The sequence below is a fragment of the Carcharhinus amblyrhynchos genome, chromosome 17 (assembly GCF_965287045.1).
Source record: "Carcharhinus amblyrhynchos chromosome 17, sCarAmb.v2.hapA, whole genome shotgun sequence".
Taxonomy (NCBI): Eukaryota; Metazoa; Chordata; class Chondrichthyes; order Carcharhiniformes; family Carcharhinidae; genus Carcharhinus; species Carcharhinus amblyrhynchos.
In genome coordinates, this window is record NC_137340.1 from 35,645,913 (window position 1) to 35,899,207 (window position 253,295).

Sequence of the window (253,295 nt, forward strand, 5' to 3'; positions counted from 1 at the left end):
TCCTTAAAGATCCTCCACTGCTCCTCAGCAGACCCTCCCTCCAACGCGCTCCCCCAGTCCACATTCGCCAATTCTTCTCTCATCCTACCGTACTCCCCTCTGTTCAAACAAAGTACACGTGTCTAGGAACCCACTTTCTCCTCCTCCATCTGCACCAGAAACTCCACCATATAATGATCACTCTCCCCAAGAGGATCCTTCACCGCAAGGTCCCTAATTCTACCCGCCTCATTACATAGCACCAGATCCAAGATAGCTCTCTCCCTCGTCGGCTCCAACACGCACTGTTCCAGGAAACTATCCCGGCAGCATTCCAAGAACTCCTCCTTGAGCCCACCGCGTCCAACATGGGGTCAACCAATCAATTTGCAGATTGAAATCCCCCATAACTACGGCCGTCCCATTCCTGCACGCCGCACTTATTTGCGCGTTTACAGCCCGCCCCACCTCCAGATCATTATTCGGGGGCCTATAGACGACACCCACCAGCGTCTTCCTCCCTTTGCTGTTCCTAATCTCCACCCACAATGATTCCACGTTCTGCTCCTTGGCTCCAATATCATCCCTTGCTACCACCTTGATGCTATCCTTAATCAGCAGAGCTACGCCCCCCCCTTTTCCCTCCTGCCTATCCTTCCTAAACACTTGATAGCCCTGTACATTCAGCTCCCAGTCCCTGTCACCTTGCAGCCACGTCTCTGTAATGGCCACCAGATCGTATCCATTTGTGTCGATCTGCGCCACCAGCTCATCCACTTTATTCCGAATGCTTCGTGCATTCAGATAAAGCGCTTTCATCCCAGCCTTCACCTGGACCCTATTTGCCGTAACGCCACCAACTATACTCTACTCCCTCTATTATTGGGACATCCTCGGCCTCTTCCCTTACCTGTACCCTATCCTTAACTTTAGACCTTGTAACGTCACCTACCCTCGCACCCTCCCCCCCCCTAATTAGTTTAAAGCCCTGTCTACAGTCCTCTTTACTCGATTCGCCAGCACTCTGGTCCCAACACGGTTCAGACCAACCCCATCCCGCCCGAACAGGTCCCACCTACCCCAATACTGGTGCCAATGCCCCATAAATTCAAACCCATTCCTCCCACACCAATCCCTGAGCCACCCATTCACTTCCTTAATCCTGTCAACCTTACGCTCGTCTGCACTCGGTTCAGACAGTAGCCCAGAGATGACCACCTTGTCGGTTCTACTTTTTAATTCCATTCCCAGCTTTTCATACTCCCTCCCCAGATCCTCAGTCTGCATTTTGCTTACGTCGCCGGCACCCACATGTACCACAACGACCGGATTCTCACCCTCCCACTCCAGATTCCTCTGCAGCCCAGCTGCGACATCCCGGACCCGAGCACCAGGCAGACAACACACCCTTCTGTGCACTTTGTCACTGTGACAAAGGACAGTGTCAATACCCTTCACCCCACTATCCCCAATCACTACTACGTTCCTTTTCCCCTTCTCTTTGCCTATGTCCTGCTGCATCACTGTACCGTGTGCAGTTTGCTCACCAACCTCACCTGCCTCGTCCTCTTCCAGACTGGAAGCAAGAACCTCAAACTTGTTATGCAGATTAAGAGGCTGAGGCCTCCGCTCCCCACCCTCCTTCCTCCTCTCCCCACTCTCCTTCCTCCGCTCCTCACCCCCCTTCCTCCTCCCAGCAGCCCCCTCTTGTCCCTGACCCTTAGAGTTAGCCAGTCTAGGGGGGGTGGATGTCACTTGCACCCCATTGACAATGGCACCCTCCCTCCCCCTGATGAGCCTCAGTGTCTGTAGCAACTTCTGCACTGAAGGATTCTATCATAACTGTATCCTTGGTGTGCATCTATTTCCTTTTTCTTTTGTTAAATTCTTACTGAATTTACAGAAATTATATTTGCAAAGTGCTGTGTATATCAAGAAAGTGGACTAGTAATTTAGATGTCTAACTGGGATAAGTCTCAGGTTTCAAACTGAAATTTAGGCCTGAAATGAGGAAAGGGTGATATCTGTACTGAGAACTTCTGGCTCCTGGCTCTCAATTATAGCTAAAGCATATCAGAAAAATGTTCTCATTACGCAATGTGACCAATTGCATAGAAATTGCATCAAAAAACCAACAAAATTTATGGGGATTTTGCTAGGAATGTGGAATTTATGTGGAAAGATTGCATAGGCTAGGAATGTTCTCTATGAAAAAGCGGAGGTTGAAGGAGGAGATCTAATTGCTGTTTATAACATTATGAAGAGTCTAGATCAAATAGAGGAAGGATCCTATTTCTTTTGCCTGAGGGCTCCAGAACCAGGTGACATCAGTTTATAGGAGACCACAGAATGATAGAATCCCTACAGTGCAGAAGGAGGTCATTCAGCCCATCGAGCCTGCACTGCCAACAATCCCACCCAAGCCCCATCTCTGTAACCCCGTGTGTTTGCCCTGCTAATCTGCCTGATACTAAGGGACAATTTAGCATGGCCAATCAACCTAACCCGCACATCTTTGGAGTGTGGAAGGAAACTAGGGAGAATGTGTAAATTCCAGACAGACAGTGACCTAAGACCTGAATTGAACCAGGGTCCCAGGCCCTGTGAGGCAGCAATGCTAACTACTGTGCCACCGTGATGCCCGAGATGAAATGAAGTTAGGGAGTTTTTACCCAGAGTGTGCTCAGGATCTGGAAGTCTTCACCTGATAGCGGGGGTAGAGGCAGAAACCCTCAGAATATTTTAAAAGTACTTGGCTATGCACGTAAAGTGCTGGGACATGTAAGACTGTGGGCGTAAAGCTGGAAAGTGGAAATAGACAAAGCGGCTACTGGTCAACCAGCTGGAACGTGATGGGCCAAATGGCCTTCTGCCATGCTCTGTGCTTTATTGAAAATTAGGAGAGCTTTCTATTTTAATGGCCACCTTTTTTTTCCATAATTTTGAATTTTATCAATGTGCTGGAGAACAGAATGCTGAGTTTTCAGACACTTCAGAGGCCTGGTTTGAACCGTGGCCTTGTTCTGAGCGGGAGAGAAGCTATGTGAATTAGAAACTCACCTGTTGCTCCAGAGATGAGGCTTGGTGTATTTTAATTCAGTAAAGTATTCCATGCTAATAGGGTGTGATATTTCCTTTTCCCTCCCCCTGCTGTGGTGTAGAGAGGTGGGAGGCTCTGTGGCAGCTGGTAACTAGCCCCAGTTACTGCCAGCTTTGTGTTCCACTATCATGGCCACTAAACTATGGGCGACACAGTGGTTAGCATTGCTGCCTCTGAGCACCAGGGATCTGGGTTCAATTGCAGCCTTGGGTCATTGTCTATGTGGAGTCTGCATGTTCTTCCCATGTCTGCCTGGGTTTCTTCCGGGTGCTCCAGCTTCCTCCCATAGTCCAAAGATGTGCAGGTTAGGTCATGCTAAGTCATGATTGGTCATGCTAAGTTGCCCCTTAGTGTCAGAGGGATTACTGGGTAAAATACTTGGAGTTATGGGGTTAGGGCCTGGGTGGATTGTTGTCATTGCAGGTTCAATGGGCCAAGTAGCCTCCTGCACTGTAGGGTTCTATGATTCTAAACAAAGGATTGAAAGGAATGCACCTCGTTGCACATGGGACCCTCACAGACAACACTGAGTGATTTCTGTCCTATTTATCTGGCTTAGATCCAGAGGCAGTTCCAGGAGTTTTTTTTAATGTGTGTGTGTCACATTATTGCATGACACAGACTTTCACCTGTTTAACTAAAAACCTTTGATTCCTATTCTGGTATATAATTAACATCAACATCTCCATGTGTAGTCTTCCATGTGCAGGTAAAATATTGTTAACACATCCTAATAATCCTGTTTGTGTTATCCGACCAGATTATTATGATTATACTGAAATTAAATAATCCAATATGATTACAAGATTTGAAGTTAGTAATAATCCACTTCTGAAGTGTAGTTACTGCGTCTTCTCCCCTTCTCCAATAAGCTGAGCAATTTAGCATCAGGTATGTTATCTTTGTCTGCAGATTGTATATCACAGAGCATGAAGCACAATGCCGTACCATTGCTGAAATGTTCAATTAAAACTAGGTACTTCCTCTTCAGAAACTTCAGAAGTCACGATTGCTGCAACACACCCGTGCTAACACTAGAGGGTGCTCTACATTCAACAAATTCTTTTCGCTCATCTTTTCAATCTTTCCTCGCAGTTGTCTGCGGTGACATTAGTGGCCTCACATAATAAATCCACTTGTTTTATTGGAATCTGCATTCAGACCCGAAGTGGATTTTGACCACATCAGCACAAGGGTTCAGATAGCTGTGCTGGGTCTGGAGCTTTTTAGTTTTGCACACTGAGTGGCAAAAGTTAACCCCTTCTCAGAATTTTGTTAATCAAAGCACCAACTTCCGAACATAAGATAAAGGCAGACAGTGAAGATCTAATGGAGGGTCATTGTGATTCAAAACTTTGGCTCTATTCTCTCTTCACAGATGTTGTCAGGCCTAATGAGTTTCTCCAACATTTTCTGTCTTTGAGCTGCGAACATGCATTGACTCTGGGATGCAGAGCTCCACAAGAAAGCAACAGTCCCAGCACTGCTGCCTCACACTTTGAGGGCACCCAGGCCTCAGGTGACTGTGTGGAGTTTGCATGTTCTCCCCATATCTGCATGGGTTTCCTCTAGGTGCTCCAGTTTCCCCTCTCACTCTGAAGATGTGCAGGGTAGGTGGATTGGCCATGCTGAATTGTCCAAAGATGTATGGTTTGGGGGGGGGGGAGAGAATTCATGGGATAAATAAGTGGAGTTATGGGGATAGGAGAAAATTACTGCAGATGCTAGAATCTGAAACCAAAGAGAAAATGCTGGAAAATCTCAGCAGGTCTGGCAGCATCCGTAAGGAAAGAAAAGAGCTGACATTTTGAGTCCAGATTATATCAAAAGGATGAGATGTTCTTTTTGAAAGTCGGTACAGACTCGATGGGCCAAATGACCTGCTTTTGCACAGTAAGGGTTCTATGATTTGCTGCAAGATCCTTTGGAGCAGCAGAGAATACAGAATAACAGATGTGGCAGTTCTTGTTTCTTGGCAGAAAGGGATCCAATACTAGCAAATCTTATGGTGCTGCTCCAGTCATAATATTGCAGAGAGCTGACAGTTTGGTCACTTCTACGTGGAGGATAGACTTGGCAAGGAGGAGACCAAATTCAACTCGTCAAAATGCCCAAATAACTTTAGCCTGCAGTAACTCCAAAGACAACAGATGTGTTTCCTCTTCAGACTGTCAAAAGGCTTACATAATTTCATTATTGGACAGCTAGAGTGCAGTAGATGATTAACTGCTGCAATTTTAAAAATTAATAATAAGTTTAACTTGCTGAATAAATGTCTAACATCCTGTTCTTTGTGAAGTTGAGTGCCCCAGCAGTTGGAGTTTAGGAAAGCTCTATGTGTAATTACTTCTCTTGTGACCATTCTTTATGTTGGCTTGGGCTCAAAGGATTTCAACTTGTTTTATATATTTGCGAGGCAAGCTACAAAAAATTAGGTTATAAATTTAGGCACGTATTTTGCGGTATTAATGACGATGAAAAGGTTAGCATTCACCAGTGCTTCTCTGCTGAAAATGTCAACAGTCCCTGAAGTCCCAACTTGCACAGTTAAAACATGATGATGCAGAAGTTTTATTTATTTATTAGTCACAAGTTGGCTTACATTCACACTGTAATAAAGTGACTCTAAAATTCTCCTAGTCGCCACACTCCGGCACCTGTTCAGATACACTGAGGGAGAATTTAGTATGGCCAATCCACCTAACCAGCACGTCTTTTGGACTGTGGGAGGAAACCGGAGTACCCAGAGGAAACCCAAACAAGCACGAGGAGAACAGACTCTGCACAGACAGTGACCCAAGCTGGGAATTGAACCTGGGTCTCTGACGCTGTGAGGCAGTGGTAACCACGGCGTCGCCCTGCTGTCAGTGATTCTATGTTGAATCATCCAAACCCGTCCTCTATGGCCCCACCACCAATCCCTATACCCCAACTTAATCAATAGAAATCAATCGAATTCATGGCAAGTTTCACTCTTACACCATTAGCATTATGGAAAATCAAAGTTTAAGAGTTACATCTTAATGAAGTGCAACTGGATTTTTAGTGCCATGCTAACTTCACAATTATACCTAAACACCCTCATTAGATTAGAAAAGAAAATTCTGTATTTGTGCAATGTCAAATTTCACTAAATTGATACAAAAAAACTATGGAACAATCTTACCAAAAGAATTCAAGGTGCGAACGAGTATGAAAAGAGGAGAGAATCATACGCATTTTTTCTTGGCGGAGAGAAAAATTCAAAATTTATGCCACTTAAAGTAAAAAAAGGGGCAAAGTGTGATTCGTGCCAGTAGGGGGAGTGGAACAGAGATCATTCACATCTGAAAGCTAACTGATCATTACTAGAGGGTGCTATTGCGCATGTGTATTATCTCCCAGTGCGCTGTGTAGCACGTACATAGCACACAATTTTTTACAAAGGATGTGACAAATGGGCATTTGGCTAATCATGATCTGATTGGGCATAGTCATCATAAATTTACAAACAGGAAATCGTGTTTGATTAACTTATTGGGTTTTTTTTGAGGATCCTGCTGACAAAGTTGATAAAGGAGAGTCGACGAACATAGTATATTTGGACTTTCTAAAGGCTTTTGACAAAGTCCCTCACAGGAGGTTGATTAGCAAAATAAAACACAGAAGAAAAGATAATATACTGGTATGGATTAAGCATTGGTCAACAGGCAGAACACAGAGTAGGAATAAACACTCATTCTCACATTGGCAGGATGTAGCGATTGGGTACCACAAGGATCAGTGCTGGGGCCCCAGCATTGATATATATCAATGATGTAGATATAGGGACCAAATTTAATATTTCAAAGTTCACAGATGACACAAATAGGCAGGAATGTGTGTTGTAAGGAAGATGCAAAGCAACTTGAAGGATTTGAACAAACTTACTGAGTGAGCAAGAACATGGCAGATGTAATATAATATGGAAAAAATGAGAGATAATCCACTTTGGTAGATGGAACAGATGTGCAGAGTATTTCTTGAATATTGAGAAATTTGAAAGCATAGATGTACAAAGGGACCTGCATAAATTACCAAAGGCTAACATGCAGTTGCAGCAAGTGATACTAATGAATTTTAGCTTTTATTGTAAGAGGATTTGAATACAGGAATAGTGAGTTCTTGCTTCAATGCTACAGAATCTTGGTTAAACTACACCTGGATTACCATTAGTAAGAATGATAATTGAGGAAGTGCAATGAACCTTCACCAGACTTGTTCCAAGGATGGTGGGACTATTTTGTGAAGAGAGGTTGGGTAAACTGGGCCTGCATTCTAGAGTTTTTAAGTCTGAGAGTGATCTCATTGAAACCAATGAAATACTCAAAGGAATAGACAGGTAAATCCCTTTGGTTGGAGAGGCTGGAACCAGGGGGCACAATTTCAAAATTGGGGGAAGCCACTTAAGGTTGAGATGAATTCTGTATCCCAAAGAGCCATGGAAGCTCAGTCACTGAATATGTTTAAAACAGAGATTGATAGATTTTTAATTAATGGTAACATAAAGGGTTATCGGGCAGTGTCGGTAAAAGGCATTGAAGAATCTGATCGTCACGATTGTATTAAATGGCAGAACAGTTTTGATGGACTGAATGGCCTACTGCTGTTCCTAGTTTCTACATTTCTTACTTTTATGTTCAATTCCTCTTATATTAAAGGGTAACATTCATAGAATCCTTGCAGTGCAGAAGGAGGCTGCTCAGCCCATCGAGTCTGCACCGATTACAGTCCCAACCATATCCCTATTCCTGTAACCCTACACATTTACCCTACTAATCCCTCGGACACTAAGGGATAAGTTAGCATGGCCAATTAACCTAACCTGTGGGAGGAAACTGGAGCACCTGGAGGAAACCCACGCAGATACAGGGAGAATGTACAAATTCCACACAGTGATGCAAAGCCAGAATTGAACCTGGGTCCCTGGCACTCTGAGACAACAGTGCTAACCACTGTGCCACCGTGCCATCCCCATTAGCCTTTTTAATTACTTGCTGTACCAGCATACTAACTTTTCATGACTCAAGCACCCAAGTGGGCACCTCAGAATTCTGCTGTCATTTTTTCTTTAAATAATACTCTGCTTGTTTATTCTTCCTGCCAAAGTGAACAACTTCACATTTTCCTGTATCATACACCATCTGCCAGATTTTTGCCCACTTTCTCAACCCATCAATATCTGTCTGCAACCTCATGTCCTCTTCACAACAGACTTTGCTAGCTGTCTTTGTGTTATCTGCAAATTTAGCTACCATGTGTTAGCTGCCCTAAGTCATTGATATAAATTGTAAAAGGTTGCGGTCCCAGCACAGGCCCCTGCAGGACTCCACCTGTCACATCCTGCCCATCAGACAAAGACTCATTTATGCATACTCTGTTTTCTGCCAGCCAGCCAATCTTCTATCACTGTTAATATGTTTCCCCTCTAATACCATGAGCTTTTATTTTCTGCAGTAACCTTTAATATGGCACATTATCAAATGCCTCCTGAAATTCAAGTACAACAGGTTCACCTTTATTCGCAGTGCAGTTTACTCCTTCAAAGGACCCCAATAGATTGGCCAAACATGCTTTCCCTTTTCACAAAACCATGTCCTCCCTTCCTGATTACCCTTGAGAGTTTCAAAGTGCCACTTTAATGATTGATTCAAACATTTTCAGATGATAAGTTTACTGGCCTAGAGTTTCCTGTTCCTGCCTCCCTCCCATCCTGAATAGAGGAGTTATATTTGCTACTTTTCAGTCTGGTGGAACATTTCCAGAATCCTGCAAATTTTAGAAGCTTAGCACCAATGCATCTGCTATCTCATCCACTACACCCATTGCACCAGGGGTGCAGAGCTGTTTAGCCCATTGTCTTTCTACATCCTCCCTCCCAAAATATATCACCACACCGTCTTCTGCATTGATTTGATTTGACCAATTACTGTCACATGTATTAGTACACAGTGAAAAGTATTGTTTCTTGCACGCTAGTCAAAGCATATTGTTCATAGAGAAAGAAAGAATGTAGTGTTACAGTCATAGTTAGGATGTAGAGAAATATCAACTTAATGCAAGGTAGGTCCATTTAAAAGTCTGATGGCAGCAGGGAAGAAGCTGTTCTTGAATCAATTGGTACACGTCCTCAGAGTTTTGTATGTTTTTCCTGATGGAAGGAGGTCAAAGAGAGAATATTTGGGGTGGCTGATTATGTTGGCTGCTTTTTTGAGATAGTGGGAAATGTCGACAATGTCAATGGATGGGAAGCTGATGTGTGTGATGGTCTGGGCTTTGTTCACGATTCTTTGTAGTTTCTTGTGGTCTTGGGCAGAGCAGGAGCCATACCAAGCCGTGATACAACCAGAAAGAATGCTTTCTGTGGTGCATCTGTAAAAGTTGGTGAGAGTCGTAGTGGACATGCCAAATTTCCTTAGTCTCCTGAGAAATAGAGGCATTGGTGGGCTTTCTTAACTATAGCATTGGTTTGGAAGGATCAGGACAGGTTATTGGTGATCTGGACACATAGAAACTTGAAGGTATTGATCATTTCCATTTGGTTCCCATTGATGTAGACAGAGGCATATCCTCCACTATGTTCCTGAAGTCGATGACAATCTCCTTCGTTTTGTTGACATTTAGGGAGAGATTATTGTTGATACATCAATTCACTAGATTCTCTATCTCTTTCCTGTATTCTGTCTCATCATTGTTTGAGATCCCACCTGCAACGGTGGAATCATCAGCAAACTTGAAAATCAAGTTAGAAGGGAATTTGGTCACACAGTCACAAGTGTATAAGGAGTATAGTAGGGGCTGAGGACACAGCCTTGTGGGGCACTGGTGTTGAGGATGATCATGGCGGAAATGTTGTTGGCTATTCTTACTGATTGTGTTCTGTGAGTTAGGAAGTAAATTTCATCTGTGATGTGTCCATCCATTCCACCAACCTGCCTATGTTCTTTTGAAGGGTATGACTATCTTCCTCCCCAGTGACTGCACTTCCAAGGTTTCTTTTGCATTTCCCGATTCTTGCCATATTTTCCGCCCGCATTGCCATTCTTGCTGATGGTTGCATGGCCTGAAAATTATTCCCCCTCCACCCCCATATTCTCTCTGCCACTAAGACTGTTTACTTACACCACTGTAACATTACTCAGGTCTGCCCTGCCTCAGTGCAGCTGAAATCATCAGTAATGCCTTTTTGTCCTCTAGTCTTAATTATTTCAATGGACCCCTGGCTAGCTTCCCAACTTGCGACATGCAAAACTCTTCTGTCCATATCTTAACTTCTATCAACTTCATCCACGACCCCTGTTCTCATTGACTAATACTTACACCTAATCTGATAAAATCTTGATTTTAGAAGTTTCATCCTTGCTTTCAAATTCTTCTGGGGCCTTGGCCCATTCTATCTTGGTTACCTTCTCCATTCCCACCACTTTCTGAGATATCAGTGCTCCTCAAATTCTGCCCTCTTCTGTGTTCATGAATTGAATTTCTCCACTATTAGTGGCTGTATCTTCACTATCTCAGCCCTGGAATTCTCTCCCTAAGCTTCCCCAGACCTCTATATTTCTTTTTATTCATTCCTTGGACATGGGCCTTGCGAGTTGACCAGCATTTATTGGCCATCTCCAGTCACCTTTATTGAGTGGCTTGCTAGGCCATTTCAAAAGGCAGTTAAGAGTCAACCACGTTGCTGTAGCTCTGGAGTCACATGTAGGTCAGATCAGGTAAGGACAGCAGATTTTTTTCCCTAATGAACATTAGATGGGTTTTTCTCTCTTTTATTCTTTAAGACACTCCCCAAAACCCACCTCTCTTACCAGAATCTATCCTAATGTTGTGTATCTTGGTGTTAAATTGTATTTTGTACTGCTCCCGTGAAGAGCCTTGAGCCCACTAGGTATGTGAAAGGTTGTCACATAAATGCAAGACACTCGATTGAACAAAGAAAGACGGACATGAGCACGTCTCTCTAAAATGGAATATTCTCATTTCTCTTGCCGTACCTAATGAAGCTCATTTGGCAATTTAAAGTGTCTGGAAAAATACTATTTCTTGAAAAAGAATTCTAAATGCAATAACTGCAGAGATAAACCAGCAGGAAATGAGTCCCAGTATTCAAATAAGTGGAGCAAATACAGAAGAATTATGCAAGTACGTAAGTGCATGCATAGCATCACTCAACTGGTACTGTCATACACATATATAATATTAAATTAACGTGAGATTCACGAGTCACTGAGCTTAAACTACATGCATCATTTGCTGAATTAATTACACCAACCGCAGAGTTAGAATTTGGGGAAAAATATTATTTATTTCAGGAAATCTGGCATAACTAATTTTCATTTTACATTTCTGTTATGGTATATAACAAATGTGCTTTCATAACTGTTCACAAGTAAGTATATGTATTTACAATGTTGCAAAAAAATCACAATTTTTTTATAGGAGTAACATCATCAGAGATTTCTGGATTGCATGCCAGAGATTTCTGATTCTGAATGGAATTAATGTGAGACTGAGCTGCTGGGAATACAGCCAGCTGGGTAGTATCAAAGATGACAGGAAATTGACAGAGGCTTTTGTGATTTTTAATGTTTTTACACAGTTTAGTTCAATTGGGAATGTGTTGTATTTTTGCGAATCTCTTTTGCTTCTGGGGAAAGAAAATTTCTTCCTTTCCACCCAACACAGACACTGCAAGCCATGGACAAAATACTCTGTTTGATCTGCAACTGGCAATTGCTGCCTCTGTCACCAAGTTCAATGGTACTCTTGTTCTCAAACGCTCAATGCGAGGGATTCCCACAGGCAGAACCATTCGGCCCTGGTCTTCCTCTCAATAATGGGGTTTTCTGCTTTCATGGAGAGCTGTGTCTGGCAGTCTAGAAAGAATAGGAAGACTCAGCTATTGCAGGTAGGTTCCCTGCCTTGTCAAAGCAGGTGGGAATTAAAACCTGAGCTTGATTTTTCAAGTCTTCAGTTATTGTTACAGCTCTGAACGGGTTTAAATACTTAGAAACGGGATGGAGGGCTCATTGCCATCTTTCATATTACTCAACTGATTCCTTTCTCGTGGCACCGTTGTGTAATAATATTTAATAAAGAGCAATTCTTAACGTGTAAGCCAAATATTCCTTTTTCTTGTAAGACTTGTAAGCACCAAAGGAAAATCAGGCATTTGCTGTACTGAATGACTTAAGAGAATATTTATTTGCTAGACATTAAACTTTTACTGGAAGTCACACCCAGTTTTCTTAAGCATACAATTTTCAACGATGAAATGAAGAGCCTCCAAAATCTTCAAACGCTTTGTAGTAATGGCCCATGATATTAGTGTGTGAGTCCCTCTTGATGACTGGGTCAGAAGAAGCTTTCATATATGAAAAGGCATGCCAAGTACTAGTGGCTTTCTGTATCTGTCTTCCATGAATAGATGAAGAAAAGTATCTCTCAAGGCTACAGTTTTTTGTTTTTATAGTCCATCCTCATCTCAAAATATTCTAGCTAGTAGCTTTCTTTTCCCATTCCTGGCAGAAACAAAATGGCAGTGAAATAAATTGGATTGATTTATTATTTAGAAATCTTGAGGCAATCAATGTATTTAAGATACTTAAGCAAACCTTTGCTTTTTGTAGGACAGTCCCCTTTCCAGACTGCATGATGGATAATGGTCTATTCTTCAAGGCTGCAGCAGAGTTCACAGGTGAGCTGTCGGGACCATTGTTCAAATTGGAGTGTTTAGCCTGGAGAAAGCGACAAGATTGAGGGTTAAACCTCGCTAAGAGACTTGCACCTTATTTCTTTGTGAACGTTTCTGAATTCACTGAATCTGTCTCATTACAAGGAAAATTAAATTACTCTGACTAGATTAGATAGCTAGAGCTCGCTGCATCCATCGCAGAGTCATAGATTATACAGCTTAGAAACAGGGCCTTCGGCCCTACGCATCCATGCCAACCAGCTTTCCGAAACAGAACTAGTCCCATCTGTATCTCTCTAAACCTTTCCCATCCATGTACCTGCCCAAATGTTTTTTAAATGTTGTAACTGAATCCACCGCTACACCTCCTTGGACAGTTCATTCCATATACGTGCCAACCTCTGTGTGAAAAGTTGCTGCTCATGCATCTTTTAAATCTTTCCCATTTCACTTTAAACCTATTCCCCTAGTTTTGGACTCCCTTACCGTGGGGAAAAGACCTTGGCTATTCACTCTATCTATGCCCCTCATGATTTTATAAACCTCTAAGTTCACCCCTCACCCTCCTACACTCCAGGGAAACACGTCCCAGCCTATCCAACCTCTCTTGATAATTCAAACCTTCCAGTCCTGCAACATCCTTGTAAATCTGTTTTGCACCCTTTCCAGTTTAATAACATCCTTCCAGTAGCAGGGCGACCCGAACTGTGTGCAGCACTCTAAATGTGGCCTTACCAATGTCTTCTGCAGTTGTAACAAATGTCCCAACTGCTATACTCAATGCTGTGACCAATGAAGGCAAGTATGCAAAATGCCTTCTTCACCGCCCTGTCTACCTGTAAAGCCACTTTCAAGGAACTATGAGTTTTAGTCTATTAGTCTAAACTATTATTTGTCAAGTGGCTGAACACACACACACACACATTCCTTCTCTCCAGTATATTACAAATGAGAAAACCCAAAATACAAAAGGCTACACAAAAGCTGACCATTAATCTCAAAAAGAGTCGTCAGCTGCCATTATTATACCTCAGTGTCTGGAATGCTGACGCTCTCCTCAATTCATTGTACCCCGATCACTGTCCCACCCTCAAATCAGACTAGCTTTCCTCCTCCCCCATTCCATCAGTTTAAGTTTCCCAAGCCCATCATCCGCAGCCACTTTCCTCATCTTACTCAGCACCAGGCTTTGGCCTGGTACAGGGCATTGGAATACCAATGGCAATCTCTAGGCAGGATTCTGGTCCTTCCAAGAACTTGAACATTCAAACCCTCAAAGTAGTGCCGAGGCCTGGAGAGACACTGAGGGTTGTTTGCAATGATAGACATGAAGACGCTTTCCTGAAAATGCTGACTGTGGTTGTGTAAAATCTCACCAACACAGCACAGAAACACCAGCTGCTCTTAAAAATCAACAAGCTGAAATTTTGCTTCATGCTGCACTTTAACACATGACAAACAACCTGCTTGAAAGGCAAAGGTATGTATAAAGTATAAAAATGATGTGGAAATGCTGGCATTAGATTAGGGTGGCCACAGTAAGAAGACTCACAACACCCGGTTAAAGCCCAACAGGTTTATTTGTTATCGCAACCTTTTGGAGCACTGCTCCATTCATCTAATGCTCCGAAAGCTCGTGATACCAAATAAACCTTTGGACTTTAACCTGGTGCCGTGAGACGACTTACTGTAACCATAAAAAAAGCAGAAAGTGCAAAAAACTATTCCTTATATTGATTCTAATTTTTAAAAATTCTTTCATGGGATGTAGGTGTCACTGGCTGGACCAGCCTTTATTGCCCATCCCTGGAGAACTGCATTCTTGAACCTCTGCACCCTGAAAATGGAGATTAATTCATTGTTAACGGCCAACGGTCTGTTATGAACAGGTTAATTCAGTCGATTAAAACTGTAACGCACGTTTGTGCTGAGATTGTCGAAATGACTGGCATCCACAGTCGTTCCCAATGTTACTGGTCCTGACTCCGCTTTCTTCAGGTTCTCCTTCACTGTTACCAGTTTGAGTTCCAGGTCAACCCTGTTGTTTTCCTTTGATTTGCATTCTTCTTCAATCTGTCGTAACCTTTCCTCCTGAGTGCAGAGTACTTGCTTATCTGAAACATTTACCAATAACAAATGGTTATTCTGCTTTTATGTCACTTAATTTGCTTTTTTTCACCTTGGGACCTCCCAAAGTGCTTTTGAAATGTAGTCATTGTTGTCATATACAAAATGCAGCAGCCAGCTTGTGCATACCAAGGCTCCCATCGTGAGATAATGCCCCGAAAATCTTTAAAACAAAAGCAAGATACAGCAGATGCTGGAAATCTGAACTAAAAATGGAAACTTCTGCATAAACTCAGCAGGTCTGGCAGTGTCAGTGGAGAGGGAAGAAAAGTTTGCATTTTGAGTCTGTGTGACACTTCGTCAGAGCTAGAGGAGTGGAAATGTGATGGATTATAGAGTTGGAGAGGAGGGTGGAGAAGGTGGAGCAGAATGGAAGGTCAGGGAGTGGTTGGGAGCTAAGGAGTGATTGACAAAGATGTCAAGGACATGAGGCAAAGAGACTATTAATGGTAGTATTAACCATCAAAGGGATCAAGGGTTATAAGGAGAAGGCAGGAGAATGGGGATATGAATCTTATTAGCCATGAATGAATGGCAGAGCAGACTCAAAGGGCCAAATGGCCTAATTATGCTCCTATATCTTATGATGGTCAACATTCATGGAGTTACTATTGACCAGAAACTCAACTGGACTCACCACATAAACACAGTGGCTACAGAAGGAGGTCAGAGGCTAGGAATACAGTGGTGAGTAACTCACCTCCCGACTCTCCAAAGCCTATTCCCCATCTACAAGGCATAAGCCAGGAGTGTAATGGAATACTCCCCACTTGCCTGGATGGGTGCAGTTCCAACAACACTCAAGAAGCTTGACACTATCCAGTGCACTTGATTGGCACCATACCTACAAACATCCACTCCCTCCACCAACGATGCTCAGTAGCAGCGGTATGTACGATGTATAAGATGCACCGCAGCAATTCACCAAAGATCCTTAGACAGCACCTTCCAAATCCACAACCACTTCCATCTAGAAGGACAAGGGCAGCAGATAAATGGGAACACCACTACCTGTATGTTCCCTTCCAAGCCACTCACCATCCTGACTTGGAAATATATCATTGTTCCTTTGCAGTTGCTGGGTCAAAATCCTGGAATCCCTTCCCTACAGCACTGTGGATCAACCCATAGAACATGGACTGCAGCGAATTAAGAAGGCAGCTCACCATCACCTTCTCAAGGGCGACTAGGGATGGGCAATAAATGCTGGCCTCTCAACGACACCCATGTTCCACGAATGAAAAGAGTAAAAGTGCAGATAGTGGCACAGAAGTAAGATAACAGAATGTGTTAATAAGAGAAAAAGGTTAGTGCTCAAAGAAAGCAAAACTAAAGAACCAGTGATGGATGGCCCTATGTGGGAGGAGGGAGGGTTTGCATTGGGAGAAACAAAATAACAAACAGATCATCTGTTGTTTAGTACACGTTATTTGAGGGATTGGACAATGAGAGAACTCCCCTGCTTTTGAAAAGCAATTCACCTGTCTCTTGGAAACAGTTGCAAGGTGTCATTCCATCGTTCTAGTTAAGATCAGGGTTTTGCCTTGAAAATCTTCATTTATTATCAACAGATGAGCCTATGGTATAGTGGATTATAATGATACTTTATTGAGAAATGGACTTGGAATGCATGAAAACAGCAAGAGTAGGGTAGAAGAAATGGTTTTGATGGCAGGATAGTCAGTAACCAAGACAGACAGAGGGAGGATAATTAGCAAAGGATCTAGCAGGGGAAGTTGGGTGAACGTTTTTATGCAGCAAGTTGTTATGATCTGGGATGCACTGCCTGGAAGGTTGGAGGGAGATGGTTTAATAGTTAGCTTTGAAAGAGAATTTGATAGCTAGTTGAAAAGGAGAAATTTGTTAGGGCTTTGGGGATTGGGTAGGGGAGCTGGAGTGATTGACTAGCTGGCACAGACAAAATAGATGGGGACGGCCACCCATTTGATTCCAGGATGCAGTAAATCAAGCAGATTGCAGGGGACAAGGTTAATCAAGAGACTAGGTTCTCAATCCTGAAGTCACTGCAACCTCAAGTGGGACGAGAACATAGTTTGAAAATATGAGAATGCTGGCTACAGGAAGAATGAATAAGTAACTTAAGGAAAGAAAATTCAAAGCAACAGAAATTGTTGCGCTGAAGTGCAGAAATATCCATTATTTGCAGAGTGCTGGCTGAGGTGAGAAAACCTATGTACAGCTCACAGGCTGCACAACCAGCTATTCTCGCCACATTTTAGATCACCCTGCAGAAGACATCGCCAGGCATGGCTCACACTCGTGCTGTTGGGGTGGGGCCTAATAGAACCCCAAGTCCCATTCTACGGTATTAGGAGTGCTCCTGATCCATGATAAGAAAAATACATCCCTCCCCACGTGCAAAAGAAAATTCCCCCTTCATGGATAGGGGGGAATCATCCCCTGCCTCACATGGGCCACACCCCCATGATCTTGGGAACATTCCTCAAAGGAGCTCCCCAGAGGGCCTCCTGGCACTGGGGGAAATGTCAGGGGCCAGTGCCAGAATGCCAGGGTACTCCTTGGGCATGTCCCTCTTCCCCTGGGGGTCTATACTTACCTCTGTTCACCCAGCAGGGTTCATTTGTGTAGTTCCTGATCCTGAAAAATAGTTGTAAACCTTGTCAACGAACTCCAAAATGGTGGTGGTGGAACAATACCGTGGTAAAATCCACAACAAATTATTTTAGTGTTTATTGAAACGAGGTTCCTGACCTTGCCAAGTGCAAACCTTGTTACATCTCCAGTAGAGGGTGGGGAGAATCTAAAAATTAGATCTCGCCTGCAAAATTCTAGTTTTCTCATGGGATTTTGTGCTTATGTCGAAGATTTCACTCACGGCACTCATGACAAAAATATATTAGAACATCACTATGCTGTAAAGACAGGTGCTGAAAACTAGGCAGAAAGAGAAACGTTGGCTCTATTCTCTCTCCACGTTGTTGTGAGACCTGCTGAGATTTCCAGCATTTTCTGTTTTGGTTTCAGATTCCAGCATTCCCAGTCATTTGCTTTTATCTTATTACAGAAAGAGAGGAGTGGTGAAGTACAAATTAATGACAGGTCTTTTCTATTCAAAAGCTTATTCTGCTCAATAGTCTGTCAGGGTTGAAGGATGGACTGAAACCTCATATATCATTGTCAAATTTCAACGAGTTTCCCATTAATTATAACATATAATAGCTATTTAGTGAGCATCAGGTTGATAACTTCATTGAAATAGCAGACAAAGTGATGCCAAATGAATTTGTTTAAGGATTTAAGGCCAATCCTATCATTAATAGATGTATAAGGCAAGGTTTTTTTACACAGAGGGTGGTGGGTGCCTGGAACTCGCTGCCAGAGGAGGTAGCAGTGAGAGGATAGTGAGTTTTAAGAGGGTCTGGACAAAGACATGAACAGGATGGGAAAGGAGGGATACGGGCCTCAGAAGGGTAGGGGATTTTAGTTCAGTTGGGCAGCATGGTCAGTGCAGGCTTGGAGGGCCTGTTCCTGTGCTGTAATTTTCTTTGTTCTTTGTTTTTTAATAGCAACTCTAAGCTTTGACCTTCAAAGGCAATGAATGGGATTTTATGGCCTTACTCGGGCAAGACCAAAAATTCCTGCCCGAGGTCAATAGAGATTTCTATTGTCAGACCTTTGCCCGCGCTGATTCTGTGGCAGGTGGGGTGATAGAGTTCCAGCCAAGGACTCCAATGTGGATTAAAATCTGAATCATAGTGATATTGTGAGCACATAAATGGATGATCTCTTGATGGATTTGATGCCTCAGACAAGACTCTCATAACTTAAACTGCCTGCTGGTTGAAACCAAAGCTGTGTCTTTAGCGCACAGTATTAACTTATAGCTTTGCACTTCCCAATTCAGAAAATCAGAACCCGCACGCGTGCTTCTTAATATCATTCTTTGCTAATATTTACTTTAAACAAATCTGTCTCCACAAATCCTACATAAACATATATATTCCTGAAACTCCACTATAAAGAAAACAGCCCAAATCTAATGGTAATTATTGTTTTCTTTTACAGTCTAGCTTCAGGAGACTGGCAACAGCCAGGACTCTATAAATATCATCCTTTCGTTTCATCCATTGGGTTCCATTTCCATTTGTTGGCATGCACAGTAAAACAGTCTGATGCACAGCACAGATGCAAACAATCATTTGGCTCTGTGGAGATCTCAGCCCTCGTAGTTTAACTTGAAGCAGTGTATTTTTGCTGCTATGTGTAGTCAGCCTACTCTGGGACTTCCAGTTTCCCAGGTTGGCCCCTGGGATAGCAGTGATATGTGCAAACTGTTGATGTCCCTGTATTATATCTTGGCTCCTTTGGAAGGAAGTACTAGTCTTGGAAGTAGCTTAACAATGATTCCCTCAGATGATACCTGGTGTCATTATATGGGTTCTTTATGCTGCTATAGTGGTAGCTCATTGATGAGATCTTGACTCTTGAGTTTAAACATTAACACCTTCCTTGGTAGCTTTTTTCCTAATTACAGTTCCAAGTATGGTTTTGCATGATATTGCTCCCAGCCTGCAGGCTACCTGCTTTCAGTGTGCTCTTCTAGACTGTTCTTGGACCATGTGACTACATACATCACACCATGAATAGTGCCATTCTCTAGTCCTCTACGTTAACCCTTGCTTTGCTGAGCACCTCCACATTATAATGCATGTAGACACATATCATCACACCTGGCACAGAGTAAACTTGAATTACAGTCCCCAGAGAGGAAAAAGCTAAAGGAGGTTTGATTCAGGTGTCTGCATAACACAAAAGGAACTGACAATATAAACAGGGGAATGCAGGGCAAATGTGTTTGTAATTTTTCGCATGGAGACTGTGCTGATGTGAAACGCAATGTCCCCGTAACCCTAACTTTCACAACAAATTCAGATATGGTTAAGTTAAAGTCTATTTTATTTGTCACAAGTAAAGGTTAAATTAACACTGCAATGAAGTTACTGTGGAATTCCCCTAGTCGCCACACTCTGGTGCCTGTTCAGGTCAGTGCGCCTAACCAGGATGCAAAATACAACTAGTTGTTTACTTAACCACAAATAGTATCGACGTGTGGGGAGGTTGATGATATAACATCTGCCACTTGGTATGGAGGAGCCCTCTCCCTCCCTACCTCACTCTTTTAAGATGTTCCTTAAAACCAATCTTTTTGATCAGTCCATCTTTCTTTCTATAGCGTTTCTGACATCCCTTTCCATCATAGTGCTGTTCTAATCTAACTTTAGCTCTGCAATTTTTAAATTTTCTTCTCTTAAGTAACTTATTCCTTAAACAACTCATTCATTCTACCTCTTCTCAACAGCCTCATGTTGTTCAAACCGTGTTCCCATCCCACTTGAGTTTGCAGTGATCTTGGGGTTGGGAACTTTAGTCCCTTGGTTTATCTCTTCTTCTGTAAATTACTCAATTTACACTATCTGAGAACTGTACAGGAGATCATTCGAATTATTTTGCCTGTGTTATCTCTTTGAAAGAGCTAGCCCATTATTCCAGCTCTTCTCTTGTTGTTTGATATCCTCATTTGTGGCTCTTTCATATTCTTTTGATACTGCCCCTGTGGAGTGAATGCCTCGAGATGTTTTATTACATGAATTGTGCTGTTGTAGGAAATAGGTTATCGATTTCACAAAATAAAGAGCAGTCGGTTGGGATTAAAAAATAGAATGACATCATGGCTGACAAATGGGGACCTGGGTTCAAAGCAGATGGTGGAATTTGAATTCAATTAAAAATATCTGGAATTGATCATGAAACCATTCTTGATTGTCAGATAAACCCATCTGGTTCATTAATGCCCTTTAGGGAAGGAAATCTGCCATCCTTACCGGATCTGGCTGACATATGACTGATTCTCAACTGCCCTCGGGCAACTAGGGATGGGCAATAAATGCTGGCCAGCAAGCAATGTCAGGCACAGTGGCATAGGTAGCTCTGCTGCCTTACAATGCCAAGGACTAAGGTTCGATTCCCAGCTTGGGTCACTGTCTGTGCAGTGTCTACATGTTCTCATCGTGTCTGCTTGGGTTCCTCCGGGTGCTCCAGTTTCCTCTCAAGTCTGAAAGACATGCATTGGCCATGCTAAATTCTCCTTCAATGTACCTGAACAGGAGCTGGCATGCGGTGACTAGGAGGTTTTCACAGTAACTTCATTGCAATGTTAACCTGAGCCTACTTGTGACACAAATAAATAAAACTCCTGTGTCCAATGAATGAATTAAAAAAAATAGACTCCTGTCTTTATGTTGCTAGGCATGCCAGGATCAACGAATTAAATGGCAATGTCACTTTAAACTTAGGAGTAGTTTCTTTGGCAAAGAAAGGCTCTATTTTTGGAACTGCTGCCAATGAAGCTTATTTATATTCCGCAAAGGATAGATTACACCGCCTCATGTAAAACGCCTTGCGTTTTGTTTCCTAGATTTTACCGTATTCAACAAAAGATATTGTAAAAGGCAGTATTGATTAACAAAGGTGAAAGGTTTAACAAAGTCAGACAAGTTAAACAACTGGCTGCTCCACCTCATGGTGATGCTAATCTCATCCCTTACTGTAGAAAAAACATTAGATGGAAGCCTAATTGATTCCAACAGGCGCACAGGGAAAACTGGCAGGAGAGTCAACTCTTTACTGTTATTTGTGGACCTCTTGGTTGCTGGCAACATTAAAGATCCAGCAAAATTGAAAAAGAAGAAGAATTGAAGCAAGTTTTAATCTCAAGTAATAAAAGCATCCCCTGAGAAATTGGAGATTGAAGGCCTGTTCTATAGAATGTAGAAAATACCCAATTTACTGAGGGACAATTGAAATGTAACAAGGAAATCCCATGTAGTACATCTGTCTCTGTTTCCATCATTGATTGGAGTACTTTATCCCTGGTATAGAAACACTATGACACAGAAGGAGACCATTTAGTCTGCCAAGTGCATGCCAACAATTCAATCAGTCCCATCCGCCTCTCCCTCTTTCCTCCTGGCCCCATAAGTATATTTTGTTCAAGCACACATCCAGTTTTCTTTGGAAAGCACAGTTATTCTGATGCTAAGCTTAAAAATAATCATGGAGCCAGTCAGACTGTTTCTCCAGTAAGTCAATGTGTACAACTTTAACCAACTTGTCCATTGTGAATTTGACCTTGGTCTTTTAGACTATGATTGACAGAAATCATTCAGATCACACAGAGGTTCTAGAGGGCAGAATTCTCCCAAGCCCCTGTCGGCAGGTTTGATGGCGGGCATGAGGTCAAGAATATGGGCACTGGATGAAGCTCAGAGGAGGTTCACTAGGTTGATTCTGGAGTTGCTTATAAGAGACTGAGTAGACTAGGTCCAAACTCATTGGAATTCAGAAGAATGAAGGAAGATCTTATAGAAACATATAAGATTATGAAGGGAATAGATAAGATAGAAGCAGGGAAGTTGTTTCCACTGGCAGGTGAAACTAGAACTAGGGGGCATGGCCTCAAAATAAGCGGAAGCAGAGTTAGGCCTGAGTTGAGGAGGAACTTCTTCACATAAAGGGTTGTGAATCTGTGGAATTCCCTGCCCAGTGAAGCAGTTGAGGCTACCTCACTGAATGTTTTTAAGGCAAAGATAGATAAATTTTTGAACGGTAAAGGAATTAAGGGATTAAGGGATTATGGTGAGTGGGTGGGTAAGTGGAGCTGAGTCCACAAAAAGATCAGCCATGATCTTATTGAATGGTGGAGCAGGCTTGAGGGGTCAGATGGCCTACTCCTGTTCCTAGTTCTTATGTTCTCATGTGTCTGCAGGGGTTTCCTCCCATCGTGCGGGTTACGTTAATTGGCCATGCTCAATAGATCTTAGTGTCAGGGGGATTAGCGTATGTGGGGTTATGGGAATAGGGCCTGGTTGGAATTGTGGTCGGTTCAGACTCGATGGGCTGAATGGCCTCCTTCTGTATTGTAGGGATTCTATGGTTCCCAGCCCCACCGTGGCACTTAATCTCAAAAATGGGAGAATTCTGCCAACGATCTTCATTATCCTTTACACCTTGCATTGACATCACTTCATTTCCATATTCCTTCATTCATACAGTCACACTTACCTTTGCAAACTGCGATTGCATCCTTTACCTCCCTCTTCTGTTTCCTCAGCTGCATCAGTTCATTTCGAAGCTGCTCCTTCTCTTTCTCCAGTTTCTCCTTCTCTTCTATGAATTTTTTTAGATCTGCTTCAGTTCGATTCTTTCCAAATTTAGTTTCGATTGACACTGGAGGTAGATTTAAACAAAAAGCAAAGCGTTAGCATCCCAAGCTTACTGCAGGGAATCCACTGATACAAGTCCACAGAGCAGTGTAGGAATTATACAGATGTTTGACCTTAAGGTCAGAAGGTTCTGTGGCATTACAGAGTGCTGTTCTGGTCAGATATGACTGCAGTCTCACACATCAAGCTGGAGATCACAGAATCCCTACCATGCAGGAGGCCATTCAGCCCATCAAGCCTGTACCGACAGCAATCCCACCCAAGACTCTATCCCCATAACTTCACACATTTTCCCTGCTAATCCCCCCAACCGACACACCTTGGGACACAAAGAGGCAACTTTACCATGGTCAATCAACCTCACCCGCACATTTTTGGACTGGATCTGTTTTTGGAATGTCCTTTTATGGCATCACAGGGAAACAGAACAGGTAAATTTGACAGATAACTGCTTCTGATTAATGTGAAAATCCCTGTAAGAAATGCATGAACACATTTTGCAATGAAACACATGACAAACATACCAATTTTAATATGTTACAGATATATGTGGGAAGTGGACCACCTGCTTTATTAGTTAGGACTGCCCAGTAGATATCAGGGCTTGTGCCTCCATTCCACATTATGTCCATTGCAAATGCAAATATGCATTTTTAGGAGCAGGAATAGTCCATTCGGCCTCTCGAGCCCTCTCCACCATTTGATAAGACCATGGCTGACGCGATTGTGGCCCTGCTACTTTCCTGCCTACTCCCAAACCCTTTGACTCCCTAATCAATCAAGAATCTATCAAGCTCACCCTTCAAAATAATCAAAGACCCTTGGTGAATCATTCCTCCATCGGTCTCTGGAGAAGAGAATTCCATAGAATAATGAGTTTCTAGGAGAGAACGTTTCTCCTCAGGGTCAGGAATCCGGGTTTGATTCCAGCTTTGGGTGACTGGCTGTCTGAAGTTTGCACGTTCTCTCCGTGTCGGCATGGGTTTGCTCCCACAGTCCAAAGATCTGTGGGCTAGGTTTATTGGCATGGTAAATTGCCCTTTAGTGTCCTAAGGCGTGTGGGTTATGGGGATTAGCAAGGTTAATACATAGGATTATGGGGATAGGGTGGGCGGTTGGGCCTGGGTAGATAGTCAGAGAGTCAGTGCAGACTGGATGGGCTGAATGGCCTCCTCCTGCACTCTCAGGATCCTATGATTCACCTCTATCTTAAAACCTCAAAGCCAGTTCGGACACTGAGTGAGTACAGATTGCAATATCCACACTATGCTTAGCACCTTTAGGTGCTCAGCAGTCGTGCTCAGCAGTCGCACTAGCAGTTCTTAGAAGGAAGGACAGGAGACTGCCACTTGGAAGTGAATTTAAAGTTATTCTACTTCAATTGGTGTGGAGCCAGGAGCAGCAGTGTTCCTCCCAGCTGCACAGTATAACCCTGGGTGGTTGCTCAGCCACCTCTGCTCGCCCTCCCTGCTCTCTTCAGGACTGATCTTGCTGTCCTCTGTGACCCAGGAAGTTGCCTCTGGGTCAGTGAATGGTACTGAGCGCGGCCATTATGCCGCTGCTGGCCTCAATAGGCATATACAGCAAGAACTGTACTGAGATCCGGCCTTATTCTGGGTCTGATCTGATTTTTAGGCAATGATACATAAGCAAAGGAAATAGAATATAGAATCATAAATCTCTATGGTGCAGAAGGAGGCCATTCGGCCCATCAAGTCTGCACCGACCACAATCCCACTCAGGCCCTATTCCCATAACCTCACATATTTACCCTGCTAATTCCTTGATATTGATAATTCTTGAATAACTTTTTTGTTTCGGTCTTCACGGAGGAGGACGTGAATAATTTGCCGGATGTTAGAGATGGAAAGGTGGCAGGACTGGAGGGTCTCGATGACATTACTGTTACTAGAGAGGTGGTGCTCGACAGACTGGAGGGGCTGATTGTGGACAAGTCCCCAGGACCGGATGGAATGCATCCGAGGGTCCTGAAAGAAATGGCGGAGGTGATAGTGGATGCCTTGGTGGTTATTTTCCAGACGTCGCTGGATTCCGGGGAAGTGCCGGAAGATTGGAAAACGGCTAATGTTACGCCGTTGTTTAAGAAGGGTGCCAGGCAAAAGGCGGGGAATTATAGGCCTGTTAGTTTAACGTCTGTTGTAGGTAAAATGTTAGAATCAGTCATCAAGGAGGAAATAGCAAGGCATCTTGAGGGGAACTGCTTGATAGAGCAGACGCAGCACGGTTTCGTTAAAGGGAAGTCGTGTCTGACAAATTTACTGGAGCTCAATGAGGATGTGTCTAGGGCGGTGGATAGAGGAGAGCCGGTGGATGTGGTCTTTCTTGATTTTCAGAAGGCGTTTGACAAGGTACCTCACAAGAGGTTATTGCAGAAGGTCAGGGGGCATGGAGTTGGGGGTAGGGTGTTAGCGTGGATAGAGGACTGGTTGTCAAATAGGAGGCAGAGAGTGGGGGTCAATGGGTGCTATTCGGATTGGCGGATGGTGACTAGTGGAGTGCCCCAGGGGTCAGTGCTGGGGCCTCAGCTTTTTACCATTTATATAGATGATCTGGAGGAGGGAACCGAGTGTAGGGTGTCAAAATTTGCTGATAACACCAAAATTGGTGGAAAGGCAAATTGTGTGGAGGGGGAGAGTCTACAGAAGGATCTAAATAGGCTGGGCGAATGGGCCAGGAAATGGCAAATGGAATTTTATGTTGGCTAGTGCGAGGTGGTCCACTTTGGTAGGAATAATGGTAGGAAGGATTATTACTTACGTGGAGAAAAACTGCAGCAGGCGACGGTGCAGAGGGACCTCGGGGTCCTTGTCCATGAGTCGCAAAAACCCAGCTTGCAGGTGCAGCAGGTGGTCAGGAAGGCGAATGGGATGCTGGCCTTCATCGCGAGGGGGATTGAATATAAAAGTAGGGAGGTCTTGCTGCGGCTGTATAGGGCATTGGTGAGGCCGCAGCTGAAGTACTGTGTGCAGTTTTGGGCGCCGTACTTATGCAAGGATATTTTGGCCTTGGAGGGAGTGCAGAGGAGGTTTACTAGGCTGATGCCAGAGTTGAGGGGGTTGAGCTATGAGGAGAGGCTGAATAAACTAGGCTTGTACTCGTTAGAGTTTAGAAGAATGAGGGGAGATCTCATTGAGACGTATAAGATGATGAATGGGATGGACAGGATAGAGGTGGAGAGACTCTTCCCGCTCAGAAAGGATAGCAGGACTAGGGGACACAGCCTCAAGATAAAGAGGGGGGGGCGGTTTAGAACAGAGTTGAGGAGGAACTTCTTCACTCAAAGGGTGGTGAATCTCTGGAATTCTCTGCCCGTTGAAGTGGTGGAGGCTACCTCACTAAATATTTTTAAGACGCGGGTTGATGGGTTTTTGATGAGAGAGGGGATTAAGGGTTATGGGGAGAGGGCGGGAATGTGGAACTGAGCCACGACAGATCAGCCATGATCTTATTGAATGGCGGGGCAGGCTCGAAGGGCTAGTTGGCCTACTCCTGCTCCTATTTCTTATGTTCTTATATTTGGGTCAATTTAGCATGGCCAATCAATCTAACCTGCACATCTTTGGACTGTGGGAGGAAACCCCAGAGCACCCAGGGGAAATCCATGCAGACACAGGGGAATATACAAACCCCACACAAACAGTGACCCAAGCCGGAAATCGAACCTGGGTCCCCAGTGCTGTGAGGCAGCAGTGCTAGTCACTCTACCACCCAAATAGGAGCAATAATGGGCCACACCACACCTTGAGCCTGTCCCACTATTCAATGGCATCAATTTTATCCTTTAACATTACTTTCCCAGCTGATCTCCCTGTCTCTGGATTGATTCCCTTATAGATTTCAAAAATCTACCAATCTCAGTTTGGAAAAAATGCAATGACTGAGCATCCTCGGGAAAGTTCCTAAGAGTCACAAATTCACAACTCTGAGTGAAGAAATTTCTCCTCATCTCTGTCTTAAAAGAAATTCTATTCAAGTCTGTTCCAATCTGGACCTCTATGTGTTGATGAACATTGATACTAGTTTCTTGCATTATAGTTGATATAGCAAACAGATTCAAACTAGAATCCAATGAGGCACCTCAGCGGCATGGTGGCACAGTGGTTAGTACTGCTGCCTCATAGTGCCAAGGGCCTCAGTTCAATTCCGGCCTCGGTCAATGTCTGCGTGGAGTTTGCACATTCTCCACGTGTCTGCATGGGTTTCTGCTGGGTACTCCAGTTTCCTCCCACAGTTCAAGGTGTGTGCGTTAGGTTGGCCATGCTAAATTGGCCTTGAGTGTTGGTGGGTTAGCGTTGGTGTAGGCTCAATGGGCTGAATGGCATCCTTGTGCACTGTAGGGATTCTATGATCTATTTCACAGTAAGATCACACTGGGCCAGATTCGGAGTTTACCTGTCGTGTTCGGCTTCTGCTTTTCAACACACTCCACGATTGCCTTCGTTGGCTGATTATTCGCGGGTGTGCCATTCTTATTCTGATCAGTCCATGGCATCACCGCTTTCTGATCATTGGAAGGCTTGCTGCCAGCCTTTAAGGACTTCTCTTCAAACTCTGTTTTCGCTTGAGGTACCTAAGTTTGAGGAAAATTAAAACATTTGCCTATCATCACATTTTGTTCCCACACATGGAGCGTGCTGCAAAATGCTTAATTTTAGCAGCAGTATGTACCAGCTTAAAGAAGCAACACACTGGTTATCAGCAAGTCCGTGTAAAATCAATTTCAGTTTAATCTTTCTCTGGTAAATCTGTGCTCTTTGGGATGAGGGCTATTGATGCTGGAATTATAGCAGTGTTGAGTAGCTGATACGATGCTGCTGTTTAGTGCAGTGTGACTCATTCTGCTCTGCTGGTACTTCTGTGGTATTACCCTCGTCATTCTGTGGTGTCGATGAGTAAAGCTGCCCAATCATTGTTGATGAGGTCTAGTTCCATGATGTGGGTTCATGCGAAACTGACTGAAACTGAAGTCAGCTGCAAATCTCCCCCTGCAGTATAAATATCTCCCACTTCCTATGCTTTTTAGCTTTGACAAAGGGTTGTCTGGACTCGAAACATCAGCTCTTTTCTCTCCTTACAGATGCTGTCAGACCTGCTGAGATTTGCCAGCATTTTCTCTTTTGGTTACAAATCTTCACAGCTTCCAGACTCATGTAACATCCAGAAGTGAAAATATCCCACACAGTATCCCCGGTTGCAAAATTTGAAATGTTAGTCAATTTCCTGTGATGTTCCGCAGGATGAAGCAATTGTTTTCTTCTTTGGAAAAGCAGAGGTGATATGCAGCGTGCTCACCAGGAAGGGTATATTGGAGGGATTGCAGTGTAGATTAAGCAGAATGATATTGTGGTTAAAAGGATTATATTGTGAAAACTAGGCTTGAACTTTAAGAATAGAAGATTTAAGATGAATGGCAAAAGGACCAGAGGCAAGGTGAGGAAAGTTATTTTTGCCCAGTGAGTTGTTAGGACTTGGACTGTACCATCTGAACGGGTGATGGAAGCAGAGTCAATAGTGACATTCAAAGGAGAATTGGATAAAGACTTGAAGAGAAAAACAAATAAAAAGGGTATGAGGAAAGAGCAGGAGAGTGAGATGAATTGGTTAATTGTACCATGATCTCCTTTTATTCTGTTTCATTCTATAATTCAATTATTAAGGCGAGGGTAATCAAGCTGTGTAAGATCCCTCAAGGCCACTGGATGTCTCAACCCACAAGTGCTGCCAATGAGGTTGACCTATACTTCCACACTAGAAAGCATGGGCTCCATGCGCCTTGGCAATGACAGGAGGCTGTCTGATGTACCTGTTAATACTCCAAACATCTTAATCAGTTATTTCCTGGCAGCTCATTAAAATACATCTGATTCACTTGCAGCAGAACTCATCTTTAACCTCATCCTCCAGGGAGCTGATAGACAAACTATCCTTCCCCTCTGGGGTGACTGCTGCCCATTCATGTCACGTGACTCACCTCGTATGGATCCCGATTCTAAGCTATACTTGTGCCATGCCAGTATCTGAGCTGGAGGGTGATATCTCAGCTTCCCCTCAGCATCAGGATGCAGAGGAAGCTCAGAGGGTTTGAGGTCCAGGCTTGGTATCATGCAGATTAATGCTGCTGCCAACCTTGCTGCGTGTAAATCTCTGTGGAGCTCAAATGGGCAGGAAAGCTCATGCATTAGCCCAACAATCTATACTCCAGCAGATTCTAGGATTGCTGTGGTTTGTCCCCCAGAGAAGGGTCAGCGGCTCTGTGGAACATAACATTTTATTTTCTCTCAGGATTCCTCCCAGCACTGCCACTCCACTAAACCTACTTCTGCTGCTTCTTAGCCAGCCCAAACTATGCCATCTATGCTGTTTGGTGGCTGTAAGGATCTGTGGTCAATGTCCTTTCAATCTGATTCCCAGAAAGCTTGAGCCCATGTCACAGAACTATTAATATCGACAATTATTTGGCCTTCAAGGCCCATGGCTACTACAGGACATCCTAAAAGTTCATCCACAGTCTCTCTGAGAGACAGCAGCCATGATGCGGTCAATGAGGTATGACTGTGTAAGAACAGTGGGACAAAGACATCCACAGAACAGACATTGATAGGATGTACAGGATAAATAATTCTGTTTTGTATTTGTGAAAATCATTTTGCCAATGGCTTTTATTTTGGCCTAGAAGACGCCATGATGGAACATCACAACTGGGTGGACAGCTGGTGAATAGTAGAGAGAGAAGAACTGGAGTCTCAGCAGACACTCAGACATCCTATCTAGATTAATCCCATCCTATTCTCCAGGTCTCTTTCTCTTTCCCCACCTTCTGAAGTGTCCTCTTGGTGACAATGAATTGGAATTACCTATCCAGTGAAATAGTTGAGGTTACCTCATTGAATGTTTTTAATGCAGAAATAGATTTTTGAACAGTAAAGGAATTAAGGGTTATGGTGGGCGGAGTGGCGGGGGGGGGGGGGTGCACGGTAAGTGGAGCTGAATTCACAAAAAGATCAACCATGATTTTATTGAATGGCGGAGCAGGTTCAAAGGGCTGAGTGGCCTACTCCTGCTCCTAATTCTTATGACTGTGTCCTCATATATAGTGAGGTTGCAGAGGACACAGCAGACTGCCATGCACTTGGAGACATGCTGCAACAGTACTGTAGGGCTTCCAAAGGGATGTAGGAAATGTGGTGATTTAAGTCAATGATTGTCTGCTCCATGATATTTCTAGTAATAGCATGGATATCATTGCATACCTGTTGTCCTTCACATGATCAGGTAGCTGAAGGGGATCATTAGTTATTGACCAAGAGCATATCCCTTTCTCTCTGAGAAGCCAGAATCTGGTTCATGGTGATGACCCAAAGATGGCTAGGATGGTTTTGAATGATACATTCTCCCCATGTACCAAACATAACAGACATTGCATGGTAATAGTTTACCTTAACAGCAGACTCCAAAGGTTTTGCAGTGATGCCAGAATCAGAATCACTGGCGGCGTCCTTGTCATTCGTTTGTAAAAGGTTTGAAGTTTCTTTTTCATTCTCAGAGTTTGATGCATTTGGTTGTGCATTAGAGACTGCCTTATTATTACTGGAATGAAGGAATGATTTTACTGGAGTTAAGTCCAAATAAACCCTTGTTTGATCTTCCCCATAGCACTGTTCCTCATTAGGTTTATCATCCTGTGTAAAAATGGAACACATGGGTCATATACAGTAAAAAGCAATAATTAACAATTGGTATTTCAAACAGAGCCCTTAGGCAATGATTAATGAGTTCCTGATTTTCAGAGCCAGATTTGATTCTATTCCAATCCAATTTTCTAATAAATGCCAATACGAATCTGATAAAGACCCAAATCCTGATGATGGTGTGAATATACAGTCATGAGCGAGGATTTCACCATTATATATTTATTTATTAGTGTCACAAATAGGCTTACATTAACACTGCAATGAAGTTACTGTGAAAATCCCCTAGTCACCATTGAAGCAACCAATCACATTGAAGAATTCTCATAGACAGCAAATCAGGAAATAAGTATACTGACTAGCCTTCACTTTTTAATCATTTTACAGAGAGTAAAATAAAAACTAAGATATCCACATGGAATTAAGACAGAAACTAAGACATAATAACCAAAAAAAAGTTATTTTAATAATTCTGCTGAAGAAATAAGACAGTTTTGTTGAATGTTTTCACCTTGCACGAAACAAGGGGGCAGGTGGACTCAGTGGTGGAGGTGTTACGATGGAAAATGCACCAGTTGAAGGTGATTGTAAATCCATCTGCCAACCAATCCACACATTCTTTTCATACAGTATAAATTTGTTAATTTCTTTTGCATTGAATTCTTATAAATGCTCCAATGGGACAAAATGAAAAGCTTCAACAGAAGAGTCTCTTTTTTAACAATACTCAAGTTCTGAACTGCAAGTTCTGAAATGATGGGCCTAAAGCAGTACATTTCCCAGGCATTATATATCGGTTAAACACTCAATCCTTTGTTGTTGGTAAGACATAAATCAAAATGAAGTTTCTGTACTGTGGAAACTCTTCCATTAAAAATGAGCTCTTTTGTGCTTTTCACATTCATAAGAATAAAAGAAAACTTCCTACCACAGATTCAGGTACATCCACATCGTCATACAGGTCATCTGATTCATTCTGTACCACTGGCAAATCATCGATGTATGTGTTTGGCTCTGAGTATCTTCGCTGCAGTAAACTAGAGGGTAAGAAAGATGGTAATGAAGCAGCAGATGTAATAAACTCTAACACGTTTCTTACATATCTTTTCAACCTTTACATATACACATAGTGGAAACTGCTTAGCTTGGTTCATTAGACAATAAGCACGTGGTTCAGAATAAAAATGATAGCATGGGTTCAGTTTCCATTCTGGCTGACCTGGCACCTGCTTTCTTGCTCCGTCCCTGACAGTGAACACAATGGCAAACCCCCACTGATACAAAGGGAAAGGGTTCAGGATTAAGCATTAGCAGACAATAAGCCAAGGACCTGCCTTCAGACCGGCATGTGGGTGGCACGCTAGTACAGTGGTTAGCACTGGTGCCTCACAGTGCCAGAGACCTGGGTTCGATTCCTGCCCTAAGTCACTGTCTGAGTGGAGCCTGCACATTCTCCCATGTCTGTGTGGGTTTCCTCTGGGTACTCCGGTTTCCTCCCACAGAACAAAAAACATGCTGGTTAGTGCATTGGCTATGCTAAATTCTCCCTCAGTGTACTTGAACAGGTACTGGAATGTAGCGACTAAGGGATTTTCACAGTAACTTTGCAATGTTAATGTAAGCCTACTTATGACACTAATAAATAAACTTTTTTAAAAATGTGTATACAAGCACAGGATTTTTCTCAAGTATCCCACCATTTTAGATACCATTCAGAAGAATATTACACCAAGCTCATGGCCTTCTCAGAACAATTAACTCACTTAAGCCAATGCAAATAACTGGATACTTAATTCTACATGAGATGTCATCTCATCCAATAGACCGGCTGTGTGTGGCAAAAAGTGTTTGAAAGCAGAAATGTGACTTACTATAAAGAATGTTTGGCTGCATGCACAATACAAGACACTCGGTCAGAATCAACATAGTCGTAAGCGAACTCTTCAGGGTCTGTTTTAGATCCTGATTCTGCCAGCAGAAGGCCAAGCCAGTAGCCCATTTCTTCTGAAGACTTAGCCTGCAAAAGGGAAAAAAAAATGCAGTCATCATCTCTAGTATTCCCATTCCTGCTGCTATTTTCTATAATCTCTCTTCTTTATGACCACTCAGTTCTTGCATCCTTTGGCAGGAATGGTCTTTTAGATTGAAGTTCTGTATGCCAGGATACTCAGGCCTGATCAGAGTATTTGCACTAAAGAGAATCACTGGAATAGGTGTAGTAAGGAATGTGACTAGGATTCATGGATGATTGATCAATGGGCCAAACTGTGATGAGAGATGTTGCCTGACCTCAGGGTCATGTTAAGATAAGCAGATGATGGCACACTCTAGTCAATCATCAGGCTTGATGAGACAAGCTTATGTTTTTAGATCCAAGAAGAATTTCTTCCCAAATCAAGAACAGCTTCTTCCCTGATGCCATCAGACTTTTGAATGGACCTACCTCACGTTAAGTTAATCTTTCCCTACACCCCAGCTATGACTGTAACACTAAATTCTGCACTCTTTCCTTTCCTCTCTACGAACGGTGCTTTGTTTGTATAGCGCACGAGAAACAATACTTTTCACTGTATACCAAGACATGTGGCAATAAATCAAATCAAACCAATAAACTGTTGGCAACAGTGTTAAAGGTGAGGTCATACTTTTTTGAGACCTCATCTGCAATTGCGTTTGTCCAGAATTAGACGAATGAGGTAAGGAGAATGTGAATCAATGATCAATTATTGGGAGAATGGTATAATTACATGAAAGAAACTTGTAACTTTGAGCAATCTGAGTGCCAGTTTGCGTACTTGTATTGAACAAACTGTTGCTTGACTCACCTACAGCTGACTGCGTAAAGTATCCACAAGGCTTAATGCGGGTCAAGTCTAAATGTTCCTCAGAAATTGTGCTTACCCACAGAGCACCTACAAGAAAGGCTTTGAGACAGACCTAAGTTTATTTGATAGCATGAATATTTATGTGCATATTGTGTTTGCAAACATTGAAATCAATGTTTCCTAGTATAAATGCCTACGTCTTTCTATTCATGATTCCAAAATTTAGTGGTATCTTTAGAAGAGCATCTTCAGTTTGCAATAATTCCAGAAAATATTAAGTATGTGTATAGAAACAAGACACGGGATAAGAAAAGCAAAAACATCAACTACAGATATTTATATAGTTACCTTCATTGTAGATGATGTACCAAGGAATTTTACAGACTCAAAATGAAGGATAAATAAATGAATCCCATTGGAAGAATGGAAGGATTTGGTTAAGATGTTGAATAAAATGATGGGTAAGACATTAGTTCTTGCAATGCTACTTCTTATGTATGTTAATTCCCTTGAGGGGGTGGATAAGGGCTGTGAGCATTTACTTGCAGTCTGCATGGCTTTCCTCAGTGTCCTTTGCATTGTTTTCCTCAGGAGAATCTGTATTATGTTTACAATAGGATTTCAGTACTATTTTAGAGGGATGAAGGGGAATGAAAAGGCAAAAGTATTTAAACTTAAGTTTTATTACTGAACAGTTGGATAATGTGAAAGAGCGTAACCTTGTAGTGAATGTCTAATTGATCTTTGACAGTGTATTGGGAAGCACAGTATTGGTGCGTGTTTTTATCGGGTATATATCTGGTATTTCAATGTTTCCCGTCTCTTGTTTGCCAGCAGCATTCCTCATTTCAACCCAAATGACAACAGGTCTTATCCATTATTAGTAGCATAGGTGAAACTATTCTACAACAAACTCAAAATTTGTATTGGCCAATTCTTCATTGACTGTGAACCAGACTAAGCCAGACAGTATCAATGACGGTGTAGAGTTAGTTACCTCTAAAGAAGCCACCTCCTCACCATCCTGCAGAATGCGGAAGGAATATAAATGTTCTGGAGTAGCATCAGGAATAACCTCGCAACCTTCTAGGTTCAGGGGACTTTGAACAGCTTTGTTTTTGCTCTTGTCCTGGTAGAAGTGAATAAGTCCGTTTTTAACCTGACACCAGCGTGTACGCCACTGGCTGTTCATGTACACATTCAAATACCCTGTCAAAAGAAGAATTGGAGTCTGCACAAATTGTTCACAACACACTTGTATATGAAAACACAACCACAGATCTCTCTAGTAGCACTATTTTACATATTTGGCATCAAAGTCACCTGTTTATTTCTGATAGTGTTACTCAGCATCTTTTCATTTTCTGCTGGGAAACCTCTCTAATGGCTCTGGTAGGCACATCTTTGCTGATTACCCGGCATTACTGTTTCTTCTTTGATTGCAAGCATGGGAAATCATTTTTTTTTAAAGAATTCATTCAAAGGATGTGAGCATCGCTGGCTAGGCCAGCATTTATTGCAGATCCCTTAAGAAGATGGTGAGCTGCCTTCTTGAACTTCCGAAGTCCCTGTTATTTAGGTACATCCACAGTGCTGTTCGGGAAGGAGCTCCTGAATTCTGACACAGTGGCAGTGAAGGAACAGTGAAATAATTCTAGGTCGGGATGGTGAGAAGCTTGGAGGGAAACTTCAAGGTAGTTGAATGAATACAGGGGAAGAAACAGGAAGTATCAATCCTGAGTGCCAAGTAGGACAATACTTTTTCCTTTTTCCCTTTTATTGTCAGGAGCTTAGCCACCCAGGCTTTTCATAGTCAGGGACCATGTCTAATGTTCTGGGAAGAAAAATCAACTGTTAAGTATTTACCGAGCCAGAATGTTTCCCTTCTCTTGTTTGCCAGCAGCATTCTTCATTTCAATCCACGGATTATTTTTTTCTCTATTCGGAGTAGAATAGACTCTGAACATAAGTGGTTAATGCTGGGCAAAAGCTTTGTGCTGAATATCTGGTTAGTAATGGGATTGAAGGTTCTACAAACACAGAGGAACTCAGTGGAATATACTAGCTTTCCTCAGACAGTCTTTCCTGCTGGGACCATTAAAATATCACCTGTGTACACAACTCACTGGCTTAAATAACGGATATTCGTGAATGTTGTTGGTTCAAATCAGTTACAGTTCATGTAGAAAACACATACTCCAAAATCTTGCTGCTGTTTTCGCTGGCAGGTTCTTACAGTCCTGCTGACAGTGTGCCCCCGCTGCAAATTTCCCGGTGGTAAAGCGTGCCCTTAATGAGAGACCCTGTTGACAACAGCAGGATCATATGATCCCACTACCAGCGAGGTGCGTGTCAACTCCCACTGTGATGAAACACACCACAGAGAGGGAGGAAAACCCCGCCATCGGCGTATGAACACAGCTAAATCATCATCTTGTTCAGTATTTTCCTATATTCTTACTCCTGTGTGGAGGCTCAGCGTGACAATTCAGCCCACCCACAAGAATAGTGTGAAAACACTGACCTGCGAGATGATTTTGGCACTGTCAAGTTGACTATTTTGTCCCTAAAACTCACCAATGTAAAATAAAAAATAAAGCGCTGGAAATGTGCATCCGAAAAGGGAAAGTAGGCTAGCATTTCAGTTTGACAAAGGGCTGGATCTGAAGAAATAATCCAAGCTTTTCCTTCTGATGCTACATTTAATATCATTGCCTCAAATATAGTTTCAGGCAGTAGTCCGGCTCACAATACAGTCTATAAACTTAACACCCTGGTACACAAAATCTGTTATCTGCCTGACAATGATGCATTGTATATTCAATCTATAACAACACTGAGTCTATTCACAAACAGTAATGAATACAAACTTGAGGCTGGATTTCTTCTTATATTTAATTAACATAAGGTGCCACATGGTGGCAGCAACTCTACATTCTACAGAACACCAACTTAATGGTGGGAAATGAACTTACCTGATGCTTCAACATTCTTCTTATTGTTAATAGGAATCTCCACAGATATAGGTTTCTTTTTCCCAAGGTTCATAAAACTACTCAGCTTCAGACCTGCAGTTTTAAGGTCCCCAATGCTGGATTTCTTTTTCACTGTGCAGGAAAGAAAATGCCAAAGCCAACTTAGTCATACACGTGTCCCGGGATTCTGTTATCGTTTCCCTTTTAACTGTATCCCTGCATTTCTCAAACTGTCACATGTATATAGCTTTTTTGACCCTGTGGAATACGTGTTAATGAATGTTCTATCAATACTTGTCAATCAAATATCGCAAAGTATAAGCATGAGAACACAAAGCAAAATATTACAGATGGCAGGAAATTGTAAATAACAATAACAATAAAAAAAATCTGGAAACCATCAGCAGCAATAAATTTGCTACGTACACCAATATCAATGTATAGATCTGCACAATGAATAGAAATAAAACAAAACTATAAATCTACATTTTAAAAAAGTTACCATATAATAAAAGTATAATGGGAGAAGGAGAATACCATCTGTAATGACTTTAATAAGGCCCTCAATGTGGACCTCTTAGAGTACGAGCTCCCTGATTAAAGCAGTAATGACTTGTCCAATTAGGGAGCCCAGCTTGTGTATATAATGCAGAGTGTCAAGGGCAACATGGTGGCACAATGATTAGCACTGCTGCTTCACAATGCCAGGAACCCGGGTTCAATTCCCAGCTTAGGTCACTGTTTGTATGGAGTTTGCATGTTCTCTCCATTTCTGCGTGGATCTTCAGATCCTCCAATTTCCTCCTACTCTCCAAAGATGTGCGACTCTGGTTGATTGGCCATGCTAAATTGCTCTTAGGGTTAGGGGGACTAGCTAGGATAAATACATGGGGTTATGGGGATAGCATCTGGGTGGAATTGTGATTGATGCAGACTTGATGGGCCAAATGGCCTCCTTATGATTCTATGAGCATCCAGGTTTATACTCTGTATGAGGAAGTAGCTGTCTGAGTGTTGCTTGCTATGTAAATACATTTAAATTTGATGAAGGGACATGGGCATCAGAGGAGGTATTTCACCATCCCCAGACATTGATACCATGGTGGCATTTGAACTCATGGGCTGGAATTCTCTGACCTCACTTGCAGCTGGGATTTTCAGGTTCTGCTGCAGTGAGCTGAGCGCCAAGTTCTCTGTTCTCACTGGCAGCGGTAGAGAGGCGTGCAAAGCCAGCGAATTCCAGCCACGACGTGTAAGTTTTAATTCAGTACCATAACCGTCAAACTTCATAAAAGATTCATTCAAGGGATGTGGGTGTCACTGGCTGGCCAGCATTCATTGCCCATCTCTAATTGCCCTTGAGAATTTGGTGGTGAGCGGCCTTCTTGAACCACTCTTGTAAATGAAACAGGCATCTGTTAGTTTTTATTTTGTACCTTATATTTTAGTCATTTGACAGAAGAAAAGTTCAATTGGTAGTGATAGTTCAAGACCTGTCCCAATTTGACATGCCTGAAAAAGTAAGAGCAAAGAAGGATTTTTCCTTTCCAGTTGATAGAAAATGTGGAAAGAACAGCTTTTATTTTGTCAGTTTATTGAGTGTTTCTCTACTTAAAACTGTTGTGGATAGTGAGGAAAATAGTGCAGTCTTTTCTTCACATCCGCCATCGAAATCAGAGTAGAGTGTCTCTGTGAAGTTGGAGAGAACAGGCTGTCGTGAATTGAAGGATGAAGATCAGAGAAGATGAAGAGCTGTCACTCTGAATGAGTGGTGTGAGGATATTTTGATGCTTTTCTCTATTCCATATTTTGAAGTAATGCTATTGTATCGAAAATAGCGAAATTTCAGTGTTTAAGCCAGATACTTCAGTACCATGGGAAGAAATTTAACATATGTAAGAAAAAGTTTTTTTTAAATTATTGTCACAAGTAGGCTTACATTAACATTACTATGAAGTTACTGTGGAAATCTCCTAGTCGCCACATTCCGGCGCCAGTTCGAGTACACTGAGGGAGAATTTAGTATGGCCAATGCACCTGCGCAAGGATATTTTGGCCCTGGAGGGAGTGCAGAGGAGGTTTACTAGGCTGATACCGGAGTTGAGGGGATTGAGCTATGAGGAGAGGCTGAATAAACTAGGCTTGTACTCGTTAGAGTTCAGAAGAATGAGGGGAGATCTCATTGAGACGTATAAGATGATGAATGGGATGGATAGGATAGAGGTGGAGAGACTCTTCCCGCTCAAAAAAGACAGTAGGACTAGGGGGCACAGCCTCAAGATAAAGGGGAGGCGGTTTAGAACGGAGTTGAGGAGGAACTTCTTCACTCAAAGGGTGGTGAATCTCTGGAATTCTCTGCCCGTTGAAGTGGTGGAGGCTGCCTCGCTAAATATTTTTAAGAAGCGGGTTGATGGGTTTTTGATAAGAGAGGGGATTAAGGGTTATGGGGAGAGGGCGGGAAAGTGGAACTGAGCCACGACAGATCAGCCATGATCTTATTGAATGGCGGGGCAGGCTCGAAGGGCTAGATGGCCTACTCCTGCTCCTATTTCTTATGTTCTTATGTTCTTATGTTCTAACCAGCACCTCTTTTGGACTGTGGGAGGAAACTGGAGCACCCAGAGGAAACCCACGCAGACATGGGGAGACCGTGCAGACTCTGCAGAGACAGTGACCTGAGGCTGGAATTGAATCTGGGTCCTTGGCGCTGTGAGGCAGCAGTGCTAACCACTGTGCCACCGTGCCAGTCAATAAAAAAAGACACAATGCGGCACTATCCCATAAAAACAGTACCAGATCTTTTTTTTAAAACTTTATTCCAATCCAATCAAGTCAAATTAAAGCCAATTCAGACTCCCAACAAGTTGGGACATTCCCGATCCAAGCTGAAAAGACAGGGCTCTCACCGCCTGTCTTGGGCTTGATCTACATGATCCAAGCTGATTGGAGTAGGTGTAGCTCCTCCTCCAAGGCGTGACCTTATTTGCATCTTAGCCAAAAGGCCGAGATGCCGCTTTAAAAAATTGTTTCAAATGAAGCCGAAACGTTACCTAATGACTTCAACCAAGTGCAGCATGTCGATACTACACTTGATCTTAGCCAAAAGGCGTTATAGCTCCAACAAATCAATTCAATGGAACCATAGAAAATTACAGCCCAGAAACAGGCCTTTTGGCCCTTCTTACATCACCCATTATCTTCAGCAACAGAGAATAAAATTAAAGGTCTTTTTCCTTAAAGGCCTCCATGCCACATTACAATGAAGGTTGGGTTAAAACTGTCATTATTAATTTTGACTTTCTGATGTCTCCCACAGAGTTAAGTGTGCCTACATGGAAGTAAGGAGCCAAGAGGATTTTTTGCAGTACACAAACTCTTCCTACTGGCAGGAGAGTCAATGGCTGGGGTCACAAATTAAAATAATTGGAATGCGGATGATGAGAAAAAAAATCGTTTTTGCAGAAGTTTGTCATGATCTGAAACGCTTTGCCAGAAAGGGTTGTGGAAGCAGATTTAATAGTAACTTTCAAATGGCAATTGGATACATACTTCAAACGGAAACACTTGCAGGGCTATGGGGAAGTGGCAATGCTGCGGGGCTAATTGGAAAGCTCCTTCAAAGGACTGACACATTCACAATGGGCTGAATAGCTTTCTTCTGTGATGTATTATTTCTGTGAACCATTTCATCCACTTCCATTCATAAGTTTGTGGCTTTGACATTTTGAGTAGAACAGTGAAGGCTGCAAGTACCATACATCGAACACAGAATTCCTACAGAGCAGAAAGAGGCTACTCGGCCCATCTAGCCTGCACTGACTTGCCGATGAAGCATCTTACCCAGGCTGTCTCCCTGTAACCCTACATATTTACCCCACTTGTTCTCACTAACCTACATGTCTTGAGACACTAAGGGGCAAATTAGCATGGTCAATCAATCTAACCCACATATCTTTGGACTGTGGGACAAAATGGGAGCACCTGCAGGAAACCCAGGTGGACATGGGGAGAATGTGCAAATGTCCACATTGACAGTCAGCAAGACCAGAATCGAATCCAGATCCCTGGCATTGTAAGGCTGCAGTGCTAATCACTGTGCCATCCCATTTACTAGATATACTGAATATGGTTCAAGTAGTTGTTTAATGTTAAATAAAAATGCCCAAGACCATGACTTTCCACCTAACAACGTTTATTTAATCTACCTAGTCATGACGAAAGCTCATGTGATGACATGGGAATATATTCCAGTAAAGTGGGCTATAGTGACGGGTTCACTGTGACGTTCCCGATTCTCACTCAATTTATCATATCAAGCTGGCCAGGAAAAAAGCACACATTGGTCTGCAGGGAGGAAGAGCTTTGTTGGAGTTGAGGCTGAGCCATCGTCATAAAATCTACCGTAGTCAATCTATTATAAAAATCCTAACAATCTAATAACGAGTACATGATGAAACAATGCCAGTTAACAAATCAGACAGGGAAATAGATTCTGAGGTTTGAGTTGTAAGAAAGGTTCACAGCGTTGAATTATTTTCATTGGAGGCAAAAGTGTCTAAGAGGGATTAAGATCCAGTATTTAATGGCATGAGTAACATAGGTGGAAACAGGCTATTTAACTTGGACTACAAACAAAGACGGTGGTACAGAGTGTTAAATTAATGAGACTTAAGTGAGACAAAAGGTCACAATATTTTTTGGACATAGTTGTGAATATATGGTACAGACCTCCAACCTAGTCAATTAATGACTCGGTTAAAAAAAGGAAAATGGATACATCTTTGCCACAGAATGGGATTAAGGTTTAGAGAAAATAAAGGTAGAGACGATGGCCCAGTGGTATTATTGCTAGACTACTGATGTAGAAACTCAGCTAATGTTCTGGGAATCCAGGTTCGAATCCCACCATAGCAGATGGCGGAACTTAAATTTAATAAAAATATCTGGAATTAAGAATCTACTGATGACCATGAAACCATTGTCAATTGTCAGAAAAAAAACCCATCTGTTCACTAATGTCCCTTTAGGGAAAGAAATTGGTCATTCTTACCTGGTCTGGCCTACATGTGATTCCAGAGTCACAGCAACATGGTTGACTCTTAACTGCCTGCGGGCAACTAGGGATGGGCAATAAATGCTGGCCAGCCAGTGATGCTCATGTCCCATGAATTAATTAAACAAATATATACATTGGCCCCAATCCTGCTGAAGTCTGGATGTATCATCAATGGAAGACAATCCACCAAGGGGGAAGTCTGTAAAGTTATGTATTTTGATAATCCTTGTATTTAATTTTTGGTGAGAAAGAAATTATTTCCTCCAGAAAACTTAACAGGATAAAAATCATATCAGAACAGAATGTAACCAGTCTGCAGGAGGAAGATGGACCCAGTAGCCTACCCTTATTCTGGCAAACATTCAGCACGCAACCATCAGGAGAAGCTGGGTTGCAAAAGGATAAGAACAATTCAAATTGTTTTTATCATGCTGCATTCATTTGTAACTATATATCCAATCATTGGGCTCTAACTAATCAGACCACAACAGGTAGAGTTGTACTCCACGCCAGGACATAAAGCAGAGAGCAGGAAGAAAAACTATACATCGATAACAGAGCACACTCAGTTTTCCTTCCATTAGGGAAAATAGAATGGGATACATCCTGTCCATGGCTTTCTCTGCTCCACCTAACTAATGTTTTGCAACCAAATTGTAGAGGCAAAAATATAACCAATTTTATTTATTGACAGGAAATGCTTGCCCTACCATCCTTGGTCTCCATGATATCGTGCACAGATCCACCATCAGTACTGTTCCCACTCTCCGACGCACCTGAATAACGTTCTGATGAATCCAGCTAAAATAGAATAGAAGACCACAAGACCAGTGTTATGCCTATGCACACTATTGTCACATGTTTCAATTTCATAGCACTAACTGAAATTTATCTCGCACTGTCAATCACCTAGAGATGATTTTTGGTCCATGGAATGGAACATTCTCTGGAGTTGGAAGGATGTAGACTAGTGGCAGTTGTCTCCATGGCAGCTGTCAATGCCACCCGAGGATTGGCTTCAGATAAAATGCGAAGGTTTGGGAACATCTTCAAATTATGAAATGCTTCAAAGGCTTAAAGATATTTGCATTTGAGGGAGAATCACAGAGCTAGGGCTACAAATTCATGAGAAAGAGAGGTAAGGGGGAAAGGTCATTGAGATAAAACTTCCTTGCCAAGTGAATAACTAACAAATAGAACAAGCTAGAGGTGTACATGGCTGAAAATAAACTTGAAAGGATTTCAAACAGTAAACACACAATTCCCACTATCAGAGAGGATGTATGAAATTGGCCTGGATTTTGTGCTCAGTGACTAAGGAATGGCATTCACCATTCACCTCATCGCTAGTTGCCCACAGACAGGCTTGCCAGTAGAGATTTCCCCCAATCTGGCATCTCTGGTATATATGAACTGGGCAAGCAATAGTTCTTCAACCAAAGAGTCTTCACTGAACTTTTCAAAGTCCAAAGCAGGAAGTGTAAAACAGGAATTATAAATGTGAGATAAATGAGCGTAGGATACAAACCAACGATTGGAAATATGGACACGATTAAGTTAGAGAGAGGAAAGACAGGCATACAAAACATAATTTCAATTTTTTAGAAGTCCTTAGTACTAATTTTATTTCGAGGAAATGACCCTCAACACTAGTAAAATTAATTTCTTGGTGCTAAAAAGTATATTGAGCAAAGATTATCACTTAGTATATCATTACTACTGAACAAATCAGCCCTGATCTTTTTCAGACATTTTATGTGCAGAAGTTCATACTATTACAATCTATTGTTGGGCACTGCAACATTGCATCCTCTTGGTTGGCAGGGTGTCTCTAGGCAGTAACCTTCATGCATCCATATTTAAACATAGACCACAAGTTGCTCCGAAAGCTACCTGCTCTCCCTCACACTTCTGTGGAGCCTCTTTATACGTTTGACACCCCTTCATTCAGTACCCTCATGGTACGAGAAGAGTCAGTGGTAAAAGTAAGATCTGACTATTAGGACTGGAGATTTCATTGATGTCAGTCTCTCACCTCTGAGCTTGCTCCATCAGATCTATGGGATTCTGTTCCAAGGGGGGTTCCTGGATGAACATCTTACCCATATGATAGTGCCGTGGAACATTTTGGAGTTCCGAATACAGAAAACAGTGAAGCCATTCTCAAAAGCCAGTATCAGAGAAGCTGAAAACATCAGGGTACAATCGCATAATATATTTACAGAGACCAACTTGCCACAGTCACTCTGCATTCCTGCTTCACAGTTTGCTGCCACTTCACTGGGGAAAACAGCAGTTTGTACTGACATAAAGGATTGAGAGAGTGTTGGTGTGTCTTTCAGGCCTAGCTCATAATGTAAACAGTGGTTTCAATAAGAACAATGCAGAGTTAATGAGAATGTCAACTTCATGTAGTTCTCAATAAGCAGTAACTCACCCTTTGGCCATGAATGCGGGAATAGTCAATAGCTACAAGATTTCCATCAGTAAAGCCATCAACGTGTATGTTGCTGATCTCCTGAATCACCTACATTGAATGGAAAAAACAACAAAAGGATGGTTTAAATTTTAAAATAGAGACCATGGAAAAATCTAACCAACTATTCACTAATTTGTGGACCATCAGGTATTGTATGTGGCAGTTATCTGGATCAAGTCATATTTATTTAATTGTGACAGTGAGCTGAATTTTCCAGCCATTTCTCCCAGACCTGCCAACAGAGAAACCCTGCTGTGGGTTCCCCAGGGGGTGGGGTAGTGCAGACAAAGAGAAATCCTGCTGACAGAAGTGGGGCAGGAAGATTCTGCCATAGACAATAAGTACTCGCCTATCAGGCAGCACCCACATTGTATGAATGAGTAAAAAACTCATTAGCTAGAGTTTTAACTCCATTCCAATTGATGGATACGATAAAGAATGTGTGTGGTGTGTCACCAAGTTAATGCCAAGCAGTGAAAACAGTAATGACTGCACTTCAATAATAATTCATTGCCTGTAAAGTGTCAGGAACATGACAAGAAGCACTGAATGTACATCCTGTTGAGATGCAATCTAACAAGGCAAAAACAATCGTCCACTCATTGCCGATATTGATCATGTGGTGCTGGAAGAACACCAGGAGATATGGGACACAATGATGAGGCTTGCGCCCACAAACTCAGCAACTGGGATAGTGCCATGTCTAGCACACAAAGGGATAGAATGGTATCACGTTGGCAAGAATTTCTTGCTGCTTTTTCCTAATCCCCTCCCTCACTAGACATAGAACCACGCAACCATGGGAAACCCTGGCTTGATCATCGGTCATGCATCAAGCACCCTAATGTATAGCATTGTATTTACCTGCAATGACAGGACTGTGAAACATATACAATGTACAGTCTTTGGGTCCAAATCCTGAAACTCAGACCCTAGCTGGACCATGGGTATATCTTCACCACGTGGATGCAATGGTTCAAGAAGGCAGCTTACTGCCAACTTCTCAAGAGCAATGAGAGATGGACAATAAATACTGACCTACAGCAATGCCTACATCCCTTGAAAGGATTTGTTTTAAACTGGCAGAAGTTATCTTCACATTGGCTTGAATTTTTCAGGTGGTGGCAGCTCAGTGAAGAGTCGGTGGGAAACACAGCCCTGCTGATTCTGACTGTGCCAAGTCAATTTATACTCCAGAGCATTGACTGGCTGTAGACCATTGGGGAAGAGGCTCCATCTTAGAGAACAGTTGGCCAATCAGACTGGGCAGCAGTTTTCTAGTCTCTGCAGCAAGAGAACCATGATGGACAGGAGAGGAACTACACCAACCTGCCTGAGTCTAAATGCTGGAGCTGGAGGACAGGTGTAAGGGGTCCTAGGGTCGGGAGGCTAGGAAAGGCCTAGGTGGTGGCGTGGGGAGGAAAATCAGGGTCTCAGGACAAAGGCTGGTGTGGGGGAAGGAGGGGTGGTGGGTTAGGACATCACCTCCCACTTCCTGCCCAATATCTAACTCTGATTGGTTCTGGCTTTCCCCCATGGAGGTTCAACGTTTCCTTGGCTAAAAATTGGTACTGGGTAAGAAATGGCTCTTAAATAACTATTAATTGGCCACTTAAGCCCTCAATTGTGATAAGTGCAGGTCATCTGAGGCCTTGCCCACCTCAGCATAAAATCACTATATGTTCTGGGCATGTGGGAACCTGAAGAGAATCCCATTCCTGCAATATCACATCCCCCACCCGCCCCCCACCTTTCCGCCCCTAATTGCCAATGGGGAAGTGTAACATTTGGGCCATTGTTTTGCATCTATAAAACCCTCCAACTGTTTAATGATCCCATTGTATTACAAGAAAGAAAATTTAAAATGCTTTTGCAGTGATTGGTTTTCGAGCATCTGTGCTAACAAGAAGGGAAAGGTCACAAATTCAAACTAGTCCCAGTTTTTCAGTCAAGGTTTGCACAAGGAGAGGAAATTTGTCTAAGTTTTAGCAGGTTTAATTTCTCTAATTGACAGTTCTCGGTAATTTTTTTTATCGTTTTCCTCACTCAGAGTCTTGCGCTTCTTTCATCTGTTAGTTCAATGAACTGCAGCTGACAAAGGAGACACTGAACTCAGACAAGGCATCAGTGTACCAGAGTTTTCCAAACACTGGGAGTCAAACATAATCTGCAATAATGAATCACTGGACAGCCACCCACACTCATTCGTGGGGTCACCAAGTCATCCGTAACATATTGAATTTCTCTTAATGATCTGCATACGCTTGATGTTGAAGCTGATTGTGTCTTTTTAAGAGAATCTATTACAAGTAAATCCATGTAATTAAGGAAGAAATGGGCGCACATTAAGGTTGCTGAAGAGATGTGAATTGAGTTGTTGCGCTGGTGAGCACCATCATAACTATATTATTGGTGACTAACTTTCGAGATCTGTGCTTCTGTATGGTCACTAGCTGGACACTAGGGTGTCTTTGAATCATACTTCAGCAAATATATACAAATTACTTCGCAGTTCTGACGAAGATCATCCAGACTCAAAATGTTGCCTCTATTCTCTCTCCACAGATGCTGTCAGAGCTGCTGAGATTTTCCAGCATTTTCTGTTTTTGTCAGCAGCCTCTTCTCTTGATTAACAAAGTGAACAACTCAACAATGACTTGAATTTCCTGCACATTCCTGCCCAGTCCCAGGAATAATCTTGGCGCAGATCAACTGCAAACTGCAGGATGTTGTGCATATGAGAGCTAAGGGCTTATGTATATTGCATCTAAGTCACCTTGATATTTTGATTGTCTGTTGATCCCTCCACCCAAATGCCATAATAATGCAGCCACCCACACTCATTCGCAGGGTCACTAAGTCATCCGTAACTTGGACCCCAAGCTATGGAGCTTTACATGAGATGTTCCGGCACTAACAACTTCTTTCAAATTATGACCTGATTTTCAACAAAGCAATAAATAAAATCATCCTTTTGACGTTGAAATTTGTTGATCTTTCCTTTATCCTCGCTATATTTTCTATTTTTTTGATATTGCTATGGTCTGAGCCCAATTTGAAACTGTAGCAATAATTGTAGCAGAGCTTGCATCCCCACTGTACCTTTAACCATTGGTCAGCCTGGTCCTTGCTTTGGAGTCCCAATACTATAACGTCAGAGTTGACTGGTGTGATCTTCAGTGTATGTTCCTTCTTCTTCACGTGCTTCTCTTTATAGATAACAGTGCAGCCAATCAGACTCACATCCAGTTGAGGATTCTGGTCCTTTGAGCTTTTGTAACACTGCAGGAAGGAGAAAGGAAATGACAGCGAGAACACAATCAATGCCGACCATTAGAGAAGCTTCAATTTTCACTTGCTGCATTTCAATATAGGAAAAGAGGGTCAGACAAAGCAGAGGGTTAAGAGCAATCCAACCTAAACTGTATAGGATTTATTGATGAAATCTGAAATGAAGATCATACTACAATCATACTGAACCTGTATAGAAATGGTGCTTATTAATTTTGCTGTTATTAATGGTAATGATCAGCTCCATTTTCTATATCATGAGAAATGTTTGGTTTATGGAGAATATTTGTAGGCTTTTGAGAGAACTCAGCACAGCCGAGTAATTACTCTTGGTGATTTTAATATTAGAATGCTGCTGTAACTGAATCATTCTCCTTCTCTTCCTTGTTTAACAAGACATGGGGCAACTCGTAACTTGGCTGTTTTACATCCAGCAGGTCTTCTCTCGGTTATTTCTCAAGTCCATCCTTATACGGATGGCCTGATTCATAGGTTCCAACCAGGAGAACCACCCCCACTCCCATCAGACATGAGCATTCCACTCGTTGTCACCCGAGGATTCAGAGGTCAAGCCTCTTGTCCCTGCTCATCAGGCCTGTTGAAAATGGGGTTCACACTCATAACCCTCTGTCTTAGAAGCAGGAATAATACTTCAAGGCCAAAGTTCACCCCAGCAGGAGCATTAATCCATTTAAAAACAAACAAGTTTAAAGTTAAACAGCAAAAAAGTAATTAAATTAAAATCAACCACACTTATTTCTAGATGTCGCTAATAAACACTAAAGATGAGAAAAGGCTATTATTCCATTAAACACCATCTCTTTAATATTCTAACTTTAGAACCCCTAGGCCCTCTCCTCCACCCTTTCCCTGTAATTCTGCACATTTACTATGGTTAATCCATTTAACCTACACATCTTTGAACACTAAGGGACAATTTGGCATGGCCAATCCACCTACCCTGCACGGTGGCACAGTGGTTAGCACTGCTGCCTCACAGCACTGGGAATTCAGGTTCAATTCCCGCCTCAGGTCAGTGTCCATGTGGACTCTGCACGTTCTCCCTGTGTCTGCGTGAGTTTCCTTCCACAATCCAAAGATGTGTGGGATAGGTTGATTGGCCACACGAAATTGCCCCTTAGTGTTGGAGGATTAGCAGGGTAGATAAGTGGGATTACAGGAATAGGACTTGGGTGGGATTGTGGTCGGTACAGACTCGATGGGCCAAATGGCCTTCTTCTGACTTGTAGGGATTCTATGACTCTTTGACTGGGAGGAAATCGGAGCATCCAGAGGAAACCATGCAGACATAAGGAAAACGTGCAACTTTGTTAATAAAGTGTCCGTTTTGAATGTCTGGATGTGTTATCCTCCACTCCCTGAGCTGTCCAACATGGATTAACTTTTGAGTAAAGTTCTTACTCCTTGGTCGTTGCTTTTTATTCCCTCCCGCAGCCTGAATAAACTGCCCCACCCAATGAATAAAGAATGCTTGCACTGGTGTTACGATTTCATTTGTTTTTGAATCTTCCTTCATTGAAAGATTTAAAAAAATCAACCTAAGTGTCAAGCGACAATACTTTTCAACAGTGCTGCCCATTTACCAGTAGTTTGCACTCTTTTATGACACATAATTGTTTGGCCCACTGTCCCAGCCACTTCTTTCGCCAGAGGAATGCACAGATTCGGGCATCTTTCATCAGTTCAATGGAGGCCTCTGGAGAAGGCCACTGATGGGTCATTGATTTCCCCTTGGTGTTCTCTTCCTCGTCATAGGATTCATAAGAGCTACTGACAGCATCGACCTCATCTGTAGTAAATAAGAGCATCAAAGTTTTTAACATAGTCATTATCACATAATTATAATGTTATGCAACACTGTAATTCTTTTTAATCCGGCAAAGACCACACCGCAGGAATTAATCCTCGCCTGTTTGTTCAATGATTATCAAACAAATCCCTTCCCATTTGCCAAGAAAAGCACTCATCAATAAACAACACCCTGGAAAAATGATGTTCATTAGTACCACCCATCATTACTTCTTTCAGTCTATTTTCCAAGCTTTCCTCCATCCTTTGAAGGTGTCAGCTATGACTCAGTTGGTCGCACTGACGCCTGCAAAGATAAATTGGACATTAACCTGGTGTTGTGAAACTTCTTACTGTGTTTAACCCCAGTCCAACACCGGCATCTCCACAGGGTCATGTCTTATTTCAGGACTTGAGCATAAAAATCAAGGCTGACACATGAATATAGTATGGAGGGAGTACTGCACTGTTGGAGGTACTGTCTTTTAGATGAGATAGAAAAGACCTAATGACATTATTTCAAACAACAATCAGGGCATGAATTCTGTACCCTCTAGGCGTGTCCACTCAGTAAGCCTGGAAAAGGGCACAAAACACATTTACAGTTGCTATCAGCCCCGAAATATGGTTTTAATAGACAGCCAGCATGTAATGCACACTGGGAAAACCTCAGGGTTGCCAGACAGGACAGGTGCTGAGTTAAAGGGAGGATATGGGCTGATGCCTCTCGGAGCTGGCTCAAGAAGATGCAGATCTGTACAAATAAATCTGGTTGGAAAACCACTGCAAACATTATCTAGTCTGAAGATGCGTGGGTTAGGTGGATTGGTTATGTTAAGTTACCCCTTAGTTGCAGGGGGATTAGCAAGAAGAAATACGTGGGGTTACAAGGACAGGGCATGGGTGGTTTGTGGTTGGTGCAGGCTCGATGGGCCGAATGGCCTCCTTCTGCATTGTTGATGTTCTAAGATTCTAGTTAACAAATTTATAGACAAACATCAGTCCCCAGGCACCTTTTAAAATTTTATTTCAGCCTTGAAATTTCAACCCACCTGGATCGAGGTTGCAACTAAAACGTAAAGACTGTGTGGCCAATTAAGCTGCTTGCCAAACTTAAAATTAGGCAGGCCACGTAGAATCGCTTTCAATTGGTCCCTTAGTGGGTTAAATTGCCTGCCTGACCGTTGGCGGGTGCACTCCTCACTCTCGTGTGTGCCCACCAACCGAAATATTGTGCAACTGTGTGACAACGTCAGAGTGTGTGTTTGCGTCTTCTCGCACAATTTCACATGTTCCAGGACAATTCTGGCCAATTTTTACACTCAATCAACATCACAGAAACAGATTATTTGGTCATCATCACATTGCTGATTCTGGGAATTTACTGTGTAAAATCAGGCACCGTGTTTTCTACATTACAACCGTGACTACAATTCAGAAAATACTTCATTGACTGTAAGGTTCTTTGAGACATCTGGTAGTCAGGGTAGTTAAGATAAGTTGCTTGTATCAAGACTTCACTGAACAAAATTGCTAGCTTTTTCTTCCTGATCCTTTAATCTGGGGCATTTAAAAGTTATTTATTTATTTATTATAAACTTAAAACACCATGAACAGAACAACAGTAAAACAGCCTGGGAAAACAATAATTCTGGAAAAGCAAGATGGAACTAGTGATTTGAAATAGTAACCAAAAATATAACACTGTACACCATGACTAAAGTAGCTATATACACAAATAGGCTGCACGAACATAAAGGGGAAAGAATGGCCCAGCATGTGTTTAATACGCCCATCTGGGACCTATGCCATTAACTTTCCCAAAGTTGGTGAAAAGTTTCTTGTCTCACCTGGGAAGAACCGGCAGTGAGGACATTTTTATTTACAGGATGTGGGCTTAGCCGTTTCAGAGGGCATTTGAGAGTCAACCACATTGCTGTGGATCTGGAGTCACATATAGACCAGACCAGGAAAGGATATTAGTGAACCAGATGGATTTTTACAACAATAGTTTAATGGTCATCATTAGAATTTTATTTCTAGATTTTTAAAAATTGAATTCAAATTTCACCAACTGCCATGATGAGATTTGAACTGTAGTCCCCAGATCTTGCCCTGGGTCACCGGTTTACTAGTTCAGTGAAAACACCACCTCCCAAAGCATGGTGGAAAGTCCAGTAGTTTGCTGCTTGTGGAGTGGACGGCATGTCACTCTCAGGAATTACTTTAAACAAAAAGAATTCTACTCTTTCAGACTTCCAGGCCACAATCCTGACCTGAACCTTTAGATTGCACCCACTTCTGCTCTGATCAGTAACCCTGGCCTCACTCTCGCAGAAAACCCTTTAACTCCCAGCAGTAAGAATGCCCATTTACTCCAACATGCATTTTACACCATGGACCTTGTATGAGGCGAGGACATGTTCTGTCCCTGACAAAGGCAGCTGAAATCCTGCGATAAAGCCAGGTACCAATGTATCCCATCCTGGTCTAACTCATGGGTCTTCCAACCCAGTACTATCTGAGTCAAAGGGAGAGTGTGTTGAAATGGTGATAATTTGTCAGCGCTAAAACTCCTAAAATTGCCAGGCCAAAATTCTGGCAAAAATTTCTGAAGTTCAGAAGTGAGAGTGGGAATTGCAGCACCCATCAAATTAAAATTAAACCATTTTCTGAAAGTTAGTTATACATTAAGCAAATATTTCCCACAAAATAGCATTGCTGGCATATATTTCCAACTCATTCCTGTTACTCAGTGCTACACTTGTAATACAGTGACGTACCATTATTGACTGTGTCATATGGTTCAGCCTCCTCATAGTGGCCTTCAAGAGGCTCTGTTCTGGATAAAGGAAACGGCTCCCTGTCTGGTATCTGTGGACAAAACAAAATAGACAAATACTAAGTACTTAGCTGCTGTGATATTAGATATACTGCTCCTCTATATATGTAGGTTATACAGGATCAACACCACCTGTATCCAGGACACAAAGAAAGAAAACAACACGTGCTGGAAAATTGAATATAGAAAATGCTGGAAACCTACAATATGTCAATCAACACCTGTGAAGAGAAAAGACAGTTTTCAGTCTATTTACTCAATGGGAAGGAGTATAAGTTAAAAGAAACCATTTCCCTGGCTGCCCTGTCTGGGTTATTAATACCCCATCCACCATTTCATACCTTGGACCCTGCATGAGGTGAGAGCATGTTCTGTTCCCGTGGCTGAAATCCTGCCATCAGACCAGATACCAGTGCATCCACATCCTTGCCCAACTCCAGGTCCTTCCAACCCACCGCTGCCTGAGTTAAGGGGTGATGAGTTTGTTGAAATGGTGATAGATTGCTAGCCTCAAAACACCTACATCAGCGTTATCTAAAATCACACAGGAATTTTCTCTCCAACAGAGCTGTCACGGGCATTACATCGCACCATGTGCTCTGAGAGATGGATTAGCAACAGCAGAGTGATGAGGAACGTATCTGACCGCAGAAGATTACGTAACAATTAGGACAGCGCAGTGAAACAATGCCACCCAAGATCCTTCTACCAAGGCAAATATCACCCTTTAATGTTAATTAGTGATATGTTTGACGTACAGATGTTCTGTTTCTAAGCCTGTTTGTAAACTGGATACTGCAACAGCTGCTTAGAAATTTGGCATGGGGTCCGCCTACCTTAGCTTAACTGACTTGTGCGGTTGAGTATACCACATGGCCAGTTGGTTGAATGTCAGTAACTAATGGAAATTTCTTTCACTCTTGGACATGCTGAGGGAGACAGAATATTGGGACTTTAAAATGAGCAGATGATTAACATCAAAATCTGGCCAAAGGGAATTTACAGGCACTGCACAAAGAATATCCCTTCTGATTGCTTGTGTGTTACCTTTAACTTTACAACTATCCTGCAAGGTTGACAATTTTTCCAACTCAAATCATTCGCCATGGCCTATCAACCCCCAAAATGGTTGGTATTGTAAAGTGATTTGGTGGAGAAATTGCTGTCAGCATTACATTAATTTTTACTGCAGCATTTTTCATTCACACACAGAAAGGCTAACAGACATCAGCCCTACTCCATACAGTTAACAATCAATCTCGCTGTCAGTATTTTTAGCTAAATGCACACTAACAATACTGTGTTACCTTGTTGAATTTCGTCAGAGGAGAGTAAGTCTGGCAAACCTGAAGAATCACATTTCTCAGAGAACACAGGCTTCCAACAGAAAGTATTCTTGGTCATGGTTCAAGGACAGAAAATCTTGCTGCATGGCTAAGTTTAATCATTTTCCAGAAAATCCACTGGGCCAGATTCTCCGACTTCGCCCACGTCTGGGATTCTCCGGCCCCGCTGCAGTGCATGGAGATTTAGCTGAGCGCCAAATTCTCCGTTCTCGCTGATAGCAGCGGCAGGGCGTGAATGACCAAAGAATTCCTGCCAATGATTATTACTGCCTGAATGATGTTATAAACCTTACTTTCAGCAGAGCCTTCAGTTTATTGAGCATGGTAAGCTGGTGGCTGAGCATTATAGCCCAAAATATATAAAGTGATCTCATCAGCTGGGGTGGCACGGTGGCACAGTGGTTTGCGCTGCTGCCTCACAGCGCCAGGGACTCGGGTTTGATTTCCGGTTTGGGTCAGTGTTCATATGGAGTTCTCCCCGTGTCTGCGTGGGTTTCCTCCCATAATCCAAAGATATGTGAGGTAGGTGGATTGGCCATACCAAATTGCCTTTAAGTTTCAGGGGGACTAGCTAGGGGAAATGCATGGGGTTATGGGAAAAGGGCCTGGATGGGATTGTGGTTGGTGCAGGTTGGATGGCCTCCTTCTGCACTGTAAGGATTCTATGATTCTTTTCTTTCTCCTGGCTATTGGAAGCTGGTTGCTGACTACTGTTTTTTTAAACAGGCAGTCATTTTAATTTGCTGACTGATAGTTTTCATTCCTAACTAATATGTTCCTTATCCGTTCAGTTCTGATTGATTACTGTTGCGAATATGAACTAGAGTCAGTCAAATATATGATGAACATTTTGATAAGTACATATGAGGGCACGTATCGATCTCCCATGGCATTGCGCATGGGAAATAAAGGACTGCATGATGCCAATTGTTTTCTGATGCTATTACAAAGGACGGTGATGAAATGCATCTTTGCTCAGTAGATGACAGAACTACATTAAGCAACATTAAGGATAAATTTCAGAAATAGTGGAGCATTTAATTCTTGCGAAATGTGCCATTTTATTTTATTTGACACTATGCAACCCCAATAGGAAAACTCAATCCAGATGCTGACTCTGGGAGGGTGAGGGAAGGTTGAGGCTGATGAGGCCCATGGATTTCTTGCAGGACAGGAAATAGCATTCTTGCTTCCCACCAAGAGTCCTTGTGGAAAGCCGAATTAAAAAATACTTAACTTGGCATCTCCTGACCACCCTGCTGCCTCCTGCTCCTGGCAGCTTGTGCAGGGAGTGAGCTTCCTGATTCCTGCGGTCCAAGTCACATGGTGGCTCGGACCACATCATGGAGTCATGACTCCAGCAGTGTTAAATAAGGTCTCTCCTCCCCACCTGTGAATGGCAGGAGGCTAATTCATTTGTGGGACATGGGTGTCGCTGACTGGCCAGCATTTATTGCCCATCCCTAGTTGTCTTTGAGAAGGAGATGGTGAGCTGCCTTCTTGAAATGCTGCAGACCATGTGGTGTGGGTTGACCCACAATGCCATATGGGTAACAAATCTGGGCCACTTTTGTGAACTTGAATTAATGAAGACGACAACTCGGCAGAAACATCTTGCCCATAAAATATCTGAATGGTTTAAATGTATTTGTTTATTTTTAAGTTTCACTTCAAATATCTCCATTTGAAGAATTCCTCCATGGACTCTGATGAACTCTATTTCAGACAACATAATGTGTGTGAAGGCTAGGAGCTGAGCTTGCAAAAAGCCTGCTAAAAATCATCAGCAACATTAGGAGACTTCACAAAAGCTGAAGAACAACTCTTGCAGTCAACCCATAATGCATCTTTAAAACAACCCGAGTCACCATGAGCAACTGCACTGTGGTGGAATTTCTCTGCCCTCCTTCATGCCTGCTCATTCAAATTTAATAGAAACCCTTTGAGTCCAAAATTACTGTCAAGTCAATGTGGCAACACACTGATCTCTGAATTGAAAAATAAGATGGAATCTGGTTGCCATTTCCAGGTAGATTCTCCTTGTAGCCTTTCCTTCCCTGTATCCAACCCAACCATTCGACTCAAGGAGACAACAAGCCACAATAGAAAGGCAAAGCATCACAAGGGACAACAAAGGCTGAACATGAGCTGAACAGAATGAGGCAGAGCAAGAAGAAAAGGGGACATGTCCTCTACTGTCTAAACGCTCAACTTGAGTCAAGACCTAGGAGTTAGGAGAGTGAGCAAGATATCCTGAGAATTCTGCCCCTGATGCACGACTAATTAAGTGTTGGCACATGTCCCTTTGAGGATTTTTTAAAAGGCCATAAACATGCTTGGGGTGAAGGGTTTGGATTCACAGATTATCTTATGACACCCTTTGGAGCTGAAAACATGCAACAACACTCTTGTCGTGGAAATACTAGAAGGCACCTCAGGTGGGCCACTATACTGTTCAGGGCTGCGTCAGAGCCAATAGTGCTGAAGTCCCCTTGCCGACTCCATGGCCTATTCCAGCCATCTGGGAGATTCCAGTGTGGGAAGGGATATGCACCAAGTATGTGTGGAGTTGGCAACTTCCTCCCAGCAACAAAGAGCACCCGTGACCTTTTCAGCTTCTAATTGGCAGAGAGAACTGAAAACGAGCTGCACGCAAGTCTACCAATCGCAGTGACTTTTAGCCCAGAAAATATTAAATTAAATTCAGCATTTAATATTTTCCAGTACAGGTTACAAAATGAAGGGTCTGCCTTTTCCTTGGTGTAATGTCATTTGCAGTAACTTGTGATCTTGTTGTTATCTCAAATGCTAAAGTTGCAACTCCATTTCAGCAGGTAATAAACACTAATTTGTGTTTCCTCTTCTGGAGAAGTTCAAAGCAAATACGAAAGGAAATGAGAAGATTAAAATTTTGAAAAAAAAACGTTGCCTCTTATTCACACCCGGTGTCATCAAATCTACTCTCCACCACGTTGTATGTTTGGTTGTTAATAGATAAGATCTTATTATCTCACAGTTAACTCAATCGGAATGCGCCAGCCAGGTGACATTGCTCTGACCCAATATAGACCAGACCTAAATCCATTGTGGGGAAGGTTTGCCCCTGTGCAGGTGGACAGCATAATGTGAAATATCTCCTTAATAAATGCACCTGAAACAGTGCAGGGGCAGGGCCTGCATTATGCTTAACGTGGAAAATCTTGCTGCCGTAATAAAATCCTAAATATTCCCTTTAAAATCTGAAATATTCCTTTAAAGGGAATATTTAGGATTTTATTACGGAAGGTTTTCACGTTAAGCATAATGCAGGCCCTTCCCTCGCATTGTATCAGGTGCATTGGCCCAAATGTTATTTTGGCTGGACTGGCTAGGTTTTCGCCAGAGGATAGGCTAGACGCCACTGAAAGACAGTAGGTGAGCTCATAAAGCTGGAGGACCAACAGGAGGCCTTCCTGTACAGAGGGAATTGCAGCCTGGAGCCACAAGTAAGGTAAGAAGATGACACCTCCACCTTGAGGTACCTTTTGTATCTTTTCCTCTGTACATGCACTAAATAAACCTTATTGCTTGTGCGTGCATTCATAGCTCACGGCTCGACAGATCAGCGAGCAAAGCAGAGATTCAGTCACAAACCTAATATCAGGATGGATTTGCCTCCTCCAACTCCCAACCTTACATGTGATCCTGTTCATGAAGAAAATTATCCAGATTGCAATCAGAATACACAAATTCTTATTTTTTGGTGGGGGGGGGCGGAAGAGACGGAAATAATTTTTTGATGATCTGATTATATGTCCAACATTAAAAATATTAGGGTAATGGATAAAAGCTGTGATTTTTAAAAATAATTTATAGGGTTTTCTTCATTAGATATCATAAAACTCTAAAGCAGAATGTGAACATAATGTGTTCGGCATTTAATCTTGGACGGTTGGACTTCCTCTGCATCTTGGAGCATTTGAATATGTTTCTCATTAACTAATCTCCTCACAAACGATATTCTGTAAAATTGAAAGACGTAGTGTTCTACAAAGAACTGGGGATAAACAACATTTCATCAAAAAACTGAATTTATCACCGACTGCGCGCAAGGAACAGTCACAAAGTATCAACTGGGTGCAAACAAGTTGACGCAAAGGCATTTGCTTCAAATATAAGCCTCGTTTGTGGTCACATGGATGCAATTAACTGCCTTATTAAGTGTCTGGTTTGTGGTTTCTGAAGTCATATCCTAATATAGCTTGTTATCCTACCAAATGCACTTTGATGCTTGTGTGGACACGTCCTCAAAAGCTAATTTCTTTTTCATGATCACTTTTCTGGAACTGCCACTATTTCTTTGTCTTCAAGCAACAAGGTTGTGATACAAATGAGGCACCCAGTCTGGTGCAAGCGCAGACACATCACAGACCAGTCAGCAGGGGAACTTGGCTTTCTTGCAGTTATATACAGATGATGCTTGTTACACCACATTAAACTACAGCGTAACCTCTTCATTCCAGGCCCTCTCGTATTAACAAGTTTTTTTCTCCATGATCCAAAGGAAAATCCATCACTTTTAAGTAAAAGAGCTGTCAGGAAAAATTGAATAAGGCCCCATAACGGGCATAGGGATTGCCAACACAACAGAAACAGAAAACGCTAGAAAATCTCAGTGGGTCTGACAGCATCTGTGGAGAGAGAAGAGAGATAACGTTTCGAGTGTGGGTCCAAATTTGAAATGTTAACTCTGTCCTCTCTAAACAGATGCTGTCAAACCTGCTGAGATTTTCCAGCATTTTCCTTTTCTGTTTCAAATTCCAGCATCCGCAATAGTTCGCTTTTATTACAGCAAGGATTGCCATGCTCTGTGGCACTACCTGTTGACTCGTGCCACACCCAACTACCCTGCACACTACTCACTGGGGTCATTTCAGAGGGCATTTCAGAGTCAACCCTATTGCTGTAGGTCTGAAGTCATATTGAAGTAATATCAGTAATAGAGCCAGGGTATTTAACAAATACCTCTGGAACCAAAGCATCCAGGAACTTCCAAACGCATATTAGCTATGTACAGGGACAGATAACTATGAGGTTCCTTCCAGAGACAACTGGGGGGAGTTTTCCCATCCTGCCTGCCATGGGAATTGTAGTGGGTGGGGGCGGACCACACAAAAGTCCATTGACCTCGGGTGGGATTTTCTGGTTTTGTGTCGAGCATGGCTGGAAAATCCCATCTGTCTCTGAGATCTAGAGACACGTGATCTGACATCTCTGATAAGCGATTAGCATAATAGCTATTAGCCCCTTATAGTACATGGGGCAGACTGGATAAGGACAGCAGATTTTCTTCCCTGAAGGGCTTTCTTTAGTAAAAAGTCTGAGTTGAGGAGGAACTTCTTCACTCAAAGGGTGGTGAATCTCTGGAATTCTCTGCCCGTTGAAGTGGTGGAGGCTGCCTCGCTAAATATTTTTAAGAAGCGGGTTGATGGGTTCTTGATAAGAGAGGGGATTAAGGGTTATGGGGAGAGGGCGGGAAAGTGGAACTGAGCCACAACAGATCAGCCATGATCTTATTGAATGGCGGGGCAGGCTCGAAGGGCTAGATGGCCTACTCCTGCTCCTATTTCTTATGTTCTTATGTTCTTATGACAACACCAGGTTTTAGTCCAACCGATTTATTTGATAATACTCACAAGCTTTCGAGGGGACTGCCTCTTCGTCAGGTGAATGGAGAGTTCTGGCCTCAGACAGAGCATATAAAGCACAGACAGTTTAGAGATTACTGATTAAAATGCAAATCCTTACACCTAACCTGCTGTTCAAGACCTGACGTGGCTGACAATGTGAGTGGAAGGAGCACTGATCACAGGTTACAGAGATGTGTATTGTCTCCAGACAGTACAGTAAGTGAGGTTTTGCAAACCCAGGCAAGTCACGGGGGTTACAGATAGTGCGACATGAACCCAAGATCCCTGTTGAGACCGTCCTCATGTGTGCGGAGGGTTCATGTCGCACTATCTGTAACCCCCGTGACTTGCCTGGGTTCGCAAAACCTCACTTACTGTACTGTCTGGAGACAATACACATCTCTGTAACCTGTGATCAGTGCTCCTTCCACTCACATTGTCAGCCACTTCAGGTCTTGAACAGCAGGTTAGGTGTAAGGATTCGCATTTTAATCAGTAATCTCTAAACTGTCTGTGCTTTATATGCTCTGTCTGAGGCCAGAACTCTCCATTCACCTGACGAAGAGGCAGTCCCCTCGAAAGCTTGTGAGTATTATCAAATAAATCGGTTGGACTAAAACCTGGTGTTGTCAGACTTTTTACTGTGTTTACGCCAGTCCAACGCCGGCATTCCCACATCAGGGCTTTCTTTAACCAGACGACAAGTTTGTGGTCTTATGGTTATCTTTATTAGCTTTTCATTGCAGATTTTTGATAAAATCAAGTTTAGGGAGGGTTGAATGTGGAATGCCAAACAAGAATGCACTGGAACAGTCAAATCTAGAGGTACCAGAAGGATAGCTGAGGCAGTAGTACATAAGCTGAGGCAGGGGAAGAGTCACTGACAGTTCAGGGGGTGGATAGGTTTACATAAGAATGTAAGAACTAGGAGCAGGAGTTGGCCATCTGCCCCTCGAGCCTGCTCCGCCATTCAATAAGATCATGACTGATCTTTTTGTGGACTCAGCTCCACTTACCTGCCCGTTCACCATAATCCTTGATTCCTTTACTGTTCAAAAATTTATCTATCCTTGATAATGATGGGGATGTGTAGTTACAAGTTTACCTCTGGGTCAAAAATAAGATCACGGTTGTGAACTGTCCTGATTCAGCCTCAAACAGCTGTCTGGGAGAGAGATGGAGTCAGCAGCTATGGAATGGGGATCAAAGACAATGGACAAAATCTTCTGGCTGTTCCTGCTAGCAGAATCTTCTGGTTCTGCCGATAAATTGAGGAAAAATAGATTTTTTTTCCCTCTCTCCATCTCTGTGGTATTAATGGGGTGAAGGTATCTGAAACATTGTTCACTCCCATCGTACTTGAACTATCACTCACTGCATGCATCCAAACCCTCAATAAAATCTATATCCCACCAATCCCATTGCAATCCATCAAATTCAGCCATTTGGAGTCCTCCTTGCTTTTTTATTTGGTTTAAGATTTGAATTTGATTGGGCAGCGCTGCGCTCAATGTGATGTCAGGGCAGGACAATGCCTGATGATGACAGGAGTTGTAGTTTCTTTTCCCTTCTCAGGGGAAAGAAACAACAAGTTATGGGATTGATTTTTTAAAAAATATCTCTTAAAAGCTTCAAGATTGTTTTTTTTTGGCCACCGGGACATTGATGTTCATTCTGGTAGGATCCCGGGCACACCGGGAGTGTGGACAACCCAAGTTGTGGTGAGTGGAGAACTGCGCTAAACGGTTGAGATTTTGAATGTGGGGCATACCACTCCATCATTATCACTTCATTTGGATACTGCCATCCATATTTGAGGTGCATTCACCTGACCTGGTCTTATTTCTAGTCGAAAAATTGGCAAACTATAAACTGGGCAAGGAATCCTGTGACAATACTGTGCCTTTAAGAAATGTATTCATATCATGTTTCTTGTGAAAGGTATATTTAAAATTCAGCCCTATTTTACATGGTGCAGCGTTGTCTGCACCAGGCAGCTCACTTGCTAAGAATTCTGGCTAATGATTGATTTTAGCTAGGGATGGTTTATTTTTGCAGTTTGAGTTAATACATTTTTGTTTATTTGGGTTTTCCCCTGGGGCTTCAAAATACGGTTTTGATTGACAGAGGCAGAGTCATGTGAATGGGTGGAGTCAAGATTGTGTAGAAGTTACATAGTTCTTTATTTCACAACAGTTTCCGTTTAGTTCTGAAAGAAGCAAGAGATATCTCTGTCATTCATTCTGGCGACTGCTGTTTTGGGACAATCAGAAGACAGGTGTCTCTCTGTTTCTCTCCAGAGGTGTTCAAAAGGCTCTAGGACTGTTAACAAGTACAATCACATATGCCTGGGGGTTTTCTAACTGATTTTGAAGAGGGCTTTTAAGTCTGTAAGAGGAATATTCCTTGAATTGAAACTCACAGGGATAGGTTAGCAATTAAGCAGTAACTTGTCAGGTTTAAGTATTGTTGAATTGGTAAATGTTAAGTTAATTTATTCATTATATTTAGACTGTATTGTTAAATAAAGTTTGTTTTGATAAAAAATTCCCAGTATGTCAGTAGAATCACATTTGGAGTGAAACATTTTATCCTCACACTAATGCCAAGCCAGAAAAACAGTTAGGGATCTACACGAGCTTCATAATACAACTTGGGGTTTCTGATCTCTGCCCCTAACAATTGCCACTCCATTATCTGCCCTCTCAACGTGAACACTACTGTTAGAAGAGTGCAAAGGTGGTAAATATCTTGGGGAAGATCGTCTCAGTCTACTATGTTTGTAAGTGGACATATAAGTGTCAAAAATGCACCTCTCCCCATTTATTTCTCAAGGACTGAATTTGTGACATGTCCACTTTCAGGGTCACGTGATAAGTTTAAGTTAAATAATCCATTAATGGACACAGTGAGGCAAATTTTCAGCAATCCTTTCTCAGTCCAGTCTGCAACAGTAGGACAGATCAGACATGGAAGTCAACACTAATTTAGGAGCCCCTAATGTACTCTTGGGCAGTGAATTAATATTCTACACTACAAAAATGCTAAGCATTTTGAATTTTCATAAGGCCAGCTTGTATTGGACCAGTTGGGACCTCAAGGGATATAACATTCATTAGAAATTCTAGCAGCATACATATAAATATTGAGCAAGGTAAATAAACATTTTGACAGTAATTAAGCTTACCCAGATTCGCAGAAAATTCAGGAATTTGTTTAACCACCTACGTTACTGGACCAGGAAGATGACTGGAGGAGTACAGGCATGTGTTGAAGTCAAAAGCTAAATACTTTGGATGTTGGGAGTCTGAAACAAGAACCGAAAATGCTGAAGAAGCTCTGCGGGTCTGACAGCATCTGTGGAGAGAGAATAGAGCCAACATTTTGAGTCTGGGTGACCGTTCATCAGAGCATCTGACGAAAGGTCATCCTGACTCAAAACGTTGGCTCTACTCTCTCTGCACAGATGCTGCCAGACTTGCTGAGATTTTCCAAAATGCATTTTAGCCATCTGCCATTGATGTCATTTATTCCCAGAAGTATGGGAATCTTTGACCTCTTCTTGTTGCTTCTCCATCTATATACACTTATAACTTTCTTGCTTCCATTCTGATGTTCCTCCACATCTGCTCTATTTCTTTATACCTCCTGTCTTTTCATTGCTCTCAAATAATTTCCCAAACCTTATCATCAGTGCTGTAAAGCTCCATGTTATGATGGAAAGTTCTGCTCTTGCACAGTTTCCCTGTCGTTTTACTATGTCCAGGATTTGTAACCATGCCAAAAGCCCAGGAAACGTGTGAATTAAAAATAGTTACGATCCACAGATGGCCTTCTCAAATGGAAGACTGCAGTGTGGAAATGCACCACAAAGACACCTTGTTTGACTGGTGCTGGGCTGGGAGCCTGCACATGGACTTCCAAGCTGTTAAAAAAAAATTCTGTGGGAAATTACAGGCAAGTGTCAGGGACACGAGTAGGAAAAATGAAGGTAATCTCTGACAATAAAATTTAAAAATCGGGTTCATATTCAACTACCTCATGAAACAAAAAAATGGTTAATCCCTGTTGCATGGAAGAGGGTCTGATGAGCCATATCAAAGATCTTTCTTTCATACCATTCTTGGAAATTGAAGGGGCAATTACAGTGAGCCGCAACACCCAGGGGTGACAGAACACAAAGTGTGAAGAATACCCTTGACGCAGCATAAAAATACCTGAGAAAAAGACTAAAGGAGAACCAGGGGAGAGAGGGCAAAATAACAAAGCACAGAGAGTGAGCAACATGGCAAGGTCAAAGAGCAACTGGCACAGGGAGGGAAGCACAGAACGAAAGGGGCAAGAAGCAGGAAAAGCAGCAAAACACCAGTAGGAAAATCCTGGCAGTGTTATCAACACTCACATCAAATGGACTTAATTGACCTCCTTGCTGCTACTGGGTGAACAGCCACTGCTTTGTTAACCTGACTAGCGCTAGATCATTCAAAGATCAGAGGAACTTCCTGTCCCGACACCAATCCTGCTTTTACAGGATAGAAAAAGTTAGTTCCCTGTATGAAGGATAAAGCTGTGAATACAGTATCAATCCTGGGGAAGGTATCTTTGCATGTGTATTCGCCACAGGTGCAGGTCTGTCACTCTGCAGCTAAAATCACTCTGAGTGCTGCAGTGGAGATTGTTTAGAATGTATTTGTGGGGCAGGGTGGTGGCATCTTAATGGGTGGTAATTTTTGCTGCACATTTTAAACACATCAGGAAACCTCCCAAGCAATGGGAACAAGTTTGAAAATATTATTAACCAAAAGGATGATAAATTCAGTGTAACCACATATATTGAATTATATATTAAAAACATGTTTATACTAAAGTAGCTAGTAAAGTTTATTTATTAGTGACAAGTAAAGCTTATATTAACATTGCAATGAAGTTACTGTGAAATTCTCCTAGTGGCCACTGTCTGGCACTTATTTAGGTCAATGGACCTAACAAGCACATCTTTCAGACTGTGGGAGGAAACTGGAGCACTTGGAGGAAACCCATGCAGCCATGCGGAGAATGTGCAAACTCCACACAGAAAAGTGTCCCAAGCTAGGAATCAAACCCAGATCCCTGGCACTGTGAGGCAGCAGTGTTAACCACTGTGCCACCATGTCACCCTCAAGCTCCAACTTTCTTTACGGTAATATTTCAATGGAACCAATAAGGATTTACATTCTCTGGTCACCTTTTCTATCCTTTAAACACTTCAATTTATCTTGTTCTTTGGGTGAGCAGGGACATCTACAATAAATACTCATCCAGCGTCAATATTTGAGTACAGGTTTGCCTTTATTTGTGCAGTGTATGCCTGTTGGATCTTATAGTAGATGCACAAAACTAAATCTATACATAGCAACTGCGTTACTTTAAAAATTCTCATCCTTGTTTCCAAATTCTTCCATGGCTTCATCCCTCTCACTCTATTGGCCTTACAATCCTCCAAAATATCAGGGCGATGGTGGCATAGCGGCAATCCAGAGGCCCAGGCTAATATACTGGCAACATGGGTTCAAATCCCACCATGGCAGCTGGTGGAGTTTAAAATCACTTAACAAATCTGGCATATAAAGGCAGTCTCAGTAATGGTGACCATGAAGCTGTCAACTATTGTTGTTGAAAAAACCTCACCTAATTCACTAATGCCCTTTACCTGGCCTAGCCTACATGTGGTTCCAGACCCACAGCAATCTGGGTGACTCTTAACAGTCCTCTGAAATGGCCTAGCAAGCCACTCAGTTCAAAGGCGATTCAGGATGGGCAATAAATTCTGGCTTTGCTGGTGTGCCACTTCCCACAAAAAGAAATCTGCACTCCTCTAATTCTGGCCTTGATCCTTCTGTCTCAGCATTGGTGGCTGTCCCTTCAGCTGTCAAGACCCTGAGCTCTACATTTCCCCACCCCTCTGCCCCCAAACCATTCCATTTATCCATGTCTCCTTCCTCCTGAAAACCTAGGTCTTTTGACAAAGCCTTTGATCACTTGCACTAATATCTCCTTATGTGGCTTGGTGTCAGAAGCTTATTTGTTAATATTCCTGAGAAGTGTCTTGGACTGTTTCACTAAGTTAAAGAAGTTATACTGAATATGGGCACTTACAAAGCAAACAGAAAGCTCTGGGGCCCTGCTTCTTCCTCTTTTCTTGCCTGTTCTCTCTCTCTCTCCCCTTAAGAATTATATTTTATTTACAGAGTTCTCCGAGTTCGCCCCACTCTATACTCCTGCAGTATGACTATTATTTACTTCCAGTTTAGCTGTGCTGGTATTTTTTTTAAAAAAAGCACTGGTCAGATTTTTCCACTGCCTTTTCCAAGCTGCTGCTTTGTTTCTCACCCTTTTGTTTCATTCAGCAGAAAACTGAGCCATGGATTACAACAGAAAATCTCAGTCACTACCTCTTGAGTCTCATCGGAAGTGGAACACTCACTTTTCAATGTGATTACACTGCCAAGAGCACTGTGCAAATTCAGTTCTTCATTTGCAAAATTTAACAAGCCTGAAACAAAGAGAACTCCCTTAATTTTTTTGTAAATACTTGTGAATTCATTTTTGGGAGGTTAACATTTAAAAGGTCAGAATGAACACTTGACCTTTCTATCATCTATGTGGGTTTCCCCTGGGAGTTCTGGTTTCCTCTCATAGTCCAAAAATGTGCGGGTTAGGCACATTAGCCATGCTAAATTGCCTCCTAGTGTCCGAGAATGCGTAGGTTAGAGGGATTAGCATGGTTACGAGAATAGGGCCTGTGCAGGATTGTTGTCGGTGCAGACTCAATGGGCTGAATGGCCTCTTTCTGCACTGTTTCTATGATTACTGCACTTATCTTTTACTCTTGTGTACCATTTTGTGAAAGTTATGTTGTGTTCCACTGACAGGGAACAAAAAACCAACACTTTTAAACTGGACTTTTCTGCTGACACAATTAAGATGGTTGACCTCCTGTCTGGGACTTTTCCCCAGTAATCTCCAGAACAAAAAGGATTCTTGTCTCAATTTTGGGAATGTAACACCTCATTATGATGAAGAAATTACTAACAGACAATCTAGGACTGGTCTGACCGATTTTAAAGGGAGCTACAGGAGGGCCATTTTCACCTTGCTAGTGGAGTCAGTGGGTTTATTGAGACAATGGTTTCCCAGACACCAGACCTTCAACATAAATGACATCCCTTTCAACCCATAATTGAGACATTTATCAATCCTGAAAACAAAGCCAATTTTGGATGTCGGATAAAGATCTCTTTTTGAAGTCATTGTGGAGAAAGAAGATCGCTTGGCCAATGCTCTGGCCTTTTCAGCATTTTAGTATTACCTTTCCTAGTTACAAACCCAGTTTGCTATTTTACCATCCAGATGGTAAGCTACAAAGAAGCCCAGCTCCGATCAGACATGATAACTGACCCATCTAACCTGACTCTGCCAGAACAGACTGTATCATCACCGACAGAATCATAAGAACATAAGAACATAAGAAATAGGAGCAGGAGTAGGCCATCTGGCCCTTCGAGCCTGCCCCGCCATTCAATAAGATCATGGCTGATCTGTCGTGGCTCAGTTCCACTTTCCCGCCCTCTCCCCATAACCCTTAATCCCCTCTCTTATCAAAAACCCATCAACCCGCTTCTTAAAAATATTTAGCGAGGCAGCCTCCACCACTTCAACGGGCAGAGAATTCCAGAGATTCACCACCCTTTGAGTGAAGAAGTTCCTCCTCAACTCCGTTCTGAACCGCCCCCCCTTTATCTTGAGGCTGTGCCCCCTAGTCCTACTGTCTTTTTTGAGCGGGAAGAGTCTTTCCACCTCTATCCTATCCATCCCATTCATCATCTTATACGTCTCAATGAGATCTCCCCTCATTCTTCTAAACTCTAACGAGTACAAGCCTAGTTTATTCAGCCTCTCCTCATAGCTCAACCCCCTCAACTCCGGTATCAGCCTAGTAAACCTCCTCTGCACTCCCTCCAAGGCCAAAATATCCTTGCGCAGGTGCGGCGCCCAAAACTGCACACAGTACTCCAGCTGCGGCCTCACCAGTGCCCTATACAGCTGCAGCAAGACCTCCCTACTTTTATATTCAATCCCCCTCGCTATGAAGGCCAGCATCCCATTCGCCTTCCTGACCACCTGCTGCACCTGCAGGCTGGGTTTTTGCGACTCATGCACAAGGACCCCGAGGTCCCTCTGCACCGTCGCCTGCTGCAGTTTTTCGCCACGTAAGTAATAGTCCTTCCTACCATTCTTCCTACCAAAGTGGACCACCTCACACTTGCCAACATTAAATTCCATTTGCCATTTCCTGGCCCATTCGCCCAGCCTATCTAGATCCTTCTGCAGACTCTCCACACCCTCCACACAATTTGCCTTTCCCCCAATCTTGGTGTCATCAGCAAATTTCGACACCCTACACTCGGTTCCCTCCTCCAGATCATCTATATAAATGGTAAATAGCTGAGGCCCCAGCACCGACCCCTGGGGCACCCCACTAGTCACCAACCGCCAATCCGAATAGCACCCATTGACCCCCACTCTCTGCCTCCTATTTGACAACCAATCCTCTATCCACGCTAACACCCTACCCCCAACTCCATGTCCTCTGACCTTCTGCAGTAACCTCTTGTGAGGTACCTTATCAAACGCCTTCTGAAAATCCAGAAAGACCACATCCACCGGCTCTCCTCTATCCACCGCCCTAGACACATCCTCATAGAACTCCAGTAAATTTGTCAGACACGACTTCCCTTTAATGAAACCGTGTTGCGTCAGCCCTATCAAGCAATTCCCTTCAAGATGCCTCGCAATTTCCTCCTTAATGACGGATTCTAACATTTTACCTACCACAGACGTTAAACTAACCGGCCTGTAATTCCCCGCCTTTTGCCTGGCACCCTTCTTAAACAACGGCGTAACATTAGCCGTTTTCCAATCCTCCGGCACTTCCCCGGAATCCAGCGACGTCTGGAAAATAACCACCAAGGCATCCACTATCACCTCCGCCATTTCTTTCAGAACCCTCGGATGCATTCCATCCGGTCCTGGGATCTTGTCCACAATCAGCCCCTCCAGTCTGTCGCGCACCACCTCTCTAGTAACAGTAATGTCATTAAGACCCTCCAGTCCTACCACCTTTCCATCGCTAACACCCGGCAAATTATTCACGTCCTCCTCCGTGAAGACAGAAACAAAAAAGTTATTCAAGACCTCCGCCATATCCCCATCCCCTACCACTAGGTCCCCTTTCTCATCCACTAAGGGACCAACGTTCACCCTAGCCAGCCTCTTCCTTTTTATATATTTATAAAAACTCTTGCTATCCTTTTTTATATTAAGTGCTAGCCCAGCTTCATAGCTTCTTCTACCCTCCTTTATCAACTTTTTTGTCAATCTTTGTTGACATTTAAACCTTTCCCAATCCTCTTCTCGCCCACTGCTCTTAGCTACTCTAAATTCCTCCGCTTTTAATTTAACACTTTCCTTCACCTCCTTCGTTATCCACGGCTTATTACCTCTCTTCCTACTGTCCTTTTTAACCATCGGAATAAATTTCTGCTGAGCACCAAGAAAGATCTCCTTAAAGATCCTCCACTGCTCCTCAGCAGACCTACCTTCCAACGCGCTCCCCCAGTCCACATTCGCCAATTCTTCTCTCATCCTACCATACTCCCCTCTATTCAAACAAAGGACACGTGTCCGGGAACCCACTTTCTCCTCCTCCATCTGCAACAGAAACTCCACCATACAATGATCACTCTCTCCAAGAGGATCCTTCACCTCAAGGTCCCTAATTCTACCCGCCTCATTACATAGCACCAGATCCAAGATAGCTCGCTCCCTCGTCGGCTCCAACACACACTGTTCCAGGAAACTATCCCGGCAGCATTCCAAGAACTCCTCCTCGAGCCCACCTCGTCCAACATGGGTCGACCAATCAATATGCAGATTGAAATCCCCCATAACTACTGCCGTCCCATTCCTGCACGCCGCACTTATTTGCGCGTTAACAGCCCGCCCCACCTCCAGATCATTATTCGGGGGCCTATAGACGACACCCACCAGCGTCTTCCTCCCTTTGCTGTTCCTAATCTCCACCCACAACGATTCCACTTTCTGCTCTTTGGCTCCGATATCATCCCTTGCTACCACCTTGATGCTGTCCTTAATCAGCAGAGCTACGCCACCCCCTCTTTCCTCCTGCCTATCCTTCCTAAACACTTGATAGCCCTGTACATTCATCTCCCAGTCCCTGTCACCTTGCAGCCACGTCTCTGTAATGGCCACCAGATCGTATCCATTTGTGTCGATCTGCGACACCAGCTCATCCACTTTATTCCGAATGCTTCGTGCATTCAGATAAAGCGCTTTCATCCCAGCCTTCTTCTGGACCCTATTTGCCGTAACGCCACCACTTGGGACATCCTCAGCCTCTTCCCTTACCTGTACCCTATCCTTAACTGTAGACCTCCTAACATCACCTACCCTCGCACCCTCCCCCCCCCTAATTAGTTTAAAGCCCTGTCTACAGTCCTCTTTACTCGATTCGCCAGCACTCTGGTCCCAGCACGATTCAGACCAACCCCATCCCGCCCGAACAAGTCCCACCTACCCCAATACTGGTGCCAATGCCCCATAAATTCGATCCCATTCCTCCCACACCAATCTCTGAGCCACCCATTCACTTCCTTTATCCTGTCAACCCTACGCCCGTCTGCACTCGGTTCAGGCAGTAGCCCAGAGAAGACCACCTTGTCGGTTCTACTTTTTAATTCCATTCCCAGCTTCTCATACTCCCTCCCCAGATCCTCAGTCCGCACTTTGCCTACGTCGCTGGCACCCACATAATCAATCTCTGCGTGCCTACTTCATCTTGCGACATTACCTGGAAAGTGAATCATACATCACCGGTCTCCAACCAGCTGAATTCTAAACGCCCACGTGGAAGAATTCTTCATTGAACTCTGACTTTGGGACTCCGGAACACATTCAGATTTTCTATGGTCCTTGTAATGTCACCTTCTTTTCTCATTCCAATCCTTTACTGTGTGAATGTGGAATTGAATGTTGCAGCCACTCCTTTCACAGATTTTGAAGTTGTGAAATAAACTAACCTCCTCAGTTAATTCTAACTCCAGTTTCCTGTGGATTGTTAGTAAAATTGGTACACAAAAAAAAACCAAGAGGTTGGATAAAAGTACGCCACCACTTATTCTTTAAAATAAACCAATTCAAAAACACATTCTGCTTACGGGCAGATTGTAAGATGGCAACACTGCTGTTTGAACTGACTTTCACCATTTCTGTCCATAACAATTGTTGACATAAGTAAGAACATGTGTGGAGAATGTAATTTGTCAAGAAGTGCAATAAATATTGTCATGCAAGAGAGACTTGCTATTTATTTCAAATTATGGTTTGTCTTACAGAATTGTTGTATCATTTTCTTGTTGACTGTGGCATTTTATTTTAAAACGTGTTATGTTTCCACTTCAAAAATAGCATCTCTATGCAAATGTAACGTATACAAAATTTGTTAAATTAGTGTAAGGTTTCTTGCTGTGTCCTGTCCCGATGGCTCACTAGTATATACAAGGAGTGATATGTTCTTAGGGAAAAATCTTCTGGATCTATTATGATACTGTGCCTTTAAGAAATATATTTATATTATGTTTCTTGTCAGGGTTATGTTTAAAGTTCCAATCTGTTTTGCTAGATAACAATTTGTCGAGAAAAACCTGTAAATTAGCAGCTGGAAGAACAAAATAAGTATTCATTTTAGATATATGGAGCATTTGTTTAAGCAGAGATAGTGCATTTGTGTTTACTTAGGTTCCTCTGGGGTTTCAGAGGAGAATTTTGATTAGGTTGATTGACAGAGATGTGGGGTTAATAGGAGAAGCTAAGTTTGCAGGATAAAAAGAGTTTCAGTTTCAATTTAAAATACAAGTAGGTGCTGCCTAGGCAGCCAGAGGCAACAAACTCTTCTGTCTATCTCACTCCAGAGGTGTTCTGAAAGCTCTAAAACATTTAACCTAAAACAAGAAGTCTGCTTGTGTTTTCCTAACTAATTTTGCAGAGAGGTTTGAGTCTATAAGATAAATATTGCTTGACTAGAACATATTGTGACGGGTTAACAGTTATGAATTGCATCTTGTCATGTTTAAGTATTGTTCAATTGTTAAAAGTTAAGCTAATTCATCTGTTACAGTTAAACTCTTGTTAAATAAAGTTTGTTTTGATAAAAACTCCCTGGTTTGTCAGTAGAATCACGCCTGGAGTGAAACATTTTTTCTGCACGTTAATGCCGAAATAGAATATTGCTGGGATCTAGTTTGCCTTCGTAACATGCCTTAGGTTTTTGGAGTTGGACAGAGAGAGGACTTATTCCCTCTTCTTCATGCTCTGTTACTTTCCTTTGGTCAGATGCACTGTGCTTCGACCCACCATGCCAACAGTGGACACTCCTCAACCGTTTCTGCACTGGTCAAGGCTTTTGCGCAGCAAGTTGGCGCCAGTGGGGCCTTGTGGCAAACTCAGACTGTAGCTGTGGTGCACCCCAATCAATGACTCAGAGCAGTAAGACTGCCCCTTGAAACAAATCAGGGGAGGGCTCACACAACTTCATTTAACCATTGTGGATATTATTGCCTGTATTGGTGATTACTGCATCCCTGAATAAATAAAAACTCGGAATTATCTTCAAACATCAACTCACTGGAGGAACTACACTGAAATCAGCTTCCAATTGTGTTTCTCTGACAGAATTGGTGCAAGAAATGTTTACTTCTGGGCAAACCATGTGGCCAATTCAATGGAAATTTGTCAAAAGTCCATCTGTAGTGATGTCAGGATATCTTACACCTTGAAAAGGCTCAAAAATGTTAAGGTGCAATTATTCTAGTTTTAATCTGAGTATCAGGTTGATTCTTGAACAATGGTGCTGGCTGGTTTGGCTGCAGTAAAGACCAATAGCTGAATTGGTGGTGATTTCATAAGAACATAAGAACATAAGAACATAAGAAATAGGAGCAGAAGTAGGCCATCTGGCCCTTCGAGCCTGCCCCGCCATTCAATAAGATCATGGCTGATCTGTCGTGGCTCAGTTCCACTTTCCCGCCCTCTCCCCATAACCCTTAATCCCTTCTCTTATCAAAAACCCATCAACCCGCTTCTTAAAAATATTTAGCGAGGCAGCCTCCACCACTTCAACGGGCAGAGAATTCCAGAGATTCACCACCCTTTGAGTGAAGAAGTTCCTCCTCAACTCCGTTCTGAACCGCCCCCCCTTTATCTTGAGGCTGTGCCCCCTAGTCCTACTGTCTTTTTTGAGCGGGAAGAGTCTTTCCACCTCTATCCTATCCATCCCATTCATCATCTTATACGTCTCAATGAGATCTCCCCTCATTCTTCTAAACTCTAACGAGTACAAGCCTAGTTTATTCAGCCTCTCCTCATAGCTCAACCCCCTCAACTCCGGTATCAGCCTAGTAAACCTCCTCTGCACTCCCTCCAAGGCCAAAATATCCTTGCGCAGGTGCGGCGCCCAAAACTGCACACAGTACTCCAGCTGCGGCCTCATCAATTGAGGTGCTTCTTACGTACAATGGTTTTCAGGCACATGCCCAGGCATAGGGCTGCAGATATTAGATTCAGACTTGGATCTATCTGTCAATAGACATGGTCTTTGCTGATTTTTTTTATGCGTTCATGGGCATTACTGGCTGGGCCACCACTTAGAGCCCAACCTCAATTCCTCGATCTGAGTGACTTGTTAGACCGTTTCTGAGGACATTTCTGAGTCAACCATATTACTATAGGCCAAGCCGAGTAAGAGAGGCAGATTTCCTTCCTTCCCTAAACGGGATTAGTAGATCAGATGAGTTTTTACCGAAAAGCAACAACGGTTTCATGGTCATCATCAGACTTTTAATTCCAGATTTCTTTTTGTCAAATTCAAATTTCACTCTCTGCCTTGTTGGGTCCCCAGAGCATTACCCTGGATCCCTAGTGACAATGCCACTGCACCACTGCCTCCCCTCCAATGGATAGAATAACAGGGAAAGAATATAAATTGATGAATTGGATGGAAGAGCTAGTTGCTCAGGAAAAAAGTGTTTGATTTGTCATTTCACTTGCCTGCCAGGGCAATATCTTTCTTAAGATCAGACTTTGAATGCTTGACCTGGTGGTTTATCTTGACTCAACTAACTTGACTAAACATGTGCAGTTCAACCTGAAATTCAGGAATATGATTTAAAATTTTCATGTCTGCCTTATACATCGAGATATGACACACAATACGATTATTCTCAAGAGAGGGTGTGACAGGGTTCGAACTGATGATTCATACTTATGTAAATTTGCTTATCTCCCACCAGTGTTTGACAAATAGGGCTCTGCTTGTGGGAGCTCGTTGTGTGCAAATTGAATTGATTTCCATTTAAGTTTATCAAATAATCTGGCGTGTTTTCTTTGTTTAAACAAACACACAACACTTTGTTCGTTGACTGAGCTGTAGAATGCTCACACCTGTGTCAGAAGGATGTGAGTTCAAATCTCAATTCAGAAACTTGAGTACATAAAGCTAGGCTGGCTTTTCAACATAGAAGCAAGTGAGCCATGCCCTGTTGGAAGTGCATGATGGCACAGTGGTTGGCATTGGTCCCCAGGTTTGATTCCTGGCTTGGATCACCGTTTGTGCAGAGTCTGCACATTCTCCCTCAGTATACCCGAACAGGCGCCAGTGTGTGGCGACTAGGGGATTTTCACAGTAACTTCATTGCAGCGTTAATGTAGCCCACTTGTGACACTAATAAATAAATCTTTCAGATGTGATGCCAGAGTGAGGGCAGGTGAACAAAAATGATTTCATGGCACGATTCGAAAAGGACCAGGGGAATTCTTCTGCTGTTCTAGTCTTAACCCTCAATGCACACCTAGGGTAGATAACCTGGTCATTTATTTCATAACTGTTTGGGGGAGCTTGCTGAGCACAAACTGGCCACTGTATTTCCTACTTCTTTTTTCTTTGGCAGTTGCTCAGGGTTGAGAATGACTTGCTTCCACTCCAGGGAGGTGGATCCTGCAGTGGCTGAATAATCCAATCCTGGAGTCGCAGACTGTGCCACAGGTTTGGCAGGGGACGTTTGATGAGGTGAGTGGGTGGCATGCTCCGGATTCTGTGCTCTCTTTCCGCTGTTTACACTTGGCCCCTGCATGCTCCGCCCGGTGACACTCGACCTTCCCAGGTCCTTCTTCTCCAGTTTGTGTGTTCTAAGGCACGCCATTCCCAAGTGTTGATGGTGATATAGAATATCATAGAATCCCTACAGTACAGAAGGAGGCCATTCGGGCCATTACATCTGCACCAAGCACAATCCCACTGAGGGCCTATCTCCATAATCCATGCATTTACCCTAGCTAGTCCCCCAGACACTAAAGGGCAATTCAGCATGGCCAATCCACCTAACCCGCACATCTCTGGATTGTGGGAGGAAACTGGAGCACCCAGAGGAAACCCACACAGCCAAGGGGAGAACACACAGATAATGATCCAAGTCGGGAATCAATCCCGGATCCCTGGTGCTGTGAGGCTGCAGTGCTAACCGCTGTGTCACCAATATTCCATTTATTCAGGGAGGCTCTCAGAGTATCCATGTAGTGTTTCCCCTGCCCTCTTAATGATTGCTTGCCATTGTGGAGCCCGGAGTAGAGGGTTTGTTTCAGGAGTCTTGTGTCAGGCATGCGGACAATGTGGCTTATGCATCGCAGATGCTCAGGAGTGCCACGATACTAGGGATACAGGCCTGGGAGAGGGTGCTCACCTTGGAACACTTATCCAGCCTGTGTATTTGCAGGATTTTGCGGAGGTAATGTTTGTGATAGCTTTCCAGGGATTTGCCCACACTACAATAGTGACTATACACTTCAAAGGAATTCATGGATTGAAAAGTTTTTTGGGATGTCCTGAGATTATGAATGACCCTCTGCAAATATCCTTGGTGAGGAAGAGTAAAGAAACGCAAACAAAATAAAATGAGGAGGATCATAAGGGGAAAAAGCTAGTAAGAAAAGAAAGCCCTTACTGTAACGTTGGTCCTGTGGAAATGCAAGTGATAGAGAAAAATAACTGCTGGTAATTGAGGAAATGGTTATGGATAAACCACAATCTTTGACAGCATTTCAGAATGTGGAAAAATCCTTGGAAGTACACCCAAAAGATGTCGCGTGTAAACATTGAAAAGCCTGGGAATATGCCACACAGCTGACAGAAACATAACTCCACAAAAATTCCACGACAGCTAAGAATGAGAGCTAAGGGCAGGATTTGCAACCTTGAGGCGGGTAGTGGGAGTTGGAAAATTTCCTGTCCGGCCCACCAGCCTCGGGAGGGAGTGCCTGCAAAGATGGGAATTTCCACTATGGTGGGGTGCTGTTGGAGATGGCTGGAGGTGGAGCTTACCCACCCAGGAAAAAGCTCAGACACAGCAACAGTTGATTGCACAAGTGAGCTGTTAAAGAGCCTCTTATCAGTGCTGTAGGACTTCATCCTCATCTCTCATAGCACCCCCACACACAGTCACAGTGCCCCATCCTATACTCTTTAATGTTCCCCATCACCCCTATGGTCCCTCTGACAAGATATGTTGCCCACCCAACCCATTGCCTCTCATGGTCCCATTCTAGGATATGCCCTAAACAACCAGAATGGCTCCTCATGCGCCCACCCACACCCCTCCCCCACAGCCCCTGCTAAGTTATGGCACTTGCATGCTAATTCACCCACTGTGCACTACATAGAACTAATTAATCCTATAATGACTGAGGGATGTGTTAGCAAATCACAGAAACCCTGTTGTTTGTCCATTGTCGTTGATGAGGACCTCGACACCATCAGTCATTTTGAGGCTGGGTGCAGTGTGTCCGAAGATGACTGATCAGGCCAATTCAAGCATGGAATGTCCTGGCACATATTGCACATAGAAACCCTACAGTGCAGAAGGAAACCATTCAGCCCATCATGTCTGTACCAACAACAATCCCTCCCAGGCCCTATCCCCGCAACCCTACATATTTACCCCACTAATGCCTCTAATCCACACATCCCAGCACACTAAGGGCAATTCAGCATTGTCAAAGTACCTAACCCGCACATCTTTGGAGTGTGGGAGGAAACCCGAGCACCCAGTAGAAATCCACGCAGACATGGGGAGAATGTGCAAACTCCATACAGACAGTCACCCAAGCCAGGAATCGAACCCAGATCCGTGGAACTTTCAGGCAGCTGTGCTAACCACTGTGCCACTATGTTGCCTATAAAGCTCTAAAAAGTCATCCATTGATAATGTTCCATTTAAAAAAAAAATTTTTACTGTAGGTTAATAAAACTGTCAATCATCCAGATCCTTTAAAGTATTATAATCCAAAACTCTAAGCGTTTGAAACTTCTTGATTTTGTACAATTAAACATTATGAATTGAACAGCAGAGATCAGGGACCTAATCAATCAAACAATGTTTCCCTGGGGCGCAGATGTTTTAGTACTCTAATGGATGTTTCAGCTCACAACTCTGAGCTACTGAGGGTGTTTGATTGCATGCTAAGGCTCTCTGATCTCTGCTGTCAATTTCACACTGTTCATTTACACCAGGTTAAATGCTTTTGATGACATGTTGTTTTTGTTATTGATACATATTAGGGGCCCAAAGATGAATACTTTTATTGCCTTCTAAGTAAGATGACTTTTTAAGAAACAAAGTAGAAAGTTATTAACAAATTACTTCTTTTAAAACTTTTTAAAAAATACCTCTTAATTTCATGATAGGTTTCATCGGTTTTGCGGTGTGTAATGAGTTAACAAACAAAGTGCCATCGTTTGACATTGGGACATATGGGGCTGGGGCTGGGGAGTGTGGGTGTGGTGGCGGGGGAAGGGCTGGAAGTGTGTAGCTTGGCAACAGAGACATGAGGATATAGCTTAGCATGGGGCATGAGGTATCATGGGGCGGGTGAAACGGTATAACTTGGCATCGAGAACATAAAGGGCCATAAAGGGTGTGTGAGGGCATGACTTGGCATGCATGGGGCATGGAGTGGAAGGTGAGGGCATCATTTTACTCTGACCATTTTGAGAGTCAGAAATGCCTAATCTGCAAATTCACCCCCTGCTATACCTATCTCCCTGGCTCCAGCCTTGCTATACCTGTCTCCCAGTGCTCCTGTCTGCTGTACCTGTTCCCCAAGTGCTTCAATCTGCTATACCTTTCTCCCAGTGCTCCAGCCTGCTGCTCTTGTCTTCCAGTGTTTCAGCCCTGCTCTAGCTGTCTCCCTGGCTCCAGCCTTGCTGTACCTGGCTCCCAATGCTCCAACCTGCTATACCTGTCTTCCAGTGTTCCAGCCTGCTGTACCTGTCTCCCAGCACTTCAACCTGCTATACCTGTCTCCCAATCCTCCAACTCTGCTGTACCTGTCTTCCAGTGCTCCAGCTCTGCTGTACCTGTCCTCTGGTGCTCCAGCCCTGCTCTACTTGGCTGCCTGAACGCCAGCTCTGCTGTATCTCTCTGCCTGAGCTTCAGCGCTGCTCTACCCACCTCCAGGACTCCAGCCCCACTGTACCTGGCTCCCCAAGCTCCAAGTCTACCAATCCAGGTCTATGGTCTCCAGTTCTGTCATACCTTTGCTTCTCTCAGCCCTGCAACTTTCAGCACAATCACCAATGCTGGTGTTCATTGCTAAACCAATCCCTCAACATGAGCGGGAAGCAACCTTGATTGGAGATGCAGTTCCAAGCAGAATCGTGCACTGAATAACAGCTCGTTGACAGGTATTTGAAAAACTGCCTCTGAGGGCTACGTAGAGAGGCTTCATGGGTCACATTTGATGTACCTTGGACAAACCTGGTGCTAAGTGCTTTCACACCTTCACATGTCCTATTTTGTTCTTGTAACGTAGATGTGTTTTTCAAGCAATGATTCTTCATGGGGATCTGTCCTGCAAAACTGATCCTTACATTGACCAATGTTGTGTGTATGATGATATGAATTAGTGTTTTTTCAATGAAGAAAGCACCATAATGCAGTGAAAAAGTTCCAAAATGTCCTGTCAGCCTGTGTTGTCATCTTTCCTACTATGATTTAAACGGCTCTGCCTTTTTTTTTAAATCTTGGTTTGATGCTTGAAAAATCTTCTATATTAGTTGACAGGTATTCTGTGATGAAATTGAAATGAACATCTTTGTTTCTTTCCACTGTGGCCATTGTCAATGCTTGGTTGAGTTTCAAGTGTTAATTCAGTACAATAGGTGTTGCAACCACAAGAAGTTGTAATAACAGCTAATCCTTTTGATTGCCCAGAACATTAGCTGAGTTTCTGAATTAATAACCTAGCCATAATATCACTTGGCTATCGTCTTCCTAGCCACTCTCAAGAAAAGCTGCCCTCTAGCATTTAGCAATTTTTGAGGTGCAGATTTCATCTTTCTCAACATGCACGGCATTCCGACAATGGGCAATACCTGGCATCCAGCAACAGTGATGTCACCAAGTACCCGAAATAGCCAATCGCATTGAAGAATTCTCACAGATTGCAAATTAGGCAGAAACAGTCCGGTTTATCACTCACTTCTGACAACCTTACAGAAGGCAAAACAAAGACTGGAGCACACACAAGTGATTTAGTTGAAGATGAAATATTACAAACAAACTTCAAAAAATAAATGTCATTATTTTCAAAATCTATGGAATCTTTTGCATGGAATGAAGAAATTTGACTTTCCACAAACATAAAATTAGCTTTTCAGGGCCAGAGAGGTCTCTAATAGTACTTGTGACTGTATGTGACAGTAAAACCAATTACAGTTCACTCAACAAATTGTAAGCATTTCAAAAGTTTTTCCAGTGATACTAATGGCATAAAAGGCAGAAGTTCACATCAAAAGCAGCAATTTCTAATTATGTTTTCACTGCAGGACTTCAACAGGGCACCCTGTAGAGGAGCAGGAAATCACTGAGAGCAACTTCTGGATTTCCACATTTAACTGCATTGTGAATGCCAGAAGTCACTGTCAGCTTCCCAGAGTAACGAAGGCTAGGACTGACAACTTCAGCATCATGACAAACTGCAAAATCTGGGCCATGATCAAACTTTAAGACTGAACTTTGAAACTTGAAAAGTTTGCGTCTGTGTGAATACAATCTTTGTGGTCATTAATTCAATTCATTTGGATAAGAACGCAAATCATCTGAAACATATTTGGTGAAGACCCCCAAGTAAAAAGTCAAGTGCAAACTGTGGTTTTGAAATGTCAAAAAGAATGCAATCGCAGAATTGAACTGTACATTCTGCTGCCACAGATAAGATACATTGAATTACACACTTCCAGTACAGTGGAATTCAGCCCTGAAAGCTGTTAATGTTACTATAAGTGGCAAACTGCCCAGCAAAACATCCAACCACAAAGCAGATCCCTTTCACAGGCTGATGCAGAGTCCAAAATGTTGAATTACCACACATTAAAGCAGAAACATCATGATAAAGGGTTTATGTGTCCTGCTTCATGCACACTGGCTGGCAAAGATTAAAGGGATGTTAAGCCTTTACCCAAGTCTTTCCTCTTTTACATCAGAATACAAAAGCATTTGGCTCAGTGGATGTTTACCATGTAAAATATTTACTGCAAGTTGATTAGGTTATTTTGTTGGCTTAATGCAAAAATGTGTAGGCAGTAATTGGGAAAAGTTGCTTTCAGCTGGGGACCATTGCATGGGGCAGGGGAGGGGGGGGATGCTTGATGAGAAGGGACCTGTGCTCCCTGAACGTGGCAGCACAGGTGGAGAAGGTGGTGAAGGAGGCATATGGCATGCTTGCCTTTATAGGACGGGGTATAGAGTACAAAAGCTGGAGTCTGATGTTGCAGCTGTATAGAACACTGGTTAGGCCACATTTGGAGTACTGCATCCAATTCTGGTCACTGCACTACCAGAAGGACGTGGAGGCTTTAGAGAGAGTGCAGAGAAGGTTTGCCAGGATGTTGCCTGGTATGGAGGGTCTTAGCTATGAGGAGAGACTGGGGAGACTGGGGTTGTTCTCCCTGGAAAGACGGAGAATGAGGGGAGACCTAATAGAGGTGTATAAAATTATGAAGGGTATAGAAAGGGTGAATAGTGGGAAGACCTTTTCCCAGGTCGGAGGTGACGATCATGAGGGATCACGGGCTCGAGGTGAGAAGGGCGAGGTATAACTCTGATATCAGAGGGATGTTTTTTACGCAGAGGGTGGTGGGGGCCTGGAATACGCTGCCAAGTAGGGTGGTGGAGGTGGACATGCAGGCATCATTTAAGAATTACCTGGATGGTCACATGAGCAGCCTGGGAATGGAAGGATACAAATGAATGGTCTAGTTGGACCAATGTGCGGCACGGGCTTGGAGGGCTGAAGGGCCTGTTTCCTGTGCTGTACTGTTCTTTGTTCTTTTTGAGAAGGGAGTGGAGCAAAATTGGTAACATTGCAATTCTGGGACTTATCCAGTGATATAGGTGATGCCAGTAATGGTTTTGTGAGTCAGTATCACCTGAGGCAGGTAACAGTACACCTTGCAATGGACTGAAAGCCCTGCTAGGAGATGGCAGGATTTAAAGATTCTAGCAGCTGGCAAAATCAAATCTGAGCGATGGCCAAAATTCTCCAACTGCCCATGCCCCGCCACCGCTGACAAGGACAGAGAATTTGGTGCTCAACCAAATTTCCATTCACTACAGCAGGATGGGAGAATCCCAGCTGCGAGTGAAGTCAGAGAATTTACCCTTTGTCACGCTTTGTGTAAGGTCTGATAGCTCATCACAAAGTCAGAATGATAAACTGCACTAATGCCATTGCAAAGTCATGAAGCTCACCTTTATGAAGATTGTTTGCAATCATATATTGTTTGCAACATATTACAGAGGTTTGTTGCTTATAGAAGTTAGAAATGGGTTGAATTTTCCAGGTCCCACAGGGATAAGGTTGGAGGCTGGAATGGAGGCAAATATTGAGATGGCTCCCAGATCCAATTCTGCCTCTGAGTGGTCTTGGCACAAGTAGAGTTTGTGCCAAGTAGAGATTGGCACAGGGAACAGACCAGCAACAATGGACAGCTAATTAGGCTCAATTAAATCCCCACTTGCAGTCAAATTGTTAACACCTTGGGAATCCTCCTGTTTTAGACATCCACACCCCCATGCTCCTCCCCAACCTGCTGTAGTCATAGACTGGCTATTGTCTGAAGGTGACCTGGGGAGGCACCTGTGAGTCCTATTTGCATCTCAGTCCCCCAAAAACCAATAGCCCAAGGCGGCTACAGCTGTGGGTACTGGCCATTGTTTTTTCGGACTTCCCCTTCACACTTATGGCTTAGCAACTATCAGCAGACTTGTATTCTAAACTTTGAAAACTTTCCACAAGACCTTTCTATCTTGTGTTCTCCCACTAATGTTGACAGCGTTCATCTCGCCCAGTGAGACGGCCAGCTGGCGTTTTCTGCAGGCCCTCCTATTGGGTCTGTTGGTTCCCTGGTCCACACACTGTTCGTAATTGGATAGGTTTCCCGGAAGAGGCTTCTTAATTGAACATCTCTGTGATGACCTTGACCAACCTCCCACCAAGGCCATTTCTAGGATCCTGACAAGTAATTGAGGCCAAAATTGGAGTCATTTGGCAAATCCTGCCCCAAAACCAGACAGCGAGCATTCAGCCCATCATTGCTGTGTCAACTCTTTGCGAGAACTTTTCAATTAGTTCCACTCCACCACTTTCTCCACAACCCTGCCATTATCTCATCTTCAAATATTTATCTTTTGAAAATTATTATTCAATATGCTTTGTCTAGTCTTTGGAGCCATGCATTCCATATCACAATGACACTCCAGAAAAGAATTTCTTTCATCGAACCTTTGAGCCCAAGTTTAATGATTGTAATCTTTCCTTTGAGTCAGAAGGTTATGGAATCAATTCCCACTCCAGAGACTGATGTAAAAAATCCAGACAGACACTCCAATGCAGTACTAAGGGAATGCTGCACTGTTGAAGGTGCTGTTTTTCAGATGAAACATTAAACTGAGGTCCTGGCTGCTCTCTCAGGTGGATATAAAACTCTCCTGTTACTATTTTGAAGAAGAGCAGAAGAGTTAGCCCTAGCCCTGACCAATAATTACAGTGCAGGAGGCGGCCATTCAACCCATTGACTCTGCACCGACTCTCTGACAGAGTAGCTAACCCAGGCCTATCCTCCTGCCCCATCTCAGTAACCCCATGTATTTACCCCACTAATCTACCTAGCCTCTACATCGTTGGACACTAGGGACAATTAAGCATGGCCAGTCCACTTAGCCTGCACGTCTTTGGACTGTGGGAGGAAACCAGAACACTCGGAGGAAACGCTGACACGGGGAGAACGTGCAAACTCTACACAAATAGTGACCTAAGGTCAGAATTGAACCCAGGTCCCTGGTACTGTGAGGCAGCAGTACTAACCACTGCGCCACCGTGCCGCCCCAGATATGGAGGATATAGCTGAAAGAGGTTTTGCCATATTATTCCGTTCATGATTTTGACTGTCTCTATCCTTAATCTTAATACAAAAGCAAAACAACGCGAGCGCTGGGAATCTGAAATAAAACTAGCAAATGTCAGAAATAATTAACAAGTCAGGCAATATTCGTGGTGAGGGAAACACAATTAACATTTCTGGTCCTTACAGCAAGACAATGATGAGCATTTTTAATGGTTTGCCTCGGGACACAGCCTTCTGTTAATGTGCTGTCACTAAGTCAGTATGACAAACAGTAGAACAGGCAGAAACAGGAAGGAGGGTTATATATTTATATTCTTAGCTGTAGTACCAGCAAAACCCAGTTGCCAATAACTAATCGAGGGGATTTTTATCCCTAATTTGAAGGGGTTTCATAAATAGCACAACAATCGGCATTACTTTTTCACTATTCGACAAACATATGGCAATAAAATGATGAGAAGTGAGTGTTCAATATTGTTGTATTAATATTGCAGCATTGTGGCACAGTGGTTAGCACTGCTGCCTCACAGTGCCAGGGATCCAGACTCGATTCCCAGCTTGGGTCACTATCTGTGTGGAGTTTGCATGTTCTCCCCGTGTCTATGTGGATTTCCTTCAGGTGTTCTGATTTCCTCCCACACTCCAAAGATTGATTGATTAAGTTGATTGGCCATACTCAATTGCCCCCAAGTGTCCTGGGGATGTGTAGGCTAAAGGAATTAGCAGGAAAACATGTGGGATTGTAGGGATAGAACCTGGGGTGGGATTGTTGTCGGTGCAGACACGATAGGCCGAATGACCTCCTTCTGCTCTGTAGGGTTTCTTTAATAATTGAACCAAGAAAGTCATCAGAGGCAGAAGGAAGAATGATCTACTTTCTAATATTTGAGCTTGTCCCGCTTCATCATAAATCTATTTTCTAAATAAGTCGAGTTTTTAAAATTCCCTTGTTAAGATAATGTGAAGATGGTCATCAAACTGGCACTCGAATGGTTAAGGTACATTTGACGTTGCAGGATAGTGCTTTGTTACTTAATGTGCGTGAATACCAGGGAATTCAGTCTCTGGTTCCAGATGATAACTACTGCTGCTCATTTTCCCACAGTCTTCGCCAGTGTTTTGCTTGATACAGCTGAAACTCCTCCAGCTCCTGATATGGCCTGTGCTGTGTGATATGTGACCTGCAATGTTACGGCCTCATGTGTTCCCAGCATTTTCAACCAAAATGGCCATTATGAGCGTACTTTTATTTATTTATCAAAGTTTTGCTTACACGCTTTGAAGTGCAATATTTAAAGCATGACAAACTCAATACTTAGCAATTCAGTAAAGGGCAGACCTTTCTACCAACTGTATAGGTTCACTTGCAGTTGTGTCACTGAAACTACCAGACTCTCCAAGCAATAGAAGTAGCACAAAATGGCACAAAGACAAGAATTTCTATTTTTATTCTCCGGCTGGTTCACTTTGCAAAAAAAAAATTGGGATCAGATTGATAGGGATATGAATTTTCCTCCTTGCTCAAACTGATTAAAGCTTATTATAGTCTCCAACCATTTATATTGTCCACATTGCCAAAGGCAGCCACCTCTATTAGGCAAATTGCCTTATCTGTCTGCTATTATTATTGGAGTCAATTACAAAGGCATCGATAGAACAGATTAAGCATGCCAGGCAGTTCAATAAGTACTTACTCTGTAATCTGATTTCAACCAATGTCAGATCCTTTAAACTGCTTCAGTCACCCACTTGTACCTTGTTAGATATGAGATTAATGCTGAGATTATGAATGCTAACCATCAGGAGAGGCAGTTGCGAAGTTAGATTTCCTACTTTTCTGATAAAGTATGGCTTTTGCAGCCTTTTAGCTAAGATAAAAGCCAGAATTTTACCATCCTGCCTGCCACAGGAATTTGGAGCGGGCAAGGGGCAGTCTATGGAAAGATCCGTTGATCTCGGGCGGGATTTTACAACTTTGGGGCAAGCGAGGCTGTGAAATCCTGCCCCAAGTCTCAGACCAAGCCCGAGATGGGGTGTAATGCCACATCTTGTCAGCTTAGATTTCCTTTGTCTCTTTCTTGAGAGTACCTTGAATTGGATTCAATTGGATTTTGAATTTGTTTTTTGGAGCAAGCAAGGGATGGATTTGAGTTTCCCATCCAGTTTGAGCATTGGCTTTGTAACTTCTAAAGATGGAGTAAAAAAAATTATTAAAAAAATACATAAATAAATGTTGGTCACTTACCATTTTGGTTTTACCATTCACTGCATATCATGGGTAAATTGCATTAGCTGTTCTCTATGTAGTGGTGTCTATGCAAACTCTGGCTTTTCTTAACACTGAGAGACACTGAGGAACAACTGGAGTGCGATCTCAACAAAGTGAGAGAATTTGGAGAGCAGAGGGTAATCGGTGAGAAGGTGATGGGGGTACTCTTCTGCCTTTTTTGACATTTAAGCCCTGAAGGAATTGGTTCTTGCTCTACCACAGGTGAAGAAATAAGCTGTCTGGTGAGTATCTGATAAGGCCAAAGCTTGAAGGTGATTTAGATAAGTTGAGTGAGTGGGCAAACATATGGCCAATGCAATGTAATCTGGATAAATCTGAAGTTATCCACTTTGGATGGGGAAACAGAAATGGTGATCAATTGGGAAATGTTGATGTACGAAAGGACCTGGTGTCCTAGTGCACCTGTCACTGAAAGCAAGGATGCAGGGTCCAGCAAGCAGTTAGGAAGGCAAATGGTATGTTGGCCTTCACTGCAAGGGAGCTTGAGTATAGAAGTATGGATGTCTTACTGCACTGTACCAGGCCTTGGTCAGACTACACCTGGAACATTGTATGCAGTTTTGGTCACCTTATTTAAGAAAGAATATACTTGCTATTGAGGGAGTGCACTGAAGGTTCATCAGACTGATTCCTGGGATGGTATGATTGTTGTAAAAGGAGAGATTGGGTTGATTGGGCCTGTATGCACTGGAGTTTAAAATAACGAGAGGGGATCTAGTTGAAAAGTATAAAATTCTGACAGGGCGAACAGACTGGATGCAGGGACATTGTTTCCTCTGGCTAGGGGAATGAAGAAAGAGTCACAGTCTCAGGATACAGGGAAGGCCACTTGGAACTGAGCAAACAGGTGGAGAGTCATTGAATACATTTAAGAAGGAAAAAGATTCCTCGATTCTAAAAATGTCAAGGGGTATGGGAAGAGTGTGGGAATACGATTTGGGATAGAAAATCAGCCATGATCATTTTGAACGGTGGAGCAGTTTTGAAGGGCTGAATGGCCTACTCCTGCTTCTATTTGCCATGCTTCTATTTTATGCTGAAGGTTTTAAATAGTACAATAATTTGTGATGAGTTTAATAAATACTGGAATAAACTAATTAACTAATTATTTACAGCACAAAGGTATGGCAGGACAGGTTATGGCTGCAGCATGGGAACTCCTGAAGACTAGTGTGATCCAGGGCAAGCCAGGCTGCCGTAAGCGTTTGCAGCTTAAAGAGCTTCAGCTCAGAGTCACTGAATTGGAAGCTGGCCTGCGGAGACTGAGAGACATCAGGGAGTTACTCAGGGGTGGCACGGTGGCACAGTGTTAGCACTGCTGCCTCGCAGCACCAGGGGCCCAGGTTCAATTCTGGCCTTGGTCACAGTCTGTGTGAAGTCTGCACATTCTCCCTGTGTCTGCATGGGTTTTTTCCAGGTGCTCTGATTTCCTCCCACAGTCCAAATACGTGCAGGTTAGGTTGATTGCCATGCTAATTTGACCCTGTATCAGTGACTACCAGGGTAAAATATGTGGGATTACGGGAACTGAGCCTGGGTGGATTGTGGTCAGTGCAGACTCGATGGGCTAAGTGTCCTCCTTATGCACTGTAGGGATTCTATGATTCTACTTTGTACCAGGAGGCAGTCATACCCCTTAGGTGGTTTCCTCCAGATGCTCTGGTTTCCTTCCACACGCCAAAAATGTACTGGTTAGGTTGACTGGCCATGTTGAATTGCCCCTTAGCATCAGGGGGATGAGCAGGGTAAGTACGTGGGGTTACTGACACCGGGTCTGGGTGGGATCATTGTCAGTGCAGACTCGATGAGCTGAATGGCCTCCTTCTACAATATAGAATTCCATGATTCTATGAACTCAGAAAAATCACAATCACCAGGGAAATGGTGATGAGGAAATTGTTGGGACTGCAGGTTGATAAATCCCTGGATCCTGGTGGGTGTCATCCTAGGGTTTTAAAAGAAGTGATAGTTGGTGTGTTTCCAAAACATGCTAGATTCAGGAAAGCTTCCATTAGATTGGGAAATGGCAAATGTAACTCCTTAATTCAAAAAGGGAAGGAGGCAGAAAACAGGAAACTATAGGCTGGTTAGTTTAACACCTGTCATAAGGAAAATGTGAGATGCCATTATTCCAGATGTTATAGCAGGGCACATAGGAAAAAAAAAATCAAGCCAATCAGGCAGCATTAATATGGCTTGTGAAAAAAAAAGTCATATTTTATCAATTTATTGGTATTCTTGGTGGCACAGTGGCTAGCACTGCTGCCTCATACTGCCAGGGACCCAGGTTCAATTCCGGCCTTGGGTGACTATCTGTCTGGAGTTTGCATGTTCTCCCCACGTTTGTGTGGATTTCCACCGGGTGCTCCAGTTTCCTCCCAAAATCCTAAGCTGTGCAGGTTCAATGGATTGGCCGTGGTAAATTGTCTGTTTGTGTCCCAAGATGTGTGGGTCAGATGGATTAGCTATACAAAACATGTGGGGTTACAGGGATAGGGCAGGGGAGAGGGATTGGGTAAAATACTCTGTGAGAGAGTCTGTACATACTTGATAGGCTGAATGGTCTCCTTCATAGGTTTCTACGATTCTTTGAAGGAGTTACATGTGTTGTAGGTAAAGGGGAATCAATAAGAACATAAGAACATAAGAAATAGGAGCAGGAGTAGGCCATCCAGCCCTTCGAGCCTGCCCCGCCATTCAATAAGATCATGGCTGATCTGTCGTGGCTCAGTTCCACATTCCCGCCCTCTCCCCATAACCCTTAATCCTCTCGCTTATCAAAAACCCATCAACCCGCGTCTTAAAAATATCTGGCGAGGCAGCCTCCACCACTTCAACGGGCAGAGAATTCCAGAGATTCACCACCCTTTGAGTGAAGAAGTTCCTCCTCAACTCCGTTTTAAACCACCCCCCCTTTATCTTGAGGCTGTGCCCCCTAGTCCTACTGTCCTTTCTGAGCGGGAAGAGTCTCTCCACCTCTATCCTATCCATCCCATTCATCATCTTATATGTCTCAATGAGATCTCCCCTCATTCTTCTAAACTCTAATGAGTACAAGCCTAGTTTATTCAGCCTCTCCTCATAGCCCAACCCCCTCAACTCCGGTATCAGCCTGGTAAACCTCCTCTGCACTCCCTCCAAGGCCAAAATATCTTTGCGTTAGTACAACGACCAAAACTGCACACAGTACTCCAGCTGCGGCCTCACCAATGCCCTATACAGCCGCAGCAAGACCTCCCTACTTTTATATTCAATCCCCCTCACGATGAAGGCCAGCATCCCATTAGCCTTCCTGACCACCTGCTGCACCTGCAGGCTGGGTTTTTGCGACTCATGCACAAGGACCTCGAGGTCCCTCTGCACCGTTGCCTGCTGCAGTTTTTCGCCACGTAAGTAATAGTCCTTCCTACCATTATTCCTACGAAGGCATTTGATAAAGTTCCATATCAAAATTTACTGCAGAAAATAAAGGTTCAGGTGGTAACATATTAGTATGGATAGAGGATAAGCTAGCTAACAAGAAACTAAAGGTTAACCTAAAAATGTCGTTTTCTGATTGGTAGAATGTGACAAGTGGTTTGCCGCAGGGACTAGTGCCTCAGATTTACACTATTTACATAATTTACATAAGTGACTTGAATGAAGGGACCAAAGGTATAATAGTGAAGTTTGCTGACAGCCCAGAGCTAGATAGGACAGTGAATTGTGAAGAAGACGTAAGGAGGCTACAAAGGGACATAGAAAGGTTAGGTGAGTGGGCAAAGATTTGGCAAATGGAGTATAATGTGGGAAAATGTGAAATGGCCCATTTTGGCAGGAAGAATAGAAAATAAAATTATTATCTAAATGGGGAAAGATTTCAGAGCTCTGAGACTCAGAGCAATCCGGGTGTCCGACTGCACAAATCACAAGAAGTTAGTATGCAGGTCCAGCAAGTCATTCGCAAAATGAATAGACTGTTATCCTTCATTGTGAATGGAATTGGTTACAAAGTTAGGCAGGGAGGTAATGCTTCAGTTGCACAGGGCATTGGTGAGAATCTTGGTTTATTCTCACTGGAATGATGGAGTTTGAGGGGCGACCTGATAGAAGTCTACAAGATTATGAGGGGCATGGACAGAATGGTTAGTCAGAAGCTTTTTTCCAGGGTGGAAGAGTCAATTACTAGGGCCACAGATTTAAGGTGCAAGGGGCAAGGTTTCAAGGAAACGTACGAGGTAGATTTTTTGCACAGAGAGTGGTGGATGAAACTTGTTGTCGGGGACATAGTGGAAGCGGATACGGTAGTGACTTTTAAGTGGCGTCTTGACAAATACATGAATAGGATGGGAATAGAGGGATATGGTCTCCAGAAGGGTAGGGGGTTTTACTTTGGGCAGCAGGGTTGGTGCAGGTTTGGAGGGCCAAAGGGCCTGTTCCTGTGTTGTAATTCTCTTTGTTCTTTGTTCATATCTTAAGTACTGTGTAAAGTATTGGTCTCCTTATTTGAGGAAAGATATAAATGCATTAGAAGCAGTTCAGAGAAAGTTTCCTAGACAAATAACTGGAATGCTGGGTTGTATCATGAGGAATACAAGACAAATCAGGCTTGTATTCACTGGAGTTTAGAAGAGCAAGATGTGACTTGATTGAAACATTTATGATCCTGAGGGGTATTGACAGGGTGGATGTGAAGATAATGGCCAGAACTCTACCACTTCGCCCGCCACAGAATCAACCCAGGATCCGATAATGGAAATCTCCATTGACCCTGGTGGGGGGGGTGGTGCGGTTTTCCAGTTGTAAAATCCCACCCAATATTTCTTCTTATGGGAGAATCTAGAACGAGGGGATCTTTGTTTAAAAATAATGGGTCACTCAATTAAAACAGATGAGATTTTTTTTCTCTGAGGACTGAGAGTCTTTGGAACTCTTTCTCAAAAACTGCTGGAAGCAGAACCTTTGAATATTTTTCAGGCAGAGCTCAATAGATTATTAACAAAGGGGGTGAAAGGTTATCAGGTAGGCAGGAAGGTGGGATTGAAGTTACATCAGATTGGCCACGATCTTGTGGAATGGCAGAGCAGGCTTGAGGGGGCAGGATGATTTACTCCTGCTCTTAATTTGAATGTTCTTATGTTTGCATTACTTTTCTACTCATTTACTTCCTCAATGTGTGGCCATGGGTCAATGCCCAGGAAATTAGGGCAACAAAAGACCTTGGCTTTCTGATAATGATTATCCTATCAAGAATAACATTTCACATAGGGTGAGCTACATCAGATCAGCTCTTACGTCATCCGGAGCTAAATGTGTATTAAAAGTAACTTATAAGCGGGGTCAGACTCTGCTGGGATGGGACATCTCATAATGTACCCCAAGTATTAACATTAGCATTGTTTTGTCCACAAAGTTGCTGGTAAAGGTACAGTGAGGACAGAAGGGTACCTAGCGCCTTGGTGATGGGACGAACAGTGTTTCTCCTTAACAAAGTTAAAAGATTTAGAAATAAACAGAGGATGGACTGGGAATGAACCAGAATTGAAGTGGGTGAAATTAAATACAGGAAATGAACTGTGAAATGGGGGACGGAGGTGGTGAGGTCAGAAAGATTTAAGTTAGTGAAGGAAAAAAAAACAAAGAAAAGTAAAAACTTCAAGACTTGATAATTTAAAATCTCCATAAGCAATTGACTACCTGAAGGAATGACACTCCACACTTTCTGGATAAGAAAATTGATTGGTAGCCATTAATCACACTGTAAAAAGAGTTTTTAATCTATTAATCATTTTCATTGTGAGCTTAATGGGCAGTTAATAGCAAATGTGGAAATGTCATGAAAATCCTGGACAGTAAATTGTGAAATGTTGTTTAACAGAGGAGCGGGGCAAATTGGTCAATCATTTATAGTAATTTGTGAATCCCGGTGTATCTCTTCCTTGTCACAAGCTGTTGGCTACTTTGTGCATTAATAATGGAAAACATCATTCAGACCACGTGATACTTTCAGCAAAATCTGGCCCACTGTATTCTTGCGTGATACGCCGCCACCTTATGGTTTATTTGGAAATGTTGGTGTTAACAGCCTGCGCCAAAAGGATTTAATTGCCTGATCATAATATTTACATACAACTCCTACGCTTGTAGTAAGATTCACATCTGAAGTTGGTCTGTCTCATTGACTGACTCGCAAATTATGGCGAGTAGCAAAGTCCATGCAGCAATTCAACTTAAATCCACTCCAGTTGCTGGTTTGTCCCCTTTGACTGCCGGTTAACCTCTGGGCCTTCTTTTTGATTGAATCTTTTCTACATACTACAGTTCTATTGTGAATTCTGACAATTTTGTGCTGGGGGCTGTTTTTGTTTGCTTGCAAAGCAGTTTTGTTCCATTTTTGGTTGGCCTGGCTCCTCTACTTTAGGGCTGAAGGACAAGTGGGAGCAGTGAAGGGAAACAGAAGAGGAGTCGCCTCGGGAAGAGGGAGTGGGAAGGCGTGTGACGGGGTGGGGAATCTTTAGGGATTGCCTCTCAGAACAAAACAACATATTAAAACAAAACTATGTAAACAGGCCTGCGAGCAGATAGCTATTTCAATCAGAGATTTTTTCTTGCGAATGGGCATGAATTGTACCTTTAAGGAGCTGATGATGTATGATGCCCTACAGCTGAACTGGTCGAGTTGTGAAATCACCAGTTGGGGTAACTATCATCTGAAATAATTAAAGATGGTCTGGATCTGATCACACTAATCTAATTTAACTTACAGGCTGAGAAAGGCTCACTCACACTGCTAAGCAGATTGTATCTTGCAATTATGGCCACTCCCTGGCACAACTACAGAATAAAGGAGTATTTAAACTACAGACCCTGCCACCTGATTGCCTACTGACACTGATCTCCAGTGTGTAACTCTTTGCGGGAGCTCTTTTCCCACCCAACCAATTAGCTCCTTTCTAAATGAATGGGGGACTTGTTCCTTGGTGAGATTCATTTCCTGTAGGTTACAGTTCAAGGAATAGTTTTTTTGTGAATAAGTTCAATTGAAGTGAATTAAACAAAAGTGCAGCGCACTGAAGTACTGAGTCACTGATGAAGAAGTTTTCCAGCACTGACCACATGAAAGCACAATCTCACAGTTGTATTCTCAACCTTGAGCAATTAATAACCAGAGAGTATTATCATTAGGGGCAGTTTCTTGAAAATCAGTCGGCATAATTTTTCTTTTGTTCATTTGTTATCCCTCTCTGAATTGTTTAAACAGTGAATGCAAACAGTAGCATGGCGCTAGAAAGAGTTACTGAGCAGAACTCTTAGGATACATATCCCAGTGGTAGCGACAAATCCAGGAAACATGGATGTTAATTCAGATTCCAAAACCCTTCTAAATCAATACCTTAAAGAACTTAGCAGCTCATCTATTCAGTAAATAAATTGCCCAAAACAAATCTATGCAGCCTGAATATTCCAACCAAACCTGATGATGTGAAAGTTTTCAGAGTGTTTTTTTCCTCTCAGCCTGCAAGGTGACATATAGTCACTACACACAGCTTAACGATGGCCTAATGCTATCATTGCTAGATTATTAATCCAGAAACTCAGCTAATGTTCTGGGACCAGGGTTCGAATCCTGCCACAGCAGATGGTGGAATATGAATTCAATAAAAAAAAAATCTGTAATTAAGAATCTACTAATGACTATGAAACCATCATCAGAAAAACCCATCTGGTTCACTACATTGTTTTGGGAAGGAAATCTGCCAATCTTACCTGGTCTGGCCTAAATATGATCTCAGAGCCACAGCAGTGTGTTTGACTCTCAACTGCCCTCTGAACAAGGGTTACTAGGGATGGGCAATAAATGCTGGCCAGCCAGTGACATCCATGTTAAAGTTTATTTATTTATTAGTCATAAGTAAGGCTTACATTAACACTGCAATGAAGTTACTGTGAAATTTTCCAAGTCATCACACTTCAGCCCCTGTTTGGGTCAATGCACCTAACCAGCACGTCTTTTAGACTGTGGGAAGAGACCAGAGCACCCGGCGGAAACGCACGCAGATATGGGGAGAACCTGCAATTCCACACAGGCTGTGGCCCAGGTCCCTGGCGCTGTGAGGCAGCGGTGTTAACCACTGTGCCATCGTACCGTCTCATGAATGAATTTTTAAAAAAACTATTGCTTTACCAAAAGTTAATCGAATAAGTAAATGGAATTATTTTGAGTCAAGTCAAACACCTGGATCGAACCCAACTGATTTGTCACACTCATTCTTAGAGCAGGGGGTGTGTAAGGGATTGCTATTTGCCAGAATAATCTAACTCATTCTGATTGCATTGACTTCAAAGAGACTGGAAGAGAACAATTTGTCAGTAAGTACAAGTAAATTTCTTTAGCGGCACCTCAAGGAGGCATTCCTGTTCTGCTTATCGTATTGCTTCTGCTCACAGAAACATGTCATTAATAACCTGTTCCAACATATAGAAACAATTCTATCTATTCCAATGAAAGACTAAGTAAATTCCCTTTGATGGTTTTGGCTGTCACTGCGGGTTTATTTCGGTCTCTGTAAGATATTTAATCCAACTGCAAAAATAAAACACCCACATCAGGCTACCTGTCAAATCAGCCTCCCTCTTAAAAATGTTTACCAATGTATAATGACATGTTTGTCTTCCGTCGCAGCATCATACTCAAGACCTTTACTCTCCCAACATTAACAGGATGGGCAGCTCATCAACATCTGGGAAAGGTTTGTGGTTGGAGCAGCTGTAACAGCAAACTGCTGTGGAAACTGAGTTTGCAGCTTTGAGAAATAAAACAAAATGAGGCATTGTAAGATGAAGTAACCAGTCGTATTTGCAGCATTGGATCGGAGATGCATTACTTGGATAAATGCTGAACATCCCAGTCACACTGTTACTTTGGACACAGGATACTGAGTGTAGTCTAAGGAAGTCATGAGACAATGTACTTTTCCTCCTAGGAAGCTGTTCAGAACTCTCCAGACCTTGCACTTTGATGAGGTAAATGTGACAGATCAGGCAATAATTGGACGGTTAATTAGCAACATGCCACCTGACCAAGTTCCAGAAAGAAAAGGGAAAAAAAAAAATCACAAGAACGTAACTTTCAAACTTACAATTTTTGTGGGTGGGAGCTGAGGCAAGCTCTTCTGTGGTGCAGGCGTGATCTTTCTACATTCTATTCCATTCGGAATATCGCCGTGATCCAAGCCTGGGGAAACAAGCAAAGATGTCAGCTGTAAAATTTACTGCGAGCATTTCTGAGATTTATGGACAAAAGATTCATCAGGCAAATCTGATGAGGTGAGAAAACAACATAATTCTACTTTGACAATCTGAAACCTGCACTTCCAATAGTTTATAGTTTCAAAGCGAGTTCAGCTTTGGATGAGCTTATATAGGTGGAAAATGAAAGCAATCAATAAATGCAAAATGAGGGGATAGTTCTTTTTATGCGGAGCTTTCTAGAAATTCAACAATATGTTGACATGATTAAAAAGTTCTTTCAAAGATTTGAGGTGACACACAAACTATTCTGCTCACTGAGCTAATTCTGGGAAGGCTGAATCTGGTCAAGTTGGATACAGTGCAGTAAGTCTCATGCTGTGACCTGGGATAGAGCCAAAACAGTGACTAGAATACAGAATTATAATGTCAGGATTATAAAGAAAGGCTCTATCAAAATGTCTCAAAGCTTCCTGTTTGTCATTCCAGTTTCTTAGCCTCGATGTTAACTCCCCCTGTGACAGTGGCGAAGGAAACTAGGGTTTTTGGGACTAAACCCAAAAAACAGGGAAGCATATCTTAACTTTCTGCACAGCAACCCATTGCTGGTTTCACACTAGCAAGTTTCAATACATAACTCTACGTTAAATCAAGCTCATACAGTACAATTGGGAGCCTAATTTGTATTTAACTGTTGCTGGTTGGGTTTCACAAGGCTCAGGACATTCAGAAAGGTGGCATTTTATAGCACTTTTTGTGGACCATGAGAGTTGAGAGTGTAACTCTGACTTCCCCAACCATCTGCTGGGTGGGGGGAATACTGACTGCCATATCCTGTTCAAACTGCTGAGTGAAAGCTGTGATCGTATCCTGGCGACATTATCGAGACCTGATAATAGTATCATCCGTGATCCCTCCAGCCTTGGGCGGGGCTCCTTGCCACCCATCCCATGGAGGAGGTTACTACTGCAGGTGATTAGTTGCTGTTCACTCCAGGGTGGGTATAAGTGACCTGGAGCATTTTAATGGCCCAATTTGCACTAAATTGCCTCTCGGTCACCTTGTAATTCCAGCATTTGGTCCTGCTGCCATTAGTAGTCTGCTGGCATTTTGTCCTGTTGGAATAAGCGCAGTTCCATTTGGCCTAATTTTCCTGCCTCTTGTCCAAGCCCCTCATCTTTGTTGCTGTGGCATTTCCTGAGGCAGTGGGGGAGGGATTTGATTTGTTCCCGTAGCAGACGTGAGCCAGGCAACAGCATCCCCTGTCACTCCGTTGCTCCTCTTATGGCTCCATGTGATGTGGCAACCCAACTTCAATTTTGAACTCCACTTGGATTTAACTTGCATTCAGGACCTTCTGCCCATTGATCTCCAAGGTCTGGCTCTAAGCCGCAGGCTGCTAATGGGTAGGGCCTCAGGCTCAGGAATGCAACACAATATGATCATCCTATAGCATCAACGTTCATTCCACCTCAAGGTCCACCAATGCATCTGGTTGGTAGATTCAGGGTCCAGTAAGGCTTTGGAATGCCTGTGTTACCTGAATAACAGAAATCACACTTAAAGTTCCCCAATCACCGTACCTCACATTTTAATGCCTAATTAACAAAGACAGCAACAGTGAGAAATTCTCACATCCAATCAATACAGTTGTTCATGAAGACATTGCAATGTATTGGTTGCAATTTAAATCCAGTTTATATTCCTAAAAATGCAAGTGTGCTCAATGTGTTTAGTTGCCACTTGGTGCTAATGTCATCCATACTTTCCACATTCTTCTACTCCGCACCTTGGACTTAATTCAGATATTGGCAGAATAAGTGACTGACGGCCTTTTTGGAGGATGATTGGTTCTCCTCGGGGGTTGAGGAAATGGTGAGAGGGGCACGCTGTGGGCTAGAGTAGTAAAACATCCCATCTATCTCAGAAACCTCCATGCCTCTGGTGCTCCTGCCTCTGACCATTCTCTCAACACGTCAGTAATTTACAATGGAATAAACCATTGCCAGGAATCAAGATGGGGGAATCATGCACAAACGGGAACCTCTGGGCAGCATTTGTTGATGAAAATTACTGCAGCTGGGCTTGCAACCACAGTACAATTGCTGAAATGGCCCTGGAGTTGCCAAATAGTCCAAAATACATTGCAATGTCTTCATGAATTGTTGATCCGTATTGACGGATCTGGTTAAGAATCTCACACCCTCGTGGGGTTCTTGTCATAGACGACAACAGCACATTGGCACAGGGCAGCAGATCTCCTGCGATCCCAATCCCACAGCTTGATTGGCTAAGAAAGGCTCAAAACCGGCTTTCCAGCTAAAGGAGGATCTGCTGTTATTTCACTTGCCCTGCGTTTCAAACACTGTTCCTCCTGAAGCTAAATGCCATTGAGGGAGTTATGTTGGTGTTGATGCCATGAAGAGTGAATGGAATCCGGCACAGATACCTGAGATCGCTTCAAGTTTGACATCTATCATGACAGAAAATAATCATATTTTATAGTACTGTCTGTTTGATATTACTTCCAAAACTCTTAACTTGAGAATAGTGAGTGAGTGAGTCAGTGAGTGAGTGAACAAGTGAAAGGTAATGTCAGAATGGTGGTATTAAATGCAAGCTAGGAGAGAAACTCCTCCTCACTCTGACTTTTCCATTATGATCTCTTCAAAGGGAATTGCTGGCTTTACATTATAAGAAAGGAAGTTTATTTATTAGTCACAAGTGGGCTTATATGAACACTGCAATGAAGTTACTGTGAAAATCCCCTAGTCACACACTCCAGTACCTGCTTGGATACACAGAGGGAGAATTTAGCATGGCCACTGTACCTAACTAGCATGTCTTTTGGGCTGTGGGAGGAAACCGGAGCATCCAGGAGGAAACCCGATCAAAGCCAGGAATCGAACAGGGGTCCTTAGTGTTAACCACTGTGCCACCATTGCCATTCTCCATATGTGCCTAATCCAATCTGTTTTGTGACAAATAAGATAGGAATAGAGGAAGGGTGGGGAGTTTTATTTCAGGACAGCATGGTCAGTGCAGGCTTGAAGAGCTGAAGGGTTGGTTCTGCACTGTAATTTTCTTTGTTCTTTAAGACCTTTCCCCATCAACAGAGAAGCAGCATTGAGAAGTTTCAAAACATATGAAATGACACCCAAGTGCCCATCATGCATGAAAGGACATATACTTTGGAGGTAGATTTAGTTCAAGTATTTTTTTTTAGGTGAATACCTTTAAACAGGTCAATGTAGCAAGAATTAAGAATACAGGAATTGTATTCAGCTATTCAGCGCCTGAAGACAAGTCTGCCACTCATCTCGACTTTGGCTTGGTTCTATCTATCCTTTTTGGCTCCATAACCATTCATACTCCTGGCCAGCAAAATTTCTATCTGCCTCAATTATAATTAAACAACTTCTGGGGACGGCATGGTGGCACAGTAGTTAGCACTGCTGCCTCACAGTGCCAGGGACCCAGGTTCGATTCCAGGTTTGTGTCACTGTCTGTGCAGAGCCTACACGTTCTCTGCGTGGGTTTCCTCCAAGTGTTCCAGTTTCCTCCCACAGTCCAAAAACCAGTGGGTTAGGCAGATTGACCATGCTAATTTGTCCCTTAGGTGTCAGGGAGATAACTTAGGGTAATTCCCTTGGGTTATTCAGATATGGTCTGGGTGGGATTGGGTCAGTGCAGACTTGATGGGCAGAATGGCTTCTCCTGCACTGTAGGATTCTATGAAAAAATGGACATGCATGTTCTGCTTTACGAAGGTTATAAGACAGCTTGAGTGGGATATTTCACCGAGGCTAATTTGCTGATGTATTTAAATGTCTTCCATATTTTTAGCTTGATTTGTGGGATACCTAAAGCAGTTCTGATATGAGCCATCAGCTCATCCTGTGTGCTCCTGTCCACCTCCAATTTGCCAAATGTGAATAGTTGCTGGCTCTGCCAATGAGGATAGCCTTTCTATGAAGCAATATCTCTCCATTTGCAGGGCCACTGATATACTGGCAAATCAGTGCCTTACAGATATCTCTGCTCCAATCCAGCAATGATTTGACTACCAAAATCATTCCTGACCTTCAAGCTTCCAATACCGAGAGTTCACTGTGTGTGCAAAACCAGATCAGATCCTGAGAAGGTTCAGCAAGACAGAGTTATACCAGTGCAGTCTGGCCAAAGACTGGTTACTGTTCAATCCACCCACATTTTACACGATGGAGTTTGGCCATGTGAATGAATGCAGGAAGAGCTCCATGTCCCATCCACTCTACAGAATCACGTGTTGGTCCTCCAACATACTCAACTTACAGTAATTGTCAAACTTTAACAACAAACCATCTAATCAAATTCCTCAGCCTTCCGAATGCAACCATATCCCACCAGCTTATAAACAGGCAGTAGGAAATAAAAATGTTTATGTAATTAGAGTGAAATGTGTTGGCAAAAGATGCAAAGGCAGCATGAGGAATAGTTTCCTTACACAGTGACTGGAATGCGCTGCTTGAAAGGGCAGTGGAGGTAAGTTTAATTGTGGCTTTCAGAAGTAGACTGGATAAGCACCTGAAGAGAACTGAAGAGCAAGTCCACTGGTGAAGGGCAGGAGTGTGGGCCTAGGTGTGTTGCTTTGCAGAAGACTGGCATAGGCTTGACATGCCATGCCATGTTTGCGTATGTTCTTATCTGCACAGTGGCACAGTGGTTAGCACCATTGCCTCACAGCACCAGGGACCTTGGCTCAATTTCAGCCTTGGGTGACAGTCTGTGTGGAGTTTGCACATTCTCTCCGTGTCTGCGTGGGTTCCTCCGGTTTTCTTCCACACTCCAAAGATGCGCAAGTTAGGTTAACTGGCCATGCTGAATTGGCCCACTGTGTCAGGAGGATTAGCAGAGCAAATATGGGGCTAACTGGCCTGGGTGGGATCGTGGTCAGTGCAGACTTGATGGGCCTAATGGCCTCCTTCTGCACTGCAGGGATTCTTTGGAACTTCGATCTGTGATGAGTTGTGGTAACAGACCATTGATTTGAAAACTCTCAGAACATAATTCATGTTTTTATGGCCATATTTTCTATGTCTATGTGTTAACCATCTGCTACTTGATCCTCAAATCCGTTTCCGCGCACACTCCAAAGATGTACCAGTTAAGTTGCTTGGTCATGCTAAATTGACCCTTAGTGTCAGGGGGACGAGCAGGGTAAATACCTGGAATTACAGCGGTAGGGCCTGGGTGGGATTCTTGTTGGTGCAGGCTTGATGGGCTGAAAGGCCTCCTTCTACACTGTAAGGGTTCTATGATTCAGTACCAGAGGAGAGAACATAGCAAGTTTAAGTTTCTGGTGAAGATCTTCCCTCCTTTGAAGATCAAAGGAAGAGTCGACATCTAAAATAAAAAGCCGCCTGTTCTCCCCCCACAGAGCTTGACTGAGTTGCTTCAGTTGCAGTGATAAAGAATAATTTGGGAATCATTTACTTTGAACATTGCCTCATATGTGTTGCAAAACGTGATTGCTAGTTTCCCCTAAGTTATTTCTAATCCCTGGAGCATTATTAGAGTTCCAGAGCACTACAGCTCCCTCCACAGCTTACAGTAACTGTTCTGCCACTGCCAAATGTAGCAAAAATTAAGCCCATTTTCAGGAATTTGTCAACATTGGCCAGAGCTGCGCAAATCAAAGTTGGCCTGTGCCTAGATTCCCTTTGGAGGACACAAGAATTTCATTTTTCCAACTGCACGAGGATAAGAGAGAGAAGAAAAAATTCCTGCATTTATATAATCACTTTCACACCTTCAGGACCCTTCAGAACATTTCACAACCAATGAAGTCCTGTTGTAACATACTCACTGCTCTAATGTAGTCAAAATTCATGCAGCAAGTTTCCACAAGCAGAAGCAAGGTAAGGCACCGCGGTGGGCAAAGCAAGGCAAGGCAAGGCCAGAGAATCTCTTTTCCAGCTATGCTGGAATGCACAACAGATTGCATAAGGAACAGTCATGTTGGCTAACAAGGGAAAACTGACAATTGAGAGATCAGATCAGCAAGATAATTCCCCTGATCCTCCATGAATAATGCTATGGGATCTTCAGCTTCCATTTGGGAGGGAAGATGGGGCCTTGGTCTAGTGTCTTGTATAGAAGTTGGCACCTCTGACAACACGGCACTCCTTCAGCAGCATATTAGGGTATCAGCCTGAGCTGACAGTCACTATCAGTGAACTAAATCTGACAAATGATGAACATTTAGTGTTGAAATAAACTCAAAATGATTTAAGTGCATATATAGACCCAACACTGTTCCGAACCCAGAACTGATTGTTTAAAAATAGGCTAATCGAGGTGAGGGATGCTACTGCTGAGAAGCAGGGTTCTCTCCATTTACAAACACACATGCAACACTGTCAGGTCAGGTACAGCTGAGAATCTTCCTCTAGCCAATCCCAACAATTCACTTTTGTTCTTGTCTCGAAAGAGCACCCATTCTCTGCTGCGTTGGCATGACATTTCCATTTCCCACACCAATAATCCTGACGGTCTTTCTGAAAGCAATTACTAATTGAGTGCCAATGGTGTGCTGTGTGCCAACGCCCACGAGGAACTGAGTTGACAGAGCCCAGACTCGATCTGCATAGCTCCTTTATGATCAGCAGACAGTGGAGAGCTTCATTCAATCTATTAAGACCAGATTTGAACCTAATTCCAAAAGGTGGCAGGACAGAGTGTTAACCCATGATGACGCCTATTTGATTAATTAACAGCTCAGAGTTTGGCTGCAAGAATTCAAGTTTTCCTTTGGCTGGGAGCAGTCATTTACTGCTTAATGGCTGTTAATCTTTGTCACCTGGTCACGATGTCATAGTGTTTTCTATCAAGTGTGGGGAAATTATAAATGCCAACTTTACAGAATATTTACAATTGGTAGCCGTCGGAAGACAATTATTTTTTTGAAACCAGCAAATAAACAGAAAGGAATTCTAATCAAAGGCCATTAGCCTTAGCTCTGACTGATTTTTCCCAATCTTATGTTGGCTGGCTGGCTGGCAATATGTCAAGTAAGATGTCAGGAAGGGAGCCTGGCATCTTCCTGTCACCATATTGCCAGAAACGGGAACTTTAGCAATTTGGTAACCCGACCCTCTGCCAACTGAAGCACTTAAGTGGCCAATTATGGGCCATCTACATCTCATCCACTTCCCTTCAGTGGTAAAGCTTATGGATTTAGAAGGGACTGTCAAAGGAGCCTTCGTGAAATTGCTGTAGGGCTTCTGATGGATGGTACACAATGTTGCCAATGGGTCACCAGTCATGGATGGGAGCATCAATCAAATGGATAGTACTGAGCTTCTTGGAATTGCACACTTTCAGGCAAGTGGAGAGCGTTCCATCACAATCCTGACTTGAGCCTTGTAAATGACGGATAGGCTTTGGGGAACCAGGAAGTGTGTTACTCGCCTCACAATCCACAACTGCTGACCTGCTCTTACAGCTAGAGTATGCATTTCTGGTCACTGGCAGTCCCAGGATGTTGGCAGTGAAGGATTCAGTAATTGTCATTGAATGTCAAAGGGAAGGGGTTAGCTTCTCTCTTGTTGGAGATGGTCATTGTCTGGCACATAGTACTGATTCAGAAATGTTGGTCCGGCACATAATTAACACGTGAAAATTAGCAGCATCGAAAAAGCTAGTACAACCTGAAATTAATGAATGAAAGTTTGTGTAGTCAAACCGAACAGACCTGGCAACGATTTTGTTTTTCTTTTTGACATACACAATGGTGCTTAGATAAACTGGTTCAAATTCTGAGGTACATTCTTATCTGAACAATGCACTTCATAGCAAATTAAGTCTTGTGTTTGTTAGTACAAACATCAGATTTGGGATTTCATTCTGATCATCCGAGTTAAATGTTGGAGACTAAAGTTGTAATCAGTGGTTACAGTAAGCTGCCAAGATGAGTAAACAAAGAGGGATAAGAAAATCAAATATGTTGCAATATGTTCAGACCTCCAGAAGAATAAATATTCTTGTAGAATTATAAATCAAGGCAGAAGAATTACTTTTCCTCAGACAATTAAAAGGCGGAACATACAAATCCTCGTTAATTATTCAGAATAAGTAACATGACTGCACATCTTATTTACATTCTTGTTTCGTGGAAGCACTGTATTGTTTCTTTGGGGAGTACAGAGGTGATGGTAGGTACTTTATTCCGTACCTGGTGCTACAAGTATTGTATGTTATCTCAAGCTATATCCAACAGAAAGACAATACCTCCCATTCTTTTGATGACAGTCTGATGATCATCTGCTGGAACCTGAACCCGTAAGATGCTGCTTCAGAGGAAGCATTACAAGTGTGCCAACACCTTTCTGAGTCGCAGTCCTCTAATTCTGCAGGGGAAAATCTCTGGTCTGCAATGGTGCGATTTGAAAAGCAAACTGGAAACAAAAATGTTGGTCCAACATGTCAACCAACACCAATTGCTTCCAATTTATTCTGAAGTGCATTTGAAGACTTTTGTCACTTTATAACTAACTTGGTGAAGGTTTCATCTTGGTAGGGCAGGCATTCCTTTGACAGCAGCCACAAGGTTGATAACTGTCTGCCTCACTTGTCTTCCCTTCAAGGTAAATAGACTTGATTTGATCAGTACTATTTTCCATTAAAGCAGCAACTGTCCTCATAGTTATCATCCTGTTGCAGTGTCTGCAGCTGGAGCAATGTCATTGTTCTGGTTTTCTGATAAATTTCAAGTCATTCTGGCAGAAGTAATTTACACAGTTAAACCAGAATGACAGAGTTCCCAGAAAGTGGTTGCTGGCCTGGCTTTAATGATACTGCAAAAGGAAGAGACTGCAGCCACATAATGCGAACATTTCTTCATCCGTGCCAAAACATCTGCTTGCTGAATGAAGATGAAAGCCTTTGCAAAAGCTGGGCTTTGACTGCCAATGAAAGCAAGATTATATGTTGACCACACATATACTTCCTGGGGTCTAACTGAAAAAAAAATCAGTGAATTCTAACTTAAGTTTGATGAATGGTACATCCTAAAGAGGAAGAGGTGCAATGCCAGTGATTTTCAGAATAGTAGAGGTGCAATGCCAGTGATTTTCAGAACAGTACCTCTGATAGGGGCCCACATTTTTGTGGAATCCCAACAATTCTGGCACCATTTAAAAATGGCACGTGGGATCTGATTCTGGCATTCCTACCTTCACCCCTGCACCTTCAATTTCCACTGGCAGAGGATAAGATAGGTGGTGATTCTGCACCCTCAACCGGATGGGCTTCATCTCAGGGGAGTGATCTCCTATCTCCCAACAATTTTCATCAAGCTTCCCTTGGTTCAAGGAGGAACGGTGAATAAAGCCTAGATGAAGAAACCTTTTGAAAGATAAGTTCAAAATGTCTTGCCCAAGAACCCTTCGCCACTATGTCCCTTGTATGACTCCTCCAGAACAACTCAGTATAACAACTTAGTGCCAGCTCATGCCCCTCACCCATGCCATGGCTCCTTATACCTTCTATGCCACCTCATGATCCCTCCATGTCCAGTCGTCCACTATGTACAGAACCAATTAACTACATAACAACAAAGGAACTGTTGTGGTGCTACTCTTTAAAGCAAAATACCCATTCACAGATCTTATCATGGAAACAATTGCTGGTCATATAACCCTACAGAAATTTCAAACAGACAAACCTTTGATGTATCAATAATGAAGGCTTTAAATGCTTCATACCTCTTAAGCAAATAAATACTGAGACATTAACAAAAGAGATCACAGCAAGAGCAACTTATAATAAACTCATAAAGATGTCAATCAAACAAAGACAACAACAGTCTACAGTCGTCAAGAAAGAACCCCTTGTTGAGATAATCCTTTCATGAGTTTGGACTCTCAGCCAAATAGGCACAATAAAATCAGATACAAGAACTCCTTCAGAAAAATTGAATGGCCTCATAATGCATTTTCCTAAGCCAATTACCTATGAGGATAATTTGTCAATGTTTCCTTTACCAATACGTATATATGACCCAACCCAGTGTTTGAAGTATGAGGAGTGTTTGAGGAGTCTGGGTCTGTACTCAGTGGAGTTTAGAAGCATGAGAGAGGATCTCATTGAAACTTACAGAATACTGAAATGGTAGATAGAGTGGATGTGAGGAAGATGTTTCCATTTGTAGGATAGACTAGGCTCTGAGGGCATAGCCTCAGAATAAAGGGACAACACTTTTGAACTGAGATGAGGAGCAATTTCTTCAGCCAGAGGGTGGTGAATCTATGGAATTCATTGCCATAGAAGGCTGTGGAGGCCAGGTCATTGAGTATATTTAAGGCAGAGATAGATAAGTTTTCTATTGGTGAGAACATCAAAGGTTGCGGGGTAAAGCGGGAGGATGGGCTTGAGAAACTTATCAGCTAAGATTGAATGGTGGAGCAGACTCAATTCGGCTAATTTTGCTTCTATATCTAATAGTATTATGGTCTTACACATTAGACCATTTTCTGTATTCAATATTTTGTACACTATCCAAATTTTCTAATAATTATAATGAAGTAATTATCAAATCTGCTCTGGTTTCCTCCCACTGTCCAAAGATGTGCAGAAAGATGTGTGGAAAAGTGTGAAGTTTTGCACTTTGGAAGGAGGAATGGAGGCATTGGCTATTTTCTAAATGGGAAAATGCTTAGAAAATCAGAAACACAGAGAGACTTAGGAGTCCTTGCTCAAGGTTCCCTTAAGTTTAACGTGCAGGTTCAGTCGGCAGCTAGGAAGGCAAATGCAATGAGGGCTAGAATACAAGAGCAGGGATACACTTCTGAGAGTGTATAAGGCTCTGGTTATTTGGAGTATTGTGAACAGTTTTGGGCCCTGTATCTAAGAAAGGATGGGCTAACCTTGGAAGGGGTCCAGAGGGAGTTCACAGGAAAGATACCTGGAATGAAGAGCTTGTCATAAGAGGAACGGTTGAGGACTCTGGGTCTGTACTCGTTGGAATTTAAAGAAAGAGAGGGATTTTTTGAAATTTATGGGATAATGCGGGTCTGGATAGAGTGGATGTGGAGAGGATGTTTCCACGAGTCGGAAAAACTAGAATCGGAGGGCACAACCTCAGGCTAAAGGAATGATCCTTTAAAACAGAGATGAAGAGGAATTTCTTCAGCCAGAGAGTGGTAATCTGTGGAACTCTTTGCCGCAGAAGCCTGCGGAGGCCAGGTCATTGAATGTCTTTAAGGCAGAGATAGATAGGTTCTTGATTAATAAGGGTATCAGAGGTTATGGGGAAAAGGCAGGAGAATGGGGATGAGAAATGGGCTGAGTGGCCTAATATTGCTTCTATATCTTATGGTTAGATTGAGTAGTCATGATAAACTGCCTCCTAGTGTCAGGAGGATTAGGACTGTAAATATGTGGGGTTGCAGGGATGGGACCTGGTCGGATTGTTGTTGGACAAAATGGCTTGCTGAACTAAATGGCCTCCTTCTGCACTGTAGGGATTTTATGATGTCTTTCTAAACTCTTCCATGTTCATGGACCATAAATATATGTTACCTACTATATGGACTAATATAACTATATTATTACCATATCACTATAAGGTTAATCAATCCATATCAAAAGCATATTTTCCTATCTTTGGTTTAGTAGCAAAGATAAAACAAAGATAAAACTTGGTCATAAATATTGTAAAAAAAATTCAAAACAACAAACAATTAAATGATTATTCTCAAGAAGAGTAGTTATATCAAGTCATAATGCATTGGCCAAAAGAGAAATATAATGGACAATTCTGTACCACAGCTCAATCAGACACTTTGATTACCATAACTTTAATTCCTTATCTGTTTTTAATCAAACGCCACACCAAACATTTTCAATAAATGTAATATTCTGAAAACTGTAAACTCTGAACTAATTTCAGAGTAACTTTCACCTGGCTTGTTCAAGTGTCTACACCATATTTACGAAATATCATATTAATGTATGATAGGTACAACTTTCTCAGTTGCTGACAACTGTTTAACTCCTACCTATAAAATCAGAGAGAAAGGCAACCATTGGATGGGCATTCTTGCAAAATGGCTCTTGCCTTATTAGATGCGAGAGTTATCATAATTCTTTGTATAAGGGCTACATTAGAACTGTATCTTTAACTGAACCTGGTCATGAGGTGTAAGGCACTCTTGTTATTGATGTACGTGGCACATCCCTCATTCCTGTGCTGCGGCAGCCACCCAAGCCATTTTCTGCTTCATCTGAGGGTCAAAAATGAATTGCACTCATAGGGACAATCATCTAAAGGGGAAAAGCATGCCCAAAGCTGTCTAATCCTGATGGCTACCTTTGTGTGTGGCTGCATGAAGCAGTGTACAGGTCCTCTGTACACACACACCAAGCGTCACTATATACTGAGGTTATACTTGTCACCAGTGTTGCGAAGGATGGATCCGGCCATTCTGTTGCGGAACACTCCAACTAGCAGGGCCGTGTTGTACCGCCTGTTCCTCATGGGAACATTTATGCAGAGAAACACCTTCGACCACTGATCCATCAGGCAGTGATCAGCAGGTAATGTCCTAGAGGCCCTATGGGAATATGAAATGGTAGATCCTGTTAAATGTTTCCCTGAGCACACTGTCAGAGTCATTCGGCACAATGCCTCATTGCCAGAACTTTCAAACTAGCACCAAGACCTAGCTGGGCTGGAGGTGAGAAAGGCCTACCCCGTCAGATCCTTTTTACGCACTCGCAGACTCACCCCATCTGCACATTGCCCTCCAGGTGGGGAAGAGCCTCCTTGTTGAATGCGTCTTTGCAAAGGAGGTCTGGAGAGATCAGGTGGTTTTTGTTGAGGTTCACCCTGAACAGCTCTGTGATGCAGGACTTTGCACTCAGAGCTGTTTCCAGGGATGCAGACCAAGACTGCAGTGCTGAGAGAGGGCCATGCTGAGGGATGGCACTGCCAGCTGTACGGTTCCACCAACTGAAGGTGTAGAACCTCAGCGTATTCTGTTTCCTTCCTGAACCCCAATGACAGCACGAAACGTTGGGTCTAAAGAAAAAAGTAGCTGCATTTAGGTTGTGCTTTCATCTACTTGTATTTTCATAGCTTTCTTTCTGGTAACACCTTCCAGCAGCTAATTCGCAAGACAATGCTTTCGATAAGATCGAGTGGCTTGTTTCACATTTGCCCCTTTTAGGTCCACTCATGCCATGTGCCTTTCTTTGACCATGGTGGCAACTGGTAGATCTGCCCTATGATCTCGATCTGTGTTAACGGCAAAATAATTTAACAATGAACTCAGCTTTCCAACAGAATATAAATTTCAAACTGTAAATATAACAGCCTTTCTCTATAGTGAAACACACTGGAAAACATCACCAATGGTGCAGTTACCTTTTTCTGACGCCTTCTTCTCTGGTGTAGTTGTTTTTTCAAGCAGAACTTTGTTCATATAGATATATTCCTCCTCTCCAGCTACAAATTTAAACAAAGTGTTTGTTTCAAATGGGAAATTCATATTTTAAACTATAAATGAATAACTATATAATAACAACACAAGAAAAATACAAGAAAAAACTTGAAAGAGAAAAGATCATTTGACTTTCCAGAAGATTACAAACAACTTATTTGATTATGGATTCCACCCAATCTACCCAAGGGCATTTGGAATTATGTATAAAGTTAAGGAGACTCTAATCTAATCTTAGTTCCTTGTACATGCGAAGGACAAGATTTCATAAACAGAACCATATCCAATTGCGAAACAAGTTCTGGTCCATTTTAACATCAAGATCAGCTCAAACTGATGGAGCCCTTCACAATATATTCCTGAGCAGTTTCCAAACAGCAATGGTTTGAAATCTGTGCATCAATCAATGAACAGGATGGATGGGGAACAGGTTGCCATGAATCATCATGCTTTTGTGATAGTCTTGCCCTGTTCCTCCATGTGATGCATCAGCTGATTCTTTTCAGTGTAGTTAATGGGCTCAAGCACAACTTCAGGACACAGGGCTGAATTATACAAAGCACTAGAATCCCATCCCTTCTGGCTAAATAGTTAGTGTCCCACCACTGGGAACTATTGGCTGCCCTGCCAGTTGGCGGCAGGACTACAGCTATGCTGGATCAGCAAGTGCAGAGGAAAATGGTTGTTTTTCCCTCCCAGTCAGAGGTCAGGAGCTCTACAGTATTTCAGGATAGAGCTGTGCAGCGTTGATCAGGATTGAAGTATGTGTTTGGGGGCTTACACTGGCGATCAAAGAGGCATGCCTGCGGGAGGGAGTGGGTGGTGGTTGGTGGGGGGGGGGTTCCTTTGAGAAGGCCCTGGTGGGCAGAGGAACCTGATGTTCAGGTATACACCATTGCGGGAGAGACTCACCCCTGCCCATCACCAGCACATACAGGGAAACCTGACTGGTCGGGTGGTTGGCAAGGATTTGGGCAGCATGGTGGCACAGTGGTTAGCACTGCTGCTTCACAGCTGCAGGAACCAGGGTTCAATTCCCAACTTGGGTCACTGTCTGTGTGGAGTTTGCACATTCTCCCAGTGTCTGAGTGGGTTTCCTCCAGCTGCTCTGGTTTCCTCCCACTGGTTGGGTGCATTGGCCATGCTAAATTGCCCCTTGGTGTCCTGAGTTCATAGATTAGAGAGATTAGTGGGATAAATATGTGGAGTCATGGGGATAGGGCCTGGATGGGATTGTGGGGTGCAGACTTGATGGGCCAAAAAGCCTCCTGCAGTGTAGGGATTCTATGATTTCTATGAATCTATGGCCTCTCCTGCTGCCAGCCAAATCCTGGCAAAGGCAGATTGAAGTTCCTAAGGGGGCAACGATTGCCCTCTTAAGGACACTGGTGGGCATGTTGTTTGATGCTAATGCCACCGTTAGTATTCTTGCGGTTGGGGAAGGGGCAGGTGGGTAAGCAGCCAATAGGATGCTCACTGAATATAACAAATTCCTTTCACCTTCAAGCCCATCAGCTGGGGAATGTTAAATCTATCCCGTAAACGAGGTTGAGGTGCCAGAAAATCCCAAAGGACTACTGGTAAAAGTTCTCCTGGTCTCCTGACCAAAATTCCTCTCTCAGCTACAACTGCTCGTCATTGTTTGTAAGATATTATGGCACGAATATAGCTTCTGCATTTGTCTGTATCACACATACTATCCATTAAAAGTATTAAATTTACATGAAGCTATTGTAGATCTTCTGGTTATCGTGAGCTACTACAGCTTGAGTGTCCTTTATCTAAAAATTCGAAAACCGAACTGATTCGTTTAACCTCATCAACCTTTAGCCCAGGAAGTCTACACCATTTACTTTGTGATTTTTGCGGTGAACGTGTCAATGAAAGACTTATCACATGCAACCTGTGTTTATTATTTAGTAATCCTTTTCCGACCATTTTACTTACATTGGACTATAACTATTCTAAGCTTAGCTTATTGTCATGTAAGTTTATATGCAGTATCCAGAAACCAAAACAAACTGAAATCTAAGATGCAATCAGCCCCAAGAATTTCTGATAAAGGAAAATCGAGCTGTATATGAATGAACAATCTGTTTTCTCAACTTGTTCATATCCTAGGGTACATCTCCCACTCTTGGGCATCCCACACAGAGCATTTCACGTTGAAAACTTGTTCTGTTGTATTTGACGCAGATGACTGTGCATATTTATTATTTACCATTAGGAAATATGAATGAACATTCATGCGAGCTGCAAATGAAACGCTATCCCCCCTTCCTACATTCCAATTTGCATTTCTAGCATGTGATGTATTGCATTGGGAAGATAAGTGGAAAATTTACCCCATTTATCTCTAAATCAGTCAACATGGTGCTTAAGCCTTGGACTGACCCTAATCAACAACAAAATGATTTGTATTTATATAGCATCCTTAAAGTAATAAAACATCAGAGGCACTTCACAATGTCATCTAATAAAATCTGATACTGAGCCACATAAGGATATCTTAAGGTCAGATGAATAAAAATCTTTTCCAAAGAGTTTGGTTCAAAGGAAGAAAGAAAGATAGAAAGGGGGAGACATTCAGTGAGGAATTTCAGAGCTTCGAGCCTTGTTAGCTGAAGGCACAACACCAATGGAGGAGCGATTAAAATTGAAGAAGATGTTTAAAAAGGTTGAATTGGAAACAGCAAGATTGTACAGCTGGGGGAGATTAGAGGGGGGAGAATGAGACATAGCGAGATTTGAAAATAATTGGGAGCCAGTGCAAGTCAGTAGGCACAGGGGTGATGGGTGAATGGGATTTGGTGCAAGTGAGGTTATGGACAACAGGGTTTTAGATTATCTCAAATTTACAGAGATTTGAATGTGGGAACCAAGCGCGAGTTTTGGAATCATCAAAGTAACAACAGCATGGATGAGGGTTTCTTATTTTTTAATTCATGGGATGTACACGTCACTGGTGGTATTTTCAAGCCAATTTAGCTTTGATCAAATCTCAATAAATCCCATCTCCAATTGAAGCAAGTGAGAATCATCCCTGTCACTCTTTCCTTAATCACATCTGACATATTGACTATCTTTTGAAGGTGAGGTGCCACTTTGGAACACAATTCAGAATTGCCAACCTACTTTTAAGTAAGTCCTAATATTTGTCAGGAGCTCTCCAGATACTGTCCACTAGTCCACATTGTTCTATTCTGCTGCAAAATGTTTACTCCAACCTTCAAGGTTTACCGATGAAAGGGATTCCATTCCCATTCCCTGCTCAGTGTTTAATAAGAGCTCACTGTTCAGTTTTTAATTTAACATTAAACTGGTTTCAAAACACTTTCACGCCATAAACAAAAAGGATCTCAAATAATCTACTGGAGTAATAAAGACCAAGCATCAAAGAAATTGCACGCTACACAAAGAAATATGCATTATGTTTTCATTGCTTTACTATTAAAGAATTTGGGGTGGAGTTCATACATGCAGGGTGAGATCTTGATCTGCCTTTTGAATGTTGATGAGTGGCAATAAAAAGAATTACATGTTGTTAGACTCTGATTAGATACCATTAACATCTAAGAGAAATCTGAATAACATGTTCTAACAAATAGACCACCACCAACTTTACTGTTTCTAAAAGAATTGAATAAAATAACCACTATTAACTAAACAAATATAATTTCTAAGTACATGTATTATGCACTCAGTTTTACTTCTTACTTTCTCCAAAAATTCTCTTATAAGACACATCAGTCTTAAAATTACTTGCATTATAGGGACCACCCATAAGTACGTAACAGTCCCTTGGAGAATTCTCCTCAGCTCCAGCTTTTTTCAGAGGATTGCTTCTCAGTCTTTCAGCTAAGGTCAAGCATAGAATCAAGCATAAGATCAGGTGTAATGCCTCTTCTTGTCAGCTTGGATCTAGTATGTTTTGTTTGTGGGGACCACAAACTGAATTCAATTTAAATTTGATTATTTTCTGAGCAATCAAGGAAATGGATGAAGGGTTTGCCTCATCCACTCTGTGCATTGGCTTTATACCTCTGAGAAAATAATAAACTAAAAAAAACTTTCATTTACCATCTCCTTACTGTGGATGCCTCTGTTACTTGTTCTGGTTACTTTTTACTCTGTCTACAGTGCAAGTTTATCTAACTATCATTCACTTTGGCTACCATTTAGTGAGCTGCAAACCACACATGGTCTAAACTGAAATTAATTCTCAGCAAACAGCAGATAAATTGAAATCAGAGAACTTTCTTTAGCTCTATCCATCTCCACAATAATATCGCTTGCTCGGTGCTGTTCTCAAACTTACTTTTCACTGAAGGCTTTTTAAACTAATTTAGCTCTAATTCCAAAAGCAAACATTTCTCTTGACTGCCATTGTTCTTGCAAGCATTGCAGGTATTACAACTCCAGTTCTTTAGCAAAGTAAGTCCAACTGTTGTTTAATAGTTCTCTGTTTTCGCTATTAATAACTTCAGTAAACTTAATCGCCCCAACATTTGAGGGTAATAGGCCAAAACTTGCTTGAATTGCACTTATCCCATTTGCTATTGTCAAACCTTAATTCTTCAAACCGAAAATGATATTCTAAAACACATGAACCACAAACTAGGCATCTACAATAAAGTTGAACTTTTAGTGAAGTAATTTCTGTGTTACCATGACCTAACAACAGTGAAAGGCCGAGCAATGTTACTGATCCATAACTTATACTGCATCTGTTCACTGCCATTCCAGTGCGTATTCCACCTTTTCTAGCATAGTTATCCTTTACCTTGTTTGGACAGTACAAGAATTTTGAGAAGCTGAAAAATGTAATTTATAAGTAACATCGACAGGTTTCTCCCCAGATCTAATTCTTTGGGGTTTCTTTCACTGAGTTTTGTTGCATTAACTGATGTCCATGCCTTGTTGGGTCACTTCCTGATTCCACTGGCAAGTTCTGTGATTATATCAAAGGTGCGTTCAGTTTATATTATTTTAAATTTCCTCCATTTAAATTAGAAAGATTTAATTTGCTCAGTTAACAAAGCCCACTTCAAGAAGTTACTCCCTGTCAGATAGAGTAAAGCTAAAGCATTTTCCAAGCTTCAATGTAAATACAAGATACATTTACCTCATATCAGTGTTAAATTAGTCTAATGTTGTCTGGCCATCTCTAACTCAATTATGTAAGTTGGAGCATTATTCAGTTGCAATTGTGAACAGACGCAACAAAGCACAGTCTGCCAGGTCAACTCTGTGAAGCCCTCCTCACTAACAGCTCCAAGGACCCGAGTTCAATTGTGGCCTTGGATGACTGTATGTGTGGAGTTCTTCCCGTGTCTGCGTGGATTTCCTCCAGGTGTTCCGGTTTCCTCCCACACTCCAAAGATATGCAGGTTAGGTTCATCGGCCATGCTAAACTGTCTCTCACTCAGGAGGAACAGCAGGGTAAATACATGGGGTTAAGGTCTGGATAGGATTGTTCTCAGTACAGGCTTGATGGGCCGAATGGCCTCCTTCTGCACTGTAGGGATTCTATGATTCAATGGTTATTTTCTGGGTCATTGCTGCAGTTGAGACTGTCGGAGATAAATCCACAGTTATAACTCCAAAATATTGACCTCATAAAAGATGTAATACCAAATGCTTCCTGCATCAGTGTGAGACTATTTACTCCTCAGTTATTCTGAGGCCCTGGGAAATGCTCTCGAATGTCAGCTGAACAGCTGATTGTTGGTTCAGGAGCCTCACATGCTCGGTGCATTAGGCCTGCAGTGATTCACATGGGGGCATTTTATTCAAGTTCAAGGTTGTTGAATCCCACCTCAATAATGCTGCCGGTGGGAAATGCAGCGATTTTCCCACTGGCGGCAGCAGTTAGATTTTATTCAGGGAAATCGTGGCCACTATCTCAGCAATGCCCTGCATGACTGAAGCATAACATTCTTAATTTGATGTGAAATTCCTCTTGTAATAAACCTTATATAAACTATAAAGGATAGCACCTCATTTGCCTTCTTAATTAAAAAGTAAAGCTTATTTATTAGTCACAAGTAGAGTTTACATTAACACTGCAATGAAGTTATTGTGAAATTCCCCTAAATAGTTGCTGTACCTGCATACTAGCAACTCATGCACTAGAACACCTAAATCCCTCTGCCCCTCAGAATTCTACAGCCGTTCTGTTTGAGTAGTATCCTGCTTTTTCATTCTTCCTGCCAAAGTGAACCACTGCACATTTTCTCTCATTATTATCCATTAAGCCCATTCACTCAATCTATTTATGTCCATCTGCAACCCCACACCAGGCAATGACTATCTCTAACAAACCGTATCCAATTACCACCCACCCCTACCCCTTGAGATTCAACAGCATTGCCATCCTAAATCCCCTATCACCAACATCCGAGGAGTTACCATTGATCAGGAACTTAACTAGCCCAGCCATATGAATACTCTGGCTGCTACACAGAAGGTTAGAGGCTGGAAATTCTCTGGTGAGTAATGCATCACTTGATTCAATCAATCCAAAATCAATTGGGAGTGCAACTGAATTGAGATGCAGTTGTCATGGGGAAATAGAATCATCTCCAATTGCCTGAATGAGTGCAGCTTCTACAACAGTCAAGTAACTCATCAGCATCCAGGAGAAAGCAACCAGTTTGATTGAAACCCTGTCCATTGAATCCCTACAGTGTAGGGCATGGCCATTCAGCTCATTGGGTCTGCACCAATTCTCCAATTGAGCATTTTACCCAGGCCCTATCACCATAACTCTATATATTCACCCCACTAATCCCTCTGCACTTCTTGGGACACTAAGGAGCAATTTACCATGGCTAATCCACCGAACCTGCACATCTTTCGACGGGGACAGGGTTGGGGGTGGGGGTGGGGGTGGGGGTGGGGGTGGGGGGGTGAGAGCCCACACGAACATGGGGAGAACATGCAAACTCCACACAGATGGTCACCCAAGGCTAGACTCAAACCCAGATCCCTGACGCTCCCTGACCGGCTCTCTGGGTCATGTGACCCTTATGACACATACACTCCATCATAAATCAAAGATACAATCAGACAGACCAAAAAGCACTCGGCTTTCTTTGCATTGTCCACGTTTACTCTTCATTAAATATCTTTCTTGTGTAAAAATGTTTTTATTAAAAGGAGCTTTGTGAATATCCCTTTAACTACATTTATATTTACTGTTAATGTGGATGTTTGATTAACAAAGCAGTGACAGAATGGGGCTCCTTTCTGTGTTACTGAAGCAAATGGGAGGTGGGATCATATCTGGTGGAAAATTTAAGAGTCTTGGAAAGTTTCTGAAACTTGGGACACAATAAACGATTGTCGCCAACTCCAAAGAGTAATGGTAAGTGGCAGTGTTATGAATGCATGAGGTCTTTTTTCCACATTAGCAACATTATGTTTGCATTTTATATTCACCTAAAATCATATGAAAAAGTAGATGATATAAGAAGAAACTAATTTCCAACTAAAATTGCACAATATTTTCCCAGATCCCACCCAAAATATTAACTTCTTTTTGTTCAGATGTTAACTGACCCAGTGGCACAGTGGTTAGCACTGCTGCCTCATAGCACCAAAGACCTGGGTTCAATTCTGGCCTTGGGTGACTGTGTGTGGAGTTTGCACGTTCTCCTCGTGTCTGCATGGGTTTCCCCCAGGTGCTCCGGTTTCCTCTCACAGCCCGCAGGTGTGCAGGTTAGGTGGATTGGCTATGATACAAAGAAAGAAGACTGCCCCTTTGCATCAAGGTTTTTTTAAAATTCATTAGTGGGACATGGACATTGCCAGCTGACCAGGATTTATTGCCCATCCCTAGTTGCCCTTGTTCAGCGGGCAGTTGAGAGTCAACCATATTGCTGTGGATCTGGAGTCACATGTAGGCCAAACCAGATAAGGATGGCAGATTTTCTTCCCTAAAAGACATTAGTAAACCAGATGTATTTTTCCGACAATGGTGTCACGGTCATCAGTAGATTCCTAATTCCAGATATTTTTATTGAGTTCAAATTCCACCATCTGCTGGGATTTGAACCTGAGCTGAGTTTCTGAGTCCAGCGATAATAGCACTAGGCCATCGCCTCCCCAGCAGGGTAAATAGATGGGATGACAGGGAGAGGGACTGAGTGGGATTATTGTTGGTGCAGGCTCGATGGGCCAAATGGCCTCTTTCTGTACTGTACTGATTCTACGATTTCTTTGCATCTTCAGCATTTTCTGTTTTATTTTATTTCCATTCGAACTTAGAGTACACTTGAAATACAAGTGAAGGAGCAAGAGTAGATATTTATCAATCTGAAAAAGTTATTTCTTAAGAAGTAGCAGAAGAAATGAGTTAGTAACTTGTTACTGATTCAAGATCCAGTATGTAAATAAAATAATGTAAGGATACAGCAATTATACTGACAGGAAGGTCTTTGACAACTGCTACAAGTTCAAGGGACATTACTTTCTGAAGGATCAACTCATACCGACAACTTCTACTGTTTTGTGTTTGGAATGGAAACCCTCCTGTCGGTTATCCCCAGTGTCCTTTTACCTGTGGAGCCCTGGCAGTGTCAACAGAATATTCATGCGTGGAGGTAGTTAGAGCCCGCTTCCAAACCTCTGCCCATATCTGTGCACTTTCCAACAGAGATTCAACTTGTGTTCGGTGAGGGTATGAAGGATTTTGGAACTGGAGTGGAGTCAAGATACAGATCAGTCAGGATCATACAGGAATAGGTAAAGGAGGCTTGAATAGCCTCCAGGGAGGGTGGGTGTGCTGGCTAGGGCAGCACTTAATGCCCATTCCTAATGGTCAATGAGAAGGTGGTGAGCAGCCTTCTAGAACTGCAGGAGTCCATGTGGTGCAGGTACACCCACAGTGCTGTTAGGAAGAGTGTTTCAGGACTTTGACCCAGTGAAAGTGAAGGAATAATGATATATTTCCAAGTCAGGATGGTGCATATCTTGGAGGGGAACTTCCAGGTGGTGGCGCTCCCATACGCGTGTTGCCCTTGTTCTTCTACATGGTTGTAGTCGTATATTTGAAAGCTACTGCTAAAGAAGTCTTAGTGAGTTAGAATTATAATCTCTACAGTGCAGGGGACCATTCAGCCCATCGGGCCTCCACCGACAACAATCCCATGCAGGCACAATCCCCGGAACTCCGTGTATTTACTCTGACACTAAGGGACAATTTAGCATGGCCAATCAGCCTAACCCACACATCTTTGGAGTGTGGGAGGAAACCGGAGCACCCACAAAAAACCCACGCAAACATGGGGAGAACATGCAAACTCCACACAGTCACCCAAGTCCAGAAATAAACCCTGGCGCTGTGAGTTTGAGCTTATTTATTAATGTCACATGTAGGCTTACATTAACACTGCAATGAAGTTACTATGAAAACCCCTTAGTTGCCAAACTCCAGCTCCTGTTCGGGTCCACTGAGGGAGAATTTAGCATCACCAATGCACTTAACCAGCACATCTTTCGGTCTGTGAGAGGAAACAATAGCACCAGGGGGAAACCCACACATACACGGGGAGAACTCTCCACAGACAGTGACCCAAGACAGGAATCAAACCTGGGTCCCTGGTGCTGTGAGGTAGCAGTGCTAACTACTGTGCTGCCCAAGGAAGGGCTTTATTAGTTGGAGGTCAAGAATTGCTGCAGTGCATCATGTATATGGTATATATAGTGCTGCCTATGTGTGTTGGTGGAGGCAGGCGTGAACATTAAGATGGTGGATAAGCTGACTACTTTGTTCAAGATCATGTCAAACTTATCCTGGAGCTGCACCAATCCTGGCAAATGGACAGTATTCCATCACACTTCTGTCTTGCAGATGGTGGACAGACTTTGGTGAGTTAGTTGCAGCAGAATTGCCAGCTTGTGGCTTGCTGTAGTTTCTGGTCAAATTTCTGGTCAATGGTAACCACAGGATGTTCTAACATTCCCAGATGGATAGATCTGGGAATGCTGGCAGATTTTCACTTCCTAGACTGGTGGTGCAGCATCCAATTGCAACATCTCACCCTGCCGTCCTACACAATTAGCTAACAAAGCACAGCCTAGCTTTCTAACCTCTATCTTCTGCTCTGAGTGACTTTCAAGCTTTCGGGTTACGAAGGGGCTAACCCGAAAGCTTGTGAGTATATTATCAAATAAATAGGTTGGACTAAAACCTGGTGTTGTCAGACTTTTTACTGTGTTTACGCCAGTCCAACGCCGGCATACCCACATCCTGAGTGACTTTACTCAGAGATAGCTCCAGATTAAGGAGTTTGAAAATTCAGTGTTACCAATTTCCTGTAACAAAACATTCTCAAGCCAATCAAACACTGACCTGAAGAACTGATGATGTTGTGAAGTAGATCCGATAAGACACATTTTTTCGCTAAGGCACTGAGGCTGAGGTTTTCATTATCCAGTAACTTCAAAAATGTCTCAAGTTCTGCAAGCAGCTGATCCAGTGCTGGAAAAAAGAAATCAACACAACATCAACTCACATCTTGGAAAGAAGCTCAGTTAAGAAATGGAAGATCTACAACATTCATATTGATTAAAAATTCCATCATTAAATGTGTTTTATTCAAGCTGTGGACATGCCGGCGTTGGACTGGGGTAAACACAGTAAAAAGTCTGACAACAGCAGGTTTAAGTCCAACCGATTTATTTGATAGTAAACTCACTAGCTTTCGAGGTTAAGCTCTTCTTCAGGTGAATGGAGAGTTCTGGCCTCAGACAGAACTCTCCATTCACCTGAAGAAGAGCTTAACCCCAAAAGCTTGTGAGTTTACTATTAAATAAATCAGTTGGACTTAAACCTGCTGTTGTCAGACTTTTTACTACTTTTATTCAAGCACCAGCCAATCAAATGAAACGTTTGCACTATGTGGCAAAGAACATTCACCAATGCACAACTGTATCATGTACGACATGTTATCGTTCCCCTGAGTCATAGAAGCCATGCAGTGCAGAAGGAGGCCATTCAGCCCATCAAATCTGCACCTACTTGCTTACAGAATCTCTCCCAGGTCCTACCCCTGCAGCCGCATGGATTCACCCCGCTAATCCTCCTGACCTGCACATCTTCGGACACTAAAGCAACTTAGCACAGCCAATCCATCTAACCTGCACATCTTCGGAATGTGGGGGGAAACCGGAGCACCTGGATGAAACCCGTGCAGGCTGTTATCCAGGGCTGGAATTGAACCCAGGTCCTTGGCAGTGTGAGGCAGCATTGCTAAACACTGTGCCACCATGTCACCCCATGGAATGGATAGCAACATCTAATTTCATATGTGTTCTGTTTAAAATGGGGATTGCATTTGCCTTTGTATTAAAAATGACTGTACAGTACTGTGAATTGAAATTAAATGAATCTTGAAAGATACTGCAGCATTGAAGTGAAATACTGGTATCCCCCATGATTGCTAACAGTGCTCTATAAGCCATTATCTTGGCCTGGCCATGTTGTGAGGTCCACTCCTTCCTGAAAGGGAAAAATAAAATGGCAGCAAAGTGTAATAAGTCTTTGGAGGCAAAAGTCCCTTCAGCAAAATCCCCTTATTTACAAATCTGTAATAACTCCACAGAGGCAAAAGTCCCATCACCAAGTTACTTTATTTACACCAGACATCTGTACACAGCCAAATGTCCAGTTGCTCCTTGCTGAATGCAGGCTGGGAATCTGACACATGCTTTAAATAGGGAGCATGAGGCTCCCTGATTTAACCTTCAATTAGGACTCATCAGCTACTTCTTTTAAGGTATTAACAAATTAGACAAAATCAAATTAACTTAGGAATAAATTAAAAGAGGCAGCTTCCCAAAAGGAGGAGGGGCAGCCCAAACACAAAACAAAGTCAAAAGAAAACTTAAAACATCAAATTAAAATGTGATTATCGCGGTTGATAATACACCCCAGCTCCTGCGATGCCCAGCGGGCACAGAAGGCATCAACTGTGCCTGTGGACACCGCATGCTCCCTCTCCAGGGACACCTGGCAGCAAATATAGCCGCGGTAGAGGGACAGACAGTCAGGATTGACGACTCTTATCGATCGCCCGCTGTGTGGACCTATTGATGGCTCGTCCCACTAGGCCAGGAGCAAGTTCACGAGGAACCTGCCCCTTCTGCACCAAGTGCCCGTAGATAGGAGCATAGGACCCATTCATACTCTAGCAAGCCAACCTCATTAGCCTGGCTGAAGTCATCACAAATTCCAACAGCAGTACACAGAGTCAGCAGTCAACCTTCCAGGGTGCCAGAGGGACTGGCACACCCAATTAATTACAAGGAAAAGATCCCCTGATTGGCTCATCAATTGACTTCTTAATCAGGGAGCTCATATTCCAATAGGCCAACCTCGATGGCCTGATTGAAGTCATTACACTAACATAAATTTGTTTTAATGCTTTCTTGAACATTCGCTCAGCATTCATTTTGTATCAGCTCACCAAATGTTTATTGATTAAATATTCACTTTTGATTGTGGCTAATTTAGGGGGCCTGTAAAATTACTCAGTTAGTAAGTAGTAATGTGAATAAAATAGCAACGTAATCCTTCCAGATGTGCTTTCTGGCTGTAATAAGAATTAATTGCAAAGAAACCTGTTATCTGAATAGAGAGCCTTTTATGAACATTTAATTCTTATTTCTAATTCATTTGATCAATATTCCTTTCCACCCTTTAAATGCTCAATCCTTCCATTGAGTCATGTTAACCTCTGTGCACTTGATCTCTCCAGCTAATACTGTCCTGCCATGCTCACCTCACACATGCATGGGAATGAGTCATGGACAGATTAATTTGAGTTATATTTTATTTTACCATGGGGAGTTATGTTCATTGTCTGTGAGGCTCTTGACCAAGAAGTTAGAAGAAATCATCAACTAAATGCAGGTATTTTCATCACGGCAAAACCAAGCCAATTTCTGTCGAATAAAGAACTCTTCCCAATGTACACGCCAGATGATGTCACTACCACCTTAAGGGAGTCATTTTAACTTTTTGCATTGGCATTAAGTGCATTATTACACTCACCACGGACACAAAATCAGCTTCATTTGTTGGCTCAAAAATCTTGGCATTTTTCTAAATCCTTCTGTGTTATTACAAGAAACTTAGTCAGCCACTTTGCATGCACAATCTGGGTCCAATTAATGTTTTGAAAATACATTTATAGCCATCTGCAAATGTCTTGCTGTGATGGTTACAGAACAATGCGCCAATTATATATTTCAGAAGCAAACTTGAAACAGAACAATCGTCCCCAGAGGAACAATGCAGGGTGAGCACCTTCAGCAGTTTTTCTAACAATAACGATCAGCTTTGAAAAGGAAAAGGGATCAATGGTGTCTGGTTTACCAAAGTGTGAGCTTCCTCCATCAAATAACAGATGGGAAAAATCGTAGCTGTGGCATTCCGATGTTCCAGGAGTCACATCGGACAATAATTTCTGTAGTAAAATTGCAGCTCTTGGACAGATGTGAGTCAATTAACGCAGATTGTTCTTATCATTTACCAAGCCAGATACAATTTTGATATCGGGATAAATTTAAAATAAATCTTTCAGTACTGTTAAATAGCGTAACTATGAGGATGTGTCAGACTATATTTATCCAACAACCAACTCTCAAGAAAGATTCTGAGGAGTTTTACCTCAAACTGTGGAAGGTTTAGAAGAGAATTGAAGAGTGCAGGAGCCTGGTGGCTGGACGCTATGCCGTTGATCATGGTGGATAGAGGAAGCACAATGTGTGTATGTGTATGTATGCGCGTGTCTGCATACATGTATCTATGCATGTGTCTGCATGCGTGCAACTGTGCGTGTGAGGGCCTGATTTTACAATTGCCCCCACCCGATTTTGGGCACAAAAACATGGTAAAGTTGGATGTGAGGCCACTAACGCAATCCATGCCCGCGCCCGCGCAGATGGCCACTTTACCGAAACCCGGGAATGGCGGTGATCCGCTTTGCGGCCAACGGTGATTTAAATGCATTTGTGCGTTTTTCAATTGAATTAATGAACTGCCTGCCCAACTTTATCGGCATTTCTCCTTTACCACCACATTTGTCGATCCGGAATCGCACCAAAATGGGCCTGCCGAATAAAAGTCTGAATCGGGCGCTCCAGCTGCTGAAGAGCGAGTTCAGAGCTTCCAATGGCTCCCTTACTCAGATCACTGGTGGAGGGGGGAGCGGGGAGGGAGGCAGGTCAGATCATTCTCTGGTTGGGGGGGGAGGGGAGGGGAGTCAAGCCAGATCATTGTCTGGTTTTTTTTGTGTGTGTGTGTGTGTGTGTGTTGTGTGTGTGGGTGGGTGGAGGGTGGAGGAAGAGGCGGGTCAGGTGTATCTCTTGGGAGTGGCGGGGGGGTGGGGAGGGCTGATCATTGTCTGGTGGTGGGAGGGAGAGGAGGCGGGTCAGATGTTCCTCTGTGGGAGGGAAGTGAGTGAGGCCAGACCATTCTCTGGGGTGGGGGGAGAAGGGAGGCGGGTAAGATGTATGTCTGGTGGGAGGGCAGGGGGGTGAAGGCCCATCGCCCACCGGTGGGGATAGGCCAGATGGATTTCTGGTGGGGGTGGCAGGGGCATCTGCTGCCACTCTGCAGGTGATCTCTGGCAGGGGGTGGGGGGGGCAGATGGATCTCTGGTGGGGGGGGGGTATGTATATCCACTGCCATTCTGCAGACGATTGGCGGGGGTGGAAGTGGACATGAGTTGCAATTGGTTTGGGTAGCTGGCGGGGGGGGGGGTAGATAAGGGGGGCAGTGATGTCTGTGGGAGTAGGGGTTGATGTGTGTGGAGGCATCACTCCCACTTTTCACATGGGTGCGCTTTTTCAAATTTTTTTCTAACTGCACATGCGCAGTTCAGAGCTCCAATCGTTTCAGCTGCGCTAAGCCCCGCCCACAGCGCGAATGCGACTGCCGATTTTTTTTTCAAGCTGAGTGCGTATGGGGGCGCCTGAAAGCAGATTTCTAAATTGGATCTGCATTATGCTCTTAGAATGACAATGGTAAAAAAAAAAATCGGTCCCTATGTGTCTGTGTGCATGCACAAGTGTGTGCCTTGTATCTGTACGTGTGTGTGTGTGTGTGTGTGTGTGTGTCTCTGTATGTGTTATATCTTAGTGTGTGTGTAATATGTGCATGTACCTGTGCCCGTGTATATGTTGTATCTGTATGTGTGTGTCATATCTTTGCGCATGTGTGACTGTGTGCATGTACCTGTGCATGTGTGTACGTGTATGTTGTATCTGTATGTGTGTGCCATATCTTTGCGCGTGTGTGACTGTGTGCATGTGGCTATGCTAATGGAGAGTAGGTGAAAGCAAGTTCATTGATATGACTTCTCATAGATGTTACTTTCTTCTGTTTATCACAAACATACCAAACATATAATAAGGATTGATAAAACAGTAATGTGGGTCCTTTATTTGAAGGTGAGACTGTCTACAAGCAATGTTAATTGGGAGTAGACAGGTTTGATCCGTACTACTGTTGATGTATTCTGTCTGCAAGTCTTCTGAGATTACGCATCACATGTCATGTTGCGGTAGACAGCAATTGAAGATATACTCCCTTAAACATACATGCAGATCACAACAACAGAGGTCCTGAACTTGTCTTGTCTTGAACCTTCCCCTAAAATCACTATATAGCATCAGGAGCAGCAGTTTTGTTGATTATTTTTCTCTTCAGCCTGAGAAGTTGAGCTTCTGCTTTATTGTTCCTGAGAACAGAGTGTTCGCAATAGAGAGGAATAAGATTTGGAATCCTCCCCCTCTACATGACTGGGTGCTGAAGGACTGCAACTCAGCTATCAAAGCCGCTTAGCGACAAAATTAATAGCAATTTATCAGTCCCAAATTCAATGATGATAATATACAAACTGATGCATGGGTGAACTGAGTTATCATCCTTCATTTCATGCTTGACCAATGATGTAAAATTGCATACTGGACAATGTGCATTGTTGTGGATCTCTCTCCTTTTTTCACCAGAGGATATTCACTCTTTACAGTTACTTCATTCAACAGCAAGCCACCCACCTACGTTCCTGGCCTTGGATGTTGCAGACCATGGTGAGATCCAAACAAGGCAAAAAAAAAACCCTTAAGAATGAGGGTGATCTCTATCAAAAGTACATCTAATCTTTCGTACTTCCTTTTTCATGAAAATCGTAAAACGCAGTCGCGTTCGCAGAAATGGCGCAGTTTGGCTGAAGTGTTACTATTCTAAACATCAACCTCAGAAGGGAAACTTAGAACAAAACAATTCACTGCACATGAAAACAAATACAATAAGTGCATTAACTAGAAAATTCTTTAAAGCCTCCTATGTGGCACATCATAAATTTAATACATAATGTTAAAGCATTCGTAAAATAATATTCAAACTTTCTAGTCTAGCGAGTTACATTGAAGTTATACAGGTTAAAGCCAGTAACTTTTATTTGGCAGGATACACCTGCAATATTAATAATTGTGGAAGCAATAATCTCACATAAATGCAAATTCTCTTTAAAATGTTCTTTTATTACATTAAATACTGTCTTAAAAATCTGGAAGTTTATAGAGCAATGTTTCTCCTGTTGTTTAAAAGAAACAACACCAGAGACAGGTGCTAAAAAGTGTCAGGATTCAGGGATAAGCTGAAACTTCCAATGCTTTGTTTTTTTCCTCACTATATTTCATTCTGAGATAGTCTTTCTTATCCGTGGACTCTAGACATGGTACTAGGTCACTAGACAGATTGTAATCATACCCCGGTACTTGCTTAACACTTGTTTATTAGCACTATAACTAAACAAGTTACAGAGTAGGCATGTTGCTCCTGAGCATGTAATGCTACGACAATGAATGAATGAACACCGCTCGACTCTCTTCCTGTTGGTGAACATTTGAATGGTCATGGGCATTCGGCCTCTTATCTTCGGGTAAGCACTCGCCAAGGCGGCTGTCATGACACATGATTGCGCAGAGTCACTGAGCAGAGACTGATAGCCAAGTTCTGCACACATGAGGATGGCCTTAACCGGGATCTTGGGTTCATGTCACACTATTTGTAACCCCCATGTCTTACCTGAACTTGCAACATCTCACTTACTGTCCTGTCTGGAGACAATACACATCTCTTTAACCTATGCTTAATGCTATCTCCACTCACATTGTCTGTACCGTTAAGACTTGATTAACTGTAAAGATTCACATTCTAATCAATATTCTGTAAACTGAGTTTGTGCCTTTATATGCCCTGTTCGTGATCAGAACTCCCCACTCACCTGATGAAAGGGCAAAGCCCCGAAAGCGAGTGGTGTTTGCTACCAAATAAACTTGTTGGACTTTAACCTGGTGTTGTGAGACGTCTAACTGACTGATGTCAGTGGTCTACAAAGTCAGAGAATTTTTCATCCCACATACCCATGACTATGTAGTCACATATCAGCTCATCCTTCAGCATCCCACATCCATAAGAACAAGAGAGGCAATGTAGATTGGTGAGAAATAATTTGATCCCCGGATCATTGTGACCATTGGTTAAAATGTGCTTGTTCTGTTACTAAGTTTCGCTTTGGGTTAAAATAGATGCCAAAAGCATTAAGAATGGTCTCAAAGTTCACTGTGGACTCCTCCACTCCCTGCCTCAGGAGAACACCATCTGCTACCGCACCAGAAGTATAAAGAAAGGAACTGACTCCATGCTGTTTCTCCTGAGGACCTGATGCTACTCGATATCAAAGGACATGACATTTCTATAATTCCCACATCTGGCCTTTTGGTGGACCCTCGAGACAGTCAAACAGGTGGGATAGGGGCAGGGACTGCTCACCAGGTCTGGTCACCATTACCTCCCTCCAATTTGTCTCCTCCTTCTGTTGGGTCATAAATACTTTGTGTGAGATCTTGTGATCTGTGTTAGATCTTGTGATCTATGCTCAGTTTGAATGAGACCCTACACCAGTAACAGATCCTCAGAATATTCACTGAGCAATGATAAGGACTAGAATGTAATTTTTCAAATGAGAGAACTGACCATACCAACAAATGGAGGCACACAAATGTACATCATTTCCTACAATTTCTTTTGATTCATTTGCAGAATGTGGATATCATTAGCTAGGGCAACATTTATTGCCAATCCCTAATTGCCCTTGCGAAGGTGATGGTGAGCTGCCTTCTTGAACCGCTGCAGTCCATGTGGTGTAGGTACAGCCATGGTGCTGTCAGGGAGGAAGGTCCAGGATTTTGACTCTGCGACATCGAAGGAACGGAGATGATATATTTCCAAGTCAGGTTTGTGTGTCACTTTGGAGAGGATTTTTTCTGGTGTTTGCTGCCCTTCTTCGAGAAGGTAGTGGTTGTGGGTGTGGAAGATGCTATCTCAGGAGGCTTGGTGAGTTCCTGCAGTGCATCTTGTAGGTGGTGCACACTGCTGCTACTGTGCATCGGTGTTTGAGAAAGGGGTGCCAATCAAGAAAGTATTTTGTCTTGGATGGCATTGAAGCTCTTGAATGTTAAATGAGCTGCACTCATCCAGGCAAGTGAAGAGTATGCCATTGCACTCCTGAGTTGTGCCTTGTAGATGATGGCAGGCTTTGAGGAGTCAGAAGGTGAGTTATTCACCATAGAATTCTTAGCCTCTGATCTTCTCTTGTAGCTGCAGTATTTATATGGCTCGTCCAGTTCATTTTCTGGTCAATGATAACCCTAAGGGTGTTGATAGAGGGGCATTCAGTGATCATAATGCCATTGAATGTCAAAGGACAATGGTTAGATTCTTTCTTTTTGGAGATGGTCATTGAATGGCACTTCTGTGGCGTGAATGTTACTTGCCATTGTCAGCTCAAGCCTGGTCTTCCTACATTTGGACATGGACTGTTTCAGTATCTGAGGAGTCACGAATGGCTCTGAATCTGCAAACATCCCCACTTCTGATCTTATGATGGAAGTAAGGTAATTGATAGAGCAGCTGAAGATGGTTCGGGCTAGGACAGCAACCTGAGGAACTCCTGCAGTGATGTCCTGAAACTGAGATGACTGACTTCCAACCATCTCAGTCATCTTCCTTTGTGCCAGGTATGACTCCAACCAGCAGAGATCTTCCCCTGATTCCCATTGACTCCTCGATGCCACACACTGTCAAATGTAGCCTTGATATCAAGGGCTGTCACTCTTGCCTCACTTCTGGAGTTAAGCTCTTTTTTTCATGTTTGAACCAAGGCTGTAATGAGCAGCCCTGGTGGAACCCAAACTGAACATCAGTGAGGAGGTTATTGTTAAGCAAGTTGCACTTGAAAGCTGCTGAAGATACCTGCCATCACTTTACTAATGTTTGAGAGTAACTGATGAGGTGATACTTGGGGGGCCGCGGGGGAGTGTGATTGGATTGTTCTGTCTTTGTCTGCAGGACATACCTGCACAGCATTTCATATTGATTTGACTTGATTTGATTCATTATTGCCACATGTATTAGCATACAGTGAAAAGTATTGTTTCTTGCGTGCAATATAGACAAAGCATACTATTCATAGAGAAGGAAACGAGAGAGTGCAAAATGCAGTGTTACAGTCATAGCTAGGGAGTAGAGAAAGATCAACTTAATGCAAGATAGGTCCATTCAAGATGATGGCAGCAGGAAAGAAGCTGTTCTTGTGTTGGTTGGTACGTGACCTCAGACATTTGTAAGTTTTTCTCGACAGAAGAAGGTGGAAGAGAGAATGTCTAGAGTGTGTGGGGTCTTTAATTATGCTGGTTGCTTTGCCAAGGCAGCGGGAAGTGTAGAGAGAGCCAATGGATGGGAGACTGGTTTGCTGGGTAGATGTCAGTATCGTGGGTGTGCTGGAACAGCTTGGCTAAAGACAAGGCAATTCTGGAGCGCAAGTCTTCAGTGCAATTGCTGGAATGTTGTCAGGGCCCATCATATCCAACTGTGCAGCTGTCACAGCTGAATTAACATTCTTGGTTTTCTCAAAATAATTAAGAGGTTGTTGAGTCACTTGTGAACCCTACTACAGGTGATCAGTGGGCAAGGTTTGACTGGCAAAAATAATAAAGTCCTCTGAAATAAACACACCCCTATAGAAAATGGACATAAGTACTGTTTCTACTTGTTCATATTAAAGTGAATAAAACACAGAAGTAACACTCCAACTTCTGAATGCAAAAAACATCTTTTACGGCAAAAATGTTGATTATCAAGAAGCCCACACATGTTGAATTGAATATATGAAAAATAAACAATGATCAACCCTCCAAATACTTTATCAGCTCAGAAAAATTGTCAGACCTGCCATTGAGTGTGTTAGATTTTCTACACATGATAAAAGGCTTTTGAACTTTGATCGATGCTAAATTCCGTTACTGTGTCTAAGTTTTGTTAAGGATTGTTGCATTCTCCTGCAGCGAAAACCTCCGTTGAGCCGCACAGACCTTACTGCCAAGGCCAGCCACACTTTTAAACTAAATTGGCCGCAGGCATGCACCTTGTGTTGAGGACTGGTCAGCTTGCAGCCAGGTTCCATTGTTGTTTAGTGGCCTTCGCCTTTCCTTTTTTTGAGGCGGTTTAGTGTTTCTGCATTCATTTAATTGGCGAGCATCTGTGTCCAATTCATTAGCAGTCTAACATGTGCAGTGCACACCTCTCAGTTCCTGTCAGAGTTCTGTGCTGGGTATGGATCAAAGCCCTGGAGGTGCTCCCACCATCAAAAAATTCCAAATTCCATATCAAGATTTTGGATCCCCCAGATCAAAATGTTTAGGGCGGCATCATGGCACTGTGGTTAGCACTGCTGACCCGAGTTCAATTCCTGCCTTGGGTCAGTGTCTATGTGGAGTGCGAACATTCTCCCTGCATGGGTTTCCTCTCACAGTCCAAAAGACATGTTGGTTAGGTGTGTTGGCAGAGCTAAATTCTCCCTCAGTGTACTGGAACAGGCACCAGAGTGTGGCGGCTAAGGGATTTTCACAGTAACTTCATTGCAGTGTTAATGTAAGCCTACTTGTGACACTAATAAATAAACTTTATCAGTGGGGTTCGCCTTAGATTCCAAAGGGTGCACAATAAAGCAGAAATTTTAGCTTGCTTTGTTTTACAGAATTACAGGTTAGAGGTCAAACGACTTCACTGGAAGCCTCTATCAATTCAACAGAAAATCGGACTACTGCTGTAAATGTGAGTGAACGGTACATAACATCATATTGGCTACTGACAAACCTACTTCAGCAATCACAGAGAAATCTGCAACTGGGAGTGAAAGGCTTGATGCCAAAGAGTTCTATACACAAACACTAATCTTTGAACAAAGGTCAATTCTTTACAGGCTGGAGACAGAATTCTTATGAAGTTACTTCCATTACCATACAGCACGACCTCTTACTGTCTTGCAATGATAGTCAGTAACATTTTGTGCTGAGGAAGTTGCAAATAAGCGATAGAGTTGCAAATTTTTAAACAATAAATTCAAACCTCTTCTTAGTAGAATAGTGTTTGTCCTTAATTTGGTGTTTATCGCCTGGACTAAAATGCTTGGAAATTAATCAAAGCAATCCTGAGAGTCTGGCATCAGTTAAAATATATGAACCTTTCCAATCAGCTCAACCCTTTTTTAACCTAACTGTAGGTTTTGACTGTCCTGGTGTGATACTTTCACAGTGGCAATGCATGTCATGGTTTTGGATTGGGAGAGCACTAAACCCTGGAGTATTTTCTAACCATTAAAATGAAGTGAATGAGTCTACCGCCTTCCCCCACCAGAATTACTTTTTGGCTTGATTTAATTTATTATTGTCACATGTATTAGCATACAGTGAAAAGTATTGTTTCTTGCACACTATACAGACAAAGCATACCATTCATAGAGAAGGTAAGGAGAAAGTGCAGAGTGTTACAGTCATAGCTTGGGTGTAGAGAAAGATCAACTTAATGCAAGGTAAGTCCATCCAAAAGTCTGACGGTAGCAGGGAAGAAACTATTCTTGAATCGGTTAGTGTATATCCTCAGACTTCTGTATTTTTTTCCCGACGGAAGAAGGTGGAAGAGGGGATGTCCGGAGTGCACGGGATCCTTAATTATGCTGGCTGCTTTGCCGAGGCAGCGGGAAGTGTAGACAGAGTCAATAGAAGGGAGGCTGGTCTGACATGCATATCGAGCAGGCAGTGGTCCATGCCAACAACAGTATCCTTGGAACTACATTCTCCACTTTGTGAGGTAGTGGGTGACTTCAATTGGAAAAAAGGATACGGGGTTGGACATGATGGGTGGCTGTAGCCACTTTGAGTGCAAACAGATAACTGTTCACTAAACCTTGGTCACCCCTTTCCCTTTAAGGAAAGTCAGACAGGAATGAATTAAAAGGTAGCAAGCACCCTGTGCCTAAATTGAAAAGTAACCCCTCGCTGCCATCCACCTAGGAGTTGGAAATCATTGTTTATTAGGGCTGCCTGATTAGTTGATGGCCTTCTCCTGCTCCATTTTTTAATGTTCTTATGTTGGTCATACGTTGTGTTGGTTCTCCCTAGCGTAAATTCACAACCTGCTAAGTGAAGAATTCTCTCCATCTCAATCCTAAATAATCAAGCCTTTATCCTGAGGCTGTGCCCTGGATTCCCCTGACAAGGGAAAGAACCTCTCAGTGTCAAGACTACTTAGAAACTTAAATTTTGCAACAAGGGCTCCTCTTATTTTAAACAATTCTTCAAAGGTATTGGCCCAAACCACAGGACAAACTCTCATCCCCGGAGCCAATTTATAAACCTTTATTGTGCTGCCTCCAATGCAAGTAAATCCTTCCTTAGATACAGAGTCCAAAACTGCACACAGTATAGCATTATCTCACCAAAGCCATATCCAATTGTACAATATCTCCTTACCCTTGTACTCCAATCTCCTTTCAATAAATGACAAAATACCATTTGCCTTCTTAGTTACTTGCTGTGCTTGTATACTGACTTCTTATGTTTCTTAGATGAGTACACCCAATTCTCTCTGAACTTCAACATTTACAACTTTCACATCTTTTAAATAATAATCTACAAATCTATTCTTATTACCAAAGTGAATAACAACATATTTGCCCATATTATTCATCTGCTACCTGTTGCTCACTCAATTAATCTGTCTATAAGTCTTTGCAGCCTCTGTGTCCTATCCACAGCTTGAATTCCCATTTAGCTTTGTATTATAAGCAAACATGGATATTTTACTCTTGGTCCTTTTGTTTAAGTGATTAATATGGATATTAAGAATGCACGGTTTTATAAATAACATGATTTGGATTGTCTCTTTCTAATTTAAAATAAAACAATATGCCCTGGAAGAGAGGGATGTTGTGAAGTGGCATTGCACTCTGCTTGGCAACATGCCAGATGATGGTTACCATGGGGCCTAGGTTAAGACTTAATGAAATCCAAACCCACTTTTAACTTATGAACACAAAGAGAAAGACAGTTGTTCTTGCTTTAGGCGGTTTGATATATAAAAAAGCACTAGCCACAGAGAGAGTGAGAGAGAAATGTCATGAAAGAAAGAGAGCAGAAGAAGGAAAATGGCTGTTTTCATCGTTGGCTACCAGAGAAAATGCAGACAGGAATGTTTTCTGGTCAAAGAGATGGAAGTCATGGAAATAAAAGTTTAAAGTTTTATTTATCAGTCACAAGTAGGCTTATATTAACACTGCAGTGAGGTTACTGTGAAGCCACAGTCCACACCTGTTTGGGTACACTGAGGGAGAATTTGGCATGGCCAATTCATCTAACCTGCATATCTTTGGACTGTGGGAGGAAACCAGAGCACCTGGGGGAGACGCACACAGACACAGGGAGAGCGGACAAACTCTACATGGACAGTGCCAAGTCGGAGAATCAAACCTGGATCCTTGGCACTGTGAGGTAGCAGTTCTAACCACTGTGCCAGACATTTAAGGTCCCTGGTATATTCACCTTGATGTGACTGTGGGAATGAATCACCAAATAGTGAGTCATGTTACTGGAAGGCTTTGGGGTTTCTCGGATGAACGAGGGAAAGGACCCGCGATGGTGACTGGATATTACAACTCAGCAAATCAGCGAGAAATGTGCCCACTGGAAGCTGGGAGTAACTTTGGACTAGTTCCGGGAAAGACTGGAATTCTGTGGAGAGTTGTGGTGATGCATAAATGCAATGCAGAGTTTTTGAGTGTATTCAAACACTAAAAAGGGATGTCTTTTCCAGAGTTTAGAATATTAGTGGCCTGCTAAGTATTGTTTAGTGTTGATTCTAGTTTGTTTGTCACTGCAATAGTCTTATAACTTGAAATCTCATCCTTTAGGTTGGTCACTGGAAATCCAAATCTATTTTTAAAAATGATCCATCTCTGTGGGGATGATAAAAATAGATTGCAAATAGCTTAGACTGTAGCACTGTAAGCTAGTTACAGTCTTCCAACTGGAAAATGTCCATTTATCTCGGTTCTCAGCTGCTTGTCCATTTACTAATCCTCCCTCCATGCAAATATATAACCCCCATGAACTTATATCTGATGCATTAATCTTTAATAGTCAAAGATTTCCTTCTGGAAATCCAAGAAACTACATCCACTATCTACCCTTTCAGTTATACGCTCAAAAGATTCTAATAAATTTGTCAACCACAATTCTTTTTTCATAACACCATGTTGACTTTGTCTGATCATGCTGTGATTTTGTACATGCTTTGTTAAGTCTCCCTTATAACAGACTCCAGCATTTTCCCGACAACTGGCGTCAAGCTAACTCACCTGTATTTCATTGTTTTTGCTTTCACTTCTTTCTTGAATAGAGGTGTTGCATTTGCTAACTTCCAAAGTGCTGGGACTTTTCTAGGAAGGGTGGATTTTGGAAAATCACAACCATTTACTAGAGCATCCACTATGCCTGCAGTTACCTCTTTTAGAACCATCAAGTCATTGAACCAGAGAATCCCTACAGTGCAGAAAGAGACCATTCGGCCTATCAGATCTACACCGACTCTCTGATACATCATCTTATCTAGGTCCTACACCCGTAACTTCACGTATTTCCCCTACTAATCCTCCTAACCCACACATTATGGGATATCAAGGGACAATTTAGCAATTTACCAATCCACATAACCTACACACCTTTGCAGTGTGGGAGGGAACCGGAGCACCCAGAGGAAACCCACACAGGCACGGGGAATGTGCAAACTCCACAGTCACCCAAAGCTGGAATCAAACCTGGGTCCCTGGTGCTGTGAGGCAGCAGTGCTAACCATTGTGCCACCATGTCACCTGAGGACTAGTTGACTTCTAATCCCCTAAGTTTCTCTAATACTTATCTCTGACCAACTCTTATTAACCTGTTGCTTATCCTTAATTTCTGATAAAATCTGTGGCTTCCACTGTGAAGACAGACACAAAATATTTGTTTGATCTCTGCCATTTCAACATTCCCCAGGATAATCTCTCCTGTTTTTGCCACTAAATGACCAATGTTTACTTTAGCTACTCTCTGTCTTTTTATATACATGTAAATGCTATAATCCCCTCTGAATTTCCTGGCTATTTGCTTTCATATTCTATTTTCAACATTTTGCCCTTTGCTGGTTTCTAAATTCTCTCAATCCCTCACACTTTCCACTAACTTTCATGATCATAGAATCATAGAACCCTGCAGTGCAGGAGGAGACCTCATTTATGTCAGACAAGATTACATACATAGGATTACATAGGACATATGGCATCACGTAGGTCATTTGTTCCATATGCTGACGTTTATGTTTCACTCGTCTCCTCTCTCCTTTCCTCATCTAAACCTATCATTGTAACCATTTATGCCTTTCTCTGTGCTATGCTTGAATGCCTTCCCTTATTCAACTATACCATTTACTTCCGCCCACGGAAGTTCCATAATGTCATCACTCTGAACGTAGAAGTTTCTTTTGATTTGGATTTCTTGTGATTATCTTTTATTGATGGCCTCTAGTTTTGCTCATCCCCAAAACAGGAAACATTCTCTCTATATCGACTCTATCAAAGTCTTTCATAATTTTGAAGACTTCTATTAAGTCACCCCTCAGCCTTCTTTTATCAAAAAGAAGACAGAGCCTGTCAATCCTATCCTGATATGCATACTCACGCTTCTTGATAATCTTTTCTGCACCCTCTCCAGGGCCTCTATGCCCATCTTACAATATAGCGACTTGAACTTCTAAGTTTGGAATAATCAAGATTTTATATGGGATTTAGCATAATTTCCCTACTTTTCAATTCTATCCCTCTAGAAGTAAAGCCCAGTCTTTGGTTTGATTTGTTTTATAGTTTTGCTAACCTGTAGTGCAACATTTCATTATTGATAGGCTTGTATTCCAAGATCCATTTGTTCACCTATCACAACTGGACTTGCATCTTCCAAATTAAATCAATTAAGTCGCCTTTTTCAGTCAGAGAGACGAAAAGAGGGAAACTGTAAATGTAAAAATCAAACTTCTGCATCTCTAACAGCAATACTTGACAAACAGAATTGGGAGTTTTAAGCACTGAAAGGATCTGACTATAAAGGCACAAGTTTCCAACTTCACTGAACACAGTCTCAATGTCGCAGGTGCAAGTTCATTCCTGTTGGTTATACAGCAGCTACACACTCAGTGTCAGATGAGGACAATAGAAGTCAGTCTTTAAAGAGCTGGAGTTTCTGTTTATGGGAAGGAAATTTCATGAACAGCTCCTAGATTAATTATTCCATCATATGGGCGAACATTTTTTTCCAAGTCTAAAATGCAAATTAGCAATAACTGCCAAGGCAAAGGGGACGTTTTACTCGCTGCCAAACCATGTCCACAGAAAACGCAGCGAACAATGAGTTTATTATGAAGCTTAATGCCCAGAATTACAGTGATTGCAAGCTAGACATTCACTGTAAACAGCTGTAATAAAATCACAATCTTGAATATGCACCTTAATACACCCTGAGATTCTGACCATTTTAAGGAACTTTGGCACTTCATCAGCAAAAAGTGCACTGCAACTTTCCAGAAGGATTTTTCGGAGTGGGGTGGGGAGGGGGTGGGAATAGCACTTGTTTCTTTGAAACCGTTCCAATTTTCTTTCAGAGTTTTGACTGCAGTTAAGGAAAAGTTCAGATTTCTTGAGTGCGCATGGCTAACCCATGAATGGAAGCAGTGTTGACAGAACTACTGAAGCAGCCTACTCAGTTTTGGCGAAGATCAGAGTAAAGCCCTCTTTCTCTTCTGACTAAGACACATCTTTTGTTCACTTGCCCTCTCAAGACCCCAGAAAATTCCTACATTTTCGACAAACAGAAGAGCAAAGAGGATTTGAACTGCCCTTTACATTGCTGAAACTACTGGCTCTGTTTGCAATTTTATCCAATCTCTAAATGACTACATATAACCATCAAGCTTGACAATAGCCGTACTGTGTCCAGATATTCATCATGGAGCTAATTGTATTTATTACTTTTTTAGCCCCACTTATTTCTTTTCTGATGCTCATTTTAATCGTTCCTCAGTTGGGAGGAAAGGCCCATTTTGCAAATACTGTTACACTAATAACTAGAAAAGCTTGGGACATGGTATAAGACACATCTCAACCTGGTTCATGGGTGGCACAGTCATACAGCGGTTAGCACTGCTGCCTCACCACACCAGGGACCCGAGTTCGATTCCTGTTTGGGTCACTGTCTGTGTGGAGTTTACACACTCTTGCTTTGTCTGCGTGTGTTACTTCCAGGTGGTCCAGTTTCCTCCCACAGTCCAAAGATGTGTCGGTTAAGTGAATTGGCACTGCTAAATCCCCCTTAGTGTCAGGGGGACTAGCGAGGGTAAATGCAGGAAACATTCTCTCTATATGGGAATGGAGCCTTGGTGAGATTGTGGTCAGTGTAGACATGATAGGCTGAATGGCCTCCTACTGCACTGTAGAGTTCTATAATTTACCTCAATACAAATAAAATAATAAGAAATAAGAGTAGGCCATTCAGCCCTTGAGCCTTTTGTCAGTCAGTAAAATCACAGCTGATCTGATTTTGTCCTCAAGTCCACTTTCTGGCCACCCACCTTCCCCACCATAACACTTGACTCTCAACTTTACCATCAACTACAATGTCCTGCTTGATACCTACCATAGGTATTGATGGTATAATTATGTCTTAGGTGTGGCCGAAAGTTGAAGCAACAAGCACAAGGGCCTGACATTGAACATCTTAAAAAAAAATGAGATGAGTATCAAGTCTAATTAATATGAAAATTGGCAGTTGAAGAGGCAAGTTACATAAATAACTTGGCTACACAAGCAGAGCAGAAGCTACAACTTCTGTGATACAGCCACAACTCAAAGCCTATCCACAATCCACAAGCCACTAGTCAAGAGTGGGATAGAATATTTCTTATATTACTTGGATGAGTTCAGCTCCAGCAGCACTCAAGGGGCTTGGCACTATCAGGAAAAAGCAGCCCACTTCATCAGCATCCCATCACCATCTTAAGCATTCACTCCTTCCACCAGTGTCGCAAAATTGTACACTATGTACAAGATGCACCAAAGCAACTCACTAAGGTTTCTTTGAAACAACCTCACCACCTGCACTTGGAACTCTATGGGTGCTCCTTCACTATCAATGGGTCAAAATCCTGCAACATCCTAACAGCACAGTGGGAGTACCTACACCACTCCAGCAATTCTATTCACCATCACCTTCTCTAAGGCAGTTAGGATACAAATCACAACACTCCCATCCCATGAATGAATAAATACTTATGTGTAATTCTACACACTTCACCTTCAAAAGGGCCTTATGTTGTAGGGATTAACAAGATGTAAAGATGGGCCTGGAACTTAAATTTCCTAAGTCAGACATAAAGAATCATAGAATCCCTACAGTGCAGAAGGAGGCCACCCAAATTTTCATTGCATCAGGTCAGTCAGATAATTTGCCCAAGTTCTGCAGGTTTTTGAAATGTGATATGTGTAGAAATGAACCAGCTTAAGAAACAGTCAAAACCATTATCTGAATCAGCGTCCCTTCAAAAGATAGCATGAAAGGAAAGCAGTTGTTGTACGAAGTGTGTACATATTACCTGAAAAGTATCACTTTCAATAGCTGCTTAATGCTCCTTCATTTAGCTCAAATGTTCACTTTTGTTGCCTTGGCAGACAATATGGGAACCACTGTACTTCACATAAAGGATCTTCAACTTAAAGGCCTTAATTTTTAGGATAGAACACATCCCTGCCAACTCCAGCTACCCCACGTTCAGATGAGAGAGAGTATTACAGTAGAGAAGAGGCCCTTTGGCCCATTGAGTCTTCACCACCAATTAATTTACATGCCATAAACAAATCAATTCTTGCACAGTAATGGAGGGCAATGGTTCAACATGCTCCATACACATGATGCCCCAAATTTCATTGAGATTCAAGCTTAAAATTTCTTGTAAACATGACAAAACACCTCAACCAGCTAAGCCATGATATCAGTTCCAAACACAAGTTTGGAATACAAAGTTTTGAATTGCATCACAGTATTTGGCTGCAAACATCATTGGTCAGATCGGAATGGGGCTGTATGACAGGGAGAAGCTGATCATTATCAGATTATTGTTTCTGGGATCTTGCTGTGCACATGTTTCCTACATTACAAAAAATGCCTACACTTTAAATGTACTTCACTGGACTTAAAGAGTTTTGAGACATCCGGTGCTCATGAAAAACACCATTGCCGGAATTCTACCGCTCCATCCACCATGGAATCGGAGCAGGCGAGGGACAGACAATGGAGACGTCTGTTGACTTCAGGCGGGATTTTCCAGTCTCACTCGAGCAAGGCCTTAAAATCCCACCCTACATCTTCCTTTTTTTCTGATCCTAGCAGCCCAGAATTTGGGCAGTCACATCCAAAATGCACGCGTTCTCTGGTGTTAAGCCTCATATTATTAGAAGCGTTGCTTTGTTTTTGTCAATTCAGGAAATACCACTGTTTTAAATTCAACATTATTCTGTTGTACTTGTTTTTGTTTACATTCACCCACCACCCCGACCTTGCAAATCTGGATTAGCTCCTGGTTAAGCAATGGCTCAATTCTAAAATTCTCATTCTTACATTTCCACCCCGCTCCAACTATTTCTGGCCTCTTGAGTCATCCCACTAACTCACTGGCTCCATACACAAGACTGCAGTAAAGATCTTCCTGTGGATTCCACTTCTTTTGAAATGAACACACAGAAAATCTATTGGAAGGAATTGGCAACAATGTCGATAGCTGCAGGCAATATTTATATAAGTTGCTCATTACCTTAAACCGTAGGCGAGAATCAAGCATTTCCCAGTGCAATACATGACACAGGAAAAAAATTAAGAACCAAAAAGAGCAGATAGGGTTGAGTTAGTGACGTACTGACAGCAGTAAAGGGATGGTGGGGAAAGGTGAAATCTTCCACTGGCACAAAGGACTGGAAATTGCCAGATATTGAATATGGAAACATAGAAACATAGAAACTAGAAGCAGGAGTAGGCCATTTGGCCCTTCGAGCCTGCTCCACTATTCATTTTGATCATGGCTGATATCAAATTCAATATCCTGATCCTGCCTTCCCCTCATATCCCTTGATCCTCTAGTCCCATGAGCTATATCTATTTTTTCTTGAAAGCACACAACGCTTTGGCCTCAACTACTTTCTGTGGTGGTGAATTCCACACATTTGCCACTCTCTGGGCGAAGAAATTTCTCCTCACCTCAGTCCTAAAAGTTTACCCTTCATCATCAAACAGACCCATAGCTCTGGACTCCCCCACCATTGGGAACATTCTTTCTAAATGTTGGAGGCAAGTTATTTACTGGCAATGACATCAGTTGAGATTGGAAATGACATGGTGATCAGAACAGCTTTTGGCACAACAGGCCCATGACAGAGAAAGGCTGGGATCTTGCAAGTTGTGAGCAAAGAGATTAAAGCGCCATATGTTGAGACGTGGGTAATGACACGGGGGGGTGGATGAGGGGGTGCCGCTGGAGGGGCAGTGGGAGAGTTCTGTGGAGGTACTGAGATTCTTTAATAGCTACGGCAATGGAAGTACAAAAGCTGAGAGTGTGGGGCAGGAAAATGAGTATGGCAAGAAGAAACCACTCCAATTTTTTTTTAACAAACCACTCCAATATTGCTTAAAAAAAAAAGCCTTGCATTTGTAAAGTACCTTATCACATCTTTCAGAAATGCCCAAAACTTACAGTTGACTACTTGGAAAGCTCAATTGCAACAACACTATTATGTGGATAAGCATGTAAATTTCAGAAACATTTTGACACAAAAGCGGGTGGTAGAAGTTTGAAACTCTCTGATATACATGGCAATTGATTCCAGATTCACTTAGAATCATACAGTGCAGAAGGAAGCCATTCCGTCCATTGAGCCTGCACTGACAACAATCCCACCCAGACCCTATCTGTATAATCCCTTGTATTTACCCTGTTAATCCCCCTGACACAAGGGGGGCAACTTATCATGGTCAATCCACCTAACCAGCACATCTTTGGACTGTGGGAGGAAACCAGAGCACCCAGAGGCAACCCAACACAGACACGGGGAGAATGTGCAAACTCCACAGAGATGGTGGCCCGAGGCTGGAATTGAACCTGGATCCCTGGTGCTATAAGGCAGCAGTGCCAACCACTGTGCCACAATGCCACCCTTGTAGATTTTAAATCTGAGATTGGTAGATTTTATTATCCAAATGTATCAAGGGTTGTGGGACAAGGCGGGCATAGGGAGTAGGTTGCAAGCCATCTATGAGTTCATTGCTTTGTGGAACTGGCCCAAGGCGGTGAATGGCCTCTTCCACGTTCACATGTTCTTAGAATCTGAATGGAAAAGCACTGTTTCACCTATTGTATAATTCAGAGACGTCAACAATTACAGTGCATGCGCTGCCAGTAACTCTTTCAGGCAGAAGCTGGATTTTCCTGAGTGACTATGTAGGCAAACCCAGTATCTGGTGTGATGTTGAGTCATTTCAGCCAGGAAAGTCCCAGATTATAAGATTGGGATGTTCAGAGTTGGCTTTCGTCTGGGCTTCAGGGGAGGGTAAAAAGCAGAAAATTTGGAAAACAGCAAAAACTGGATGAAAGTTTGCTTAGGGAGAGGAATGTCCTCGATTATTATTTGATTAACTCTGCTGGGCTGTATTGTGATCATGTTGGTGTGGAGACCAGATCCGCTGTGCCAATATTGGATTAACTATGTGGCACTAGTGCCTAGATTCATTCACAAATTACTGGATGGTTGCAAATGCCTGTGGACCCCTATTCATTATGACCCATCACTTTCAGGGAATGAGCAATAAGAGGGGAACACTCGAGGAATGCAGCAGTGCAAATCCAGCAAATCTTTGCTTTTGGTTGCTTACTTTTTCCTTCCTTTAGGAACATCAAAGGTCCCCATTTTTCATCAGTGGTGTCCAGATGCATCTCCTCACTCTTCCTTCTGGCTAATTACACCAAATCTCAGTCAGTTGTGCTGTATAGAGAAATACGTCCCTTTTACTATCTGCTGTATCACAACAGGAATATACCAGGACTCATAGGCATCTCCTGTGGCTCCTGAAGGACTTGCTGTCCACACTCACCGCTGCCTCAGAAATATTAAATAAGGGCAGCATGGTGGCACAATGGTTAGCACTGCTGCCAGGGACCCAGGTTCGATTCTGGCCTCGGGTGACTGTATGTGTGGAGTTTGCACATTCTCCCCACGTCTGCGTGTGTTTCCTCCGGGTGCTCCAGATTCCTTCCACAGCCCAAAGATGTGTGGGTGAGGTTGACTGGCCATGCTAAGAAATTGCCCTTTAGTGTCAGGGAGATTAGCATAATCAAGGACCCCAAGCACCCCAGACATACTCTCTTCCATTGGGAGAAGATACAAAAGTCTGAGCGCACTCAAGAACCGCATCTTCCCTGCTGCCATCAGACTTTTGAATGGACCTACCACATATTAAGTTAATCTTTCTCTTCACCCTATTTGTAACTGCAACACAACATTCTGCATCCTCTCCTTCCCTTCTCCCCCATGTACTCTATGTATGGTATGCTTTGTCTGTATAGTGCACAAGATATAATACTTTCATTGTATTCCAATACAAATGACAATAATAAATCAACAAACTCAAATAAGTACTTTATTTGTATTGCCTTGTGCCAATCAAAATTGTAAGTTAAAAGCCTCTGCGCCACCCCAGGTATCTGTTTAGATAAAGGGGAATTTTCTTCTACTTTGATTTACACTGTGGTCAGGATTGTTCAGGTGCTGGAATTTCCCCTTCACTCTGGAAGAGTCAGTAGCAAACACTACCTTTGCCCAGAAGACTGACTATCCCACAGCCTTGTCACACCCCAGTGAGCATTAAATTGGCTGGAAACAGGATTTCTGTCCCTCAGTCATGAGGCAATCCCATCTCAGAGACCTACTGGACAATCTGATTGGCCAGCAGATCTCTATTCCCTGCAGTGGACAGAATAGGGACTGAATGCTGTCTGCAGAGCCTAAAGGTTGGGCGTTCAGGACCAGGTCTTGGGGCAGCAAGGATAGGCAAGCCTATCCTTGGTGTGGACAGAGAAAGGCAGGGGAAATCAGTCGAGAGGCTGGGAGAGGGGGATGGGAGCTTCCAAAGGAGTCAAACCTTTTGGGATATGGATAGGGGTGGGGAGAAGGTGCGCAATGTTAAAAGGAGGCTGCTGATGGAGGTGTCCCCACCTCTTCCTGCCTAAGTCCTAAACAGGCTTAATTTTCAGGCATTCCCACTGCCCCTGAACTCCACCCACTAGCCTAAAAAGTGGGGCTGAGCAGGAAATAGTCCTTCAGTTGTCAATAATTGGCCATTGAAGGGCATTAATTGAGACAATGGCAGGCATGCCAGCCTAGTCCTCACCTGACCCCCAGCTTAAATTGTAGAGGTCAGGATGGGAACCCGGTGGGAAGATCATCTGAAAGGTTTATGCTCACCTCAGGCCTACAAACTCACTGGGAGCAACACAGTAACGCCCTGCGTCTGAACAAGAGGATTGATGATACATGTCTGGAGACAGGTGAGAGGGGCAAAATGACATTTGTGGGGACAGGTCTGCTGGATGGGGAGGAGGAAAAGGGGTCAAATGCAAGGCAGGGGTTGGCGTTTGGTGGATCCCGTCTTCCCAATGTCAGGTCCCTCAATTGGTCACTGAGTGACTGTGAATGAGGGATACCCGATGGGGCCATGGGTCAATGCTGCAGTCTGCCCAGCAATCCTTCAGGAACCACTGGAGATTCACACCAATCCTGTTATATTCCTGAGCCTCCAACAAAATCTGGTGGGCTCAGGGATAACTGACTTAGCGGCTCATTTCACTGCCAGCAGGTAGGATTCCTGCAATGGCCCCTCCTGCCCCTGACATAATTGGGGTCAGTTTTCCTAATTCCAGAAATAGGATGTTGGTACTTCTGCATCCCAAGCAATTCTCCTGTGTGCAGCTCCCTGCAACTCACATCCACTCTGTAATGACTTTAACAATGTTAAAGTCCATGAGGTGGACCTGTTAGAATACGAGCTCCCTGATTGAGGCAGTTACAGCTGTCCAGTCCGGCAGCCCTATAGAGGTGTAGAAGAGAGAGTGACAGGGTTACTCACTCAGGGTATACACTCTGCACAGTGAAGCTCCAGCCAAAGCATTACTAACATTTGTAAATAAATCTAGATTTGGTGAAGGGACATCGGCCTCATGGGGTTGACTTCATAGCCCATCATCGTGACTGCTATTCTAGGCTCCACTAAATTCAGCTCATGGTCTGGGGATAAGGCGGGGTGAGCAGGAACGGGGAGTGGAAGGGGAATTTGCCAGTTGATGCTTTCAGCGGGTGTCACATGTGCTGAATCACAGCGGTTTACAGCATGGAAACAGGCCCTTCGGCCCAACTTATGCATGCTGCCTTTTTTTTTAAAAAAGGCCTAAGCTAATTGCCCGCATTTGGCTCATATAGAAATGTACACTGATGTAGAAAATCATCACTTTTAAGCAGGAGAATGGATTGAAGAAATGGAAGTTACAAATATATACTAATGCTGATTACACCAATGGATTCCTTTGGCAGAAAATCATCTCTAGGCTGATAGCCTTAGGTTAAAGGTATTTCCACACACACAACACATACATGCACACACAAACACATACACACACAAATGGCAATATTTTACACTACTTAGATACCTTAGTATATAGAGAACTGCAGAGGACATACATCACAATTATCAAGGGGCCACACGGTGAAGCCTTCCATTGTTTGCTGGAGCTGAGAGAGAGAGAGAGCTAAGATTTTACCTGTTAAAAACCTGTTTAAAATAAGTTTAAAGCACTTTACTCTTTGTAGAACTGTTTAAAGCATTTATTTATTGTATTTACTGCTTTAAGAATTCTGAGGGTGTGGTGAAAAGGCATTTGTGGACCAGCCTGCTTTAAATCAGCGCCAGGTTTAAAAGGAGGCCTGGTGTAGACAGCGGGCAGCGTCTGAGCGGGCAGCGGAGTGAGAGGGAAGCAGAGTGAGTTAATAGGGCTTAATATCAAAAAGGGCTGGAAGGAAAAAGGCCAGGTGAGTTTGTTTGAAAAAAAAACAAGGAAAAAAAATTTTTTCAAAACTACTACAGCAAGAAACAAGGAAAAAAATTTTTTCCCCATAAAAAATTACAGTGAATAATGGAGGGGCATGTGATGTGTGGTTTCTGTATGATGTGGGAACTGGCAGACCCCAGGGTCCTTCCCAGTGACCATGTCTGCAGTAAGTGCAGGTTGCTGGAGGAGCTCCAGCTCAAGGTGGATGAGCTGGCCTCTGAGCTACAGACACTGAGGCTCATCAGGGGGAGAGAGGGTGCCCCTAGACTGGCTAAATCTAAGGGTCAGGGACAAAAGGGGGCTGCTGGGAGGAGGAGGAAGGGGGGTGAGGAGCGGAGGCCTCAGCCTCTTAATCTGCATAACAGGTTTGAGGTTCTTGCTTCCAGTCTGGAAGAGGAAGAGGCAGGTGAGGTTGGTGAGCAAACTGCACACGGTACAGTGATGCAGCAGGACATAGGCAAAGAGAAGGGGAAAAGGAACGTAGTAGTGATTGGGGATAGTGGGGTGAAGAGTATTGACACTGTCCTTTGTCACAATGACAAAGTGCACAGAAGGGTGTGTTGTCTGCCTGGTGCTCGGGTACAGGATGTCGCAGCTGGGCTGCAGAGGAACCTGGAGTGGGATGGTGAGAATCCGGTCGTTGTGGTACATGTGGGTGCCGGCGACGTAGGCAAAGTGCGGACTGAGGATCTGGGGAGGGAGTATGAGAAGCTGGGAATGGAATTAAAAAGTAGAACCGACAAGGTGGTCGTCTCTGGGCTACTGCCTGAACTGAGTGCAGACGGGCGTAGGGTTGACAGGATAAAGGAAGTGAATGGGTGGCTCAGGGATTGGTGTGGGAGGAATGGGTTTGAATTTATGGGGCATTGGCACCAGTATTGGGGTAGGTGGGACTTGTTTGGGCGGGATGGGGTTGGTCTGAATCGTGCTGGGACCAGAGTGTTGGCGAATCGAGTAAAGAGGACTGTAGACAGGGCTTTAAACTAATTAGGGGGGGGGAGGGTGCGAGGGTAGGTGACGCTACGAGGTCTAAAGTTAAGGATAGGGTACAGGTAAGGGAAGAGGCCGAGGATGTCCCAAGTGGTGGCGTTACGGCAAATAGGGTCCAGGTGAAGGCTGGGATGAAAGCGCTTTATCTGAATGCACAAAGCATTCGGAATAAAGTGGATGAGCTGGTGGCGCAGATCGACACAAATGGATACGATCTGGTGGCCATTACAGAGACGTGGCTGCAAGGTGACAGGGACTGGGAGATGAATGTACAGGGCTATCAAGTGTTTAGGAAGGATAGGCAGGAGGAAAGAGGGGGTGGCGTAGCTCTGCTGATTAAGGATAGTATCAAGGTGGTAGCAAGGGATGATATCGGAGCCAAAGAGCAGAACGTGGAATCGTTGTGGGTGGAGATTAGGAACAGCAAAGGGAGGAAGACGCTGGTGGGTGTCGTCTATAGGCCCCCAAATAATGATCTGGAGGTGGGGCGGGCTGTTAACGCGCAAATAAGTGCGGCGTGCAGGAATGGGACGGCAGTAGTTATGGGAGATTTCAATCTGCATATTGATTGGTCGACCCATGTTGGACGAGGTGGGCTCGAGGAGGAGTTCTTGGAATGCTGCCGGGATAATTTCCTTGAACAGTGTGTGTTGGAGCCGACGAGGGAGCAAGCTATCTTGGATCTGGTGCTATGTAATGAGGCGGGTAGAATTAGGGACCTTGCGGTGAAGGATCCTCTTGGAGAGAGTGATCATTGTATGGTGGAGTTTCTGGTGCAGATGGAGGAGGAGAAAGTGGGTTCCCGGACACGCGTCCTTTGTTTGAATAGAGGGGAGTATGGTAGGATGAGAGAAGAATTGGCGAATGTGGACTGGGGGAGTGCGTTGGAAGGTAGGTCTGCTGAGGAGCAGTGGAGGATCTTTAAGGAGATCTTTCTTGGTGCTCAGCAGAAATTTATTCCGATGGTTAAAAAGGACAGTAGGAAGAGAGGTAATAAGCCGTGGATAACGAAGGAGGTGAAGGAAAGTGTTAAATTAAAAGCGGAGGAATTTAGAGTAGCTAAGAGCAGTGGGCGAGAAGAGGATTGGGAAAGGTTTAAATGTCAACAAAGATTGACAAAGAAGTTGATAAAGGAGGGTAGGAGAAGCTATGAGGCTGGGCTAGCACTTAATATAAAAAAGGATAGCAAGAGTTTTTATAAATATATAAAAAGGAAGAGGCTGGCTAGGGTGAACGTTGGTCCTTTAGAGGATGAGAAAGGGGAGCTAGTGGTAGGGGATGGGGATATGGCTAAGGTCTTGAATAACTTTTTTGTTTCTGTCTTCACGGAGGAGGACGTGAATAATTTGCCGGGTGTTAGCGATGGAAAGGTGGTAGGAATGGAGGGTCTTAATGACATTACTGTTACTAGAGAGGTGGTGCTCGACAGACTGGAGGGGCTGATTGTGGACAAGTCCCCAGGACCGGATGGAATGCATCCGAGGGTTCTGAAAGAAATGGCGGAGGTGATAGTGGATGCCTTGGTGGTTATTTTCCAGACGTCGCTGGATTCCGGGGAAGTGCCGGAAGATTGGAAAACGGCTAATGTTACGCCGTTGTTTAAGAAGGGTGCCAGGCAAAAGGCGGGGAATTATAGGCCGGTTAGTTTAACGTCTGTGGTAGGTAAAATGTTAGAATCCGTCATTAAGGAGGAAATTGCGAGGCATCTTGAAGGGAATTGCTTGATAGGGCGGACGCAACACGGTTTCATTAAAGGGAAGTCGTGTCTGACAAATTTACTGGAGTTCTATGAGGATGTGTCTAGGGCAGTGGATAGAGGAGAGCCGGTGGATGTGGTCTTTCTGGATTTTCAGAAGGCGTTTGACAAGGTACCTCACAAGAGGTTATTGCAGAAGGTCAGGGGACATGGAGTTGGGGGTAGGGTGTTAGTGTGGATAGAGGATTGGTTGTCAAATAGGAGGCAGAGAGTGGGGGTCAATGGGTGCTATTCGGATTGGTGGTTGGTGACTAGTGGGGTGCCCCAGGGGTCGGTGCTGGGGCCTCAGCTATTTACCATTTATATAGATGATCTGGAGGAGGGAACCGAGTGCAGGGTGTCGAAATTTGCTGATGACACCAAGATTGGGGGAACGGCAAATTGTGCGGAGGGTGTGGAGAGTCTGCAGAAGGATCTAGATAGGCTGGGCGAATGGGCCAGGAAATGGCAAATGGAATTTAATGTTGGCAAGTGTGAGGTGGTCCACTTTGGTAGGAAGAATGGTAGGAAGGACTATTACTTACGTGGCGAAAAACTGCAGCAGGCGACGGTGCAGAGGGACCTCGGGGTCCTTGTGCATGAGTCGCAAAAACCCAGCTTGCAGGTGCAGCAGGTGGTCAGGAAGGCGAATGGGATGCTGGCCTTCATAGCGAGGGGGATTGAATATAAAAGTAGGGAGGTCTTGCTGCAGCTGTATAGGGCATTGGTGAGGCCGCAGCTGGAGTACTGTGTGCAGTTTTGGGCGCCGCACCTGCGCAAGGATATTTTGGCCCTGGAGGGAGTGCAGAGGAGGTTTACTAGGCTGATACCGGAGTTGAGGGGATTGAGCTATGAGGAGAGGCTGAATAAACTAGGCTTGTACTCGTTAGAGTTTAGAAGAATGAGGGGAGATCTCATTGAGACGTATAAGATGATGAATGGGATGGATAGGATAGAGGTGGAGAGACTCTTCCCGCTCAAAAAAGACAGTAGGACTAGGGGGCACAGCCTCAAGATAAAGGGGAGGCGGTTTAGAATGGAGTTGAGGAGGAACTTCTTCACTCAAAAGGTGGTGAATCTCTGGAATTCTCTGCCCGTTGAAGTGGTGGAGGCTGCCTCGCTAAATATTTTTAAGAAGCGGGTTGATGGGTTCTTGATAAGAGAGGGGATTAAGGGTTATGGGGAGAGGGCGGGAAAGTGGAACTGAGCCACAACAGATCAGCCATGATCTTATTGAATGGCGGGGCAGGCTCGAAGGGCTAGATGGCCTACTCCTGCTCCTATTTCTTATGTTCTTATGTTCTTATGATTTCCCAACATGTTGCTGATTTTAACAGCCTTGTTGCAGAGCAACTTGTAAACGGGATATTTATTCTGCTGCATGTGAATGAAATAAACTCCTTTCCTGTAATCCGTAAATATTTGGGGAAGGGATACAGATTTGAGAAGCACGCATACTTTGGATTTTTAACCATAACATGCATGTTAATAATGGAATGGTGTTTGTGTTGGTACAAGTTTATGAATGCTACCCAATAGTTTTCCACAAAGAACAGCTGTTCTTTCCACAATAAAATTAATTTGAAAACTGGAATGCGTACACTAGCTCGCATTCATATCAATTTTAACTCAACAATTGCATACTTTCTTCTCAATAAAGGAATAATCAGCAAGTAAAAATACATTTTCCCCTGTTTAAAGATGCATTCCTCCTCCTCCGCCTCTTCACTGTCCCTCACTACCATAGCAATGGGATCTTGATGAAGGTATGCCAGTTTTAAGCCATGCAGACAAGGTCTTCCTGGGTTATTTGGGTCTGAAGTGTTCATTTAAAAATGTGCTTAATGTTTACATCAGACTTTTGTCTACTTAGATGCTTCTGAATCAATGTGTGTTGCTTTCCTTCTGCATTGTTTGTGCATGTTGGCTGTGCAAAGCTTCTTAATTTTGCCTTGTTGTTGGAATGTGTTCATGTTTTGACTAGACTGTAAGGTGATCCCATCTCTGTGTGTAAATTGCAAGTTTTCTCATGCACATGTGGCCAAAAGATGAATAGTTTCCTCAGCAATATCATCATCAGCCAGTCCTCACAGCCTGCCATTGAGTTCAGACTTAATGACGTTCAGACTATACCAAAATACAATTAATCGTGCTTCACGTTTAGTTCAGAAGCTAGCTATTAATTTCTAAGATATCAAACACAAAGATCAAAAATAAATTACAGCACAGGAACTGGCCCTTGGGCCCCCCAAGCCTGTATCGACCACGCTATCAACTGAACTAAAACCCTCTACCCTTCCGGGAACCTTATCCTTCTATTCCCATCCTATTCATGTATTTGTCCAGATGCCCATTAAAAGTCACTACCGTATCTGCCTCCACTACCTCCCCCAGCAACGAGTTCCAGTCACCCACCACCCTTTGCGTAAAAAACTTGCCTCGTACCTTAAACTTGCCTTAAACTTGCCTTAAACTTATACCCCCTAGTAATTGACTCTTTCGCTTTTAGCATACTGCCCCAATACAATTAGTTTATTTTTTACTATAAGTGCATTTGCAGGAACTCACAGGTTTCACTAACAATCTATTCTTGCAGGTAGAATGTATTACAACTGATCCATAATGAAGGAAACACTGAGGCAGGATTATGTATCTTAATAGATTTATAAGTGGTAGAAAACAGTGTTCAGTGTGTCAATCCACAAGTGTACAAATCTAAGCACCAATGGAGACAGTGTGGAACAAACATAAAAAACATGGAAAGTAGAAGCAGGTGTCGGCCATTCAGATCCTGGACCTGCTCTACCATTCATTATGATCATGGCTGATCATTGAATTCAATATCCTGATCCTGCCTCCCCCCCAATATCCCTTAGTCCCTTTATCCCCATGGCAAAGGACTTGTAGATTATAGTTAGTGGTAGGAGCAGATGGAGAAATACAGGTCAGAAAAACAACTCCCATTAAGCAAGAGGATTTAGCACTTTGGGAGTCAATTGATGTGATTTCCACAAAGCAGTGTAGTTGGAGATCCATGAAGAAAGCTAGATCTGATTTGGACTCAGGCTCAAGGTGAGCAATTATGCTGCATGATTGTACATGGCTATGACAGTTGAGTCTACATTCTACAAATAGGCTTAAACACTTTGGAGTGCACCAAAACATTCCCTATATTAGGAAGATAGACACTGCTCTCTTCCCCACTGTAACAGAGTTATCTCCCCTTGGTCTTGTAAGCCAGCTTTAAAGGGGAAATCGATCGGTTGAAGCAATGGAATGAACCCTAAATACAGCTGATATACAATTTCCATGTTGGTCGATACTTAGTAAGTAACTAGCAAGCAATAAATGCTAACAAGTAATAAACACTAGCAAGCAATAAAGACCAACAAGTAATAAACACTAACAAGTAATTAACTCACAAACAAAAATCGAAAATCATAAAAGCAAGTTCTTCATCAATGTGTGTTGGCAGTGTATCCTCCCAGGAGCAAGTTTATCGAAGTAAGCGATAGTTTAATTAAATCACAAAATTGCTCTCATTAGCTTGTGTATTATCACTAATGTACAATGAACCCATACTGAGTTCCTGCTCACTACCAATTCACCAGGGACCCATTATCCCAGCCCACAGAATGGTGCATAGTAAACAAACTAGACCCCCCAACCCTTCTTGTGAATTTATTTCCAAATGGGTTTACCTTGGAAAAGAAATTGCTGGAATCAATCTTATTATGGATTGAAAACTTTCTCCAATTGGTCAATAGGGACAGGTACCTTTTCTTCTTTTCAGGAAGTCATATGCTTGGTGAGTTTAGGGAAATTTTACCCACCAATAAAATCTGACTGAGAATTGTGACCAAGACTCTTTGGTGATGCGTAGAAAATATTCAGCAGTCAACAGAAAGAGTCTGTGTCGCATCAGAGCTTTAATTTCATGGATGTAACTTAGGATTGAGCACTGAAATCACCTCCAAATACAGGAATAAAATTATTTGCAATTGACACAGCACTGGGATGAATATTATTTGTTGATATGCTATCTTAATCTTTTAAAGACCTGATGGGTCAATAGCATGGACAGAGGATGGCTCTCAGTATCCACCATCCCCCACCCTTCACTCCTCCCTGATGCCAGGGCCCTTGATAAGGCACTGAAAGTCTTTGGATGAGGAACCACTCACAAGAGCCCGCAACGCAACCTAAGCTGTGTTGCCCATCATGCTCCCAGTATGACAAGCCCCCTGCCCATTTTGCGATTATTACAAGCAGCAGCAGGATGAGGCTCTTGAGAGGGCATTAATTAGAGGCAGGGCAAGAAAGCAGCGCATTTGCTTTCCCTGCCATGGATATTAATAGAGCGCGCGCGGCGGGGGGCCTGCGGTAGCAGGTAGTGAGGTCCACATCTGCTAATCTCTAGTCTGATTAAATACCCTCCCTGCTACTAAATTTAGCACAGGTGAGGACATGAAATTCCACCCTGTCTTTAAGTGACAAAGCAGTGGAGTGCTGCCACTTTCATGACCAGGCCACATAGAAACATAAAACAGTACAGCACAATACAGGCCCTTCGGCCCTCGATGTTGTGCCAAGCTATGTCCAAACCCAAGGTCAAGCTATCCCACTCCCTATCTTTCTGGTGTGCTTCATGTGCCTATCCAATAACCGCTTGAAAGTTCCTAAAGTGTCTGACTCCACTATCACAGCAGGCAGTGTACTCCACACCCCAACTACTCTCTCAATAAAGAACCTACCTCGGACATCCCTCCTATATCTCCCACCATGAACCTTATAGTTATGCCCCTAGTAACAGCTACATCGACCCGAGGAAACAGTCTCTGCATGTCCACTCTATCAATCCCTCTCATCATCTTATAAACCTCTATTAAGTTGCCTCTCATCCTCCTCCGTTTTAAAGAGAAAAGCCCCAGCTCCCTCAACCTTTCCTCATAAGACCTACCCTCCAAACCAGGCAGCATCCTGGTAAATCTCCTCTGCACCCTCTCCAATGCTTCCACGTCTTTTTTTATAGTGAGATGACCAGGACTGAACACAATATTCCAAATGTGGTCTCACGAACACATTATAAGCCTTTTTCACAGCTCTATCCGCCTTCAGGGACCTGTGGACATGAACCCCAAGATCTCTCTGTTCCTTCCCATTCCTTAGAACCCTGCCGTTGACCCTGTAATTTGCATTCAAGTTTGTCCTACCAAAATGAATCACCTCACACTTATCAGGGTTAAACTCCATCTGCCACTTTTCAGCCCAGCTCTGCATCCTATCAATGTCTCTTTGCATCCTGCAAGAGCTCTCCACCTTATCCACTACTCCGCCAATCTCGGTGTTGTCAGCAAATTTACTAACCCGCCCTTCAGCCCCCTCTTCCAAGTCATTGATAAAAATCACAAATAGTAGAGGACCCAGCACTGACTCCTGTGGCACACCACTGGTAACTGGCCTCCAGTCTGAAAATTTTCCCTCCACCACCATCCTCTGTCTTCTATGATACAGCCAGTTACTTATCCAATTGGCCAAATTTCCTTCTATCCCACACCTTCTTATCTTCTTCATGAGCCTACCATGGGGAACCTTATCAAATACCTTACTAAAATCCATGTATATGACATCAACAGCTCTACCTTCGTCCACACACTTAATTACCTCCTCAAAGAATTCAATCAAATTTGTGCGGCAGGACTTACTCTTCACGAAACTGTGCTGACTATGCCAGATTAAACTGAATCTTTCCAAATGGTCATAAATCCTATCTCTCAGGACCCTTTCCATTAACTTATCGACCACCGAAGTAAGACTAACTGGCCTATAATTACTAGGGTCATTCCTATTTCCTTTCTTGAAAAGAGGAACAACATTTGCCACTCTCCAATCCTCTGGCGCTATCCCTGTGGACAGTGACAGTGAGGACCCAAAGATCAAAGCTAAAGGTTCTGCAATCTCATCCCTTGCCTCCCAAAGTATCCTTGGATGTATCCCATCTGGCCCAGGGGACTTATCCATCCTCAAGTTTTTCAAAATTGCTAATACATCTTCCCTCAGAACATCTACCTCCTTCACCCTATCAGCCTGTATCACACACTCATCCTTAAAAACATGGCCCCTCTCCTTAGTGAACACTGAAGAGGGATAAGCACCAAATGCAGGCAATTAGGACTAGCTTAGTAATTAAAAAAGAGGCGGCATAGACAAACTGGGCTGAAGGGCCAGTCTTCAATCAATGTATTGGACACTGAAAACTCTGGTTTTAATCCATTGCATCTGCACAAAACTAGTGTTTCCACTCCTAGACACTGACTTGGTCTTCCTTAAATGGGAATGTTTTGACACAGATTTCTTTTGAGAAGGAAAAATTCAGACTTGTTTTCAAATATTTGCAACAGATTTCCGGCAAAAAATGCATTCAAACCTCATCAAGGTTTGCAAAGCCACGTATCACTTGAGCTTTAGTGTTTACTGTGGTAATCACGTTTGCATTGCACTTCCTTCATGACAGAGAGTCAGAAAATAAGTTTGGCTGGAAAAAGACCTTTTGACCCACTGATTTCACCATTTCAGAATGTCAACATTGCTGTGTTTCCATGACAACATCTAGCTGTTTTGTTGAATGATTCCACTGTTCTGATCTTAAGTATCATTCCTTGCTAATCACTTCATGTTCTGATCACCCTGAGCGCAATTTGAATGTGGCCCATTGAATGTTGCTTTATGTTCAATCTACATAGTTGGCAGGTTAATGTTAAGTGGCAGATATTTCTGTATAAAATTGATTTCAATAAAGAACTTAAGATTGGCACAGCTGACTCAAGTTATTATTTGAAGCCATCTTTTCATTTTCAGTAAAATACATTTTCATCAATGTCATTATTGGATAACTGATCATATTTCTTCAATTTATCAGATGATCTAACATATGGAGCTATAATCTATTATTTTAGGGCAGGAGTTTGGAACTGCTCTTGCCAGTGAGGTCTTCTGGTCCCGCTGAAGATCCCTCCTGCTCTCCGTCGACTTTGGCAGGACGGGAAGGTTCCGAAGGTAGCCAATGGCATGTCACATCTACCGTGGAGTTGTGGATTGGTTCTCTGGGTACACTGTTGTGCCTTTTTATAGAATCATAGGATCCCTACAGTGCAGAAGCAGGCCACACAGCCCATCAAGTCTGCACCAAGTCTCTCCAATAAGGCATCTTACTCAGACCCTATCCCCGTGACCCCATGTACTCGTGTCACTAATCCCGCACATCTTGGAACACTAAGGGGCAATTTAGCATGGCTAACCAACCTACCTTTCACATCTTTGGACCGTGGAGGAAACTGGAGCACTCGGAGGAAACTCACGCAGACGTGGGGGGAACGTGCACACTCAAAGTCACCCAAGGCCGGAATTGAACCCGGGTCCCTGGCTGTGAGGCAGCAGTGCTAACCACTGTTCTGCCCCTTTTAGCAACAGTTGAACTGAAAGGCAGAACAATGGTGCTTGTTTTTTTATTTCCGCCGTTTGATTTTTTTAAATTGATTTGTGGAACGTGAGCATTGCTGGCTGGCCAGCGTTTATTGCCCATCCCTAGTCACCCTTGAACTGACTTGCTAGGCCATTTCAGAGGGTAGTTCAGAGTAAACCACATTTTTCTGGAGTCACATGTCAGCCAGGCCAGGTAAGGACTGCAGATTCCCTTCCCTAAAGGGCATATAGGGGGATTGAATATAAAAGTTGGGAGGTCTTGCTGCAGCTGTATAGGGCATTGGTGAGGCCGCAGCTGGAGTACTGTGTGCAGTTTTGGGCGCCGCACCTGCGCAAGGATATTTTGGCCTTGGAGGGAGTGCAGAGGAGGTTTACTAGGCTGATACCGGAGTTGAGGGGGTTGAGCTATGAGGAGAGGCTGAATAAACTAGGCTTGTACTCGTTAGAGTTTAGAAGAATGAGGGGAGATCTCATTGAGACGTATAAGATGATGAATGGGATGGATAGGATAGAGGTGGAGAGACTCTTCCCGCTCAAAAAAGACAGTAGGACTAGGGGGCACAGCCTCAAGATAAAGGGGAGGCGGTTTAGAATGGAGTTGAGGAGGAACTTCTTCACTCAAAGGGTGGTGAATCTCTGGAATTCTCTGCCCGTTGAAGTGGTGGAGGCTGCCTCGCTAAATATTTTTAAGACGCGGGTTGATGGGTTCTTGATAAGAGAGGGGATTAAGGGTTATGGGGAGAGGGCGGGAATGTGGAACTGAGCCACGACAGATCAGCCATGATCTTATTGAATGGCGGGGCAGGCTCGAAGGGCTAGATGGCCTACTCCTGCTCCTATTTCTTATGTTCTTATGTTCTTATTAGTGTACTAAAGGGGTTTTGCCTACAATCGGCAATGATTTCATCATCGTCAGTAGATTCTTAATTCCAATTTTTTTTTATTGAATTCAGATTCCACGATCTACCATGGCGGGATTTGAACCCTGGTCCCCAGAACATTAGCGGAGTTTCTCAATTAATAGTTGAGCAATAATATCTCTATGCCATCACCTCCCCTTTATTAAACTTTGTTTTCTCTTGTGGAGGGATCTGGGTCTAGGGGGTTACAGTTTTAAACTAAAAATAAGGGGTCTCCTGAAAGAGATGAAGAGGAATTCCTTCTCTCAGGGGCATCACCAGTCTTTAGAATTCTCCATCCAAGAGAGTAGTGGAGATCGAGTCATTCAATATATATCTGGCAGAGTTGGACCAATGTTTGATTGTCGATGGAATCAGGTGGTACAAGACAAGCATGAAAGTGGAGTTGAGGCCCTAATCCCATCGCCACGACCCTATTGAATGGAGCAGGTTCGATTCCCAGAATGGCTGGCTCCTGTTCTTATTTTGTTCTTATGTTCTTGTAAATTTTTCCATTGTCCTGTAGATAGTTATTTAGTTGATTTGCAAATTATACCCACAAATTCATCAACTTCTCACAAGTTTAACGATGTGTTAATTTAAAAAATATACTAGAAGTCATGCAGGAGCAAAAAGCATTGAATAAGGCAATGTGACAGCATGTCCTGCAAAGAAATGAAATGTTATCAAGGATTCTTTATTTATTCTGTGATCTGACTATGTTGTGATGAATAATTATGGAGAAGCTATAATGCAGTCAGCGCTCAAACAACAACAGGCCTTTTCCATGTACTCTGTCTTTGTCTTGTATTCTGCATTAGATGCGTCTGCGTGTGTGTCTGTGTGTGCGTTTGTGTGTATGTGGATATAACCACTTGTGAATATCAAAAACTTTACTGCCCATATTGTAACTTGTACAATTCCTGTTTACCCTTCAGCCCTTTGCTTGTTGACTTGCATTGATTCATAGTCAGGTAACACCTTAATTATTTGGCGGCACAGTAGCACAGTGGTTAGCATTGCTGCCTCACAGAGCCAGAGACACGGGTTTGATTGCCAGCTTGGGTCACTGTGTGGAGTTTGCATGTTTTTGCACTATCTGCGTGGATTTCTTCTGGGTGCTCCGGTTTCCTCCCACAGTTTGAAAGATACGCTGGTCAGGTGCACTGGCCATGCAAAATTCTCCTTAATGTACCTGAACAGGCGCTAGAGTATGGCAACTGGGGGATTTTCATAGTAACTTCATTGCAATGTTAATGTAAGCCTATTTGTGACATAAATAGACTTAAAAAGACTTTGAAATTTGCACCTTTATTTGAAGTCTCTCCATCATTTCAACTAACCGCTCCCAGCACTCCCATGCCGTACTTTTGTAACCTCCTCCAGCCCAATTCAAACCTTAGAGCCAGATCATTCATTAGTGAAATTAGGACACACTTTTCACACGAGTGATTGAAATTTGGCAATCTATCCCACAAACAGCAATTGATGCTAATTCATTTTGAAACTGTAATTATTAGATCTTTGTTAGCTAGAATTATTCTGGAATACAATGAAAGTTTTGATATGTAGACCAAGATTGCAGATTAGCCAAGGCACTGCCTCATTGAATGTTCACAGGCTTGAGGAGCAATATAGCCTGTTCCTGTTCTGTTTTCCTATAACTATCTGATATCTCTGCGCTCCTCCACTTCTGGCCTTTGATAATTCCCCAATTGTCTTCATTCTCAGCATTAGTGGCATTGCTTTGAGCTGCCTGGGCCTTCTTGAATCTCTTCTCTAAACCTCTCTACCACTCCTTCCTCCTTTAAACCTACCTGCTTGACCAAGCACTTGGTTATCTATCCTACTATCTCTTTATAAGACTCGGAGTCAAACTGTGTCTGATAATTAATGCTATGATGCACTTTGGGATATTCTACTATATTAGGAGCACCACGTAACTGCAATATGTTGTACCTAAGCTTTGCAATTCAGACCCTGGAGCCAGTTTAGAAGCATAACTTACATATTTAATCTTTCCTTATTTCAATCGACCGGCCCACTTGTCCATTTACCTGTTCTTTGGAATACCACATGAGGTGGATCTTCCAAGCGGCTGTTCAGGTCGCATCTCATTCCCTAACCCACTCTTCTGGATGGTCAACTGATGGCTACCCATTTTACACATACAACACGAGTAGATAGTTGAATTTCTCCTTTTGCCCATTCACAAGCCTGGATTTTCCAGTCCCCCTGTGGCATGTTTTCTGGGAAAGGAGGCAGCCTGGGTCTTCCAGCCTCACCAAAGTCCAAGTGCCTTGCATTGCTGAACTGCCCTGTTGCTGGAGAACCCACTGCAGAAAGGGTCACTTTCAGCAGGACTTGATAACCCTGCTGCTGGGAAGGGCTGGAAAATGCTGCCCACTGTCTCAATAGTCTTAAACTAGAATCTTTCTTGAGGTATAGCAAGAAACTCTGATAGTCTGGTCAATGCACAAGAATATATATCTTATAAATCTTACCAGCATTCTATCAGTTAGAGAGCTAAAAGATTGAGAGCACATTTGCAAAATAAAATGAAACGTCTGATTTGACTGAAACTTGTTCTTTGCCAAAGTAAATGCAGTAACAGGTGCCGGTAAAAATTTTTGAGAAAAGTCAAAGAATCCTGTAAGTGTCTTGTCTTGACATGAGTAAGTGTTTTCTGCATTACTTGTAAGTTGTGTATGAACTATTTTGTTTCAACTCTCCCTATTAGCAATTGAATTTTTTTTTGCCGTTACAATCAGTCAATTGTGTGAGAGTTTGTTTATAAAAAAAAATGATACACCCAGTGAATTCTGGACTTCAGCTCTCCCATCGGGAAGCTGCCAAGTACAGGCCATGCATTTCCTCTCTTAGATCGAGCAAACAGAAATAAATAATTTTAAAAACTCTAAGAACCAGCCCTTGAACTGTTCCACTGCAGCGAGAGTGCTGCCAAACTGGAACAAGAGGACCATTGCTGAAAACCTGAGGTTGAGGTTACCAGTCTGCCCTTTTGGTTGGGGATTGGTTCATAGCCTGAGAAAACCTGATAGAGGGAAGAGAGAGAGAGAGAGAGAGACTTTCCAGCATGCTTATGATTCTACAGTGATATAAATCCTCTCCCCAGATGAGAATAGTTGCCTCACCAGTGTTTTCACTGGAATATTTATTGTTAAAACAGTGGCCATTTTAAGCAGACGAAGCTTCTCAGAAGTCCTGATGTCACCACATACGTTCACAACAACATTCACACAGTAATTCTTGACCCGCTTCATAAAATGGAGGACAATTTGGCGCTGAGCTCATGATAGTGAAGCAAGGGGGAGACACCAAAATTAGCACGTTTATCAAAATGTGCCTGACAAGCTGTTACTTTTACACCATTCTTACCCCATATGTTTTACCCATGTTCAATACCAGGGCAGGCAAGAGGAATTGGACTGTGTCAGTCACACCTCATCTGTCTGTGGCTGCAATGAACTAAGAAGAACTGCTGGTCATTGTTCACTGCGATACGTATACCATGCGTTCATTTCTTTATCATTGTCAACCACACGGGGAATTCTTTCATGACATTTTATTAGGAATAGCATTTTTCTGAACATTGGAATTGAAAAATAACAACTTTTAATTCAATCCCATAGAAAGGGATTGTGAAAAAGTAGAATGACATTTGTTGTTATTTGCTGATTATTAAGACACTTTATTGTTGCCATAATTATAAACATAATTGCATATATTAAAGGACAAAGAAAAGTACAGCACAGGAACAGGCCATTGGCCCTCCAAGCCTGTGCCGATCATGATGCCCTAACTAAACTAAAACACCTTCTGCCCTTACTCAGTCTGTATCCTTCTATTCCCTCCCTATTCAAGCTGATGCCTCTTAAATCTTGCTAATGTGCCTGCTTCCACCACCTCCTCTGGCAGCAAGTTCCAGGTACCCATCACACTGTGCGAAAACCTTCCCCTGCACATCTCACTTAAATGTCCCCTCACCTTGAACCTGTGCCCCCTTTTAAATGACACTTCCACCCTGTGGGGGAAAAAACCTCTGATATCCATGATTCTTGCACTCCGGGTATAGCTCAGGAAGGGCCATTGTTTGCCTATGATGACAATATTAATTGTCGCCATGCGCAAAATTTTCAGAGACCACAGGGACCCCATGACCAATGCCAAAAGCAAGGTGGGTGCGGGGGGATAAGTGGGAGGGTGAAGGGTGACTAACCAGTAAACTGCTGCTGATCCTTTTAAACAGCACAGGTTAATGAGGGGCATTCAGCTGTAGTGAGGTCAAGAGAGGGCTTTAGCTAGAGTACTGAACTCCAAAATAACACTGCAAACATCAAATCTGCATTGAACACTGACTAATGATACAATCCGCCTACTGCAGAAATCTCTGACTCCCATTTATTCTGACAGTCATCAATAAGGCAGCTGGCACATTTCATACGAAGAATACACGTGTCATAGGTGCTATTTTGGAATCCAACCAGCACCTACAATACTTGGACAATGGGTGCTACCATTTTTACACCGAAGGGCGGCATTTTCTTGCCCTTCCTGCTAACAGGATCTTTGGGTTCCGCTGAAGGTAATCCCCACACCTCTCCACCCCTCCCCCCCCACCACCACCACCACCAAACACCCTATGCAGTGGGTTCACCAGCAGCAGGACAGGTGAGCCACACAAAACGCTGTAGACTTCAGCGGGATTGGAAGATCCTGCCAATGGTGTGCTGCCTCCATCACCAGAAACACACCCCATCCCAAGTATTTCCCAGTGGAAGGGCTTCTGGCAGGCAGGAGCGATGAACACAACGGACTGCTCCAAAACCATGGTGGTCACTACTTAGCAGCACTTTATTTTAAATCACCTTCATAGGATGTGGGCATTGCGAGTGAGACCACCTTTCTTCCCAGCCCTAATTGTTCTTGAGAATATGGTAGCAATTCACCTCTTCTTGAAAAGCTACTGTCTGAGTGCTATTAGGAAGATTCAGGGTTTAGACCCAATGACAATGAAGTATCAGTGATATTTTTCCAAGTCAGGATGATGTGTAACTTGAAGGTGCGAGTGGTGATGTTCACACGTCTCCTGACATTGTCCTTCAGGATGTAGAGGTTGCAGGATTCAAGCCGTTATCAAAGAAGCCTTGGCAAATTGCTGCAATGCATCTTGTGCAGTGGTGGAGGGAGTGAATGTTTTGGGTGTGGGTTGGACATCTCTTTCTGCCAGAGATAAGGAATCACTGAACTGCAGTGGAGTATTTTGTACAGAAGGATCATATACACAGTTAATTGACCTTGGGTTTACTGAGGTAACTACCCCAAGTCGGGAAATTATCCTCCTCACTGGAACTGCCTCAGTAAAAAACACCCTGAAGCATGAGCCCCCTTTGGGATAAATGTAGCTTTTGAAACTCAGCTAAGCATTCATAACGACAGAGTGATAGCCCTTGGGGAAATGTCAACAAAGAATTCTGTTGAAGTTGCATAACCATTTGCTAATATTTTTTTCTATGCCTGTCAATCAAAGCAGTGCAGCAGAGATTTTCTTTTAAAACTTTTACCTACAGCTACATCCTGTTTCTTTAAAGAGTGTGACATTTAAAAAAAAAACTTCAATTCAAGACCATTAAACAAACCAAATCTACCCTTCATTTACGCCTGGTCCATCAATTCATGATTCCGAAAATGGGAGTCAAGGTCCTTCCAACAACCAAAATCAGATCTGCTCAACTCAGCACTGATTTCAACTGGCCCTGCTGAGTTCGAGTTCCCCTCCTGGGTCAATCACGTCCCATTCTCTTACCCATACCAGCATAAAAATCATCAGAAATTAGGGCATGACTTCTCTATCCAGGTCCTGCCAGCCATTTTTAAAGGTCTGTTGAGTCAGGAAGACTGCAAAAATCCGTCCCCTTATGTTAAGTATCTACATGTATTGATTGCCCTCGCATAAAGTTAAACAAGAAAAATAGACCAGAAGTTAATAATTAAATCATCAGTTCTACCATCAATTAGAAAATCTATTTTATGCTGCTGGATATTTTTGCAAAGTAACCACACTTCACTGCAAATCATTCATGTCACAGCAGATCTCAACATTCTGGGAGATTGCAACAAATCAGGATGTTTGGGGGAAAGCTACAATGTCAATTTGGCAACCTTCATAAAAATTCCACTAAATGCTAACATTCAGTGTCAGAGAAGTAGCTGCTACTGTTACAAAAGATTCTGCTGCTTGCAATAACCGCACAGGAATCTCGATCTGCCAAACATGTTTTTCTTTCTTCTAACACATCATTTTTAGTATGATTGTGAAAAATAGCGTAAAGCAGCAAACTGGTCAAATACCACAAGAGCTATTAGATACAGTATACAAAAATGCTGGAGGAATAAGAATTGCCTTGGTAACAGGGCAAATAATCTGTGTGTGGCAATGTACTCCTGGACGGAATTTTCCATTTTTGAGGCCAAGTGGGGTAGCGAGCAGGTTTTGCCCTGCGTTTCTCATTGGGGTGGTGTGGCAGGAACTCATGCCCCATGTCACGCTCGGAACTTCATTGATTATATATGTGCAACTTGCTCTCCAAATCGCATGGCAGGACAGGAACTGATTCAATCATCCCATTGTTACCTAATGGGGGGGTCGAAGTTCCGAGCACCAGATTTGAACACCATCCAAACACACATAAATCACTCTGTAGCCCCGCTGCATAAAGCAGATGTCTTAATATGGCTGCACCTGAGAGAAAAGATGAACCGAGGTCCTCATGGCTGGCACCTGCTAACACTGGGATGCTGCCAGGAAGCTCACCAGCCTCACCTCAGCAGCATAGGAAGTGGCAACTAGAGATGTCAGCTCATTGGGTACCCACCGAGGAATGCAGTCCAATATAGGAAGAGGATGATGATGTCACTCTGCCAGGGTAAGTCAATCATAGGATCCCTACAGTGCAGGAGGCCGCCATTTGGCCCATTGGGTCTGCACCAACCACAATCCCACACAGGCCCTATCTCTATAACTCCATGCATTTACCCGAGCTACTCCCCTGACACTAAAGGGCAATTTAGCATGGCCAATGCATTTAAGAACATAAGAACATAAGAAATAGGAGCAGGAGTAGGCCATCTAGCCCTTCGAGCCTGCCCCGCCATTCAATAAGATCATGGCTGATCTGTCGCTGCTCAGTTCCACTTTCCCGCCCTCTCCCCATAACCCTTAATCCCCTCTCTTATCAAAAACCCATCAACCCGCGTCTTAAAAATATTTAGCGAGGCAGCCTCCACCACTTCAACGGGCAGAGAATTCCAGAGATTCACCACCCTTTGAATGAAGAAGTTCCTCCTCAACTCCGTTCTAAACCGCCCCCCTTTTATCTTGAGGCTGTGCCCCCTAGTCCTACTGTCTTTTTTGAGCGGGAAGAGTCTCTCCACCTCTATCCTATCCATCCCATTCATCATCTTATAAGTCTCAATGAGATCTCCCCTCATTCTTCTAAACTCTAATGAGTACAAGCCCAGTTTATTCAAGCCTCTCCTCATAGCTCAACCCCCTCAACTCCAGTATCAGCCTAGTAAACCGCCTCTGCACTCCCTCCAAGGCCAAAATATCTTTGCGCAGGTGCGGTGCCCAAAACTGCACACAGTACTCCAGCTGCGGCCTCACCAATGCCCTATACAGCCGCAGCAAGACCTCCCTACTTTTATATTCAATCCCCCTCGCTATGAAGGCCAGCATCCCATTCGCCTTCCTGACCACCTGCTGCACCTGCAAGCTGGGTTTTTGCGACTCATGCACAAGGACCCCGAGGTCCCTCTGCACCGTCGCCTGCTGCAGTTTTTCGCCCCGTAAGTAATAGTCCTTCCTACCATTCTTCCTACCAAAGTGGACCACCTCACACTTGCCAACATTAAATTCCATTTGCCATTTCCTGGCCCATTTGCCCAGCCTATCTAGATCCTTCTGCAGACTCTCCACACCCTCCGCACAATTTAAGTCACACATCTTTGGACTGTGGGAGGAAACCAGAGCACTTGGAGGAAATCCATGCAGATAAGTGGAGAATATGCAAACTCCCCATTGACAGTGACTCGAGCCAGGAATCAAACCCGGTTTTGTGAGGCAGCAGTGCTAACCACTGTGCCACCATGCCACACTCTCATAATGGCATCATGCATTAAAAGACAACCCTGCTCAGGGATCTCATATAATATTCATGAGTGACACATCACTGCTTATTGTCTAACAAACATTTTAACATCACAGCATCTCATCATGCTGCACCAACTCCATCCTCAGTCCTTGGTGGGAACACCAGCCCTTACGGGGGAGGGCTCAGCACACACACACGCACACACACACACACGCACACACACGCACGCACACACACGCACGCACGCAATCAGCCTGCATGTTTCCCAATCTCCTCCATCTCTTCTCACAACATTCCATCTATTTGTTTTCATCCAGGCCAGCCTTGCCCACAACAAGAGGGAGCGATCCAAGACTGGAGGAGAAAGGCTGGCATTCTGGATTTGCCTAAATTCGAGGAGAATGCTGCTGATTTTGTTGGGGAGGCGAGATCGCTCCAGTGGTGAAGGTGAGACTGGCCTCTCCCTGCAACACAGTAAGAAGTCTGACAACACCAGGTTTAAGTTCAACCAATTTATTCAATAGTAAACTCACAAGCTTTCAGGGTTTGCCCTTCGTCACCTGAGTTATGAATTTACTATCAAATAAATTGGTTGGAGTTAAACCTGGTGGTGTCAGACTTCTTACTGTGTTTACCCCAGTCCAACGGCGGCATCTCCACATCATCTCTCCCTGCAAGCCAGTACAAATGAGCCCTCCATGAGTTTATCACATCCTGACATTTTCAGTGAGTAATATACAATGTTGCATTGAGCCTGTTCAAAAACTAAATCTTTCTTTTCTTTCTTCGAGTCAGCAGCAGATCCAGACAAACTGCAAATGCCACATAAGCAATAAGCCCAGGCACCCTCGGAAGAGGATGATGAGGTGTCATTTGAAGAAGATTCATCGCTGCAGAGACACGCATCCTGGTGGGTTATAGTTAGATAGTCAGCTCAGGATTACATCCTGGCCAATACTTCCCCACAGCAGATGGAGGCAGTGACAGCCCAGGCGTCTGGCTCTTGGAGGACTGCTGAGAATCAGGCACCCAATGACTCAGTATGGTGGCGAGGCCCTGGAAATGTCCATCTCGCAATTGCCAGAGATACAACAACAGGCAGCAAAAATCAGGTAGAGTGGCGAGGGACAGTCAGCAGACTGAAGAGTCTGTTTGCTTTCTCTCCAATGATATAGCTCCAGCTTGCAAGCATTTCAATGTCTCCATGGGAAGCAATGGCAACTGCTTTGGAGACCTTTGTCCAGCAGATCCTGATGGATTTGTGCTCAGATCTGCACTCCATCACCATAGGCATTGCTGGGATTCATCAGTGACTAGGCGAGGCATCTTGACCTCTCTCCAGGAACCCCTTCCTCTCAAACAGTCAGGCAAGAGCCCTCGGGCACTTCCAACTGTACAAGCTGAGAAGAGTGCGCCTACCCCACAGCAGGACACCCAAAGCAGGTCAGAGAACCCCAGCTATTGGTCCTCTAGAGCACTCCTGCCAAAGTCACCAAAGACAACAGTACATAGCAGGCTGCCTCCACCTCGACTGTTGGATTTCAGGGATTCACCGAACCATTGTAGTCAGGTTAGAAAGACTAAAAAGCTATGACATAATTTCTAGGTCATGTCTGTTCAATCATTGTTAATATAATGCACCTTTGTAAATACATTTGCTGTTCACACAAATGGTTTTGAAAGCTTCATGCATATATATCTACATGCCTGCCCTCTTATAATGAGGGTGACACATCCTCCCACTCAGATCACCTCCCTTTGAGCCTCACATTATGCGATGTGTCATTGAGTTATGATAGTTACTCAACACTTATGTCAGGAAGATGTGTCGAAGCATTTTTACCACAAGTGCCTGCAAAATGTATTCAGAAGCATACTCCTTGCAAGACAACATGAAGTTAAGCGTGCTCACTAGCTTTGGAAGATTAGCTGTAATCATCCCTCAAAATGAGAAGGCTGCCTTTCATTGATATTGCCAAAGCACAAGAGTGGTCTTCAATCATGTGCGTATCTTAGTGTCTGCTAAAGGTTTCTCATTATGGTGGCAACAATGGCATCAAGTCTTTTGATGCAGCATTTACGCTGTTGTTTTTATATTCATTCATCCCCACTCAATATTCAAATTCAATCCACCCTCTTCTGTGTCTGCATTCTAGTTTTCCATGTTGGGCTCCAGCTTCCCCACTCTTGGTCTCCCCTCTGCCTGCCATTGTTTCCCTTACCTCCAATCCCACCATGGTCCATTATGCCCCATATCTCCTCCTCCTTCCCTTCAAAAACCTCATTGTGGCCCATTCTTCCCCACCCCACTGCTCCCAGTCTTCAGCTGTAATGCCGATCTTAGTCTCTTAGTGCAACCCTCCCAGAGTACAGAGGAAGCCACTGGGCAGAGCAGCAAAGTACAGTGTAACTGTAATTCAAACCATAGGGTGGTGCTGCTGCAGGTTAGCTTATGCACTCTGCTCAAAGACATGAGTAAAGTGAGATCCAACAGCTGTTCACCACTCATTTCCAAATGTGATTTCCTGCTGATGTGGTTCCAGCATAGCTAATGAGCATACGTGACATTGTGATGGCATTCCTGCCATCCACCCACCATGAAAATGACGAGAGGTAAAATTCAAACTGATTTCCCACCAGTGGCAATCCGATTTCTGACCTCTCCCTCATCATCTTCTGCTCTTGCCCATCATGAAAACCACTGCGGGCAGGAGCAGAATATTCCGGCCGCTGGGTCTAAACATGTGTTTACTAATTAATTCTGCTCCTGGGGAAGTTTATTCCAAAGTGCCATTTTGGGAGAGGAGGGAAGTCTTCCCTTTCTCCTCACCTCAATCCACCTAAATGCAACTCCATTACTGCCACAATACATGCTTCTTAATGGTATTATTCATTCATGGGACACAGGTGTCATTGGCTGACTAGTATTTATTGCCCATCCCTAGATGCCCTTGAGAAGGTGGCGGGGAACTGCCTTCGTAAATTGCTGCAGTCCACGCGCCGTAGGTTGACCCACAATGCTGTTAGGGACGGAATTCCAGGATTTTGACCGAGTGACTATGAAGGGATGGTGATATATTTCCGAGTCAGGAGGGGAACAGTGTAGGAAGTCAATCAGTTGTCGGGGTAACAAGTAGTGGGTCGTAAGTTTAGCCACCATTGTGCATATTATAAGCAGAAAAATACCCATTTCCTGAATAAAGATGAGACCCCTTCAGTGTTTTGTGAGAAAGGTGGAAAATAATTGCCTCTAAGATTCTAATATGTAGATAATGAGACTCTGACAGACACAGAGCGAGGATGTGTAAACTAACTTGGAAATGCTTCCAGCCCAATCTGGGAACATAGTGCTATTGAGCCCAGTAATGCAGTGAAAGTACAGTGAAAGATATCATAGCAAAGTGCCTAGAAGATAGGCACTATGACAGATTACACAGCCAAACTCGGCACAGATTCAAGAAAAATCAATACAGGAATATGTTCTGTAGTGGAAATTATTAATGGAGTCAGGACTTTCACCAACATTGCCTCAGGCAGGTTAGCATCCACTGATGGCTCAGAATTTTAGCTCAATTAAATCCTCCACTGTCTTTGCAATATCCGATATACAGGGTTAGATTTTCCATCTGGGGGCGGGAGGCAGAGTCGTCGGTACTTTTCCAGGTCATGAACTTGCCCCAGGGGAAACAGTCAACTTTCACAGAGGCACCCCTCTTTAATTGGCATGGAAGCAGGCCCAATTAAAAAGTGATGGGCATGTGCTTAAAACTGAGGCATCCTCTCACCAACATTCGTAAAACTTTATAATATTAAACAGATTCAGCAGCCAAGCCATTACTGTGGGTAGTGGGGGGTGGGAGGAGCCCTTTGCAAGGTGGCCTTTGGCTGCACCCCCACCCAGGCAGCCAGGGAAGGCGTGTGGGCCCCGGTTCCAGATCAGCTGCAATTTCCTCCTGTTGAACATTGGAAACATTGAAAAGACCAAAGCCATGAGTTTTAAACTCGAGAAATTCCATATCCTTGCAGATGATTCATCTCCTTAAGCTGTTGTCTAAATGCTCAGACTGTTCACAACCTCATTGTCATTACTGACAATGATCTCACTGTCCTGTCTGAAGACAATACACATCTCTTTAACACTCTCTCCACTCACATGGTCTGTACCTTTAAGACTTGATTACCTGTAAACACTTGCATTTCAATCATTATTTTGTAAATTGAGATTGTGTCTTTACATGCCCTGTTTGTGAATAAAACTCCCACTCACTTGGCTTTTACTACCAAATAAACCTGGTTGGACTTTAACCTGGTGTTGTGAGACTTCTTACTGTGTTTAAATCTCTTCACAGACTTACCTCATTCTACCTCTGTAACTTCCTCCAGCTTTACAAATTCTTTTTCCAACTCTAACCAATTGAGCACTATCCCCTCCCCCAATCCTTTCACCCCACCAATGACACCTCTACCTTCAGGCCTCTCCTCTAGGCCCTAAGCTCTGGAATCCCCTGCATTAAACACTCTGTCCTGCCACCATTTGCTGTTCCTTTAAGACGCACCTTAAAACTTTGTCAAGTTTCTGATCAACCCTTCTACGGATCAGTTTCCTGAATACAGTTCTGTGAAGCACTTTGGAGTTTTAAAAAATGTTAAATGCCTTTGGTGAATGTCAGTCTCATTCTAAAATTTTTCATGCTCATTAGTGTCACAGTTAAGCTTGCATTAACACGGCAATGAAATTACTGTGAAAATCCAGCATCTGTTTGGGTACACCGAGGGAGAATTTAGCATGGCCAATGCATCTAACCAGCATATCTTTCAAACAGAGGGGAAACCGGAGCACCCAGAGGAAACTCACGCAGACATGGGGAGAACGTGCAAAGTACAAACAGACAGTGACCCAAGCCTGGAATCGAACCTAGGGCCTTGACACTGAGGCAGCCGTGCTAGCCACTGCACATTTGATTAAATAAGCTGAAGAGGTGTCTCAAACTTTGCTAACTGTAGTGATTATTAATTGAATTTTAAAAAAAAACACGTATGCCTGAACCCTTTGCAAATCCAGGAAATCCATTTACACAGTCATGACACTGCAAAATGATTCATCATGTGTGCAATGTGCTGACACATCACTGAGGGCTGTGGTAATTATAAATGTCTTTCCTGCTGAGGAGATAGTCTCAGGTTGAGAAAATTGCTCAATATTTGATGTCCAACCATCCCTTCTGAATCATAGTTGGCAGGGTCATGTCACAAACCTGGAGGGAAAATGAATACACAGGTACCACGGGCAAGAAACTTGTGTCATTCCCTCCCACGCCCAACTTGTCCTCAACAATATTTTCCCAGCCTTTGCTGCTGGCAGCCTCAGTAAATAGCCGAAATAACACTGCAAAGAATATGCAACACAAAAGAATGTAAACATTGTAATCATTTACATCATCTTTAAAGTTACAGTGGTCATTCAATTAAATGCCCAGTGAGTCGCAGAAATGCTTGTGCTTTTAAGATGGAGATGAGGAGAATATTCTTCTCTCCGAGAATCATTTCTCTGTGAAATTCTCTTCCCTAAAGACCATTCGAGTCAGGATCATTGAATATTTTTAAGGGTGAGTTGGCTAGAGTCTTGGCCAACAAGGGAGTCAAAGGATATAGGGGCAGGCAGGAAAATGGAGTTGAGGGCAAAATTGGATCAGCCATGATCAGAATGAATGGTGGAGCAGGCTAGAGTATATATATGTATGTATTTTTGTTACTCCTCCTAATTTGTACGGTTCTGGCTCAGTAACCATGCACCAATTTCATGAATTAGCTCGCTGCAAAAACCAGGAAACCTGCTTAACTTGAAGATTATTTGTCTGGAGTTTGTGGCAATAATGGCAGCAAGTTTGTCAGCATTCACTGCCATTATCCTGCTGAAAAAAAAGCAATAATTCCGGGAGTCTGCACATGCCGCAGTTAGCCGGGGAAGTTGATGCCTGCTTGCTTCCCTCGCTTTGTCTGGCCCCCTCTCTGCTTTTAAATCTAACATAATCCACTGAGTCAGTCACTTTGGTTCTCCGTCACCCTGAATCACCGATCCATTTTACTTCCTGACTTCAGCTTGTCTGCTCAACCAAATTATCTGAGTTAAATCAACTCTTGACTGCAAGTGGTCAACCGTTGCTTCATCCAAGACTCTGACAGCAATTCTGTCCTTGATTAGCTCATCTTTTAAGCTGTCACATCAGTTTTTCGGTAAGACTGTACAGATCATTGATAAATGTATCAATGCTTTCCCCTATGATGTATATGCTTGTTGAATTTAGCCTGCTTGGTAACAGCATTCTTTCACAGATTGAGGTAGGCAGCGAGTGTTTTTATTATCTCATCAGGTGTAATCTTTTCTTTGTCGATCCCTTACCCAACTCGGATATTGGGTCGAATTTTACCATCCTGTCCTTCATGGGAATCAGAGCAGGCGAGGGGCAGACCACAGAAAGGTCCATCAGGCGGGATTTTGTGGTTTCGGGGCGAACGAGGCTGAATAATCCCACCCGTCGTCTGGGTGACCTTCATTGCATCTAACAGCGTGCTCACACACTCGCCACTCAACTTTGCGGCAAGGGCCTGTGCAATATTCAGTAAATCTCTGGTGCCAATTCAGTTAAGCTTCTGCTTCACTAACACCTATGACTTGCTTGAAGTTTCACAGTTAGGGGAGAGACTTTCCCATTCTTATTATTTCACCCACTGCCACAGTTGGGGCAGAATTTTCCAGGTAGGATTTTCCAGCCACGCTCACCCCATGGCTGGAAAATCCAAGATCAACCGGCCTTTGCGTGATCCACCCTTGTCCACTGCGATTCCCATAGCAGTGGTGGTGCGGTGGCAGTGTGGGGTGTGTGGAAATGCAGTGGTGATGGGAAAATTCCATCTTTGGTCTCATTGTGCTTAGACAGAATATTTACAGAGACCGCTGAGGTGAGGAAAATATTACATTTATTCTCATAAATTTATACATTTATGAGATCTACAAGATAGAGCAAGGTCATGTGACTTTGCATCACTTCCCTTGATGATACAAACTGTATCTCATTAGCATAATGCAATTAGCGTTAACCACTTAGATTTCATCGTGCCCTTCCCAAGTCTCTGATTCTTCCAGTTATACTACATGAATTTCCCCAAGAAGTCTTGCACATCCTCCAAGGCCTCTGCATTCCCAGTGCATGATACAAGACACGCTGAGTGAGCACTCATATTATGTAAATCAGGAGACAGAAAAAACATCCCTCACTTTGCCAACAGATTGCAACGTGTTGGTGCAAATGCACAATTACTGCTGATACATCAATAACAGGATTTCAACACTTAAGTTCAAAGTAACGATGCCTATAAACCAAGTTGCCTTTTCTGTACTGAGCTATAAAAAGTCTAAAATTGTAAATTTTCACCAAGGCCCTGAGGGAACACTCTCCAATAAAGACTAACTAAACAAGGCCGTACATGATCTGAGGTAAAGGTTAGCCCAGTGTTTGGAAATGCATGAAGATATAAATAGGTCTATTCATGTAGAACAACCTTACATTATTTGAATAGGTTATGTTCTCAGGTACAAATATATATCTAATTTAACTTTCCATTACAAATCAATTCTTTTCTGAAAATCCTGAATTGTTTACTAAAGTTAATCAACCTCAAAATAACGTTGGGTGGCACAGTGGTTACTGTTGTTTCATAAAGCCAGGGATCCGGGTTCGATTCCAGCCTCAAGTGACTGTCTGTGTGGAGTTTGCATGCTCTCCCCATGTCGGCATGGGTTTCCTCGAGGTGCTTTGGTTTCCACCCACAGTCCAAAGATGTGTAGGTTTCAGGTGCATCGGCTATGCTAAGTTCTCCCTCACTGAACCCGAAAGATGCCAGAGTGTGGCGACTAGGGGATTTTCACAATAACAACTTCATTGCAGTGTTAATGTAAGCCTACTTGTGACACCTAAAAAATCAACATTAACAAAATGTTAGGTAGATTGGCTAGGTTGAATTGCCCCGTGGTGTCCCAAGATGTGCAAGTTAGGAGGATTAGCGGAGAAAATGCATGGGGTTACAGGGCGAACAGGGGGTGAGGGGAGGGTGAGTGGGGTGCGCTTGGGTAAGATCTCTCTTGGGAGAATCGGCGCAGGCTCATTGGGCCGAATGACCTCCTCCTGCACTGTCAGAAATCTATGAATATCTGACCAAAGCAACTAAATTTTAATAGAACTGCTATTTCCCTTGCTTACAATAAACACATTATTTCCTGATACATTTGGATAATTCCTTGAATGCTCTATATTTACAGTAGGGCACATGCACACGGCATGAAGTGTGAAGTGTGAATAGCACTCAGTCCCTCAGCTTTACCAATTAATTGCAAAAACAACCTACATCTCCAACAAGACATATTTTGTCAAGACTTGTAGACCATTTATTCACCTGAATTAAACTCCAGGTTGCAAGTTGAATGCTTATTCCACATTTTCACCATTTATATATCTGATAATAACAAGGTATGTGGAGTGTTACAATGCGTGTGTGGGGGAGTCCATACAACCTGTTCTTAATGCACTTTGCACCCATTGCCAGTTTAACTCCCGGTGTTCATATTCACAAAATGAATATCATAGCTGAAATAGTAAAATGGAACAAAGGAATTATCAACTTTACCCTCAGTAAATTAGGGAGGCACAATGGTTAGCACTGCGGCCTCACAGTGCCAGGGGCCCAGGTTCGATTCCCAGCTTGGGTGACTGTCTGTGCAGAGTCTGCATGGGTTTCCTCCAGGTGCTCAGGCTTGCTCCCAAAATCCGAAAAACATTCTAGTTAAGTGCATTGGCCATGCTAAATTCTCCCTCAGTGTACCCGAACAGATGCAGGAGTGTGGCGACTCTGGCACAGCGGCAGAATGCTCTGCCATGTTGATCAACGTTCCAGTTAACATGTAGACAAATCTGTAATTTTGTTTCCAATAGTTAATGCTAGTTTCTGATAAATAACATTCAAGCATAATTTTATTCTTTCATGGGACATGTGCAACGCTGGCTGGCCAGCATTTATTGCCTACCCCTTGAACTGAGTGGTTTGTTCAGCCATTTCAGAGGGCAGTTAAGAGTCAACCACTTTGCTGTGGGTCTGAAGTTGTATGTCGGCCTGACCTGGTAAGGACTGCAGATTTCCTTCCCTAAAGGGCATTAGTGAACCAGGTGGGTTTTTACAACAACTGACAATAGTTTCACGGCATTCATTGGACTTTTAATTCCAGATTTTCTATTTAATTCAAATTTCACCATCTGCCATGGTGGGGTTCGATCCTGGGTCCCCAGAGCATTAACCTGGTTCTCTGGATTACAAGTCCACTGACAATACCACTGCTTTCCCTAGAAAACCTGCAAATGCCAACATTCTAATATACTGTGATTACAGTATTCCTTTTCCTTCAAAATTTGGATCTCCTATCAGGTGTGTGGTGGGATTTCCCAGTCTCCCACCACCAGGATCACCCGGTCCCACCGAAAGTCAACGGACATTTGACTGGCTCGCCAAATCCACCACGCCGGGTCTGGAAAATTCTGGCCACAGCTTTACCCACTATGACAATTGTCGCCACACAAACAAAACCTTTCAAGTTCTCACTTTGTTCTTGGTCCAATCGCTCCAGCATTCTATTCAATCTGATAGACATTGAGAACAGAAATGAGAGTTTGTGCGTATATTAACAGCACTTCACACGAGCGTTATTAAAACACATTTCACACCAAACCATATAAAGGAGATATTAGGACTGGTTGAAGAGTTGGGAATTAAAGTACCTTAATGTGGGAGAAGGAAAAGTGTAGATAAGCCTTCAGAGGGCCCAGGTAGTTGAAGACTTGGTTACTAATAGTGGAGCAATTAATTTGATTTGATGAGGCAAAAATCCAAGTAATTGCAGCAGAAACAGAATAATGATGAGATATTGTTGTCTTTTGTTTCAGTGGGCAGAATCTTCTCCACTTTGAAAATTTTCACATCAGGGCTATTTCTGCTCCTGATGCCGCTCATGTGGAGGTACTCCCTCCAGTACCATCTTGCAGGAGACAGCCAATTAACAGGTTGCCACAGCTTTCATCGTTCACTTAATGACAGCGGGTGGGACATGGATACAGGAGACCTGATGGGGAAGCCTGTAGGATTGGCTGACGGGCAGCCTCACTGGAAGACATGAGCAGGGACGATGCAGAGGGAAAACGTAAGGAGTGCCTCAAAATGGAAGCTTTGGGGAAAGGATTCTGAAGGCTTATCAAAAATGAATAGTACATCTATAGCTGTGAGGGCCTTCAGTGTGGAGCAGGAACTTCTCCATATGGAAACTTTTGGCTGCACCCATTTCTTTCACTCATTCATGGGACATGGGTGTCGATGGCTGGCGAGGATTTATTGCCTATCCCTAGTTGCCCTTGTTCAGAGGGCAGTTGAGAGTCAACCACATTGCTGTGGCTCTGGAATCACATTTAGGCCAAACCAGGTAAGGAAGGAAGGCTTCCTTTCCTAAACAGCACTTGTGAACTAGATGGGTTTTTCTGACAATTGACAATGGTTCCAGGGTCATCACTGGACTCTCAATTCCAGATACTTTTTTTAAAAATTGAATTCAAATTCCACCATCTGCTGGCATGTGATTTGAACCCAGCTCCCCATAACATTAACTGAGCTTCTGGATTAATAGCCTCGTGATAATATCACTAGGCCATTGCCTTCCCAGCTTTGCAGCTCCACGATAGGCATGGACGGCAGCTATTAATATTCCTCTGACCTCACACTCTAAGGCCATATCCAAAACCCTGCCTGGCTCCACTTTAAGAGTAAGAGCCATTGCACCTCCTGGAAAATTGCATTGCAGCACAGTGTTAAAGGCTAATTCTCTTTTTTAGTTCCTTGATTGGCTACCTGCTGTGGATGGATGGACAGCCACTGCAAGAAAGGGGCCTGTCTTTGGGAAAAAAAACTGCTGGAGGCAGGAACACATCGGGGAGCCGGCCCAACTGATTTTACACGCCCTGCTCCCCCACCTCCAAAACCACCTCCACAAGGCTGAGAAAATTCCACCTATTATATCATCAAAAGAAGTTTCACACTACATCCAGTCTGACTTGGATTTTAGTGGTAGTCAGCTTCCCAATGGGTAGTCTGCCTCTGTTTTAAATCAACGTTTCAGCAAGCAAAGGTTTTATGCTTCAGATTCTCACAATCAACAACGAAGCCAGAAGTGTTTGAAAGCAAAAGCTTCATAGCGTCAGTAATGAGCATCTGTTTTAAAATCCACAGTGTGGAGGGATACTTTTATTATTTGATGTACTGAGAATAAAGTGTTTCAAAGGGTGGTTGGGTGGTATAGTGGTACAGTGGTTAGCACTGCTGCCTCACAGCACCAGGGACCCGGGTTTGATCCTGACCTTGGGTCACTGTCTGTGTGGAGTTTGTGCATTCTCCCCAAGTCTGTGGGGATTTCTTCCAGGTGCTCCAATTTCCTTCCATAGTCAAAAGATGTGCGAATTAGATTAAGGGGCAGTTTAGCATGGCCAATCAATGTCAGGGGGACTAGCAGAGTAAATGCATGGGGTTACAGGGATAGGATTGCTGTCGGTGCAGACTTGATGGGCCGAATGTCCTCCTTCTGCACTGCAGGGATTCTATTGTTTCCTGTTTTGCAAGATATACAGTTCAATAACCTACATTATTTAAATAAAGTTGCTCATTTTCAACTTCAGTGGGATTAATGATAAAAGATGATGGCAGATTGGTTGCTCGTTCTACATCCCACTCCTCAATCTGAAGAACAATAAGGTAGGGTGCAGTATCAATGTGCCAAAATCTATGTTCCTGACTATAATTAAAAATTACACTCACACACTCTATGGGTTTAAAGCTCAGGCCTCAGTCTGATAAAGTCCCTGGTCACCAATTTCCAATGATGCCACAGAATACAATACACACCAGCTCCTGAAATGTAAAGCTTTTCTGTTGAGATTCCTGGGTCTCATTTTCCCTTTGACAAAGCACTGGGCAGAAAAAGGGAATCCCTGGATCAGGGAAGATCCGTTCCCAGGAGCGGTCAGTCATTTGGAAGATAAGAAAATATCGAGCACAGAATGATGACACCCAGTTTCCTTTCCTCTAGCTTGTCTTTTTTCCTAAAAAGTATTCGCTTTATTTATCTCCCACTTCCTTAGCTTGTTCAGAGAAATCTCTGCTTCTTTGCTCTCTCTCTTACTTTCCATTCCCTGCATTTTTTAACCAAATGACTCTTGTCTGTCAGACTCTGATCGAGCCTGAGTTTTTCCCCAATGTACCTTACATTGATTTACCTGTTCCCAACCACAAGCATCCTTTCCCTTCCATCTTGTTACACACTGCCTTGCTCGTGGCTGATTCTGTGTTCTTTTGTGTTATTGTTATTTTAACTACCCCCCCATTTCCTTAATTTTCTTGTATATTCCAACGAACAGAATCACAGAACCAGGCAGAGCACAAGCAGTTAAACCATTTCTAATTGCAACATCTAAACTTGTTGGTTTATTGCTCTAAACAAAGAACAAGACGAAAGCCAGCAAATGGAAGTCACAATCAGTGACTGTGGACTGGAACGCTAACATACCTACAGTACAATTACTGCAGTACTGTGCAGTGAATAGTTACAGTTTTATTTGAAGTGCCTGCCAAATGTTCATACAGGAGTCCCTCACTGAAGCTTCCTGGGTTAGAATGTTTGTGAAGATAGGCCTGCTGTTCAAGCATGATAATAATGAAAACCAGCGAGACCGCAAATGGTCATAGCCCAACCACAATGAAATCAAATACCCCCCTTTGGCACTGACAGCAGCTAACTTGGTCTTGCTGCAACTTAAAGCGGATAAAGTTGTGGCCTCGTAAACATTGAGCATTGCATGTCTCACACTGCAACACAATCCTCCACCCCAAACTCTACTTTTTATGAGCATCCCATTATGAACACTCTGTACTGGCTGTCACTGACCAAGGGGCAACACTCAAAAAGCTCGTGGATTTTGCTATCAAATAAACCTGGTGTTGTGAGATTTGTCACTGGAGTAGCCAGTCTCTCATTATTTCTTTTCAAGAGATATTGTGGAATTGGAGAGGCAATAGGACCTTAAAAATCCAGAGAATTATTATGCACGAGTTAAAGTTTATTTATTAGTGTCACAAGTAGACTTACATTAACATTGCAATGAAGTTACTGTGAAAAGCCTCTAGTCGCCACATTCTGGTGCCTGTTTGCGAACACTGAGGAAGAAGTTAGCATGGCCAATGCATCCAACCAGCACGTCTTTCAGACTGTAGAAGGAAACCAGAACACACAGACACAAGGGGAACAAAAGATAGTGACCCAAGCCGGGAATTGAAACCTGATCCCTGTGCTGTGATGATGTGGGTATGCTGTGAAGCAGCAGTGCTCCTCTGTGACACCATGCCTCTGATCTTCATTGATGTAGCTTAACCAGTTAAAACTGAGCAACTGAACAGTACCTGTGGACACTTATGGCATTCCTGTAACTTGGCTAATGTCAAATATGTCTAGTCACTGATGTACCCCTCTGGGGGGAAATCTGCAATATATGTGTAGAAAGGATTGACTTGGATTTCTGGCAGTAATTTGGTTTAGCAGGTCTTAAGAAATGGGAGTTATCTGGTTGAATGAATAACAGAGCACTCGACTGTTGTCAGATATGGATATCATAAAACCCAGAGGTCAATGTTTCCTGGAAAACCTGCAGGACATCTCATTCATTTGTCAATAAATTTCCCACCACACAGCCAGCCTTCTTTAAAGGGGCAATTTGCTGACTGCCAATGTGGAAAGCCTAGCCAATGGATGGAAGGGCGCTTGCCTGGTTCAGAGAGGAACCTTAGTTGGAGAGGGAAGAATAAAGATATGTATCCATATCTATTAGACCCATGATTATATAAGTATTGATGGTAATAAACCCTCTGAATTCCAAGGTGGAAAATCAGCTGAGAAATGGATGCTGGATCATTTTGATATCGCTGACAGCACGGAGGGTGCAGGAGAATTAAAGTTCGTGAGAGGAGTCGGGGAGGCTTCAGAGACTTTGGAAGTGGGGATTGAGGAGGTCAGTGCGTGGAAGTTGAATATTGGAGGGAGCTCCCTCCAATATTCAATATGAGATCGCATGGTAGGGACAGGAATGGGAGATTGATATTAGGGGGGAGTTGTAAATTTCAGGAATGCATTGCGGGGGCGGTGGTCCGCTGATTGCAGAGTCTGCAAAGAGCCTTGTTTGATTGGGCCTGGAGGAAACATACCAGCACCGCGTGACACACAGTGATGTAAATGCAATTACCTCCTGGGTTTAGTACTTCATGCCTCTTTTTATCTGACGGGATTGCAGAGTCCTGGGAAACCCTGCCAAAAATGGTTACTAATAAAATGCTGTTAAAATAAAGGCCTTAGACAATTGTACTGAGTGACTCACCCGCTGTGATCACTGTAGCTATCCAGCCCATCTTCTATCAAACTGGAAGTGGGCACGTTGCTGGCATATTTGAGATTTCAAAAATCTCACACAATATCAACCTCTGGGAGCTAAAATTCCCCCTATATACCTTTGATTAACAGTGTGTAACAGTTTTGAAAAGACAACGTTTTGGCTATTACCCTTCTGTGATTATTTTCAAAGGTTTAACCTTTGACATTTACAATAAATGTAATTCGTTGAACTAACTCTCAGTTATGATTCTCAAGCTCAATTCATAGCAATCTTTACATGGTAATACTTAATAAGGTGTATATGTCTGTAACTATATCTTGCTGAAAACATAGTTGACTCACCCTCAATTCAATTAGATTGCTTATTTGTTTGGATAATGAAAAATGTGTTGGACAAAGGACAATTTGTGAGTTATCAGTAGTAGTTCATGACAGTGCTCAAATGCCTCCCACAAAGGAACACACAGTTCGTGGAAAACACTAAGATGTGCCCAATTGCCTCATACTTGACTCTGAGCCAAAATCACCTTAACCACCAATACAGATAATGAATAATCCACTTTTACATGTATAAAACTAAAATTATTGATATTCCTTTGTAATGGATAGTAATCCCACATTATTCCTTTATGCTGCTAGAAGTCATATGGTTTTTGCTTTAATACTGAATTAAATTTGTGTGTGGAATTATCGTGAAATGTGTAAGTCTAAATCTGAACGTTTACAGTGGCACAGTGGTTAGCACTGTTGTCTCACAGCGCCAGGAACCCAGGTTCAGTTTCAGCCTCAGTCTCATATGTCTATGTGGAGTTTGCACATTCTCCCTAAGTCTGCATGGCTTCCCTGCGGGTGCTCCGGTTTCCTCCCACAGTCTGAAGATGTGCAAGTTAGGTTGATTGGCCATGTTAAATTTCCCCTTAGTGTCATAGGGATTAGCAGGATAGATGTGTGGGGTTATAGGGATACGGCCTGGGTGGGATGGTTGTCAGCGCAGGCTCGATGGGCCAAATGGCCTCCTTTTGCATGGCAGGGATTCTATGATTTCATTCCGGTCTGTGTGTAGTGGTCCTTTTGAAAAAAAAAACACCCACTCAACTCTGCAAAGTTGGCAAGCTTTCTCGGGTTATGTGCATTGCAAATTACACAGCACGTCTTAATGTTTTCCACACATCAAATAACTATTTTCCACTGGCAGTAAACTCTTCCCACCTGCTCCCTGCAGAAACCTGGCTCCATTTGTTTGTTGGGCGGAAAAGACTTTTGATGTTTTGTTTAAATGTGATGAACTATTGTTCAGAGACATACATCCTCTCATCAGCTGCTCCAGGAGCATGCTGGTCAGGTTCCTGACAAAAGCATACTGTTTCTTTTTCTGTTATCTTTCATGGAGGCTGGAGAGAATTGTTTCCATTTCACCCAAGTGCATCAAAAGTGATGCTGAAAATAACCTCTAACAAAATTACCCTTGTCAGCTTCCCTGTTGCCACCAATAGAGGCTGAGAAGGAAAGATATCACGAGTGATAGAAAATAAAACTTTTGTTTCTTTTATTGCACACACCAAAAACATCCTCTATATTTTTAAAAGGGAAATGTCAACCACATAGAATGGATTTTCATGGAGCCAGACTCAGTGGAAAGTTGAAACCTGGCACCCAGGAACTGATTTCAGGATTCCCAACGCCATTCCTGGGATTTCTGATTTTCGGGAGTGTGTCTTTTAAGGGTGCAGTCATGAGCCTGCATCCTGTGCTCCTGACCTGGCCGGCTCCATTGTGGAGGGTTGGTATGTCCTACTCCTCCACAATTTACAATGAGCTCACAGCACCTCAGAGGGTGAACCATAGTCATCAGGAGGCAACCATTTGAAAGGCAAGTTCAAAAGGTCCTCCTCATGGTCTCCGTACCAAGGTATGCCTTCCATCCCAATAGCTCCTTTGCTCCCTTTGCCACAGTTTCCACCTCCCCTCCTGTCCCCTCCCCACCTATTCCCAATAGCCACTCATACTCCCATGCCTAGGTATGGCATCTAAATGATTAACCCATTATACACTCTGTTTAGGAAATGGTTTAACACTACAATTTGCAATGGATAGTAATTCCACATTATTCCTTTGTGCTGCTGGAGGTCACATGGTTCTGCTTCAAGTACTGAATGGAATTTGTGTGGAATTACTGTGTAACCTGTAAGTGCAAATCCGAACCATATACTGCAATGAAACCTTTGGTGACAAAATGTGTAAAAAATCTTTAAAAGTTATTCTTTGATAAGGTTTTGTTTAAAAAAAGTTCTTTTTACTACAGACCAATACAATTTCGATCATCCAGGCACTTTAAAGGATGATTAGTTGAAACTGCAAGCACTTGAAAAGTCTTTATCTTGTGTAAATAAATATTATGAAACTGACAGAAGAGGCCAGAGTTGTAAATTAGTGATGTTTTTCCTGGGGCGCAGGTGTTTCGATATCCTTATGGCTATCTAGGCTTTTATCCAAGCCTCATTATGCGTTCTGGGCTTATACAGCCTGACTCAGCACTCAGCCTCTGTGGCAGCCTCCAAACTCTTTCCAGAGTTGGCCCAGTTGCAGTATTCCCCCTCCCCGCGCAATGAAAATCCTGTCTTTCCAAGCAATTTCCCCGATGTAGGTGGGGTTGGTCAGGAATTTCCCTGTCTCCTGCTATCTACTTTGAGGATGACAATCCAGCTCAACTCATCTGATAATATGATGGGTTAACTTCACAATCACACCAAGTCCTAATAAGGAGGGAAATTTCAAGATACGGAGCTACAATGCTGTAGCTTCATTTCTGATCCCTCATTCCTTCCAAATGCACCTTCTCTGCTAGGAGCATAATATGATGGTAACATGCCTACAATATACACTTCAGGTCAGTGTTTTCCATTTACCCTAACAATGATCCAGGTGTAGATACTGACAGGAGGACTTTTGTTCCGCATTCTGAAAGACAGAATTAGCTACCCAAGGAAGATGATGCTCACGTGGCAGAAAATATTTAATTATATGCCACAGAAATAAAATGCTGGTAGATCAATAGATACAGAAAGCTGATGAACAAAGAAAAACGCCTTGAAAAACAAAGATGGCATAGTGGTTTGCACTGTTGCCTCACGGTATCAGGGACCCAGGTTCAATTCTGCCATCAGGTAAATGGCCATGCAAAGTGTGTATGTTCTGTCCGTGTCTGTGTCGATTTTCTCCGGACGCTCTGGTTTCCTCCCACAGTCCAAAATGTGCGGGTTAGGTTGATTAGCCATGCTAAATTGCCCTTTAATGTCAGGGTAAATATGTGGATTTATGGGGATAGGGCCTGGGTGGGACTTGTTATCAGTGCAGGTTCAATGGGCTGAATGGTCACCTTATGCATTGTCAGGATTCTATAATTCCTTCTGGATCAAAAAAGATTCCGCACCTAGATTTCAGTAAGATTTTTCAATTGTATCATGAATCAAGCATCACCCCTCGGAACAGTCACCTTCTGCACTGTAGGGGGTTCTATGATTACTCTGACTAATTTAGAATTTAAGACAGAAACAGCAAATTGAGTTACTTGCACATTGGCCCATGGAGAATGATATTAGTTTGCTCTCTTGCATATCCATTCTTGCTCAGTGCCTCATCTTATTAGGTTCAGTCGTGATCCAACAGAAGTGTTTGTCAGTGAAAAGTAGATAAGAAAAAACTGGAATCGATCCTTTCTTGGGAGGTTTGGGAGATTGCTGATGCTACATCTTTTCAGTCCTGAATCTGCATTACTCTGGATTGAGAGATAAATGTACATTTCTGCCCCTGCGTCGACTTAGCAGCACCTCCAGTGTGAAAGCAAACGAAAAGATGTGCCCGTCAGCATTTGACTTCAACATGCTCTGCACATGTCTTAACCTGCCAGCGTCTCACAGCTACAGAGAGAAACATTTCCAGATCATGGACGAGAGATGGAAAAACTCCCTAAGAAGTTGCTGAAAGGTCGTGGGAAAAGAACTCTAAACCGGCGAGGGACCAAGAATATTCAAACTGTTGGCATTTACTGGATTGACTGTTGCAGAGTTCCTTTGAGCTAAGTTTCTAAGGGAATCTATTAAACAGAAAGAGGAGATCACACAAGAGACATGGGGGCAGACAGTGTAAAAGCTGATAAGTGGTTTCTAATGAATAAAAGTTAGAACTTGTTCAGAGGTACCCCTCCCACCCCATTAACAGTGGAACGATGAATTCAGGTTAAAAATACTCAGCGGGAGAATTAGGATTTAACGAAAGGTCTCATCAGACACATTAAACTGCGTCTATTTGAAGTGCTGAAGATTTCAACCCTTGCAATTGTCACTTTAAAAATTCCATCAGCTGCACAGTGGAAAGAACCAGATTTATAATTTAAGACCTCTTAGCCAGGTCTGATGGATAGCACTGCTGCCTCACAGCGCCAGGGACCTGCATTCAGTTCCTGGCTTGGTCACGGTCTGTGTGATTTTGCACAGTCTCCCCGTATCTGCGTGGGTTTACTTCAGGTGATCTGGTTTCCTCCCACACTCCAAAGATGTGCAGGTTAGGTGGATTGGCCTTGCTAAATTGCCCCTTCAGGTCAGGGGGCCTAGCTAGGGTAAATGCATGGGGTTATGGGGAAAAGGGGCCTGGGTAGGGTTGTGGTAGGTGCAGACTCAATGGGCTGAATGGCTTCCTTCTGCACTGTAGGATTCTATGATTCTATGACTGCTTTCTGAGTTTCAGATTTTGTTTCATTCTTTCACAGGATGTGGGCTTTGTTGGCTAGGTCAGCATTTGTTGCCGATCCCTAACTGCCCTTCTTAAACTGTTGTAGTCCATCTGGTGTAGGTACACCCACAGTGCTGTTAGGAAGTGAGCTCTAGGATTTTGACCCAGTGACAGCAAAAGAACAGTGATGTAGTTCCAAGTCAGGATGGCAAGTGGGAAGAACCTGCAGCTGGTGGTGTTCAAGTATCTGATGTCCTTGCCCTTCTGGGTGAGAGAGGTCATGGGTTAGGATGGTGCTGTCAAAAGGAGCCTTGGTGAGTTGTTGCAGTACATTCAATATATGGTATACACTGCGTTGCATTGGACGCAGAGGGTGCAAAAATTTAAGGTGGTGCGTGGGGAGCCAATCAAGCGGGTTGCTTTGTCCTGAATGGTGTTGAGCTTGAGTGCTTCTTGGGTGTGTCCAGAGTTGGAGGGCATTCCATCACATTCCTGATTTGTGCCTTGCAGATGTTGGGCAGACTTTAGGGAGGCATGGGGTAAATTACTCACTGCAGAATTCCCTGCCTCTAACCTGATCCTATTTTTAACACCGTTGACTGCTTTTCTCCACGAATACCACATTAGATTGGTTATGTATGTTGGACTTGGCAGCCTGCGACTGGATTCATAAGAGCTTCACGCTTGAGCCTTGTTTATTTCCGAGGCACAAACTAGAAGGGTAAAGTGGCAGTTGCACCAGCGAACAACAGCATGACTGCTCCAATTCCCATTCCTTTCAGAAGTGTATATCTGTGCCTCGGCCTGTTCTGTCGATTACCCTGATTCGGCCTTCAAATTATAAAGAACCCTCTTTGCCAACAAAGCAAGGCTGGATCCCAGAGACATACAAGCATGTCCACCAGGAAACGGCACAAGTACTGGAAAACTCGGCATACTGTATCTCTGTCATTTCAATATAATTGTTATATGTCTACCCCCAAACTAAAGAGGCGAGTTTATTCCACACTCCTTGTAATTTTTCACACTAGATATATGAGTGGGAATCGGGCAAAAGCATGGGTAGAAATCCTGCTCTGACTATTAGTAACCAGATGCTGCCCATAATCACATGTAGAGTTTCAGCAATACTGGGTAAAAATCAAAGAAAGGAATCCTGAACCTTATTCCTGTTCCTAACCTGTGGTGATGCCAGCGTTGGACTGGGGTAGGTGGAGTAAGACTCACAGCACCAGGTTAAAGTCCAACAGGTTTATTCGGTAGCACGAGTTCTCGGAGGGCTGCCCCTTCATTAGGTGAGTGAAGAGTTGGGTTCACAAACAAGGCATATACAGGCAGAGACTCAATTTACAAGACAATTATAACCTCCTAAATCACCACCTTGGCCTGTAGGACTAGCCACATGTTCGATGAACTCACAAAGCCATTCAATGGAGGGGGACATTGCCATTCTGCCCTATATTTAACAGTATTTTCCAGTATCACACTGCTGTTCAACTTCATTCTAATTTAAAGTTATAATCACAAAATAAAATAATTTCCAGTATGGACATTTAAGTTAATATAACCACAGCAATTAAATTCAACCACAAGACTTAAGAAGCAATGTTAGGCACAGAGCGAGTTTGAACAGATTTTAATGGTCCTAAAATTCCAGATGGGAGGTGACCCTTTGTGTCCAAGTTCCTGAATTGCACAGTTGCAAGTCAGGAATTTGGATGCAAGTATCTTATTTAAATGCACATATTCCAATTATTTAGGAATTCAAGAATAATTCCTCCCCGAATATGTGCAGTTCTAGATTTGTCCTTGTCCAATCTTTTGATCACTTGTCCCTATACCTCCTTAAGTGATTCAGTGTTAGACGTTCTTTGTTCATGCTCCAGGGGAAGTGCCTCGGTACATTTTTCTACACTAATGGGGCTACATAAATGAAGGCAGTTGTTGGGCATTCACCCCCTTTCTCTACTGACAATTTTCCCCACCCGTATTTTCAAGTCCTCTCATCATGTAACCATTTTATTGCAGACAATGCTGGAAAATCTCAGCAGGACCGACAGCATCTGTGGGGAGAGAAGGGAGCCAAAGTTTCAAACGGCCAACGTCATCCAGACTCAAAGCGTTGGGGGTGATTCTCCCAGCCCGCTGTGCTGCTCTTTTAGTGCAGCAGACTCGAATGCAGGCGTTTCGCAGGTTCCCTGCTGGGCAACACGTCCTCGGCACATCTTCCAGTGCCAGATTTTGGCGCAGAGCTGCATAATTTATCCATGCCCTCATTTGAATATGTTTTAAATGCAGGGGTTGGCGGGGGGGCGGGGTAAGAGAGGAGGAGAGGGAAGAGTGGGTCACACAGCCAATGATGCAGGGCAGTCCAAAAATATGCACGTTAGGTTAATTGGCTATGCTAAAATTGCCCCTTAGGTGTCAGGGGGACTATCTAGGGTAAAATGCATGGGGTTGAGAGGATAGGCCTAGGTGGGATTGTGGTTGGTGCAGACTTGATGGGCCGAATGGCCTCTTTCTGCACTGCAGGATTCTATGATTCTATTTCCCGATACGACCAACCATTAGCCCCAACTTAAGTTTAAGTTTATTTAATAGTGTCACAAGTAGGCTTACATTAACACTGCAATGAAGTTACCACAAAAGTCTCCCAATCGCCACACAGAGAATTTAGCATGGCCAATGCACATAACCAGCACATCTTTCAAACTGTGGGAGGAATCTGGAGCACCAGGGAGAAACCCATGCAGATACAGGGAGAACGTGCAGACTCCACACAGACAGTAGTAACCCAAGCCAGGAATCGAACCTGGGTTCCTGGTGCTGTGAGGCAGCAGTGCTAACCATTATGCCACCGTGCAGCCCTGGAATTGAATTCCATTAGAAAAAACCTTTTCTGCATCAATCAGTAATCTAATTCTGCTGGACCAGGAATATTAAGAAGGAGAGCATGCATCTTTCAAAGTTTCAAACTTTACAGCAAGACTTGGGCCCAAAACTTCCTCAGAGTTAACAAACAAAGAGGAGGTAAGTTTCTAAAGTAAATGAATGGGATGTGGGGGTGGGTATTCAGAAAGCAGGGGGCAGGGATCCAGGCACTCTCAGGGAGGGGGCTGTGGGGGGTCAAGGGGGAGGTCAGGCTGGATCAGGAGATAGAGGTGGAGCCCAGACCAAAAGGGGCTGCTTGGTCACGGCAAGGGATATTATCAGGTTGAAGGGGGGGGGTGCGTGGGGAGGACGAGGACGGAGGACAGAGGACCTCCTCTTTGGGTTTTGGCTGAGTGTGGTGTGGGATGTCTGCTGGGGAGTGACAGTGTGGGTGGAAGGGGTCCTGTGCGGGGCTGGGGCTGGGTGTTTAAAAGTAGTTACTCTGCACTTAGAAGTATTTTTATTCCTTCTAACTCTTCCAAGGTAACTGGAGTGTAAAACTGGCAAATCCATCCAAAGTTAGCAATGTGACTGATTCTCAACTGTCCTCTGAAATGCTACTCAGTTCAAAGGGCAACTAGGGATGGGCAATAAATGCTGGCCAGTCAGCGACCTCCATGTCACACAAATGAATTAAAAAAGTTACTTTTTTGTTTGAATGGGTCCCAGCTCAGTACAATTGTCCTTAGGAATTTAGTCCTCCTGGATAATTGCCAGGTAAGCTCTTACATGGCATTCCGCAGTGCATCTTTGGGATACCCCTCAAATCCCCAGCTGAAGACCCAGGAAATTATGGCCCTTGATCTCTTTGTGCACAAAAGACTTGAACTTATATATAAAAAAACTTATTACTTGAACTTGAATTATATATGAGGATTGGATTTTTGTACATGGCTTTGCATTTTGGATGGCAGTTTAAAGTTTATTTATTAGTGTCACAGTAGGCTTACATTAACACCGCATCAAAGTTACCGTGAAAATTCCCCAGTCACCAGACCAGCACCTGTTCACCTACACTGAGGGAGAATTTAGCAAGGCCAGTCCACGTAACCAGCACGTCTTTCGGACTGTGGGTGGAAACTAGGTAAAAAGTCTGACAACACCAGGTTTTAGTCCAACCTATTTATTTGATAATATACTCACAAGCTTTCGGGGTTAGCCCCTTCGTCAGGTGAATGGAGAGTTCTGGCCTCAGACAGAGCATATAAAGCACAGACAGTTTATATGCTTTATATGCTCTGTCTGAGGCCAGAACTGTCCATTCACCTGACGAAGGGGCTAACCCCGAAAGCTTGTGAGTATATTATCAAATAAATAGGTTGGACTAAAACCTGGTGTTGTCAGACTTTTTACTGTGTTTACGCCAGTCCAACGCCGGCATACCCACATCATGGTGGAAACTAGAGCAGACATGGGAAGGACATGCAGAGTCTGCATGGACAGCGACCCAAGCCGGGAATTGAACCCGGGTCAATGGTACTATGAGGCAACAGTGCTAACCACTGCTCAGTTTATATTTTGTTTGTACTTTATGCATAAGGGTTTGAACTTCTGTGTATGTGGCTTGCATCTTCTGTGTAGTATTCTGTGCCCCAAACAATTGTTACTACATTGTATTTGGGTCTGGCCTTTTGGTGATCCCTGCCCCAGAGCACTGAGCCTTGTAAAAGTGACGTGGAGATGAGTTTCTGAGCTGGAAGTGTGCCATTTGCCCCATATTGATATAAGCGACATAGGAGGTATCTAACACGCATGTTTGAAACTGGCTTTCAGAGCTTTGCATTTGCAAATAAGGGACACAACACATGTTTGACGCTCTCTTTAGTAAATTGGTTTGTCCTGAACACCCAGATGCATTCAGTAAAACGTGTTTTAAACTGCAAGCTTGTCTCTGGCCCTTCAAGGGATGACTGGCAGCTGTCACCAAAAAATTACAATTAAGTGTGAGTAGGATTTCTCTGAATATCTGCTGGCCCAATCCTCTCTTGATTTTCCCCTTCTCTCTCAATTGCTGTCCCTTTCCGTCTTCTGATCCCTACCTCTATTGTCACTGAATACTGCCTCCATCCCCTCATCGCCCTCTCCTTCCCAATTGCATTCCCCATCTCCCAGAACTCATCCGAAGGCCATTGCTCAAGAAGCCCAAAATTGAAATTCTTTACAGCAGCGAGCTGCTTGAAGATGCCGTTAGCTGGTGTCTGCAACTTGCTCATCTCATGTAAGTGAGGACCGAGGTCCAATTTTAGGTGAGGCATGGACCTGCTGTTCCAATGCAGAAAACATTCCCTGTGTCTAGTATGCACGATGTGGAGATGCCAGTGTTGGACTGGGGTAAGCACAGTAAGAAGTCTCACAGGTTAAAATCCAATAGGTTTATTTGACACTAGCTTTCGGAGTCTCAGGCTTCGAAAACTAGTGCTAAATAAATCTGTTGGACTGTAACCTGGTGTTGTGAGACTACTTACTTGTAAGAGTGTCAGTGTTGTTCAAAGAACATATGCTCTTGATTTCCAATCTGATTGGTAAAGAGTATTTAAGAGAAGTGAGAAGGAAGGGGTTTGGGACACCTTTGAGAATGCACCAAGGACTAACTAAAATAGCAAAAGAAAGACTCAAGGAACCTGAACATGACCCCACAGAATAAGAATGCAGGAAAAATAGCCACGTTAAATGCCCAGATATTTGATAGCCAATTATATCTCCAAACTGAAATCCACAATATTTCTCTCAGCAGAATGCACTTGAGTTCTAATCTTAGTTGGGAGGGAGCAGTTTTATTTTCAATGAAGTATATCGAAAGAATTCATCACTAAGAAAACTGAATTTTATTTGAACCTTCAAATAAATTTAATGCATTGGAAATTTGCCACTCTGTTGAATATTACATATATCTGCTTATTTAATTTGCAAGGACACGGATTGTTTTGCCTTCTTGTTAGATGTTGCATGTCGTCAGATGTAGAGTTCGATAACTCACTAATTCAATTCTTGTTGGCGCAACAAAATTCTTGGAAATGTTTCAGAGGAATTTTTCAACCCCTCTCTGCCTCCGGGAACACAGATTCTATCACTAGTGTGAACATGGATACAAATTTATTACAGTCTCCGATTACTTTCATCTATATGTTCAGTGGTTGGTTTTATTCCCAATCCGCAATCATAATAAAACACGTGCAATCCGGGGAATGTTGAACGTGTTCACAGGGTATTCTGTATGGCATTAATCATTAAGTAAGTGGGTGAATTCTGCATTGGAATAGCAAGAAAGAATCATAGAATTCCTACGCTGTAAAAAGGAGGCCATTCAGCCCATCGAGCCTGCACTGACAACAATTCCACTCAGGCCCAATCCCTGTAACTCTATCCTCCTGCTCTTTCCTGGTAACCCCATGCATTTACATAAGAACATAAGAACATAAGAAATAGGAGCAGGAGTAGGCCATCTAGCCCTTCGAGCCTGCCCCGCCATTCAATAAGATCATGGCTGATCTGTCGTGGCTCAGTTCCACTTTCCCGCCCTCTCCCCATAACCCTTAATCCCTTCTCTTATCAAAAACCCATCAACCCGCTTCTTAAAAATATTTAGCGAGGCAGCCTCCACCACTTCAACGGGCAGAGAATTCCAGAGATTCACCACCCTTTGAGTGAAGAAGTTCCTCCTCAACTCCGTTCTAAACCGCCTCCCCTTTATCTTGAGGCTGTGCCCCCTAGTCCTACTGTCTTTTTTGAGCGGGAAGAGTCTCTCCACCTCTATCCTATCCATCCCATTCATCATCTTATACGTCTCAATGAGATCTCCCCTCATTCTTCTAAACTCTAACGAGTACAAGCCTAGTTTATTCAGCCTCTCCTCATAGCTCAATCCCCTCAACTCCGGTATCAGCCTAGTAAACCTCCTCTGCACTCCCTCCAGGGCCAAAATATCCTTGCGCAGGTGCGGCGCCCAACAAGGCTACTCCCCGAACCCAAAAATCTTTGGGCATTAAGGGGCAATTTAGCATGGCCAATCTACCTAACCCTGCAGATCTTTGGAATGTGGGAAGAAACTGGAGCACCTGGAGAAAACTCATGCAGACATGGAGAGAACGTGCAAACTCCACACAGACAGTGGCCCATGCCAGGAACTGAACCCAGGATCTGGCACTAAGAGGCAGTAGTGCTAATCACTGTGCCACCATGCCACCCATAAAGAGGAGCCTCTGAAAGCATTCATTTGAAGTCTTCATCAATAATTTCTAGGTTATAGGGGAGGGCATGGTAGTACAGTGGTTAGAACCATTTGATCCTGGCCTTTGGTCTGTGTGGAGTTTGCACATTCTCCCCACGTCTGCGTGGGTTTCCTTCGGGTGCTCCGGTTTCCTCCCACAGTTCAAAGATGTGCAAGTTAGATGGATTGGCCATGCTAAATTGCCCCTTAATATCCCAGAATGTGCGCATTAGGGGGTAAATATGTGGAGTTATGGAGTTAGGGCCTGGGTAAGATGCTCTGTCAGAGGGTTGGTGCAGATACGATGGGTCAAATGGCTCTTGCTACACTGTAGGAATTCTAGTCTATCATATCTGACAGAGGGACAGAATATATTGAAGGGGCTGAGGGGATGCAAATCATTTTAGAAAGCTGGTTGCAAGAACCAATCATTAGAATAAAGTTGCTATAGCAACACTATCTCATTCATTCCACAGGATTTTCACAAGACTGCAGCTGTTTGACTTTGTCAGTCTTTTTGCTCAGGTCTCCCGATACTAAAATGATGTCATTTTAGTCTTAGTCTTTCAATGAAATCACCCACCCCCAGTAGACACCCGTTTCAGTTCACTCAGTGTTGGCCTTCGTCCACAGAGTGCTAAGCCCCCACCCATCCCAATTACCATGAATGCTCACTCTTCTCAATTCATTTAATCTGTCTGTTTTCTTCCTCGTTTTGTGGACTATCACATTAGCTGTTTGGAATCTTGTATAAACTTTCGTCTAAATCGATTCCAATTCTCTTGCAAACAGGATAGTAGCAGCAAACAACAACTAGTATTTGTACTGTGTTGTTCCTGTTACAAATTATGGCAACCAAGGGTCAGAAAAAAAACTTTGTAATTCACTTTCTTTATTACTCCCTTGCCTATACTTTCAAGTTAAGCTCACTGTACTTTTCATCTGTACTTCCTAATGCAAAAGCCAACCCCTAATTTCACAAGAGAATGTTCTTGTTTTTGGATTTTAATCATGATGACCACAGGTTAGCATTACTGTGCACTAGTTCGAATCATAGGAAGTGTACAATGTAGAAAGAGGCCATTTGGTCCATTGTGTCTGCACCAGCCGAAAAATGAGCCACCCAGCCTAGTCCCAACTTCTAGCATTTGGTCTGTAGTCCTAGCAGGTTACAGCACTTGTGAATATCTAGTTGTACAGTTTTAGATACATATATTGGGTACAATGATTAGAATCATTAACTTGGTTGCCTGACTGGTCGTCTTTAACTTAAGGGTGAATGAAGATCTTAGCCTGTAATTTCTCGGCCAAATGCTGGTTTAAATAGATTGTGCGCTGCACATGCACACCGGGACAACATGGAAGTCCCAGCGCATGCACTTCTGCATTGAGCGCGCCAAGTTTGAACCTGATTTGGGTTCCGAAAGCAGCCAGATTGAAGCATTGAGCTGCAATCTGTTAAAATTAAAGTTTATTTATTGGTCACAACTAAGGCTTACATTAACACTGCAATGAAGTTACTGTGAAATTCCCTTAGTTGCCACACTCCAGTGCCTGTTCAAATCAATGCACCTTACCAGCACCTCTTGCCATAACCTCCATCACTTACGCCAATGGTAGGTGAGTATTTACACTTACTTATTTGAACATTTATTTTCTGGTCTAGCTGCAGTGAGTGGAGTCAGCAGCCATTCTTTGGGTGGGTTAATTTTTTTTTGGTAAGTGTTTTAAACAAGATATTTAACATATATGTAATGGGCAGAAGGTGAAAGAAAGATTTTTTTCAAATTCACTACTTTGTCATGACAAATAATTCTAGTAAGAAAGTGCATTCATTTATAACAAGGTGGATGTTAACGTCTGGAATAAATTTCAGCTCAAGTCCATTTGAATTTTGCTATTTTTTTTAAGTAGTGTTCAGCCCAATTTTAAGAATCTCCTGTTGCAATGTTGATCCTTATGCAACTTGGCTAGTTCAAATGCTTGAGGAAAGTTTATCCCTTAAGATGACATGCACATGTTTACTGTAAACTGATGCGAATATCTGATAGGTATTATAGAATCCAGTGCAGATTGAAAATCTAGAGTCATGTTCCAGTACTGCTAGTATCTCTCACTTTTAGCTTGGCTTCTTAACTGAAGTTCTTTGAGCCTTTGATGTAGATGCAGAATCAGAATAGAATCCCTACACTGAAGACGATGGCCATTGAGCCCGCACTGACAATGATCCCACCGAGACCCTATCCCTGTAACCCACTTATTTACCCCACTAATCCCACTGACACTATGGGACAATTTAGCATGGCCAATCCACCTAACCAACACATCTTTGGAGTGTGGGAGGAAACACACAAATACAGGGAGAATGTGCTGATTTTGCACAGTCACCCGAGGCTGGAATTTAACCCAGGTCCCCAGCGCTGTGAGGCAGCAGTGCTATCCACTGTGCCACCCATAGAATCAGGCTACCTGCAACATCTGATTAAGCTACCTCTGGGTATAGAACCAGCCAGCCACTGAACTACAATCCAGGTCTCGGAAGTCAAAAAATAACTCCATGTAAACAAAATCACAATGTTTAAATGTTATTCTGCAAAAGATGCGTGGTATGTCCAAACTGAAATAAAAAGGATAGCTTTTTCTATTGCTAGTTCGATAAATAGAATCTTGAAGGACAGTTCAACCAAATTTAACTTTGCTTCTGGAAAATAAGTTACTATAAAAACAAAGTCTAGTTATTCAGTGCCATTTCCTTCTTCTTAGCAGTGTAGTTGTTAAGCTACTTTTTGTGCCCAAATAGGTTATGGGTCTCAGAATCGATTGGTTTTCCATACAGTTGCTGACATGTTGCCAGCTTTACCTCTCTAAAGAGAGTATTAGTTTTTTTGCCTCTCTCGAGCTGTCCCTTTAAAATGTTTTCTGGCACAGCCCAAAGGATTTATGCTTAATCTTTTCCACAAACAAATCTGTGAATGGAAAAGTATTTCTCTGGTAACGGGAGAAGCAATGCCTTTAAAATGCACAAACAAGCAAAAGTCGTCACTTCGAATAATAATCGGCCAAATCTTGGTGTTATGTTAAAAATAAAGTTATCATTTCATATGAATAGCAGAGGTGGAACGATTTTCAAACTTGTTTTGTGACGCTTTGTGGCAAGATAGGCTCCAGATAGTCTGTAATCTCAGATGCATCGTGAAATTCAAACCGCACAAACCCAATGCTTCAGCTCCAATACCTCAGCTTTGCACAAAATTAAATGAAAAACAAAACTTCCAGAATATTTAGGAACTGTGCCACATTTCTGATGTGGAAACTCCCGGCTGCTGCTTGCACTTGATTGATGGCACGGTAGCACAGTGGTTAGCACTGCTGCTTCACAGCTCCAGGGACCTGGGTTCGATTCCTGGTTTGGGACACTGTGGAGTTCGCACATTCTCCTCGTGTCTGCATGAGTTTCCTCCAGATGCTCTGGTTTCCTCCCACAGTCCAAAGATCTGCAGGTTAGGTTGATTGGCCTTGCTAAAATTGCCCTGAGATGTGTAGGTTAAGGGGACTAGTGGGTAAGTATGTAGGGATACGGGGGTAGGGCCTAGGTGGGATTGTGATCAGTGCAAACTCGATGGGCTGAATGGCCTCTTTCTGCACCGTAGGGATTCTACTTTATTCTGTTGACATGAATGGCTATCATTATGGTGCCATCATGTTGCATTGATACCACATAAGTGAGGACTCTGATATTCTGGGACAAAGGGGAGTGAAACTCCCATCAAGAGTCTTGCTTTACTTTCCTCTGGGTTCAGATTAGGCTTTGACTTCAGATTTACACGATAATTTTAGTATTAGTGCCAAGCAAAACCACTTCATACCAACTCAACAGTGGTAACATAAGGGCAACCTTACAGAAACCATCAATTAAATGCATTATGTACACCATATAGAAATCCTCACTGGCATGACAACTGACTGAGGAATACTGTAACTCAGTACGCTTTTCTCTAGGAAACTATTTCCTAAAAAAAGATTTAACTCTTGGATCAACTGCAAGACATTTGGACCTAAATGTCGAAATTCATCTGTCACAGGTTTACCTCAAGAAGTCCACTTGACGCTTACCAATGCTATTAGATTTTTCTTAAATGCACACGCATAACTCTCAAACACCAAAAGGGACAAAAATATTTACTGAGTCTTCAGTAAGGCCTTTCATATACCTAATAGGTAATCAGAAGCAGAAAAGAATATACATCCAATTTAATATACTGCATTCCCATTGCCGCAACAATTACTAGGGCATGGAGCTTGCCCAGCTGTGGCTGTGAGTTCACCCAGTTGGTGACCGAGCCAAACAACCTGACATGTTCCAGTCATGGCACTTGTTCTGTGATAATTTAGCAAAAGCTCAACCAGAGTGGTGGCAGGAACATGGGGAAACTACCCCCTGGCGTCCTTGCAAATATGGACGCAACCTGGAACAAGAGGTCACAGGTATAAGTTGAGAGGTGGTAGATTTAAAACTGGGATGAGGAGGAATTACTACTTGAAGGCGGTGAATTTGTGGAACTTGCTGCCCCAGAGCGTGGTGGAGTCTGAATCATTGAATGGCTTCAAGAGTTTTTCTGATTTAGAAAAAGGGGATAAGGGATACGGGGAATAGATGGGGAGGTGGAATTGAAACCACAGAGCAATCAGCCATGATCTATTTGAATGGCGGAGTAGCCTTGAAGGTCTGAATTTGCACACTTCTGCTCTTATGTTCCCTCAAATGTACCCAAACAGGAGGCAACTAGGGGATTTTCACAGTAACTTCACTGCAGTGTTAACATACTTGTGACACTAATAAATAAACTTAAAAACTTAAAGAATCTGTTAGAACCATGTGGCCAATTTGTCAGGCTACATAAACTTCGTCAGTAAATGTTATACAGAGCTTCCCAAATAGGTCAGTTGGTAAAGATCAGTGTGTAACAGAATGACAGATGTGGCATGCTCAATTCCTGATCTGAAATAAACTTCAGCAGAGGACAGGGAGGGAAAATCAGTTAACGTTTCAACTCCTGGCTGTTATGCAGACGGCTCCTGCTGGAAAATGCACAAATGTTGATATAGGATGGACAGAATCAGACTCAGCTGTTGAATCACTTACCAACGCTCATTTCTCGACACATGAATGATAAATTACTTCCTGGGAACCATTACACCAGCAGGGTGTGAATGGCTTCAGGGTGTGAATGGCTTCAGGGCAAAAAAAAAACGATATACACAATCACATGGTCTGAGGAATAGAGAAGGAAAGAAATGCGGAATAACCTACAAACACCAGAAATGAATGATAAAGAATTGACAGGAAATATAAAATTTGCACATAAACCTTGCCTCTCACTTAAATATTTCACTGCAGAACATCATCCCACTAAGTTTCTTTCATTGGCTGAGATTACATTTTACAAGATTTTGCATGCTTTTTTGTTGGTTGAAGAATAAAATAAAGTCAGAAAAGAGAAATGGACAAAGTCCCCAGTGGCCAATGTTAACAGATGCTATTGCTGGTTTGCAGTCAGTAACTGGCTTAACAGCCGAGTTCAGGCAATGGAATAACCAAATCCAGTCCAGTTGATTCATCTCCAATCTTCCTGTCAAGAGTTCCACTTAATAAGATTTAACATTTCATGCTGCATAAAGTAGTTGTTGCCACAAAAAGGATCACTCTGCATACATTAGCTTGTGTCTAATAATTATTGGTGTAAATTTGCACAAATTGAGCACAAGGTCGCGGGAATTTCTGTAAGGTACGTGATGTGGTATGACTTGAATTCTCAGGGACAGGGATTTGGAAGCACTAATCTTTTCTTTCAGGCAGAAAGTGCTCAGCTGTGGTTTCACTGAAAGAAGTTGCCTCTTTGTGAGCTTCATTATGTATGGCATTTCTTTCCTTATGTACTGGTATAAGAACCACTATTCATAAGGCAACAAATCAGAAATGAGTCATAGTCTCAGCATCTGCATCATTCTGAATTTAACAATAACGCCCAACAAAGAGAAATCAGGAGTTAGCATACCTCCATGTCTCTCCCGTTTCCTGCTTTGAAACAAGATTGAACTTGTGTCTTCATTAAATAACTAATCTTTGAGAGATTCTCAATAAATGATGGAGATACTGGCGTCAAACTAGGGTGGGCACAGTAAGAAGTCTCACAACACCAGGTTAAATTCCAACAGGTTTGTTTGGAATCACAAGCTTTCAGAGCACTGCCCCTTCATCAGTCCAACTCACCTGAGGAAGGAGAAGCGCTCTGAAAGCTCATGATTTCAAATAAACCAATTGGACTTTAACCTGGTGCTGTGAGACTTCTTAGTAAATTGTAGGAGAAACATCAGAGTGAGACAGTTACCTGCAAACAAGTGATGTTTTAGGATGTAGCTTTTAGTGAAGGCAGCAGTGCAATGGTATTGTCACAGGACCAGTAATTCAAAGACGCTGGGTAGTGTGTTCGGATCCCACCACAGCAGATGGTGGGATTTGAATTCAATAAAAATCTGGAATTAAAAATCTAATGATGACCATGAAACCATTGTCGATTGTCATAAAAACCCATCTGGTTCACTAAAGTCCTACATTAATGTCTGCCAGCAATACCTACATCCCATGAACGAATAAAAATAATTCCAAATTTTGTGCACTTTGGCCAAATGTTATGCAGGTTCTTGCTGGTGCCCCCAAGGTAGAAATTGCCCATAATGTAAAAGGCTTCTTAACTAACTTCTCTTGTGCCAACTTACTCCTTTGGGATGTTCCTCATGTATGGAATAATATATCAAAGCAAATTATAGGAGAAAGGCAAGATGGATACTGAGCACAAGAGAAAGGCAAAGAGGAAGCTAAGGTGAGTGGGTCCAAGGCATCTGTGAACAACCGGCTTTTAAAGAAAAGAACTTGTATTTATAATCGCATCTTTCAGAACCTCAGAACACCCCAAAGTGCTTCAAATCCAATTAGATGCTCCTTGGAAATGTAGTAACTGCCCTAAAATGGAGAATAGGCAAAATTTTCCCTTTTCTCCTTTAAATGCTGGACTAGTGAGTAAACTGGTGAGCAGCTCGCTGGCTACACAGCTGGCTTTCCTCTCCATATTGCCCAGCAATTTGAAAAAAATGATGGAGGCTCTCCTGAGATTGGGTGCCCTTTTTAAAGGAGCCCACCCCTCCAAATACATGGGACTCCACCTCATGGAGCTCCCCAGAGGGACCCCCCCGGCATAGTCCTCGGCTAATTTTCTAGCCTCTCAAATGTGCATTACGTGGTACGGTTTGAATTCTCAGGGACAGGGATTTGGAAGCACTAATCTTTTCTTTATACCATTGATAAGAATTGACAAATTGAAATGAAATTTAACATATTAATTTGAAGTCAGTGCTTGCAATTCCCCTGAAATTCATGCAATAACAGATACCTCCGCAGAAAGAAACCACAAAGGCACATTCTTTCCTGCTGGCAATTTTATTGCAAAAACATTTTTATCTACAAGCCTTCCCTGAAGCAAATGTTTTCTTATTTAATAAAAATCCTATAACCTACAGCACGGGGTTGGCAAGCCAGCAAGGACAATAACAAATTGAACCTCAACAGAGGGACACAAGTAGCAAGAAGCAATGGCCAAAATAAACTGAAAATCTCATTAAAATATGTTCAGGGAATGGGGATGATAGCTTTACTAAAGAGCTGGCACTGGGGTGATGGGTCAAATGGCCTCCTTCTGTTTGGTTTCTCTATCTTCAAGTGAAACTGTTGAAATTTTGTATAAGTAGAGTGGTTGAGATTTTTACACCAGAGTTTGACCAGAGAGGCTGGAACTGGATTGTATGTGGTCAGTCTAGGAACTTGGATTCCTGGCTCAACCTTCCTGTTCTCCTTCTATGTTTTATGGCCTCAGGAAAAGTTCAAAAGAAATATGCACAGGCCCATAAATGCAAAAATAATTAATTTTACGCGCAAGATGTGTCGACATTGAAATTTTTCAACACCTTTTTAAGTTTGTATATAATTTAAAATATATATTTGCACCAATGATATCATTTGGAAATTAGACTTTAAAAGGAATTTCCAGGTCAGTGAGGAAAATGCTTTGTTGAGGAATGACCAGGATATTACTTCCATTTCACTTGAGTTAGGACTTGTAATTATGATATTTCAGGATGACTATACCCCATAGCTTCTTTTCTTGCTCAAGTTGAGGCAAAGGGTAGAAAACTATGCCTTCAGTCAGAAAAACTTACCTGTTGTGTCTTTTTTAAAAATTCATTTGTGGGACAAGGACATCGCTGGCTGGCCAGCATTTATTGCCCATTCCTAGTTGTTCTTGGACATGCTGTGGCTCTGGAGTCACATGTAGGCCAGACCAGGTAAGGATGGCAGGATTTCCTTCCCTAAAGGATATTAGTGAATCAAACGGTTTTTTCCAACAATCAACAATTGAATTAAGAACCAGAGTTTTAAAAAAAAAATCAAATTCAAATCCCACCATCTGCCATGGCAGGATTTGAACCGGTGTCCCCCAGAAAGTTAACTGAGTTTCTGGATTAATAGTCTAGTGATAATACCATTAGGCCATCATCTCCCTCTGTCTTACAAAGTCCTGAAGGATTTCACACTGCAGTGATTTATACATCAGAAAAGGCAGCAGCCATTTTGTACACAGCAAACAGGCACAAACAACACTGAAACAAAGAACTAATTCACCTGCATTTTTCCCCCCCTCAGTCCTTTTGCCCAAGAGAAGAATGTTGGTCATGATAGAGAGAGCTCCTCCAGATATCAAAATCAACCCCTCAGTGGTGGCAATGGATAAAGCTAAGTTTCAGCTGGTAGGATTTGATTGACAGCACAAACAGTGGGTAGATGGGGATGCTCCTGCAATGGTCATCCACAATCAATGCCATCTGATATCCAGTTTTTTTTTCCCCTTTACTGGAACTGAATATTGGGTAGACTATATAACATGCAGCAGATGTGGACCTGTCCCCCTGCATCCTCTCCCAGGTTGATATTCACCCCCTTTGACTCTCAGCAGATGTTGCCTGACCTCCTGTGTGCTTCCAATATTTTTGTTCTTGTGTCTGTCACTTTCTTTCTGCATTTTTGCCTTATGAATGTTTGATGCCTAGCATGTCCCTGCTGAAACAGGCCAGTGTAACTTCTGCACCACATGGAAATCCCTGCCCCCTCACTTCAACGATCGGGTTTCTGGTGCCTGCCGTGTGATCTTTGTCATACAAGCCCTGTAAGAATGTGGCACATAGGGTGCTGGTTCACTTTTTGTCAAAATGTTTTGTTCTGCCTAATGGTCTGCTTGGCTTGTGGTCGCCCTTTGCCACATTCCAGCGGTATGCGAGAAGCCTGGAGGAGCACAAGCTAACATAAAACACATTTGTTAGGCACCAACCTCCTTCTAAAAACTGCTCATTTCTAGGTACCCTCGTTGCTGAAACGGTTACACAATTGACTCCCAAACAGAGCTGGCCGTCAGCCCATAGTCACAAGGCAGACCATCAACGAAAGCAGCCTCAAAAATAAAAAAATGCTGGAAAATCTCAGCAGGTCAACATGTGTGGAGAGAGATAGAGCCAACATTTCAAATCTGATGACCCTTCGTCAGTGTGGCACTGACGAAGGGTCACCCAGACTCGAAACATTGGCTCTGTTCTCTCGTCACAGATGCTGCCAGACCTGCTGAGATTTTCCATTTTTGTTTCAGATTCCAGCATCCACCGTATTTTGCTTTTAACAAAGGCAGTTTGCTTTGGGTTGGATGGGTTATGTTCATCAGGATCACTTGTTCAGTAAGTTGTTCCACTTGGCCAAAAAGAGGAGCTAACACAGCTCAGTATAGTACTGGAACGGGATGCAAAATAAAACAAACCTAACAGATACAAGGCAATAATTCATCAGAAGGGACACACTTTTAATCTTTCTCACACTGTGCTCTTACTGATAAATCACAGAACTCCCTGTGGAGAATCTGGCTCAGCTCTCCAAATTGAAAAGAGCTTTTTTGTAGAACATTAAAAAAAATAGAGAACGTTTTATTTAGCTGTGATCTATTTTAAACTCTGATAATCGGATGTGAGCTTCTCAAATGAAATTTTGAATGTTGTGGTTAAGGGAAACAATGGCCCAGTTATAATTTCTTCATCACCACCACCTGCCAGTTCCCCTTCAAGCCACATTCAGTATTATACAGACTTGGAACAATATCGCCATTCCTTCACTACCACTGGATCAAAATCCTGGAACTCCTGACTTAGCAGCATTTGTGGGTGTACCTACACTAGACGGGCTGCAGTGATTCAAGAAGGCAACCCACTATCATATTCTCCAGCGCAACTAAGGCTGAGCCACAATTGCTAGCCTGGCCAGCAATACTCACATCTCGCGAAAGAGTACAAAAACTTTCTGGTTACTGAAATGCTTCAAAAGGAGACTGTTTCTATTATAATAACTTTAACGTCTGCAGGCCTGGAAGGAGCCAGATCCATGCATGCCTTTTGCAGCAGTGCTTTCCCTTAGCCCCCCTCTAGCTTGACCCCCACAATTGAGCAATTCCAAACACCCCATAGACCCAGAATGGACATACCTCAGCTCGGCTCCCAGCTATCTTCCCACCTGACAGGCCATTCATTTGGCTAGGAAACGTATTGAGAACATTTTAAATTCAGGCCCTGTCCTTAGATTTGGCAGGACACTGGGGGAAGCCTTTACATTCAGATTTGCCAGTTGCAACCCATCCTCCCAAGCTCATTCACTTCCCACTTCACATTTGTTCTTGGGCCCATAGTGTCAGCCACTATAAATACAAGCATTTTCCTTCCAGCATCAGGCTTTCTGACTTTTGAATACCTTTCACAAGTAGGCATAAACAAACCACATTTGCAAGAGAAATGGCTGGCTACAAAGATTGAAACTTTCATGAGAAAACTATGTTAAAAGTATTTTGTCAAAATGCAGTTCTCTACACTGGATGTTAAAGAAAGTTGAAAGTAAAATTGATAGAGAAACTTGCTCAGCACCAGAAAATAGTTCATTGACTTCAGCAGTCATGATCTCCCGAGACCAACTGACCTCAGGATATCAGAGCAATTAGATCTTATGGTGCAAGCCCCTTGGCAACAGAGTAACTCGGAAATTATGTGCTTCTGTTCTTAGAAAGGAATGGTAGATTTCCACATTGTAGGGTAGATGCCAGTGTTGTAGCTTTACTGGGACAGCTTGGCTAGAAGTGCAGCTAGTCCTGGAGTACAAGTCTTCATTACTACAGCTAGGATCTTGCCACGGCGCATAACCTTTGCAGAATCTGGTGCCTTCAGCCATTTCCGAATCGGCTGAAGGTTGGCATCTGTGATGCTGGGGACCTGAGGAGGAGGCTACAATGGATCAGCCACTTAGCATATCTGGCTGGAGATGGTTTCAAACACTTCAACCCTTTCTTTTACACCGATGTGCTGGGTTCCTCCAACATTGAGGGGAGGGATATATGTGAAGCATCTTCCTCCTCCACAGTGGCACAGTAGATAGCACTGCTGCCTCAGTGTAGGGACCTGGTTGGAGGGAGTGGTGGTTGTATTCTCAGTATGAAGATGGGACTTGGTCTTCACCACCACTGTGTGGTGATCACTGCTACCAATACTGTTACGGACAGATGCATCTGCATCTGGTAGATTGGTGAGAATGTGGTCTAATGGATTTTATGACAAAAGAAAAAGATTTGCTGCTGATCTTGAGAGCTATTTATATCAGAGATATAAGTTGGGGCTTCGACTCTTGGCTTCTCTTTCTGAATTATTTACTTAAACCAATTTCACGTGGGCTGTCCCCAAAGCAAAGCATCTTGAACTTTCCCATTTCAAATGAAAATTGACTGGGGTCACAGACAGGTTGTAAAAAAAAACACATTTTCTCTTAGACTTTCACTGTTCCCAGACATCAGTGGTGATGGTGATGGTGATGGTGATGGTGATGGTGATGGTGATGGTGATGGTGATGGTGATGGTGATGATGATGATGTCCAAAGAAGTGCAGGTTAGGTTGATTGGCTATGCTAAAATTGCCCCTTAGTATCCTGGGATGTGTAGATTAGAGGGAGTAGCGGGCAAAATGTGTAGGGATATGGGGATAGGGCCTGGGTGGGATTATGGTCAGTGCAGGCTCGATGGGCCAAAGGGCTTGTTTCTGCACTGTAGGGTTCTATGATTCTATGAAGAAAGAGCTCAGATGAAAGATATCCTTCCTCCTGGCTCTTTGAATTTGCCATCTCACCCTCTATCCTCTCCAACTAATTTTGAGGGAGACCCTGGTAATTCCCCCAGGATATTGGTTCAGTTAGCTTTGTGTTTTGATCACCACAATGACTTAATACAGCTCAAATGACCAAACTCCTATGCTGCAGGTTTTGAACCAGAGCTCCAGATACTTGCACATTGTAAACCATCAATCTACAAAAGATCCAAAGTAACAAGATGAGAATGTGAGAAGGTACGGAATGGAAGCAGGAGTAGATGATACAGCCCCTCACGTCTACTGCTGACCTTCTGTCAACTCCACTCCCCCCCGCCCACACGTTTCATATCCCTTGATAGACCAAAGATCTGCCTATCTCAACCTTAAATGCACCAACATTTGACTAAAGAATTCCAGAGATTTACAATCCGAAGTGAAAAACTTGCTCTTCATCTCATTTCTAGACAACCAGAATACAAGAGTAGGGGACTGCTGATGTTGTAAAAGGCTCTGGTCAGACCTCATTTGGAATAGAGTAGTTTTGGGCCCATACCTAAGAAGCTGGCCTTAGAGAGAGGTCCAGAGGAGGATCACAAGAATGATCCCAGGAATGAAGGGTTTGTCATATGAGGAGTGGTTGAGAAGTCTGGGCCTATGCTCAATGGAGTTTAGAAGGATGTGGGGGGAGGAATAATTGAACCAGTTATCCTGAATCTGTACCCCAGGATTCTAGATTCCCCAGATAGGGGAAACACTCACTCAGTGTATGTTCTGTTTAGCCTCTTCAAAACAGCAGAGTATTGGCCCAATTTGCTCAGTTTTACTTCATAGCTCAGCCCTCTCATCCTAGCAACTAACCTAGTGGACAGCCTCCATTGCAACTACACCCTTCCCTAAAGAATAAACATTTTGTTTTCCATATTAAGTTTTAGAGCATGTTAGTTGCCTTTTAAACTTAATCATCCACTGTGTACAAAACATTGGGATGGTCATGAACGAGGTAAAAACATAACAGATACACTGTAGTGCATTTGTACCAAAGATAAGACATTATAATACCAAATGCTGAGTTCAAAGTTCATTGCCACAAGTTAGAGCAGAATGTCAATTCAATCATACCTACTTTTTCAATACAATGTTAAAAAAACACATGTTTTATTTGTTCAATATTTGAAGAATAAAGCTTCAATTCCTAAAATCCAGCTGACATTATCCAGATTAATTTTATCTTTCTGGAGTGTGTTTTTTTACTGAATGACTTATTTACAACCTTGGCATGTCAACAGCACAGCAGCTACTAATGACCTTATGCGCTCTGACAAATGGGAGCCTTTGCTGAAGATAGTACAAGTGCTGTTGAATATCTGAAACTATAGCTTCCTCAGAGGTGCAGTGTCAGATTGCCACTCTGTGCCAATTACCTATGTGGATTTTCTTCTGAGCTGGTCTTGCCTAACCTGACTCAGACTAGGTGAGATCCAGGCAGCTCAGTGCACCCAACATCCAAGTCCAGCTCTGTCGAATTGAAAGGGGCATGCCCCTGTTTTTACGGTACTAGCTGCCATAAAGTATCCCTCCAAAATTGACAGGTCAGGGAGAAGATAGCTGAGGTAAGTGGGTAGGATTTGATGTGGTGAAGAAATTGGATGTGGAAGGGTTCAAAGGTCAGGGTGGGGGAAGTAAGAGATGAGGGTGGGAAAGTCAGAGGTTGAGCAGTCTTCTGTCTGGGTGGGTGGGGTCAGAGGTGAAGATGAGCAGGGGTCAGAGGTCAGGGTGGTCAGCAGTCAAGGCTGGGGTGTCAGAAGCCAGGATATGTGGGGTCAGAGATAGGCAAAGTCAGAGGTTGGGTTAAGGCTGTCAAAGATCAGGGATGGGGGTGGTTAGTGGTCATGTGATGGTGGATAGTGATCAGGGGTTGGGGAGACAGAGGTCAGTAGTGGAGGATTTCAGAGATCAGTTCAGGTCCATGGGGAGATGGGAGGAATACTGTAGAGGTGGTGTAGTCCTGGGGGAGGTGGGTGTATTGGTGATTGGGAGTGGTTAGGGATATGGGGGAGCTCTGTGGAATCTTGTGGAGGTAGGATTCAGTTTAGGTCTGGCAGCAGAATGTGCAAGTCCATCAATTAATGAGGAGGTTAATAAGGGATTTGCTGATTCTACATGAAGTCGAGGGGTTTGTAGCTATTAGAAACTGAAGATAGAATGAGATATTCCTGTGGAACACTGACTGCACAGGAGGCGCAAGGTTAGACTTTTGATGTGAAGTGACTCCAAACAATAATGGCAGTGCTGTGTATAGGCTTGGTGAAGCATGAGCTACAACTCTGGCCTACACTGAGTTTTTGTGGAGCATGTGCCTTTGCCTGTTTATGCAGTTTGAACTGTTAGTGCTATCTTCATCTGTCTGGCATCCTAATGATCCTCCTCCTCTTCTTCCTCCAAGTAAAATAAATTCCCACAAGGACATCCAATACTCAAGTTGCAAGATTTAAACTAAAACATAACCAGTGCCAAAGCCCATGGCACAAACCTATCACAACTGATTGGGCCTCAAGAGGCTTGTGTGTAAACCTTGCAGAAAAAAATCTTCAAGAGTATATTAAAAGCATGTTCAATGGAAAGTCATTTAAGTTTACTAACAATTCAAGCACAGAACAAGGTAAAGGTGTATGCCTGAGGTATATGGGCAAAATAGAAAAGCAGTATTCTCCTGGTGCAAGATGTCAAAAATAGGTCCAAATTATGATGTATAAGGTTTCAAATACATCATAGAATATATTATATAACAACATAATAACCCTGGAATCTGGTGACTGGGGGATTTTCACAGTAACTTCATTGCAGGGTTAATGTAACCTACTTGGGACAGCGATAAATAAACTTAAAGTGCAACTCCAGTCAGAAATAGGCAGGATAAAAAAAATGTTAAAGATGCTGGAAATCTGAAATAAAAACAGAAAGGTGATAGAAATCTCAGCAGGTCTGGCAGCATCTGTGAAGAAAAGCAGTGCTAATGTTTAGAGTCTAATAGGACTTCTTCAGAACTGGAGAGGGGTATAAATGCAAAGCACGTAATAAAACCCATTTTAAGCCATAAAAATCATTTCATAAAACATGTCCCATTTTTCTCTCTCTCCAGCTCTGAAGGAGAATCATATTGGACTCAAAACTTTGTTAGCTCTGGTCCTCTCTCCTCAGATACTGCTAGTCCTGCTGTGAAATAGACAGGAGTCTTCCCCCAGTATTCATTGGCCTCTTCAAACACATGCATCATGCTTTTTAATGCGAGAGGTACACTAACACACACACACACACACACACCCCCCCCTCCCCCCCCGTCCACTCCCCCAATCTGCAGGCCAAGACAGATAGAAACATCTGAAGTTTGTATTGCAATAAGGTAAGCAATAAAAGGCAAGGCAGAGCAAGACAACACAGCTGCTTCTGTACTTGTTGTTTCAGTCCGGATTCCAGAACACTATGATCTAGCTCCCACCATTTCCAATAGTAAATCAGGAGCTCTTATCTTTAGAGTTAGCATTTTTGTGGATTCAATACATCTTTCATTGGAATATGGGAGCCAGGTTTCTTCCTATAATCTGCAAGGACTGCTTCTGGAAAACTGGTGTCTGGGAATCCAAGCTAAAACAATACCACAATAAAAAAAGTGTCTAAGACACAAACAAGCTGATAAAAGGTGGGGATTGAGAAGGAAGTAACCAAACACGAGGGAAAAATCCAAAGTAGCAGTCACAGAGGACAGGCACCAAACAGAGATGGATATAGAGAAAAATAAGCCAGCGGAGGCATAGATATGGGGCCAAGGAAACTGAAAGGAAGCAAGAAAGAGGGAGAGGAGGTTGAGGCTTAGATTTTTACTTTCAGGTCAGGGAGCTCAGTGGGAACATTTCCACAAACCCAATGTGACCTGAAAGCAGGGTTTTTCATTCCAAGATGGCAGAATTCTCTGGGAGTCAGTCTGGGTGAACTTGGAATGAGTGAGGAGGCTGCTGGGTGCGGAGGCAGTCCCGGAGTATTGCGTACAGTTTTGGGCCCCACCCTTTAGGAAGGATGTGAATGCATTGGAGAGAGAGTGCGGAAGAGGTTTACAAGAATGGTTCCAGGGATGAAGGGCTTCAATTATGAGGATAGAGAAGTTGGGACTGTTCGCCTTGGAGAGGAGGCAGCTGAGGGGGCAATTTAATAGAGATGTTCAAAATCATGCAGGGGGCTAGACAGACTAGATAGGGAAAAACTGTCTGCCTGCGCTTGTAAAAGGATTGAGAATGACAGGGCACAAATTTGCCAAATGTGTGTGATGTGAAAAAAACCTTTTTGAGTGGTTTGAGTCTGGAAAGCACTGCAAGTGCTGGAAGCAGGTTCAATTGAGGCTTTCAAGAGGGCATGAGATGATTATCTGAATGGAAACAATGCACAGGGTTACGGAGAAAAGGCAGGAGAAAGACACTAAGTCATAATGCTCAGTTGGAGACTGGCAGACAGAATGGGCCAAATTTCTGCACCGTAACAATTCTATGTCTTGACCCTGTGCTCCTGACCAAAAGGGTGAATTCAGGCCAGAGTTTCTTCATCAGCTACATTTTGTGATTAATTACCAGATAAATAACTCAAGGAGGACATTTGCTGCTTCTAATTAGGGCCAGAATTCACACCAGCAGGATTCTCTGATCCCGCTGCAGTGAACGGAGATTTGGCTAAACAGCGAATTCTCTGTCCTCGCTTGCAGTTGCACAGCGGGGGGGGGGTGGGGGGGTGGGAGGTGAACAGCCAGAAAATTCTGGTCTGGGCATCTCTCCTGCAGTCCTTCCAACAGACTGACAACATTCAACCAAATGAAGCAACCAAGCTGGGAGTTGCAGTTGGTACAGGGGCTGGAACTCTGGTCAGGGCTCAAAATGTTCAACTCCTTCTGTGACCTGTCCATTGTCAGTGGTCATGCTTTGAGTACAAACATCTGCAAGAATGTATTTTCTAATGCAATATGTGACCTGATTCAACAGCCAGCAACTCAGACTGAATGAGAACAAGCTGGAACAGAATAGCACATGTGCACGAAATCAATTCCATTCATCAGACTGCGTCATCAGTCAGGATTAGATTGTGATTATGAAGAGTCCATTAATACGCAGGTGATAAAATGCCTAATTCCAAGATAGCAAAACACCACAAAATTTGATGTTTAAAAAACTGAACATGCTGAAAACGACAGAAACCCTACAGTGCAGAAAGAGGCCATTTGCTCAATCGAGTCTGCACTGACAACAATCCCATCCAGGCCCTATCCCCGTATCCCTATACATTTACCCGCTAATCCCTCTAATCTACACATCCTGGGACACTAAGGGGCCATTTAGCTTGGCCAATCCACCTAACCCGCACATCTTTGGACTGAGAGAGGAAACCCATGCAGACATGGGGAGAATGTGCAAACTCCACACAGACAGTGACCTGAGCCGTGAATCGAACCCAGGTCCCTAGAGCTGTGAAGCAACAGTGATAACCATTATGCTACCATGCCGCCCCAAAGCAAGCAGCATTTATAAAAGTAGGAAACCGTTGAAATGTTACCCATATTCTATTTCTGATGTGAAACATCAATAAGTTATAGTTCTTCAAAGGTTGACTTACTAGGTATTTCAAACATTTTCTGTTTTTAATGGAATGACACCTTCCCCATGAATCCCATGTCCTATTGCACAGTTTCAACAGGCTGATATTTTGTCAGTCCCTTGTACAAGATAGAATATTATTGTTCTGTCTGTGTGTTTAAAATTCAGCTATATTAATTTAAGTACTGATAATGCAATATATAGTCAACCTAGGAAGTCACAGATTAATCATTTTCTAAAATGGATAACACTTAATCATTAAGGCGAGGTCCTAATATTGGATCAAGTTGAGGTATTAATATTGAGCCAATGTAAACATACGGGGCCAGATTTTACAGCCCTATTGCAGCAGGGACAGAGCCCAAAAAATCCAGCAAGTTGTTTGACTTTGGCGGGGCATCAAAATCCCACCAGCACGAAATGAAGTGAAATGTTACGGGAAGTTGCAAATTTAATTTATTGGGCATTGCCACATCCAAATGAAGCAAGGTCGCAGTAGGATGGGGTCAACAAATTGAGCGATGGTGGAGTTCTAAGGGAGGCATTTAATACTGTTTTTTGTATCGAAGTAATGCTAGTTTGAGGAATATGGGAGTTGTTTGCACATAGAATATAAAATCCCTACAGTGCAGAAGGCAGCCATTTGGCCCATCAAGTCTGCACCGGCTCTCTGACAGAGCATCTCACCCAGCCAATCCACCTAACCTACATTATCTTTGGACTGTGGGAGGAAACCAGAGCACCTGAAGAAATCCCACACAGACATGGGTTAAGTGTGCAAACCCCACACAGACAGTGACCGAGGCTGGAAATGAACCCGGGTCCCTGGCACTGAGAGACAGCAGTGCTAACTATTGTGCCACAATGCTTGGGGGGGGGGGGGGGGGTGGCGGGGGGAGCTAGTGCCCTCAATCCTCTGCCAAGCCACACACCCAGGTCAAAAGGAGTGTTTACTTGGGGAAACCGATGTTCACTCTAACTCTCATTTGTAACTCTGAGTAGCGAGTGGGTACACCAGCAGCCATGTCCCAGGATCTCGACTCGGCAGTCACACAAAACCAATTGAGGGACCTATCAGCTGCAGCAGTGTGGGGGACAATGTGCGTGAAAACGATAAAATAGTGACGAGGCAAAGGATTACTACAGGTTTGTAGAACAATGACTCAGAAGGCAGAGATCATTAAAGGTGAGAGACACACCCTAAGAGCACAGTCATGTCACTCAGTAATGTGGTCAGTCATCTGTGAAGACTCTAGAACCTGCTGCAGTATAATAGTTAATAATAGAAAGTCAGAGTATTAGAGACAGAGTAGAGTAGAGTTTGGGAATCTTGCAGCTGATTCTAAGTAGTGAAAGAGAAGGGGTAACCCTTGCCAAAGTAACCAAATTTATGACAAAGTTGATCTAATCTCACAAGAAAGGTCGGCCTCGGAACCCCTTACACTCAATGGGAGACGTGGCTTCTTGAGAACAGGAATATAGGACATAAGGACTTTATATCAGGCAGGAAAGCTTGTTATTTTGGGTACCAGCAGATTGACATTCAGCATTTCCATCACTACATAAAATGGCAGCAGAATGTGTAGATCCACCTGACACTAGGCTAGGATAATGAAACCAGAATAATGGTGTCAATGCTCAAAGCCTGTTTCGGATCATCATATACTTAAAATCCAAAGTAAGTGCCAGAATTAAAAAAGAGCTATCACAGGTTGCGTCAATTTTTCTTTTGTGGTCAAGAAAAACTTGATAGGAGAATATTTCAATTTCTTGTTTGGCACTATTGAACCTTAATCTGTCTACTCTTGTGTTGTATTAACGTGGATAAAGCAAACAGTGCACAGCACATCATTAGTCATTTGGCAGGCAGTTCAACATGAATTCTTCCTTTAATCCTTTCTTAGATCAACTCACCTTCATTGTCAGAGCAAAACACCCAATAAGCTAAATTCCCTCAATTAATCATGTGCTCTGACTCTCAGTACTCCCCCTCATGTTGCTACGGCTTCCTGCTTGTGTGTGTTTTTTTAACACCAGCTGCGACCCTGTTAACGCGATACAAGTTATGCTTTCAGAAATGAGTAATAAACTTAATCACTATTTTCGCACAGTTTAGGTTACAAAACATACTCGGAAGGAAAAACACTGCGGGGATTTAAGTGCCTTGTACAACTATCGCCCACCCTTCCACATCCTCTTCACTTTATCATCCCCACAAGTAGCTTATCAGCAGACATTTGCCTGGAGGAGCAATCTCCACTGCAGTTGCTTAACCCTTGTGGCTTACAGACATTGTGAATACAATCCCAGTGCAATGCTTCTGCTGGATTTACAACTTAACTATCAATTTCTCTAATTGTTTAATGCCTCCCATTGTTGCTGCAGTACATTAAAAAGTCTCGTATCAATTTGAGATACATTGGGTCAGAGGAGATACGATCAAAGTTTTAAAACGGTATTAGGCATAGAGGATTTAGATAGGATTCAGAATGGTGGACCAGAGGTATTAAGGGTGTAAGCACTGAAGAGCCTGATGTTATGTTGGAACAAATTGGGTTTAGAGCACCCATTTTTTAATGTGGTCAACTAACACAAAAAAAAGGGGTCTAAGATAATTGTGCACATTTTTGACAAAGGCACATATAGGACACCATCTTGGTCAGGGTTTTCTGCGCACGTGCATTATTGTAGGACTACAAAATATAGGAGTAGAATTAGACCATTCAGCCCACCAGCTGCTGCAGCTGGTAGACCAAATGAAATGCTGGCACAGACTCGTGTATAGTACTGATCTTGCAGCCACCACTGTGTTTTGCAACTTTAGCCTACCCCCTCTCCTAATCTGGCATAGTTAATCAGTGTTACATGGAATGACAGACCCCTGTGACACATTCCTCGCATTACTAATTAAAGGGATTACAGGTTCGTTGCTGGATTATTTTTCTGGCTGCTGGTGAAATTGTATGTGTTTTTGGAGGTTTCCCATATATTACTCTCTTGCATGTTCAGCCAATCTTCAGCATAATACTGCACAGGTTCAATTCACAAAGGACTCAGCTGCAGTGCACCTCATTTAATACAAGCTGACTTCAAGTAGCACCATGATACTGGAGCCCCATGTGCAGCCATCGAATAACATGGATAGTCTTGGCTGCACACAGCTATGATTCTAATTTTAATCCCTTTCTTCCATTCTTTTCTGCCAATTCTTGTCCATTTCTTCTTGTCTCTTGAAGATGATTTCTTGCAGTACTCTGCACAACAACTGTTTTTGGTTCTCTGCTATGCTGCTTAAGTGATCGTACTACACATGCATGTCTTGAGAATGAGTTTTATTCTGCCACATTATGTCACACAGCCTCTGTCCTCACCAGATTTATGTATGTATGCGTTTACAGTAGGAACTTTGGAACTTTTCCCTCCCTAACCCCCAAAAATATTGGGTCCAATTGCAACACCTCAATTTCCATCCTAGCCAAGTTCACCTCCCTCAACACAGAATAGGAATCAAGCTTGTGAATTTCCTGTTTCACAAAGCTCCTCTGAATAAATGCAGGCCTGGATCTTCACACAGAGGGGCATGGAAAACCAAATCCAGATGGCCCACTCTGAAATCCAGCCCCAACTTTGACTGGAGGGGTGGTTGGGGATAAAAGTTGCACTTTCAATATCCATGGTTCACAGAGGCAACAGTGCATGTTACAGTGCAGTTGCCTTCAGCCAGATCCAAATTTCACTATGCAATGTTCAAAATATGACATATGCACTTTAGACCCACGAGGAGAAGGTTTAAAGTTAAAGTTAGTGTAGTTCTTTGGAGGCATAGGGCACCCTTTTGAATAGGTCCAGTGAGATGTTTTGAAGAGGTGAAATACCTTAGAGAGATAAGGTGCTCTTTGCAAGGAGTAAGATGCCCTTAGGGAGAGGTCAAGTTTCCTTTGCGATTGATAAAACTGAACGTGAATCTGCCTAAAAAGTGGCTAAACTCATTGGAACTACCCAGCTCATTGAATCTGTCAAGGAACTGTCAAGTGAGATATCAAGCTTTCTCTTTCCTTTAAATATTTTTTTTTCCCCAAGGGTAGGAACTGTGGTGTTACAAAAAAAAAAATCCATGCTTGTAATTTCACTGGCAGTGGACATAAGCATCGTATTAGTGCTGCATTACTGATTTCACAACTTACTATCATTATAGTGGGACTCTATCAGTCCAATTTGATTCTCAAATCTGTGTGAACACTTGGCTTTTGAAGAGTATTGGATGTTAAAATTTTGAAACTTTTCCTTGTAAAAGATACTTATTTAAATGTTACGCATCTCTTGTTTAATATTTGTAAAGTCTTTGAAATGAGACAATGATTGCATGTTATGAGGGATTAAATGATTGAAGGAAATTAAATCTAACGCATGGGTTTCTGTCAATGATTGTTTTAAAATAGTGAATTCATCAATAGATACTTAAAACATTAATTTATTTCTTCTCAGCATGGGTTCTGAGGTCCACCTATGATGGGTACTTGAGATAACATGGAGGGTATAACAGCAAAGTGTAGTGGTGGTGGAAAAGGTATGGATTGGCACTAAATTGGCATAGAGGCTTTAAAGTGCCATGAGGGGTGTGTGCAATGCCATGGGTTGGCATGAAGGGTTTTAGGGGCCATGGGGACTGAGTGTTACACATAGGTTGACAGAGGTTATGTAAGGCCATGGGGTTTGGGTGGGAAATGAAGTGGCCTGGGTTGGCACAGATGGGATAATGGGAGTGCACGGAAGGGTGAGGGCTAGAGGCTGATTTTTGTATTTTCTTTTTACAGCTGGGACAAATGGCTGGCTCACCAAGGCAGGTCTTTCGCCCAGTCCACCTCCTCACCCAGCAACCCTCGTGCTGCCTCTGAACTTTCTCCTCAGGCCAAAAAGCATGACTCTCATCACATCCCACCACCCTACCAAAACAAAAATCAGAACCTCTGCGGCTGTTTTTCAGGAGTTGGACTCGTGAAGCTAGGAATTCTCCCAATTTTGGTGCTCCTGACCCAGGTGAAAATCCAGGTCTCGGTGGGCTATTGGGGAATGTTACAAGTGAAACTTCAGCAGAATTTCCAAACGGATGTTTACATTCTTCAGGGTACTGGGGATAAAGTATTTTTCCCCGCTTTTAATATAGGTTAAAGTTCAGACATCCCGTTGCCTAGGCCCCAACTGACCAATGATATCAGGTTGAGGCAACGCCAAGGAAGATGTGGCAATTTGTAACTGAAAATTCTCAGTGTCAAGAGCTACCATGTCAACTACCACAGAGTCAAATGCAGCATAAGGTACCCACTAATCTTACTCGACAATGCAGCGTAGAAAGCGTGCCCTTCTTTGTACCTATGTGAATTTTGCATTGTGCAGACCAGGTGGACTGTCAACTTTGAGTAAATTTTAACAGCCAAGATTCTTGAGTCACAGATCAGGATGGCACAAAGGTCAGCACTGCTGCCTCACAGCACCAAGAACTTGGGTTTGAGTTCTGGCTTGGGTCACTGCCTGGGTGGAGTTTGCACATTCTCCCCATGTCAGAGTGGGTTTCCTCCTGATGCTCCTGTTTCCTTCCACAGTCCAAAAATGTGCAGGTTAGGTTTATTGGCCATGCTAAATTGTTCCTAGTGTCAGGGGATTAGCAATGTAAATATTGGGATTACAGGAATAGGGCCTGGGTGGGATTGTGGTCAATGCAGATCCGATGGGCTGAATGCCTACAGTGCAGAAGGAAGCCATTCTGCCACATACTTTCGCCATTGCCTCAATAAAAAGTCTCAAAATGCTTAAAAACAGCAGGTTGCATCAGACAGTGAGCCTGTTCTTTAATCCAGGTTTGTTCTATTCCACACTATTTTACAGTTGTGCTATAAGGAGAAATGAAAAAAGTGACCTGTGAAAGAAAATATCTTTGTAATAAAATCTTTGCAGCAAATTAGAAGCCACCAAAAGATGATTGGTGCAGACTATACGTGAGCATAGGAATCGTCGGCCAAACAAAAACCAAGACCACATTTCCTTAACATCACCTTCTTGCTACCCTGATGGTTATGCATCAATACCGGAATCACTGACTAATTATAGAAATTAGTCTACAACAGATCCAGATGTAGCATGACATAAATCTACGTTGGGAGAATTTTGGGAACCACAGCAGCATTTTTTGGCCATCTGGGTGCTAAAAGTCCTCTTGGGATGTCAAGATGGGGTTTTGAACTGAAATGCTGGTTTAACCTGCATTTAGTGCAAGAGGTTGTCTTGAAAAAAAAAAAGAGTTGGAGTCTGCTCAAAAGTACAGCTTCCAAGAGGATTGTTAAGGAGCAGATCATCATTAAATGCCTGCTAGTGCTCAGGCTGCAATGTATTTTCATGGCTAGTGCCCATTACGTCCTTTGCTAACACGTTCACTTGCTGCAGGAGCTGTGAAGAGCACTTCTGAAACACGGTGAGAAACTTTCTAAGGCACTTTGGCAAGATTTCAGCAACAGCCTTACATTTATTCCACAAATTCTCAGAAGTCTTCACCTAAAAAGAGCAAGTTCAGTACAACTCTGAGAAAAAGGGGGTGTTCAGTCTTGGGGATCAGGCAAGTTCACATTGTGGTAGTCAATTACGTATTCAGTTGAAACTTTCAGACTGGTCTCTTTTATTAGCACAACACCCACTTAGTGCCTGGTTTCACCCCTTCACTTAAATAACTCTCCAAAAGTCAAAAACCACCTCAACTTCTAAGCATGCTACACATAGTGTCCTATGTCTTAAATTACGAATATCCTGTGTCCCAAATGACCACAGCATAACTAAACACATCCTTAGTTAAGAGTTATGAAACAAGTGGACTATTTTCCAACAGGCCAGTGAGTGAATGGATAAAAAGCCACAAAGGCTTTTTTGACATGTACTTGGGTGGCAGGGTGGAACAGTCGTCAGCACTGCTGCCTCACAGTATTGGGGGCCTGGGTTCGATTCCAGACTTGGGTCACTGACTGTGTAGTTTGCATGTTCTCCCCGTGTCTGCGTGGATTTCCTCTGGGTGCTCCGGTTTCCTTGCAGTCTGAAAGATGTGCTGGTTAGGTGCATGGGCCATGCTAAATTCTCCCTCAGTGTACCTGAACAGGCATTGGAGTGTGGCAACTATGAGATTTTCACAGTAGCTTCATTGCAGTGTTAAATGTAAGCCCACTTGGGACACTTATAAATAAAAGGTAAATATCTCCTATAGCTACCTGTGGCTCTATGGTGTCTCAATTAGCATTCAACCGCAAGGATACGTTTCTCAGCCTAATAACTGTTCCAAATGCAAATGAATGGGAATAAAACTGTCTTTTGCTGGCATTTCATTGCAGTATACTAATTCCATTAGATTGTTACATAATCGTTAGACAAAATTCAAAAGGGTTCCATTCTGGAGCCAGTTTGGGAATTGAAGATTGCATGGAAAAATGGTTCACAGCTTGAGAGCACTTTTCATACATCTTAATGAAGCGCAGCAGTGAAAATAAACTAAATTGAAGATAGACTGCCAAGCAGGACTTACCACAACATTACAGCATGACCTGATTTTTGACTTATATTTGCCAACAGCTGTGCGAATGCTGACAACAGCAAACCAGCAGTAGAGGCACTTCAAAAAAAAATGTTTGGAGTCAAAGCTTTTTAAAAATTTAAATTCCTGGTGTATTGCCATGTGCAAAGCCCTCTTGGCTGAGGTCCGTTTTTAAGTCAGGAGAAGATATGAGTGATGACTTCTCATTAATGAGATGGTCTGCCTTGTCGTACTGGTGTACATTTCCACACTAAGCCTGCATCAGACGCCCTTTTGGGAATTCATAGGTTGGGGTATTTCTTGCAGTGAAGTGTCAAAGCTTCGGGCACCTGTGTGCTCAGTACTCGAAAGAGAAAGATCAGGGCCAGATGAAACAAGATTATGCTTGGGAAGGAGATTTGAACTTGGGGAAACTCAAGATGGGTTGATGTCAGCACCAATGGTTGGAATTAAGATTTTAACTAACAAGGTCACATACAAAATGATAATTCTCTACAGCTTCACTAAAACTCAACACAACATACTGCTTAAAGATGTAATTTTCCCTCCCCTGTTTACTATTCAGGGAAAGAATACAACTGCTGAGGCAAAGTTACACATTCTGTTGATTTTCTACAAGAAGGAGGCTGACTTAGCCACTGTTTATTTTATAGTTGGTTTCTGCAGTTGAGGCACCTTCACACCATTATGTATTTCTTGAAATGTTGTACAAGGTTTGTCTAGTTCAGTTCAGCCCTACAAGTTGTACACAAGAGCTTCACAAACATAGGGGCAAATGATGACAACATACTAAATTGTCAAAAGTCTACAACACAGCGTCAATGATCAAAAAAGTAAGTGATGAGTAGGCTTGGGGTGTGTTCTAGTGATTAATTAGTCATTTACTCAGTCACCTAACGATAAATATAGTTTAGACACAGGCTGTGGCCCAAGAAAGCAGCATTTGTAAGATTTAGATTATGTCACTGAAACTTTACTGATGTATCGTCATCGTCTATACTCTAAATTAAGTTGAGATATATTCCAGCCATTGATGTTCATAATGGTATGTAGCTCCACTGGGTGGGACATGCTGTTCATATGTTTAACACTAGCCTCCTGAAGGAATTCCTCCACTCTGAATCCAGTTGCTGCAAAAATAAGGTTGCCAACCTCCCAGAATGGTGTGGAGTCTCCTGGAATCAGCAATCTCCTGGTGGCCAAATAATGACTTTTGGAAGACTTTAAAACAATATTTAAGGTTGACACCATTGACTAAGTTGGGCCAGTTTGCTCCACAAGCATTATTCATTCCACTAACCAGGAAGGAGGATTCCACAACGCTGGCTGGAAATGTAGTCTCTCAATCCCTGTATGGAGGACAGCAGGGCAACTGGGTGGAGAGCAGATTACAATTCCCAGAGGATACCGTTGGTGTGAGGGTGGACAGCAATGTGACCAGAGAAGTGAAATGCCAAAAATGAGGTAAAAAGGAGAGGTTAGTAGCTGGATACAGTTGTGACAGAATGCGAGTAGCAGTTCAGACCATTGCAGAGAATGTCTTAGTCTTAGGGTCATCTACAGTCAGTAATTTCTAGGCTGCAATTAATCTAAGATCAAACCTTGCACGCAGCACGGTTTCGTTAAAGGGAAGTCGTGTCTGACAAATTTACTGGAGTTCTATGAGGATGTGTCTAGGGCGGTGGATAGAGGAGAGCCGGTGGATGTGGTCTTTCTGGATTTTCAGAAGGTGTTTGACAAGGTACCTCACAAGAGGTTATTGCAGAAGGTCAGGGGACATGGAGTTGGGGGTAGGGTGTTAGCGTGGATAGAGGATTGGTTGTCAAATAGGAGGCAGAGAGTGGGGGTCAACGGGTGCTATTCAGATTGGCGGATGGTGACTAGTGGAGTGCCCCAGGGGTCGGTGCTGGGGCCTCAGCTATTTACCATTTATATAGATGATCTGGAGGAGGGAACCGAGTGTAGGGTGTCGAAATTTGCTGACGACACCAAGATTGGTGGAACAGCAAATTGTGTGGAGGGTGTGGAGTGTCTACAGAAGGATCTAGATAGGCTGGGCGAATGGGCCAGGAACTGGCAAATGGAATTTAATGTTGGCAAGTGTGAGGTGGTCCACTTTGGTAGGAATAATGGTAGGAAGGATTATTACTTACGGGGCGAAAAACTGCAGCAGGCGACGGTGCAGAGGGACCTCGGGGTCCTTGTGTATGAGTTGCAAAAACCCAGCCTGCAGGTGCAGCATGTGGTCAGGAAGGCTAATGGGATACTGGCCTTCATAGCGAGGGGGACTGAATATAAAAGTAGGGAGGTCTTGCTGCGGCTGTATAGGGCATTGGTGAGGCCGCAGCTGGAGTACTGTGTGCAGTTTTGGGCGCCATACTTATGCAAGGATATTTTGGCCTTGGAAGAAGTGCAGAGGAGGTTTACTAGGCTGATGCCGGAGTTGAGCTGGTTGAGCTATGAGGAGAGGCTGAATAGGCTTGTACTCGTTAGAGTTTAGAAGAATGAGGGGAGATCTCATTGAGACATATAAGATGATGAGTGGGATGGATAGGATAGAGGTGGAGAGACTCTTCCCGCTCACAAAGGACAGTAGGACTAGGGGGCACAGCCTCAAGATAAAGGGGGGGCGGTTTAGAACAGAGTTGAGGAGGAACTTCTTCACTCAAAGGGTGGTGAATCTCTGGAATTCTCTGCCCGTTGAAGTGGTGGAGGCTGCCTCGCTAAATATTTTTAAGACGCGGGTTGATGGGTTTTTGATAAGAGAGGGGATTAAGGGTTATGGGGAGAGGGCGGGAGTGTGGAGCTGAGCCACGACAGATCAGCCATGATCTTATTGAATGGCGGGGCAGGCTCGAAGGGCTAGATGGCCTACTCCTGCTCCTATTTCTTATGTTCTTACTTGAAAACAATGGCAAATTCATGTTGTAGGCTATTACCAAGCGGCACAGTGGCAAGCACTGCTGCCTCACAGGCACCCGGGTTCGATGACAGCGACCCAAGCTGGGAAATGTGGAGTCTGCATGTTCTCTCCGTGTCTGCATGGGCTTCTCTGGGTGCTCTCGTTTCCTCCCATAGTCTGAAAAATGCGCTGGTTAGGTGCATTGGCCATGCTAAGTCTTCCCTCAGAGTGTGGCGACTAGGGAATTTTCACAGTAACTTCACTGCAGTGTGAGCCAAACTTGTGATACTAATAAATAAATTTTAAAAACCAATTGACTAGGAAGTTCAACCAAAAAGAGTTACATTGTGAGTTGCTAATTATCAGGATTTTTTGGGCAATTTGCTCCATTCTGCTGTTTGCATTGCACAATAGCACTTCATTCTGACCCTCCTGGATAATTTTAAGAACATTCTGTATTTGCAGATTAACTGCTCTTTGAATTTGCAGCAGAAAGTTTTAACTGAAACTTAAGAGTATAAATGCCCTTTGTGTGGTGTCATAATTGCTAATTGACCTGCCCCGCCCCCCCTACCCTCCCCACCAGCAGAAAAACAACAAATTAAACTGTTCGAGTCTCATTCTTGCATGGAGTAAATTGTTGCTACAGATCTGAATATTTTCAGATTGTAAACTTTTAAGGACAGCAAATTCATCAGGGGCAGCAGCGGCAGCCTGGGCTGGCATGGAACACTGAGTGCCAACACGGCATTCTGATTCCGGTTCCATTGGGGAATCAGGAATCCAGTTTGGGATGTCCCCTTCGGCACCAAACTGTATCAAAGATAAGGCAACTCACTGTGCAGTCAAAGGGCTTTGTTATGGATGGCTTGAGATTTTCCTGGTGCTGATGTTTCTAGTATCTCTCCCTCTCTCCACCTCCATTATAAATTTGGCAGCAGTAAGAGGAGGTGGGGCAGACTGTTTTCATACATCTTTCTTAGAATCCACTCATCACATCACCAGCTTTCTGTGACATCATTTCCACTGACATCTCCCAGAATGTGTGCAGCCCAATTTGACAACCATCAAGACACAGAGCACAGAAAAGGCCCTTCAGCCCATTGAGTCTGCACTGACAATAACTACAACTGAAAGGCATGCTAATCCCATTTTCCTGCACTCATCCCATATCCTTGAATGTTATTATATTTCAAATGCTCATCCAAATATTTCCAGCCTCCACTACCTTTTCAGGCAGTGCATTCCAGATTCCCACCACCCCTTGAGTGAAAAAGTTTCTTCTCAAATCCCCTCTGAATTTCCTGCCCCTTGCCAATAAGCTATGCCCCCTTTGGTAATTGACCTCTCAACCAAGGGGAGTAGGAGACTCCCAGGAGGACAGCAAAAATGCTTTTGAGATGTCATCAAAGCATTCCTGAGGTGGTCAAATATGCTGTACTAACTCAAGGGGGATCCTGGCTTGTAACCAATGAAAATAGATAGGCAAACACATTAGTAGACTGTGTCAGGAACATGAAGGGGTGAGGTCAAGGCATTTAAGGGAGCACATAAACCTACAAACAACCTCCCCACCCATCCCTGCAAACTCTCTGTCCCAAGTGTGGCAGAGTCTGCAGATCACACATTGGACTCAGCGGACATCTCAGAACCCACTGAACTGCAATGGAAGCAAATCACCCTCATTTCCAAAGGAACGTCTCAGAAGTACGAGGGAGGTATATCATAGCTAGTGTTTATAAAGCAATGCTGCTGTTCAATGCAAATATCACATCTGATGTGTATGAAAAATGAGGTACTAATCACAGTGGGAATGATTTTTTTTAAAAACTTTTGTCTTTGTCTAGTTCTCTTCCCTTTGCTGATTTGTATTGAGACATGATTCATCAGGCAACAGCTCTCTGCCTTTATGGGACTGCTGCTGCTGAAGCAGTATTGGAAAATTATTTCTATGTAAGTAATTGAGGCCAATCCTGTTCTCACCTAGAAGTTATATATAGTCCTTCTAAAGGAAGTCACTTCATATTGATCTGAAGTCTGAATAATTTCTCTCCCTAGAAATAGAAGGGTCATATGCTTAAACACATCATCATTTGATTTGATTTTTAATCGAGTAAACCACTTTAAGGACTGGTCATTACCAGAACTTGTGATGCGGTAACAAAGCCCCTTTAAAATATACATGTGCAATATAAGGCCATAGATACTGATTTCAGAGTAGTTTCTGCATTCTGCAATTTGGAACCAAAAAGGCATCTGTTCTCTAATAATTACAGCAATATTTCTGCACTAATATGACATCGCAGACATCTGTAGCTAGGATTACAAATTGATAATCCACACAAAATAGAAAATGCTGGAAATGCTTAACAAGCTGTGAAGTACTTTTGAAGTATAGTTAGTCTTATGGTGTCAAAGTTGCAGCAGCCAATTTGTATGCAACAAGCTCCCTTAAGCACCCACATCACAATGACCAAAAATATGTTTTTGTGATGTGGGTTGAATGATAAATTTGGCCAGGACGCTGGGATAAGTCCCCAACTCATCTTTGACATAAGGCATCCACATGAAGCGGCAGATGAGGCCTCAGTATAATAGCTTATTAAAAGGCAACATCTCTGACAGCACAGCACTCCCTCAGTATTGCATTGGAATGTCAGTCTAGGATTTTGTACTCAAGATTTTAGAGTCTGACTTGAACCCAGAACATTCTGACTGAGAAGCGAGAGTGCTATCAACTGAGCTACCATGAAAGGAAATGTAAAACGGATTTTTGCATGGCCTTTAAATCCCAAGCTTAATGTTTTATCTATCATCATTTGCAATATAAGACAGTAAGGTAACTCAGTATTGGTTTTGCTGTGCTGACTTACACAATTGATAATATCGATTTGGATTGATCTGAATAGTAATGTTCCTTTACCTATTTTTACGTACGATTATAACACACGGCACAGTGGTTTAGGGCTGCTGTCTCAGTTCCAGGAACCTGGGTTCAATTCCCAGGTTGGGTTACTGTGTGGAGTTTGGACATTCTCCCCACGTCTGCATGGGTTTCCTCCGGGTGCTCCGGTTTCCTCCCACACACCAAAGATGTGCGAGTTAGGTGGATTGGCCATGCTAAATTGCCCCTTAGTGTCAAGGGGACCAACTAGAGTAAATGCATGGAGTTATGGGGATAGGGCCTGGGTGGTTGGTGCAGGCTTGATGGGCCAAATGGCCTCCTTCTGCACTGTATGGATTCTATGGACTTCTATTCTATATTGTCAAGATTTTAGTTTCACAATTGGGAAAATAACTGCAATATTTTCCTCACACTGGTAGGATGTAAGCATAATTGTCCAGTTATCTGCCTCATATCTCTCCTTTCTAGACAGGTTGTAAATTGCTCCAGACATTTTTGCTGCATGAAAGATACAACAAATTTTCAACCACATTTACCCTTCAGAAGATGATGGCCAGCTGCTTTGTTGTAAGCACTCCCAGAGTGCTGTTAGGGAGGGAATTCCAGGGATTTGACCCACCGACATTGAAGCAACATCAGATGAACATTTAAATAATTTCTGCCTTGTCTGGAAAGATTTTCTTCCTTGGAATGTTTGCTGGAATTTTAATTTAATCTCTATAAACAAAATCTTTATTGTCCATTTGTGATCACTTGGCCTTTGCAACTTGCTCTTTTTAAAAATCACAGCAGTGAGAAAAAGCAGTTTGAGAACACATGTTGGTTCTGCTGAATGACACATTTTATTATTTCTGTACAATATTACCGATTTTGGTTGTGTTACCTATATTTAGACACTACTTTCAATTAGAAGGTTAGGAGGTTGAAACAGGAGAATTAGTTGCCCAGATTTTGCTGTAACAATAATGCTGAGGCTATTAGTACTTACCATTAATACAGGGTAAATCTGACAAGAAACCTCTGGGAAGGCAATGGCCTAATGGTATTATCAGTAGACTATTAATCCAGAAACTCAGCTAATATTCTGGGGACCTGGATTCAAATCCCATCATGGTAGATGATGGAATTTGAATTCAATAAAAAGAAAATCCAGAATTAAGAATCTACTGATTACCATGAAACCATTGCCAATTATCAGAAAATGGCATCAGGTTCACTAACGTCCTTTAGGGGAGGAAATCTGCTGTCCTTGCCTGGCCTATATGTGACTCCAGAGCATAAGCAATGTGGTTTACTCTCAACTGCACTCTGAACAAGGGCAATTAAGGACAGGTAATAAATGCTGGTCAGCCAGTGACACCCAGGTCCCATGGATGAATAAAATAAATGAGGAAATTTGGCAATCGCTGCCAATAGCCTACTCTTCTGCAACCTTTAATGATGGGCACGGCACTGAAATCATTCTATAAAATCATACAATCCTATGTTGCAGAAGGAGGCCTTTTGGCCCATCGCATTTGTACCAACCACAATCCCACCCAGGCCTGATCCCCATAACCCCATGCAATTACCCTAGCTAGTCCCCCTGATACTGGGGGGACATTTAGCATGGCCAATCCACCTAATTTGGATTGTGGGAGAAAATCGGAGCATCTGGAGGAAACCCACGCAGACACGGGGAGAATGTGCAAACTCCACACAGACAGTGACCCAAGCTGAGAATCGAATCTGGGCGCCTGGCGCTGTGAGGCAGCAGTACTAACTGCTGTAAAACTATAATACTGACACAATAACTGATACACTTTTGAGTAAGTAATTTTTATTGCCGAACAGCCTCTCTGACCCTGAAAAAATTATTTTTTTTTAAACAACTGTTGTGGTCTAATTCACGAAGAAAATTAATGTTGCAGATTTTTAAAACCTTGTTTATCTCTCTGAGCCTCAATTTTATCCCCATGGCCCAATCTTTATTTTGTTTCCGGCCCACGATATAAATGTAATTTGTATTTCCTGTTTTTCTGTTTCCTGGTTTCAATTCTCCTGAAAACGGGGAAAAGTTTAATGGGAAATATGATTAGTTGAGTTGCTTGTCCTGTCCATAGACACCGTAGATCTCCTGTCAAGGGTGATGCACTTTGAAAGGCACCAGATTAGTGGAAATCCTTGCTGACAAGCTGCGAAAAGTCTCTGGGCAACTGTGAGTGTGGTGAAAGGCAATCACCCATTACTTAACTGCTGACAGCAATATACATGTCAATTTGACCTGCTGGCTTTGAAGCTGAAGGGTGCATGTTGGGGTGGCAGGAACTAGGCGAGGTGTTCACATGCTGCTCAGAGTTAGTGAAGCTAAGGTAACAATATCGACTGAAATTTATTGACATTCATTATAGCTTTTCTTGCCTGCCTAAGTTCAAAGGTCTGCCTTTAAAGAGATAGTACCTCATTAGTACCTGCACTCTCTTTGCATAAATACTTTTATAAACTGTGACCTCTGATGTCCTCACATGGAACATCTGGGGTGGGCTGAATGATCCCACTGTGCCAGTGGCCTGAGGACGATTCCAGCCTTAGGTGACTGTGTGGAGTTTGCATATTTTTTCCCCCCCATGTCTGCGTGGGTTTCTTTCGGGTGTTCTGCTTTCCTCCCACAGTCCAAAGATGTGCAGGGTAAATGGATTAGCCACGCTAAATTGTCCTTTAGTGTCCCAAGATGTGAAGGTTAGGAGGATTAGCAGGATAAATATGTAGGGTCAAGAGGATAGGTTCTGGGTAAGGTGCTCTATTGGAGAGTCAGTGCAGTCCCGATGGGCCAAATGGCCTCCTTCTGCGATGTAGGGATTCTATGATTACGTCAATGAAGGTTTTACAGAAGTAACCATTTTACACAGCACATGGAGTACATTCCAATGAATGAGAAAGTTAGGGCAAACAAAGTCAGAGCGCCCTGGATGATGACAAAGACAGAGTATGACGAAGCAGACAAAGGATGCATGTGATTAAATGGCTAGAGAAATAAAAATAGAAAGAAAAGAAAAGAAAAGAAATGAGAGAAAAATGAGAAGACAAGCAGTTAATATAAATGTGATCCTAAAGTCTTCTACAGGCTTATGAATAATAAAAAGATGGTTAAAAAGAGGAATGAGACTAATAGGGGACCTAAAAGGAGATTTATGCATGGAGTCAGAGGGTATGGTTTAGGTACCAAATAAATATTTTGCATTGGTCTTTACTCGACAAGGAAGATGCTGCCAAGCTGGTGCCTCACAAAAGGTTGCTGCAGAAGTGTAGGGTGCACAGATTTGGGGGTAAGGCGTTAGCGTTGGTAGAGGATTGGTTGTCTAACAGGAAGCAGAGAGTTGGAATCAATGGGTGCTTTTCTGGTTGGCAGTTGGTATCTAGTGGAGTGCCGCAGGGATCGGTGCTGGGGCCTCAACTGTTTACCATTTACATAGACGATCTGGAGGAAGGGGCTGAGTGTAGAGTAACGAAATTTGCTGATGACACGAAGTTGAGTGGAAAAGGAAATTGCGTGGAGGACGCGGAAAGTCTGCAGAGAGATCGGGATAGGCTGAGTGAGTGGGTGACGACCTGGCAGATGGAGTATAATGTTAGCAAATGTGAGGTTATCCACTTTGGAAGAAATAGTAGTAGGAGGGAGTATTATTTAAAGGGTGAAAAGCTGCAGCATGCTACAGTGCAGAGGGACCTGGGGGTCCTTGTGCACGAATCGCAAAAACCCAGTCTGCAGGTGATCAAGAAGGCGAATGGAATGTTGGCCTTTATAGCGAGGGGGATAGAATATAAAAGCAGGGAGGTCTTGCTGCAACTGTACAGAGCACTGGTGAGGCCGCAACTCAAGTACTGTAAGCAGTTTTGGTCCCCATATTTGCGAAAGGATATATTGGCCTTGGAGGGAGTGCAGAGAAGGTTCACCAGGCTGATACCAGAGAGGAGGGTGTTAGCTTATGAAGAGAGATTGAATAGACTGGGTCTGTACTCGTTAGAGTTTAGAAGGCTGAGGGGGATCTTACAGAGACTTACAAGATAATGAAGGGGCTAGATAGGGTAGAGGTGGAGCGATTCTTTCCCCTTAGAAAGGACAGCAGAACTAGAGGGCACAGCCTCAAAATAAGTTGGGGGGGGGGGGGGCAGAGTATAGCAGAGTTTAGGAGGAACTTCTTCACCCAAAGGGTGGTGAATTTTTGGAATTCTCTGCCCATTGAAGTGGTGGAGGCTACCTTGTTGAATGTATTTAAGTCACGGGTAGTTAGATTTCTGGTAGACAAGGGAATTAAGGGTTATGGGGAGAAAGCAGGAAAGTGGAACTGATCCACTTCAGATCAGCCATGATCTTATTGAATGGCAGGGCAGGCTCAAAGGGCTAGATGGCCTACTCCTGCTCCTATTTCTTATGTTCTTATATGTTCTTAAGTCATAGTGAAAGAGGATAGTTGAGTCACTTGATGGGCAAAAGAGATGGTATTGTACAGAAAGTGGATAAGTCACCAGGACTGGGTGAGATACATCCAAGGATACTGAGGGAAGTAAATTGCAGAGGCTCTAGTCACAATCTTTCAATCTTCCTTAGATTAGGGGTGTTTCTAAGAGGACTGGAACATTGCAAATGTTGCACCCTTGTTCAAAAGGGAGCGGAAGGATAAGGCCATAATCCATCAACAGGTCAGGTAGTTTAACCTGTGGGTGGAAAAAAATTTCAAAAATTATAATTTGATACTAAATTAGTCAGCTGACACAAGTGGATTAATTAAGAAAGGCCAGCTCAGATTTGTTAAGAACAATTTATGTTCTATTAACTTGCTTGGGTTTATTTTGGATGAGGTAACAAAGAGGGCTATTGAAGATATGTGGAGACCATGAAAATCCATTTGAGTAATTTAACACTCGTTACGCAGCGGTTTAAGGCAATGGAATAAAAGGGGCATTGGCAACCTGTCTATGAAGCTGGATGGTTGACAGGAAACAGTAGTGGTGAATGGTTGATCTTCTGACTGAGGAAAATATATAATGTCTTCAATGTTAGGACCACTGCTTTCTTGATCTGTATTAATTATCTAGGCTTGAATGTCCAAAGCACAATTTCAACTTGTGTGGATGACAAAAACCTGTAAGGCATTTATGAATTGTGAGGAGGATAAAGTTTGAGGGGGCTGCTGGAACAGGCTGACACATGGCAGATTAAATTTAATGTAGAGAAATGGGATGATAGGAAGAACAATATGTTTATTAACAGGGGGTTTGAGTGAGAGCATATTTGGAATAGTGCGCGCAGTTCTGGTCATCTCACTATAAGAAGGATGTGGAAGCATTGAAGAGAGTGCAGAGGAGATTTACCAGGATGCTGCCTGGTTTGGAGGGTGGGTCTTATGCGGAAAGGTTGAGGGAGCTGGGGCTTTTCTCTTTAGAGCGGGGGAGGATGAGCGGCGACTTAATAGAAGTTTATAAGACGATGAGGCAGATAGATAGAGTGGACGTGCAGAGACTATTTTCTCAGGTGGATGTAGTTGTTATGAGGGGGCATAACTGTAAGGTTCATAATGGGAGATAAGAGGGATGTCCGTGGTAGGTTCTTTACTCAGAGTGGTTGGGGTTTGGAATGCACTGCCTGCTGTGATAGTGGAGTTGGACACTTTAGGAACTTTTAAGCGGTTATTGGAAAGGCACATGGAGCACACCAGAATGATAGGGAGTGGGATAGCTTGACCTTGGGTTTGGACATAGCTCAGCACAACATCGAGGGCCCGTACTGTGCTGTATTGTTCTATGTTCTAACAACGAGAGTCAATAAAAACCAAAGAGTACAATTTGAAGGGGGCAAGTGTGCACTAATTATTCAAGGTGGCAGGATGAATAAGCAAGCATTCAGACGCAAACAGTACAAAAATGAGGAAGTTTTAATGAATCTTTATAAACTTTCTTTCAGCCACAAGTGGAATAATGGGCCAGAACTCCCTTGGTGTGGCAATCAGCATTGGATTGCCATTCTGCACTCATGTACCTTTTGTCCCTGCCTATCTCACCCAACTTTCCTGGCTCAGGACAGATGAGATCCAGGTAGCACAGCAGCTCCGATGTCAGAGTCCAAAAGAACCGCAGCCAAAGAGGACATGCCTTATTTTTTTAAAAAACAGCATTAGCTACCATAGAACAAGTGAGTTTAAAATGACAGGCCAGAGAGAAGTTAAGCGTCTGAGCTAATTGGCTGGGGTGGGGGAGGGTGGGGTGGAGGGGGGGAGAAATGTTGGCTATTCTTGTGCAGTGGGGGAGGTGGGTGCTGGAGGTAGGGACTATTGTGTTTAGTGAGGATGAGGGATTGTGGGGGTGGTGGGAGCCCCTATAGGGAGTCCCACACTGGATGGGTCTGGGTGTTTAATATAGTCACACTGAAGTTAGAAGAGGTTTTATTTCTTCCACACTTTTCATAGTAAGCATTAGTGTAACACTGTTAGAACCATCCAAAGTTAGCAATTTAAATCATTTTGGTTGGATGGTTCCCAGTACAGTGCAACTGTCTAGGGGAGGCGAGTGCTTCTGGACAATTGCCGCATAAACCTTTACCTGGGAACTTTGGGCTACCCTCCCAAACCTGACGGAGAGTCAGCAAGTTATAGACATCCGTGTTCCGTTCTGGGAACAATACTTTAGGAAGGATGTGATAGTGCAGTAGAGATTTACAAGACTACTTCCAAAGATGAGGAATTTCAGTAATGTAGATAGATTGGAGATGTTACAGCTGTTCCCCTAAGAAGAGTTAAAAGGAGGAGATTTGATAGCAATGTTAAAATCATGTATGGCCTGGACACAGTAATCAGGGAGGAACTATTCCTGTTGGTGGAAGGGTCAAGAACCCTAGGGCATGGATTTAAACTGATTGGCAAGTAAACAATGGTGACATGAGGATCAAGGTTTTAAAAAGTGAGTGTTTAGGATCTGGAATGAACTGCCTGAGAGTGTGGGAGAGGTACATTCAATTGAGGACTTTAAAAAAAGGACTTGTTTAATAATCTGAAGAGAGAAATGTGCAGAGCTATAGGGAAAAGATAGAGTGACATTGGGTGAACTATTTTTGGATAGAAGCAGCATAAATACAAGGGACCAAATGGCCTCCTTCTCTACTGTAATCATTCAATGGTCCATACTGTGGTATAACAGAGTAGTCACTGAGACACAAGGACTCAATCACATTATGAAAAATGCACAGTTGTTAGTACTGCTGCCTTTCAGTGCCAGGGACTCAGGCTCAATTCCAGGGTGGAGTCTGCACATTCTCCCTGTGTCGGCGTGGGTTTCGTCCAGGTGCTCCAGTTTTCTCCCACAGTCCAAAGATGTGCAGGTTGGGTGGATTAGCCATGCTAAATTGTCTCTTAGTGTCCCAAAATATGTAGGCGAGGTAGATTAGCCATGGTAAATGTGTGGGGTTACATGTATTGGGTGGGTGGGTTGGGGGGGGGGGGGGGGGGGGGGATTGCTGGGGTGCTGGGCCTGTGTAAGATGCTCTGTCGGACAGTTGGTATAGACTCAATGGGCTAAATGGCTTTCTTCTGCACCTGTAGGGATTCTATTGTCCATTTGTCTTTACTATCAAGAGAAGGTAAATGGAAATTGTCACGGTGAATTTCACCTCAATATTTGAAGCATTTATACTTTGATTGGAAACACATGCTGTGCTCAAAAGCTTGTGCCGCCTATTAAATTCATTGTCAATGAAGTGTTCTTACTTAATATTCAGGCATTGCAAGTTAACATTGATACCACAACAAGTAACAATTGCTGAGCTATCCTCTGTCACAAAATGCTCTCAGCATAGCAAATAACGAGTGATTTACAGGGATCTTGCAAACTTAAATCAAATTTCCCATAATAGAACAAATGCTGAGGCCTTGATCACTGCTACTTACATTGGTACTTTCCTTTAATAAGGCAGGCAAATCAAACCATTATATCTTAATAAATTAAACCACATGTACGTCGAGTAGCTGTGATTCCTCCTGAAATCAATGAAAGCGATAAAGAACTTTAATTATTTGGATACTTTTGAGTAAAAGTAGGTGGGTCCAGAAATCTTTGGGTATAAACAGTGATGTCCTAGAAGAGAGACGCAGAATGAATGTAAATGATGATTATTTACCATAGAAGAATAAGATGATTTAATATAATTATCTAAAATATGTGAGGCTTGATTTCCAGAGGTGATTCTTAGTTTTGCTGGAAGAGGGAGACATTGAAACTTATTCACTGTATCAAAATCCCTTCATTTTGAGCCTCATTTCTCTAAAGGAAATAATTCCAGTATCCTGGAATTCCCCATATAGCATCATGACCTAAAAGGACAGCAGTGGTTCACACAGGTGCCCTTTTATCAGTTTCTCAGGTTAACAAATAATGTAGTAGAGCCATGTCAACATTTAAGAACATCAAATAAAAGGTTGAAGGAAATGAAAGGATGCAGGAATGAGTTTGTGGATTACTGTTCACACAGAGGATAAACATTAACATGGAAATGAAAGCAATTTACTGTGGATGCTGGAATCTGAAACAAAAACAAAACGCTGGAAAATCTCAGCAGGATCTGACAGCATCTGTGGAGAAAGAAGAGAGCCAACGTTTGGAGTCAGGATGACTCTTCGTCACACTGATACAGGGTCATCCAGACGCCAAACGTTGGCTCTGTTCTCTCTGCACAACTGCTGTCAGGCCCTGCTAAGATTTTCCTGCATTTTCTGTTTTTTGATGTTGTTGACTGACGTGGAATAGTTGGGCTGAGCGATTTGTTTCTATCTTACAGTGTTTGTAATTCTATATGTGTAGCTCTTTCGTGTAAAACAAAGGATGGTAAAGTATGTTAACATCTGTTAAGCACTGGATGATAAGTGTCATCCTGACAGCTAGCTGGAAGTGTTACTTCTAGTAATAGTGTCTATTTACAGTTAGAAACAGGCCATTCAGCCCAATTAGTCCATGCCAATGTTCCATTCATCCCCCTCCCACTCTTCTTCATGTCAGCTGCTGTTAGTCTTTTTCTTTGGTTTACTATTTAACTAAGTTCTTTTTGAATCAGCCTCAACAAAACACTTTCTCCATCCCCACAACAATCAATGGCGATATCCTGGAAAATGTGAACCATTTTCTGTACTTTGGGAGTCTCTGCTTGACAAAAGATCTAGATGACAAAATTCATTATCGCCTCCAATATGACAGCTCAGCCTTTGCCAGACTGAGGATCAGCATCTCAAACCCGAGATTCAGATAATCGTTTACTGGACAGCAGAGATCCTTATGCTCTGATATGCTTCACAGACAGCAGTTCACTTAGCAGCACTCTTGCATCTGAGTCAATCAAAATGTTGCAGCCATCATGCCGATGGGATCTTATGGTCCTGCCAATGGTGCACCCCCTCTGTGGGTTTTCTGGTAGAGGGGTGTGTTCAATAGGAAACCTGCTTGACAACGGCAGAACCAAAAGATCCCTCCGTGAGCGTGCAGTATCCTGCACCTGCCATTCATGCCGCAAAGAGGGAGAAAAATCCCACTCAGATTATGTTTGACCCAGAAAGATGAACAAGCAAATCTGGTACAACAACCTAGTGCAGTAGGTCCCTCTGTGGAATGGTAGCACAATGGTTAGCACTGCTGCTTCGCAGCTCCAGGGACCTGGGTTCAATTCCCAGCTTGGGTTACTGTCTGTGTAGAGTTTGCACAGTCTCCCCGTGTCTGCGTGGGTTTCCTTCAGGTGCTCCGATTTCCTCCCACATGCCTAAGATGTACAGGTTTAGGTTGATTGGCCATGATAAATTTCCCCTTGTTGTCCTGGGATGTGTAGGTTAGAGGGATTAGCAGGTAAAATATGTAGGGATATGGGGGTAAGGCCTAGGTGGGATTGTGGTCAGTGCAGACCCGATGGGCTCAATGGCCTCTTTCTGCATTGCAGTGTTTCTATGATTTCTATGATCTCTGCTCTCACATCCCCTTCAGAGTTGTACCCTTTATTTTATATTGTCTCTCCATGCTCTTCCTACCAAACTGAATCACTTCACGTTTTTTTGCATTTAATTTAATCTGCCACTTGTCTGTCAATTTCACCAACTTGTCTATGTCCTTTTGAAATTCCAGTCCATCCTTCTCACAGTTCACATTACTTCCCAGTTTTGTATCATCTACAAATTTTTGAAATTGTACCCTGTATGCCAAAAGAATAGATCATTAATCTGTATCAGGAAAAGCAAGAGTCCAAATACTGACCACCTGGGGAACTCCATTACAAACATTCATGAATCATATCATTTCCTCTCACTCAGCCAATCCTGCATCTTTGTTGCTACTTTCCTTTCGTCCTGTCAAATATAACTCTACTGCATAACAAGCTTGTGAACAATGTGTCAGATGTCTTTTGGAAGTCCATGTACACCACTAATCAAACCTTTGTTATTTTTTGAAAAAATAAGTTAGTTAAAAACCATTTTTTTTAGAAAATATCATAGAATCCCTACAGTGCAGGAAGAGGCTATTCGGCCCATCTGGGTCTGCACCAACAATAATCCTATCCAAGCTCCATCCCTGTAACCCCACATATTTACCTCACTAGCCTAAGCATCCCAGGACGCGAAGGAGCAATTTAGCATGGCCCATGCAGCTAACCTGCGCATCTTTGGACTGTGGGAAGAAACACAGCACCCAGAGGAAACCCATGCAGACACAGGGAGAATGTGCAAACTCCACACAAACAATGACCCAAGCTAGCATTTGAACCAGGGTCCACTGGTGCTGTGAGACAGCAGTGCTAACTACTGTGCTACTATGCCACTTTAACTAATCCACATTTTCTATGTGACGATTAATTTTGCCAAGAACTATTGTTTCTAGAAGCTTCTCCATCACCAAAGTTAAATTGACTAGTCTGTTCTTGCTGGATTTCCCCTTACACCCTTATTCAAAGGGTGTAGCATTTGCAACTCCCCAACCTCTAAAACCACTCTGAGTCTAAGGAAGAATGGAAAATTAAGGTCAATGCCTCAAATTTCCACTCACCTCCCCAGTATCCTTGGATGCATTGCATCTGGTTCTGGTGCCTTATCCACTAAGTACATACAGCTTATCCAAAAACTCATCATCAATTTTAAACCCTTCTGGTATCTGAATTACCTCCTCTTTCACCATAGCGTTGGTGCCTTCTTCTTCCTTTGCAAAGACAGATGCAATGTGTTCATCGAATACCATTGCATGTCCTCTGCCTCCATGTGGAAATCTGATTTTTGGTGCCTACTCAGCCCTTTTCCTCCTCTTACCACCCTTTTCCAATAAATATGCCTATAGAAGACTTTGGGATTCTCTTTACACTGTCAGTCTCCTTTCATACTCTCCCTTTGCTTCTTTTATTTACTTTGTCACCTTCCCTCTGAGCCTTTTATATTCAAACTGATTCTCAATTGTAATTCCTACCTGACATCTGTAGGAAGTAGACTTTTTCCTTCTTTATTTTATTTTATCTTTTTATCATATGGAAAACCCTAATTTTATTTGTCTTATCTTTCCTTTGCTAGGGAGTTTACCTTCACTTTTCCCAAAATGCCTTTATTTTGGCAGGCAGCCAATTGTTCAGCTATCATTTTCCTGCTAACATTCGACTCTAATTTAAAGGCAAATTGCTGCGGATGATGAAATCTAAAATAAAAATAGAAAATGATGGAAAAAAACTCAGCAGGTCTGACAGCATCTGTGACAGGAGAACAGAGCCAACATTTGGAGAGAGGGTGACCCTGCATTTTTGTTTGACTCTAATTTATCTGGCACTGATCTGTGCTTACCCCATTTCCCCAGTTAATTATTTTTACTCCTCCTAAAACTTATGATACAATGGTTCCTCCCCTAAATATGCGTCTACTGATACTTGATTTCTGAACTTTTGACACTTTTCCAGCCTTTCTGCTCCTTGAACTCTGGTCACTTTTCTGCCCCTGTCTTAGCGCTCTTTCTTTGACTTCCTGCAACAAAAGCACGTGCGTAGATCTGCTTTCCATTGCTTATTTTGTCCTGGAACAGGTTGCTACCCTGAAGCCAGAGTGGTCCCTCTCTGCATCAAGCATGATTGATCCTGGGTCTCGCGCACTCTTGCCCCCTGTTGGAAGAATTTGCACAGTAATAATCAATTTCTTTGACCTTGTTATGAGTACACCTTCCAGTGTCAAAAAGTTGGAGTGGGACTCAAACCCAGAGTTTCTGGCTTAGAAGCAAGGACGCTACCCATTGTGCCACAAGATGACTTCCTCTTAAGCTGTGGCCTAATGGTATCCACAATTGGGCACTGTTTTATGTAGGCTGTTCATCTGCCTCTAACACACAGGTAGCCATTGCCAGTTTCATAAGAACATAAGAAATAGGAGCAGGAGTAGGCCATCTAGCCCTTCGAGCCTGCCCCGCCATTCAATAAGATCATGGCTGATCTGTCGTGGCTCAGTTCCACATTCCCGCCCTCTCCCCATAACCCTTAATCCCCTCGCTTATCAAAAACCCATCAACCCGCGTCTTAAAAATATTTAGCAAGGCAGCCTCCACCACCTCAACGGGCAGAGAATGCCAGAGATTCACCACCCCTTGAGTGAAGAAGTTCCTCCTCAGCTCCGTTCTAAACCGCCCCCCCTTTATCTTGAGGCTGTGCCCCCTAGTCTTACTGTCATTTCTGAGCGGGAAGAGCCTCTCCACCTCTATCCTATCCATCCCATTCATCATCTTATATGTCTCAATGAGATCTCCCCTCATTCTTCTAAACTCTAACAAGTACAAGCCTAGTTTATTCAGCCTCTCCTCATATCTCAACCCCCTCAGCTCCGGCATCAGCCTAGTAAACCTCCTCTGCACTCCCTCCAAGGCCAAAATATCCTTGCATAAGTACGGTGACCAAAACTGCACACAGGAGGCAGGTAGAATTAGGGACCTTGCAGTGAGGGATCCTCTTGAGGAGAGTGATCATTGTATGGTGGAGTTTCTGGTGCAGATGGAGGAGGAGAAAGTGGGTTCCCGGACACGCGTCCTTTGTTTGAACAGAGGGGAGTACGGTAGGATGAGAGAAGAATTGGCGAATGTTGATTGGGGGAGCGCGTTGGAGGGAGGGTCTGCTGAGGAGCAGTGGAGGATCTTTAAGGAGATCTTTCTTGGTGCTCAGCAGAAATTTATTCCGATGGTTAAAAAGGACCGTAGGAGGAGAGATAATCAGCCATGGATAACGAAGGAGGTGAAGGAAAGTGTTAAATTAAAAGCGGAGGCGTTTAGAGTAGCTAAGAGTAGTGGGCGAGAAGAGGATTGGAAGAGGTTTAAATGTCAACAAAGATTGACAAAGAAGTTGATAAAGAAGGGTAGGAGAAACTATGAAGCTGGGCTAGCGCTTAATATAAAAAAGGATAGCAAGAGTTTTTATAAATATATAAAAAGGAAGAGGCTGGCTAGGGTGAACGTTGGACCCTTAGAGGATGAGGGGGGACTTAGTGGTAGGAGATGGGGAAATGGCTGAGGTCTTGAATAACTTTTTTGTTTCGGTCTTCACGGAGGAAGATGTGAATAATTTGCCGGGTGTTAATGACGGAAAGGTGGTAGGACTGGAGGGTCTCAATGACATTATTGTTACTAGAGAGGTGGTGCTCGGCAGACTGGAGGGACTGATTGTGGACAAGTCCCCAGGACCGGATGGAATGCATCCGAGGGTTCTGAAAGAAATGGCGGAGGTGATAGTGGATGCCTTGGTGGTTATTTTCCAGACGTCGCTGGATTCCGGGGAAGTGCCAGAAGATTGGAAAGCGGCTAATGTTACGCCATTGTTTAAGAAGGGTGCCAGGCAAAAGGCGGGGAATTATAGGCCGGTTAGTTTAACGTCTGTTGTAGGTAAAATGTTAGAATCCGTCATCAAGGAGGAAATAGCGAGGCATCTTGAGGGGTATTGCTTGATAGAGCAGACGCAGCACGGTTTCGTTAAGGGGAAGTCGTGTCTGACAAATTTATTGGAGTTCTATGAGGATGTGTCTAGGGCAGTGGATAGAGGAGAGCCGGTGGATGTGGTCTTTCTAGATTTTCAGAAGGCGTTTGACAAAGTACCTCACAAGAGGTTATTGCAGAAGGTCGAGGGACATGGAGTTGGGGGTAGGGTGTTAGCGTGGATAGAGGATTGGTTGTCAAATAGGAGGCAGAGAGTGGGTGTCAACGGGTGCTATTCGGATTGGCGGATGGTGACTAGTGGAGTGCCCCAGGGGTCGGTGCTGGGGCCTCAGCTTTTTATCATTTATATACATGATCTGGAGGAGGGAACCGAGTGTAGGGTGTCGAAATTTGCTGATGACACCAAGATTGGGGGAACGGCAAATTGTGCGGAGGGTGTGGAGAGTCTGCAGAAGGATCTAGATAGGCTGGGCGAATGGGCCAGGAAATGGCAAATGGAATTTAATGTTGGCAAGTGTGAGGTGGTCCACTTTGGTAGGAATAATGGTATGAAGGACTATTACTTACGTGGAGAAAAACTGCAGCAGGCGATGGTGCAGAGGGACCTCGGGGTCCTTGTGCATGAGTCGCAAAAACCCAGCTTGCAGGTGCAGCAGGTGGTCAGGAAGGCGAATGGGATGCTGGCCTTCATAGCGAGGGGGATTGAATATAAAAGTAGGGAGGTCTTGCTGCAGCTGTATAGGGCATTGGTGGGGCCGCAGCTGGAGTACTGTGTGCAGTTTTGGGCGCCGCACCTGCGCAATGATATTTTGGCCTTGGAGGGAGCGCAGAGGAGGTTTACTAGGCTGATACCGGAGTTGAGGGGGTTGAACTATGAGGAGAGGCTGAATAAACTAGGCTTGTACTCGTTAGAGTTTAGAAGAATGAGGGGAGATCTCATTGAGACGTATAAGATGATGAATGGGATGGATAGGATAGAGGTGGAGAGACTCTTCCCGCTCAAAAAAGACAGTAGGACTAGGGGGCACAGCCTCAAGATAAAAGGGGGGCGGTTTAGAACGGAGTTGAGGAGGAACTTCTTCACTCAAAGGGTGGTGAATCTCTGGAATTCTCTGCCCGTTGAAGTGGTGGAGGCTGCCTTGCTAAATATTTTTAAGACGCGGGTTGATGGGTTTTTGATAAGAGAGGGGATTAAGGGTTATGGGGAGAGGGCGGGAAAGTGGAACTGAGCCACGACAGATCAGCCATGATCTTATTGAATGGCGGGGCAGGCTCGAAGGGCTAGATGGCCTACTCCTGCTCCTATTTCTTATGTTCTTATGTGTCTAGGGCGGTGGATAGAGGAGAGCCGGTGGATGTGGTCTTTCTTGATTTTCAGAAGGCGTTTGACAAGGTACCTCACAAGAGGTTATTGCAGAAGGTAAGAGTGCATGGAGTTGGGGGTAGGGTGTTAGCGTGGATAGGGGATTGGCTGTCAAATAGGAGGCAGAGAGTGGGAGTCAAGGGGTGCTATTCGGATTGGTGGTTGGTGACTAGTGGAGTGCCCCAGGGGTCGGTGCTGGGGCCTCAGCTATTTACCATTTATACAGATGATCTGGAGGAGGGAACTGAGTGTATGGTGTCGAAATTTGCTGATGACACCAAGATTGGTGGAACGGCAAATTGTGCGGAGGGTGTGGAGAGTCTGCAGAAGGATCTAGATAGGCTGGGCGAATGGGCCAGGAACTGGCAAATGGAATTTAATGTTGGCAAGTGCAAGGTGGTCCACTTTGGTAGGAAGAATGGTAGGAAGGATTATTACTTACGTGGCAAAAAAACTGCAGCAGGTGACGGTGCAGAGGGACCTCGGGGTCCTTGTGCATGAGTCACTAAAACCCAGCCAGCAGCTGGTCAGGAAGGCTAATGGGATGCTGGCCTTCATAGCGAGGGGGATTGAGTATAAAATTAGGGAGGTCTTGCTGCGGCTGTATAGGGCATTACCCCACATCTGACAAAATCAGCCAGATGCAGGAATGCTTCAGACAGCTGACCCAACTTAGTTATTTCAGTACGGTGGCAAGCACTGCTGCCTCACAGTGCCAGGAACCTGGGTTCAATTCTGGCCTCGGGTCACTGTTTGCATATTCTCCAGCATCTGTGGGTTTCCTCCACGTACTCCGGTTTCCTCCCAAGCCCAAAGATGTGCAGGTTGGGTTGATTGGCTATGCTAATTGACCCTAGTGTCGGGGGGGTTACAGGTAAATATATGGGAATAGGGCCTGGGTGGGATTATGGTCAGCGCAAACTCGATAGGCCAATTGGCCTCCTTCTGTACTGCAGGGATTCTATGATTTTCTATGATACTTCCTCGCATCTCCTCTTTCACAAAGCAGAAAGATTCCATCCAATGTTTCAGGTCAATGGCCTTTGACAACATTAAGAGCTGCTTTGGTTTGTTTACAAGAAAGGTTTAGAGTGAACATAGTACGTTAAAGGACTCTGTTTATCCAATCCTACTGTCAGGCCCCATGCAGGCATGGAGATATTACAAATTTAAAGCTGTACTTGAAAAAGTGAACACAAAAGTTAAGGTGACTACAGAATACCATGTATATCTGGTGTTTGAACTGTAGACAGTAGAATCTGCAGTCAATACCCAATCAATCATGAACCTGAGTGAAGGATACATAGAAACACAGAAAATAGGAACAGGAGGTGGCTATTCGGCCCAAGCCTGCTCCGCCATTCATTACGATCATTGCTGATCGTCCAACTCAGTTGCCTGTGAAATTCACACATCTGTTTAAGGATGGACCAAAACCTACAGACAATGGCATCTGCAGACAACCCAATTCCATGTTTCACCAGGAACAAAAGAGACTTTGAAACTCAATGGGGTTAAGTGGAACAGAAGTGGATCCATTGTTCTTTTATTTTATGATGATGACCGCTCATCCAAACAAAAAAGCCTTGCCGTCTGAAACTCTCAACGTGTGAAAAGCCACAAAGATGTTCATTGGCTTAACACACCACGCTATTTGGAAAAGCACTTTTGATCACATAACAAGTAAAGTATGTTTGTTACCTGCTTTTAAAATAAGAGCAAAAGCTGTTCCGAGAGACAGACTATCAGAAAGCCTTCAACTATAGTTAAGAAAGCTCACCAACACTTCTATTTTCTCAGAAGACAAAGGAAACTTGCCACGTCAGCTACAACTCTCACCAACTTTTATAGAGGCACCATAGAAAGCATTCTTTCTGGTTGGATCACAGCTTGGTATGGCTCCTGCTCTTCCGCAAGAAACTAGAAAAGATCATGAATATAGCCCAATCCATCAGTCAAACCAGCCTCCCATCCATTGACTCTATCTACACTTCCCGCTGTTTGGCAAAGTGGCCAGCATAATTAAGGATCCCACACACCCTGGAGATTCTCTCTTTCATCTTCTTCCATCAGGAAAAAATACAAAAGTCTGAGGTCACGTACCAACCAACTCAAAAACAGCTTCTTCCCTGCTGCCGTCAGACTGTTGAATGGACCTACCTTGCATCAAGTTGATCTTTCTCTACACCCTGGCTGTGACTGTAACACTACATTGTGTACTCCGTTGTTTCCTTTTCTATGAACAGTAAACTCTGTCTGTAAAGCGTGCAAGAAATAATACTTTTCACTGTATGCTAATACACGTGACAATAATAAATCAAATCAAAAGTCAGTTGCAGTCAAATAAACAGCCAAGATAATCAACAGCATTAAGAACATAAGAAATAGAGCAGGAGTAGGCCATCTAGCCCTTCGAGCCTGCCCCGCCATTCAATAAGATCATGGCTGATCTGTCGTGGCTCAGTTCCACATTCCCGCCCTCTCCCCATAACCCTTAATCCCCTCTCTTATCAAAAACCCATCAACCCGCTTCTTAAAAATATTTAGCGAGGTAGCCTCCACCACTTCAACAGGCAGAGAATTCCAGAGATTCACCACCCTTTGAGTGAAGAAGATCTTCCTCAACTCCGTTCTAAACCGCCCCCCCTTTATCTTGAGGCTGTGCCCCCTAGTCCTACTGTCCTTTCTGAGCGGGAAGAGTCTCTCTACCTCTATCCTATCCATCCCATTCATTACCTTGAAGTAGGAGAAGGACTTGCCCTAACCTACATCGAGGTCACCCAAGAATGAAACTCCTGGAAATTCAACTACACTAGGCTTCACAGCTTACTGAAAAACCTTGGCTTTCAAGACCTTCACTTCAATAAAAGAATCAAATCAACTAAGAAACTACAAGTCATCACAAAGAGAGACTGAGATGATTATACATCTTAATAGTATGACAATGCATAATCGTAATACATTGGGGATGAGAATCATATCAGCCATGATTGAATGGCAGGTGGCACAGATGCAATGGGCCAAATGGCCTAATTATGCTCCTATATCTTATGGTATTGATTTCTCCTTTATCTGTAATCTAGTCTTTGCAGGAGTGATAGCGTGTGTGAAGCGAGCATGAGAGATATTGGACAAAAATCCTCTGACTCTTCACACCAGTGGGATCTTCTGGTCCCATTGATGGCATGCCTCCGCCGCAGATTTCCTGGCAGTGTGTGAGATGGAATTGATGGGAAATTCCATTGATAGCAGCGGGACCAGACCCTTCTGCTGCCAGCCAATGGCATACCACCTCCTGCAGCCAAGAAACATGCTGTAGGGAGGCCAGGGAATCTATAGTTAAAGTAAAAGTTTATTAGTCACAAGTAGGCTTACATTCACACTGCAATGAAGTTACTGTGAAAATCCCCCTAGTCGCCAAAGTCCAGCACCTGTTCGGGTACATTAAGGGAGAATTTATCATGACCAATTCACCTTACTTGCACATCTTTGGACTGTGGGGAGAACCAGAGCACCTGGAGGAAACCCATGGAGACACAGGGAGAACACAAACTCCACACAGACAGTGACCCAAGCCTAGAATCGAACCTGGGTCCCTGACGCTGCAAGGCAGCAGTGCTAACCACTGTGCCACTGCTAGTGTTTTCTTTTAACATCCAGGGCATGTGTCGGATGACACAATCTTTTCATTTTATAAAACTCACAAAAATGCCTGCTGCTGAATGTTCCAATTTAAAAACAATCAGTCTTCGAGGGTAAGAGATCACACTCCCTCCCACATACAAAACACTTTGATCATGGACATGTCCACCATACAATCTTATGGGGAGATTTGGAATTTTTGTGTTAAGTTTGGTGATGCTACAGAACCACAACAGCTGCCCCATTTTGCCAACATCACTGTCAACACAGTAGATCCACAGTACCACCGATCCTGAAGATATTGTTTCACTTATTCAGTATTCTATACTTGATTTTATATTAAAATTCAAATGCATTAGTTATAATTTTTAAAAAAGTAGTTTCTACTTATTGCTCACCGCCAGTACTTTGTTAGCTTTGTAGTTGCATTCGTGAAGACCAATTCCCCAGCTGACCATCTCAAACATACTTGGAGGTTTAACAAACAATATCAGCAGTGTTGCGTTGACACGATCTGATAAACAGGCCGATTGAGCCGTAGCTATCACAGCACATAACAGCTGGCAATTAAAATAGGCACCAGTAGATAAATCGTATTTCTGCTGATCAGATGCTGGATATGTTTTCACTTAAGCTCTGCACTATTTGCTTTAGTCAGAAGGAGTGGGACGGTTCATCCTCCAGAAATTCTCCATGGATGTTGTCAGTGCTGCTCCTTATTTGACCTGACAGCTGGCATGTTTAAATGGCGAAGGAATTGACTCCTCCATGGCCTCTCCTCAGATAACCTTGCCAAAGAATGGAAACACTTAGCCACACACACACACACACACACACACACACACACACAATGGGCAATACAAGATCTGAATCTCTCTAATGTGCACAAGCTAACTAATCGATTCAAATCTGTAAAATATGATTTCTCCACCCATCTCACTTTTATACAAGAGATGAGACGTGGAACTCAATTTCACTGACTAGTCGCTCATTTCCCACTTAAAAAAAACACCCAAATCTTTAAGTTATCATGTAATAACTTCCAAGCAGTTGTTAGTACTGTCTCACAGCACCAGGGACCCAGGTTCAATTTCAGCCTTGGGTGTCAGTCTGTGTGGAGTTTGCACGTTCTCTCCACGTCTGTGTGGGTTTCCTCCAGGTGCTCTGGTTCCCCCTCACTCCAAAGATCTGCAGGTTATGTTGAATGGCCATGCTAAATTGCCCCTTAATGTCAGGGAGACCGGCAGGATAAATACATGAGATTACAGGGATAGGGCCTGGGTGGGATTGTTGTCTTTGCAAGCTCGATGGGCTGAATGGCCATCTTCTGCATGGTAGGGATTCAATGATTCTGATTAAGTAAATTCAATTTCCAGAAACAAAGCAAAAGTGCAGCAGGACAGCTCATTAGGCAAAGGTTGTAGTTTATTTATTAGTCACAAATAAGCTTACTGCAATGAAGTTACTGTGAAAATCCCCTAGCAGCCACACTCTGGTGCCTGTTCGCGTACACTGAGGGAAATTCAGCATGGTCAATCCACCTCACCAGCACTGAGAGAAAAGCTGAGCACCCGGAGAAAACCCATGCAGACACAGGGAGAACGTGCAGATTCCACACAGACAGTGACCCGAGGCCGGGAATCCAGCTCTTATCCCTGGTGCTGTGACACAGCGTTGTTAACCACTCGGTGGTAGTATTTACTTTGCGATCTCGTGTTTTCGTGTTTTCAAATGTACAGAGCGTGTTCACTCAGAGCCTTTTAGTGTATAAAGCAACAATTTAACAGTCAAAATCTATCAAACACAAAAGGAGAATGTAATTTAAAATCACTTCGCTGAGATGTTTGTAAACAAAATGCTGAAACTTGAGACAGACGCCATCCATCGACCTACCCCACACAAACCAAACCTCACACATCACTGATAACTAACCAAATCTCAGTGGCAACATCTTTTGTACACCAGCCATTTCCCGGTGGCTTATAAATCAGAGTGGAATTGAATTGCAAATTTACACTAAAGACTCTCCACCGCTTATCGCCTTGCCTCGATTATTTGAGCATTGAGAATTGAAACGACTGTTGTTTTTAAGATTTCTTAGTACACATGTGGCTCCCAGCCACTCTGTTATCCCGCAAGCCTTTGTCTTGGAGAGAGAGACAACGGCTGAGGCAACACAATCCAGGGAACGGCGCTAGGTGAACACAGCTCTCCACTAGTTTTGGAACATTCAAGAGCGATTCAATCAGCCTTCAGGACATCCATTGACAATATTACCCCATTAGCTAGCTACTCATCACGAAACCGAACTAATTCAGCCACATACATCTGGACTAGGGTGTCCAGCTGTTGACGTTTCCGAAGTTAAGGAAGCAGAATCTCCCAGCCAGCAAAGATTTGAGAGCTGTAAACTTATCGTTAACATGACACCCACAGCTGGAGTTGGGGCAGAGAGGGTGCAGAGCGATGAAGCAAAGAGCTCTGCTTTCGGGATTATACTTTGGACAATACGGGACTATTCTAGTGGGGCAGGAGGGTGGCTGAAAAGTTAAGTTTAAAAGTTTATTTATTAGTCACAAGCAAGGCTGACATCAACACTGCAATGAAGTTATTGTAAAATTCCCCTATTTACGGGCAGAGAGATTCTGCAAATGATAGGTTTGGGGCCGAAGAATAAGGACTTCAAGATCGAAGACAACTGGAGGGCAATTGCTACCTTAAATCCTTCCCAGGCACTGGGAGTGGATCAGGTCCATTACAAGTTTGCTTCTGCTCCTCGGAACTGTCAGTTTCCATTTGAAATTGACATGTGGAGAGAAGTATTTTCTGTGTGTGTGTCGGGGGGGGCGGGGATATAAATCCACAAGTACAGGAGCAACAAGATTGTAAAGTTGTCAATAGTTGGGGGGGTAATTGATAAGCCCCACTTCCACTGGCTTACCTTTGCTCCTATCCATGTGTGAGATCTAGAAAAAGCCGGGCGCCCCTTGAAGTGCCTTCTTGTTTTGTTTCGCCTTTCGACGTGTAGCAAATCCCAGATAATAACACGCATCGGATTCTCCCGGTCACTGGTCCTGAGCTGTCCTGTCCCTCTCGCTCGGGTTTGGACCGACTGCTCTCATTGAGCGCACAAGTTGCGCCTGAGCAGCCCCGCCCGGTGCGCCTGCTTCCTCCGGGCTCACAGCTGGGGGAGTTGGCACAAGTCGCGCAGAGCCGAGTGAGTTACAGAGCCGGAGCCCCACCATCCAGCCTTCAGTCGGGTCACGTTCCGGGACGCTAGGAATGACTGTGGGCAGACCCGAGATTTCCAAATATCCCTCCCCCCGCAATCATTTCCGGCTTTATTTCTAAATGATAAGACCGGCAAAGCAGCAATGAATTAAAAATAACATCGAATAAAACAACAATTGTCAGGAAACGGATTTCTTTAAACATTTAAGTTTCTGAAGTGTCGTTCCATAGTATTTTCTCCATACATTTTTAATAACATGATGCCACATTTATAGGGGGGATGTCGGTAGTTCTCACATTTTTTTCTTGCAATTTAGAAAGAATGAGTGAAATTTTAAAAAATAGTTACTGGAATGTTTGAATTAGCCCACACATTTGCTATTAAAGTAAACCAAAACCACAATTTTCTTTCGGTTACCAGTTCGGACTGAATACTAATTAGAATCCTAGAACCCCTACAATGCAGAAGGAGATCATTTGGCCAATCAAGCCTGCCCCAACAACAATCCCACCACCCAGCCCATATCCCCAGGTATTTACTCTGCTAATCTCCCTGACACTAAGGAGCAATTTAGCATAGCCAATCAACCTAACCTGCACATCTTTGGAATGTGGGAGGAAACCGAGGCAGACACAGGGAGAATGTGCAAACTCCAGAGTCGTCTGAGGCTGGAATTGAACCCGGGTCTCTGGCAATGAGAGGCAGCAGTGCTAACCATTGTGCCACCATTGCCACCCATAATGTGATAAAGCCAAGTCACTGATTAAGTTAAATTCTGGTTTCATTACAGAGGATTGTAGGGGGCTTTCACCAATTTTGGGCGTAATTATATCCACTTAACCTGCACCCTTTCCCCCTGAAAACTGTAAATTTAGTGGACTTGGATCGTCCTGATGAAAGGTCACTGCTCTGCAGCATTTCCAGCATTTTCTGTTTTTATTTCCCATTTCCAACATCTGCAGTATTTTACTTTTGTTGCTTAGAATAAGGTCTTCTATTTTCTGTGTTCGAGCAGGAGTGTGATCAAGAGCTCCACATCAACATAGCTGGAATATTCTAATAGGGACAGATAATATTCTTCACTAACAAAAACAGAAAATACTGGAAAAACTCAGCAGATCAGATAGCATCTCAGGAGAGGGGCGGCACTGTGGTTAGCGCTGCTGCCTCACAGTGCCAGGGACCCGGATTCAATTCCGGTCTCGGATCACTGTCTGTGTGGAATTTGCACATTCTCCCTGTGCTGCATGGGTTTCCTCTGGGTGCTCCGGTTTCCTCCCACTGTCCAAACGTCTTTGGGTTAGGTTGATTGGCTATGCTAAATTGACCCTCGTGTCGGGGGGCTAGCAAGGTAAATAGGCAGAGTTATGGGAATAGGGTCTGGGTGGGATTCTGCTCGATGGGTCGAATGGCCTCTTTCTACTCTGTGGGGATTTGATGAGAATAGGGCCAATGTTTTGAGTCTGACTTTATTCTCTCTCCACAGATGCTGTCAGACCTGCTGAGATCTTCCAGCATTTTCTGGTTTTTTTCAAATTCCAGCATCTGCAGTATTTTGCTTTTATAATAATATTTTTCAGTTTGATGTCGAGCTCAGAAATGAAATGAAAAACACTTTCTTATGTCATAGCAACACTGAATTTCTAAGGATCCTCAGCTGTTAACTTTCTGCCCCAATAAGATTTGATTCCACTCTCGCTGAATTTGCTAACATTGGCCGGGACAGTGCTATCGGACTTGGTTAGAAAAGGCTGTGGGAAAGACAGCGCTGAAATTAGTGACAACTCATTGCTATCCAATGAACCCTGGGGCAAACTCGCATGAAGACAGGATTACATTTGACTATACAACTCCTGATAATCAAAATGATCTGCTGATATTTATTGTCTGGATATGGGAACAGTGACACATGGCACAGTGGTTAACACTGCTGCCTCACAGCACCAGGGAACCACGTTCGATTCCAGCCTTGAGTGATAGTGTGGAATTTCACATTCTCCCCATGTCTGCATGGGTTTCCTCCTGGTGCTTCAGTTTCCTCCCACACTCCAAAATAGTGTAGGTTAAGTGGATTGGCCTTGCTAAATTGTCTTCATGTCTAAAGATGTGTAGGTTAGGCAGATTAGCCATGCTAAGTTGCCCCTTGACATCTAAAGATGTTTAGGTTAGATGGAATAGTGGGGTGAATATGTGGGGTTATGGGGAAAGGGCCTGAGTAAGATACTCTGTCAGAGACCAAATGGCCTCCTTCTGCACTGTAGGACTTCTATGATTCTATGAAATCCTCTTCCTAACACAACATGGTAAATGTGCAGGGTTACAGGGATAGGGTGGAGGGGAAGGCCTGGGTGGGAGGCTCTTTTGGTTAATCGGTGCAGACTCAATGGGCCAAGTTACCTCTCTCCACATGGTATGGTTCTATGATGATGGGTTTTAACACTTCTTTTATTCTTTTGTGGGACCTGGGCATCACCGGCAAGGCCAGTGATTGCCCAACCCTAATCGCTCATGAGAAGGTGATGGTGAGCTGCTGAGGTCTGTATGGTCTGGGTACACTCTGTGTGCTGTTAAATTTTTCTTCTTTGTATATTGTTTGATGGGGGATGTCTGCTATCCTGCCCACTCTTCATGTGGAGATATTGATTTCCATGAAACTATTTGATGAGAGACCACAACTGCCTTTACCTGATACTCAGTCACATGTACTTTCCACCTGATAATATTTAGATAAAAGCAAAATACTGCAGATATAGAAATAAGAATTGGAAGTGCTGGAAAAGCCCAGCAGGTCTGGCAGCACCCGTGGAGAGAGAAACAGAGTTAATGGGCGGGATTTTCTGGTAGCGTGGTCCCAAGAATGGAAAATCCAGCCCAAGGTCAATAGACCTTTGCATGGTCCATTCCACCCACTACGATTCCCGTGGCCGGCAGGATGGCAAAATTCCGCCCAATGTTTTGAATCCAAGCTGACTCTTCCTCAGAACTGATAATGTGCAAAAACAGGAATCATGGCTAATTTTGCCTCATCCACTTCAAGGGTCATAGCTAATTAAACTGTTCTCCCACCCAAGGCTGAGACTCCAGTACAGTACCTCTGCATTGACAGAGGTGCATCTTTTGGATGTGAGATTACACTGAGGCCCCATCTGCCTGCTCGAATGGATGTGAAAGATCCCAGGACATTATTTCAAAGAAGAACAGGGGAGTTATCCCTAGTGTCTTGGCCAATATTTATTCCTCAATCAAATCTCTTGTTCATCAGCAGATTGCTGTTTGTGGGAAGTTGCTGTGTTCATATTGGCTAATTTCAAAATGTACTGCACAGGCTGCAAAGCTCTGAGAGACATCCAGTGGTTGTGAAGAGCACTGTCAGAATACTGGTCTCTCTTTTCTTTTCAAGATCAACTAACTCAGCACAGCAATTAATCAAATCCCATATCTTCTCTTCTGTACAGGTTAGTGCCCAACTGGATTGTCCCTTTACCTACATGGCATCATTGATGGCACAGTGGCTAACACTGCTGCCTCACAGCACCAGGAAACCTGGGTTCAATTCTGGCCTTGAGTGACTGTGTGGAGTTTGCACGTTCTCCCCTTGTCTGCATGGGTTTCCTCTGGGTGCTCTGGTTTCCTCCCACACTTGAAAAATGTGCAGGTTATGTGGATTGGCCATGTTAAATTGCCCTCTAGTGTCTACAAATCTGTAGGTTAGAGGAATTAGTGGGGTAAATGTGTGAGGTTACGGAGATAGGGTGGTGAGTGAGTAGGATGATCTGTTGAAGAGTTGATGCAGACTCAATGGGCCAAGTGGTCTCCTTCTGCACTGCAGGGATTCTATGATTCTGCTTAACAAGCTATCAGTCCAGCATCAAAAAGACATTAATACTTAGCATTTATTTAGCACCTTGAATAAGGTGAAACATCCCTTGGCACTTCACAGGAGAGTTACCAAAAGAAATTTCACTCTAAATCACACAGGGAGATATTAGGATAGGTGTCCAAAAGCATGATCAATAAGATAGGTTCAATGAGTGCCTTAAAGGAGGAGAATAAGCTAGTGAGGGAGAAAAGTTTAGGGTGAGAGTTCTAGAGCTTTTGGGTCTCAGCAGATGAAAGAACAGCTGCCAGTGATGGAGAAATTGAAACTGAGGCTGTGCAAAAGGGCAGACTTGAAAGAATGTAGAGATCACTGGCGGTTGTAAGGCTATGGGCAGTTCCAAAGGGGTGAGGACATGGAGGGATTTAAAACCACAGATGAGACTTCCAAAACCAATACACCACCAGGGTAGGGGTCAGTGTAAGTCAACAAGCACAGGGGTGATGAGAGAATGGGATTTGCTGCGTGTTAATATTTGGGCAACAGAATATTGGGTGAGCTCAAGTTTAATAAGGATGGGAAGTGGAGGTTAGCTAGAAGAATGTTAGACTAGTTCAGTCTAAAGGTAACAAAGGCTTGGATGAGGGTTTCAGCAGCAAATGAGCTGAGGCAGGATGGGAGAAGGGCAACGTTCAGAAATGAAAAGAGATCATTTAGGCGAGTAGATGGATATGTGGTCAGAACACATGAACATACAAATATTGCAAGATCATACAAGTTGTAAACAGTCTGGTTCAGCTTCAGACAGTGACAGGAGGTAGTTGGTTTCAAAGTAGAATTGCGGTAAGGGCTGAAGACAAAATATCTCCTGTTCCAGTACTGAATGTCAAACAAGTAGTGGGGCTAATCAGAGTCAGTAGAAGGGTTGAGTGAAGTGGTACTGAGGTAGATCTGGGTGGTCTCAGCACACTCCTGATACGCGACCTGGTGTGTGACAGGTGAGTGGCAGCATGGAGCTGAGAATTAGGAGACAGTCAAGGAGAGACCCTCACTGAATACTATGAAAACCAATCAACAAATAGCCCACATTAAGTGAGATCTGATGCAAGATGTTTAATATTTATTTCATATAAATAAATTATGTTCATTTGACTCAGATCCAAATATTATAATATGAGTAATTTAATAATATAACATTGCAAGTAATAATGTTGAAAAAGGCTTACAAAGCCCTACTTTATTCATGATAACATGATCTGCACCTTCACCAAATAGTTTTGTTGTTCTTCATGGAATGGTCTCTCATTGACAAACGCTCTCAGTCACTGTGGACTAAAATGTGACTTTGTGCACAAAGTAACCTGGGTCAACAACAGAATTGTCCATTTCCTCCAGATTACATGTGGTTTTCCAATGAATACCCATATCATTATGTAGATGGTTCACAGAAACTTTCTTAACTGATTTAACCATCAAACCTTTTTCAGAGATTAAATCATTTACAACAGTAAGTAGTAATACCTGGATGTTCCAGTCAGTAACACAGCTTTGCATCAGTTAAAAGGATTAAGCAGGCATATTCAACAAATGAGTGCTTTTGGATGTTTTGCTTTTGTCAATCTTTCTGCTGATAAACAAGCAAACTCATTTGTTAAGATGTTATCTGCCTGATCCTACAGAATTATATAGATTTTCCTATACCCCACTGGATATTTAGTTTGTCTTAATGACAGCAAAAGTATCTCATTCTTGAAGATCTAAACCCCATTGAAATAATGCCTTGTAGTTTAGAATGTAATCTATCACGCCAAGGAATGTTTCTTGAACGATACACATAGTTTTGTAACACCTACAGAGACAGATGAAGAGCTACCTGTGGTGTCTAATTGGATTGTGAGTGTACTAAGCTCAATGATGCAGTATTTGGGCAATTTTGTTTCCCAGATACTTAGTCAACAGCATTTATATGACTGGTTATTTCAGATATTCCTCAGGCAAGGACAGAATCATTTAAAATTTCCCAACACATGGTTGCACAAGATATTTTGATTGCAGTACCTCTCTTCCAAGAACCTGCACTTTAAAGCTAAGTAATGCAGCATAAACTATAGACAAAAAATAATAATGTTGTAAATGGGTACAAGTGCTTTAAAACTTTCTAAATCAGTTGGCTTAAAATCACCTTCCTACTGAAAGGCACTTCTACTTGCTGAGGTTCTGGAAGAACTGAAGTGGGTGGTGTTTTGGAATTCATCCCATTGCTACACAGACCAAATGTTTAATTCCGCCAATGCGTACAGGCAGCTATGACTACACTTCTACATTCAAAAAGATTATTACAGACCCGCAAAGCACAATTGATGGCCTGAGAGCTCAGCCCATCAGCTAAATTGGCTTCTTGCTTTATTAGCAGCAATTGCTTATATTAGACTTTAGCATGAGAAAGATGACTTCATAAAACAGGGCTCCATGCTGTCAGAGGCTTTGGAGGGGTTCCAGAGGAGGTTCACAAGAATGGTCCCAGGAGTAAAGGGTTTGTCATATGAGGAGCAGTTGTGGAGTCTGGGTCTATATTTGATGGAGCTTAGAAGGATGAAGGGGGATTTTATTGAAACTTACGCAATATTGAGAGGCCTAGATAGAGTGGACGTTGAGAACTTGAGGGTACACCATCAAAATGAAGGGATGCTCCTTTAAAACTGAGATGAGGAGGTATTTCTTCAGCCAGAGAGTGGTGAATCTGTGGAACTCATTGCCACAGAGGGCTGTGGAGGCCAGGTCATTGAGTGCCTTTAAGACAGAGATAGATAGGTTCTTGATCAGTAAGGGGATTAAGGCTTATGGGAAGAAGACAGGAGAACGAGGCTGAGAATCATATCACCCACGATTGAATGGCAGGGCAGATTTAATGGGCCGATTCTTTTCCTATATCTTACAGTCTTAATGCCATCTCTGGAGGTGATAACATTTCCAACAACGTACATATAGCTTAAGTGTACAGGTGCATCAGACTATTTTTAAGCGGTGCCCTGGAACTGAAATAACTGAAATGTTGGTCAGGATTCTCCAGCTGTTTACACCCTGCTGCCGCTGCCTGTGAGCATGGAGAATTTGGTGCTTAGCCACATCTCCATTCACTGTAGTGGGACTGGAAATCCCAGCTGCGGGCACGATTGGAGAATCTGGCTCAGCTCTGTTTCTCTCTCCACAGATGCTCTCAGGCCTGCTGAGTTTATCCTGCATTTCCTGTTTTTATTGCATTGTAAGTAACTTATTCTAAGCATGAAGCATATCCAAAAAATATATACAATATATTGAACACTAAATTGGCAATAATATACCCAAAATGTGCATCATTGTACTTCATTTGGCTTCGACCATTTTGATTTATTATTACTTTTATTGGTATACAGTGAAAACTATTGTTTCTTGTGCACTATTCAGAGAAAACATAGCATTTATAGAGTATATGGGGAGAATAGGAGAGGGTGCAGAGTACAGTGTTACAGTCATAGCTAGGGTGTAGAGGAAGATCAGCTTAATATATGGTGGCTCCATTCAAAAGTCTGATGGCAGCAGGAAAGAAGCTGTTCTTGAGTTGGTTGGTATGTGATCTCAGACTTTCGTAATTTTTTTCCCGGTAGAAGAAGGTGGAAGACAGAATGTTTAAAGTTTATTTATTAGTGTCACAAGTTGGTTTACATTAACATTTCAATGAAGTCATTGTGAAAATTCCCTAGTTGCCACACTCTGGCACCTGTTCCGATACACTGAAGGAGAATTTACCATGTCAATGCACCTAACCGGCATGTCTTTCAGACTGTGGGAGGAAGCTGGAGCACCTGGAGGAAACACACGCAGACATAGGGAGAACGTGCAGACTCCGTACAAGAGAGTGACCCAAACTGAGATTCTAACCTTGGTCCCTGCTGCTAACCACTGTACCAGGTATGTCCGGGGTGCATGGGGTCCTTGATTATACTGAAAACTTCAGCCCTGGAGATTATTGTTCATTATTGACAGACTGGGGAGGAATCTGCATTCTCGCACCGCCGGTTGTCTTTGTCTAACAACCGCTTCAAGCTGGGGCGTGAGTAGGATAAGGGGCTAGACAACACACTGGGGAATTTGCTTGAGGGTCTATCGTGTGTCTGTCGTATTATTTTAAAGATGAATAAGCCGGTATATCAAGAACAAAGAAAATCGTCCAATTCAAACGTTTATTTTCAATTCCCATTAAGCCATTTCTATAAACATTTTGTTGGACCCTGGAGCAATGTCCAGCAGTGGTCTCTGTGTGAGGTGTTGTCCGCGATTCAGACGCTCTGTTTATCCACGCCCAGAAGAGGAAATGCTGACTTTGCCAATTCCTGAACCACTAAACTGCCTCTCCCCCGCCTCCCTCCCTTTAGCCGACAGGGTGATGGAGACAAGTCAGCAAAACTCTCCTGGGCAAACATGGGGTCCTGCAAAAGGGCAGCGAAATCCACCGCTTCTCACAGTGAAATGTTCAGCAGTGGGCAGCCCCACCTGGCGGCCGGAACATCAGCTTGTTCACAAGGTGAGGTCCACAACTGTCCACACCACAGGTACATGACACAGCATCGGGCAAGTCCCAGCATTGCTCACACTGTAGCTTCGCCCACCAGATTGTCTGACTCAAAGATCCACTCAGTTCCTGGGAGATTTCCGGGAAAACTGCTGGAGGGAAATCACCACAATTGACATAAAAGCCAATTCCGCCTAATGGATATATTTGTGGATGCTGATTGGACGTGTTCCAGGAGGTTTCATCATTGGACCCACTCCCTATGTTCCCAACATTGGCCACTTATATATAAATTGGAAAAAAAGGACTTGCATTTGTTATAAAGGAAAATTACTGAATGTTGGAATCTGAAACAAAAACAGGAAATGCTGGAAAATCTCAGCAGATCTAACAGCGTCTGTGCAGAGCAAATAGTGCCAGCGTTGAGTCTGGATGACCCTTCATCACTTGTACATCCTCTTTCCTAACTTAAGAATATCCCAAACCACTTTGCAACCAATGAAATACACTTTCAGGGTAGGTACAATATTGTTATGTATGTTGGGAATGCCCCTTTAAGAGAATGGGTGGAACTTGCCAAGGCAGTCTGGTGCTGACTGTGCTCAGAGAAAGATGTATATTAAACTGTTCCCTTAATTCATTACTACTGACCTTGTGGTCCTTATTAATCTTTAGTATCAGCCCTCCAAACATTATGGGTGGTATTTTACAGTCTCGCTCATCCCAAAACCATAAAATCCCACCTGAGGTCAATGGACCTTTCCATGATCCGGCCCTTGCCTGCTCTGATTCCCATAGTGAGCGGGATGGTAAAATTCTGGCAAATATATATTAATGTAGAAATGTTCCAGTGTGGTAGTGACTAGGTCATCTGTTTTATTGTGCTGGCTGAATGTTAAAGATTGGCCAGCACAGTGAGAGGTCCCTCCACCCCCTTTCCCTCTTCTCCATTCATCCTTGTCATCTACTATCTTAGGGTAGTCAGAAAGTGAACAAACCCACTGGCATTATTGTTGATCATGATGTAGAGATGCTGGCGTTGGACTGGGGTGAACACAGTAAGAAGTCTCACAACGCCACTTTAAAATCCAACAGGTTTATTTGGTTATTGTTGATCATTGATCTTTTCCCCCCGTTTCAACATTTTTATAACTAACAAATTCTGTTAAAGGGACATTTTTAAATATGTTAATGCCTTGATGATTGTTCTCCTGGGTTGCTTGCAGCAATGTCCCAGAGATTTATCTTCAATCATGTAGGTGCTAGGAGAACCCTGCTGGGTTGCTGGTGTCTAGTAAATTGTATTAGGGTAAAGGGGATGGATCTTTCAGCTGCTTACCCTGGACTATAAGGGAGAATGTCAAGGGGAGTTCCCAGTGAAGACGGAAAAAAAGCCATAAAGATGGGTACCTGGCATAAAAATAGCTGTCTGGCACATAAGGGGTTAAAAGGCATTAAACCTGCACTGACTTCCAACACAGACACTGACTTTCAAACACAGACAATCACTTAAAATTTAAACCATAGGACAGACAGTTAATTGAATTAAAACAGGGAACAGACGCTTCAGGAAGCCAGGCACCTTAAAAGAGATAAAGATAGTCCTGGGATAATGGGGTCTGATAGGGAGATTAAGAACAGGAATGCATAAACACAAAGGAACCACATACTGCAAGAATAGAATAAATTAAGTCATCGATAAAGAGGAAATGTACCCATTCATGGAACAATGTGATATTGAAACGATAATGGCTGTACCTGTCCATAATAATGAGCTAAGAAATGTTGTACCCATTTGACCATAACAATGCGATAATCGTGTCCGGTCCACCTATTATGTAAAGGGTATAAAGGTGGACTGCTTCTATTGTTTCATTGAGTGAAGGTAGCTGTCCAGTACAGCGGGGTGCTGGCACCTTTTCTCCATGAAGCTTCGTTAAATAAACTGTATTGCTGTTCCTCCAGTCTGACTCCAAAGTGGTAATTTTCCCACAACACCAGCCTAACCTATGGCATTTTATTTATTACAACCACCAAGTAAGTTCTGGAGAAAGCAAGCTCTATGTATGATTCTGAGTATCTAAAAGAAATGTCGACAAGATATGGCAATCAGTCTGAAAGATGGTCCGGTAGTTTTTTTAAGAACTGAAGCATCATAAGACAGTTTTTCTGTTGGGTGCTAGCCAGGTAACCATTGCTCCACTGCAGCGTCCATCAGGGCAGCCATCATGGATTCACCTACCCCAACCATGTTAATGATCCAGTTCCAGTAATGTGGAGAGGGGTTGGCACTGCGCTGAGTCGGACACCTTGGGTTTTACTCCACTGCATTTATACTGGTAGAGACAGTAGAAATTTACCCACCATCTTTGGATGATACTGCTGCAGTAGAAAGTTTGGGTAATTTTGCACTG

The 253,295-nt window shown here is 43.1% G+C and overlaps 1 protein-coding gene across 1 annotated transcript; it reads right to left on the minus strand.

The window, feature by feature from the left end:
- Nucleotides 1–11,379: 11,379 nt before the first annotated feature.
- Nucleotides 11,380–242,547, minus strand: afap1l2 (actin filament associated protein 1-like 2). The gene is made up of 19 exons (XM_080205816.1): nucleotides 242,225–242,547; nucleotides 118,118–118,246; nucleotides 107,685–107,765; nucleotides 94,168–94,262; nucleotides 52,113–52,203; nucleotides 49,125–49,330; nucleotides 47,332–47,511; nucleotides 44,188–44,277; nucleotides 42,461–42,551; nucleotides 36,695–36,826; nucleotides 34,717–34,928; nucleotides 32,766–32,911; nucleotides 31,823–31,931; nucleotides 30,643–30,885; nucleotides 27,599–27,776; nucleotides 23,025–23,189; nucleotides 14,715–14,908; nucleotides 12,715–12,837; nucleotides 11,380–12,621 (listed from the first exon to the last, which is right to left on the minus strand). Exons 1-19 carry the CDS (start codon nucleotides 242,238–242,240, stop codon nucleotides 12,595–12,597), a joined length of 2,508 nt encoding a protein of 835 aa, XP_080061942.1. The 5' UTR covers nucleotides 242,241–242,547; the 3' UTR covers nucleotides 11,380–12,594.
- Nucleotides 242,548–253,295: the final 10,748 nt, after the last annotated feature.

What these genes read in the sequence shown, in the direction of transcription:
- afap1l2 (XM_080205816.1), bottom strand. An exon ending in ATATGACACAGTCAATAATG is followed by an intron (nt 49,331 to 52,112) that starts GTACGTCACTGT and finishes TATTTACTACAG; the next exon opens with ATGAGGTCGATGCTGTCAGT. An exon ending in TAAAAGAGTGCAAACTACTG is followed by an intron (nt 47,512 to 49,124) that starts GTAAATGGGCAG and finishes TCCTTCCTGCAG; the next exon opens with TGTTACAAAAGCTCAAAGGA.